General features: G+C 47.1%; 1 protein-coding gene, 2 long non-coding RNA genes, 1 other non-coding gene and 2 pseudogenes across 5 annotated transcripts; 3 read left to right on the top strand and 3 right to left on the bottom strand.

The window, feature by feature from the left end:
- The first annotated feature begins 22,153 nt into the window (after window positions 1-22,153).
- On the top strand, window positions 22,154-24,737 carry LOC132524748 (uncharacterized). The gene is made up of 3 exons (XR_009542010.1): window positions 22,154-22,272; window positions 23,416-23,547; window positions 24,281-24,737. It is a non-coding gene; the product is annotated as an uncharacterized LOC132524748 (long non-coding RNA).
- A 21,013-nt stretch (window positions 24,738-45,750) lies between these two features.
- Window positions 45,751-46,436, bottom strand: LOC132529025 (small ribosomal subunit protein eS17-like; annotated as a pseudogene).
- Window positions 46,437-61,040: 14,604 nt separating this feature from the next.
- Window positions 61,041-174,272, top strand: RCOR1 (REST corepressor 1). 2 transcript variants are annotated; one of them, XM_060156518.1, is made up of 12 exons: window positions 61,041-61,545; window positions 61,629-61,688; window positions 133,779-133,862; window positions 152,664-152,716; window positions 154,187-154,348; window positions 155,350-155,468; window positions 157,845-157,923; window positions 161,495-161,689; window positions 168,008-168,085; window positions 168,312-168,369; window positions 169,002-169,231; window positions 172,909-174,272. In XM_060156518.1, the coding sequence occupies exons 1-12, from the start codon at window positions 61,257-61,259 to the stop codon at window positions 172,948-172,950; spliced, it is 1,449 nt and encodes a 482-aa protein (XP_060012501.1). In that variant the 5' UTR covers window positions 61,041-61,256; the 3' UTR covers window positions 172,951-174,272. The 2 variants fall into 2 exon arrangements, with proteins under 2 accessions (XP_060012501.1, XP_060012589.1); XM_060156606.1 differs by lacking the exons at window positions 169,002-169,231; window positions 172,909-174,272 and adding an exon at window positions 168,871-168,935.
- Window positions 83,739-84,691, bottom strand: LOC132529018 (ribosome biogenesis protein NSA2 homolog; annotated as a pseudogene).
- TRNAR-CCU (transfer RNA arginine (anticodon CCU)) lies at window positions 151,300-151,372 on the top strand. The gene has a single exon. It is a non-coding gene; the product is annotated as a tRNA-Arg (tRNA).
- A 28,507-nt stretch (window positions 174,273-202,779) lies between the features above and the next one.
- On the bottom strand, window positions 202,780-204,967 carry LOC132529013 (uncharacterized). Its single transcript, XR_009543352.1, has 2 exons — window positions 204,832-204,967; window positions 202,780-203,028 (listed from the first exon to the last, which is right to left on the bottom strand). It is a non-coding gene; the product is annotated as an uncharacterized LOC132529013 (long non-coding RNA).
- Between the last annotated feature and the right edge of the window lie 3,594 nt (window positions 204,968-208,561).

The following is a 208,561-nucleotide window of genomic DNA, read 5'->3' as shown; positions in this document are numbered from 1 at the left end:
TGGGAGTCCAGGGTCTATCTCTGCCCCACCTCACCTGTCCTCTCCTCCCTGCTTTAGTCCTCAGTCTCCCTACAATTTCTCCCAGCTGTCCTTTTCCAGACCTCTCTGATGGGTGGGGCAAAGTGAATGGGAATCCTGGGGTTGCACGGTTGACACTGGCCTTCTGGAGCCCCCAGACCCTGGGAGACAACGTAGGGAGGTGTGTCCCAGGTGAACTACCTGTGGCTCAAGACGCTAGCTGCCCTGCTCCCATGTCCCCATTCTATCCTTCAAGGGCTGCAGTGAGACCTCACACCATCTCCATGGCTGCTGGTGGAATGAGGGTGACAGGGCATCGGCTGTAGGTGCCTGGTGTGCAGCTGGCCTCGGGGCAGGTCTCCCTCCCCCCCTCGAACCCTCCTCGCCTCCCCCTTTGATGTGCCCTCGTCACTCTTCGCTGGGATTCCCGAAGCCCTCTCTCAGAATCAAGTCCGACCCTGAAACAGGAGGGAAGGGGGCAGGGCACAACCTTTAAAAGAATGACAGAGCCCGAGGACACTACACAAACTGATTAGGACCAAAGAGGTCCAGGCTGGTGAACGAGTCAACTTCCACTAGACCTTGAGCCTCAGTATACGCTCCTTGTAATATATTAGCATATGCTAAATGACACACCCACAGGCGCCACGACAGTTCCAAGGCCAGCCATAAAGGTCTAAAAGTGGGCGGTGGCCCAATTCCTGGAAATCCCGCCCCTTCCCTAAAATAGCTGGAATACTCCTCCCACTCATTAGCCTGTGAAACTACCCACCCCTATAAGAACTGACAACCCTGTACCCTGGGGCCACTCTCTCCTTCTGAGATGGCCCACACACTGTCTTCTGGAGTGTGTTTATCTCTAAAGAAATCGACTTCTTACCCATCACTTTGTCTCTGACTGAATTCTTTCTGCGATGAGACATCAAGAACCTGAGCTTCATTAAGTCCTGAGACCAGGTGTGTGATCTCAGGTAAAAGACCGTGGGTTCCAGTCCCAGCCTGTGGGTCCAAGTCCCAATCTAAGCTGCACGGTTTCAACCCCATTTCTCCACTACTTAGAAAGCTTCCCATGGACATGGACTTAGCCAGAAAGACCAAATGGGGCAGAGGAAAGGCATTCCTGGCCCGGACACGGCTGCAGCAAAGGTCTGGAAGCGGCAGAGGGAGGCTCCAGAGGTCAGTTGGGAGGGGCCGGGAAGCATAGGGCCTTGAATGGCTAGACAAGGAGCTTGGGTGTGTCCAAGGACCTGGAGGTTTGGAAGTTAGTGGATTATTTCAGGCATACAAAACGATAATATAACTTTGAAATGCCTGGGAGCCCATGAGCCAGTTTAAGAACTAACATGTGGGGAAATCTGAAGGCCTGCGTGCCTGTCCTGCCGCCCAGTCCCAGCGCCGGCGCTTTCCCACGATGGCAGCTGACACTGTAACCCTCCCCATCACGCTGTCAGCGCGCCCTCTCAGCAGCTTGCCTTTTTCTCCCACGGTCACTTTTAGACTCACGCTCTGGGGTACGCGCCGCTCTGGGTCACACGTCATCTCTGTTGAGTCTTCTGCTGGTGAAAGCTGTCCCCTGTGCCCAGCACGTGTGTGGTCCCCCAGTGCTGCTGTGAACAGCCTGCCCGCGCCTCCGTGGGGCTGTGGCAGAGTCTGGGGCGGCGATGGGGGGAAGTGCTCCCCCTAAGGAAGCAGCATCCTGTGCCCGCTGAGGCTGCGAACGGGGGTGGGGGTGGGGAGTGGGCGGAGGAGGGGCAGAGGGCTCAATTCCCAGAGAGACTAAGGGGGCCTGGGAATGAGAGGACTGCCCGGCTCAGGCCTGGCTCACCAGCACAGCCTTCTAAGTATGGCTTTGACCTTTGACCCTGTCATGCTCCCCTCTCTCCTGGGAGAGCTTGTCCCGCCCCGCCCCCGCCCCCCGCCCCCCCCCCCCCCCCCGCAGGCTGGCGGCGTCTGTGTGCGGCCAGGTCGGAGGGGTAGTGGGCGAGGCTGCAAATACAGACGGACCCCAAGGTCAGTGGGAGGACTTCGGGGGAGCCAGGGCTCCGAGCAGGGGCTGCCTTGGGTTTTCTCAGGCTCCCTCTCACCGCGGGGAGCAAACCCCAGGAGGAGAGGGTGGAAGCCCCAGTAGCTGACTGGCCTGGGAAGGGGTGGCAGGGCGAGCGGCATGGAGGGCACTGGGACAAGCAGCGAATTCTGTGTGGACTCTGACCAACTAGGGTGGGTGTGAGAGGGAGAGAACAGTCTAGAATGCCTCCCGGGTCGGGGAGGAGCAGGGGGTGGGGCATCCCTGAAGATGCCTGTCAGCCACCTTGGGGTGTCCATGGTAACGGGAGGTGGAGGGAGAAGCCCTGCTGGTGACATACAGCTGGGGGTCACAGGAGAGAGAAGGCACTGAAAGCATGACACCCGGAGTGAAGGCTCGGGGACTGCCCTGGTGGCCCAGTGGCTAAGACTCTGCGCTCCCAATGCAGGGGGCCCAGGTTCGATCCTTGGTCAGGGAACTAAGATCCCACATGCCGCAACTAAGACCCAGCGCAGCCAAATTAATTAATTAAATAAATAAAACATTAAAAACAAAACAAAACAAAACAAAAAAAACAAACAAAAAAAACAAAACAAAACAAAATGGAGTGAAGGCTGGGAGGCCAGGCGGAACATCTAGCATGTAGGGATGGGGAGAGGCCCTTGGAAGTCAAAAGAGCCCAGGTGTCCGGAGGAGGAGGGAGTGGCCACCTGGGACAAGTGCCACCAGCGGGTCAGGAGGATTTGGCTACATGGAGGTCATGGTGCCCTTTACAGAAGGTCATGGGACTGCAGGAGAAGCCTATGTGGAGAGGAGCGTTAGGGGAGGGACTGGGAAAGATGTGTAGGGAGGAAAGGGGGGCTGGAGGTAAGTGGGTTAAAGAATAAAAGAGCAGAGAGACACCCCTGGTGGTCCAGTGGATAAGACTCCGGGGTCCCGATGTAGAGGGCCCAGGTTCGATCCCTGGTCAGGAAACTAGATTCCGCATGCTGCACCTGAGACCTGGTGCAACCTCAATAAATAAATATTTTAAATAATAAAAAAAAACCCTGGAGCCACGTGTGTGTGTGCATCTGTGCATGCACGTGTGTACACATGTCCATGTGCAGTGTGCTGCATCTTGCACACGTGTGCATGTGTGCAGCACACTGATGCGCCAAAACACCGATGCAGGAAGGACCTATGGAGCCATGACCTGGAGGCCAGCAGGGACTGCGCTGCCACGAGTGGAAGGAGGGCCCCTGCCACGGGCATGGACAGTTTTTCCTGAGGGGCAGAGGGTTGGGCATGGACGCCAATGAGAGCACAGGTAAAGGTGAGTCAGAGAAGTCTACTCAGATGGCTTCTATTTTCAAGGTCATTCGCTCGGAGAGACAAGGGGTGGAGGGCGGTGCTTGAGGAGAGCGGCTCATTGACCACAGGGAGATCCTCCCTGACCTGAGCCCCAGCTGCCCCCAGCAAGCCCAGCAGAGCCTGTCATCAGAGCAGGGGGGATCCGGCAGGTGGCCCAGGACTGGGAGCACGGCTTGGGGTTTGTGCTGCAGGTAGAGAGGAGGGAGGGCAGCTTCCTGGGGGAGGAAGCTGGCGCCAGACAAGCTGGGTTCTAATCACTACTCACCAGCTGTGGGACTTGGGCTGCGTGACTGCACCTGTCTGAGTGCCAGGCTCTATCTGTGACATGAGTCAGGTGGATTTTCGGATCTCAAAAGGAAGTTGTTCCAGGGGATAGGATTGGCCAAGGCCAGTATGGGAAGTGGCCAGGACCAGGGGAGGGGGGGGGTATCCCTCACCCACCCCCACCTCTCCTGGGTCCTGCACTACCACTACCTGGCTGGACTGGGCCAAAGCCCACCTGGCCTCCAAGGGTCTGCATTCAGAATGTATAAGGAGCTCCTGCAACCTGTTAGAAAGATTAACCCAGGAAAATGGGCAAGGGGTATGAATAGGCAATTCACAGGTTGGCCAATAAACCCATGAAGACGTTCAGCTCTGTAAGAAATAGGCAAACGTACAAGCTCTTGTTTTGCCTATTGGCAAAAACTGAGGATCCCGAAAACAGCCTGTACTGACAAGGTCAGGAATCAAGCCCTCACTCTCATGCAGAGAAGGGGAGGGCACCTTGGAAGGCGCCACCAGCAGGGAAAATGCTCGTGCTCTTGGGTCCACCAGTTTCTTTTGTAGGTATCTTATCCAGATAAATACTGGCCCAAGTGCCAAATTCCATGTACGATGCGCACTGCTACGGTTTTGTTTGCTTGTTTAATTCTTTACAGTTTTATGAAAGAATTCAACCTTAATTTTACAGGCAGACCTCAGAGGTATTGCAGGTTCTGTTCCAGACCACCACAATAAAGCAAATATTGTCATTGTGGTTTCCCCGGGCATATAAAAGTAAATTCATTCTATACTGTAGTCTATTAAGTGTGCAATAGCACTATGTCTAAAAAAACAAGGCACATACCTTAATTCAAAAAAAAACTTTATTGGCAAAAATACTAAGTATTATCTGGGCCTTCAGTGAGTTGTCGTGGTAACATCAAAGATCACTGATCATACATCATCATAACAAATATAATAACAATGAAAAGATTCGAAATATTGTAAGAATTACCAGAACGTGACACAGAGACAGGAAGTGAGCAAATGCAGTTGGAAATATGGCGGTAACAGACTTGCTCGACGTAGGGTTGCCACAAACCTTCAATTTGAGAAAAACATAGTATCTGTGGAGCACAGTAAAGTACAATAAAATGAGGGTCTGCCCGCATATTTTATTTCTAACTATTTCAGAGTAAAACCTTTGAAGAGAATACAGGTTAACTACCAACTGTTAAGGAGGTACAGTCCCTGCTGTGTTTTTAATCATAAAAAACTGGAAACCTGGGACTTCCCTGGTGGTCCAGTGGTAAAGAATCCACCTGCCAATGCAGGGGACATGTGTTCGATCCCTGGTTAGGGAACTAAGATCCCACGTGCCACGGAGCAACTAAGCCGGTGCGCCACAATTACTGAGCTCACGCGCCTCAACTAGAGAGCCCGTGTGCCACAAACTACAGGGCCCACGTGCTCTGGAGCCTGCGCGCCACAACTAGAGAAGACAAAACCCACACGCCACAACTAGAGAGAAGCCCGCGCACCGCAACGAAGAGCCCATGCGCTGTAATGAAAGATCCCGCCTGCCGCAACTAAGACCTGATGCAGCCAAAAATAAATAATAAAATAAATAAATAAATAATAAAATAAAATCTTAAAAAAAAAAAAACGGAAACCTCCTAGGTGACCATCCAAAGGGGAACACCAAAAATAATCATGATGCATCCATCCCAGCTGGGATTTTTGCATCCTTCCCAGCTGGGCACTGCTCCTCTCCTGGCTCTTGGATAGGACCTTGTGTCGGCCTGGAGCCTAGGGAGCATCTCCCTCAAACCCGCCCCCACCACCAACCCAATGTGAGACTCTCGCTGGTGTCTCTGGGTCCATGTAGGATCCCCGGAAAGAGCCGTGCCTGAGGACTCAGGCTTCCTCATTAAATGAGCCAGTTGAGTTATTTTTTAATTTAATATTTAATTAATTAAATAAATGTTTTTTAAATATTAAAGTATATTTAGTCTTTAATAATTTTATTTAATATTTAAATAATCCAGTTTTGGGATTAGGCCAGTTGGAGACAGGGGTTTATCACTTGAAAACTTCCTGGCTCCTTAAGAGTATTTGCTCAGGACAGCCCTTGTCATCCCAGCATAATGATAATAGTGTCCCCCTCACTCTCAACAGGTCCTGGTTTAGGAGGTAAAACCTACAGCTGCCACGTGACTAACGCACAGCCCAGGTATCATGCAGACGCAGGTGGCAATAAAGAGCCTGAGTTTCCTCCTCTGTCAAGAGGAGATAAGAGAGCCTTCCTGAGAAGTCACTGAGTTCTTGCAGGACACAGCAGCAACAGAGCTCCTAGGATTAATTTTCAATACTTCAGCATAAAAATGTTAAAAGACCCGTGCCCCTTGTGTTGGGAGCGCAGTGTCTTAACCACTGGACCGCCAGGGAAGCCCCCATATTGTTTGAAAAATACTGGAAGCCACACACTGCTCTGTGGAGGGCAGGGCCTCCTGGGGAGAGCATCAGGGCGGGGGAGGGGGGGAGGAGGAAGGAGCTCTTAGTATTTATTCTCTGTACCTTCTTTATGGTTTGAGTCATTCACAAGGGACACATATTCAAATATTATTTGCATAATTAAGGTGAGTTTTTAAAGAGGCAGGTCCCGCGGGCAAAGTGCTCTCTCAGCCGTCCTCTCGTGGGCTCGCAGGGGAGGTAGGCTGCGTTGTCCGCCCACTTTACAGGTAGGGAAACAAGCTCAGAGAAGGGACAGGGCTTTGCCCACAGGGCTGGAGCATATAAGCCTCGTCCGGGCCTAGGAAGGGAAGGCTTTGGTTTCGTGAGTTCCCAACCCCTTGTGAAAGCTGAGGAAAGTTCTGCTAGAAATGTCTCCCACTCACAGGATGGAGGGGCCTCAGACGCAGGTTGGGATGGTGGGCTGGGGACTCAGATGGTCCCCCTCGCCAGGGGACTCAGGTGGTCAGCCAGCCCTTCTGAGCAGCTTAACTCAGTAATTCAACTAACAAGCCCCTGCGGCCTGCCCTGAGGATCACAGGTGAGTGGGCAGGAGGGGCTTCCTGGAGGAGGAGGCCACCTGAGATGAAGAGGAGTCACCTGCACCCCTCACACCATCCCCTGGACTCTGTGTCCAAATGCCCCACCCCGCCCCCCTCGCTACTCCATCCCACCTCCCAGGGCCAGGCTGCCCTGGACTCTCCAGGCTCCAGCTTCAGCCCCAGCCTCTTGAAGCCTGAGGGGATCCCGTCAAATCCAAGTCAACTCAGCCCTTCTGCTAGGAGCCCTCCCTGCTCAAAGATGCCACCCACCCGAGTCGAAAACCCCTGCTCTGCCTCAGGACCAGACCCCTTCACATTCCATGAGAACCTTGGCCTTCAGGCCTCAGGGCCTCGAGCCCTGGCTCATGCCGTGCCCTCCGCTTGGACGGCCCATCCCCAGAAGTCCACACGGACTCACCTCAGGCGCCACGTGGCTGAAGGAGCTCGCCCAGCCTCTCCGGGCTCCACCACAGCGTCCTGCGCTCCTGGGGGTTTCTCCTCTGCCCACAGCCTGTCCCTGCGGGGGGCAGTAGGTGCCCCATAAATGCTGATGACTAAGTGCAGGAGTTGATCAGGCTAGGGGTCACCCTCTGGGGAGTGTGGGCCGGTCCCTGGAGGGCGGGGAGCAGGAAGTACATGATTCATCTCTTTTGCACCAGAGTCCCAGGCACCAGGAGCCCTGAGCACAAGGGGGACCCGGCCGTGGCCCAGCCCAGGTTCCAGCCCACCCAGGCAGGGGCCCGCAGAGCTCAGACCTGGCTTCTCCTGGGGGAGGCCAGCTCTGGCAGGGGCAGGACACTGGCGGGGCAGGCCGGCTGGCCCTGTCCCTGAGCCTCCCAGCACGCAGGGGCTGGATGCTGGCCTGGCTGTGTCACCCTGAGCGCATCGCTGTCCCCTCGGGGCTCCATGCCCAGGCCTGGGTCTGCCCTGGGGAGAGCGGGCAGCACCCCGTCCCTGGGCGCTGAGGGGGCACAGCCGAGGTGGGCCGGGCCAAGGGCAGCCCCCCACTTCGTTGCACCTCCCGCTTTCTTTTCCACTGTCCCCTTCGGTAAACAGTTGTGGTTTGCAGTGAAGAGAGTCAGCAGGGGAAACTAAGGCCTGGCCCTGGTCACACAGCTCAGATGAGTCCTAAGGATAACAGCGGCCCCGCCTGCCAGCCGCGCACAGGAACCTCCCTCTTCCCAAGACCCCCCGAGCAGTCGGGCCTGGATCCCCGCGTCTCAGTATCACTTTCTCTCAGGTGACACGAGAGGAAACTGAGGTCCGGGGAGGCGGAGCCACTCAGCAAGGGGCTGGAGCGGGCATGGGGGGACGGGGACGTCAGCTAGGCTTATGGGACTCACCGAGTCCGGGGCTTGGGGAGGGAGGTCCCCTTATCGGATCCCAAAGTGCGGCCCCACGGAGGAGGGGGCGAGGCCCTGGCTGGAGCCACTGTGGGCCGGGCCTCAGTTTCTCCATCCGCTCAGAACTGGAAGCGGTGTCCTGTCCCACCGCCCGGCGCGGGCCGACACCGCCCCCTGGCGGCCGCGCGCGTCCTTGCGGCCCTCAGCCCGGCACGGGGCTCACTGAGGGAGCGGGGCCGGGGCGCCCCAGGTCACTAGCGGACAGGGGACAACTGAGCGCCTTGCCCCAGCGGCGGGATTCGCGGGTTTGGGTCTCCACCCACGAACAGTCCACCCCGCTCTCCACTCGCCACGTGGCCGCCGCAGGACCCTTCCCATTCTGGGTCTCAGTCTCCGCCGTGAAAGAGCGACAATCGTGCCCAGCGCACGCCTGTGGCCACTCGGCCGCCCCCTCGGGCTCCTCGACCCCCGCTTTCCTCACCCACGCCGGGTCTCCCCGGGGTTAGCGGCCCCTCCCTTTCCTCGTGGGCGGGATCACTGCCCCGACGGGCCAATCCGAAGTCCGGGGCGTGACGAGGGGGGGGGGTTGTCCGATGGGGAGGGCGCGAAAAGCGAGGGGGGCCCCCGCTCTGCGTTTCCCCCTCCCCTCGCATCCCTTCCTGGGGCGCCCCCTTCCAGAGAGTCCTCGAACCCCGGCAGGGCGCAGGGTGCGGAGGGCAGCTCTCTGGGAGTGGAAGAGGCCGAGGGGTGCTTCTGTTTTCCATCTTCGAAGTGAGGACGATCGCTGCCCCCCTGGTCCCCGTAGGTAGACAGCCACGAGACCCCCAACCCCGCCTCTGCCCTCCAGCGCCTGCAGCGGCCTACGGGCCACAGTGGCCCCTGGTGACCGGCTCTGCCCGAGGGCTTCGCCCAGCCCTACCTCTCCCCCAGGGAACAGAACTTCCTGCTACCTGTTCCTTGGCTCGGAATGCTGTCCACCCAGCTGAGCCTGCTGCTTCTGCAAGTGGCCTAACTGCTCCTCTCCAGGGGAGGGTTCATCGTACCCTGGCCCATTTTACAGAAGGCTGACACTGAGACCAGAGTGTTCAGAGAAGCCGGCCACAATGTGCCCAGCTGGGAGGTGGCTCAGAGGGAACCTAGCTGTCGGTTGTGACCCACTCCTGGGCCACCCACCCCCATGTCACTGCGTCCCAAGCCTGTCCTCTGCTCCCACTCCAGGGAGCAATGGACGGGACATGCCTAGCAAAGCCCACTGAGGGTCCAGTGCAGTCTGGATGGGAGGGTCAGGGATCCTTCGGGTGTGGCCCCTCACTCTGCCACCCCTTGTCCAATGGGGCGCTGAGGTCCTAGAGGGGCAGGGAGGGCCTTACCAGGTGTCGCTAAGGTCCTAAGCTTTCCTGATGACTACTGTGGAGGGAGCACAGAACTGGGCAGGTGAGGAGACAGGTCAGTAAGGCCTGGGAGGGGCTTCCCAGCTCCAAGGAGGGGGAGGATTAGGCAAACTGCCAAACTCCAAGAGCAATGAACAGGAAAGCGGGAAGCAGGGTTGGATGGGTAGGTGGGCTACAGTTATTATGCCAGTGAGCCCTGAGAGACAAAAGAGACTTCCACAGGTGTGTCAGTTACCTACTGCTGTGTAACAAACAACCCCACAACTGTGGCTTGAAACAACAATGATTTTTTATTTCTCACCATCCTCTGGATTGACTGGACAGTTCTTCTGCTTCATATTTTGTCCTCTGGGATCATTCATACAGCTGCAATTAGCTGAGGGCTCAACTGGGGTGAAACGTCCAAGGTGGCTTCACACACATGGCTGCAGTTGATGTTAACTGTCAGCTTGGGAACTCAGCTGGCTGCCAGCGTGGGCTGTCATCTCAGGTACGGTGGCCCTCTGTATCCACAGATTCCACATTCCTGGATTTAACCAATCAAGGATTGAAAATATTTGGGAAAAATATTCCCAAAAGCAAAACGTGAATCTGCCTGGTACCAGCAGGGATTTACACACATTTACATTGTTTTAGGTATTATATGCAACCTGGAGATGATCAAAAACACAGAGGAGGGTGTGCCTAGTTTACATGCAAATGCTGTGCCACTTTATATAAGGTATTTGAGCATCCTTGGATATTGGTATTTGCGGGGGTCTGGGAACCAATGCCCCGTGGATACCAAGGGATGGCTGTACTTTGATTCTCCTCTACTTGGCCTCTACACAGGGCTAACTTGGGCTTCTTCACAGCATGGCAGCTACGTTCCACTGAGAACAATCCTCAATATGCAAGAGAGCATCAAACTTCTACTTCCATCATATTTGCTAATATTTCATTGGCCAGAACAAGTGACATGGCCGAGCTCAGCAACAATGTGGAGTGAGACCTCCCCAGGACGTGAATACTAGGAAGCATGGTCCATTGTGGGGCACCAACTTTACAGCTTACTGCAGTGGGAAAGGAAGGCAGACAGACAGGAGACAGGAAAGCTTTAGCAGCTGGAATAACCAAGGAAGCCTCCTGAAGGAGGAAGGGCTTGCCTAAAGAGGGCCTGGGAGCTCTGTTCTCCTCCCTGCTCCCATCGTGGGGCCCATGGAGGATGGAGGATAACCATCCACTAAGTAAATATATATAAACTGGGAAAATATCTGGAGGTAAGTGCTCTGTGGACAATGAAAATAGGGTGGTGCTAGTGTGATGGGCAGGTGGGACAGCTGTTTTAGATGAGGTGGTCAGGGAAGGCTTCTCAGAGGAGGTGATGTTGAGGCTGAGTTCATACTGACAAAAGGAGCCAGGCTTGGGGAACGCAGAGGGAAGTGAATCACAGGCAGATGGAACAGCTGAAGCAAAGGCCCTGAGATGGGAATGAGCTTGACACCTTTGAGGATTAGAGGGAAGATTGGGGTGGTAGGAGGGGAGTGGGCAAGGGGGCAGGGTGGGTACGGTTGGATTGTGTTGGATCTTGTAGGCCTGGACAGTGAGGCTGGCCTTTTCTCCAAGTGCAATGCAGTGCCTCCCGAGGAACAATATGACTCAACCCAAAGTGCATCTACTGAGCACCTACTGTATGCCAGGCATTGTTCTAGGCACTTGGGACTCATTGGTGAACAAAACAGAGGAACATCCCTGCCCTTGTGGAGTGTGATCTGATTTGGGGATTTTTTTAAAAATCACTGCTGAAAGGAAACAAAAGGAGGTGGCTGAGCGCAAAGAGAAAAAACAGAGGAGGTGGAACTGTCAGGCCTAGGAAGTGGCGGGGTGAGGGATAAGAAGACAAATTTAAGAAGGAGCTTGGGAGATCATCTTCATGACGTTGGGTTAGACAAAGAGGTCTTAGATTTTTTTCCTATAAAACAAACAAACAAAAATGATAAACTGGACCTTATCAAAATTGAAAACATTTGCACTTCAAAAGATACCATTGATAAAATGACAAGATAAGCCACAGACTGAGGTAAAATATTTGCAAATCACATATCCAGACGATATCAAGAATGCTTTGAACTAATAATAAGAGACACAACCCAGTTTTTTTTGGGAGGGGGGTTTTGGCCGTGCCGCACAGCCCTCAGCAGTGAAAGCACGGAGTCCTTTCACATTGGACTGCCAGGGAATTCCCACAACCAACCCAGTTTTTTTTTTTTTTTAAATGTGCTGTAGTTTATTTATTTATTTATTTTGGCTGCCCTAGGTCTTAGTTGCGGTGTGCGGGATCTTTTAGTTGCAGCAAGTGGACTTCTTAGTTGCGCCATGTGAACTCTTAGTCACAGCATGCACGCAGGATCTAGTTCCCTGACCAGGGATCGAACCCGGGCCCCCTGCACTGAGAGCGTGGAGTCTTACCCACTGGCCCACCAGGGAAGTCCCCCACAACCCAGTTTTTAAAGGGGGCAAAAAATTTGAACAGACACTTCACCAAGGAAGATATATACAGATGGCCAATGAGCATATGAAAACATGTTCATCATCATTAGTCATTAAGGAAATGCAAGGTAAAGCACAATGAAATACCACTACACACCTGTTAGAATGTCTAAAATGAAAAAGATGGACCATATCAACTGTTGACAAGGATGTGGAGCCGCTGGAATTCTCACACTTTGGGAGTGGGGTGCAGCCACTTTGGAAAACAATCTGACAATTTCTTAAACTTACCGTATGACCCAGCAATTCCACTCCCATGTATCCATCCAAGAGAAATGAAAATCTATGTCCCCACAACTACTTGTACATGAACATTCACAGCAGCATCGTTCGTAATAGCCAAAAGGTGGAAGCACATGTCCACCTGCCATTAACTGGTGAATAGATCAAGGGATTGTGGTCTATCCCTACAACGGGAAATTATTCAGCCATAAAAAGGAACAAACTCTGATATATGCCACAACAAGGAGGAACCTCAAAAACATGATGCTAAGTAAAAGAAATCAAACACACCAATGGTCAACAAGAATGTATTGCACACTTAAAATTGTGTTAGGACGGTAGATCTTATCACAATAAAATACAACTTGACAGCGCTATTTACAATAGCCAGGACATGGAAGCAACCTAAGTGTCCATCGACAGATGAATGGCTAAAGAAGATGTGGCACATATATATACAATGGAATAGTACTCAGCCATAAAAAGAAACGGAATTGAGTTATTTGTAGCGAGGTGGATGGACCCAGAGCCTGTCATACAGGTGAAGTAAGTCAGAAAAACAAATACTGAATGCTAACACATATATATGGAATCTAAAAATATATATATAGTTCTGACGAACCCAGGGGCAGGACATGAATAAAGACGCAGATGTAGAGAATGGACTTGAGGACACAGGGAGGAGGAAGGGTAAGCTGCGACGAAGTGAGAGAGCGGCATGGACATATACACACTACCAAATGTAAAATAGACAGCTAGTGGGAAGCAGCCGCATAGCACAGGGAGATCAGCTCGGTGCTTTGTGTCCACCTAGAGGGGTGGGATAGGGAGGGTGGGAGGGGGACGCAAGAAGGAGGGGATATGGGGATATATGTAAAAAAAAAAACTTAAAAAAAGAGAAAGAAACCAAACACAAAAGACTATGTAGTGTATGATTCCATTTTCATGAAGTATACAGAAAAGGCAAGTACAATATATAGATATGGGAGCAGGTCAGTGCTTGCCTGGGGCTGGGGGTGGGAGCAGGGATTAACTTCAAAGCGGCGCAGAGAGTTCTGTTGGAGGGTGGAAGTGATCTAAAACTAGATTGTGGTGATGGTTGCAGAATTCTATAAATGTACTAAAAATCATTGAATTATGCCCTTTCAACTCCAGAAATTTCATGGTATATAAGTTACACATCAGTAAAGCTCTGGAGAGAACAAGAGAGAAACCAGGGCTAGGCCTTCAGAGTGGGCTGGGGCTCAGCTGAGGGCCCACCAGTGCTGGAGACAGCCCCGAGCCTTCCAGGTTTCAGATCCCAAACCCTTGGGGGCCTGTGTAGTGTTGCAGTGCCCTGGGGTGCCACCCCTTGTCCCTTAGGCCAGGAACCCCAGCTGGGTAGGAGCCCAGACGATGTGGGGATACCTTCTAAGTTGTTTACAGAAAACCCTCCATAAGGGAATGAGGCCTGTTTTGAATGATAAATGCTACAAACCAGAAGAAGTTACCCGCCCTCCCCGCCCCCCCCCCCCCCCCCCCCCCCCCCCCGCCCCGCAAGTGTGAATTCTCCCGGTCTGGAGAAATGCGTTTCCTCCCAGTAACAAGCTCCAGGCCCAGCGGAGGCCCCGCCCAGCTGCACAGGTGACGTGGCCATTAGTACCGGGCAATTCGGGATGCTCCTCTCTTGGGATGCGGGGCCTGGCTCCCCTGGGCAGACACTTCGGGGAGGGGAGATCCGCCGGGAGAAGTAGACAGAGTGTGTGCCTGGCGGAGAGAGCAGTGCACACACACCACTCCTCCCCCGAGCCCCGTGGTCTGGAACCCACAGACGCTGTGCTCAGAGGCTCGCTGAAAAGCCGGTGCAGAGGGTCCCACCTCCCAGCAGGACACCCTAGGACCTGGGTTTTTCTGATCTAGGCAAGGCCGACAAAGCACAGGAGCCGAAGTCCTCACTGTCGGGCTCCCTGAGTGAGAAAAGGGGCGCTGGCAGGAAGGCACGGCTGCCCAGGAGAGCAAGGCGGCGTCTGGGGAGCCCCTAGGCCCCCCTCCTCCACACACACAGCTGCAGCAACCAACTCCCCAAACACCAAGACCCGGGTGCCTCGTTAGGAGAAGGGGCGCCGGCGGGTCGAGCAGCAGGACTCCTCATCACTCCTCCCACCCTTGTTTATCGGCAGGCTTGGGGTTCAGGGGCAGTCAGCTTAGACCCTGACCCTCAGCCTCCCGCCTGCAGGGGATCCTCCAGGGCCCACCTCGGAGGAGCCACGGGGGCTGGGAATCGGAGGGCAGTGCGGCCGCCGGGAGAACCACAGCTCCCCAGGCAGCCCCGCGTGAGCCCGCTCTCCCCACTGCTGATTGGACCAGGCAGAGCACCTGACCACGGAGAGCCCATCCATAGGCTGACCAGTGACCTATCAGGGTGGCCTGGTGAGAGCACAGCCAATCAGATGCCTTCTGGGATTTGGAGCCAAAAGAGACGGAGAGGGACACGGCCTCTGGGCTTCGTCTGGGCAGGGCTGACGAGAGAGAGGAGGGCCTTGGAGAGGGAAAGACAAGGGGAGAGGCCTGGGTTTGGCCTCCGCTCGACGGGGCTCCGACTTGCTCAAAACCTAGTGGTACCCAAGGCACGCAGGGCCTTTCACTCCTCCACCGTCATTCTTGGATGTTTATCCTTAAATCACCATCACTTTGGCGGCACCCTAAGCATTCATGTCTGTGAAGTGTGGTGTACTTGTCATTTGCTCCAATATGTGTTCAAATGAATTCGCCACCATCAAAAAAATCGACCTCATTTGCACACCCATGTTCGGAGCTGTGTTCTTCACAGTAGCCGAAAGGCAGGAAAAAACCAAGTGTCCGTGGATGGATGGATGGATGAATGGATAAAAAAATGGAACCTATACAGACAATGGAGTATTAGCCATAAAAAGGAAGGAAATTACGGCACGTGCTACAACATGGATGAACCTTGAGGACATTATGCAGAGTCAAAAAGGACAAATGCTGCATGATCCTACTCAGATGAGGTACCAAGAGCTGTCAAATTCGCAGAGACAGAAAGTAGAAACGGGTGGTTGCCAGGGACTGGAGAGAAGAGGAGAGGGGAATTCTTGTTTAATGGAAACAGTTTCGATTTTGCAAGATGAAAAAAGTTCTAGGGATGGATGGGGGTGAGAGTTGCACAATAATGTGAATGTATGTAATACCACTGAACGCTACACTTAAAAATGGTTAAGGTGGTCCATTTTACGTAATTTGTATTTTATCACGATTTTTTTTTTTTTTTTTGCGGTACGCGGGCCTCTCACTGTTGTGGCCTCTCCCGTTGCGGAGCACAGGCTCCAGACGCGCAGGCCCAGCAGCCACGGCTCACGGGCCCAGCCGCTCCGCGGCATGTGGGATCCTCCCGGACCGGGGCACGAACCCGCGTCCCCTGCATCGGCAGGCGGACTCAACCACTGCGCCACCAGGGAAGCTCTATCACGATTTTTAAAAATGAAATTCCTCCAGGCACCCAAGAGCTCATCCTACCCTCGGATCCACCCACTGAGCGAACCTGGAGGGCCTCTATGCTGTACAACCAGAAGTATTTGTCTCCTGGGTAGACTTGCTGTGGTCCCGGACAGGGCAGAGCAGCCAAGCCAGAACGCCGTCACCCAGCCAGGCCTTGAGACTGAAGAGTGAAATCTGGGCATTTCACCCACCCGCAAGGGGACATCACAGTTGCCAGTGGGAAAACTCAGATCCGAGTGGCCGGGCAGGCTCTCCTGCTGGACCATCAGTCCTAAGTGGACTTAGGAGCCTGGAGGCAGGGGAGTCAGTTATGGGGGTCAGCTGGATCTGCTCCATGTGGCTCCCCTGGAGAGAAGCCTCACAGCAAGGCAGGAAGCCCTCGTGAAGCTCCTCTTCCTGGAAGCGGTGAAGGGAGGACAGGCACTGCGCACAGCGGCCTCAGTAACTCTGCATCTTCAGTCTCCTGAGTCTGCCCAAGACGGCTCCTGCTGGACCCGGTCTCCCTGTACAGAGTGAAGCCCTCCACAGAGCCTCTTTAAAGTTCTCGGGGACCTGCTCTGTGCCAGAAAAGAAAACAACGTCCCGACTACCACCCCACCTACCTCCATCCGCACACTGGCCTCGCTGGGGAGTGAAAGCAGAGAGGAAATGGAGGCTCAACGAGGTTAGGTGACATGGCCAGGGTCACACAGCTGGCAGCATCAGAGCCAAAACTGGAAACCAGTCACTCTGACTGCAAAACTCATGCTCTCCTAAAACTTTGTTTCGCAACTAGGAGTGTGAGTGTGTGTGTGAGTGTGTGTGTGTGCGTGTGTGTGGCGCGGGCTGTGGGGGAATAGCCACGGATAGACACAGATCAGCTTCCAGAGCATCAGGTTTAGTCAGGCATTTGGGGTGAGAAGCGGGAAATTGAGTGACTGCATAAAACTTAACTCTTGTTACTGAAGCATTCCCATCTTAAAGGGAAAGAGCCCAACACCCACATGAATGTTTCGATAAACCAAGGGATTCTGTGCTAGCAGCAGGTCCCATCCTCTGAGCTCACTGGCCTCCACAATTAAGGAAATGTTGGTGGAGAAGTTTGAGAAGCTTGTGTTCCATCTGCCACTTTGGGGAGAAAGCACCACCCTGTCTCATGACGCGCTTCGTGATGACTCATCAAACAGAAGGATGGGTCCCCTGGAACGCAAGGGTCAGCAAGGGTGTCGTTTGCGGCTGCCTCCCAGGCCCCCTAAGTTGGCAACGTGCACAGCAGCCCCTCACCCCAGAGTCCTGCTCATCTGTTCTCTCTGAGTCACAGAGAGAGGCAGGCAGGGCAAGTTGCCATGTGCCCACTTGACAGAAGGTAGCGCTGATGCCCAGAGAGGCCAGGGCCCCGTACACACAGGAGGAGAGGTGGAGAGGTGCTGAGGGGTCTGGTGGGGCGACTGTAGCCCCAGCCCCTCGTGCTTCTCTGCGCTTGACGCTGATTCCAGCTGCCCAGCCATTGCCAGGCAGTATCTTGGAGGGGGTGAGGGGGCTGCTGCTTCTCTCGCCTCTCGGCAGGATGAGGCGGGCTCGGGGAGGCATGCAGCTACACCCTGAATTCGTGGAGCCCATGCCCGGCCCCAGGGGGTAACGGCTGTTTGCACCTCCAGGCTAAGTCATTACAACCTTCCGTTAGTTAGTCTGTTTGTCAGTAAGGGGGAGCAGGCAGGTGCTTCTGAGAACAGAGCCTGGGCAGGCGCTGGGGGGGCTCCGGGGCTTTGGGGCCCGTGAGGGGAGGCTGAGCAAGGGAGCTCCCCCCCCACTCCTTTCAACGGGAGCTTCTCGACTTTAGGAAGGGATTTCGTTGTTGTTCTCGGGCCTCTGAGTAAGATTTCCTTCCTCGGGGGTTAAGCTACTAAAACAACATTGGGGGCACCTGCGCTCCCGTGAGGCGTCAAGTCACGAGCCCCAGGGTCTGCTCTGCACCAAGACCTGCTTGTTCCCTGTGGGGCCTCCTTAGAGAAGACACCCTGGGAGAGGAAACCGACCCAGCCGGCAACCCAAACTACCAACCCAAACTACCATAAGATGGAAGTTTAGTTTTCTCTCATCAGGAGCCTGGGCTCCTTCTACACATGGCTCTGCCATGCACAGTTGTCGTTCCCAAGATCACCTTGTGCTCCAGGATGGCTCCCGAAACTCCTGCCATTATATCTGCATTACAGGCAGCAGGAAGGAGAGAGGGGAACAGGGCGTGCCTCGTCCTTTAAGGACCCTTCCTGAAATTAAACACTATTACATCTAGGCCAAAACTTAGTCATATGGCCACACCCAGGTGTAAGAGGGGCTGGGAAGTATCTTAACTCCAGGCAGCAAATGGCCAGATAAACCTTCAGAGGTTCTATTTCCTTGGACAGTGGAGGTGGTGGGGTGGGAACAGGAACCTGAGGGGCGGTGAGAGGTCTCTGCCCCAACCACTGGCAAGCTGTGTGCCCTTGGGCAAGTCCCTTCACCTCTCTGAGCTCCTGCGTGTCTCTATGAAATGGGGGTGTAGGAAGAGTGTCTCCAAGGCCCTTCCCTGCCCTGACATTTCGTGACCCTGCAGCAGAGAGCCCACGGAGGCCAAAACCAAGGGTAGAACAGCTCCTGTTTAAAAGGTGCCTGTTCCAAGTCTTACAGATTCGCAGCAGCCTAAAACTTGATGATTGATTTTCAACCTGCAACCTGATTAACACAGACAGGGAGACCGTTGGGGGGTGGGGGGAGGGAAGGCCCCCCAGGGTCATCCTGAGACAGGAGGGATCTGAGGGGACAGAGGACGGCTGGGCATCATATCTCTTAGGGTCGCAGAGGTGGCAGGGGAAGAGAGGACCAAGACTTGGGATGGGTGCCATGGGGGAGGGACTCGGGCGCTGGTGAAGGGGGACAGGGGGGAGGGAGGAGGTCATCACCAGGTGCTGACATGGCTCTCTGGGGGCGGGCGGGTAGGAAAGAAATCATGGGTGCTTTTCCTCCCAAGCCTTTCTATAGCTCCCTTTTCTCCTAACCTCACCCCTTGTACTACTGTGATAACAAATATTAAAGAGCTCTAGGGAATTCCCTGGTGGTCCAGTGGTTAGGACTCTGTGCTTTCACTGCCGGGCCCCATGTTCAATCCCTGGTCGGGGAGCTAAGATCTCACAAGCAAAAAAAAATTGAAGTAAGGCAAAGCCATCTGGCCTGCTGGGGAGCCAGGGCTCCGGGACACTCCACTTGCTGTTCTCAGGCCCCTGAGGGGCTGGCAGGAAGGGGTAGGGCCCTGGGGAACTGCAGGGGGTCTGCTATGACCCAGGCCTGGGGGTGGCTTGCGACATGTGTATAATCAAAGGGCGATTCCAGGCAGCCAAGCCCTGGGAGCGGCCCCTCCTTGCTCCCTTCCTGTCCCTTGACCCCCATCTCTGTGGGGTAGCCCCAGCAGTCAGGCGGCCGCGGAGCACGTCCCTGTGACAGAGCAGATTTCCTAGTGTTTCTCCAGGCCTGAGCAAGGCCCAGGGCTGCCTGCACTTACTGTGGATGGGGTGAGGGGTCCAGGGGGCCAAGAAGGACATTCTCCCTATTTCAAGACGGGCGCTCGAGCTGTTTAATACAAAAGCCTTGTGACCTTGGTGGTTAAGAGCAGGGATTCTGGGCCAGACAACCTGGGTTCAAGTCCTGAGCCCTACACATACTGGCTGTGTGACCCCGGACAAGTTACATAGCTCTCTGGGCCTTACTTTCCTCATCTGCAAAATCGGGAGTTGTGAGGTCAAGTGAGATCCTCTATAGCAGCCCTCAGAGCAGGCTAGGTAAGGGCTTAGTGAAAGCTAATAGTGTGACTGAGCACGACGGTCAGTGACAGTGACGGGAAACGGAGGGGACTGAGCTGCCCCTGACGGACGCTGAGGGCGCTGGCCACACCACAGCCTTGCAGATAAGCCAACTCCACACTGGCCGGCCTGCTTCCCCTGGCGAGGCAGACAGGAGAGGGCGTGGAGCTGGGGCTTGTCTAAAAGGCAGGCGCCAGCCTCCTGCCCCCCATCCCCCCACCCCCCGCATCCCTGTCTGGACTGTCCGTTGTAATTCGCTCCTGGGCAATTCCCACACAGACACTCTGAGGGCAACAGGGCTGGCAGAGGGCTTCTGGGGTCCCCCAAGCCCTCAGACCTCGACTGCTGTGGAGAAGTGACCTCCAAGGGAGCCCAGAGTAATCATTGGGCACCTCGACCGTCAGGGATGCTAAACACAGTCCTCTCCCTGGGCCTGCAAGGCCTGGGACCAGCTGCCCAGTCATGCCCCCAGCCAAGCCCCCGACCAAGGCCCTCAGGGGCCTGCGTGCTCTCGGAGGCCCCAGGCCGGGGCAAACCTGCTTTCTTGGTATCTGAGCCCCTCTCTCCGTGGGTCCCTGATGTGGAAAACTTCCTTCCTCAGGCAGGAAGCTTCCTCAGGCTGTTCCCCCTCCTCCCAGGGCAAGTCTCCGTTCCTGTGTCTGTCAGCCTGACTGTGAGGGCCACGGTGTCTCCGCCTGCATCTTGTCAGGGGCCCAAGAGGCCAGTGCTGAAGGCTCCCTGACCTGGCTTCAGATCAGCTCTGCCACTTCCAGGCTGTGTGGCTTCAGGCAAGCCACTTAACCTCTCTGAGCCCACTTTGTCCGTAAAATGGGGAAAACGTGAGATTCTTGTGAGGCTGTGAATAGCATCTGTTGGTCTGTGTGTTTCTGTCATTCAGACTTTCCTACTTTCCACAGACATTTGCTCAGCAGCCCTTGGTGCTGTGTCCTTGGCTCCCAGAGCGGAGGTGCAGGCGCCTGCCCTGGGGGGTGCCCGCTTCAGTGGGGGGTAGGAGGTCAGGGCCCACACGCCGGCTGATGTAAACAGCAAGAGCTGTGATAACGTGGGAGGGGGAATTAGTTCAGAGGACGGACAGATGGAGAGGGAAGGCAGAGCCTGGCCAGCAGGGCCACGGCGTGAGCGAAGGCCTGAGATGTGGACACTTAGGGCCGCAGGCAGGGTGACTAAGCAGTGTGCAGCACGGTGGGGGCAGGCGGGGAGGTACCATCTGTAGGGATGAGCTGCGGGGAGGGGCCGAGGGGAGCTCCAGGCCGTCCGGGCCAGTGCGCTGCCCACCGCACGCCCCGGGGTGCCTACGGAGAAACAGGCCACGGACAGAATCTGCCCTTGAGCCCAGCCTCCACCCTCCGGGATCTGCACCGCCCGCCTGGCCTTCCAAGACTGGGGGTGGAAGCGTTGGGCCCCAAAGCCCTGCCCCAAAGTGGACCTGGATCTTGTAGAAGGTTCCAGGTATTTAAAAACCGGCCTCCAGCCCCGCCCCTCCGAAGTTCTTGGCACTACTTCCAGGTTAACGGGGTGGGGCGGGGGACAGGCAGCCCGGCCCGGTGTCATCTGGTCCTCACCACAGCCCCTGAGATGGGGTTCTTACCATTCCACAGACTGGAGACTGAGAGCAGGGAAGCGTGAAATGCCGGGGCTTTACATGGACCCCTGGGGGCTCAGATCCCCTCCTCTAGGCCTGGCCTCCGCCATGATTTGGGGCTCACTGAGGCTCTGTGGAGGTCCAAGGTCCGATTAGGACATCACTTGACGCTCTAGTCAAAGAAACTCCTCCCAGGGCCTCCAGAGACACTCGGGTTGTGCCCACACCCCAGCCTGGGGTGGGCTCCGGGCATGCCCTCTGCGCCCATGACCGTGATGCTCTCGAGGCTGGGCACGCGCCAGCTCCCCGGCCGCCCAGGCAGGGGTGTGCAGGCCCCCCGCCAGGTTTCTCACACGGTCCCAAGCGGGGGAGGGGGGATGCCTCGTTACATCAGCCCCCAAAGCCACTGAGCCCGAGAGGGCTGGAGTAGACAGCACACCGGGAAGTGGGACGCTGGAGGCTCCGGAGGCCCCGCCCCTGGGTCTCCTGGAGCCTCGCCCCATCCTGAGCAGCGCTGGGGCCAGGGCCAGCAAGGCATCCTCAGGACACTGCAATCCTGCTCTGAGAAGGATGGGTGGGCTGGTGGGTGAGCTCCGCGGGTCCCTGGTTTCCTCCTCCACAGATGTGGACATTGCTCCCTCCCGGTGACCCTGCAGGGCAATGACAGGAGCCTCCAGGATGGGGTTGAGCCCCGGTGGCAGAATTCACTCACCCAGGCTCGGAGACTGGGAGATTCCGGAGAAGAGCCCCAAGATTCTGCAGGAAGAGCTCTGTTCTGCCCGGCCTTGGGCCTGGGAGACAATGCAAAGCACTGAGCTGCATGGAGGACAGTGAAGAGTTCACACTCTACCCGCAGCGGCCCAAGCTCTGGAGCGCGTTCCTGGTCCAGCGTTCCCTGGGCTGGGGCTCTGGAGTCTGGGATCCCGGGAACTGGGTTTTGAGGCCCTGGGTTCTAGCGTCTGGGTTCCACAGCCCCTCTGCTGATCTGGGAGGGAGGTGAACGTAGTGGGGTGGAGAGGGCGGCTCCCAAAGTCCTCGAGATCCACGTGCTCAGAGCCCGGCCCCGCCCAGGCAGCTGAAGCGGAAGCCCCTCGTTGCACAGAAGTGGAGACTGAGGCCCGGGTCTTCGGAGACGGCCAGCGATCTGTCCCAGAGCGCTTTTGAGCCAGGGATCTTGGGGGTGCGGGGTATGGCCACCCATGACCCAAGACAACAGCCGCGTGCCCTCCTCCATCAGCAGGAGGCCACTGCCCTTTGGGGTCCAGCCTCTCTGGGTGGGGAGGATGGAGGCCCCTCCTCGGGAGCCCGGAGGCTGTGCTGCTCCTTTCCCCAGAGCTGGCAGCCTCCCACCCCCATCCGGGCTCCTCCTGCAGAGCCCGGGACTGGCTGGCTCCTGCCAAGAACGCCCACAGCCTGCCAGGCCGGGTGGGGAGCACACGCATGCCTGACACCACCCCGTCCTCAGGGTTCCTCTAGGCTCCTCTAGGTTCTAGGCTCTAGGTGGGTCTTCCTGGGAGAAACTGAGGCCCATGGGGAGTCAGGGCCCCCCGACCCGCACCCAGGCTCCACAGGAGTTTCCAGACACACTTCGGAGGCTGTGCTTCAGTGGGGTCTCCCCACCCCCTCTTTTGAACCGTGAGAGTGGTAAAGGGCAGGCTGCCAGGCCTGGAGCCAGGGCGGGGGGTGCGGGGAGTGGAATGGGGAGTTGGCAGGGGTCCTGGCAGGAGGCCGGCGGGGAGAGGGACCAAGGCCCCCATTGGTGCTCCCTCCTGATGCCTGCCCCACCCCCTCCCCAGCCCCCCTTCCGCAGCCCTCATCCTCCCAGCAGGCTGCCCAGCAGGCTAGGAGGGGCCCCGGGGCCCAGAGGGGCTACAGGGCTGCGCTGGGAGGCCCTCTCCGCCACACACACTCCCAGGCGGCACAGAGGAGGGTCCTGATGGGACCCAGGGCTGGGGAAGCTGGCCATGCACGGCCTCCTAGGAAGGGTACACGTCGCCCCTGCAGTTTGTCCTGGGGTGCTTGGCAGGGTGGTGTCTGAATTCAGAATGAAGGAGGCCAAACATTTTCTTCCGCCTGCTGTGTCACCTCCCAGGATGGAAGTTACGCCTGCACGCGGGTGGAGCATGTTGGGTGACAACCGCATAGGGGCGTTTTTGTGTGTATGTGGTGGGGCTGTGGGCTGGGATGTGCCCGTAGGTGATAAATCTCTGTCACACACACACACACACACACACACACACACACACACACACACACACACACACACACACGGGTATTGGGATATCCAGGGCAGACTTCCTGTTCCAAACACACCTCTCTCCCTCCATCAGCTTCTCTGCAGTTCCTCCTGAGCATCTTCTAAGTAGAGCACACGTTCCCTAAGATGGAGGGGCCACGCCCAAGCCTGGAAAACAGACAAGGCTTAACCTGCCTGAGTGGCAGCTTCCTCATCCGTAAGGCAGGTGAGTTACCTGCTTCCGCCTCACAGGGGTTCAGTGCACGCATGGGACATGCTGACGCATGACAAGCGCTCAGACGACACGCCCAGGACGCCGGGCATGTGGAAGGGATGTGGAGGGCTCCTGTCCCTCAGGCTGCTCTGCTCCTCCGGAGGGGACCCAGCAAGGCCGGTGGAGCTCTGTCCACCCGCTCTAGTTCCCCCGCCTCTGTTCCACCGGCTGGAGAAGGTGGAAAGGGTCTGTCCTCTCCAAAGGTTTCCTTGTATCTGGTTCACTCTACTCCCTCTTCCTTTCTTTCCTTTCGCACCTTCCTCATCTTAATCCCTTTAAGCCCCATGAGGCCTGGACCTTGCCGGCCTCTCAGACTGCGCCCCAAGTGCCAGAGCAGTGGTCAGAGACCCCGCTGGATGGGTGGCTGGGGGAGCCCCCAGCCTAGCACCCGGGCTGCGCGGCTCACTCATCCCCACGCGGCTCATACAACCACACCCATGCTGGAGGCCAGGAGACTGAGGCTCACGATGTGAAAACCTTGCCCAGGGCCCAGGGCCACGCCTGACTCTCAGACACCCCAGGGACTTGGCCTTCCTGGGCTCCTTCCTCCACACAAAACAAATAGCAAAAAACAAAAGTTCTATTTTATGACTGCATTCGTATAAAGAACATATTAATAATATATATTAGAACATTTTCTTCGCCCTAAAAGTTCCTTTTTTTTCTCCTTTCTGATTTTAAACAGAATTGAAACAATTCATGGTCCCCTAAAGGACTGTGGCCTCAGGCACTGTGTCGCTGTATCTGAGGAAGGGGAGCTGTCCTGGCAGCCTCATCCCATTGGAAGCTGACTTGAACCCAGGTCTTGAATCCAGGTCTTCTGCACCCCCAACCTCTTCTGCCCACTGCCTGCCACTTGGGGAAGGACCTGGTGGATTTTTGCTGCTTTTTGGCATTTCTTACTAGCCATCCGATGGCTTTGAATGTCTTGTTTCTGAGTGCTTATAACAACAATGATAATTAATAATAATAATAGGGTGGGATGAATTGGGAGATGGGGATTGACATATATACACTACTATATATATATAACATAGATAACTAATGAGAACCTACTGTATAGCGCACAGAACTCTACTCAATGCTCTCTGGTGACCTAAATGGTAAGGAAATCCAAAAAAGACTGGATATATGTATATGTATAACTGATTCACTTTGCTGTACAGCAGAAACTAACACAACATCGTAAAGCAACTCTACTCCAATAAAAACATAAAATAAACTGTTAGCTGTAGTCTAAAACAGAATAAAAAATAAAATAACAACAGCAATAATAATAATGCTAGCCCTTCACAAAGCCCTTGACGCTTTTCAAGCCCTTCCATCTCTGTTATCTGATTCCCCCAACAATCTAGGAAAGAGCTAGGACAGCCACCGTTACTTCTGTTTTATAGCTGGGACAACTAAGACACCTAGGACAGATAAGTGGTCCCAGCTGGTAGGACCAGAGCCCCAGGCTCTTTGCACACCCTCTATCTGCAGTTTGGTGAGCAGGTGGCAAGGAGGGGCCTCGGAAACATACCTGGTCAAGGTGGGAAGGTTGGACTTCAAAGGGCAGGAGGGGGAGCAGTGAAAGGACTGGGTGGGCAGGTGGGGCAGAGTGATGGCTGAATGGCTGAAGGGGAGGAAGCAGGAAGGTGTAAGCAGGGGAGTGAGAGATGGCTTCTGGCTGCCCATGGGAGCAGGAAGTGCCCAGTGCAGCTTTCTGGAAGGAGCTGAACTGAAGGGGGCGGTGTCATTACCGGGAGGAAGCCAAGGGGACCACGGGGATATCTGGGAGGCACAACCACTGAGCCTTGGTGACTGATGGGGTACAGAGGTAAATGTGGGGGTCGACAGAGATGTTCCCCAGATTTAAGCACTTAGAAGCCCCAGAAGCTGAAAAGGCCATAGCACGGTAGGTAATTAAACCATAACAACGCAGCAGAAGCTTTCTTAACCCAGCTGCACTTAACCAGCTCACTGCATGGAGCCACTCCACACCCTCTGTAAAGCACATGGGCAAAAACTGACGTTTGCTACTGACCCTTTCCAAAGCCCACACACACCCATCCATGACAATAAAGTGGGTACACTTCCTAGGAGCTCCTGGAACCTTTAAGCCATCCTCCCACCCCAGCCAGGGTAGAAACCCCTGAGAGAGGCTGCTCCACGCGTACCCTAAGCTTCTGCCCTACTCGTTGAGATCACTGCCTTGTTCTCCAACCTCTTTATACCCTGAAACACGTTAGTGTGAGTCCTTTAATTGAGTAATACACAAACTGCTGAAATATAAGTGTGAAAAGAGAGTCACTGTGCCTATGAAAACTAAGTTGGCAAGTTGGAAAGACCTGTTCATAGCAATTTAATTTTTAAAATTGCTATTGAATTAGGTATAGATGAGACAGTTGTAAAGACCAGGGGAAAATGTAAACTCTTAGAAGGACCCTGAGCATAGATCTGCTCCCAAGCTCCCCTATGGGAGGCTGGCGGCTTCAGGTCCTGGCGAAGGGGGCCTGGCCACAGGGCTGCTCAGGGCACAGCACCCCACGCCCCCAGCAAGAGGGGGAGGCTGAGCACCCAAAACAGAAGTCAGGCTTTTTATAAACTAATCTCAGAAGTGACGATGCCATCAAGTCTGCTCTCTTCTATTGCCTGGAATAGGTCATTACTTTCCGCCCACACTGAAAGGGGCGGAGATTATGCCCAGCTGCAAATGCCTGATGCGGGATCATTTGGGGTCTTCTTGAAGGCTGCCCACCACAACCTCCCGGAGAAGATGTCCCTTTTGAGTGGGATGAGGGGTCTTCTTAGACTCTGACACCCTCGGAACGGAGCCCTTACTGTGCCGGGAACTTCACGCGGACCCCTCTCTACCACCCTATGAGGTCAGCTCTATTGTTACCCCCATTTGGGGGGGCCCAGGGAGGGAAGTAGCTTGTTCTCAAATCCCACAGCCTGTAAGAGCTGGAGCAGGCTGGGATTCAAGTCCACACGGCCTTCAGCCCGAGGAGGAAGCTGGGCTGGGCACGGTGTGTCTGTGGAGCCCGCGGAACGTGGGTGCTGAGTTCCCCCAGGGCGGCCGTTATTTGGGTCTGAAGTTCAGGAAGAGGCAGGTTGGAACTGGCACGGGGTGGGCGCCCTTAGCTTGGGGGTGGAGGTCGATGAATCCCGGGGAGGGGAGCTCCCCCCAGGGAGAGTGGGTACAGACCTGACAGAAGAGGGCTCTGTGTCCCAGGGCGGCCCGCGAGATGGACGCCTTAGGGCAGCAGAAGGCAGAGCGAGGGTGAGGGAGGCCACAAGGGAGGTGGCGGCAGGAGGCCTGGCTGCCTCTAGGGAGCAGCCTGGCTGTGGAAGGGCACAGAGGGCTGGACAGCTGTTGAGGAGGTGTAGGGTCAAGGGCCGAGGGGTTAAGGCTTCTGCTCGGGGTGGCCAGGTGTGGGGCTGGGGCCACGCCCTCTGCGCTCTCGACAGCGCGGTGCTGCCCCAGACCCCAACCAGGGTGACACCCCCAGATGCGGCCTCTGAGGTCACCGGCCTCCAGGCAGGAGTGTGTCACGGGCGCCCCACCCAGAGGCTGTGCCCCCTCCCCAGCCGGTCCAACCAGCTTGCTGGGCACCCTGTTGGCTGTCCTCTGCCCTCAGCCCCTGCTGCCCCTACCACCTTTCATGGAGGAACCCACCCCCTCAGACCAGGCTGTCACATTGCCAAGTGCCTCCTCCTCCAGGGAGCCCTCCTCCTCTGGGAATGGTTAGGCCTCCTAACCATTCCCAGACCTTTGGAGGGGGCAGAGGAGGGATTTGCGCAGAGAGGGCTGCAAGAATCACCCCCCTCCCCCGGCAACAAACGCAGCTATTTGGTGGTTTCTCCCCAGAACCAGCTTCCCAGCACTCACCAGGTGCGACAGGCCCCACAAGCCCTGTCCTCCTTCCCAGTGGCCCTCCCTGCCCCACTCCTGATCAGAGGCAAAATCTCTCCAGCAAACACTGGACAACCTCCTGGCTGCTCTCCTGATTCCATCTGACCGCCCGGCTCCTCAGATGCCCAGCTAAGCCTCAGTGCACTGGGGGCGGATGCCATCCAGCGTGCTGGGCCCTCGCCATCTGGCCCGACCTCGCTCATGGCTGGCTTCCACCTCTCTTTGTAGCCCCCTGCATCCTGGCCCACCTCCATGCCTTTGCCCAAGCTGTTCCCCTGCCTAACACCAACCCTCCCTTCTCCATATGAACAGATCTCTCCCATCCTTCAAGGCTCAGAGCTTGCCTGCTGAGCTTGAAAAAGCTACCTAACTTCTCTGGGCCTCAGTTTCCCCGGCCGTAACAGGAAGCAAAGCGGTCTCTCCCTTGGGGAGCTGGGAGGAGGGAAGAAAGCTCTGCTTGCACGGGGCCTGGTGTACAGGGGGGGCCCCCCGAGCCTCGCAGCCTTCTGGGCACATCCGCCCAGCCCGCTGTTCTCCTCATCCCGGCCAGGTGCTCGCTAAGCCTTGCCAGCTGGTGACGAAAGCACGGGCGGCCCATTCCCATCCCCCAAGAACCAGCGAAGGGCCCCTAAAACGCGGCCCAGGAGGCCCAACGGGAGAACATCTGGAAGGAGCTGCTGGGAACTGGCGGTGGGATGAAATCCGAGAGCCCAGGGCTCCCCTCCCGGCCTCGCCACAACCGCTGGTGCACAGCGTGACCCGGGGCTGGATTGTGTGTGTGTGTCTGTGTGTCTGTGTGTGCGTGTGCGTGTGTGTGCGACTGTTTCTGACCGCTCAGCCCCGGCTGAGCTCAGGGAGGACCCGTCCCCGCCCCCAGCCGTGCGCCTCGGCTTCCGCGACTGTAAAATGGGGCGATGGCGCCGCCTCCAAGCCGTGCCCCTAACTGCGGGCCTCTTGGAGGACAGTTTATTGTCCAAGACCAACGGTAATGAACAGTCACTGGAAAAAAAACACAAAAAACTCAGAAAATAACTCCCCCTCCCCCCCAAAAAAAACCCCAAAATATTTGTGAGCCGGGCTCCACCCCCAGAAATACCCTCGCAGCTGCCGGGAGCCACTAGAGGAGCGCTCGACGTCACGAGGCAGCTTTTATTATTATCCCACGTTTCGGGTGAGAGGGAGGCACAAAAGGGGCTAGGTGGCCTCCAAGGTCTCAGGAGGGTGGGGTGTCGTCGAGATTTGAACTCCCGCCCCCACCCCATCAAGGACTGCACGGTTTTCCTTGGTAAGGACGCGCCCCGGCCGCGTCACCTCCCCCAGCTCAGCCTGGGGGGCAGCACCGCGCGCCACCACACGGCCCGGGGACCGAGCAGCCCGCTTCGACACCCGCAGGGACTGCGGACGGGGGTGTAGTGTGCGGACGCGCAGTCTGTGGACTTGGGGCTCCGCGCCTCCGGGGACCCGCGGGTGGGCGGCTCCCCCAGCCCAGTGCGCATGCACCCCTCCGCGTCACACCCGAGGAGATTAAGTTGGAACTTTAAACCCTGTCCCCAAGACCTGATGGGGAGAATTAATCCGATTGTTTTCAAACCCTGGCCTTGCAAACTCCCCCGCAGCCAGGCTGCCCGTCCCCTCTCTCGGGCTGGTCTGCAATGCTCCCTGGCCTTGTACGGAGGGGATCGTTGACCCATTTTACAGGCGGCAAATGGGCAGGGCAGTGACTTGACCAGGCATTTGAGTCTTCCAGGGCTCTTTCCTGTGCGTGTGGACGCCTCCCTTCCCCCGCTGGAGGCCCACCTTATCCCGGAAGCCTTCTCTCCACTTAGTGACTCACCCCGCCCTCCCGCCCGGGATGGGTCCTTTGTTCAGTGCCCTGGGTGCCTGCTGGGGAGGGCACACATGTGACTCCTTCTTCCTCCAACTCGCCAGCCCTGCTATCTGGGCTGGGCCACTATGGGGTCTGGAGCAAAGGCATCCTGCAGCCTTGCAGTCCGGGCGCTGGGCTCCGAGACCGGTGACAGCTCTCCAGGGCTGAGTCTCCTGGGGCCGGAGGGCTGCTCCCACTCCTCTGGGCTCACCCTGAGGGGTACTCTGGCCAGCTTCCAATGCCTCCTTCTTTAGATAAGAGCACCCCGGGTTTCCAGGGGGAACCCTACCCAGCCAACCTGCAGGCATACGGTATGGTGGGTGGCACCCCACCCTCCTAGTTATGGGCCTGGCAACCAGCATTCTGACCCACTGGTTTGGAGAAGGGCACCCAGCCCTGCAGGTGGGGAGGGGGCTGGTGACCTGATGCTGCCAGGGCTACCTCAGGCAGGGGCCCCATCTGAGGGAGGGTGAGGGGCAGAGAGCATAGTTCCGGTGTCACAGAGCCCTGGGCTCAGCTGAGGCCGAGGCTGGGTCCACACTGCACTCGTCGCTTGGCTTTCTGGCTTCAAGCTGCTTACAGCACGTCCCCCTGACCCTGAGCACCCTCTGGACTTGGTTATCTGTGCACTCTAAGCTGCAAAGTGGGTTTTGCTGTCCCGAGTTCCATATTCCTGCATGCAACACCTACTCTCTGAGATAGGGACGTGTCCTAAGTGACACAGACACAGCCATGCCCCCCACGGCTCTTACAGCCTGGGGATGGTACAAGGTGGTTTGTGCCCCAGAACTACAGGGAGGGGGATGTCAGAGGGGCAGGGGCCCAGAGAGTCCCTGAGGAAGAGGCGCTGAGAGACCTGCAGCGTGAGCTTGGAAATGACTGGGGAAAGGTCTGGAGTTGGAGAGATAGAAAGGGCTCTAAGCAGCTGGCCCTGAGACTGGGAGGACTCCTGGTCTCCCTCGAAAGAACAACGAGCTGCGGGCAGGGAACAGAGGCGGCCCCGCAGAGCACTGTGGGCCACTCACAGGCCTTTGGATTTTGGCCTAACAGCACAGAAGGGCCACAGATGTGCTGTAAGCAGGGGCGTAGTGCAGCCCATTAGGGTTTTCATAGATCCCTCTGGCCTTGGTGTCTTCTCAGGGCTCTGACACTTGGGAAGAAAAGAATTTCTCGCTCCATCAGGCAACCCTGCAACCTCCCCGCCCTGGTCGGCTTTGTGGGAGGATGAGGGAAATGGATGGGATGCCCATTTTGCAGATGTTTGTCGATGCAAGATCCTGGACCACTTAGAGAAGGCTTCCCAGGAGAGGGGCCCTAGCCTGCAGATGAGTAGGAATCACAGGAAGATATGCCGAGAGGCAGGGTGGGGGTGGAGGAGCACCAGAGGGGGAACAGCATGTGCAAAGGCACAGTGGCAGGAAAGAGCACAGTGCTCCCAGAAAACCCCCGAATTAGAACTTGAGTGCGAAGAATTTGGAGTGTGTCCGCGCAGGTGTCAGCGTCTCTCTCGGAGGCTGCGAAGGTGCAGGCAGGAGCAGCAACAGGCCTCTGAACTTGGTGGGCTGGTGGTTGCAGGAGGTGGGTGGTGGAGGATGGGCAGAGGGGGCAGGGAAGACCACATCAAAGCCAAGGCTGTCAGGTGGGGGAGGGTTAGCTGGTGGATAGAGGGGGGAGGTTAAACCTGGAGAATAAATCTCATGCTTATCTCCGCTTCCTCTGGAAACTCTATAAAAATGATGGCAAAAACGTTTAAAAAGGTATAAACACGCGAGAGGAGAGGACTGAAGATGAGAGGTCCAGCACATTTTAGGAAGATAGAAACTGACAGGGCTCAGCAGAGAAGGGGGACAGCTACCTATGTGCCTCCCTGAGGTGGTATATACCTTAGACCAGCAGAGACTGGGGGGACTAGGCTGGGCACTGTGGAAGGTGGGGGCGGGTCTGATGACAGCCCTCATGGTGGACAGACCCTAATGTGACCCCAATGATTTCCTGCCCCCTGATGTTCACACCCCTGTGTAAATCCCTTCCCCGGAGTGCAGGTGGGACCTGTGACTTGCTTCTAACCAATAGAACATGACACAGGTGATGGGACATACCGCCTCTGTCTGAGCAGATGAGGGAGAGACTCTCCTGGCGGGCTGGATGAGGTAAGCAGCCATGTAGAGGAAGCCCGAGAAGCAAGGGACCGTGTGTGGCTTCCAGCCGCCAGCCCGCAAGAAGCCAGGGCCCTCAGTCCCACAGCCACAAGGACAGAAACCCTGCCAGCAACCGACAGAATGAGCTTGGAAGCAGATTTTTTTCCCCCAGCCGACCCTCCAGATGAACACACAGTGAGTGGCACCTTGATTGCCGCTAAGCGAGACCCTGAGCAGGGGACCAGGTCACCCAGACCTCCAACCGCCGGGAAATGAGAAAGAATAAATGTGTGTTGTTTTCAGTTGTTCAGTCTGTGGTCATTTGTTACACAGCATAGAAAATGTGTACACTCCCAAGTCCTCCCACAGCTGCTCACCATCTACTTCCCTGTTTCTACCCACCCCACCCTACCCCCCTGCAGAAGACAAGATGCATCATCTCTGGAGAGAGATTCCAAAATCGGGGCGTCAGGCATGGCAGAGGCAGGAATGAGTGTGGAGGTGAAAAAGACGCCTGAGTGACCACAGCTTCCCAATCCTTCCCTGCCCTGCTTCTGGAATGCCAGGAACCAAGCATGTGTCCCCAGGTGGGAGATTGGAGGGGTCTTCTGTGGAAACCCAAAAGCGCCATCACGGGGAGATTCCTGATCACTCGCTGCCCCTTGCTGTAAAGGCCGTGTGACCTGCTTTGGTGAATGAAGAGAGAGTGGAAGTGTCATGTTGCATTTGCTGAAAACCTGAAGAGTCATCCTGCGGTCCTGCCATTGCTCTTTTCCCTCTGCCATAGAAGAGCGTGTCCTAGAAGGGGGCAGCTCCTTCAGCCCAGGTCTCAGGATGAAAAGGACACATGGAGCAGAGCTGCAGCAGCCTGCAGACACCATATAACATGAAGGAGAAAGAAACCTTTGCTGTTGTGTGTCCCTGAGATTTGGGGGGTTGTTTGTTACTGTAGCATCACTTAGCAAAGCTGACTGATGCACCCAAGACAGCTGTCTGGATGCTTGAAAATCCAACGGGGAGTCCTTCAACGCACAGAGATTCCAACTGGCCTGTCCGTGCTCTACGGTAGTGTGAGCGGCAGCTGAGGATCCCCAGGCATTAGAGGAAACCCTCCAATGGAAGAACAGAGACCAAAGCGAAGAGAGAAAAGGAAGTAGGATGAAAAGAGAGGATTCAGGGGGCAGAAGAAAATGTCAAAATACATCCTAATTCCTTAGAGAGGACATTAAACCAGAACGATGTTATTTGTTTTGATGGAGCAAAGAGCTTGTAGACGTTTAAAAGACAAGAGTCAAAATAAAGGGTGGAAGTAAAAGGTAGGGAACTCCGCTGAAGAGTCGACCTAAATGACAAAGAAATAGAAAACAGGAAAAGAGAAAAACAACAAATTAGAGGATGAACTCAGGAGGGCTAAGTCCAAGTACAGGAGTCCCAGGAGGAGAGGTCTGCAGGGTACGAGTTCCCAGAGCATAGACGCCTGCCCTGCACGATAGTTGCACAAAGACCACCCCACCCTGCCCCCCAGGCAGAGGGTTTCCAGAGCACCAGGGCTAAATCAAAGACCCCAAACAGTTCCAGAGAGGAAAAGCAAGCGTCATGAAAGGATTGAGCGTCAGAGAGGCTATGGGCTCCTCCACAGCAGCACTGGGAGCCTAGAAGGCAATGGAGAAATGCCTTCAAAATGCCGGTAAAAATGATTTTCAAGTTGAAATTCTATATCTAGCCAAGCTATCACCAAGCATGCTGTTGGATGAAGACCTTTTCAGACGTGCAAGCATTATACTAATCAGTCTTCCGTGCACCTTTTCTCAGGAAGCTGCTGGAGACAAGGAAACCAAGAACAGGAAAGACGTGGGATCCGGGAAATGGGGATCCAACCTTAGAGAGAGGCAAAGGGGGATCCCAGGTCAACAGTAGCTGTGCTGAAGGCCCAGAGAGCAGCTAGCATGGATTGCTGCAGGAGGGGGGGCTTCTGGGAGGGAAGTTGTGGGGTGGTGAGGAGGACAGATTTTGTGATAGGTAAGAGATAGTATTGAGAGATTATTCAAGCATTGGGAAGATTTAGCGATGGATGCAAAGTAAACTATTAGTAATCTATTGCTGCATAACAAATTGTCACAAATTTATCTTACAGTTTCTGTGGAAGTCTGGGCATAATTTAGCTCGGTCTGCTGCTCAGGGCCTCACAAAACTACACTCAAGTTGCTTGCTGGGACTGCAGACTCATCAGAGGCTCGACTGGGGAAGGATCCACTTCCAAGCTCACTGAAGTTGTGTCTGGAATTCATTTCCTTGCTGCGTAGGACTGAGGGCTTCCGTTTCTTGCTGAAAGTTGACCAGCAGCTGCCTTTAGCTCCTAGGGGCCACCTATAGTTACGGTGGCCACACAACATGGGAGCTTGCTTCTCTAAGCCAGCGAGGGCGCAAGAGACGCCAGCATGATGGGCTCTGCAATCTTATACTGTATCACATAATCATGTATATCCCACCGCCTTTGCCATGTTCCGTTGGTTAGAGTGAGTCACCGGTCACGCCTGCACTCAAGGACAGGGGCTACAAAAGGGTGTGAACACCAGGGGGTGGGGATCTTTGAGAGCCACTTTTGAAGCAGCCTGAACAAAGCTAATTATTAACTTCATGAAAAACTAAAAGTTAAACCGGAAAGGAAATTCAGCCATAGTGCCTTCCTTGACTCCGTAGCAAACAATGTTTATATAATCATTACGATGAAACAAGTGAATATTGGTTGAACCAAAAATTGTTACATATTGGTAATGAGAAGTGACACAGGGAGAGTGTGTTGTGTGGGTGTGTTGGGGGGATATGTGAGAAAGCTCAACCCTTGTCTTCTGTAAGAGGAAGTCAGTAGATAATGGCTCAAATTGGTAAATCAAGTAACAGCAGCACAAGCATGTCGTTTATAAACATGGAGATAAAATCCAGAAGGAGCCAGAAGCTTTGACTGGGGTTGTTTCCGGGGAGGGATGGGGGTGGCGCAGTTGGGGAGGAGTTGCTGCTTTACATATAGGCCTATTTATCTTTTAAAATTCTTTGCATGTCATGAGCATATACTTTATTGCATTACTTTGATAAAAATACACATTAATTAATAGAGAAAGAGATAAGGAGGAGGAAGAACATTCCCTGGTGTGAACAGTGATGTCCCCAGGGGTCCTGAACAATCGAGCTTCTCCTTATCCTGGGGGAAGGGGCTCCACGGATCCAGGGGAGCACCCAATTGGCACATACACGAGGGAATATGGTAACCGGAGCTTCCACAGGGAGAATACGGTAACAGCCTGGGGACGGGGAAGTTGTGGTGCTTGGAGGGTTTGGGAAGGCAGCGGGGAGGGGGGAATGGGGATCCCTCCCCTAGGGTGGGGGGAACCTCAGGCCCAGGGTGATATGCCTCTACCCTGGTAGTCTCCCTCTCCGTAGACATTTCTTGGGAAAACTCTGAAGGCTCCAATGAGGTTTTGCTTTGTTTTTCGGTCAGTAGATTTTGTATAATTTGTTTTTATCTAAGTAATAAATGTTTCTGGTAAAAACCCTGGGAAGCACAGGATGGCTTGGAAAAGCGCAGCCCAGCTCTGGTGCCCAGCAGGGTGACCGCTGTCAGGCTGTCTGGGTTTCCAGGTGTCCTCTGGTTCCTGTCGATGTCAGTCTCTCTCTTCCAGGCACACAGTGGTCTCTCTCTCTGCACCCATGGCCTGCGCCCGCTTTATTCACTTAGCCACCTGTCCAGGTGCTCTTTCCACGACAAGACCTCCAAAGAGGGCCCTCTTACTCCTTTTCCAGGCCCCTGTGCCAGGAGCGCCCATCTGTGTGCCCAGTCCCCAGCGGGGGGGTGTTCAGGTTGAGCGTAGGATTTTGCTCTTAGTAACTCAGCTGTAGCTGGGACACCTCCACGCCGCCTGCCAGGCTTTCTTGCCCCCAAGGCCCTGGGAGTCTGGCTAGGAACACCTGTCACAGGCTGGAGTCCCAGGCCCTCACAACAGTGTGGCCTGAACATCTGAGGAGGTTCTGGTGCAAAGGAGCTGGGAAGAGAGGAGCGGTGTGAAGAGTGGGAGGAGAAAGGGATTTCTGAGGGTGTCTGGCAACCACTCAGGGCACAGGGCCATGCTGGGCTGTCCACCTGCCGGGTGGGGCTGGGACTAGCGGAGACAACCCCTACCTGGAGCATAGTGGTTGGAGGGCAACTCTGGCTTCGCCACTCCCTCCCTGCACATACTTTATTTTTTTTAATTAATTAATTAAGTTTTGGCTGCCTTAGGTCTTTGTTGCTGCGTGCAGGCTTTTCTCTAGCTGTGGCGAGTGGGGGCTACTCTTCGTTGCGGTGCGCGGGCTTCTCATTGCGGTGGCTTCTCTTGTTGCAGAGCACGGGCTCTAGGCACGTGGGAGTTGTGGCGCGCAGGCTCAGTAGTTGTGGCTCACAGGCTCTGGAGCACAGGCTCAATAGTTGTAGCGCACGGGCTTAGTTGCTCCGCGGCATGTGGGATCTTCCCGGACCAGGGCTCGAACCTGTGTCCCCTGCGCTGGCAGGCGGATTCTTAACCACTGCGCCACCAGGGAGGGGAAGTTCCCCTGCACATACTTTAAAGTGGCCTCGGTTTCCTCATCTGCAAAATTCGGGTGACACCAGCGCAGCTGTCGTGGGAGGCGAGGCAGGAGACAGCGGGGAGGGCAGAGAGAGGAGCCAGGGGACCCTCCCCGATGGGACTGGGCTGTGAAGGCAAGAAAGTCCTCCTGCGTTGCATCGGAAGTGGGTGTGTGTCAGAATTTTGGTCTTAACGGCCTGCCCCTGTGGCTCCAGGCCCTCTGGCGGCAGGGCCGGCAGCCCGGCCCTCCCAGCCTCAGCTTCCTCAACGAATAACCCCACTTCATTTCCAGCCCACGTGCCCAGGGGCCCCTGCAGCCCTGGGATGCGCCAAGCCCAGCCTCCCCTTTGCTCTTCCTGGGGACAGTTTGGCCAAGTCCCACTTGCTGTTCTGCTGGGGAGCCCGAGTTTGGAACAGGCACATTCCCAGAGACAAGGAGTGTCACCGAGTCCGAGGCCCTGGGGGTGTCTGGGCTCCTTCCCTGAGCTCCCTGGCCTCCCACCATCATGGCTTGGGACCTAGCAGTGGAGGAAGTCCTGATCATGGGGATGGGGTCCCGGAGGAAGGGCTGCTGCACAGCAGAAGTGGGGCTGACCACTAGGCTTTCCCTCTCTAGAAGCACAGTGGGGACCAGCCCAAGTGCAGGGACCTGAGAGCTATAATGGCCCAAACACTCTCCCAGGGACTGTTGGGGGTCCCATTGCCTGGTCCCAGATCTCCAGGTCAGGTGGAGTCTCTTTCCGGGCACAGACCATCCTCCCCACTCCCACCCTGGCTCAGAGCAAGGCCAGCGGAGTTCTGACGCAGACCCGCACTTGCCCCTGAGCAGGGACACGTGGAATCCAGAGCTGGCTGCTCCACCATGGCTGCAGGAAGGATTACATTCTATCCCACGCCCTGTGTGCTCATATTCAATTACAGAAAGGAAAGAAAAGCTTATGGAGCAGAGCTTACCCTTACAAAGTACCATGTCAAGCCTATCTTATTTAATTTTTTTTTAACACTTTATTCATAGTTGTCCCAAACTGGAAACAACCCAATTTCCCATCACCCATGAATGGATAAGCAAATGTGGTATATCTGTAAAAAGGAATGCTGCTTTGCAGTGAAAGTAAACAAATTACTAATACACACAAGACCATGCGTGAATTTCACAGACATTACAGTGAGCGAAAAAAATCCTTGTACAATCGCTATGTACTGCGTGATTCCATTTATGTGAAATTCTAAAACAGGCCAAGTTAATCTGTGGTGACAAAAAGTGGATCTGGGGTTGCTGGGGCCCCGAGGATTGATGGGGAAGGGGCACGGAGGGACATCTTGGGGTGATGGAAATGTTCTATATCATAACTGATGCATACATTGGCTAAAACGTAAAGAACTAGATACTTCAAATGGTTGCATTGCACTGTGTGACAATTTTGCATAAAAGAAAGAAAATGCTAGTTGTTCCATAAATTGATTTCATGACCCACTAATAACTCAGTGGTCCGCCACTGGGCTGTGCTAACATCTGTGGAAAAGAGGGACAGGGAAGTATAAATGTGTACAAGGGAAACCCGACCATGGTGGCGAGGTAGGGAGATTGTTTTGGGAAAGGAAATTTGAGGGGGGAGCATGAGAGCAGCTAAGCGGGAGGGATCAGTACATGCAGGGGACTTGGAGGACTGAAGACCCTGAGGTGGCAGGGTCACGAAGCACTGGGGAGAACTGGTGGCCCTTGTGGCCTGAGTGCCTCTGGAGGTCGGATCTCTGTCCACTTTTTTCTGTGATGTATTCCCAGTGCCTGATATGTAGTAGATTTTCATTAAATGATGGACGATAGAAGAATGAGTGCTGGGAGCAAGGGAGGGTAGTGTCAGGTGAGGCTGGGGCTCAGCTGGCGAGACCGTGAGGGACCCGAGGCCACGGGGAGCCCACCGGCTTTATCCCCATGGAAGGATGAATGGATAAATAACGGGGTTTATCCATCCAGTGGAGTATATTCAGGCCTTGGAAAGGAAGGAAATTCTGACAGATGCTACAACATGGATGAACCTTGAGAATGTTATGCTGAGTGAAATAAGCCAGTGACAAAAGGGCAAATCCCCATGACCCCTCTTATGGGAGGGTCCCTAGAGTAGCCAAAATCCTAGAGACAGAAAATAGAATGGTGGTTGCCAGGGGCTGGGAGAGGGGGAAATGGGGAGCTGTTTATGAGTATAGAGTTTTAGTTTTGCAAGATGAAAAGAGTTCTGTGGATGGACAGTGGTGATGGTTACACAACGATGTGTATTACTTAATGCCACTGAACTGCACACTTTATTATTATTTTAGTTGAAGTATAGTTGATTTACAACGTTGTGTTTAGTTTCTGGTGTACAGCAAACTGATTCAGTTATACATATGTATAAATATGTATATATACACATATATACATATTCTTTTTCATATCCCTCCTTTATGGTTTATTACAGGATATTGAATAAAGTTCCCTGTGAACTGCACACTTTAAAATGGTAAATTTTATGTATATTTTTACCACAATTAAAAAATAATAATTAAACAAGAAATCCTCCCTTGGCTCTGCATTGCCTCATGGCAGACCAGCTACATAATTTGCAGGGCCCAGTGTAAAATGAAACTGCAGGGACCCTGCTCAAAAATTAAGAATTTCACATTGGCAACAGCAGAGCATTAAACCAAACATGGGCTCCTCTGGGCAGGGGACCCCCATGGGATTGCACATGTCAGAGCCCAAGGGGCTGGCCTCCCCCCACGCCGCCCCCTGGGGTCCTCCTGTGACCGGGCTTTCTTTCAGCTTGGGGAAGGGCCCCAGACTTCTAGCCTCTGGGACTTTGTCTATGCTGTTCCCTCCGCGTTAAATGCCCTTCCCCGGCAGTTTCCTGCATCTTCAGATTCAGGCTCCGCTCTTCTTAATAGCAGACGGGGTAGACTGTGTTGTCTGCTCAGTGAGGGTGGGGACACCTGGGTCTCGTCCTGCCGCAGCCCAGCACCAATCCCGGGCCTGTCCAGACCCCAGCTCGCTGGCCATTAGATGATTGAAGCAACTCAACCCAAGTCATCATGTTTTATTGAGAATAATGACAGTGGCTCTCTAGTAGTGGGTAACTGCCGTGTCCCAAGGCTCCTGTGGCCTTCCCGCCACATGAGTCTCACCCATGTGACAAGGGCGGGAAAGGGCGCAGAAAGGGGAGGGGCCCGCGGAGGGGCCCGCCCCAGGACACTCAGCCCCCGTCCCAAGGGGAAAAGTCAGGGTCTCCGCCTTTCCGGCACGTTTCCAGGCTTCTCCCTGGCGGCGTGCCCGCCCATTTGCCGGGTCAGGAGACCGAGGCCCGGCCTGGAAGTGACGGCGGGGCCGCCGAGGCCACCGCCGGCCGCTTCCCCCCCCACCCCAGGCCGGGCCCTCGCAGGCAGCGGGTGGAGGAGGCGCGGCCGGGAGCTGCCGGGAACCGTAGCCATGGTGACCGCGGGAGACAAAGAACCCGCGGCGCCGGCGATGAGGGCTGCGGGGGTGGCGCCGGCCTCGCGGAGACCCCCACGGAGGCCCCGCGGCCCAGCCGCCGCCAAGCCCTGGCCTCCGGGTGGCCTTGGGCCAGTCTCGCGCCCTCTGGGCCTCAGTTTCCTTATCTGGACAACGGGGTCGGGACCCAGTTGCTCCTCCAGACTCTCGCTGGGCTTGGCGGTTCTTTTCTTTCCTTTCGCCTCCTCCTCCCTCGGAAGAATAAATCAATTTGGAAGGTCCTCGCAAGGGGGACCTGCGGAGAGAGTGCCGAGTTCTGCGGGGGCGAGGGTGGGGGCAGACTCCTCCCTCCATCATAAGAGGAGACAGGGCTGGCAGGGGGGAGGGGAGGGTCACCTGGCACCTGTGGAGGCCCAGGGCAGCCCCTCCCAGCGTGGGGTCAGGCTGTGGGGAGCCATGGGGTGGAGCCCGCGCGATCCCCTCTCTTCGCCTGGCCCTGCCTCAGCGTCTGCCACAGGACCAGGCCCTCTTCCCCTGGTGGCAGAGGCCCACGTCGCTCCACTTCCGGGACACTTGTGCCCTCCTGGTGGGTAGGCCAGGCCCTGCCTGGCTCCCCAGCTCCTTCCTGAGAGCACTATTAGTCTACAGGCTGGGGGACCCTGGTCCTCCCCTTTACCCCAAGCTGGGCCTCAGTTTCCCCATCCGTAACAGGGGGTGAGCAGAGGTTTAGACTCTAGCCTCTTGCAGCCCTAGGCTCCCCAAGGCCTGTTGCAGTCACCATGGGCTGGTCTGAGGTGTGGTAGGGCCCGGGGCCCCTCTGGGCTGTGTGTGCCACCCCAGGGGCGTGAGGAGTGTCTGCAGGTAGCAGGTGGTCTCCTTCTATGCCCAGCCCCCTTGGGCTAGACTCCAAGCCAGGGGCCCAGCCACAGTGAGGGCTGGGTCTGGTCCCTGCCTTCCAGAGCCCACAGACCCAGGACCCAGCAGAGGAGGCCAGGTGGGGCCCTGAGCTTGATTCCTCACCTGACACTTGGGGGTCATCCCAGTTCCTGTCAGTTTGTGGTGATTCTGACCCGTGGGGATGGGGATGGAGTGGAGAGGCCATTCCTAATGGGCAGAGAAAAGTGATAGGTCACGCTGGGGGGTCATCAGAGAGGCTCAGCCACTCCTGCTGCTCTAGCCCACCCTCAGGGGGCTCAGTGAGGACACCAGGACCCCCTGCAGGTGTGACATCCTCCCTGCAGGTGACCTAAGGCAAGCCCCACCCGTGTTATCCCACTAGGAAGCAGGACCTGGCTAAGAGCGGCAGTGCTTGCAGCAGCATGAGATGCAGATAAACTGTGTCAGACTGTGAATGTCCCCCTCTCCTGCAAATCCCACCCCCTACAGCCCTCAGGACCCCCCGGATCCTGAGCCCCGGGGCTGCTGTCCTCTTTGTCCTTCCCACCCTGGCCCTTTGAACGCTGCTCGTGTGTCTGAGGAGCTGCCTGTGATACCGTGGGGGCACCCCGTGGAGCCCAGCACTCCTGCCCAACTGGGAGCAGGAGACTTGGCGGGGTGGGGGTGGGGGCACTTTGGTGGCAGCCCTGCCAGGAATCACTCAGCCAATCAACAAACTGCAGCATCACCCAGCCGGTGGGGTGGGTGTGGGGAGGCAGGGGGTCCCTGCCATGTCCTCCAGCCGAGTACTTCCCGAAGTTCAGAGATCCTCAGCCCAACCTCCCCGGGGTGGGGAGCTCCCTCCCACATCAGGGCAGCCATGGGCCCCCAAACCCTGCCCCATGACAAAGGCCAGCCTTCTGTGCACACCTGTGCTAACACCTCTATGTGCTAAGGTCCCATCGGCAAAGATGAAGATCTCGTCTTGGCCTCACTTCTGTGGAGACTCAGGAAATGTCCATGATGTGGCCCTGCCCACCCCCCTCACCCTGTAATGCAGGGGCCAGCCTGGGTTACCTGGGCTGTGGTCGGGGTGGGCTGTGCGGTGGAGAGTGCCCTCCAGCTGAGCCTGAAACCTAGACCAAGACAGATTAGAAAGAGCAGGAAGAGCATTCAGGCAGGGGGCACAGCCTAAGGGTGCCTCGACCTGTGGGCAGCAGCAGGAAGACAGGCCTGCCTGAAACTGAGGCTTTTCAGTGCGTGTGGTGCAGGACAACGGCAGGTTCTGCAGGGTCTCCAGCAGCCCCTCCTCCCTGCTCAGCCACGTGGTCCCAGAATTTGTGCACGGGGTCAAATGTGCTGGGTTTTCCTTATGTATAATCTGCGATTCATACCACTCTGTCTTCCAGAAAGAATTAGCAACAGCCTACAGGAAGTCAGGAACAATGAACTCATAACAATAGGAACAGATAATATTGAACAATGAGGAATGTGGAGAGACATGCATTTTCCAATACCAGGGCATTAATGATCAGTAATTGGGCATCAAATGCAGCTAGGAGTTTCCTGGCAGGCAAAGCATAAAGGGAATGAGAATGGGAGTGGGAGCTTCATTATTTGATCAAGGGAATTGCGCCAGGAATTAGGAGACCCACACTTATTCCCAGAAAGAAGCTCTCCAATGAATATATACCCCAAACCTCAGGCAGCAGATGTTCTCTTGTGGGTGGGCCTGTGGGAACAGACCAGAAATAGCTGTGAGCTGGGTAGGCGCCCTTAGAGCCCTGCCTGCTGTGTGGTTCCAGGGTGTCCTGTCTTCTCTGGGCCTCTGGGCCGAGGCTAACCCAACCCTGCTGCTCTGGGTCTCAGGACCTTAGGGGCCCGGGGGCAGGTCATCAGGAAGGCTGCCCCGGAGCCTCACCCAGGCTCCCACCATGGTACCACCCTGCCCTCCCTCCCTACACTGCAGGGCGCCTGAGGGCGGAGGCTCTGCTCACACTGGTTCCTCCCCTGACTTTGCACATGTTCTTCCCAGTGCCTGGGGTGCCCTGCCCACCCTTGTCTGCCTGGCAAACCTCTAATTGTTCTTCGCCCTTCACTCAGTTCGCATGTCCCCTCCTCCAGCCCCTGCACTGACCCAGACAGCACCCTTCCCCACCCCGGTCACACAGCCCCTTTACTGGTCTGTCTCCCCCGACAGCCAGGGAAAGGACACCCGCCGCTCTGTGTGGGCATGACGTCTCTGCCCCGCCAGGTCCCAGTGCTCATGCCGGGCTGGCATCGGGAGAGCAGGGCCTGCTGTGTTTGTGGAACCATCTGATAGAGAGTGTCCTCTGGGTAGGAAAAGACAGGATCAGCTTCCCCTCGATGCAGATGGGGAAACTGAGGCCCTGCGATAGTAAGTGATGGGGCCCCAGGCTGCCCATGGCGCCAGAGCTGGGGCCACAGCCAGGCGGCTCCCTGAGGTGGGGGAGAGTGGCACTGAGATTCGGAGGGTCTAGCTCCTTGGCTTCAAGTCCCTCCTCTGCCACTTTCTCAGCCACGTGACAAGGAGCAGGTCACTTCTCCCTCTGGGCCTCAGACGACTCCTGTGCACAGAGGACAGTGACAGATGACAGCTTCATGGGAGCCAGGGGGTTAATCCATGGGGCAAGAGCTCAGCTGGGCTGACTCCGATGAGGGGAGCCTTGGCTACCACCTCCTTGACCTCCATACACCCTCCCCCAGCCAGAGGCAGAGCCAGGGGCCGCTCTGCTGCCCTTCCCCCTCCTACCCATCGTCCAGCAGCAGAGACTTGGACCAACCGGACAGGCCAGGGAAGGGCACTCCAGGCGAGGGAATGCAATGGACCAGAAGGAGGGATGGGATCAGGCAGGGGCCATTCTGGGAACAATTTGGGATCAGGTTCCTTTTTCAGGAGCCCCGGGCACTCAGGTGATGGGAGAGGCTGGAAGGGACCAGACCATGAAGGGCCTCAAATACCAGGCTGAGGATCCTGCCTTTTGCTTGGAAGTGGCTGGGAGTCGTCACACGTTTGGAGCTGGGGTGGGCTGTGGTCGTGTAACTGGGGGCTGGACTGGAGGGTCTGGTGGGGGCCAAGTGAGTGGTGTAATGGCCTCCAGGACAAGGGGGCTGTTGGGCTGATGCAGTGCTGGCCCCAGTACCCAGCTCAGGACGGCACAGAGCAGACCCTCCGTGCATGAATGAACGAATGAGGCATGTACTCGGGATTGGAGCCACCTAAGAGGGGGGCCCACCTGTCCCGTGAGTACTGCAGCCCTAGGGAAACTACCTGCGAAGGGGCTCTGCACGTGGCTGTGATTCCCTCAGGCCCACACTGGGCCCGAGAGAAGAGTGCCTCTGTGTCCAGAAATGGGAAATCACCGGGTTCCGTCTTGCCTGCAATTATATTTGGGGATCCAGCCACCCCCTGCATAGCACCTGCCAGGCAGTCTCTCGAGGAAGCCACAGCTGTCCTCCAGGGTGGGACAGGTGGAATAGAGGGGGGCTGCCCTGTAGTCACCCTAGAGCTCTCTCAGACCACCAGGCGACCCAGGACCTGGGACTCACCAAGATCACAGTTCCCATTCCATAGCCAGGGGACCAAGGCAGGTGGTGAGCGGCCAGACCTGCTGCCCACTAGCCATGAGGTCTGGGCAAATCACTTACTCTTTCTGAGTTATATCATAAGGGAAGGGCTGGAGTATGTGATAGTAACAAACGACCCCAGAATCTTTTGGGTTTTTTTAATTACCTACAGATTTTTTAAAAATAAAAGGTTTATTGAGATGCCATAAAATTCCCCATCTGAAATTTACAATTCAGTTAGTGTATTCACAGAGTTGTGTAACCATCACCACAAACAATTTTAGAACATTTTCATCACCCCCAAAAGAAACCTTGCACTCATTAGAAATCCATCTCCATTAACCCACTTCCCCACAGTTCCCGGCAACCACTAATCCTTCTGCCTCTATAGCATTATCTATTCCGGATGTTTCATGTAAGTGGAATCTTATATGTGGCATTTTGTGACTAATTTACTTACCATAATGTTTTCAAGGTTAATCCATGGTGTACTTAATTTCTTTTAATGGTTGAATACTATTCCATCATATGGATAGACCACATTTTAAAAAATATTTATTTATTTATTTAGCCGTGTCAGGTCTTAGTTGCGGCACACGGGATCTTTCATTGTGGCGTGCAGGCTTCTCTCTAGTTGTGGCGCACGGACTCAGTAGTTGTGGTGCACGGGCTTAGTTGCCCCATGGGATCTTAGTTCCCCCACCACGGATCGAACCCACGTCTCCTGCCTTGGTGGATGCATTCTTTTTTTAAAAAAATAAATTTATGTATTTATTTTTGGCTGCGTTGGGTCTTCGTTGCTGCACGCGGGCTTTCTCTAGTTGCGGTGAGTGGGGGCTACTCTTTGCTGCGGTGCGTGGGCTTCTCATTGCGGTGGCTTCTCTTGTTGCGGAGCAGGGGCTCTAGGCGCTCAGGCTCAGTAGTTGTGGCTCGTGGGCTTAGTAGTTGTGGTTCATGGGTTTAGTTGCTCCACAGCCTGTGGGATCCTCCCAGACCAGGGCTCGAATCCGTGTCGCCTGCATTGGCAGGCGGATTCTTAACCACTGAGCCACCAGGGAAGTCCCTGGATAGACCACATTTTGTTCATCCATTCATCAGCTGATGGACATTAAGTTGATTCTACTTTTTAGCTATGATGAATACAGTAATGCTGCTATGAGCATTTGTGTACAAGTTTTTGTGTGGACATAAGTTTTCATTTCTCTGGGGCATAGACCTAGATATGGGATTTCTGGGTCTTACGGTAACTCTATGTTTAACATTTTGAGGAACTGCCAGAATGCTTTTCACAGTGACTGTACCATTTCACATTCCCACCAGCAGGGCATGAGGGTTCCAGTTTCCACACATGCTCACCAACACTTGTGATTGTCTACCTTCTGGGTGTGGGATCTCACTGTAGTTTTGATTTGCATTCCTCTCATGACTAATGGTGGTGAGCATTTTTTGATGTGTTTATTGGCCATTTACGTATCTTCTTTGGAGAAATGTCTGCTCAGGTCCTCTGCCCCATTTTAAATTTTTTAAAATTTTTATTGAAGTATAGTTGATTTACAGTGTTGTGTTAGTTTGTGGTGTACAGCAAAGTGATTCAGATACATATGTATATATATTATTTTTCATATTCTTTTCCATTATGGTTTATTACAGCGTATTAAATATAGTTCCCTGTGCTGTACAGGAGGACCTTGTTTATCTTTTTCTTGTTGTTGTTGTTGTCTGAGGTTTATTGAAGATACTACAGCACAGCAGGAAGAGTCAAATGGCTCCACACAGTGCTTTGAAATTCACCCCAGCTGGAGGCTGAGTGACCTGCAGTTTGGACAGATTGCCAAAGTCTAACAGCTTCAGCATTTCCTTAGTGTCAGGATCTACTTCAATGATCTCCTGATCCAGGGCTGAGACCTCAGGCACGTAATTATCTCGTCTCTCTCTCTCTCCTCCTGCAGCCTGATGCAGATACCTCTCACTGGGCCCCTCTGAATCTACTTCATCAGACGTAGTCTGCTATCTTGTTGCGGAGCGTCTTGCTGGGAATAAAGATGATATCCTCGGGCTTCCCTCGTGGCGCAGTGGTTGAGAGTCCGCCTGCCGATGCAAGGGACATGGGTTCATGCCCTGGTCCGGGAGGATCCCACATGCCGCGGAGCGGCTGGGCCCGTGAGCCATGGCCACTGAGCCTGCGCGTCCGGAGCCTGTGCTCCGCAACGGGAGAGGCCACAACAGTGAGAGGCCCGCGTAACACACACACACACACACACACACACACACACACACACACACACACACACACAAAGATGATATCCTCGCCCACGTGCTTGTTGGTATGGAAGTCGTTGCCCAGATGAGTGTAGTACTTCTCAATGGTGACCCGGGCCACCTTCTTCACGGTTTTGGTGCAAACATGGCTCATGTCGGCAGCTCCTTGGTAAAAGAGTGTTTATTTTATATACAGTAGTTTGTATCTGCTAATCCCAAACTCCTAATTTATCCCTCCCCCCCGCCCCACTTTCCCCTTTGGTAACCATACGTTTGTTTTCTATGTCTGTGAGTCTGTTTTGTGAATAAGTTCATTTGTATCATATTTTAGATTCCACATATGAGTGATAGCATATGATATTTGTCTTTCTCTGTCTGGCTGACTTCACTTAGTAGGATAATCTCTAGGTCCATCCATGTTGCTGCAAGTGGCATTATTTCATTTGTTTTATGCTGAGTACTATTCCATTGTATATATGTACCACATCTGCTTTACCCATTCATCTGTTGATGAACATTTAGGTTGCTTCCATGTCCTGGCTACTGTGAATAGTGCTGCTGTGAATATTGGGGTGCATGTATCTTTTCGACTTAGAGTTTTCTCCAGATATATGCCCAGGAGTGGGATTGCTGGATCACATGCTCTGCCCATTTGTTTTAAACTAGACTTCATTGTTTAGGTTCACAACACAGCTGAGTGGAAGGTAGAACTTTCCCATATGCCCCTCCACCCCTGTCCATTTGTTAGTGGCACAACACAGCAAGGGACATTTTCTTCCTCTTGTTTCATGTCCATCATGGGCTGGCAGGGTCTCTGTTCCAAGTCTTCTCACTCCAGGGCCCAGGCTGATGGAGCTACACTGATCGCCAGGGGGAAGAGGAGGAGGAAGTGTTAAGTCACCCACGGACTCATACAGCCTCCACTCAGAGAGGATGCATGTCACTTCCACTTGCATCTCAGTGGCAAAGTGAGCCACCCAGCCATCCCTATCTCCAAGGAGATATGCAGTCTTCCCATGGGCGTGGAAGGAGAGGATTCAAAGCTCTGTGAACAGCTCTAATGACTCATCGCAGTTAAATAAGGTTCTTTCCTGCAGGACTTCTCAGTGCCTTTACTGTACTATTGCTCACTGTCCCTCTCTGGAGGGAATGGGATGCAGCACGCAGAGTAGGCCAGATTTACTCACCTGGGGAACCCTATCCTCCCAGAGAATCTCATGGGATGAGTGTTCCCTGGAATCCCCTTTGGGAACCACTGCCACTTCCTAGAGCAGAGGTGGGCAGACTTTTTGGAAAGCATCAGATAGAAAATAGTTTAGGCTTGGCACGCCCTGTGAACCAACTACTCAACACCACAGTTGAAGTGAAAAGCAGCCACAGGTATTATGTAAACAAGTGGGTGTGGCTGTCTTCCAATAAAATGTTATTTATAGACACTGAACCTTGAATTTCATATAACTTTCTGTGTCACACACAGTATAGTCTTTTACTTTTTTTTTTTTTTTTTTTTTGCGGTACGCGGGCCTCTCACTGTTGTGGCCTCTCCCGTTGCGGAGCACAGGCTCCGGACGCACAGGCCCAGCAGCCATGGCTCACGGGCCCAGCTGCTCCGCGGCATGTGGGATCTTCCCGGACCGGGGCACGAACCTATGTCCCCTGTATCGGCAGGCGGACTCTCAACCACTGCGCCGCCAGGGAAGCCCTAGTCTTTTTCTTTTGATTTTTTTCAACCATTTAAAAAAGTAAAAGCATTCTCAGCTCACGGGCTGTACAAAAACCAGTGGTGGACGAGATGTGGCCCTTAGGTGGTAGTTTGCTCACTCCTATCCTAGAGGATAAAGCCCGACACCTTCGCCTGGCATTCAAGCTCCCTCACGTTCCCAGGCCTCGTCTGCCATCACATCTCCATGCAGAACCTGGGCTTGGGAAATGGTGCGTTGTTTTCCAGGAAAAAATCATATTCTTTCACTCCAGGGGGCCTTTGCACAGGCTGTTCCTCCTGCTGGGAGTGTCCTTCCGGCTGTTCTCGGTTTGGGAACCCTGCGGCCTCTCTTGGCCCCCGGTAGAATCAGGAGCTGCCATCCCTGTTGGCTCCTTCACTCCCAAGATGCCGTCGCCTCGTTGTATTCTGATTTTTCACAGACATATTTGCTTCCCTAACTAGGCCCTGAGCTTCTGGAGGGTGGGGACCTTGTCCTCCTGAATTCTGATCTCCAGGACCACAGGAGGGAGAGCTGGCATGGAGTAAGGGCTGCTGAGGAGGGAAGGAAATGAGACCAGGTTGGTGGGGGGAGCTCCACGTGGGGATCCCCACCCCAGCAAAGGTGCCGAGGTGGGGGTGAGTTTGGGACCTGGAGGAACCTGAAGACCAGTCTGCTGCATCTGGGTGGGGGGCGACAAGGGACCCCTTGTGGGGTTTTAGGGTGGGGTTTTAGGGTGTGGGGTCTTAGGGTGGGGTTTTAGGGTGATGCTAGGGAGGTAGGCTTGGTGCGGCAGCAGTGGGAGCCATGGAAGGTTCTTTAGCAGAGGAGTGGCTTGATGAAATTGATGTTTGGGGTGACCTAGCTCCCGCCTCGGTCCTGGCCAGTTCCAGCCCCTCTGGCCATTCTCTGCGGCCCCGGATCCTGGTGGAGTCTGTGAGCTGAGCTTGGGTCCATCTGTCTGTGATTGAGAATAGGGGGCCCTTCCCAGCTTTTGAGGCTCCCTCTGGACACTTCTCAGAGGTGTCCAGATGAGAGTCCTGAACCAGCAGTCAGAAGGCCCATGTTCCAGTTATGGTTCTACCCACCCAGCTTCCTGTGGGGTCTGGAACAAGTCACTTGCTCTCTCAGGGCCTCATTTTGCACATCTGTCAAATGGGAGCAATAAGCCCTGTGCTGGAGGCCTCCTGGGGTTGCTGCAAGGGTCAAATAAAGCCTGGTCTCAAGGGGACTGGGACCGGGATAGAGCTGACCTTGATGTGGGAACCTGTTGCTATGTCCCTAGCAGCCAGCATGGCGGAACACTCAAGATGTATGGAGCTAACCTGAAGAGGGAAGGAGGCTGATGGGAATTCCCTGGCAGTCCAGTGGTTAGGACTCAGCACTTTCACTGCTAGGGCCCGGGTTCAATCCCTGGTCGAGGAACTAAGATCCCGCAAGCCGTGTGGCACGGTCCAAGAGTGAAACAGGCTGAGGGTGGGCTTGAGTGAGGGGGGCTCAGGTCTCTGAGGTCGTTCAGAAAGAACTGCTCAGACCTCACTGGCACTGGCATGTGGCACGTGGGCCCTGTGCTCTAGGATGGGGGCAGTGCAGCTTCCTGCAGCAGGTAGCATCTGGACCTGAACCTGAGGCAAAAGCTCTCTCGTTTTACAGATGGGGAAACTGAGGCCAGAGAGGCCCAGGATGGGCTCAGGAGCCCTCGGTCTGCCAGAGGTGGAGCCAGTCCTAGCCCAGGTTCAAGACCTCACTGCCCTCTGCCCTGGTCCATGTGCAGTGTCCAGAGAGTCTTGGCTACCATGCCCTCTCCCCGGGAGACACAGATGCCAGGATGTGTGGGGAGTCAGTGCCGCTAATTAGTCCCATCATTTCTGGCATCTCACACAGCCTTGGGGAAGTGGAGAATGTCATTGTCAAAGTATTTTTGAATATTTGCCTTCTCAGCAAGAAGATGCTGTGAGAACACTGCGTCTTGAATACGAGTGGATACTAACAAAAATAACAAGCACTGAGAGCTGGAAGGATCGGGGAGCTCCGGAGAGAGGCCTGGAGGAAACCCTGGAGCTGCCGGTCACAGCTGCATCACTCTGCCCCTCTGGGCCCTGTGTCCTCACCCTAAAATGGTTCATTCATTTATCAGATATTTATGGAAGCCCACCGTGTGCCATGCACTGCTCTAGGTTCTGGAGAAACAAGAGTGAACAAAGCACACGGAAATCCTTGTCCTCAAGAGGTTGCCATCCTAAGGGGGAGATAGACAGTACAAATCCGTAAAATATGTGAGCTGGTGACATGTGCAAACGAAAAAGTGTGTTGGGTGGAGGGTGGCCTGTTTCAAAAGAGTGGTCAGATCTGAAGGAGGTGAGGAGTGAGCCGAGGGGGTCTTTAGGTGAAGAGCATTCCTGGCACAGAGAACAGCAGGTGCAAAGGGCCTGAGGTCTGGGTGTGCTTGGTTTGTTCGAGGATCAACAGAAAGGGTAGTGGGGCTAGAGCCAGCTGGTGACACAGAGGAGGCCAGATGACAAGACAGGGTCCAAGAGGTCACTGGGGGCCTGCTTGGGTAGGGCCTTAGGAACCACTGGAAAGCCTTTGTTTCCTTTCCGAGTAAGATGGGAGCCAATGGAGGGTTTAAAGCAGGGGAATGACGTGATCTGGTTTCTGTTTTTAAAAAATTTTTTTTAAAGAATTTTTTAAAAATTTATTTTATTTATTTATTTTTGGCTGCGTTGGGTCTTCGTTGCTGCGTGCAGGCTTTCTCTAGTTGCAGTGAGCGAGAGCTACTCTTCGTTGTGGTGCGTGGGCTTCTTATTGTAGTGGTTTATCTTGTAGAGCATGGGCTCTAGGCGCGTGGTTCAGTAGTTGTGGTGCATGGGCTCAGTAGTTGTGGCTCACGGGCTCTGAAGCACAGGCTCAGTAGCTGTGGCTCACAGCCTTCAGTAACTGTGGCTCACGGGCTCTGAAGCGCAGGCTCAGTAGTTGTGGCACACGGGGTTAGTTGCTCCACGGCATGTGGGATCTTAGTTCCCCGACCAAGGATCAAACCCGTGCCTCCTGCCTTGGGAGTGCGGAGTCTTAACCACTGGACCGCCAGGGAAGTCCTGGGCTCCAACTTTGGTCCCTCAGTTCTCCTGTGTGTGTGTGTGTGTGTGAAAATACACATAACATAAAATGTATCACTTTTGCCATTTTGGCTTGTATAGCTGAGTGGTTGTTAAGTACATTCACCAGTGTTGTGCAACCATCTCTAGTATCTGTTGCAGAACCGACAGGAAACCCCGTCCCCATAAACAGCCACTCCTGTTCCCTCCTCCCCCAGCACCTGACAACCCAAATCTGCTGTCTCTATGGACTATTCTGTATTTCATAGAAATGGAATCAGACACCGTGTGACCTTTGGGGGCCGGTTTCTTTCACTTAGCATGTTGTTTTCAGGCTCATCCACTTTGTGGCTGGGTCCATACACAGTTCCTCCCTTTCTTTGGCTGGGTCCCTCCATCCTTGGCCAGCTCTGCGAACTTGAGTTGCACAGTCTCCCACCCTACATCATCGGGTTGCCAGGAGGACCCTTAAATACACCAGGAAGTAGTGAGCCCACTTCCCACTGGGCAGAGGGGGCGGGCCTGGTGCCCACAGTGTGGACGGGAAGGCTTTGGGGGTTTGCATAGTCCGGGGTGACTCCTCGGATTTCCCCACAGCTGGATTTCGTACCAGCTCTATCTGGTGGGTGAAGTCGGTGACCACCCTCCCATCTGATTTTCAGCTTCCAAGATTTTGCTGTTGTTTTGTCCCTTCGTTTTCATTTTGGTGGGGTTTGGGGCAGGAGCAAAGGTGAACAAAGGGGCCCCACCCACCATCTTTCCACTCCTTCGAAGGATTTCTGAGATTTTTGAAGCAGCCCTTGGGGACAGGCTTCAGCGCTCCTCAGAGCAGAAGCAGGGGCACGGAGGCGGAATGTGCGGAGACCACGCCCGGGAGACAGAGCAGGGCTGGCCCAGGTCTGCCTGATTCCTCCACTGGCTCCGCAAATGTCAGGCATTTGCTAAAAGGGCCCTGATGTTATTCATGTTGTGCCCCCACCTAAAAGGATGCCGTCCTCTTGGGCCACTCATCAGAACCCCTCACCTTTACCGAGGCCCACGTGTTCTAGGCCAGTGAGGGGACAGACACCGGCAAGACAGATGTCTGGGGGAATTCCCTGGCGGTCAAGGGGTTGGGACTCTGCGCTCTCATTGCTGAGGGCCCGGGTTCCATCCCTGGTTGGAGAACTAAGATCCCACAAGCCACGTGGCATGGCTGGAAAAAAAAAATAATTAAAAAAGTTAAAAAAAGAAAAGACACGCTCAGGCTGTAGCGAGGAAGGCTGGTGAGATGGTGGGAGGACCAAGGAGGGGCTTTGACTGAGCCCTGCCCTTGGGCCACGGCAGTCCTTCTCACAAGCGGCCAGGTGGCCTTCACCGGGCCCCCCCTTCGCCTCCATCACCCCTGGCACCCCCTGACCCCACGTGCGCACCACGAGGGGGACCCTGAGGTGCATTTTCCTCTAGGCCAGGCACCAGCCAGGGCTGGAGTGCGCTGTGAGCAGGACAGACAGACATGTCCCGGTGCCAAGGTGGAGTCTTTGGAGTGAGCAACAGCCAACAAGAACAAAGAGCCACAACTGTCATTGAGAGAAGCCGGAGAGGGCGCTGCAGGGGGAGGCGGGGGGGGGGGGGCGCTGCAGGGGGAGGCCGGGGGGCGCTGCAGGGGGAGGCGGAGAGGGCGCTGCAGGGGGAAGCCAGGGGACGCTGCAGGAGGAGGCGGGGGGCGCTGCAGGGGGAGGCGGAGAGGGCGCTGCAGGGGGAGGCGGGGGGCGCTGCAGGGGGAGGCGGGGGGCGCTGCAGGGGGAGGTGGAGAGGGCGCTGCAGGGGGAGGCCGGGGGGCGCTGCAGGGGGAGGCGGGGGGCGCTGCAGGAGGAGGCGGAGAGGGCGCTGCAGGGGGAGGCGGGGGGCGCTGCAGGGGGAGGCGGGGGGCGCTGCAGGGGGAGGCCGGGGGCGCTGCAGGGGGAGGCCGGGGGGCACTGGAGGTGGGAAGGCTCTCTGAGCAGGTGATGACCGAGTCAGGAGGGGAGAGGTGCTCCAGGCCAGGAACAGCCTGTGCAAAGTCCCCGAGGAGGTGAGGGAAAGGCCGGGAGTGGAAGGCGGGGAGGGAGACGCGTCCCTGGGGGCCTGGATGTCTCTGAGGGGGCTTTGAATTTTATCCTCAGCAGGAAGCCCCGGGGGTTGTGAGCCGGGAAGGGCAGGATCCAGTCCACGTTTCAAGGATGTCCTTGGCTGTTCTGGGGCGAAGGTAGGCTGTCCGACATTCAAGCAGGGAGGGGAGGAGGAAATGCCCAGGTACCCCCAACCCTGCCCAGGAGAAGGCCCCCTGCAGCTCCTGTGGCGTGACCTGGCTCCAGGACTAAGCGCTCCCACGCCAACTGCCAGGGCCATCTGTCTCCCCTGTCTGTGTGTCTGTTTGTCTCAGGGGGTCTTTAGCAGATTTGCCTGTTTCAGACATAGCATCCTGTGGGGTGAGGGGAGGAGGGGGTCCTACTCCCACTGTCGCTCCTGTAGATAAGGGGTGGGTCCTCGGACAGGAAACCACACGCTGGAAGGCAGGTTCTAGATGAGAGAAGAGGCAGTCCTCTCTCTGAGGGTCTGAATGTCTGAGTGCAGCCAGGCGGCAGCCTGAAAGCCGGCGTCTGCCAGCCACGGGGCTACCTGGGAAGCCAGTGCTATGCTCAGCACTTACTGCCCAGCGATGTTTACGCTCTGACTCAGGTCTTGTTTAAATGTCCCAGCCTGACCCCACCACAGTCAGCAGTGGTGATTTAATGAGCCCTGCTGTGCGGGAGGCTCACAGACCACAGAGTAGCCTCATGGAGCTTACTTTCCAGAGGGAGAGAAAGATAGTGCCACACATAGACCATTATAATTGTGATTGGTCCCAGGAAGGAGGATCTCGGGGACCTGGGCTGGGACAGGGGCCTCAGGTGGTCAGGGAAGTCAGAAGGGCTCCCTGGAGGAGGTGACCTGTGAGCTGAGACATGAAGGAGTGGGCCACGTGGCCTGGTGGGAGCAGCATGCTTGGGGCAACCCCAGGAAGGGAGGGGTCCCCAAAGTGTGGAAACTTGAGACAGACCTAGGGCTGGAGGGCCACTGGGCTCTAGCGAGGAGACCTCCCTCAGCCACCTGTAGGCCTGGAGCTAAGGTCTGTCTCAGCTGGTCCTCTCACAAGCCTGTAGCCCCTTGAGGGGGTCACCCTCGGAGGCCCCACGCTTATCCCAGGCCTGTGGCCATCTCCCAAATTCTCTTGGGGAGGGCTCTCAGATAAAGAGTGAAACATTCCTGAAGGTACTTAAAGAAAGAGCAGGGGGAACTGGGCAGGAAGGGCCCAGGCCTGATACTTCCACTCCCAAGTCCTACCCTGAAGACAGGCTGTGGCTTGGCCTCTGACTCTCATTGTAACGTGGAGGTCAAGGCTGCAAGACTTGACTTGGGGCTGCCATAATGCACAACGGGGACCTGACCGAGCAGGGACCTGTGAGGCAGGAGCCTCAGGTGGCCTTCCAGCAGTCACCATTGCTGGCCCTGGCATCCGGGCAAAGTCAGAACTTCATCCGCAGCGCCCGAGGAGGCCGGTGTGGAGAGCCGGACCTGAGATCTCCAGGCCCAGCAAGGAGGCTTTATTGAAAACAGTTTTATTGAAACAGAATTCATATACCATACAATGTACCCATTTAAAGTGTGTAATTCAATGGTTTTTAGTATATTCACAGTGTTGTACAACCAGCACTACCATCAATTTTAGAACATTTCCTCACATCTAAAAGAAACCCCGTTCCCATCAGCAGTCACTGCCTAGTGCCCTCCTCTCCCAGCCCCTGGCTGCCAAAAATGTTCTTTCTGTCTCTATTCATTTGCCAACTCTGGACACTTTATGTAAGTGGAATCATATAGTATGTGCTCTTTTGTGACTGGCTTCTTTCCTTTAACATAATGTTTTCCAGGCTCATCCACGTTGCAGCACATGTCAGTATCCTTTTCCTTTTTATGGTTGAATAATATTCCATCTTATGAGGGAACTCCCTGGCCGTCCAGTGGTTAGGACTCTGCGCTTCTACCGCAGGGGGCGCAGGTTTGATCCCCGGTTGGGGACCTAAGATCCTGCAAGCCGCGACACGGCCAAAAAAATAAATTAATTAAAAAATGAAGTTAAAAAAGTATTCCATCTTATGGATAGACCACATTTTGTTTATCCATTCATCAGTTGATGGACATTAAGTTTTTCCACTTTTTGGCTATTGTGCATAACACTAGTATGAGCATTTGTGCACAGGTTTTTGTGTGGGCATATGTTTTCATTCTTTTGGTTACATATCTAAAAGTTGGATTGCTGGGTCATATGGTTACTATATTTTTAACTTTTTGAGGAACTGCCAGACCGCTTTTCAAAGCAGCTGCATCATTTCACACCAGCCGTGTATGAAGGTTTCTACGTTTCCACATGCTCCCCAATACTTGTTATTACCACTCTTTTTTATTATAGCTATCATAGTGGGCTAGGATACCTAGTGGTATCTCACTGCAGTTTTGATTTTCATTTCCCTGGTGGCTAATGTTGGACAACTTTTCATGTGCTTATTAGCAATTTGTATACTTTCTTTGGAGAAATGTTTATTCAGATACTTTACCCATTTTATTCATCTTTTATTATTGAGTTGTGAGAATTCTTTACATGTTCTAGATAAAGTCCTTTACCAGGCATGTTTTGCAAATATTGTCTCCCACTGTGTGGACTGTTTTTAACTTTATTGATGGTATCATTTGCAAAAAAAAAAAAAAAAAACCAAATTAAAATTTTGATGAAGTCCAATTTATCTACTTTTTTCCTTTTGTTCCTTATGCTCTTGGAATTGTATTTAAGAAGGCTTTGCCTACTCGAGGTCACTCCTTGCGAAGTGAAGATTTACTCCTGTGTTTTCTCCTAAGAGTTTTATAGTTTTAGCTCTTACTGTTAGGTATACAATCCATTTTGAGTTTTTTTCTTTGGTTATTAACACATTAGTAACAAGATCTGGCAGCAGGTCTAATATCTTCTGTAATTTTGGAGATGACTGTACACACTGTTCTGAGATCTCTCCAACATGTAATGTGATGAGACAGTATCATGATTTCTAGGGGTACCATAGTCCCAGCCATTGCTAGTACCACCTACATTCATAATTGAAGAAAATACTAGATTTCAGTTAAAGTTTCATTTAAATAAACCTGTAACTACCCTCCCAGGTTCATGGTACCCCTGAAATCTATCCACAGACTGCAGGTTAAGAACTCCTAGGATGGGACTTCCCTGGTGGCACAGTGGTTAAGAATCCACTCGCCAGTGCAGGGGACACAGATTTGAGCCCTGGTCCGGGAAGATCCCACATGCCGCAGAGCAACTAAGTCTGCGAGCCACAACTACTGAAGCCCACGCACCTAGAGCCCAAGCTCCACGACAAGGGAAGCCACCGTGATGAGAAGCCCGCGCACCACAATGAAGACCCAATGCAGCCAAAAAAAAAAAAAAGAAAGAAAAAGAACTCCTAGGATGGCTAAAATTCCTGCCCAGTCTCAGTTTCTGAAGAGCCTTGCGGGGGAAACGAACCCTCCCAGGACTGGCTTCTGGCTGTTTCCCTGCCAGCCCACACCCTGCCTTCTGCCTGGTCCAGCTTTGGGGAAGCTACTCCTTGCCTGGCAGAATTTTCTAACAAGTCATCTAACAATACTACTAAAACAAAAAAAAAAGCAGCAATAAAAATTATAAACACTATGTGTGGAATCAGACAAGGCATTCTGCCCACATCCTCCTCCCTGGTCCTCCCAACATTCTTAGGTCTCTGGTGAGGCCCGCGGCCGCACGGCTACGTGGCTGAGGCCTGCCGGCGAGTGGGGTCGCACGGTTCAGGCGGAAACTTCACCTCGAGGTGCCTCAGTTTCCCTACCTACAAGGCGCGGATGAGCCGGTCATAACCGTGTACACCCAGTGGGAGTACTGGGCGGATTAAAAGCACTGATGATTTCTACACAGAGAGCACAACCAGGCACAGTTACGCCCTGAAGATATTAGCGATTATCTTTAAGCCTTTCACAGGGGACAGGAAGGTGCTATTTCTCTGCCAGCGTCTCCTTTCTCTTGTTCTGCACAGGATTAATGCCTAATTATTCGTAACATCCAGGATTCTTTGAGTTGTAACAGAAAGTCCAATCGCTCTATTTAAAAAGCCAGGATTTCAGGCCTGGCTTATGCAGTTTGGACAGTGGGGAGAGGTCAAAAGATCCTATCAGGACTCAACCGGCCTTTTTCCACAGACTGGTGGGGTAAGAAGGGCTCCCTGGAACAGGCCCTGGACTGGGGTGGGCAAGCGAGACCCCGGGGCACAAACGTCTCCTCCAACTTCCAGCCCCAGTGGGGCCTGTCCTGCCTGCCCCATCCCTGGCCCTGCTTTGGAGGTTCTAGGCTTCAGATCTCTAGGTCCTGATTTCAGAGAGAGAGAGAGAGGTCCCTTCCTTCCTGAGAGTTCCAGGAAAAGTTCCAGAAAGACCCTTGATTGGCCTGGCTAGGTCATGTGCCCTTGCGAAGCCAATCACTGTAGCCAGAGGTCTGGGGTGCTCTGATTGGCCAGGCCTGGGTCACGTGCCAGTTAGAGATGGGGGAGCCCCAAGCCAACCACCGGGAGGAGGGTGTTGTGGATGGGTAGACACTTGGGAGACGCTGGGCTGACAAAACCAAAGGTCCCCCTTATAGGGCATATTTCATGTTGTCTTGGTCAGACGTCACCTGTGCCAGGAACCTCCCCCCCCAGGACTGGCTCCTGCTCTGTGCACCCACAGCAGCCTGTGTTCCCTTTCTCTCTCACTCTGCGGTTAATGAGTGCCTACTACGCATCAGGCACAGAGAAGGGGGCCCAGGAGGAACCCCAATGACTACAGGGTGGAAGGAGAGGGTGGAGGCTGCACAGGGGACTGACTGAGGGGGAGCGGTCTGTGAAGTAGGAGGGGAACCAAGGTCCAGACAAGAGAGGGAATTTCCAGAGGGAGGAGTGGCGGACTCAGGTGCTGCTGAGAAGGGCAGTGTTCCAGGAAGTGACCGCTGGATCGGGCAGCCGGGGGCTTGTGGGTGACCTTAGCAATAGGTAGGAGTAGGCACACAGCCCTGCTGGGGTGGGGTGAGGAGAGACTGGGAAGGGAGGGAGTGGGGAAGGCAGGTATGGACACGTCTTTGGAGTTTTCTGTCTTCTGTCGTGGGAGTAGAGAAATGGGGAGGAGGCGGAAAGGGGCTTGGGAGCAAGGGAGAGATTTCCCCCTGTTTTTTGGGAAAATGCTAGCCAAGGGGAAAGAGAGAGAGAGGCTGATGGTACAGGAGAGTAGCAAGGGGAGGGCAGCCGGAGGTGGGTGCCTGAGATCAAGATTGGGGTGGGAGAGACGGAGGGGGAGTGGGGTGCCAGGCAGGCAGATGTGTCAGCTTGGGGACTGGAAGATGAGGGCCCACCTGATGGATTCAGTTTTTCCCACTGAATGAGGTGAGGTCACTGGCTGGGAGTGAGGGCAGAAGGGGCTGTGGGAAGTGTGAGGAGAGGAGAGAAGGTGTGAACTCTTAGACGAGGGTGGGAGAGGGTGTCACCGAAAAACGTGGTGGGGCTGCTGACTCGATGGAGTGCCAGTTTGAAGTTGTGAGGCCACAAGTTCCCAATCGGAAGGGTTGTGTGTGGGCCACCTTCCCCCACCCCAAACAATAGGCAGGGGCAGGAAAGGGGGTTTCCTTCAGGTTGAGGGGGTCCCTAGGGTGGAAGAAGAGGGGCTGGAGAGATGGCATCTGTAAAAACTTCACCAGGCCAGGAGGTAGTTACTATTACCTGTGTTTTACAGACAAGGAAGCTGACAGGGTCAAGGCCAGTATCTGTGTGGCTTTGGCGTCAAAATAGAACGGGGCCTGGCACACGTTAGGTGTTAATATTTGTTGAAAAATTGAATGGCTGGAAGGTCCAGTGATGCACCCATTGTTATAACCCAGCCAGGAAGTAGCTCCAACCTTGGGGTTTGGTAGGTGGTGCTGGTGACCCCATGTACTGTGCCATTCCTGCTGCTCTAATAAATGACTCAATATCACCTTTGTGCCCTTGTAGGCTAATCTATCCAGAGTCTTGTGGTATAACTTCATAGACACTAAGCGAGCAGGGCAGAGGGCTCTTAACCTCATTCCTCACACAGTGCTCACCTCTAGATGAGTCACAGCCCTCGGCCAGGTGGTTCAGCCCGGGGAATGCCACCTCTGGTTCCTAACCCTTGGCTTTGCTGTCTGCATCCTACCCAGGCCAGCTGTTGGGGAGTATCCCGGGGCACACACCTGCGCTACTTGGGCTCTCCTAGGAGATGAGTGTCCTTTTAAGGGGAATCCAGGAGCTGCGACCCTGAACTTGGCGGGGGCAGTTCTCCTCCATGGGGAGGGCTCCCAGCGCTTTTTCTTACAGTTCATTCAGGCAGAATTGAACATGGTCACTTCACTGAAGTAATAATGATGGCTCATGCTGCAAAAAACGTGGAGAACATCCTGCTTATTTATTCAGGCTTTAAAACCATAAAACTTCAGATTTCTCCCTGTAGCTATTTATAACCAGAGCTGGTGTAAACTGTCCCCATATTAAGCTCAGGTTTGAAGTAACTTAAAAGAAAAATAGCCATCCGCTGCATTAAAAAAATACATATATATATATTTTCATTTATAGACCTTCTCTCGCCTCCTGATTATTCCTGATTATGTACGAAGAGCATGTTGTTTGGGGGGATCAGTGGGGGTGGAGCAGATACAGACCTCCAAGGGAGTCACACACTCTCCCATCGCCCACCCCCACCCCCAGCTATAAAAGCAGCCCCGCGTCGGCCGGTGGTCACTCTCTGGGGCAAGGGGTGGAGTGGGGGAGGCAGGGCAGGCAGCAGATCCGGAAAAGTAGCTCTTGCCTCGGAGGAAGTTGACCCTCCTCCCCTACCAAAGGCTTGGGATGAAAATAGCTTCTTCCTCTTTACCCTTCCCGGACCCTAGCCCATTTCTGTAAGTCCCCCACCCCATTTTTAAGTGTTCCCCTCCCCCTGTGACAATTCGGCTCCTTCACAGCTCTCCAAACGGCCATCCGGGACGGCAGGGACCCCGCGCCCCGACTCTGCTACCGGGCAGGGGCAGAGGACCCTCTCTGGCCTCGCAGGCGCGGCGCGCCCCGAAACTCGGGCAATCGCGGCGATTTCCAACCTCCCCCCACCAAATTAGCAGAAAGCGCCACTAAACCCCCTGAGCCCCTACACTGCTTTCTTCTGCTCCGGGGGTGACTGTCACCTGGGAAGCCTGTCCCCTGCACCAAGCTTCCCCCGGCGCTGAGTAACCCCCAAATCCCTTGGGAAAGGTGGGGGCGCAATTAGTTTCTTCCAATTAGTTTCCCCTCTTTGTATAGAACCCATTCAAACTGTGAGATGTAATCCTCCGCGCGAGGGGGAAAGTAGTCCCAACCTTGCATTCAATTTCTGTTCTCGTGTCGCGTATATTTTACTTTTTGAAACCGATGGGATCCTCAGTGGAGCCCTTCGGGGAACGTGGGGGCAGAGGCCGCGGGGGGCGCGCTCAGGTGAAGGGGGGACCGGCAGAAGGAGGGGGCGGGGAGGACAGCTAACTCCTCGCTATTGCCTAGAGAGATGGATCATGGGGCGTAGAGAGATTGCAAACCTCAAACCACGTACAGCGGGCGATACGCGTCAACCGAACCTGACCAACGGAAGCCCGGAGCCTCCCCCTCCCCGCTCTCCCGCCCCGGCCCCTTGGACAGACTGGTACGCGGAGCCAATCTGGCTGCCGCTCGCCGTCCAAATCCCACAAGAGCCAATGGGAGCACGCCGGGGGCGGAGCCACCCCGCGCCGGGTTGGGCTGCGCGCGGCTTCCCCCGCTCGCCCAGGCCCCGCCCCCCTCCCCTCCCGCTCGCTGCTCCTGGAGTAGTTAGTGCCAGTGAAGTGCGGGCGGCGATGAGAGCGAAAGTTGCGCTCGGCTCGGCGCTGGGGGCTTGAAGCGGCTCCGCTCTCCGCCCGCTAGGGCCGCCCCAGCCCCAACTCGCGCCCGCGAGCTCCGGCCGCGCCCGCCCGCCTCCGCGCCCGCTCTCACTCCCTCCCCCGGCCCGGCGCCCCCTCCTCAGGAGCCGCGGGTCCCCGCCACTTTCGCCCGGTCCGGGCCCCCGCCGATGCCGGCCATGGTGGAGAAGGGCCCCGAGGTCTCAGGGAAGCGGAGAGGGAGGAACAACGCGGCCAACGCGGCCGCCTCGGCCGCCGCCGCCTCGGCCGCCTCCGCCTCCGCCGCCGCCTCCTCGGCCGCCGCCGCCTCCTCCTCGGCCACCGGCGCCTCCGCCTCGGCCGCCGCCGCCCCCAATAATGGGCAGAATAAAAGTTTGGCGGCGGCGGCGCCCAATGGCAACAGCAGCAGCAACTCCTGGGAGGAAGGCAGCTCGGGCTCGTCCAGCGACGAGGAACACGGTAAGTGGCAGCCGCCCGCGCCGCCCCCGCCCGCTCGCCCGCTCGCCCGCCCGCCCGCTGACCTCCTCTCTGCTTCCCCGCAGGTGGCGGCGGCATGCGGGTCGGACCCCAGTACCAGGCGGTGGTGCCCGACTTCGACCCCGGTGAGTAGCGCCCCAGCCCGGCCGGCCGGCGACCCGAGGGGGCGGACGGCCTCGGACAACTTTCTTTTTGCCTGTGTGGGTCCTGCTGTCCGCGGGAGACACCCGCGCAAGGGTGTCCTGCTGGCGTGCCTGCCCCCGGGGAGGCCCCGGTCGCCGCGGCGGGTCGGATTGGAGGCGGCGGCGCGCAGCCACACCTGGCCACCTGGCCCGGGGGCTCCGGCGTCCCCGGGTCGGCACGAGCCGCGCCGGGGCCGGGCAGGGGCGGCCGCGCCGGAGAGTTAGTGTCCTGCGAGCGCCTGGGCTTGGGACGTCCTCGGACCCGTTTCTCCCCTGCGGAGGGTTGCCCCGCATGCCCTTTCCTCGTCCTGCCCGCCCCTGGACTCCTGCCTGGCCCCGACTCCCCTCCCGTCTTGAGATCTCCCAAAACCAGTTAATAAAAGAAGTGTGCTTCCCAGAGGGCGCCTGCTCGGGGAAGAGAGACTGGCTGGTGGCAGTTTGATTTTAGGACCTATTTGTAAATGTATGTGTATTCCCCCCGCCCCCGCTTTTTTTTTTTTTTTTTTTAAGGAACGGGTTGTGAAAGATTAGAACCTTCAGAAGCTTTAGCCTAACAAATGATGTCCGCCTCCAAGAAATCCCTACCCCCTAGCTTGGAACATTTGCTACTCTTGCTGCTCTTCTGTGTGGAAGCAGATTTAAAGTACCAGAAAAATCCAATCAGACAAAGGAATTCGTCAGTGAGATTCTAGCCTGTCTCCGTATAAGATTATCTTTAAAAGATTGTTGGCATGGAAAATGTTTGAAAGGACGTGGGTTTTCTTTCAGAAATAAAACTCAAAAGAGAACCTTGTGGAACTGGAGTTAACAGTCCTCCTGGTTGGAGGGCTTTAGAACTGAAGGTTCTCTATGTAGGTTATACCACGAGTTTGAGAAGATAAATGCATAAATGCTTTTCCTTGGAAACAAGACTGCAGAAAATTGCAAGGATCTAGCCCTTGAAAAAGGCGATTGCTCTTAAGCTGTTATTTAGGTATGAAACTCTGGGTGTTGGAAGTGAAAATACATAGGGATCCCTGAGTGAGCTCTTGGGCATTCTGGAAATAAATGACCTTTCCCGTATTTGCCTTCTACATTTTAGTCTGTTGATGATTTAAATCTCTTAAAGTATATGTAGTCTACCGCCCAGGTTTGTATTCCTTTTAACTTATGTTAGTCTTTTTGATAGTTTCCCCTTCCCCCGCGTCTTCCTTTTTTGGTAGTCACTTCTCATTTATAAGAGTGACAGGATGGAACTCCGAGACAAGGCTTTTTCTCTTCTGTGCATGCCTTCTCCATTCCATGGTTGGCCACCAGGGGAAGCATACTGTTTTTTGGTTACAGTTGACCCTATCTTCATTTTGTAGGTCAAGTCCATCTTTGTTTTAATACACAGAACATAAAGCAAAGCTTGTCACCAAGTTTCCCCCACATATTTAAAAAAATCAACTTGTATATTTTAGTTTTAGTAAGTTGGTCAGTTTTTTGGTATATTTTGTTTATATTTGTTTTGAAAGCTTTATTTAAATATGTTGGATGTGACTAAAGAAAAGGGCATATTTGATGGCAACAGCAAGAATTAGAATTCTGACATTCTTCTAAATATTGATGTCTAGCTCAGCATTGTTAGGAATGAGCCTGATTTCTTTGGAGTTGTTCTCTTTGAAACAGCACATGTAATAGGATCATATTTTGAGCTGTCCTTGCAGTTTCGATGGAATAGATGCAAGCATAAATTTGCTAGAGACCAGCCATTCTAAAAAGTAAAACACTGTAAATGTTTTGCTGCATGGTCTTGCTGCCAGTTGATTGGGTCTTGGCATTAACATTTCGTATTTTGTGTTTGTTTTAATCTGGAAAGGAATCCAACTGGTATGAAATAATTTGAAACCCTGTTTTGCCAATCTGAGCAGTGGGATGAATTCCTAGGTATGGCTGGAAATTGTAGGACTTTACTGTTTCCTACTGATTTATTTTTTTAGGTGTGTTCTCATTTAACTTAAAATCTAAGGAAAAAAAAAAAAACCTAAGGGACAGGGCTTCCCTGGTGGCGCAGTGGTTAAGAATCCGCCTGCCAATGCAGGGGACATGGGTTCCAGCCCTGGTCCGGGAAGATGCTGTGGAGCAGCTAAGCCCGTGCACCGCAACTACTGAGCCTGTGCTCTAGAGCCTGTGAGCCACAACTACTGAAGCCCTCGCGCCTAGAGCCCGTGCTCTGCAACAAGAGAAGCCACTGCAATGAGAAGCCGGTGCACTGCAACGAAGACCCAATGCAGCCAAAAATATAATTAATTAATTAATTGATTTTAAAAAAAATCTAAGGGACGGGGGAGACTTCCATTTTGGAATAGAAATGATACAACAATTTTGTTTCTTGCCAAAAAAATTTTTTTAGGTCTTTAGACTTAAGACAGTTTCCTTCCATGAGTACAAGTTAGGAATAATATGGAATTGAGATTGTGATTGTTAGTTTTTTTTTTCCCTGCCTGAGTTTTGAATATTTGTTTATTTATTTTTACAAATTTGAACAGACCGGTAAGTGTGAAACTCATCAGGAAACTGATTTTTTAAAAAACTATCTCTGTAAAGATGTATGAGTGGAAGAAGTTGATTTTAATTTTTTTTAAGGTCAGATTTTATTTACCCACAGTATCTCAACTTGACCCTATTTAGCTTTAAAAGCGAATGGTTGAAACTAGATCCACCTGATACTCCCTGTATAGCCCAAAGAAGATTTGTCATCCCTCACAAGTAGTGAGTGAAGTGGATAGAGCACTGCCATCCTAAAATGCTGATTCAGTTCTTATTATCTAACGAAGACCTAAACTGGATCACTGGATCAGAACTTGGTAGTTAAAATAACATCTGTGTTTATAACGATGGAACAAGTTTTATCAGTTAGATTTAAAAACAAGACCAGAATGCAGTTCCATATCTTTACCTTAGTCTTTGTTCTCATGTGGGGTCCAGACCGTCTTTCCATACTCAGTGCCGTAGTGTATGCTGAGTCGTCTTTGGTTTCTTTTATTTATTTTTATTTTTTATTTTTTAAAAAATTTATTTATTTTTGGCTGTGTTGGATCTTCGTTGCTGCATGCAGACTTTCTTTAGTTGTGAGTGGGGCTACTCATTGTGGTGGCTTCTCGTTGCGGAGCACAGGCTACACCTAAGCGCACGGGCTTCAGTAGTTGCAGCATGCAGGCTCAGTAGTTGTGGCACACAGGCTTAGTTGCCCCGTGGCATGTGAGATCTTCCTGGACCAGGGCTTGAACCTGCGTCCCCTGCATTGGCAGGCGGATTCTTAACCACTGTGCCTCCAGGGAAGTCCCAGCATGTGTTATTACTGTCAACTTCTGTCTGTGCTGGTTTTCAGTATCACAGTTCACTAATAGTAAAACTAAGACTCTTACAGAAGAGGAAATGTTAATGGTAAATATTTTTGAGGTAATAGCCCTTTAAACATGCACCCTGTATTTGGAACATTGAATCCAGTATATTTAATCAGATTAGAAAATTTGTGGTTGTCATTGGCTCAACTGTCACTTCAGAGTTGACTTGTATTAATAAAATGTGTTATGCTTTAACGTGGAATAATTTTTCTGAACAGGGTGTCTTGACCTGCTTTTCATTTCTTCTTACTGGTGGTTCTATGTACCTCTTTGAACATATTATTTGCTATACTTTAGTTTCATTGTAAAAATCAATTTTAAAGATACCCCAAAATTCATAAGTTACAGTGAATGCTTTGTGATGTAGATGTACTTTGAGGTAGTGTTCACCCAAATGAGAGGTCAGGGTAATGATAAACCCTGTGAGTGATCACCTTCATGATGTAGTGAAGTAGGAGACACTTAAAACTGGTTGTCGGGAGGCTGAATGCCCTGTCTCTGTGGTTAAGAAGGTGGTTTAAGGTCGAGCTGGTCATTTTATCTCTGGAGCCTCAGTTCCCTCCATTATGAATCAGGGATCTTTCCCTCACTTGTGGCCTGTGATTGTGTCAGTTATAGTCATCTTTTAAATTTCCGGCTTCTTTCAGAAGCAGTATAGAGTAGACTGTGAGAGCTTGGGCTATGAGAATCGTCAAACCCAAGTTCAGATCTTGGCAGTGCCTCTTGACAACTGTGTGTTGCCCCTGGGCAACAAAAATAAAGTTGCAACTTTATTTTTGCTTTCATCTGTGAAGTAGAGGTAGTGGAACTTCTTCCTCAAGAGAAGAAATTAACTGAGCTAATACATGTAAAATGTCCAGCGCAGTGCTTGGCACAGTGAGTGTTAAGTAAACATTGTCTGCTATCTTATTCTAATTATCGTTTGTGGGACTTCAGTTGCCAAGCAGTGGTCCCCGCGTTGCCTGCTTTACTGCAGAGGTAAGACTGAATTATAATGAAGCAGTAGATTTGAATGTGAATCATGCACTGTGATAGTTGAAGAAGATTACTTTTATGTTACCTGCTGCAATTTAGGTAAATATTCTTTCCTGGAAGAGGGAGAACTAGTCCAATACTTTTATATAGCAGAAAAGTACACTGAGATCCAGAGAGGATAGGTAAACCTGTTCAGATCAAGTTTCTGGATAGTACAAAAGAGACCTTGAATCCATCCCTGGGCCAAAGTGAAGTACACATTAACTGTGTTCTGAGTTAGGGAGTTTTTGCTCTAAACTTTCAAGTTCTTGTCTTTGAGAGTTAATGTTTTCGAGGTGAGGTTCTTCTGCCACAATGTTCCCTTCTGTGGGTGATGAGTGTGATTCAAAGGTTAGCTGGTTGAGGCTGATCAGAGCAGAGTTGTTTTAAAAGCAGTGTTGAAAGTCCTTGGTACTGAAGAAATTTAGGCTTACTCTTAAAAAGCTATTTTCCTTGGTGTTATAAAGTTCTGTGGGGCAATTTAGTTGCAACTAACTTCTTAGTCTTTGGAGATGAAACATTAGAGTCTATCCAAGTTACTGTATTCTCCCCCAGTCTATTTTACTTTTTATATTTTACTCTCTGCTATATAGATTGTTGTAATTAATTTGTAATTTAGCTCTCACTTTCTTCTGAGCCTTTCTTTAGAGGTTCCATGCATAATGTAAAAGTAAGAAATAAGGCTTGTATTGGTTTTTATATTTAAAACAGAACTGGAAATCCCTTTTGTGGAGGGAGTCTCTGTAGCAGCACAGTAAAAGTTTGAATAAGGTAGGAATTGGGGATTGAATGCTGATTCAGTGATTTGGAGTGAGTTAATTCCTACAGCTTTAAATAGCAATTATGGAAAATATTTGTGACCCTAGAAATGATAAGGGGTAATAATTGTAATTTAACAATTCCTTCTGTTTTGTGTTATGGAAATTCTTCTAGTACATATATCTGTCTTCTGGTTGAGCTTTATGTTTTCTGTTGTTGATTTTTAAAAAAAAGTATTTAAAAAATAGAATGGTTTAAGGTGACAAAAGGTGTTTTGCTAAAATGTTTGAGACATTTTAAAATAACATTAAAATGTCATTTAAATGAAATGTTGACAGTAAACCCTAAAACTATTTTTTTTCAAATTAGTCAAATTCTTTAAAGATGATGATCTTAGTAAAAATCGCACAGTAGACATAATTCTTTGAAATTTCTGGATTTTCCCTTCCTTGGAGTAATGAGAGAGAAAATTGTAGTGTCCGCCCAGTCCAGCCTTCCTGTGTTCTAGATGAGGAAAGTAAGGCCTGTGGAGACAAAGTGACTTGTATTTATCTTTCAGTCATTAAACGTATCTCCAGGTAGAGGCCAATGAAGCCAAACTTAAAACTCTTAATGTTTTAGAGCATTGTTACTGCATACAATAATTGGGAACGGTAATAAGGGTGCATGATTTTAGAACCAGGAGTAAGAGTTAAATTTCTAAAATTGAAGTGATTAGATAGTGGTTAGATGTTGGAATGTCTTTGCAAATTATCATAAGGTAGGATAGCATTGTAAAGATAGAGTTATTTTAAAAACCCATTCAAATAAAAAAGAATATCTACAGTTACATGCCCACCACTGTGATTAAACACTGTTGATATTAGGGCATATTTGCGTCAGGTGCAGGTAGAGGCTAATTCTTCCACTCCTGCCTTCACTAATTGGAAGTTGATTTTTGTTATCCCTGTGGTAGTTTGCATCCTCTATGAAGCAGATGCCAAGATAGAATTAGCCGTGCAAGAGTGTCACAGGGGTAAATGCCTGTGAAGATAGAGAGGAGAGGAAGAAGGTTAGGTGGCAAAGCCTTCAGAATGGGTGCAGGTGTGACACCTGTGAAGGAAAACAGAAAGAAGGATGATTGATTATTGGACCCGGGAGCCTAAGATTGCAGTGCAGCCAGAGCACAGATTGTTAGAGTGCATTAGGCAGGAAAGGGCCTGCCCTAGAATGCCGGCTGTGTTCAGTCATTGGCCTGGTGTTGGTATGAATGCTGCAGTGGACCCCAAAGGTGCTGGGCAGCTGGGGCTGTCAGCTAATTACACTTCTCTCAGCTCTTTCTCTCTTGAAGGGAGATCTGAGTGGCACGCTCTCAAGGCCGGCAGAATGCCCATGTGTGTTTTTGTACTTCAGTACATACTTATGTGTGAAAAGCAATATGTTTTGTTATTGTCAAAGTCTTTTTGTAAATGGAATTATTTGTGCATATTCATTTGCTTTGGTGTTTTCCAAACAAGTACATTGCCACTAACAGGCACAGAAAATTCCTTTCCTTCACCCAATTTTCACTAAGGTGTTAGGTTTATTAACTTTTTGCAGTACTGTCTTTTTGTGGTTTATGTTGGCATTTTTCTAAATTACTGGTGAGGTTAAGTGTGCTTTTATTATATGTTTTTTTTGGCTGCTTGGTTTCCTTCTGTGAATATACCTTTTGCTCTTTTTCTGTAGGGTGTTCTTTTTCTTACTGATTTGTGGGAGTTCTTTATATATTTGGATACTGATCCTTTATTAGGGTTACATATGTAGAGTTTTTTGTTTTCTCTCTAGTATGGGGGTTGATTGCGTTTCTTTTCAGGAAGGAATAAAAATATATCCCTGGTTGGATAAGTTTCTGCTCAGAGACTGGACTTGGTACATAGCTCCTATAATAATTGTCACTAGGACTCCTGGTTTAAGATGAATGTCACTGAGAATTGACACATCTTTTTTTGTTATGTTTCAGCTTTATTCAGTTCATTTGGTGTACTAATTATTAACCGATTGACCTAAATTTCAGTACCAGATGACTTGAAAAGCTCTGATTTAATTTCTGTCCAGCATCTAGTTATAACAGCATACCAGTTAGAGGTTAAAGTTACAGCTTTAGTTTCCACGATGGTCAGTTAGTTTCCTATAACAGGTTAACGTGCTGTGGACTAAAACCAAATTCAGCTGTCTTATGGGTTTGTCACTGATGATAAGCGAGTGGGTGAGTGTGTGCATGGGGAGGTGCAGCTAATAGAAGACCCTTGAAGGAATGATTCGTCAGTGCCAGGTTAGTGTAGTGCTGGCTGTGTGCCAGACTGAACACTTTATACCTATTAATGATTTAACACAACGATCAAAACAGTCATATCAGGTAAAGTTGTTATCACCATTTTCCATCTGAGGAAACAGAGGCATGGAGAGGCTGATGGTTATGGTTCAACCTAGTAACTTGCCCAAGGTAACCCATTCTAAGATGCCAGCTGTTGTCGGAAGCACCATTATTTTATATGTCACTAAGAAAGGAAAAACACCAAGATCGCATTAAGTGTAAGTTGCTGTCAGATTTCTATCTAGTGTATTTCAGGGAGAGCCAGCCAGAAATCCTCTTTAAGAAAAAACACTTAGGAGCAATACTTTATTGGATCAATTGCTTAGTCATTTCCATGTGGTCCCAGGTATTGTGGAGTTTTATGTTTAGGGTTGCCAGAGCCTGCTTCATGTCCAATTACATTCCCCCTCTTTCTGGAAGTGAAAACACAAATGAAATGGGAGGTATCTGGCTTGGTTGACTGGGGCAAATTGGAATGAATTGCTTTACTCCATGTATGTCAAAATAGTCATTTTCAGAGTGTAAAATACAATTTTTTTTTTTGAGGGGAGCGATTTCTTGCGATTGGATGACATAAGGTTACAATGGACCCTGTTATTTTGGTTACCCTTTAGTTGTAACAGTTGAGTATAACTTTTAAATATCTATCCCCCCCGTATGTTTTTCTGCAGATTCGCACTGAACTTGAGCTGTGGAATGAATTTAAGAACCAGGTCTTAATAAAGTGTGAAAAGATACACAAATTAAAATATCTAAGAGAGCATTTTAAAAAAAACCCTTGGTTTCACCCATACAGCTATCTGGTTTGTGTTGTTCAACAACTAATTTTCCTCCCTTGCATATTATTCCCATCCTTCCTCCCCCATCAAAAAAACAAAAACCAAACTAACCCTGCCCCGCCTCCCCCAAAATCCCCAAAGTATATATTAGTGAATTGTATTCTATTTTTCAAAGACCAGAGTATACTTAAAGAAAATTGTAAGCTTTATTCTGTTTGTGAAGTTTGCCATGTTTGATTTGATCATAGTGTAAGTTAACTAAGGACTAGTTTTTGTCTGCCCAGAACCCCAAGGTTTGCCTTGTACATTTACCGAGGGCACTTGGGTGAGTCTCTGCTCCTCAAGTTTGGCCATGGTTATCCTTTTCAGCAGTTTCATCTAGTGACTAAGAAATACTACCTGATGGCCCTATTTATGCCTGAAAAGGTTAATTAAAATTTTGGGCGTTGGTTAAACATTCTGTTCACTTAAACTGTGCTGTTTTACACACATACATACTCTTACGGAAGATTGCAGATCCTGCTTTACTGACATAGAAGCTTCTGGGCTTGGGCTAGTTCTGCTTTCAGACTTAGTGTGGATATAGGGCGATCAGGATGGTAAGAAGAGTAGGGTAAGTACTTGGCTAGTCTGGTCTTACTCGGTTCCATAAAGTCTTGGTGGTGTCATGTGCTTCTGCTTTCTTAGTTTTTTGAGCTACCAATTTGGTTTAAATATCTAAAGGTTTCTCTTCTCATTTGATGTAGCTGAATGTGGTTCTGCATTTAATAACATTTGTGTGCACTGACTGACTTACCTTGAATAGGCATTTTGTAATGGACAGTTGATAATTAAGCACCAAGTTTAGTTAAAAAATGGAAACCCAAGGGAAAAAATGAGCTTTAAAGTTGCATTTAAAAGCTGGTTTCCCCTGTTTTCTGTGCCTTTTTAGTAATGAATTTGTATGAATTAGAGATACACATCTTAGATGCATTCTTAAAAATTTATTTTTATCAAGGTGAATTCATATGACATAAAATTAACCATTTTAACGTGAAGAATTCAGTGGCATTTAGTACATTTACATTGTGTGCACCCACCACCCACACCATCTAGTTCCAAAGTGTTTTCATCATCCCAAGAGAAAACCTCATCTCCCTTAAGCGTCTGCTTCCCCTTCCCCCCCCCCACCCCATCACTGATGACAGCACACAGAGGGTGCTGTGAGGCATGGTGTGGCGGGGTCACCTGACCCTGGGGTGGAGGAGGGGCATTGAAGAAACCAGGAAGAAGTTTTAGGTGAAGTGGTCCTTTGAGCCAAGCCTTAAAAATAGGAGTTTTTCTGTGTTTATGATTTTATGATGTTTATTAATTTAAAAATTATATAAGCTGTAAATGTTGAAAAATTATTTTGAAAATGCTAATCTTTCTTAAGAATTTCAATCTAGATTTTCTTTTAAATTGTCTTGAGCTGTGCTGTCCAATAATATAGCCACTAGTGGTCTATAATTTTTTTTTTTTTTTTTGTGGTACGCGGGCCTCTCACTGCTGTGGCCTCTCCCGTTGCGAAGCACAGGCTCCTGACGTGCAGGCTCAGCGGCCATGGCTCACGGGCCCAGCCACTCCGCGGCATGTGGGATCTTCCCAGACCGGGGCACGAACCCACGTCCCCTGCATCGGCAGGCGGACTCGCAACCACTGCGCCACCAGGGAAGCCCCGATCTATGATTATTTAAATTTAAATTTATTAAAATCAAATAAAATTAAAAATTCAGTTCTGTCACACTAGCTACATTTCAAGTATGTAGCTATTGGCTGCTGTATTGGACGGCGCCGAGTAGGACATTTCCATTATCCCAGAAAGTGCTGTTGGACAGCACTGATCTAGAGGTTCTGATGAAAGCTTTGTTTTTTATAATTAGTTCAGTAGTTTTGCCCCTTTAATCAAGGTGCATGATGAAATGTGCTATTGGAACAGCCGATAAATATTATGATGGCTGTGTACTGAATTCCTCTAGTGGAGTATTTGTTAAAATATTGCTATTAAGGTATTCAAAACAGGCTTCTTGAGAAAGCAAGTAGAAATTGAAAGCTTGGAGAGGTTTGTTTTTTGAGGTGGTTATTTAGTACCTAATTAAACCAAAAGGATGATTAAGATATAAGGCTATATTGAAGATAAATGTAGGACTTAAAAAATCAACAATATGAAGGCTCAGCCTTTTTTTTTTTTTTTAAAGGGATCTTTATTTTCATTTATTTATTTATGGCTGCGTTGGGTCTTCTTGCTGCACGGGCTTTCTTTAGTCGTGGTGAGCGGGGGCTACTCTTCATTGCGGTACGCGGGCTTCTCATTGTGGTGGCTTCTCTTGTTGCGGAGCAAGGGCTCTAGGCACGCAGGCTTCAGTAGTTGCGGCATGTAGGCTCAGTAGTTGCGGCGTGTGGGCTTCAGTAGTTGTGGCACGAGGGCTCAGTAGTTGTGGCTCTTGGGCTCTATAGTGCAGGCTCAGCAGTTGTGGAGCATGGGCTTAGTTGCTCTGCAGCATGTGGGATCCTTCCGGACCAGGGCTTGAACCTGTGTCCCCTGCATTGGCAGGTGGATTCTTAGCTACTTTGCCACCAGGGAAGCCCTGAAAAGGTTAGGTTTTTAAAACAGCTTTATTGAGGTTTAATTGACATAAACTATACATATTTACACTTACACAGGTGTGCATATATTAGGCTGTTTGAAGTCCCACTGCTTACTGATGCTCTGTTCAGTCTTTTTCTTTCTTTTTGTAAAATAAATTTGTTTATTTTATTTATTTTTGGTTGCGTAGGGTCTTTGTTGCTGCGCACGGGCTTTTCTCTAGTTGCAGCGAGCTGGGGCTTCTCTTCACTGCAGTGTGCAGGCTTCTCATTATGGTGGCTTCTCTTGTTGCGGAGCACAGGCTCTAGGTGTGCGGGCTTCAGTAGTTGTGGCGCGTGGGCTTAGTTACTCCGCAGCATGTGGGATCTTCCCAGGCCAGGGCTCAAGCCCATGTTGCCCGCTGGCAGGCAGATTCTTAACCACTGCACCGCCAGGGAAGCCCCTCTCTTTCATTTTGAATGCTTTCTATTGCTATATCTTTAAGTTTGCCAGTCTTTCTTTTGTAGCATCTAATGTGCTGTTAATACATGTATTTTTTTCATCTTCCAGGTTTCATATCTAGAAGTTTGATTTGGGTCTTTTAAAAAATTTTTCATTTTTTTATTGAAGTATAATTGACTAACAGTGTTGTGATAGTTTCAGGTGTGATTTGGGCTTTTTAAATGTATCTCAGGTCTCCTGAGCATACTCAGCCTTGCCTCAAACTTCTCAAACACTTTGCAGTACAGTTGTAATTGTTTTAATGCCCTGGTCTACTAATTCTCCCATCCATCTCATTTCTGAGTTGGTGTCAACTGATTGATTTTCTTCCTCATTATGGGTTGTCTTTTCCTGTTTCTTTGCTTGTTTGGTAATTTTTGTTTGGATGCCAGACATTATGAATTTTACTTTGGATGCTGGGTATCTTTATATTCCTATAAATATTCTTGCGCTTTGTTCTGGAACATGGTTAAGTTCCTTAGACATGGTTTGTTCATTTCAGATCTTGCTTTTAAGCTTTGTTAGGTGGGATCAGAGCAGCATTTAGTCTAGGGCTAATTATTTCCCACTACTGAGCCAAAACCCTTCTGATTACTTACTCTATCCAATAGTCCTTTAATTCTGAGGTTTTCCACTCTGGCTGTTGGGAATAGGCACTCTTCTTGGCCCTGTGTGAGCCTCATGGATTATTCTTTTTATTCTTTTGAGTAGTTCTTTATTCGATACCTCAAGTATTTTCTTCAGAGGCATGTGCTGATCAGTACTATGCTGAATACACAAAGAGGAGATCTCTGGAGTTCTCTTTCTGTGCAGCTCTCTCTTTTCTGGTATCCTGCCCTACAAACTCTAGCTGCCCTGGCTTCCTTGGCCTAAGTTTGCCTCCTAAACTTGGGGAGATTGCCTGACTTTCACTGGGTTCTCTCTCCCTGTGCTGCCAGTTGGAAACTCTCTCCAGGCAATAAACCGGGACAGTTGTAGGATTTACTTCGTTCGTTTCCTATCTCTCAGGGATTGTTGTACTCTGTTGCTTGGTGTCCAGTGTCTTGAAGACTGTTGCTTTGTATGTTCGTTTTTAGTTGTTCATAATGACAGGGTAAATCTGGTTCATGTCACCCCACCTTGGCTGGAAGCAGAAGTCTAGATTTTTTAAAAAAGAAAAGTAGAGGAATTGGTTGTATTTCCTTTTTTAAAGAAAACATTAGTACACATTTACATATTGTCATTTACCCCTAATCTATTTCGTTTCTTCTTGAAGCTGTTAGGGCTTTTTTTTTTTAATTGAAATATAGTTAATGTACAATGTTATGTTAGTTTCAGGTATACTACATAATGATTTGATATTTGCACGCATTATGAAATGATCACCAGGATAAGTCTAGTAACCATCTTTCCCCATACAAAGTTATTACAATATTATTGACCATATTCCTTATGCTGTATATTACATCCCTATGACTGGAGGTTTGTACCTGTTAATCCCTGTCACCTATTTCACCCACCCCCCACCCCATCCCTTCTGGCAACCAGAGTGTACTGCCTGTGTTTTTTTCTAGGAGTTGTATGGTTTCAGGTCTTACATTTAAGTCTTTAATCCATTTTTGAGTTTATTTTTGTATGTGGTGTGAGAAAGTGGTCCAGTTTGATTCTTTTGCATGTAGCTGCATGATTTTTCCAACACCATTTATTGAAGAGGCTGTCTTTTCCCTATTGCATATTCTTGTCTCCTTTGTTGTGGATTAATTGATTGTATAAATGTAGGCTTATTTCTGGGCTCTCTATTCTGTTCCATTTATCTGTGTCCCTGTTTTGGGGCCAGTACCATACTCTTTTGATTACTGTAGCTTTGTAATGTAGTTTGAAATCAGGGAACATGATAACCCTCAGCTTTGTTGTTTCTTCTGCAAATTGCTTTGGCTTGTTGTGGCTTTTAAACTTTTAAGTTTGGGTTTTATGTTCATGGAAGCATTCTGTAAATAGAATAATAATAATGCTTTTAGAAACCAGAATATCAAATTTTATGTTTTCATATAGCCACTGTTCATTTCAATGTTCATGATAGAGTGCTTAGTCTGCCTACTCATTGAAATCTGATGATTCTAGCCAGAATTTTCCAAAGCAGGATTTTTTTTTTTGAGTTCACTATTCTTTATAAAATATATTATTTAAAAAGTATTCGTTCTAATAAGAACGAATACTTTTTCAGAGAAAAGTATACTTTTTCAGAGAAAAGTATACTTTTCTCTTTGAAAAGTATAATTTAGGAAATATCTCATTCTTGGACTGTCTTAGACTTCCATCTTGCTGAGATGTAGTAAGTATTTGTGTGTGTGTGTTCCTTTTGAAGCACTTCTTACAGAATTTTTATTGTTTCCTAGTCATTTTCAGCTCGATGCCTTTTAGATTTTGAACATCTGGCGCTTTCATATGCCATATATTGATCCTCCTAAACTGAATTAGGGTTTTATATAACTGATGAACTATCATTTTGAGTCCTTGCTGGTGTTCTGCTTGCTTGGCAATGGGTCAGTTTCCATGGCATTGCCATTTTTGTACAGTATTGTTAGTGGAGCAGAGAGGTTGGGGGTGGGCATGCAGGCCCCTCACCCTGCTAAAGCGGGGTAGAAGCTGGAGTAGCTGAGCTTTTATTTAGTTTTGCATTTTAAGTTTCTAGATCATTTTTAAAGTAAGAGTTGTATTGCTGTAAAAAAGTTTTGAAACCACACTTTCTATCTTATTAAGAACAAGTAGCAGTAGCAAAGTGAAAGTGTTGATACCAGTGATTTGAAGTTTAAGTTCTGCAGACTTTAATGCAGTTAAGACAAAGCTAATAATCATTAGGCATTCTATAAGCATGCAACTTTTGCCTCAATTAGACACATTCATTGGTGGACTGTGTTTAATTGTGAAGGAAAAAACCAATTTAAGAACATGTATGAAATTGGAATTATGCTCTGGAAAAAGTAAGATGAGATGTAATTAGGTGTTTTTTAGTTTTAGCTTTTCAGGAACGTAATTCCCCTCTGACACATCTATTGTCTTGCTTTTTACACATTGCACTTTTGTACATACTTTTAGGAACTCGTGTGAGAAAACGATGGACTCCTTTTACTTATGGTGGTCTAAGAACACTAATTTTTCTCTCTTATACAGGATTTTACACTTATATAGTTTTCCTAAACATTAATGAGTTTGCTTATGAATAATTTGAACATGTAGAAAACAATAGAAATATTAATGAGTCCTGTATGTCTGGCAACCAGGTTTAATAATTGTAAGATTTTTTTTTTACTTACTTATTGTATTTTTTAATTTCTGGCTGCGTTGGGTCTGCGTTGCCACGTGCAGGCTTTCTCTAGCTGCAGCGAATGGGGGCTACTCTTTGTTGCGGTGCACGGGCTTCTCATTGCGGTGGCTTCTCTTGTTGCGGAGCACAGGCTCTAGGCGCGCAGGCTTCAGTAGTTGTGGCACGTGGGCTCAGTAGTTGTGGCGCACGGGCTTAGTTGCTCCACAGCATGTGGGATCTTCCTGGACCAGGGCTCGAACCTGTGTCCCCTGCATTGGTAGGCGGATTCTTAACCAGTGGGCCACCAGGGAAGTCCCTATAATTGTAAGATTTTTGTCATCTTTGCTTTAGCCAAAAAAAACTTTTTTGGCTAAAGTTTAGTAAATTTGCTTTTCCACATTACAGAAAATGAAGTTGCATATTAGACTTATTTATTGAATACTTACTATATCCAGTAGTCATAAAATGTCTCGTCTGGTGTACGTGAGTGCTGTGTGATAAAGTATGCCTGTGCTCTGACAGCCTGGGGGCATGGTGGGATGAGGTGAGGTGGTTGAAATTGGATGGGAGGGCTTTCCCGAGGTGATCCTTAGGTAGGTCTTGAAGGGCATATGAAGGGAAGCTCTCCAGGCTGAGGGATCCATATGTTTAGATCCTGTGGGTAGAGAGGATGTGACATTTTTGAGGAAGTTTGATATAATTGAGGCTTGGGGAAGCAATCAGGAAAGTGGTGGAAGGTGAGACTATAGAGGTAGGCATATGACAGATCACAAGGGCCTTGTGTGCCAAGCTAAGGAGCTTATTTTATTTTTAAATAATAGCTTTACTAAGATACAATTCACGCACCATAAAATTCACTCTCTTTTAAGTGTACAGTTTGGCAGTTTTTAGTATATTCACAGAGTTGTACATCCGTTACCACTGTCTAATTTCGTTTTCATCACCCCCAAAGAAACCCTCTACTCAACTAGCAGTCATCCTCCATTTGGAATTTATTTTAAATGTTGTTTAAATGTTTTTATTTATTTTTTGGCCACGTCGTGTGGCTTGTGGGATCTCAGTTCCCTGACCAGGGTTTGAATCTGGGCCACAGCAGTGAAAGTGCGGAGTCCTAACCGCTAGGCCACCAGGGGACTCCCTATTTTATTTACTTATTTATTTATTTTTTGGCTGCGTTGGGTCTTCGTTGCTGCACGCAGGCTTTCTCTAGTGTGGCGAGCAGGGGCTATTCTTCGTTGCAGTGCGCGGGCTTCTCATTGCGGTGGCTTCTCTTGTTGCGGAGCACGGGCCCTAGGCGCATGGGCTTCAGTAGTTGTGGCTTGTGGGCTCTAGACCTCAGGCTCAATAGTTGTGGCACACGGGTTTAGTTGCTCCGTGGCATGTGGGATCTTCCTGGACCAGGGCTCGAACCCGTGTCCCGTGCATTGGCAAGCGGATTCTTAACCACTGCACCTCCAGGGAAGGCGCCTATTATATTTTAACTAAAGTGTAGTTGATTTACAATATTGTGTTAGTTTCAGGTGTACAGCATAGTGATTCAGTATTTTTGCACGTTATACTACATTGTGAGTTGTTACAAGATAATGGTTATAATGCTTTTTGCTCTCAGTAACTCCTTGTTGCTTATCTATTTTATATATAGTATTTTGTATCTGTTAATTCCATACCTCTAATTTTTCCCTCCCCCCTTCCCTCTCCCCTTTGGTAACCATGAGTTTGTTTTCTATATCTGTGAGTCTGTCTCTGTCTTTTTTTTTTTTGCGGTACGCGGGCCTCTCACTGCTGTGGCCTCTCCCGTTGCGGAGCACAGGCTCCAGACGCGCAGGCTCAGCGGCCATGGCTTACAGGCCCAGCCTCTCCGCGGCATGTGGGATCTTCCCAGACCGGGGCATGAACCCGTGTCCCCTGCATCGGCAGGCGGACTCTCAACCACTGCGCCACCAGGGAAGCCCTCTGTTTTTCATATACATTCATTTGTATTGTTTTTTCGATTCCATATGTAAGTGATATTATAGTGTGTCTTTCTCTGTCTGATTTATTTCACTAAGCATAATATTATCTAGGTCCATCAAGTTGCCGCAAATGGCAGTATTTCATAGTTTATGGTTGAGTAATATTCCTGTGTGTGTGTGTGTGAGAGAGAGAGAGAGAGAGTTTGACATCTTCTTAATCATATTGTCTGTTGATGGGCAGTTGGGTTGCTTCCAAGTGTTGACTATTGTTAATAGTGCTTCTAGGAACACTGGATGCATATATATATATATTTTTTCATGTATCTTTTTGAATCAGTGTTTTCTGTGCTTTTGGAGATATACCCTGGAGTGGAATTGCTGAATCATGTGGTGGTTCTATTTTTAGTTTTTTAAGGACCCTCCATACTGTTTTCCATAGTGGCTGCACCAATTTACATTCCCACCAACAGTGCACCAGGGTTCCCTTTTCTCTCTACCCTCTCCAGCATTTGTTGTTTGTAGACTTTTTGTTGATCATTCTGACAGTGAGGAGTTACCTTACCTCACTGTGGTTTTGATTTGCATTTCTTTAATAATTAGTGATGTTGAGCATCTTTTTGTGTGCCTGTTGGCCATCTGTATGTCTTCTTTGGAAAAATGTCTATTCAGGTCTTCTGCCCATTTTTTGCTTGGGTTGTTTGGTTTTCTTTGATACTGAGTTGTATGAGATGTTTGTATATTTTGGATATTAACCCCTTGTTGGTCACATCACTTGCAGATATTTTCTCCCATTCTGTAGGTTCTTGTTTCGTTTTTTCAATGGTTCCCTTTGCTCTGCAAAATTAAGTGATTTTTTTTTTTTTTTTTTTTTTTTTTTTTTTTTTTGCTGTATGCGGGCCTCTCACTGTTGTGACCTCTCCCGTTGCGGAGCACAGGCTCTGGACGCACAGACTCAGCGGCCATGGCTCACGGGCCCAGCCACTCCGCGAAATGTGGGATCTTCCCGGACCGGGGCGCGAACCCGTATCCCCTGCATCAGCAGGCGGACTCTCAACCACTGCACCACCAGGGAAGCCCTAAGTGATTTTTAATAACCATTTGTCAGTGATTCCCATTGCTGTGCAAAATTAAACGAGCTTTAATAACCGTTTAAGACTTATGTCTCTTAAAAATAACACATTAATGTTTGTGTTACGGAAGCAATAGTGTAATATTTTTGTGAAATACTACCTGCTGACCATGTGTTTTAAAGCTACACTGCCCCACTTAGGAGAGTCATTGCTCTTCATTGAGCAAGGCTGGAGAGTTTTAAGCCACAGAGTGCTGTGAATGTGATTGCAGTTTGGAAAGACCATTGGGTGTGATGAGGAGAGCTTGTGGGAATGAATTAACGGAAGGTAGAGAAGACCACTTATTTATTTAGAAACTTGTAAATGAGCATGTACTATGTGCCAGACACCTTTGTAGGCACTGTGAACAGACTAGACATACCAGCCCTCATGGAGTCAAGTTCTGGTGAGGGGATGCCGTGGGGGTAGGAGGGAAATGAGGTTGTGTTGGAAAGCTCTAAAGCGGTTACAGTAGACAGACTGTAATGATAGATTTAATGTGGAGTACAGGGAGGCGTCAACAGCTCCTAGGATTTTGGCTTAAGTGACTTGGTGATTGGTGGTGCCATCCCCTGAATAGGGGATGTAGCGTTTTGAGGTTGAGATACCTGCACATAATAATTCAGGCAACATTTATGGAGAATTATCATGGACTCTTCTCCCATCTCTAAGTTGCGTCCACCTCGTCTGTCTTCCTGTTGTACCTTGTTACTTACTTCTGTCGTAGTACTTCTCTATCTTTAGGTAAGTATTAGCTTCTACGTCTTCGCCGCTGCCCATTGAGGGTGGGAACTGCCTATATCATTTTCGTATCCCTGCCTACAGACCATCTCTGCTAGCTTGGAGAATATGATTGCTTCTTACTTGCCTCCACTGCAGCTGTCCTCCTATAAGCCATCATCATCTATAACTTTAATTACTGAGGTTGCCTTCTAGTAAGTCTTCTGCTTCCACATGATAAAATGTAAGTCAGTATGTTTCTCTACTGCTAAGAACCTCACAGTGGCCCGTGTTTCATTTAGGGTGAAAGTGAAAGACTTCACAACGGCCTTACAAGACCTACTTAGTCTGGTTCTTGTATTACTTTTATGACTTTTATCTCCTTTCCTTCTTACAAATCTTTGCATAAGTGTTACCTTCTCAATGAGGCCTGTCTTGACCTACCTACCTATCCATCTGTAAGTATGTTATCGCTAAAATACAGACAGTCTAGCGTCATACTGTATTCTTTCAACTATGTGATATTCTGGAAAAAGCAAAACTACATAGACAGTAAAAAGATCAGTGGTTGCCAGAGGTTAGAGGAGGAGGAGGAATGATTAGGCAGAACACAGAGGATTTTTAGGGCAGGGAAAATACTCTAGGATACCATAGTAATGGATACACGTCATTATACGTTTGTCCAGACTCATAGAGTATACACCACCAGAAGTGAACCCTAGTGTACTATGGACTTTGTGTGATTATGATGTGTCAACATAGGTTCGTCAGTGGTAACAAATGTCCCACTCTGGTGGGGATGTTGATAATGGGAGAAGCTATTCATGTGTAGGGGCAGAAAGTATATGGGAAATCTCTGTAATTTCCTCTTGATTTTGCTGTAAACTTAGAACTGCTCTAAAACAATTAAGTCTTTAAATATAAAAAACAACAACAACAACAAAAAATCTAACCACAGGTAGCACAATTAAATAAAATTAATATTTGTTCCTTAGTATAATTAAATCTCCAGTTGTCTCTTTTTAAATAGTTGTTTAGATCAGCATTCAAACATGATGCACATGTTGCATTAAAAAAATAGGTTTATTGGGACTTCCCTGGTAGCGCAGTGGTTAGGAATCCTCCTGCCAGTGCAGGGGACATGGGTTCGAGCCCTGGTCTGGGAAGATCCCACATGCCACGGAGCAACCAAGCCCATGTGCCCATGAGCCACAACTACTGAAGCCCACGTGCCACAGCTATTGAAGTGCGAGTGCCTAGAGCCTGTGCTCTACAACAAGAGAAGCCGCCGCGATGAGAAGCCTGCATACCGCAACGAAGAGTAGCCCCTGCTTGCAGCAACGAAGACCAAACACAGCCAAAAATAAATAAATAAATAAATTTATTTTTTAAAAAAAGATTTATTGGGACTTCCCTCGTGGTCCAGTGGTTAAGACTCCGAGTTCCCAATGCAGGGGGCCCAGGTTCGATCCCTGGTCGGGGAACCTGATTCCACGTGCATGCCACAACTGAGAAGTCCACATGCCACAACTAAGGGCCTGCACTCTGTAACTAAGATCCCAAGTGCTGCAACTAAGACCTGGTACAGCCAAAATAAATTGATAAATAAAATATTAAAAAGTAGCTTTATTGAGGTATAATTGACATTCAATAAACGTCATATTTAAAGTGTACAGTTTGATTAGTTTTTTTTTAAATAAATTTATTTATTTTTGGCTGCATTGGGTCTTCGTTGCTGCGTGCAGACTTTCTCTAGTTGCGGTGAGTGGGGGCTACTCTTCATTGTGGTGTGCGGGCTTCTCATTGCAGTAGCTTCTCGTTGCGGCACACGGGCTCTAGGCACGCGGACTTCAGTAGTTGTGGGCTCTAGAGCACAGGCTCAGTAGTTGTGGCGCACGGGCTTAGTTGCTCCGTGGCATGTGGGATCTTCCCGGATCAGGGCTCGAACCTGTGTCCTCTGCATTGGCAGGCGGATTCTTAACCACTGCACCACCAGGGAAGTCCCAGTTTGATTAGTTTTGACATATGTATACACCTGTGAAATTATCACCACAATCAAGATACTGAATATACTCATCACCCCCCACCGCCAGATTTCCTCATGCCTCTTTGTGACTCCTCCTACCTTCCTCTCCTCCCCCAAGCAACCGCTGATTTGCTTTCTGTCACTGTAGGTTAGTTTGCATTTTCTAGAGTTTTATATAAATGGAATCTTAAATTATGTACTATCTTGTCTGGCTTCTTTCAGCATAATTAATTTGAGACTCATCCACATTGTTGCATGTGTCATTTGATTATTCTTTTTTAGTGCTCAGTAGTATTACCTTGTATGGATACACCAGAAATTTTTTTATTCATTCACCTCTTGATGGACATTTGAGTTATTTCCATTGTTTGGCTATGACAAATAAAGCTGCTGTGAAAGATATTTGTGTACAGGTCTGTGTGTGAACATATATTTCCTTCTCTTGTGGGTAAATGCTCAGGAATGGAATCATATAGTAGTTGTATACTTAATTTTTTTAAGAAACTGCAGACTTTCCCAAAGTGGTTTTATAATTTTACCTTCTTACCAGCCGTGTATGAGAGTTCCAGTTGCTCCACAACCTTACTAACACGTGCCATGGTCAGTCTTTTCAATTTTAGACATTCTAATATGTGTGTGGTGGTACCATATTGTGTTTTTTTTTTTGCGGTACGCGGGCCTCTCACTGCTGTGGCCTCTCCCGTTGCGGAGCACAGGCTCCGGACGCGCAGGCTCAGCGGCCATGGCTTACGGGCCCACCTGTTCCGTGGCATGTGGGATCCTCCCGGACCGGGGCGCGAACCCGTGTCCCCTGCATCGGCAGGCGGACTCTCAACCACTGCGCCACCGGGGAAGCCCCATATTGTGGTTTTAACTTACATTTGCCTACTGACAAATGATATTGAACACTTAAAAAATATGCTTATTTGTCATCCCCATGGCTGCTTATAAAGGTTCACTTCACTGTCCTGGCTCCATGGCCTGGAAGCTTTCTCAAACAGGAAGCTGGGACAGCAGTAGGGCTGATCTCCTTTGTTTCCCTTTTTTCTTTTTTTTTGGACTGTGTGGGCTCTTCATTGCGGGCTTCTCTCTAGTTACGCCAAGCGGGCTTCTAGGCTTCTCTCTCCTTGTGGTGCACAGGTTTAGTTGCCCCGCAGCATGTGGGATCTTAATTCTCCCACCAGGGATCCAACCCGCGTCTCCTGCATTGGAAGGTGGATTCTTAACCACTGGACCACCAGGGAAGTCCCTTGTTTCCCATCTTTCAAGGATCACTGATGTGCGTTGTCTGGAAGACCATTGTTTCTTCTATTTTGTTTGTTTGTCTGGATTTTTCAGGGAGGAGGGTAAATCTGGTCTCTGCTACCATCTTGGCCAAAAGCACACACATAAATCTTAATTTGTAGATTTTCCCGTCTTTGTTTTTGATTTTCCTTGTAATTTAGTTGTAGAAAACCACTAGATTGGTTGAGTTTCCCTCATTCTGGATTTTCTGATTGCATCCCTGTACTGTTTTTTTTTTTTTAAACTAGGCCATTAAAAATTTTTTTTTTAAACAATAGTTTTCTTGATGACTGTAGACATGTAAGGCTGATTGGTAGTATTCAGAAATATCAGAGTAATGGTTTCCTGATTGGTGTGTAGTCTTCAATAATTATAAGGAGTTATTTGTATGTATCTGCTGTCAAACCAGTAAGACTGCATTTATGCATCCGTCATTTTCAGGATTGTTGGTAACCTGGGCATATTTTCCCCAGATGACCTTGCCTTCTTGTGTCACTAGGCCCAACTCGCTCACGTTCACCTCAATGACAGTACCTTTGGTAATAACACCCAAAGTTGTATATAGTGGGGATGAGGGATTCTTCTTCACACCAAGTATTGGCAGGCAGAAGGTGGCTTTCAGTTCAGGATGTGTTACGTGGGCCTTCTTAAAACGTAATCCCATTGGCCTAATATGAATCTTTCATATTTAGGTGGTTTTCGAGTAAAGCCATCTCTAACAAAGCAAACTTTAGTAACCATCCTCTTCCAAGCTTTCTTCTTTCTCTTTCCTGTTCGAATAACTTTTAATACTTCTGTTTCTCCCTGGGCACGAACTTTGGGCAGTGGGACTTCCCATTTTCCCGCTTTCTCTTTTCGTTTTTGTTTGATCATATTGGAAAGTACTTTAGCTCGAGACTGTCCCTCTCTGTCCAGTAGATATGCAGGTACTGCTCCTTGTGGAGTCTTTTCATCGTTCTTCTGTTTGGTGTTTCTTTTTTCATGCATCTTAATAGTCTTTTTCATTTGTATTTTCTCAGCACGGCGGTTTATGGTAGAGCTTAGCTTTCCGACCAGTCATTTTTTTTTGCCTTCTTTGAACGTTCATGAGCCTCTAGATCTTACTTCTTTCTCTTTTTCTCATGGTAATCCAAACGATGTCCATACCGCTTACGGTGTAACTCGATATATTCATTTTGTGGCATGCTGACGGCGGCCGAGCCACCGGATGCAGCCGCCGGGGCGCGAAGAAGCTCTCAATTTTCTGGTCTTAGAGACCCACCCCCTGTACTGTTTTTAACATGTTCCTTTATCCTTTATGTTTTCTATAAACTGGTGGTTAAATTTAGAGGATTGATCAATTTCTGATTAAAATTATTTTGGGCAAGAATAATTCAGAGGAGATATTTTGCCCATCCTATTTAAAAAAAACCTCCATTGCACTCCAGTCCCGCTTATCCTGGTATACTGTTTCTTACTTTCATAGTACCTACTAACGTAATATAAATGTACGTATTTGTTTAATATCTGTTCTAAAACTTAACCTCCATAAAGGCACAGGTTTTTGTTTATGCTGTATTCCCAGAGTCTGGAACATTGTTCAGCACATAGTTGGCACAAAGTAAAAATCTTTTGAACGAATAAATGAATGAAATACAAAGGCACAGAACTGGTGAACTCTCATTACCCTCATTACCATTCATAGAAAAGTAACATTTTCTTTGGATAGAATAATTGTGCTTAACAACACTATTAAAGACAATGTAAAATCTTCTGGAACTGGGGCAGTTAGGAACTCTAGAGGTGGACTTTGGAGGAGGGCTGTGTAACCAGCTCTACTTCTTCCTCTGAGAATAACCCTCCTTCTGGTAGCTACCAGAGATTTATTGGCTCTTTAAAATCCGAGCTCAGAGTCGCGCAGCCTTTTTCAGGGGATCAAGAAAGTGTTCCTCTGCTCAGAGTGAGACTGCTACTCTGCCAGCCTAGAGGCTTCAACAGAAGTTGAAAGGAAGCCCCAGAACTTCAGATGTTCCTGGCGAGGTCCTCACCCCACCTTCCCCTCCCTCAGCACTCCTAGCTTCTCTGTCGCTCTCTGCCATTGGTATTGATCTCGTTATGTGCTTTTTAATTTTCTTTTTCTTTTTGGCCGTGCAGTGTGGCTTGTGGGATCTCAGTTCCCTGACCAGGGATCGAACCTGGGCCATGGTGTGAAAGCCTGGAATCCTAACCACTAGGCCACCAGGGAAGTCCCATATGTTCTTTTTTCTTGGTTATCAGTCACCAAGAAGGCCAGGATTCCTGGGTCATCCCCTTTTTCTATAGGCTTTAATCTCTAAGACACTGTACATTTTTTTTCTGATCGCATCTCGCACCCCGGACCTTCTCTTGACACTTCTACACGGAGCCTTCTGAAACTCAGGGTACACCAGCAGAATCCCCCTAATCCTCAATTTCTTTTGTGAATGTTCCTCACGTTCTTGTTCTTACTGCAAATTCGTTGTCTCCTGATGGCACTGTTTTCCCTGCAGCCCTCTCACGTGGTACTTGCCTTTTCCCCTACATTCCTCGTATCACTGTGCTTGGAAGTGGGATGTCTTCCTTGTTCTGTATTGCCACTCCTGTACCATTTTTTTCTCTTCCATAAAAACACCCACAGTGAATATGATGTCATCAGATCATACCACTCACTACTGCTTTTTGAAGCTTCTCCAAAGGTCGCTGTGGAGGATTGAACCCCTTATTACGGAGTCACTCTGTATCTCTTGTAATGCTTCTTACCTCATATCAATATAGTTACGCCAGTTTCTTTTTGTTAGTGTTTGCGTAGTGACTTTTCATCTTTGTGCTTTCAATCTTTCTTTATTCTTATGTTTTAGGTATGTCTGTACACATTTTTATCCAAATCTTAAAAGGAAGTTTTTGCTTTTATGTAGGACATTTAGTACCGTTTACAGTTTCTTTTAAGTATTTGCTCATATATTTGTAGTTAGATCTACTGATTGAAAGCTTTCTATTTATTTGACCCACCTGTTCTGTTTCTTTCTTGTTCCTTTGATCTTTTGCATTTAGTGTTTATTATTATTCTACCCTGTCTCCTTAGCTTGGTAGTTATATGCTCTTTTTCAAAATACTGTTCTCTTAATGGTTTTATTTTGGTTTGCAAATTTTTTTTACTGTGGTAAAATACACAGAAAATTTACCATCTTTAATCATTTTTAAGTGCACAGTTTGGGGTATTAAATACATTCATGATGTTGTGCAACCATCACCGCCCTCCATCTCCAGAACTCTTTTCATCTTGTAAAATTGAAACTCTATACCCATTAAATACGCTCCATTCCCTCCTCTCCCAGCCCCTGGCACCCACCCTCCTACCTTCTGTCTCTCTGAATTTGACTGCTCTAAGTACCTCATATAAATGGAATCATACAGTTGTTTTTTTTTTAATTCCTTTGGCATAATGTCCTCAAGATTCATCCATGTTGTAGTATATGTCAGAATTTCCTTCCTTTTTAAGGCTGTTTAAAGAACAGTTTTGCCAGATACAAGATTTTTTGGTTGATGGTTTTTTCCTTTTAGCACTTTGAATATATTGACTTACTGTCTTCTGGCCTCCAAAGTTTCTGATGAGAAATCTGCTTATAATCTTATTGAGGATCCTTAGAATGCGACGAGTCATTTCTCTCTTGCTTTCAAGATTCTGTCTTTGACTCTCACAAAGTTTGATTGTTTCTGCTGTACAGCAGAGTGATTCAGTTATACATATATATATGTTCTTTTCCATATTGTTTTCCATTATGATTTATCACAGGATATTCAGCATAGTTCTCTGTGCTGTACGGTAGGACTTTATTGTTTATCCATTCTGTATATAATAGTTTGCATCTGCTAATCCCAACCTCCCACTCCATCCAACGCCCCCTGCCCCGCCCCGCAACCACAAGTCTGTTCTCTAGGTCTGTGAGTCTGTTTATGTTTGTAGATATGTTCTACATATGTGTTGTATTTTAGATTCCACATATAAGTGATATCATATGGTATTTATCTTTCTCTTTCTGACTTACTTTGCTTGGTATGATAATCTCTAGGTCTGTCTGTGTTACTGCAAATGACATTATTCCATTCTTTTTTATGGCTGAGTAATATTCCACTCATACATATACATCTCTTTTTTTTTTTTTTTTTTGGTGGTACGCGGGCCTCTCACTGTTTTGGGCTCTCCCGTTGCGGAGCACAGGCTCTGGACGCGCAGGCTCAGCGGCCACGGCTCACAGGCCCAGCCGCTCCACGGCATGTGGGATCCTCCTGGACCAGGGCACGAATCCGTGTCCCCTGCATCGGCAGGCGGACTCTCAACCACTGCGCCACTAGGGAAGCCCTATACTACATCTTTTTTATCCATTCATTTGTCGATAGACATTTAGGTTGATTCCATGTCTTGACTACTATGAATATGCTGCTATGAACGTAGGAGTGCATGTATAAAAGCTGAAGTTGAAATTAACGCAATTTACGTTCCAACCCTTTTTCTGGAAGTTGCAAGCCTTCAGTAGACCCCAGAGTTACTCAGTAGTTACATCAACAGATTCTGCCAGTGCAGTTGTTGTCTAGGTGGGGAGACAGATTTCGGGTGTTTCTTATTCCACCATTTTCCCAGAATCTTCTCCTTTAGAGATTATAATTTACATCTTGATTTATCAGCCTGATGTAAACTAGGTGCTTTTACCCCTTAAAGGGCAGTGCAAGGAGCATAGAACCCTTCAGTTACCCTTTGTGCTCCCTGTGTGCCTTGTTGTTTTATATTTTGTCTTACATGTTTTAATTCCTATAAGAAACAATTATCTTACACAATTATTTCATTAGGATTTATTTGCATGTTTACCCTTTTTGTTGCCCTTCGTTCCTTTGTGCCCCTCATAATTTTCTATCTGGGTTTATTTTTCTTCTGCTTGCAGAATATCCTGTGATATTTCTTCTGGGGTAAGCCTGCTATTGATAAATCTATCTGAAAATGTTTTTATGTCAGGTTTATTCTCTTTTTTTTTTTTTGCGGTACGCGGGCCTCTCACTGTTGTGGTCTCTCCCGTTGTGGAGCACAGCCTCCGGATGCGCAGGCTCAGCGGCCATGGCTCACGGGCCCAGCTGCTCCGCGGCATGTGGGATCTTCCCAGACCAGGGCATGAACCCGTATCCCCTGCATCGGCAGGCGGACTCTCGACCACTGCACCACCAGGGAAGCCCATACGTCAGGTTTATTCTTAAAGGTTAGTTTTACTGGGTATAGAATTCTAGGCCACAGTTATATTCTTTGAGCACTTCAGAAGTATTTCATTGTGTTTTGTTTTTTAATATCTTTATTGGAGTATAATTGCTTTACAATGGTGTGTTAGTTTCTGCTTTATAACAAAGTGAATCAGCTATACATATACATATATTGTCTTCTTTTCTTTTTTAGTAAAGTAGTATTGTAACCTGCCTGTATTTTTTTTCAGGTGGTTTAAAATTTTTTTCTCTTTGTCTTTGTTTCAACTATTTTATTGTGATGTCCCTAGGTATGAATTTTTTTTTTTAAGTTTGTTTAGGATTCTTAGGGCTTCTTGAACCTGTGGCTTGCTGTCTTTTCATTAATTTTAGGAACTTCTCAGTCACTGTTCAGTTATTGCATCTGTTCCATTCCTTTTTGAAACTTCAATTTCGTATATGTTCTGTATCTCTGTCTCTTAGCCTCTAGTCTGTGTTTTTCAAGTTTTAATATCTTTGGGCTTCATTTGACTTATTTTATTCTAAGTTGTCTTTCTCTATCTGCTTTTAAATCCATCCATTGAGTTCCTAGTTTCAGTTTGTATAGTCTTTTTTTAGTTTTAGAGCTTTCATTTGGTTCTTTTTTTATAGTTCCTAGTTCTCTGCTAAAATTGTATGTCTTGTCTTTTATCTCCTGGAACATTGTAAGTATAGTTATTTTAAAATCTGGTAACTCTTAATATGTGGAATGCTTGTGGATGTTTCCACTTTATATTTCTTCTGTCTTTTGTTCGTGTTGTATTGTTTCCTCATATGCCTGGTCATTTTTTATCACATGTTTTATATCAAACTTGCAATTTGCAAAATTGGTTATAAAAAATTTTTGAGGCCCAGGATATCTTCTTCTAGAGAGGATTTATTTACACTAGTACTCTGGAATCACCTTAGTCCAATTTCAGATGACCCAGTTGAAATGATTCAAAGCTGAACTACAGTCCCTTTGAAGGTCTGTTTACTTCAGTTTCATCCTTAACTCCTAGGGTATATATAGCCTTTTGGAGTGTCAACCAAGAAACGGGCATTCACTAGCTGCTGTCCTTTTCTCCTCTCCCCAATGGCGGTACTTGTGGAGTCCAGTGTCTTTGCCCTAACTCCAGAAGCCTGTCAGATACATTACTCCATCTCTTAATGGTCCCCTATGAAATTGGCAAACATCCTTGAGGGGAAGAGTGACCTCAGTAGCTGGACATCCCTTCCTAAGCTTCAGTCTCTCCTGCATTCTGGCCTTATCTTGTCAGTTGTCTGATTCCTTCAAGCAGATGTTTTAAATATTTTGTTCAGGTTCTCAGGGAGGGGTCTGAGTTACTAGTCTATTACTAGAACAGAAGTAGCTTCTACCTTTCTGTCACTTAGTACAGTACAGTGTCTGTAGTCTTTTATGATTTCAGTATCCCTGAAGATAGTTGATCCCAGAGCAACTGTGAATGACTGGACAACAGTTAAACAACAGTGACCCCGGCCCTTAAATACCTTGGCTTCTTAGTTCCTTGACCTCTCTCCCAGGTATCCTGTTCTCTACCCTACCTTGTATACCCATTCCCTTGAATTACCATTATCTGGAACACCCCTGTCATCTTAATTTCAAACTTAGCACTCTGACTGCTTCTTCCTGAACTTTCTAGCTCGCACCTTCCACCATCCCGTTTCCTGCCGTCTTCAGCCCCATCGTGACCTTCAGCTCATTGATCCTACCACCTCTTCCCCTGAGCATTCTCATGTTTTTGTTCACTTTGAGTTCCACAGTCAGTCGTTATAATACATCCTCTGCTCCTATTACCTTGTTTTCCTCTAGTTTCATCTATAGTCTTGGCTAAGCCCCCACCTGTGTCTTAGCCTGGATTCTCCAGAAAAGAGCGTAAGACAAAGCTTATATTGCTAATACTTTATGTGAAGTTAGAGTGAGGGGGGAAAGAAGAAAGTTAGGCAGAGAAGGAGAGAAAGCATATACAAAGCGAGTGGTATGTTATCAAGCTGGCCACAGTTTCACAAGAACCTTAGCTGGTTGCTAGGCAATGCTGGAAACCTCCAGAGAATCATGGCACCTCTCAGAACACTCCCAGGGGGCAGGTGTGTGGGGAGGACAGCTGAGAAATGTGTTGGCTCCTTCCTGTTTCCTGTCTCTTAATGGTCAGAGTTGCCCCACAGGGTCTTAACTATTCCGTGCTTTCGGGTTTGTTACTTGGGCTCTCCAGGTACCTGCTGGAGAAGCAGCTGAATTTGGGCATTGGAGCTGCTGTGGCTTCTGCCACAGTGGGCAAAACAAAGCCCGCCAAAGCCCGACCCTCACCCCTGGGGGGAGGAAGGGACAGCTGGCGGTGTTAGGAAAGGACACACGGGTCATGGGCTGGGGCTCTGTGATCATGTGAAGCTTGCGAGCTTTGGCTAGGCCTGCTGGGGCAGCTCTAGCTGGGAGGTAGAGCAGCAGGCGAGTCTGGGTGGATTTGGAGGGGGCGCATGAACTGCATCTGTTCTGGCCTGTTTAATCCAGCCTCTTGCTTATTTTTTGCTTTGGTCAGTATAGCTGAAATGTGGCTGGAGAAACCTACTGACTAGTCTCACTTTAGAGTCATGATCACCAAAATCAAGTAGGCCTGTTACTGGTTATATTCTGTTTTCTCACTCTAGTTACTCTCCTGGACAGTATTTAAATATCTCACTTTAAACCTTGAATTCTTCCTTCCCCATCCTTCCTTTATTTCACTGGGAAAAAAACTGAAGCAATTGGAAGAAAACTTCCACAGGCTCCTACTGGCATATGGCACCTTCCCACTTCTGTGCCTGACCCTCTGCCTCATCTTCTGTGTTTATGCTCCTGGCTGAGGCCACCGTCTTTTCATGTGCATTCGACCCCGTCACCTTCTACCTGCTCAAAGACATCACTCCAGTAATTCATCCTTTATTTGCATCATCAAATTTTTCTTCTCTATTGTATCATTCTCAGTAGCATATAAAATGCTGTTATTTCTCCCTTGTTTTTTTAAAAAATTCCTCTCATAATTAATTGTCTGTATTCTCTTCTTTCCTGTTCCCTTACTCTTTCTTGAACACATTCCATTTAGGCCCCGCTCCTCTAAAATTGCTCATAACATCACTGGTGACTTCCATGTTGCTAAATGCAGTGGTCACTTTGCAGTCCTCACCTTATTTGACCTGTTTAGAGACCCTGTAGATTACTCCTCTTTGAAGCCTGATTAGGCAGGGTTCTCCAGAGAAACAGAATCAATAGGAGATACATCTCTGTCTATGTCTATATCTGTATCTGTGTGATTTATTTATTTTGTCTGTTGTCTGACTCCTCCAACTAGAAGGTAAGCTTTGTGAGGTGAGGGCTTTTCAATCTTGTTGCCTTTCATACCCCCAGCTTCTGAGATAGTGCCTGGTACAAATTTGTCTCTCAGTAACAGCTTTCTTTTTGTTTAAAAACATGGACAGAAACTCTTCCCAGGAAGTTTACAAAATACAGGTTTCTAGCCTGGAGTTCTCAGCAGTGAATACCTTTATTGGCTTATAGATGCCTTTTGTATATGTCTTTTCTTAGATAGGTCTTCGATAGTTAACTATGGATGAGCTGACGTAATTCTGAAGGCACATTACCAGCTTTCTCACCTCCTTTCTTTCTAGCTCCGTGTGTGTGTGCCCACAAGCCTCGGGGTCAAAAAACCAAAACATAAAGCAGAAGCAATATTTTAACGAGTTCAGTGAAGACTTTAAAAATGGCCCACATCAGAAAGAAAAAAGAACCAGCACTCTTGAAGCCCTTTACAAACATGATCTTATTTAATCCTTAAAACAATCCTGCAGCACAAATTGTATCACCCCCATTGTACAGACGATGAAACTGAGATTTAGAGAGCTTAAGCAGCTTGCCTGAGGTCTCAGTTGGTGAGTGGCAGAACCCAACTTGGGGTAACTTGATCTAGATCCTATATTCTTGACTGTTAGTACATTATATGCTGCCTTCTAGATATAGAGATGTCATCTTGTTTTGTGGCATGCAGGAACTTGGAAACCTTGGGCAGGCTGTTTGTCGCCTTTCAGCCATAATGGTGATAAATATTCAAGGTGCTTAGAATACAAAGCAACCGTTCAAAGTCAGGAATCCTCTCTAATATCAGCGCAGCAATAACTGAACCTCAAGCCTTTCTCAGCTTTAGCCTCCCCAGATCTTCTTGGGTCAGTCTACCTGTTAGGTTCCTGGATCTGAGGTCCATACCTTGTCCAGGAGATTAGAAGGGTAATGGTGACTGCCATCACGAAAGAGCTGGCCCTTTCTGGCTCAGGTTATCAAATCAGCGCTACCTACCACTGGAGTATTCCATGAGGAATTATAGGAGTCCACTTCTGCCTCAAAGGAAAGTGTAACAAACCACTCAAACTTCATGGCCTTAGATAACAACTCTTATTTCATGGTTCTTGCTAAGCTGGATAGCTGTTCTGCTGGGCTTACTTGGGGTGTCTCATGTGGTGGCTGTCCGGGAGTAGCGGGGGTTGGTGTCATCTGGTGGCCTCACTGAGATGCTGGGACAGCTGGACCTATTTTTTTCTCTGTGTAGTCTCAGGACCTATCCTTTTTCCAGTGGGCAAGGTGTCCACTGGGATAGTCAGATTTCTTACGTAGTGGCTCAGGGCTCCCCTAGGCAAGCATTCCAAGAAGGAGGAAGTGGAAACTGCTAGTCTTTTTTTTTTTTTTTTTTAACGTTATAAAAAAAATGCATTGGGAGCGTGGAGTCTTAACCACTGGACCGCCAGAGAAGTCCCAGAAATTGCTAGTCCTTCTAAAGTGTAGGCCCAGAACTGGCATATTATCACTCCTGTCACATTTCCTTGGTTAACATGAGTCACGGACCAGCCCAGATGTGTTGTGAGTTTTACTACACAGATGTGTTGTGAGGTGTGCTGGTAACTAGGCGTGGAGCAGCTCCGTTGGTAGTAGACTAGTCCAAACTACTTTTGAAAGTGAACAGGGGCCTATTAAAAATTATGCTGGGTTGGTGGGTATAAACCGGAACTGTCTAGGACCCACTTGGACATTGGTTATCATAGTCATACTTGTACCCTGGAGGAAGCAAGAGCTAGGTATTACCTTGAATCTTTTCTTGTGATTCTCTCATTGTGAAGCTATGACCATGTTAAGTATGGGCCTCATGTTTTAAATTGAACATTTAATAAACATTTTAATAAAATTAAAACTTTTTTTGGTATAAACTTATTTAATTTATTTATTTTTGGCTGTGTTGGGTCTTCGTTGCAGCGCACAGGATTTCTCTAATTGTGGCGAGCAGGGGCCACTCTTCACTGTGGTGTGTAGGCTTCTCATTGCAGTGGCTTCCCTTGTTGCGGAGCACAGGCTCTAGGCACGCAGGCTTCAGTAGTTGCAGCATGCGGGCTCAGTAGTTGTGGCTCACGGGTTCTAGAGCACAGGCTCAGTAGTTGTGGTGCACAGGCTTAGTTGCTCCACAGCATGTGGAATCTTCCCGGACCAGGGATCGAACCCGTGTCCCCTGCGTTGGCAGGCGGATTCTTAACCACTGTGCCACCAGGGAAGCCCATGACTTTTAAATAACAACCCAGCAACTTTATTTGGGTGCTCAGTGAGTACAGGAGTTACTTATTTTGGCAGTGGAGGATTTGAGCTTCCTGAAATGATTTTGTTTGTTGGCCTCCAGAAGGGAGCTTTCCTGAGGTATTTTTCAAGATTGATTTTGACTGTGTGCCATTTTCACGTTACCTGATAACTTGGAACCTAGTCCTCTTGTAAGATATAGCTCCATTCTGTAGTTAATCAGATGATCTCAGAAGGTCTCTTCCAGCTCTAAAATTCTCTCTAATCTTGTAGAAAGTTGTTACAGGTGGCCACAGGACAACTGGAAAGCTATAATAAGAGCTTTCACAGCTCCTATGTGAAATGGGGCCAGGTGGGATCCAGAAATCTTTATGGGGTAGAGTCCTTTTTACTCTATACTTTGAAGGAATGTTAGTTTGCAATCCAAAATGGAATTTGTTCTCAGTTGAATATTAAGTCTTGAAAAGTTGACTGTAAAACAAAATTCTAAAATTAAAAATCCTATTTTTCTATATAATAGAAGGTAGACTTCTGAGGCATGACCTTTAAGATCCCGTTTTGATGGGAAGTGCCTCCAGTGCCTCACACCTGCGTGTTTGTGCGCCCACGTAATCGTGCTTCAGGAAGGTGCGATGAGGGTCCATTTTGTCTTTCCTGCAGCTCAGTGGCGGGGAGAGGATGCAGTTCCTATGGAATGCTTGCCTGAGGCCCTTTGGTATCTTTCCCCAGCTGGTGAGAGGTAGGGTCAGTGAAAATTCTAGGCTTGAATGTGGTGTGATAGCCTCTTTATTAACCCTGACTACTGTATAAAAAAACAAAAAACAAACCTCTCCAAACTGGGTGTCTGCAGGTTTGAATAGTTGGGAGATCTCTTTTTCACTAAACAAGTTGCTAATGTGACTGTAGTCAAGTGAAGCACTATGCTTTCTGCCACTGGGGGCAGAGGGTTCCCACTAACATTGGTTTCAGGAAGTATATACCACATAAATATTCTGTATATTTATAACATCTTTTCCACAGCATGTTTTGTATTACATTTTTAATGATGCAGCATCTCTAACACTAGTTATGTTTATAGTAAGGATAAAGGCTAACTTTATATGTTGCTGTTTGTCTATTGTCTGCTTCTAGGAAGGGGAGGAGGGTATGTTGGTAACTAGGATGACTAGTGAACTTTGTATTTGTTTGACAGGCTCATATATATTGAGATTCAGGGAAAATGTTAGTTTGTTTACTTTTAAGATGACTTTGGTATAGGTGATGTTAATTTTTCAAATCATTAAGTAATCACCTCGGGAGAGGATTATCATTTATAGAACACCTTTTATATGCACGCTTATAGCAGTCTTGTGAAGAACACTGGCCTTTTACACAGGAAGGAATGAAGACTGACCTGCCAGAGTTACATAGTTGGTAATTGTCAGAGCTTGGATTTGAGCTCAGGTTTGCTTGCCTTAAAAATTCTCGTGGCTCACCCCCCACCTACCTGCCCCCCCCCCCATTTTGGTTACTTACACAAAGATCCTTCCCAGCTAGACACTGTCCGTACTTTCATAGATCCACATCCCTAGGAAAAGTGGTTCCATTTGGCTATATTGCCTCGCATCTTCCATACGCTTGTTTCTTACACTGTTGTAAACATGCTGACCATACAGGGTTTTTAACCTGGGACCTAGGAACCCTCTGAAGTTGTGTGCAAAATGTTGTGCTTTTTTTGCGGAAAATGTCAGCATCGATAGCTCTCATGAAATTCTCAGTGGTTTCTGACTCAAAAGAAAAAACTAACCCCAAGAACCACGGCTTTATGCCATTAGTATTTTCCCAACACTATTATTAAATGAATTAATACACATAAAGTGCTTAGAACAGTGCCTGACAAGAAGTAAGTTCACTATTAGTGTTGTTATGATGTTAACAGTTTTTATGTGCATGGCCTTCAAAACTTTTAATAATTGGGTAACAGTCCATGGAGTAGAATACCACTGCTTATTGTTGGCAATATTTGGGCTTAAAAACAATTGTTATTTTCTTACAAGCAGTTTGAGATGAATCTCCATGTATTTAAAATGGTTCCCTGTATTTTGGATTATTTCTGTGGATTCCCCAAAGCGAAATTACTAGGTCAAAATGTATGAACATTTTGAAGATCTTTAGACATATTGCAGATTGCTTTCCAGAAGGCACATACTAGTGCATAGCAGCAGTATATTGCAGTCTGTTTTGCTATATATACTCTTGCTTGCACTAGACAAATAGATGAAATTAATTGCATATTAATTAATACGCAAAAGATTGCCTTGTTTAATAAAAATTTTTCCAGCTTCCAGAGTTGGAACATTTTCTGCGTACTCTTTTGTGAATTGTCCTTATGTCCTTTTCTCATTAAATAGGGTTTTTATGGTTTTCTTTATCATTTTGAGATGTTAACACTTAGTCACCTGCTGCAAATATGTGTTCTCAGATTGCTTGCCTTTGAAATATTTAGAGGTTTTCTTTCTTTTTTTTTGTTTTTTTTAGTAAAATCTGTGGGTTTTTTTGCGTGTGCTTCTATTGTTTATAATTTCTAGGTCCTCCTTCCCTTTCCCATTTCTCCTGGTTTTTCTCATGCAAACTTTAAAATTTTCCTCCATATAAACTTCTAAAATCTCCTGTATGGAGAAATACTGAAGCAACGTATATTTATTAGATTATATATATTTATATGTAAAAATGAGCAGCTATTTTTCTTCATAATGATTGTGTAGAGTGTTTATATGGATTTAATCATGATTTGACCCTATTGATAGACATTTTCTTTTTAAAAATTTTTTTTTAATTATTTTTTTAATTGGAGTAAAATTGCTTTACAATGTCGTGTTAGTTTCTGCTGTAGAACAAAGTGAATCAGCTATACGTATACATATATCCTCATATCCCCTCCCTCTTGAGCCTCCCTCCCACCCTCACCCCCCACCCGCACCGCCCCCATCCCACCCGTCTAGGTCATCACAGAGCACCGAGCTGAGCTCCCTTTGCTAGGCAGCAGCTTCCCACTAGCTATCTGTTTTACACATGGTAGTGTGCATATGTCTATGCTACTCTCTTCATTCGTCCCACCCTCCCCTTCCCCCACTGTGTCCACAAGTCCATTCACTATGTCTCTGTCTCTTTTCCTGCCCTGCAAATAGGTTCATTTGTACAATTTTTCTAGATTACATATATATGCATTAACGTGCGATATTTGTTTTTCTCTTTCTGACTTACTTCACTCTGTATGACAGACTCTAGGTTCATCCACGTTACTACAAATGACCCAATTTCGTTCCTTTTTATGGCTGAGTAATATTCCATTGTATATATGTACCACATTTTCTTGTTTCTAATATTCTCTATTACAACAAATTCTGCATGATCGTCTTGCTACATATAATCTCTGTTCACTTGGGTTAACTTTTCTGTACAGTAAATTACTAGAAGTGGAACAGTTGGATCAAAATTTAGATTTAAACTTCCAAATTGCCTTCTGCAAAGGCTGTTTTCCCTGTAGATTTTGAAAGTGTCCTTATTTTAAGAGTAATTGTCCTTTTAACTAGTGAACTTAACTTTTCATATATTTATAGAGAATTTGGTTTTTTCTTTCTGTGTGCGGTTTGTGACCTTTGCCCATTTTACTTTCTGATTGATTTATGATGACTCTGTATGTTAAAGGAACTTGCCTTTTTTCTTTTTTTTTTTTTTTTTTTTTGTGGTACACGGGCCTCTCACTCTTGTGGCCTCTCCCGTTGCGGAGCACAGGCTCCGGACGCGCAGGCTCAGCGGCCATGGCTCATGGGCCCAGCCGCTCTGCAGCATGTGGGATCCTCCTGGACCGGGGCACGAACCCGTGTCCCCTGCATTGGCAGGCGGACTCTTAACCACTGCACCACCAGGGAAGCCCCGGAACTTGCCTTTTTTTAAGAAAATTAATTTATTTACTTATTTATTTTTGGCTGTGTTGGGTCTTCGTTGCTGCGTGCGGGATTTCTCTAGTTGTGGAGATCGGGGCTACTCTTCGTTGAGGTATGCAGGCTTCTCATTGCGGTGGCTTCTCTTGTTGCGGAGCACTGGCTCTAGGCACACGGGCTTCAGTAGTTGTGGCTCGTGGGCTCTAGAGCACAGGCTCAGTAGTTGTGGCACATGGGCTTAGCTGCTCCACGGCATCTGGGATCTTCCCAGACCAGGGATCGAACCCGTGTACCCTGCTTTGGCAGGCGGATTCTTAACCACTGCGCCACCAGGAAAGTCCCAGATGAATTCTTCTTAACAGTTGTTTTTATTTTATTTTTAAATTTTTATTTATTTATTTTTTTGGCTGTGCCACGCAGCATGTGGGATCTTAGTTCCCCAACCAGGGATTGAACCTGCACCCCCTGCATTGGAAGTGCAGAGTCTTAACCACTGGACTGCCAGGGAAGTCCAACAGTTGTTTTTAGAAATACTGGTTGAGGGTAGGTTTAAGGAGGGAGATTCTAATAGAAGGCTGTTTGGGACTTGTAGGTAATGGAGAGATGAATTTTAATGGGAAGCGTACTAGACATTATTCCTACCTTTATAGTATTGTTTTCTATCCAAGTTTTAAATATGATTCTCTTGGGATTCTTTTCTTGATTTGTAGAGCTGCCACTGTACTGTTCATGACTGTATCCATGGGAACATAAGTAGGATGACATAAGTTTATAATTTGTTGCTAGGCAGATGTAGCTCGAAATGTAATAAAATTTCCTCATTAAAAAGTGTTTGGATGTTTTACCTTCTGTGGGGGAAGGTAATGAAACAGAATAGTCTGGAATTAAAACTGTGAAATTGTAAAACCTTTTAGAGTGGAAAGGACAGGTCATGTTTTTAATTAGTTGAATGTTTGAAATTGAAGAGAATAAGATGAGATAACCGTGTGCTATAAGCTTGGCCTTTTAGGTTTAAAAGGTCGGTATTCAGGGGGCTTCCCTGGTGGCGCAGTGGTTGAGAGTCCGCCTGCTGATGCAGGGGACACGGGTTCGTGCCCCGGTCCGGGAAGATCCCACATGCCGCGGAGCGGCTGGGCCCGTGAGCCATGGCCGCTGAGCCTGCGCGTCCGGAGCCTGTGCTCCGCAACGGGAGAGGCCACAACAGTGAGAGGCCCGCGTACTGCAAAAAAGAAAAAGAAAAAGAAAAAAAAAAAAAGGTCGGTATTCAGATGTGTAGGGACTAGATGTGGACCACCCGATCCATCCTAGAATATATATCAAATCCCAGAATGACAACAGGTATTTTAAGGTAGTCCTTCTGGCTCTCAGACTCGGCGGACTAATGAAGGAGGCCTTGTGGAGATTAAGATACCTGTCTCTTATTTTGGCTGAAGTTTCATTTTTTTTAACTAAAAATTTTTAATAGGTAATGTGTCATTGGTATAAAACAACTAAATTTGAAAAAGGTATATAGTGCAATGTAATTGGTTTCTTACCTATGTCCTCTTTAAGTCACACAGTTCCCCAGAGGCCACCATACTTACTAGCTCCTTGTCTGATTATAATTTAAAGAATTATTTGAGTAGTTATTCAGTAGTAATAGAAAATAGGTAACATTTATACGTTTTGTGTGCCAGCCACTGTGACCAGTGCATTACAGGATAACCTAGGAAGTAGTTACTATTCACTCCATTTTACAGATATGGAAACCTTCTCTAAGGCTTAGAGAAGTTAAGTAACTTGCACAAGGTTTAATATTTCTTGCCCACTAGATTATATGCTCCAAGAAAGTGGGGGCCATGTTTTATTTCTGTTTTAACCCCCTGTATCAAATATAGTTCCGGTGGGATTTGCTAGTGTGTCAAACGTAGTATGAAGGCTGGTTTTACAAAGGTGGTTGTATCCTCATTTATTGGCTTTGAATTTGTGTAGCTGTGACTCAGACTTCTCTTTGTAGAGAAGTCACATTGAGGATTGGAGCAGCATTGCATCTGAATATTTATGAAGGGAACCTTATATTTCTGGATTTCATGCTGGGAACATTTGGGAGAACCTCCCTTGTGATTGGATAAGGTCCAGTATTTGGGGATGAGGGTGGTTAACATAGGGATTAATATAATTGTGACTCCATTCCTTTTGGGTGTGTTTAGTTTTTACCCCCTTTCCTCCACTCCTGCCCCAGCTATATCTTGGCCCAGTGTCATTGTAGTTTCATGGTCTAAGAGAAGGAATAAGTAGGAATAGAAGGAGTCAACTAGAAGGAATAAACTCCTTTGTTAAATGCCAATATTAACACGTGTCTGTGATCTTGAAAATCTGTGTTTAGTGTGAGTTGTATGCAGTGCCTCCAGTAGAGGCATTGTAGAGAATAAAATTTTAGAGCTTGGGTAAGATTATTGAGATTATTTGGCAAGAGGAAAATGAGGGACAGTTCAATTCCATAGGTAATTGTTGAATTACTTTCTTTGTTAAGTTAGGATGATATTTATCTCATAGGGTTGATATGAGGATTAAGAGATAATCCTTATAAAAGTCTTGGATTGATAATTTAATGATAATACTAATTGTTAAACTTGCTGAACACTTTGTATGTGCTAGCATAATATGGGCCAGAAAAGTATTCTGAGACGTTATAGGAAGGACTGGGTGGAGTATAGGAGAAGAGAGTCAGGACGGCCATTCAAAAGATTTCACAGTGGTATTGAAGTGAGAGTGAAGGCTGAACTAAGCATTAAAAATGGAAAAGAGATTAGATTTGAGGGGATGTGAAGAAAGCATATAGGGCTGGCAGAAAGGCAGGGAGGTAAAAAGACTGAGTTTTGATGCCTTGGGTAATGGGATACTATAAACAGTAGAGCAGTATGGAGATATCACTAATGTTTTGGAAACTGAAAAATAGGTTAATGTAAAATAATTACCTTGGCAGAACTGAGAAAGCTGAACCAGAGGGAGAGGTAGTGATGCCAGTAGGGAAGCAAGCAGATTGCTGCTGCAGAAGCTCCGAAAGGCCTGGGGAGTAGAAGTACCAGGTGTCTCCAAAGGCTGAAGTGCGGTGTGGGCCGGGCTCAACCGCAGGGCTGACCAGAAGTCTGTAGGAAGCCCTCTAGAGTCTGGCTTCACTCCCGCAGCCCAGCAACTGCCTCCTTCCTGTCCCAGCAGAGGACAGATTTACTCTTCGTAGAGTTTGAACCAAAGGGACGCTGGATTTGAGGGCCGGAGGATGGATGCCTAGATATGGGAAGGTGGTGGGTGCGTAGGTTAAATGAAAGTTTGCCTATTGAATGGTGAGAACCTCAGAACATTCCAGAATTCTTGCAGCAGATTAGAAGATCCTTCTTGGAGAGAAACTGGCCCGGATGTAAAGGTCTGCAGCGTCTGACAGTTGTCACACTGTCTGTATTCCAGTTAACTATTTGCATTACTGTTTTCATGACTGTTGCCTGAAAACAACAGCAGTCATTTTATTATCTCTCACAGTTTCTGGTGGTCAGGATTTAGGAAGGGCTCAGGTGGGCAGTTTTGGCTTGGATTTCTCTTTAGGTTGTGGTCACATGGTGGCTGCACACAGATCTGCAGGGGTGCTGAAGCAGCTTGGGCTGGCCAAGCACCTTTCTTCATGTGGTCTTAGCATGGGCACATAGCGGGAGAACCGAGTGTAAGTCATATGGCCTTTACGACCTAGCCTCAGGAGCCACACAGCATCATTTCTGCCATAGTCACACGTCTGTTCAGCTTCAAAGGGAGGCAGCATAGATTCCATCTCTTGAGAGAAGTTGAGTCAAAGTCTGATTATGAGGAGAATGTGTAGGATGATGTTGTGGCCATCTTTGGAAAATATGATTTACCACAGTTCACCCTTTAGTTATAAGATGTTCCTATTACATGCAAATTATATTCATGCCCTCCCCCAGCTCTCTTCCAGTTATGGCATTAGCCCCAAGTTCAGGATCTTGTCATCTAAACCAGGCCCAGCTGTGGCCAGATGAGTTTCCTCAGGCATGGTTCTGGATCTGGACACATGTGAACTTAAGAGACAAGTAAACTGCCATTCTCTCCAACTTAAAATGGTGGGTCAGACTTAGGGTAATTGCCGTAGACGCATCTGTTCATAAAAGGAGAGAACAGGCATAACAGTCACTGGTCCAAAGCTTTTCTGAAATCCAGCCAGGCACAGGTTGCCAGTCCTTGATTAGGACTCATTTCTCTTATCTGGGAATGGTTCTCCAAGGCTCTTGGCTCACGGTGAGAGTTTTGTTTTGCTTTCTGAGTTATCCTTTTCCGTAAGTCATGTCTGATTTTTTAAACCTGTGTTAAAATACACATAACATAAAATTTACCATCTTAACCACTTTTTTAGTTGAAGTGTAGTTGATTTACAGTGTTGTGGCAATCTCTGCTGTACAGCACAGTGACTCAGTTTTATACACATACATTCTTTTTTTAATATTCTTTTTTTTTTTTTTTTTTTTGCGGTATGCAGGCCCCTCACTGCCGCGGCCTCTCCTGCTGCGGAGCACAGGCTCCGGACGCGCAGGCCCAGTGGCCATGGCTCATGGGCCCAGCCGCTCCATGGCACGTGGGATCCTCCCGGACCGGGGCACGAACCCGTGTCCCCTGCATTGGCAGGCGGACTCCCAACCACTGCACCACCAGGGAAGCCCTTAATATTCTTTTACTTTTAAAATTTTTGGCTGCATCAGGTCTTCGTTGCTGTGTGTGGGCTTTCTCTAGTTGTGGTGAGCGGGGGCTACTCTCGTTGCGGTGCGCGGACTTCTCACTGCAGTGGCTTCTCTTGTTGTGGAGCAGAGGCTCTAGGCGCGCGGGCTTCAGTAGTTGTGGCACACGGGCTCAGTAGTTGTAGCTCGCGGCCTCTAGAGCACAGGCTCAGTAGCTGTGGCGCACGGGCTTAGTTGCTCCGCGACATGTGGGATCTTCCCAGACCAGGGTTCGAACCTATGTCCCCTGCATTTGCAGGCGGATTCTTAACCACTGTGCCACCAGGGAAGCTCCTAATATTCTTTTCCATTATGGTTTATCCCAGGAGATTGGATATAGTTCCCTGTGCTATACAGTAGGACCTTGTTGTTCCATCTTAACTAACCATTTTCAAGTGAACAGTTCAGTGGTATTAAACACGTTCATAATGTTGTGCAGCCATCAGCAGAAATCCACCTCCAGAATGCTTTGCATCTATAGAGTAAAACTGAAACGCCGTAACCGGTAGACACTGACTCCCCATTCCCACAGCCCATCTCCCCAGCCACACGCTTCGGTCCTTCACTTCCTCCGACTCCTTGTAAGTCTGCTGTGGAACGGCCTCTGCTAGCCGTCTGAGGAGCTCCGCTGTTTTAATGATAACCACGTATCAAAATCAGGAAATTGGAACATTGATCCTGTAATACCTCTAATCCACAGACCCATTTAAATTTCATCATTTGTCCCAATAATGTTCTTTAAGGGTCTGGAATACAATCCTGGATTATGTGTTGTATTTCGTTGTCATGTACCTTTAGTTTCCTTCTGTCCATAATTGTTCCTTGGTCTTTCCTTGTCTCTCATGACCTTGATATCTTTGGATAGTACAGCTAGTTACTTTACAGAATGTGCAATAAATCAAGTTTGTCTGATGTTTTCATGATTAGATTCCAGTTTTGAGTTTTGGGCGGGGATCCCACAGAAGGGTACTGTGCCCTTCTTAGCATATCATGCAGGAGGTGCATGATAGAGGTTTGTCCTTTATCTCTTGATATAAGTTGGTGTCTGCCAGGATTTTCCACTGTAAAATTATTTAAGAAGTATTTTTATACTTATTAATGTGTAATAAGTATTTTGTGAGGAAATAGTGTGTGGCTTCTACTTCTCTGCCATTTATTTCTTTATTTACAATCAGTGTGGACTCATGGTTTTCCATTTTATTCAAAGTTAAAATTCTTAACTATCATTATTTATTTGATGCTCAAATTATTCCAGATTTGGCCAGTGAGAGCCCCTTCAGGTGAGTTTCTGTGTCCTTTTGACAAATTTCCATCATTCTTTAAGTACTTCTTTGCTTGCTGATATATCAAAATATTCCACGTTCATCTTGTATTTTCCCTGCGCCATGCTGGAGTGAACTCTTTCTTCAAGGAGCACTGATTTCTTTTAGTAGAGGGAATAGTATTGTAGAAACCAAGGTCTGGGTGGTATATCTGCACATTGCTGCCAGGGTATCATTGCTTCCAGGCCTCTCAGTGGGCAGAACTAGGAAGTAGATCCATGTGTTTACTACACACCTCTAGGATCTATTTCTAGATCTATACATGTATTCGTATTAGAAACCGTGAATTCATACCAACGCCACCATTTTGCATCCAGCACTGTAGGTGCATTCTGGCCTTCCTCGTTTCCTCTTTCTGAACTCCCTTCTTTGACAGTGAGAGTCCTGGCTCTCATTATTCTCAATATATTTAACCATTTGCTTAATCTCCCTGAAAGCTTCGCTCAGACATGGGATCCAGGAAATGGGGAATTCCACAAGGGGGTAAGCTGAAGGGAATTTCTAGAGTGATGGTAAAGAGAAATTTTGGGATAATAGCTATGGAGGCATCAACCAGACAGTCCAGACTGGTGAGTGCAGACAGGGCTCCAAAGGAACGGCTTCAAGAAATAGACAACTGATAATTACCCGTGTGTTGAGATTTGTACTTCTAGTAGAAGTTGGGGTGGGAGGGATCATGAAAAGTATACAGAAAACTGAGCAAACAAAAAAAGACAATTATTAATGATTCAGCTATGAATAGTATTTACATAGCTGTGAAAAATAAAAATATTGATTTAATCAACACCTGTTAAGCATATTGTAGGATGATTGGAGGAAGGGAGAGGTTGGTTGTGAAAGAAAGCCAAATCCTTTTCTTTTATATAAGGTAGTGAATAGACAGTATTGAAATGGGGGATGGGGGGATCAGTAGCAGCTTAAGTATATTGTTTAGAAATACTGGAAACAGCTAATAAAGTTGAGAATGATTCCACTCTACAGAGCGAGGCGGGAGGAGCCATCACACTGAACTCCAGGGAGCAATTTAGGGAATAAGCTGAGAAAAAAAATGGGCCCAGGCCTTGGGAGGTAAGCGACTAGAATGGTGTCATTTGTGGGTATATGTTATGCTTTTTGGCCACCAGCACTTTTTTTCTTTTTGGCTGCGTTGGGTCTTCGTTGCTGCGCATGGGCTTTCTCTAGTTGCAGTGAGCGGGGGCTGCTCTTCGTGGCGGTGCGCGGGCTCCTCATTGTGGTGGCTTCTCTTGTTGCGGAGCACAGACTCTAGGCTCAGGCTCAGTAGTTGTTGCTCCGCAGCATGTGGGATCTTCCCGGACCAGGGATCCAACCTGTGTCCCCTGCATTGGCAGGCGGATGCTTAACCACTGCACCACCAGGGACGTCCCACCAGCACCTTTTGAACACTGTCTTTGGGGGGAATTTCCCACACTGTTCATCCTAAAATAGAAACTGTTACTATGCTTTCCCATCGTTCCTTGTAGTTAGCTATAGGCGTGTGACTTCTGCTCCATGAACCAGGGCAAGACTGAGATTGGGAAGCAAGTGATGTGAGGGAGCCAGGAGGGCTGAAGGATACCAGCCTCTAGGCAGCAGGTTCTAGGGCTGGTGTTCGCTGCTGGTGACCTTGTCGTGTGGAGCAGTTGTGGTAGTAAGATCTCCCCTGAAGCAGTTCTGTGGGATGGTTTTGGTGTTATACTGGCTGTATGCCCTCTAATGCTGATTTTCTGACCCTCCTAGAGATTGTGTGAGCCACTGAGCTGCTGGCGTAGAATGAGTTCTGTCTACATCCACCATCCAGTCTGGGGTTAGGGTTAGAATGGGAACTGTAGGGACTTCCCTGGTGGCGCAGTGGATAAGTCTCTGTGCTCCCAATGCAGGGGGCCCCGGTTCGATCCCTAGTCTGGGAACTAGATCCCACACACATGCTGCAACTAAGAGTTCGCGTGCCACAACTAAGGAGACCGCCTGCTGCAACTAAGACCGGGTGCAGCCAAATAAATAAACAAACATTAAAAAGAAAAAAGAAGAATGAGAACTGTAGAATGAGTTCTGTCTACAGTAAAAAAAAGTCTGACTGATGGAGAAACTGGCATTCGGAGCAGGATCTACAAGAAAATGGATTGGTTCTCTAGCCTGGCTGTATGTGAAGGCAGTGAAGCAAGGAGAGAGCTGGAAGAATCGTAGTGATCAGCAACGGTAATGACTGAGATTATTGTGAAGTCAGTGCGTTAATAAAACTTCAGGAGGAAGTGAGTGAAAAACACCCACAAACTTTACAAACCTCACCACACCCATCAGTAAAACAAAGCAAAATAAAACAAAACAGGATTTCCTTGGATAATGGGAAGAGGGGGTCAGACTTCAAAGTGTAGCAGACAGGATGCTGCCATTTCATTTGTCTGTTAAGTGGAGTCTAGAGGTCAAGTCCAGTTCTCTTATTTTACTGATGGGGAAACAGTCCCAGATACTTTCTGAAATTTCTCTATTTTTGCAGGAGTTTGGTCATTCTGCAATTGTTGAATATGAAGGAATAAACCCTGGGGTTATTGGACTCTGTTTCTTCTTATTGGTATTATGAGTGCTCTTTACAGCTGAGTTTGGAACTGATTTCCCTGATATTTTAAACATGGGACTCACTTTAGAGTACTTAATCTTAGTTACTAAATGTTGGATTGCTTGCCGGGTACTGAATAGTTTGTTTTCTCACCAATAACTACTGTATAGGCAGCAAGACTTGGACTCACAGTAGAATCAACATATCTTAATGAGACTGTTCTCATTTTTAAAGTTAACTCCTAATTTGCTAGCAGCGGATAGAACTCTCGTTGCACTGCACGTTGTTGACTGCAATTGGGTAGAATAATTTGACAGTAAGTTTTGAGTATTGCCATTTATTAGGGTTATAGAATTAAAAATAGTTTAAGAGACTGGAGTAGAAATGCTTGATATGAGTAAGCGTACTTGCAAAATAAATGGATTCCCTAACTATTTAGATAGTTGCATGTCTCTGATATCTTGTGGCTGAGAGTTGTCTGAATTGATTATCAGTAGGCCTTTTAAATAAAAGGAAATTTATACTAGAGGATCTTTATGCTGAGTTGGCTGGAATAAGTAGGAACTGTTAGGTCTGCTTTAGGTGAGAGCATTGTAACCAAGTCTCTTAGAAACATCTTTATGATTGAATCTAGTTCTGATGTCTGGATCGATTATTTTAAGTCCCTCATAAAGCCTTTAGCAAAGGTGCTAAAACCTTTGCTGCTTGTTTTAAAATGCTGTCTTATTTAATCTCTCTGAGGAAGAAATTTCTTCTTCCATTTTTACAGAAGAGAAAACTGAGGCTCAGAGATATTAGGCAACTCTCCTTCAATCTAGGCAGAGTTGGGTTCCATTCCAGAACTGTTCCACTAAACCACATAAATGCTGCATCAGAGAATGACTGACGGGGATGGAAGAAGGATGCTGACAAGTGCCCTGTGGGCACCCTCTTGCCTCCTCTGTCTTCTTCTGGCAGTGATCAGATTTCTCAGACCTTTGCCTAATTCTTGTGTCCTCAAACCAAGTGTTTTATGTGATATTATTTGTTTCTTCCTCATAGTAAGCTTGCCTATCTGCTTCTTCCTCTGAACATTTCCCTTCAAGTATTGTACCATCCACCCACATTAGTATTTAAGTATTTTATTGTGTCCTTTCATTGAGACCCTAATTTGGGTGAAAATTCTCCAAACTGCATTTCTTTCTAGCGTATTCTGTTTTTATCAACCTAGAACCAGCCTCCCAGCTGAGATTTTTTTGCTTAGAAACATAACAACCATCTACTTTTAACATTTTCTTCCAGTTGACAAAAATATTACTATTGATAAATAATGAATGTACTTAGAATGTATAACTATACACATAAAATGGGAAGGGTGTGTGTCTATTTGAATATACCAGCTGTTGAATTTTATAGTGTTATTCCTTAATAATTCTTTTTTATTTTTAATTTTTTCTTTTTTCTTTTTTTTTTGGCTGCCCCTTGCAGGGATCTTAGTTCCCTGACCAGGGATCGAACGCGCGCCCCCTGCATTTGAAGTGAGGAGTCTTAACCACTGGACCGCCAGGGAAGTCCCCCTTAATAATTCTTAAAAGGTTCCTGTTACATGTTTACAACCATCAAGTAAAATGTGGATTCCATTTTGAGTTGGGCACTTGCGTAAAGCTGAGGAGTAAGTAAAGACAAGATTTAGTTCTGATTTGAGCTAGTCGTTTAGTCATTGAGTGATGCCTTACAATGGCTGTGGGGTTCTGACAACATACCCCCTTTCTGTGATGTGGAAGGCCTGGAGAGAAGGATGTTTGTTGGAACCACGGTATTCCCTGGCAGAGGGAGGTGATCGAGGCTAATCTCTGTGATTTAGAATTGGTGGTCATGGCCACACCTCTTGCCTGTAGTTAACTTTTTTTCTTCTTAAGTAAAATTTTATTGAGTGTTTGGATAGGTAATATAGGCATGTGGTACAACATTAAAAGATGCAAAAGGGTATGTAGTATAAAAAGGAGAGTTCTCCTGCCTTCGTAGCCTTCCATTTCCCCTCCCTGGAGACAACCATTTTTACTAGTTTCTTCTGTGTATGATGACACTGGCTTCCAAAGGAGTATCTGACCTGTTGTACTTTAGAATGGCAGGAAGCTGAATGACTCACTTTCAGACATTTCTTTTTTCCTTTCGTGAAGCTTTGGCATTCCATCTTCTCAGGACCTTTCCTATGGCACGTCTCGTAATTTGCTTTTTTTACTTTATCATGACATTTTCCTATGTTTTTATGGTCTTTCAGTTTTTAAGAACTGGCTTTGGTATCTGTTTTAGAGATGATTACAAGCTAATGTTTGTGAAAGTGTCTGGCACATAATAGTCGGTCGATAAATATTTCCTTTTATCTTGTTCCTTCTCTCCCTCCCACTTGGTGTGTATAAAACAAAAAATAAGACAAAAAAAATTTGTGAACCAGACAATGCAGTGGATTCCAAAATTAAGATTAAGCTTGTGTGAGTTGTAATATTTCTTGGTGAACCCATTCATTTGAGTAGAAATACATTATTTTCTTTCTTTTAATTCACTTTGCCTCAGCTATTAAAAAAAAATTCTTCAAGTCTAGACTTGGTTTTTTCCCTAATGTAGTTTTGTTAGGTTGACTATGTAAACCCAAACATACAGGGTAGAAACTTGTAAGAAAGCTTTTTGAACTTATCTTTGCAGAATGTTGCTCATCGCCGTGGTGGATACTGATGTGCGCCCTGGGTCTGGATTAGGGTTTCTCACCTGTGCTGTTCTTACAGCGAGTCCTCTTAGGTGACTTCATGTCCTCGTGGTTAAGGCATACAGACATAGTGGCTTTTTGTTAGGTGCATTAAAAAACCCAAGTATTTTAATCCTAATCTAGGACTGGTTTACTTCCACTTGGAGCTAATTTATATTAAACTTTCTAGGGAGGTTAGGTTGTCTTTGCTTCAGGATAAGATTGTACAACACAGAGGTGTTGTGAGGATTAGTTAGTTAATGGCTTCTGAAGATGAAAAGAATTTTCATAATTGGTATATAATTAAAATGTCTGTCATCACCCTGGAAAAGCTATCTGGAGTATAAAACAAAACTTTCAATCTTACGCATCCTTTTTGATATTAGAAAATTTGATTTATTTATCTAGTGGGATTTTAAACATTACATGTTTGCCCATAAGATCTGTTATTAAGGATAAATTTTTTAAAAAAACATTTATTTATTAATTTATGTATTTGGCTGCACGGGATCTTTGTTGCGGCACACAGGATCTTTTTCTTTTAATATAAATTTATTTTATTTTTGGCTGCCTTGGGTCTTTGTTGCAGTGCGCGGGCTTCTCATTGCGGTGGCTTCTCTTGTTGCGGAGCACGGGCTCTTGGTGCGTGGGTTTCAGTAGTTGTGATTCACGGGCTCTAGAGCACAGGCTCAGTAGTTGTGGCACACGGGCTTAGTTGCTCCTCAGCATGTGGGATCTTCCCGGACCAGGGATTAAACCTGTGTCCCCTGCATTGGCAGGCGGATTCTTAACCACTGCGCCACCAGGGAAGCCCAGCACACGGGATCTTTAGCTGCAGGATACGGGATCTAGTTCCCTGACCAGGGATCGAACCCGGGCCCCCTGCATTGGGAGCGCAGAGTCTTAACCACTGGACCACCAGGGAAGTCCCAAGGATAAAATTTTAACTAGGCAGTTTGTCATTGCATTGCTTCTCTGAAACAAATGCAAGGTTTTTCTTTCTGATGAGTGATCTTTTTAAAAATGAGCTGCAAACTGTAGTTTTGACGTTTTCTTATGTTTATTGCACTAATTCTGGGAGTTTTTAGGGTGTTACCTTCTCAGAAACAGAGTGGCTACCAATCCTTCTCCCCTTCCTGTACACTATAGATTATCAGATCCCTCACCCAGTTTTCCTTAATGTTAACCTCTTACATTAATCATACATTATATCACAGTATCAAAACTAAGAAGCCAACACTGGTACATTACTGTTAACTAAGCTGTATCCTTTATTCAGATTTCACGAGTTTTCCCATTAATGTGCTTTTTCTGTTCCAGCATCTAGTCCAGGTCTCCACACTGCATTGAATTGTCCTGCCTCCCCAGTCTCCTCTGGTCTGTGACAGTTTGTCAGTCTTTCCTTGTTATTCACTATCTTGAGAGTTTTGAGGAGTTTTATAGAATATCCCTGAATTTACCTGAGCTTTTTCTACAATTAGGCTGGGGTTATGGGTTTGGGGAAGGATCTGCAGAGGCAAAGTGCCCTTCACATCTCATCGTATTGGAGAGGGGGGTGGTGGTGTACATGCTAGAATCATGCGATGAAACATGCAAAGTTAACCTTGATTGCCTGGCCAAGGTAATGTTAACCAGGTATCTCTCCTGTGAAGTTACTCCCACCCTCTTTCCTGCTCTATTCTTTGGAATCAAGTTACTAAGTCCAGCCCACATGCAAGTGGTGGGGAATCAAGCTCCACCTCCTGGAGAAAGGGAGTATTTCCATAAATTATTTGAAATTCTGCAGGGAAGCCACTTTTTCTAGGAAATAGCTTCTTTGCCCATTTTTCTGTTGGCTTTTTAATTTGACTTTTAAAAGAAGTGCTTTACATAGGATGTTCATAAATATTTGGATAAATTATTGAACTTAGCTATTTGCATATAAACAAGTTGTTTGTTTTGTTGATAGAAAGTTATGAGATCTCTACTATCAAAACAAACGTGTCTTCTTCTCATCAGCATTTATAAGCAGGCAGCTAGGTACCAGAATCATCACAGTCCGTAAGTCTTCTATTTTTATTTTGGCTATTCTGGTGACAGGGAACATAATATTAACAAAAACAACAACAAAAATTACCTTGTTTTACCAGAAATTCCTCTGAAGTGCCACAGAATACCAGGACACAAGGAACCACGTTCGTTTCTTAAGCACGAAAGTCTGGACGGGATGCGATCAAGTTTGATTGAGAGCCGTGGGCTGAAACTGGTGGGAGCCTGCATTAAAGACTTATTAGCCTTGGCACTGTATCACCTTGGGCAAGACATTTCATGTCTAGAGTATGGTTTCCTCACTTGTAAATTAGGCAGACTCTGAAGCTCTTTGTAGCTGTAATATTATGAGTCAGTTTCTGAGCTGGCGTGAATTTTGGAGAAATTCTTGCAAGGTGATGTGAAGTAGTATTACATAGACCATACAGGACAGATATTTCTTGCTGCTGTTTATGGAGCAGATTTGGATTTGGAGGCAAGGGGAAGAGGCAGAAAGTTTGGTAAGGATGTTACTGGGACCTGGAAAAGCCACTGAGGGCCTAGACCAGTGGTCTGGAATGTTGGAGAAGAGAGCTATAGCTGAGAAGCGCGAAGGAAGTTATGCTCAGTTATTTTCAGGTGGTTCTTTTTGCTTGTCTTGCTCCAAACACTGGATTTCATAGTAAGAATAATCAATTTTTCAGTTGAGAAAATAAAGGCTTCCTTCTAAGGAATTTTTCCAGTGTCTTAACTTTGTAGGTGGCAGACGTGGAATTCTAACCTATGGTAATTTGAGGTTTGAGCCCATCTGTCTAACCAGTTCATCTTAGTGGTTTCTCTGTGGATGTGAACCAGAGTTTGTGTGGTTCATGTGTTCTGGTGAACGTTAACATTTTGCTGCTTTTTAGTAAAATAGTTCTATGAATTTGATATACAGTGTAAGTGATATTTGTTGTGATTTGTGATTTCCCTAACAAATATGAAAATCTGAACAGATACTTTTGCATAGATTACTTTTTTGGGCAAAAATAAGTTTCTTTTCATATCTTGTATAGTAAAATTAACTTTTCAATCTGTTCTAAATTAAGATGCGCCTTTTCTATGACTAGAGTTAAGAAATTGAGGGCATCTGGTTTTCCAACATTGTTAAAGTGTGTGATATTACCAGATTAGTATGCTAATGAAGATTGTATGACAGTTTTCAGTTTCAACTATAATATTAAGGATAGAGATTTCCTTAATATGGTGTGACCCGTATGGCTTAGATTTGTTTTTAAAAGAAAACAACCAGTAAAATTGTATATTGTGGTATTGCTAAACTCTTCTGGGATACGATGTAGTTAATTTTTGTACATATATGTTACTATTTGAATTAGAATAGTAATAGTTGTAGCTCAGACTATATGTCCAATGTAAGATCATTGCTTACAGGAATGAGATGGTACCCCCCAAAAGTTTGTTATTAAGTTGTTTGCATATCATTGTATATCAAAAAGAGAGGAATTCCCTAATTTCTATTTAAAACCACAGTGAAGGACGTCCCTGGTGGCGCAGTGATTAAGAATCCGCCTGCCAATGCAGGAGACACGGGTTTGAGCCCTGGTCTGGGAAGATCCCACATGCCATGGAGCAACTAAGCCCGCGAGCCACAACTACTGAAGCCTGCTTGCCTAGAGTCTGTGCTCTGCAACAAGAGAAGCCACTGCAATGAGAAGCCCGCATAATGCAACGGAGAGTAGCCCCCTCTCACTGCAACTAGAGTAAGCTCGTGCGCAGCAACAAAGACCCAACGCAGCCAACAATAAAAAAATAATAATAATAAATTAAAAAAAAAATAAAACCACAGTGAAAAGTCTTATTTTTAATTTGGTTTCATGCATTCTGGAACCTAGCTTGTTTTAAGTGTAGACGTTTAACCTTTTGGGTGCAAAGTGCTTTTGCCCTGCTCTTGGGTCCAATTAGATTAATGACATTATAGTCATAGAAATTATGTCTACTTTATATATGTTATATTTCTAGCAGTGCTTTTTTTTTTAGACTCTCTGTGGGACCAGGAATGTCCATATTTTTTTCAAAGGGATAAAGCACTGTAAAGAGAGATTGCGGAGGCAGGAATCTAATAAAGTCCTCACAAATCTGGATTAGTTATGGAATAGTTGGTAATAATTTTAAAGGTTTTTAAAAATTTGATCCATAGTGCTGTTTTTCAATTCCACCAAAAGACTGGATATTCATTCCTTTTTCTTTCATTAAACTACGTCAGTGGCTTTATACTCTCAGCATCCCCTAACCTCATAAGACATCAGATGGAAGGAAATAATTTCTCATTAAGAAAAATTTAGTAAACGATTTAATCATTTATTAAGTGTTAAGCTGTGGGAAAAGCACTGGGGAGAGAGCACCTCCAAGGACAGAGGGTGCTCTTGTTAGAAGTAAGCACAGGAGAGGCAGGTAAGGCAGAAGAAGATAATCAGCTGTATCAGGGTTTTAGTATACATGTAGTAATGTTTATGGAAACATAATCTTAATTGGACATGCATTGTTTTGTATTGGATGATTCAGTAACATGCAGTGCTTCTTGTAGTCTGCTCTGTTTTACTTGATGTATTGTTTCCCCATGTCATTAAATGTACTTTTTAAAAAACTTTTTTTTATTTTATAAAGTTACTTATTTGTTTATTTTTGGCTGCATTGGGTCTTTATTGCTGTGGGCGGGCAATAAATAAATATTTATAAATAAATAAATAGATTCATCCATGTTATTGGGAAAAAAAACAAAAACATGGGTATAATGTTAAAGATGTGTGCTCAACTAGTGGTTCAGTGATTGAAATTTTCCTTGGGCCGTGGAGAAGTGGGGATGATGCTGGGAACATCGTGTTGTAGGATAAACCGTCCCTGTGTATTTCTCATGATGGTGGTGTATCACCATTAGTCAGACTGTGGTTAGAGGGGTTTTTTCCTTCTTGGACTGCTTAGTGGTGCAACAGCAGTAGTCCTGCCCATTCTAATGAGTGTGCCTTTGTGACATTGAGTTTAAGAGAAATAGGGGGACCCAGAGCGCAAAACTTTTCACTGTGAAATTAATTGGTGTTTGAAGTGTTTTGTCCCTCTCTGTTTCAGATTAAGGATTATATATATTGTGACATTGGTGTTAAATAATGTGTTTGTTAGGTTGAAGCATGGAAGGAAAGTCTGTTTCCTCTAGAGACTGATTCTGAGTTCAAGACACATGTAGGTCAGAGAGAATGAGAGAAAACATAATGTTTTTAATCAGAAAGGAACCAAGTACACAAGTGGAGTTTCTAGTGTAGAGTTTACTTCAGTAGCATTGATAAGAACCTAAATTCCTTGAGGAATCAGGAGAGGGACAGAGATCAGGATTGGCTGGACTCAGGTTACTGGACAGGATGCAACCAGTTCTGAGGAAAGTATTCACCCAGCTCATCAGCTTGGAACATTGTACATCATTGTATGTTTTGAAATGACCTTCCTGTCGGGCTATACTCTCGTCCCCTCTGTTCTGAGGAGAGGTACAGGAGAGGGAGGGGAGGCCTGCGCTCTAGAGGCCAGAGGTCAACGTACCACTCCCTTCTAAAACTTTCCATTAGTTGGCCACCTAACTTGTTACTTTATGCATACTAATTTATTCAGCTTTTATGAAGCACCAGTCATGTGCCAGACAGTGAAGACACAGAGGTCACCGAAGAGAATAATTGCTATTATTTATCATTATTAAGTGTGCACCAGGTACTTAACATGTGCCCTTCCAGATCCTCAGAGAAGCCCAGGCTCTAGTATGCACATCCTCTCCGTTTTCCACGCGGCTCCGTGAAGCTGAGTTCATCACCCAGCAGCGCAGTGGCTGAGTGGGGATTCAGTCTCAGATGGGAGCTCAGATAAGGGCCCTCGTATGAAAAGAGTCAAACATACGGTAAACAATTCTTATCTCATAGGGTTGTTTTGTGCATTATATGACACGGACACGTGAAGTACTTTAGCCCTGTTTCTGGCACATAGTAATAGGTAATAATTAGATCTTACTGAGCCCAGAACCGCTAGTAATAATTACTACCAGTAATAATTGAGTTTTACGTACAAAGTCTACAGCAGCATGCATCTTTATGCAAACCATTAGGAAGAGTCTAAGCTGTGATAGAGGCTGTCCCCAAAGTCAATGGGAGTGGTGAGGGGGTGGACCGCTAACCGGCCTGGGAGAGTTAGAGCAAACTTCCCGAAGATGGTGACCCTGGGGCTGTCTTACAGAATTAGTAGCAGTTAGCTGGTGGGAAAATATAGGGAGGGACATGGCAGTGAGAAGGAAGTGGTAAGAGGAAAGACGTGGGAAAGTAGAAAGGCACAGTAATGCAGTTACCACGTGGGCGATGATGAATCGTGAGAATGGGACATGGGATTAGAAAGATAGGCTGGCCAGATTGTGCAAGGCCTTGGAATGCCATGGGTTTTAGCCTAAAGACAATGGGGAAGCTGTGGAAGGATTTTTTTTTCAAAGTAAAGTTTTTACTTTAGAATAGTTTCAGATTTACAGAAGTTACAAAGGTAGTACAGAGAGTTCCCACATACCCAACACCCCATTTCCACTGTTACTGTCTTACATTAGTATGGTACATTTGTTACAATGAATGAACCAGTATTGATTCATTATTATTACCTGAAGTCCATCATTTATTCAGATTTCCTTGTTTTTACTTCCTTAATTTTACTTTTTCTGTTCCAAGATCCCATCCAAGATACCACATTACATCTAGTTGCCATGTCTCCTTAGACTCCCCTTGGCTGTGATGGTTTCTTTTTCTTTTTTTCTCTTTTTTTTTTTTGTGGTACGCGGGCCTCTCACTGTTGTGGCCTCTCCCCTAGACGCGCAGGCTCAGCGGCCATGGGTCACGGGCCCAGCCGCTCCACGGCATGTGGAATCTTCCCAGACCGGGGCATGAACCCGTGTCCCCTGCATCGGCAGACGGGCTCTCAACCACTTCGCCACCAGGGAAGCCCAATTTTATTTATTTATTTATCTGTTTGTGCCAGGTCTTAGTTGCGGAATGCATGTGGGATCTAGTTCCCTGACCAGGGATCGAACCCGGGCCCCCTGCATTGGGAATGCGTAGCCTTATCCACTGCACCACCAGGGAAGTCCCTCTTTTTCTTTTTTAAATTTTATTGGAGTATAGTTGATTTCCAATGTTGTGTTAGTTTCAGGTGTACAGCACAGTGATTGTTATACACTTACAGATACTCATTTTTTTTCAGATTCTTTTCTCATATAGGTTATCACAGAATGTTGAGTAGTTCTTGAGTAGAGTTCCCTGTGCTATTATACAGTAGGTCCTGGTTGGTTATCTATCTTATATATAGTAGTGTGTGTGTGTTAATCCCAAGCTCCTGATTTATTCCTACACCCCCCCCCCCCGCTGCCATGTTTCCCCTTTGGTAATCATAGGTTTGTTTTTGACATCTCTAAGTCTGTTTCTGTTTTGTAAATAAGTTCATTTGTGACGGTTTCTTAAGACTTTCTTGTTTTTGGTGACTGGCAGTTTTGAGGAGTACTAGTCAGGATTTTGGTAAAATGTTCCTCGGTTGGGATTGCTCTGATGTTTTTCTAATGATTTTGGGAGGAAGACCCAGAGGTAAAAGGCCATTCTCATCACCTCACATCATAGAGGGCACATACTGTGAACACGACCTAGTTGCTGTTGCTGTTGACTTTGTCCCTGGCTGAGGTAGTGCTTGCCAGGGTTCTCCACTGTGAAGTTTGTCACCCTCCCCACCCCTTCCATACTGTCCTCTTTTGAAGGAAGGCACTATGTGCAGTCCACACTTAAGGACTGGAGAGTTGTGGTCCATCACTATGGAAGGATTTTAAACACTGGAGTGATTTGCTCTGATTTGATGTAGAAAGATTGATCTAGCCAGAGACTGGAGAGACTGAATTTGCGGATAGGTCTGTGTGTTGGGTCTTGGTTAGCTGGATCCCTTAAGACAAGACAAGACAAGACAAGACGAGAAAAGATGAAGGCCTGAACTTATGGCAGTGGCAGTGGGGTTGGAGAGGGAGTGATTGATTTGAGAAAAGTTGAGGAGGTTCAGTGGGGAACTGGTAGAGGGGATGGGTGTGCAGGGATCTGGCTGGGGGTTGGCGACTCATCAAGGGCACACACTGTCTACATGACTTATACTTGTTGAAGCTGACTTTCATCACCTGGCTGAAGAAGGTTTGTCAGGTTTCTCATCAAATTTAGGAGAACTTGTGCAAAGTTTGAGTTTTTAAGCGGTTTATTACGTTCCTATGCTTATTGTAGATTTTAATTCCAGAGAGCTGAGTGAAAATTATGTATTTATTTATTCCAGTTTAAACTTGTAGCATTTAAAAAGGAAGAGCCTAGGGGAGAGAGAGCCAGACAAAGAAGTATATACTTCAATGGGAGAAAGATACAAGTATTTAAATACCAAAATTGTTTCTGACTTCTTTGCTGTATATAGGACAAACCGTTGTCATTTGAGAATTCTCAAGCCTTTAACTTAAGCGTTAAAATACTTAATGGGAGAATATTATGAGGAGGAAAAATGTTCCTTTTTTTTTTTTTTGGCTTGTGGTATCTCAGTTCCGCAACCAGGGATTGAACCCGGGCCACAGCAGTGAAAGCCTAGAATCCTAACCACTAGGCCAGCAGGGAACTCGCGGAAAAATGTACTTTTTACTCTAGCTTTTGATCTGTCTTTATACTTCTGATAATTTATGGTGTCTCTAAACTCTGGGCAGTGTCCATAAGGGCTCACATCATGGCCCTGGAATCTCTTGCTCAGGTTTGACTCTCAGCTCCACTGGTCACAGGTGTGATCTTGGGCAAGTTACTTCATCTTTCTCTGCCTTAATTTTCTCATCTGTAACATGGGAATAGTGATAGTACCTACCTCAGAAGGTTGTTAGGAAGATTAAACGAGCTAATGCAAGTAAGTGCAAGTAATGCAAGTAATGCAAGTAAATGCACAGTGCCTGGTACATAGTAAGCATACATGTCAGTTATAACGACAGTGATGATATTATACTGTTGCTTTTCAGGTTGATTACATTTCTTTCTGAATGCCCCAAATCAGAAGCCAAAAATTTTGGACTCACAAAATTATTTTTGGTCCCTAACCTAAATTTAACATAAGGTTACATTTGTGGATGCTTAGCTTCTCAGGATATAGTGAAAGTATGGATGGCAAATTAGTACATTTAGAAATAAGAACTACCAATATTTAAAGCTTTATTCCTTTGTTACGTTCTTCCTTCCACTGATGAGTAATCTATCCTACCGTGTATTTGGATTCCATGTGACTTTTTTGGGCCTCTTACTGCTGTGGCCTCTCCCGTTGCGGAGCACAGGCTCCGGACGCGCAGGCTCGGCAGCCATGGCTCACTGGCCCAGCCGCTCCGCGGCATGTGGGATCCTCCCGGACCGGGGCACGAACCCGTGTCCCCTGCATCGGCAGGCGGACTCTCAACCACTGCACCACCAGGGAAGCCCCCGAATTTAACTTTTAAAGCAAACAAAGCAGCCATCTTATTTATGAGAGCTAATTTGAGATTAAGGTGGTTTGATAATATGGAGATATTAGTGTGGATATAATGACCCTATAGCACTCTGTACAGGATTATAATTTTTTTTAAACCCTGAACTCCCCGATCGTTTTGGGGGAGTCTTTTTTTTTTCCCCCACACCACGTGGCATTCGGGATCTTAGTTCTCCGACTGGGGATGAACCCACACCCCTTGCCGTGGAAGCACGGACTCTTAAACACTGGACTGCCAGGGAAGTCCCAGGATTATAATTTTTTAACTTCAGTTTTCTTGTCAGGAACTTGAGCAAGGAGGTAGCATTTGATTGATTGGTAGGTAGCATTTGATTGATAAGGTAGCTTATTATGCCATTACTGCCATTTTCTTTCTTTCTTTTTTTTTTTTGGCCATGCCGTGTGGCTTGCAGGATCTTAGTTCCCCAGGTAGGGATTGAACCTGGGCCCTCGGCAGTGAGGGCACCGAGTCCTAACCACTGGACTGCCAGGGAAGTCCTGTGTCCACTTTTTTGATTCCTAAAATTATTTATACCTTCTCTTATTTTTCTTTATCAGATTCTGCAGAGATTAGTCTCTTAGGGGTTTTTTTTTGGCTTTGTTAATCCCCTTTTTATATCTTTGTTTCCTGTTTCATTCATTTCTGCTGTTCATTGCCTGCCTTCTGCTTTCCTTGGATTTATTCTGCTGTTCCTTCCATGTTCTTAAGTTGTATGCTTAGCGAAGTAATTTTTAGCCTCTCTGATTTTATGCATTTACAGGTATACATTTTTTTGTAAACTACCTCTTTCATTGTTTTGCATAAGTTCGTACTCTTACTGTTGAATTTTAAGTAATTTTATTTATTTATTTATTTATCTATCTATCTATTTATTTATTTATTTATTTACGGTACGCAGGCCTCTCACTATTGTGGCCTCTCCCATTGTGGAGCACAGCCTCCGGACGCGCAGGCTTAGCGGCCATGGCTCATGGGGCCAGCTGCTCCACAGCATGTGGGATCTTCCCAGACCGGGGCACAAACCCGTGTCCCCTGCATCATCGGCAGGCGGACTCTCAACCACTGCGCCACCAGGGAAGCCCAGTTTTATTTATTTTTTGTCAAGATTTCATCTTTGACCCAGGGTTATTGAAGAGTATTTTATCATTTTTGAATGTATGAAGATTTTTGGTTTATTTTTAAATTATTGGCTTTTAATTGGATTGTGGTTAGAAAGTGTAATCTGTATGTTACCTATTCTTTGAAATGTGCTTAGAGTTGCTTTATAGCCTTGTACATACATGGTCATTTTTGTAAATATTTTGTGAATTTGCTTATGAAGAATGTTTATACCCTAATTATTAGATGTATCCTTCAAAGTATGTCCAATAAATAAAACTTGCTCATTGTTTTTAGATTTTTTTTTTTTTTTTTTTTGGCGGTACGCGGGCCTCTCACTGTTGTGGCCTCTCCCGTTGCGGAGCACAGGCTCCGGACACGCAGGCTCAGCGGCCATGGCTCACAGGCCCAGCCGCTCCACGGCGTGTGGGATCTTCCCGGACCGGGGCACGAACCCGTGTCCCCTGCATCGGCAGGCGGACTCTCAACCACTGCGCCACCTGGGAAGCCCTGTTTTTAGATCTTATATATCTTTTTTGTTTGGACTGTCAACAGAAATGTTTTACTCTCCCAGTATGATGATGTATTTGTCATATTTCCATTCTTCCATCAGTTTTTATTTTGAGACTTCTTTATTTAGGTACATATAAAATTATAATTGTGATGTCATTTTACTTTATCTTGTCCTATTCTTGAGGTTTTTTGGTTGCTTTTTTGTTTGGTTTCTTCCAGTGTTATTGAGATATGATTGACATGCAGAACAGTATAAGCTTAAGGTGTACTGCATAATGATTTGACTTACACAATAAGTTTAGTGAGCATCGATTATCTCATATAGATACAAAATTAAAGAAATAGAAAAACCTTTTTCCTTGTGATGAGAACTAGGCTTTCCTCTCTGAGCAGCTTTCACTTACACCATGCTGCAGCGCGCATTATCTGGATCATGCTTAGTCCCTGGTACTTACTTGTCTTACACGTGGAAGTTTTTACCTTTTGACTGCCTGCATCCAGTCCCTCCCTCCCCCCAACCCCATAACCCCAAACCTGATCTCTTTTTCTGTAAGTTTGTTTTTGAATAATTGACCTACAATACTGTATTAGTTCCTGTTACACAGCATTGTGACTCAATATTTCTATACATTTCAAAATGATCACCGTAAGTCTAGTAATTACAGTGTGGCACCATACAAAGATATTACATAATTACTGACTGTGTTCCCCACACTGTACATTTCATACCCGTGACTGACTCACTTTGCAACTGGAAGTTTGTACCTTATTCTCCATCATCTGTTTCTTTCCTCCTCACCCCACCTCTTGGAACTGCCTGTTCGTTCTCTGAATCTATAACTCTCTTCTGTTTCGTTCTGTTTGTTCATTTGTTTTGTTTTTTAGACTCCACGTATAAGTGAAATCATACAGTATTTGTCCTTCTCTGTCTGACTTATTTAATTTAGCATAATATCCCCTAGGTCCATCCATGTTGTTGCAACTGGCAAGATTTAATTCTTTTTTATGACTGAATAGTACTGCATTGTGTATATACAGCACATCTTCTTTATGCTTTCATCTATTCGTGGGCACTTAGGTACTTCCATATCTTGGCTATTGTAAATAATGCTGCAGTGAACATAGAGGTGCATATATCTTTTCTGATTAGTGTGTTTATTTTCTTTGGATAAATACCCAGAAGTGGAGTTGCTGGATCATATGGTAGTTCTATTTTTAAGTTTTTGAGGAATTTCCATACTGTTCCATAGCAGCTGCACCAATTTACATTCCCAGCAACAGTGCATGAGTGTTCCCTTTTCTCCACATTCTCACCAGCAGTTTTTATTTGTTGTCTTTTTGATAAATAGCAATTCTGATAAGTGTGAGGTGATATCTCATTGTGATTTTGATTTACATTTCCCTGATGATTAGTGATGTTGATCATCTTTTCATGTGCCTATTGGCCATCTGTATGTTTTCTTTAGAAAAGTGTCTATTCAGATCCTCTGCCCACCTGTTGATTGGGTTGTTTGTTTTCTGGATTTTTTAAAAAAGGTCTTTATTTTTATTGATTGATTTTTATTTGGTTCCGCTGAGTCTTAGTTGCAGCACGTGGACTCCTTAGTTGTGGCTTGCTGGCTCCTTAGTTGTGGCATGTGAACTCTTAGTTGTGGCATGCATATGGGATCTAGTTCCCTGACCAGGGATTGAACCCGGGCCCCAGGCATTGGGAGTGCAGAGTCTTAACCACTGTGCCACCAGGGAAGTCCACTGTTTTTTGGATGTTGAGTTGTATGAGTTCTTTGTATATTTTGGATATTAATTCCTCATCAGGTAGATCATTTGCAAATATATTCTCCCATTCAGCAGGTGGCCTTTTAAAAAAGTTGTTGATAGTTTCCTTCGCTGTGCAAAAGCTTTTTAGTTGAGTGTAGTCCCATTTATTTTTGTTTCTGTTTCCGTTGCCTGAGGCGACATATTAAAAAAATTACTAAGGTCAACTGATGTCAGAGAGCTTACTGCCTGTGTTTTCTTCTAGGATTTTTATGGTTTCAGGTCTTACATTTAAGTCTTTAATCCATTTTGAATTTGTTTTTGTGCATGGTTTGAGAGAGTAGTCCAGTTTGATCCTTTTGCATACAGCTGTCCAATATTTCCAACACCATTTATTTTTTTTAACTTATTTATTTATGGGTGTGTTGGGTCTTCATTGCGGTGCATGGGCTTCACATTGTGGTGGCTTATCTTGTTGCGGAGCACGGGCTCCAGGTGCGCGCGGGCTTCAGTAGTTGTGGTGCATGGGCTCAATAGTTGTGGCTTGCAGGCTCTAGAGCACAGGCTCAGTAGTTGTGTTGCACGGGCTTGGTTGCTCCACAGCATGTGGGATCTTCCTGGACCAGGGCTTGAACCCGTGTCCCCTGCATTGGCAGGCAGATTCTTAACCACTGCACCACCAGGGAAGTCCCCAACACCGTTTATTGAAGAGGCGATCTTTTCCCCATTGTTTTTTTTTTTTAATTAATTAATTAATTTATTTTTGGCTGTGTTGGGTCTTCATTACTGCACGTGGGCTTTCTCTAGTTGCGGCGAGTGAGGGCTACTCTTCGTTGCGGTGCGCAGGCTTATCGCGGTGGCTTCTCTTGTTGCAGAGCACAGGCTCTAGGTGTGTGGGCTTCAGTAGTTGTGGCACGTGAGCTCAGTAGTTGTGGCTCGCGGGCTCCAGAGCACAGGCTCAGTAGTTGTGGCGCACGGGCTTAGTTGCTCCGCAGCATGTGGGATCTTCCCGGACAGGGCTTGAACCCGTGTCCCCTGCATTGCCAGGTGGATTCTTAACCACTGCATCAGCAGGGAACTCCCAGTTATGGATTTTTTAAGTTGTTTGTTGCCCAAGTGTTTTTAGGCACTAGATCTGTGTTGCCCAAGTGTTTTTAGGCACTAGATCTGTGGTGATGTGCCTCACTGTAATTATATTGGGTTAGCCAAAAAATTCCTTTGGTTTTTAAGTAAAAATAAAAGACACATTTTTTATTTTCACCAAGAACTTTATTGAACAGTGTATTCACCGTTTTGTTCCACTACCTTCTGCCGTTTTTGAGGCAACTTCATAATTCCATCTTCCCAAAACTTTTTATCTGTTTGAGCAAAGAACTGTTCCAGGTGACTTTTACGGTCTTCCAGGGAATTAAAATTTTTTCCATTAAGAGAATTTTGTAAAAACCGAAATAAATGGAAATCCAAAGGTGCAATGTCTGGTGAATACGGCAGATGAATCAGAACTTCCCAGCCAAGCTGTAACAGTTTTTGCCTGGTCATCAAAGAAACATGCAGTCTTACGGTATCCTGATGGAAGATTATGCGTTCTCTGTTGACTATTTCTGGACGATTTTCATCAAATGCTGCTTTCAGTTGGTCTAATTGGGAGCAGTACTTGTTGGAATTAATCATTTGGTTTTCCGGAAGGAGCTCATAGTAGAGGACTCCCTTCCAATCCCACCATATACAGAACATCACCTTCTTTGGGTGAAGACCGGCCTTTGCTGTGGTTGGTGGTGGTTCATTTCGTTTGACCCACGATCTCTTCCATTACACATTGTTGTACAGTATCCACTTTTCATTGCCCGTCACAATTTGTTTTAAAAATGGAACGTTTTCATTACATTTAAGTAGAGAATCGCATGCAGAAAATATGCTCAAGGAGGTTTTTTTCGCTTAACTTATGTGGAACCCAAACATCAAAGTGATGAACATAACCAAGCTGGTGCAAATGATTTTCAGTGCTTGATTTGGATATTTTGAGTATGGCGGCCATTTCCCGCGTGGTATAACGTTGGTTGTTCTCAGTTAATGTCTTGATTTGATCGCTGTCAACTTCAACTGGTCTACCCGACCATGGAGCATCATCTAGGGAGAAATCTCCAGCACGAAACTTCGCACACCACTTCTCACACGTTTGATCAGTCACAGCACCTTCTCCATACACTGCACAAATCTTTTTTTGCATTTCAGTTGTGTTTTTACCTTTCTTGAAATAATAAAACATGATATGCCAAAAACGTTTTTTCTTCCATCTTCAATATTAAAATGGCTACACAAAAATTCACCAATTTTGATTTTTCTTTTTAAATGCACACTGATATGATAGCTGTCACAATACAATCTAACAAAATTGTTTCGAATGAAGTTAAAGACAAGTAAGCGCTACTAGAGCCATCTTAACGGAAAACACAGAACAAACTTTTTGTCTAACCCAATACTATGAAATTGTAAGAGTGAGATCAAGTTTACTGAAACTGAGTGTGATTTTTGCTTTCCTTTATTTCCGTTATAGTGGATGTCATTGTAAGAGCTCAGAGTTCTTTAATTCTGAAGATATATTCAGTTTACTCTTTGTAAGTAATCTGTTCAGGTTTTCCACTTTTTTAGGAAATGAGCATAAGAGATATAAAATTATAATCATGAAATACTTCTTCACAAGTTTTAAATAAATTCCCTTACTGTTTATCTTTAAAAGAGAATTTAATTGTGTAAGTAGTATTTGAATGCATTCTTATGAAGAAAATCCAAACAATAAGGAAGTATGTGGAGCAAAAAGCACAAGTTTCATTTTTTCCTCTCAATTCAGTGCTCCCACTTCTTTCCTAGGATTTATCCACTATTTAAATTTACTGGGTGGTTTTTCTTACCTACAGTTTGATATTTTTGCTTTTTAATTCATTTACTCATAAAGAAATACACATGCTAGAAACAAAACAGGTGTTCTCACTTTTTTAATAATGGCTTTACTGAGATATAATTCACAAAATGTACAATTCACTTCTTTAAAATGTACGACCCCGTTGTTTTCAGTATATTCACAGAGTTGTGCAGCTGTCACTACAATCAATTTTAGACCATTCGTATCATCCCATAAAGAAATTCTCTACCCATTAACAGTCACTCTCCATTTCGCCCAAACACCCCACACCCTCTAGCGACCACTAATTTACTTTCTGTGTCTACAGAATTGCCTATTCTGGACATTTCATATAAATGGAATTGTATAATACGTCTTTTTTGTGTGTGTGACAGGGCTGCTTTCACTTAACATGATGATTTCAGGTTTTATCCATACCGAGCATGGATTAATAACTTCATTCCTTTTTATGGCAATATAATATTTCATTATATGGATATACTAAATTTTGCTTATTCAGTTGATGTACATTTGGATTGTTTCCACCTTTTGGCGCTTATGAGTAGTACTATGAACATTTGTATACAAGTTTCATTTATTTATTTGTTTATTTTTTTATTGGCGTGTTGGGTCTTCGTGGCTGCCCACGGGCTTTCTCTAGTTGCAGTGAGTGGGGGCTACTCTTTGTTGTGGTATGCGGGCTTCTCATTGCGGTGGCTTCTCTTGTTGTGGAGCACAGGCTCTAGGTGCGTGGGCTTCAGTAGTTGTGGCACATGGGCTCAGTAGTTGTGAGCATGGGCTTAGTTGTTGCATGGCATTTGGGATCTTCCCAGACCAGGGCTCGAACCCGTGTCCCCTGCATTGGCAGGCGGATTCTTAACCACTGTGCCACCAGGGAAGTCCCTATATACAAGTTTTTATATGGACATATGTTTTCATTTCGCTGGGCTATATACATAGGAATGGAATTACTGGGCTATGGTAACTGTGTTTAACCTTTTGAAGAACTGCTAGACTGTTGTATTTTCTCTTTCTTTCTTTCTTTCTTTCCTTCCTTCCTTCCTTCCTTCTTCCTTTCTCTCTTTCTCTCTTTCTTTTTCTTTTTTCAAATATTTATTTATTTGGCTGTGCCGGGTCTTAGCTGCGGAACGCAGAATCTTCATTGCTACGTGCGGGATCGTTTTTTAGTTGCAGCATTCAAACTCTTAGTTGCGGCATCCCCTGACCAGGGATCGAACCCAGGCCCCCTGCATTGGGAGCACAGAGTCTTAGCCACTGGCCCACCAGGAAAGTCCCTAGACTGTTGCATTTTCTGTATTTGATTTCTTTGAATATCCATACTATGATTTAGCTAATTCCTGTTGATGGACTTTGAAGATTTTGCTGTATCACAGTACCATAACAGCGCTGCAGTGAGCATCCATCTTAGAGTTCTCCAGAGAAACAGAGCCAGGTGTGTAGGGGTATGTGCGCAGACATTTATTTTAAGCTGTTGGCTTATGTGACTGGGTGCCCAGCCAGTGTGAAATTTGTAGGTCAGGTCCTACGAGGAGAAGCTGGGGCTCCAGTCTTGAGGCACAGTTTCTTCTGGGAAGTCTCAAGTTTTCCTCTTAAGGCCTTTTAATTGAGTGGATGCAACCCACCCACAAGATGGAGGGTTAGCTTCTTTACTTAAAGTCAGCTGATGTAGATGTTAACCACAACTACTAAATACCTTCACGGCAACACCTAGATTAGTGTTTGATTAAATGACTGGGTGCTATGACCTAGCCAGGTTGACACCTATCTTAAGGAATCTCTAGGGCAGGTACTTAACGAACTTTAAAAAAAGTCTCCCCCGGTGATTTATACACATACTTAATGAAACAGTATGCTGGTGTTTTCTATTCTTATTCTTTTTTTTTTTTAATGCTGGTTAGGACCCAATAAATTAATTTAAATTGGCCTGACCTGCAATTTGAAACACATTGCTATTGGTATATGTATTATATCTAGAAATGGATTGCTGGGTTGCAGGGTATCCATACTTCAGCTTTCTTACGCACTGCCAGCGCTGTCTGAAGTAGCTGTGCGTTCCCACGGGTGGTGCGAGTTCTTTCATTTTGCCCTTGATGGCCATTGGTAATTGCAGTTTCTTTGTCGTTCTTCTGCTTCCTTCCAGGTAGGGCAGTTTTTAGCCCTTGGTAATCAACTTTAAACAAGGAGAGTGTTGTGAATCACTATGTTGTACAACTGTAACTTATATAATATTGTACATCAATGACACCTCAATAAAAACTATATTAAACAAGGAGAGCAGCTGCAGAGTTACTGACACCTTCAGCAGACACCAGTGTCTGTCCAGAAATGAATGACATTGCTTTGTTTTCATTGTATTTGTGTTCTTCAATTTGCATACAGCAGAATGGACTGGTTTTTGGTGTCTGTATTTGTGAGTGTTAAGGCATGTGTAGTTTCATATAACCACCACGCGCAACTGGGATACAGAACAGTTCCATCTCCTCAAACAAGTACCTCGTACAACTCGTAGCCTTCCTCCCCCTCCTAACCCCATTGATCTGTTCCCTACCATTATAGTTTCACCTGTTCCAGAATGTCATATAAATGGAATCATACAGTATGTAACCTTTTGAGACTGGCACTGAGCATATTCTTTTGAGATATGGCCATGTTGCTGCATATATCAATAGTTCATTTATTTTGTTCATTTATTTTGAATGCTGGGTAGTATTGCAGTGTATTAATCTTCCCAGTTTAACCTTTTACTCCTTGAAGGACATTTGGGTTTTTTCCCCAAGGTTTTGATGATTGTGAATAAAGCTACTATATATAATTATGTGCAAGTTTTATTGTGAACATAGGTTAACTCTATAGGGTATATGGCTAAGTGGGATTGTCGATTCAGTCATTTGTTAAATATAATTATATCTTTAATTAAAACTGCGAAACGTTTCTTGAGTGACTTTATCATTATCCACTGATCCAGCACTGCATGAAAGCTTCAGTTTCTCCTTATTCTTGTCAGTACTTGGTATTATCTATTCCTTTTATTTTAGGAGTTCTAATAGGTATACATTGGTTTCTCACTGTGGCTTTAATTTGCATTTCCCTGATGGCTAATGTGATGTTGCTTCTCATATGCTTATATGCCATCTTTGGTGAAATAGTTATTCACATCTTTTGCCCACTTTTTAAAAAATTGAGTTATTTTCTTATTGTACTTTAAACATCTTTTATATATTCTGGATACAAGTCCTTTGTCAGATACAGTGATTTGCAGATGTTTCCTCACAGTCTAAATTTTTATTAAGCTCAATTTACCATTTTTTAACTTTTATGGATTGTGCTTTTGGTGTTATATCTAAGAACTCTTTCCTCAACCGAGTTCATGAAGATTTTCTCATGTTTTTTCCTAAAAGATTTTGTAGTTTTAGGTTTTACATTTATATTTAAGATCCATTTTGAGTTGAATTTTTGTAAGGTATGAGGTATAGGTTGAGTTTCACTTCGTTTGCATATCCAATTTTTTGTTTGTTTGTTTGTTTTACTTTTTGACTGCACCGCAAGGCATGCAGGATCTTAGTTCCCCAACCAGGGATTGAACCTGCGCCCCCTGCAGTGGAAGTGCAGAGTGTTAACCACTGGACTGCCAGGGAAGTGCCTCCAATTGTTAAAATACTCTTTGTTGCAGGAGCCCCCCAGCCCCCCAGCGCCGCACAGCAGGAGGTGAGCGCATGACTGCCTGAACCATCCCCCGCCCCCGTCTGGGGGAAAACATTGTCTTGCAGGAAACAGGTCCCTGGTGCCAAAAAGGTTGGGGGCCGCTGCCTTGTTGAGAATAATATCCTTTCTCCATTGAGTTACTTTTGCATCTTTGTTGCAAATCAGTTGACCATATTTATATGGGTTTATTTCTGGACTGCCATCTGTTCCATTGGTCTGTGTGTCTGTTCTTTTACCAGTACCACACTGTCTTGAATACTGTACTTTTCTATAGTAAGTCTTTAAAGTAGAGTGGTGTAAGTTTTCCAACTCTGACCTGGCTATTCTGGGCTCATTTGCCTTCCCCTTTTACATTATCCTTTTGTCTATGTCAGTATGGACTCACAGATTATTATTTTATTACTTCATGGCTTTATGGATTATTATTTTATTACTGTCATTTATTTTGTTGCTCAAGTTATCGCAGATCTGACCAATGGGAGATAGTGTTCTTTGAACACTTTCCTACCTCCTGGCATAACAAGATATTCTAGGGTCTCTTGCACTTTTCCTGTCCTAGCCCTGGAATCAACCGTTTTCCCAAGGAGACCTAGTTTCTTTTATTGTAGAATGGCATTCAGAGACCAACGTCTGGGAGCTAAATGTGCTCATTTTTTGCTGGGTTGTCATTGTATCTAGACCCTTGCAGTGGACAAAGCTGGGATAAATAAATGTATTTATGTGTGCAAGTATACAGTTATATACACATCTGTATTTCTATTTATACTGAAAATGATGAGCTCTTACTGTAACCATCTATTTCTGTCTAGCACCTCAGAATTCTTTCTATCCTCCCCCTTCTGTATCTGTAACTCTTTCACTCAGCATAATTATTTTGAGCTCCATTCATATTGTGTGCCTGAATAGTTCATTCCTTTTTATTGTTGAGTTTTGTTCCATTAAATGGATATACCACAATTTTAGGAAATTGCCAGGCTTTCCCCCCAAAGTGATAGTACAATTTTACATTCCCACCAGCAGCTTAAGAAAGTTCTGGTTTCTCCACATTATCGCCAAACTGTGGGTATTGTCAGTCTTTTTAACTTTATACTTTGTAATAGGTACGTGGTGGTATCTCTTGTAGTTTTAATTTGGCTTTCCCTAATGACTGTTGATTTTTAGTATCTTTCCATGTGTTTATTTGCTATCCATATACCATCTTTGGTATTTATCCAAATCTTTTGCCCATTTGTTAACAAATGGGTTGTTTCTTATTGTTGAGTTCTGAGAGTTCTTTATATATTCTGGATACAAGTCTTTATCAGATCTGTGGTTTATAATTATTTTCTCTCAGTCTTTGGCTTAGCTTTTCATCTCTTCAGTAGTGTTATTTGAAAAGAAATTTTTACCTTTGATGAAGTCCAATTTATGAAGTTTTTTCTTTTATGGATTGTGCTTTTGGTGTTATATCTAATAAGATCTTTCTAAACCTAAGATCAAAAAGAATTTTCTCACGTTTTCTTTTACAAGTTTCATAATTTGGGGTTTTATATTTAGTCCTGTCATTAATCTTGAATAAATTTTTCTTTTTTTGCAGTATGTGGGCCTCTCACTGTTGTGGCCTCTCCCATTGCGGAGCACGCGCGCCAGACGCACAGGCTCAACGGCCATGGCTCACGGGCCCAGCCGCTCTGCGGCATGTGGGATCTTCCCAGACCGGGCATGAACCCGTGTCCCCTGCATCGGCAGGTGGACTCTCAACCACTGTGCCACCAGGGAAGCCCTTGAATAAATTTTTGTATGTGGTATGAGGTATATAGATCTCCATTAATTAAAAAAATATGAATATCCATTTGTTCAGGCATCATTTATTGAAAAGATTATCTCCACTGAATTTTACCTTTGCACTTTTGTGGAAAAATCAGTTGATCCTATACGTGTGGTTCTGTTTTTTTTTTTTTTTAATTAATTAATTTATTTATTTATTTTTGCTGTGTTGGGTCTTCGTTTCTGTGCGAGGGCTTTCTCTAGTTGCGGAGAGCGGGGGACACTCTTCATCGCGGTGCGCGGGCCTCTCACTATCGCGGCCTCTCTCGTTGCGGAGCACAGGCTCCAGACGCGCAGGCTCAGTAGTTGTGGCACACGGGCCTAGTTGCTCCGCGGCATGTGGGATCCTCCCGGACCAGGGCACGAACCTCTGTCCCCTGCATCAGCAGGCGGACTCTCAACCACTGCGCCACCAGGGACGCCCCACACTGTCTTGATTACTGGATCTTTGTAATCAATTAGTTTCGATTCAGGCAGTATATGTTTTCCAACTTGGTTTTTTTCAAAGTTGTTTTGGCTATTTTAGGTACTTTGCATTCCTGTATGAATTTTAGAATGTTTGTCAATTCCTACAAAAAAGTATACTGGGGTTTTGATTGGGATTATGTTGAATCTGTAGAGCAATTTGGGGAGAGAATGCTATCTTAATAATATTTAAGTCTTTTGATCCATATACGTGGTATATCTCTTCATTTACTTAGATCTTTAGTTTCTCTCAAATGTTTTACAGTTTTTCAGTGTATATGTCTTATCACATCTATCCCTAAATAGGGGTATTCTTTCGTTTTAAGTTTTGATTGCTTATATATAGAAATTGAATTGATTTTTTACTGTTGATCTTGTTTCCTGCATCTGTGCTGAAATTCATTTATTCTAGCAACTTTTTGTAGGTAGTGTAGATTTTCTACACAGATGATCATGTCATCTGTGAGTAAAGACAGTTTTAATTCTACTTTCCCAATGTAGATTCTTTTATTTCTGTTTTGACTTTTGATTTTTATTTGAAATACAGCAAGCCTGTATTCCGTGTGCGGTCCCTCCCCACACACGTATTTGTTGACTTGATTTTACTTTTAGACTATGTGTGGCATTAACATTGTTCTAAAAGTCAGAACCGTATAAAAAGGTGTGTACTCAAAGGTAGTCACTCCCATCTTTTCATCATATTCCTGTCTCCCTCCTGTGTATTACACCTGTTCCCACCCAGCATGTAAATTCCACCTTCAGTCTTGCCTAATTCAATAGTGTTCGCACTTTGGGTCTTTCCCTCCCACCATTCCATCATTTTTCTTTAAAGTAGCTGCCCCACAGATTTGAGCAAAAGTGTAGAAATTCTTTCTTTATAAAATCTAGAACACACTGATACACAAAATTAAATAAAAGGTAAGATTAAATAAAAGGTCTGGCAATTTCATAAAAGCAGGAATTCTTAAACCAGGCTTTATGAATTTTATAAAAGTATGTTTATATTGGGGTGTGTGTGTGTGTGTGTGTGTGTGTGTGTGTGTTTATGTTTAGTTGAATTTTTTTTTCTGGAAGTAGATTCCATAACTTTCATCGTGTTTCAGAGGAGTTTGTTTAAAGGAAAAAAAAAAAGGTCAAGAAAGAGAATGCCTTTAGGATGAATGAGTTTGGGTCTAAGCAGTCCAAAGGCTGGTTAGTGAGCCTCTCTCTTCGGTCTGTTGTACCTTTGGAAGATAACGTTTTAATTGGCTCTGTGTAATATGTGACTTGTTTGTGGTTAATCCAGTAGTAGTCAACTCAACACCCGGCACTTGTCAACCTTTTGACCTACTGTTTTGTATCACAGAATTTTAAGAATTTGAATGCACTTCAGATGTTTCCTTTCAGGTTAAATCTTTTTAATGGTACTCTTTATTAAAGTTGTTAAAAGAATCTTTGGATTCCTGCTGTCAAGTCACTAAAATACCCAGTCACTAATGGTAGTGAAGGGTAAGGTTATTCAAAGCACACATGAAGAATTCGTAGTTTAAAAGAATATTTGAGCAGCTTGCCACATGCAGCTTCCTTTTTGTGTGTCCCCATCTGGGAGCAGAGCAGCAGAGTGTATGGTGCCTAAACCCTCGGGCCCTGTAACCACCCTGCCTAACGTCGGTCCAGGTCTGCCTCCTAGTGGCTACTAATGACCTGTTTAGTTTCCTCACCTAGCAAGTGAGAATAGTAATCATACCTACCTCATATGACCTGTTTGTGAAATAAGTAAAAAGTTAGGTAGAAAAAGACTTAAAAGTAGAAATATTTCAGCAAATTCAGAGCCTCCCCACCCACACCCTCACCCTGTGTTAAATGTGCGGGTTCCACTGGGGCCGACTCCAGTCGAGGGGGGGTGATAACATCATCTTCCGAGGTCTAAAGAAGACCAGAGTGGTGTGGTTTTTTGAAAATTTATACATAAATGAATATTTTATTATAATTAAAGACATTAATTTAGATGTATTACGAATAGTTTGTGGGGTTTTATCCTTTTTCTTTTACAAATATACACAGTCATAATTACAGATGAAATTATACAGTATCTTTCGTTTGACTCAAAACAATACAGGAATGGATCTGCTCTCACCACTTCTATTCAACATTGTGTTGATGGTGCTAAGTTAAAGAGAATCTAAATAAATGGAGAGAGATACCATGTTAATGTGTTGAAAAACTTAATTTGTGGGACTTCCCTGGTGGTTCAGTGGTAAAGCATCCGCCTTCCAATGCGGGGGACGCGGGTTCGATCCCTGCAGAGTGGTGGTATTAATTGTCGCTTCTTATGTCTGTTAAATTATAATAAGAATTTTCTTTTTTTATTTCTACCAAGCCAAAGTAGCAAGACGCAGTCAAGAACGAGACAATCTTGGCATGCTGGTCTGGTCACCTAATCAGAATCTATCAGAAGCAAAATGTAAGTTTTAGAGCACTTTCATTTTTCACCTTTCTTATTTACTGCAAACTTCTAAAGTTACCTTTGTAGGTAAAAATCTCTCTATATATTACATTTATTTTACCTTTTTAAAGTAAAATTTTGAAGAATTTGAAAGTGTGTTCTTTATTGTGGCCTGTCATAGTGATTTAAAGATTCTTAAGCTGTGGTTTCCTAATCTACTTTTTATTCAAAATGCTGTACCAGCTAATATTCTGAAGTAACTAGGAGGAAGGGTTCAGAGCGGAAAGAAAATTATAATGTAGTGTATAACTCCTTCAGCTGGGAATTTATAGATTTATTGATATAAAGATGAGGAGTTTAACAAATCTCTAATTGGAAGGATTACAAAGGGCAAATGTATGTTACTGGAAAAAGGTTTTATACTGTAAGACTTCATCCTAGCTAGAAGTAGAACTTTTGAATTGGCTCTTTGTTTTGTGTTTACATTTTTGTTAGAATGAATATTCTGAGCTACTTTGGGTTTTCTTTTTGGGGGGCCGGTAGGGGTCCTAGAGTTATTAGGAAGATTAATTGTATTTTCAGAGTTTGCTTTTTCAGTTTTTTGTCCCCTCTGCTCAGGTGATACCGTGCAAGAATAATTTTATATTTGATATATTGCCGTAAGTCTTTGTCATTTTCAAAGTTTTTGTTTTCTTCATAACTTTAAAGAGAGAAGAAAAAATAAATTCCCCCTTTCGAGAATTTTTCAGTGGTGGGGGTGGGTGGTCCATGGATGGAATTTACGGCCATTTGTGAACTCGTGAATCACAGGCAAACTTTTTTTGGTGCATGTACGTTTTCCTGCAGAAAATTGGATTTTTAAAGGGCTCTTTGACAAAAATAGGATAAGAATCAATGCTCTAAAATGTGGTAGGGCTTAGAAAGCCTTCAGTGGTAAATGTTGGCCAGGAAACATAAGTTGTGAATAAAGGCCGGAACTCTCAGGCTTTGATCAGGATTTTCCAGATTGTGTTTTGCAGTATTAAAGTAGGTGTTAACAGGTTTCCACTGTCAAGTAAGGGTTAGAGATGATGCATATTAAATATCCTCCTCTTATATATTTAACATTCATGTTTGCATTAAGGTGCAAAGAGCTCGGATGGTCAAGAAACATTTGATTTTGACCAAGAAGGACCCTTTTTAAAAATACAGTACCTTCCATGGAACACAGGAAATTCAACTACTCTTAGTAATGCTTAATTTAGCAAGAATAAAATAATCTCAGTCTAATCTGATTTTCATAGTATCTTAATTTTGCCAGCCTGCTGCTTGATGAGTTTATAATGGAGAACAGAATAGCAAAAGGAAGTATATTGGCAATTCTGATGCCTTTACTGTGCCGGGGAAGAGCTTTTAAGTATTTCCTGTTTGTTTTTTCCCTTTGAGGATTTGCACTTAAAAAAGCAATCTATTCCATTTTTGAACATGTTGTTCCTTCTAACAGCTGAAAATCTGCATCTGTGTAATTTTTAAAGCTTTGTTTTCCTGAACTCTGTTAAATAAATCTGCTTCCTTATGAGTCTTTTAGGTGTTCAGTTCTCCTACCTTCTTTGCTGTCCCAGTTCAAGTTAAACCTGCCTGGTTGCCTCAAGTGTTTTCAGATGGCCTGATTTTGGGGTCTTTTTCGTCTCTGTTGTACTCCTGGATAGATTCCGTTTGGTCATGGTGCCCATCTTCAATTATGGTGCCTGGAACTGAATATTAAAAATAGTGAGCATTTGTTGAGCACTGTACTAAAATGCTTTCCATGTTCCTATATCATTCAGTCTCTACTGTAAACCAAGAAGACGTTTTTTTCCCCATTTTACAGGTGGCATTCCACAATCCAAAGAGGTTGTGAAACTAACACAGAGAGTCAGTGGTGGAGCCAGTAGTATCCAGGTTTGCTGACTCTTCACCCTGGCTTATGCTCTAAACGTGTCCCTCAGGTCGAGTTCGTCAGGTCTCAGTCCTCTCTTCATTTCAGTCACTTCCTGCTGTCATTACAGTGAAGATTGTGTTAGTACCTCTTGCTGTTAATGTGTTACCTTTGGAATCTTGGGAGTCAGAATTTAATTTTAATATTATCTTAATTTTCCTAGACCTGCAAGAAAAGAACAGAAGATGAAAAGTTAATAGATTTTTAAGCAATGGTATTGCCTAAAATAAATTTGCAGTTTTAATGTAAGTCCTGACAGTATTGATTAAAACTTTAAACTCTTAAAACCAATCTAAAAGTAACATTTATATATTGTTGAAAGTTCAGAAGGCACAGAAAAATATAAAGAAGAAACAGTTCACCCATTATTTCATTACCCAGAGATAACTGTTAAACATTTTGGATGTTTTCCCAATCCCTTTTTTTCCTCTGTGCATATTTTTATAAGTGAGATGTTGGTATTTCTATGTATGTGAGTGTGTATTGTCTTCCTGAACAATGACCTAAGCATTCGTTACCTTGCTAAACCCCTTGTAAATATTTAAAATAATGTTTAATGGATGTATCAGTGTATTTAAGCATTCTTCTATTGAAAATTTAGGTTGTTTCTAATTGTTGCTATTGTAAAAGAAGGCGGTGGTGAAAAACGGAATCAGAGCTTTGTTCTCTTTTGTTGTTATTGTTGTGTTTTTAGTATTTTCTTAAGATACATCACTCGGAATGGAATTGTGGATCGATGAGAGTTTGCTTAACTGCTCCAGTGTGAGGATGTGAACACAGTTGTTGATGTGAGTTAGGTTCCATTTGTGGAGCTTTGGGAATCATATTCTTTGACGAGTAGTCTAATCGTAGTTATGCCTTGAAATGTGGCCATAGTGTCACTGGGGACAAGTATACATAATTTGTTCTCTTTGCCATCTATCATTTCCCCCTCAGCTTCTCTCCCTCCCAGTACATAGACAAAAAAGAAGTATTTTCTACTTGCCTTTCTAATTTATTTTGAAAGAATGTGGAAGTCTTGGTTGTCCAACAATTGATTCTGACTTGATGTAGAAATAGGAGATTTGGGACATCTGTAGACTTCTAGTAGATGTCCCCATGTGTAAGGATGTCTGTAGATCCCTGGCTTTTCCTGGGTTGGTTTCTTTCCTCTCAAGTAAATGTTTAGAGTTCTGCCTCTTAGGGTTACTGCAAGTTTACAAAATTATTTTGTGGTTATAGAAATAAATACTGTTGTAGAAATTTCAAACAATATAGAATGTATAATGTAGACAATTAAAGAAAGCCTTCTTGGGACTTCCCTGGTGGTGCAGTAGTTAAGAATCCGCCTGCCAACGCAGGGGACATGGGTTTGAGACCTGGTCCGGGAAGATCCCACATGCCGCGGAGCAACTAAGCCCGTGAGCCACAACTACTGAGCCCGCAAGCCACAACTACTGAGCCCATGTGTCACAACTACTGAAGCCCGCGTGCCTAGAGCCCGTGCTCCGCAACTCAACGAAGAGTAGCCCCCGCTCGACACAACTAGAGAAAGCCTGCTCGCAGCAACGAAGACCCAACGCAGCCATAAATAAATAAATGATTGAATGATGAATGAGTGAATGAATAAATAAATAACCTTCTTTTAAAAAAAGCCCTCTTATAGTCACTATTTACAATATATATACTTCTCCTAATATTTTTATATATCTTAATAAGTAGATGACTTTTAAATCACATATATGAGCTGTTTAGCAATTTGCTGTTAACAACACGTGGGACTTTGTTCTGTTTGAATACATTTATTGGATTGGCCAAAAAGATCATTCAGATTTTTCTGTACCATGTTATGGAAAACCCCAAACGAACTTTTTGGCCAACGCAATACAATTACCTAGTTTTAAACTACCAAGTATGGGTCCACCATAATTTAGTCTTTTCTTTTTATTTATTTATTTATTTTTAAACAAATTTTCCTCCAAAAGTATCTCAATTAGGGTTATATTGAATTTGGGTTTATTTAGTGAGAATTGGTTTCATTCAGATTTTTTTTTTTTTTTTTTTTTTTTTTTTTTTTGCGGTACGCGGGCCTCTAACTGCTATGGCCTCTCCCGTTGCAGAGCATAGGCTCCTGACGCGCAGGCTCAGTGGCCATGGCTCACCGGCCCACCTACTCCGCGGCATGTGGGATCCTCCCAGACCAGGGCACGAACCCATGTCCCCTGCATCGGCAGGCGGACTCTCAACCACTGCGCCACCAGGGAAGCCCTCATTCACATTTTTATTGAGCAGTTTTATGTGCCTGGTAGTGTACCAGGACTGAGGGATTCAGGAAGTTTATATTCTAATGGAGAAAGAAGGGGAAAGTGAACGTGTAAACAGATAATTTATATGTATTTCCTTTAGTCCAACTGTTTCTTCTTAGTTGTGAAAAATTGAGGTCTAGAGAAGTTAGGTCAAATGCTTAAGGTCCCTCAGCTAGTTAGTAGCCAAGTTTGGGCTAGATCTCTGGTCTCCAGACTGCATTTATTACACACATCTGCCTTGGTGTACTGTTTGATTTAATAAACCAAAATACTTAAGGCATTACTGGTACTACATAAGTTGCTCTGGGCTGTGTCTAAGTAAAACTTCCTTAAGGAGAGATAGGACCTTTGGGGTATGCCTAGAAAAAATGTGCCTTGTAGAGACATATTTCATGTAGAGGAAATGTAAATAATTCCAAGTAGCACAGATGAGAACAATAGGATTTAGATAGTATTATAAAAATTATTGTGGAAAATTACATGATTAAATGATGACATGATACTAAGGGGACAAAGGTGTGAATGAAGGTTAAATCATGTGGTGGAATCTGGAGGTTGGACAGACAGTGAGAGAGACTGAAAAACGCTCACTAATTGGAAGAGAGGGCAGCTGATTCTTACATTATTTTAGCATCAGGCATCTCCTGTGTACTCTTAGTATTTGGACGCGCCCCTTGGGACCCAGCAGAAAGCACTCTGTTTTCCTAGGTAGAAACAAGCAATGGAAACAGATGGCATTGGGTAGGACGATGAGGAAGGAGTAAGTGCACTGGCTGGATGAGGGGCACACATGCGCTCTAAGAAGAGGAGATAGCGTTGGCGTTTGCACAGCATTTAGAGACCTGCCGGGCTGTGACGCACATTGTCCCTGGGGAAGTGAGAAGCAATGAAGCTGGAAAGACAGGCCCAGTTCTTAAAGGGATGAGGATTTTGGAGGGATTTTTAGCTAGAAGCAGTATTGTGCACATTAGAAAGCTCTTGACGGCCCTGTGATTTAGAAGAGAGCTGGGGCTAGAGGTGGTACCTGCTGGTGCACTTGCAGGGGAGGGATGTTGATGCCTCTCTGGGCCATTGCTGTTAAAGGGAGGCTTGATGGAGATTTAGGAAGTCAAAACATCAATGTTGGGAGTGCTCAAAGGAGATGAGATGAGAGGAGTGTGGGTTAGCTGGGTGGTCCAGGTGGCCTTCACGTGCCTTTAAAGCGGGATACTTCTTACATCTAGGTCATCTACATTGTTTCATCGTTTATTCCCCACATTTTCATTGACATACCTACTAGGCACTCTGTTTCTGTGATAGGATATCATCTCCCGGATGGTCTGCTCCCCAAGTCCCCGTTGAGATGTGTACTGCTGCCCTCCTACCTGGATGCCTTACTCTCCTCTCACCTGTGGACACCCTCCCCACCCTATTCCAGGCTGTCCTTCCTCCTCGTCTCACTTGTTCTGTACCCTAGATGTCCACCTTGCTTGCCCCTAATGGCTTTAGGGCAGTCTTCTCTCAGTGGGATGCTGCCGCCCTGGGTGCAGTGCAGTGTACTCTTCACATTCCCCTCTGGTCCCTACCCTTATACATAGACCCACCCAAGGTTTGGGCTTTGTGTAAGAGAAGCACTTGAAAGTTAGCAGAACAAAGTGGACATGTTAGTTGCAAGAAATTTCAAAAGGTTATTTTAGTAGGTAGTCTTGTCTTCTTTGACATATATAGAGAGTTAGGCCAGATCTTATTCCCAGTCTGTTTCACTTTACTGTTTTTAGGAAAACAAAAAAGTTTATCAAAGCATGTATGGTCAAATGTAATACAAAACTGTGGCCTGGGAGAATTCTTAGAAGGGAGTTTTAGAAGAGAGGACAGGTTAAGAAAGAGTAATCTGAGGATGATTTTTTTATTGTTTGATTATTTTTAAGGTAGGGCTTGAAAGAGGTGAATTGGAGCTGGAAGGGGGACGCCAGTACACAGCCCTGCACACTGTTGATAGTTTCCTGAAGAAGCAGGTACCTTAGACTCGGCTGCGGTTGCCTTGGGCGTAGAAGTTAGCGAGGTCACTTTTGGCTATTGGGAATCAGTAAAACAGATGGTTTTGCTCATTTATACATTACATATTGTATCGGTTATATATAATCATTACTTTTGCAGTTATTTAAGTGATTGATTGCTCTTTGTTTTTATTTTATAAAAATGAGGAGAAACTGGAACAATGGTACGAAGCACTGGTCTCAGTGTTAAAGTAGACAAAGATGGAAATCATTAGCTATGCCAAAGACAACCGAGCTGGAAGGCTTTTTTTTTTTTTAGGCTGGCCGAACTATTAACTTTAAAGAAAAAAAAATAACACATATAACATGATAGACATATAGAATTTAAAATTGTGTCAAAAGGCAAGTCAAATTAGAGATTTTAAAATAAGTTTTAGCTTTCTTGGAATGAGAACCCTTCTTAGACCTGCAGTATTTGCAAAAGTTGTTTCTGCATTAAGTCATTTGACTTCAGTACACATTTTCAAGATTATATGGTGAGTGAGATCTTCACAGGTATGTAGTGAATGTCTAAACTTTCATAGAAATATATAGTAAATGTTGGGAGTCTATATTCAGGACTTTCTAACTCACTGCAGATTGAAGTCAAAAGACCTGACAGTTGCCACAAGGCTCTCGGTAGTCTGACCCCACTTCTGCCCTCTGGAACTCATCCCGAGCACGCTGTCCAGAGCCTTTTCCGTTCCCTTTGTCTGGATCACTCTTCTCCCACATGTCCGCATGGCGTTCTCTCCCTCCGTTTCTCCTGGTCACTAGGAGGGGGCCCTTCCTGACTACACTACAAAGTAGAGACAGAGACCACTACTGCCTTATCTTCGTTTCCTTCATTCCATTTGTCATCACCTGGCGTAGTATTACTTACTTAATGTCCCTCCTCTGTACTAAAATGAACGAGCAGAGGAACTTGGTATGTTTGTTCAGCTCTCTGTCAGTCCTCTCTTGGCATGTGGTGGATCAATACTTGTCCAATGAGAAGATGATGGGGTGTGGACACTCCTTGTGTGGAGGTTTGCGAAAATAGGCTTTTTGGCTATTTGTTCTGTAACTCGGGTCACTTGGAGCCCTCTAACATTTTCTTCTTTGCCACTCACCTTGTGGTGTCCATTTATTTACTCAGTAAATATTTGAGTGACTGTTTATGTGTCAGGTCCTGGAGGAATACAAGAACGAATGATCTGACAAGTCTGCCCACGTGTAGCTTACAGTCTGTTGGGAAACTGCCCTGGTAAGGTATGAGTGCGTTGACAAGAGGGAAGAGCGTACTTAGAATTCTCATCTGTTAGGTCTGAGACCGGAGGGAGTCAGGGAGGGGTCAGGTAAGCTAATACTGGCCTTGGTTTTCAGCCATTTATAAATAAATGGCTATCGGGGGGTTTGAAGTTTGTGATGTTTTTCAGGGTGTGAAAACTACTTTTTAAAAATCGTTTTTATTCTTTTAAGTGCTCTAGAGTTAACTAAAATGTGTAAAACTTATTAGAAGAGACAAAGAGCTGAATTTATAAACGATAGTGGGAGCCCTCCGTTAGTCCTCCCTTACCCTTCAGTCATATCAGTGTGTCTTATCTTCATCCTTTTAAACTTAAAATTTTTCAGTTTGTTAAGTTGTAATTTATTTATCCTTTCTGTTCACGATGGACATCTCAGTTTTTTATTACTGACAACTATTACTACTGGGAACATTCTTTGACTGATTTCTGATATCTATTTGGAATATAGATATTTAGATCAGTGCCAAATTATTTTCCAAAGTGGTCAAGCTGGTTTATACTGCTACCAGTGAAACACACAACTTACTTGCTCAGTGTTCTCTCCCATGTTTGTTATTGTTGGACTTCTACATTTTAGACTATGCAGTGAGTATGGCTTTGTTTCTCATACCAGGGAATTTTGCTATTTTTGTTAGGTGTGATAATGACATTATGGTTCTGCAAAAACTATATCCACATTTTTTAAAAGATGAATACTGATATACATATATACATACATATATATATATATATATATATATATATATATATATGAAATAACTGGGATTTACTTTAAAATTCTTTAGCAGATGTAAAGCACATTTTGGGTTGGTTGGCCAGATCGGAATACAGATTAAAGTATTGTTTCAGTGTTAAATTTACTGTTCTGTCATTACATAAGAGCACTACTCTTAGAAAATATATGCTGAATATTTAAGAGTAATACTCAGCATATATTATATGACACTCTCAAATGGTTCAGAAAAGTAATTACGAGTATACGTACAAGCTTGTTTTTATTATTAAAAGTAGCCTGTAATTTCTTCATCTCATCACATTGGCTATAACCACTACTAAAATTTTGCTTTCGTGTCTTTTCTCTGAGCTTGTGTATATACTCTGATTTTAAGCACAAATGGATCATACTAATATAATAGTTTTCCAATTTTAGTTTTCCTATGATTAAAAGTTACACTGAGGTTTGGTCCTGAATAATATCCCATCAAATAGCTTAATTTACTTAACCACATCCCTATTCTTGGACATTTATATTTTTTCAATTTTTTTCCCTACTATAAATAACATATGAGTAAGCAGGAATTTATAATGTCCTTTTCCAGCAGAAAAGAAAGCCATCCTGGATTCTGCAGATCACGTTTCCCAGTTCAGTGCATTCATAGTTCTTTTTCTCTGGCACTTATGACAATTGGAATTAATTACTTGTGTAATTATTTCTCTCTCTGGCCAGGCTGTGAGTTCTATGAAGGCAGAGACTCTCCTTTTTAATCATGGATATATAAGCAGTACCAGGCACACAGTAGGCCTAAAAGATGTATTGAATCAGTGGGGAATAATTAAATGTAAAACAGATTAGTTTATTATAAAATACCACTCTTCTGCAGCCTACTTTGAAAGCTTAGATTTCTTTAGTGGATGAAGAAGCTCCCCCTCCCCCACGAGATTCAAGCATCGGCAGTGGGAATACCTGCCGCCTCCCAACAAACATGCCCCCCGTGATCTCACTATCCCACTGTGCAGTCTAGCTTTTGTTATTAGAGCTGAAGAAACCAGGCCCACAGAGAAGGGACTTGTCTAAAGTTTGTGATGGGCACAGCCTTTTGTCACCTTCCTGTAACCTAGCCTCCCTCTGAGTTTCCCTTGGCCACTTGAGTCTCTTTTAGGATCCCTCTTTCCAGTGTCTTGTATACAGATGGATTGTACTGGAGGGAGGAGCATTGTATATAGAATTTGGAAGAGGCAGGGTTAAAGGACAAATGTCCCTATGAAGTGAGGTTTGTATACAAGTTATAGGGAGTCACTAGGATTTACAGACTTTTAAACCCTTCTTCTGACCACCTCCTTCCTCCCCTGCTCAGAACCCCACAAGCAGGAGGGGTTTTTTTGCGTGATTGAAATTCACAACTCACAAATTCAAAAACCTTATTTTATATAGCAGGAACATTTCTTCTCATTTCTGTGGTTCTGATTGTCGTATTCTTTTAAATGCCAAAACCTTAAAATTTTGTGTTCATTGAGAGGGTTTTTATCACATTAAAATAGGGAATGGTCTTTACACATTAACTTTATGCTCTAATTCATTGATTCTCAAAACTGGCCCATCATAATCACCTGGGAGCATTGTAAAAACAAACCAAAAACATCAGAAGTGTGTTAGATTCTTTCCGTGATCTAAGTGTATTCATTTTCTGAGAATTCACCTTGCTGTACCCTTATATAAGTGCTTCTCTCTACGCACATCATACTTTACTAAAAACTCTATGCATAAAGTATACGTATACATCCATGCACACACATATATACAGACATAAACATGAACACACATACATGCGTATACACATACATTTACAAAACAGGGTGGAGCCCAAGAGTCAATATTTTAAAGACGTTTGTCAGATGATTCTTAGCAGACAGGATTAGGAACTGTTGAATTGGAGCACAGCTCTGATGGACGGAGTTCAAGGACTGGGCAGGTTCTCTTGCTAAACTAATTCTGTGGTTGTAAACTGCTGCATCCCTTCCTTCTGGTTGAATCTCACAAATGTTTATGAAGGAATTTTAATACTTTTCATCTGTATATTTCGACTCTTCTATTTTTTATTTTTATACAAAGTATACAAAGCATTTGTATATATATTTATATATGTGTATTTTTATACAAAGTATTTATAGAATACTTATTATTTTACAAGTGATGAAATGGGCTTAGCCTGCAAGTTCCTGATGGAAACTAAGGACTTTGACTCATGGTCTAGGGCTCTTTCCACTAGAGTCCGCTATGAGGTTATAGGTGAAACAACTGTTAGTCTTCCCCCCACCCTTTTTTTTTTTTTTTTTTTTTTTGCGGTACGCAGGCCTCTCACTGTTGTGGCCTCTCCCGTTGCGGAGCACAGGCTCCGGACGCGCAGGCTCAGCGGCCATGGCTCATGGGCCCAGCCGCTCCGCGGCATGCGGGATCCTCCCGGACCGGGGCACGAACCCGTGTCCCCTGCATCGGCAGGCGGACTCTCAACCACTGAGCCACCAGGGAAGCCCTTTTTCCCCCTCTTTTAATGTCAGGGAATGTTGCCTCAATTGAGGGAGATGCAGACCTTGTTGTGAGCATGGGTCCTTCCTTCAGCTCATGTACACAAAGCAAAGCACAGGACAGCAAACAAGATTATTCTGAGTGCACGGCTGCCTGCTGTGAGGGACTCAGTCATCAAGTAAGTTGACTTGGTGTGACAGAGATGCAAGAGGATAGTGTGTCACTGCGTTGATCTTACTCTTTAACGTAGACTTTGGGCATTTTTAAGGAAAAAGGTGGTTATTGTTTTGATTAGTCACAACTAAATGTCATTCATTCTAGTGATGATCAGTTTTTAAAATATGGGAGATTCTGCGTATGCCTTTCTGGAGAATACACAAATGTATGAATACTAGAGTAAAGGGTGAGGGATGCTCTTATCCTTTTCTTGGAAAAAATGTTTAATGCAGCACACAAAAAACGTTTAAATTTAACATTTAGATGTTTTAAAAATTACTCTTAAAATCTTAGCCCTGGAAGACATAAGGGTCAATCCATTCTTACGTGATGAGGAAACTGTGGCACAGAGTCAGGGGTAGGACTTTTTCAGAGTTGTGTACGTTGATCCTGGGTGGATTAGGTAGGAACGGATGCCAGAAGCTGAATTTCAGCGTGTATGGCTTAGTATTCATATTTCTTATTTCCACTTGATCAGATTGTCTATGAGACTGGGCTGGATTTTGTAGTATTTACTGGGGTGCCGGAGGGTGGGAGGAGCTTTTTCTCTAGAGTGGGATTTTAACAAAACTACATTACGAAATAGCATTGTCATGAAGAAGATGTGTTTCATCATTGACTAGGAAGGACTGGTTCATTACATTACATTGTGCTCTGGCTGAGACTCTGTGGCTTATTTCTTAAGCCCTCTATCCCCCACCTCAAGATATTCAGAGGGATCACTGAAATATTAGCTGTAGTAATGTTTGTGCCCACCAGGTGGCACAGTTGCTCTACCTAAATGATTTAAGCTCATTTTGATTCTCAGCGAGTTACAGTGATAATTCATTTCTTATTTAATAATAAAAAGAGGTACCACGATATTTGTTACCATATTCTTGAAGAAAACTTAGCATGCTCATTTTGAGTTACGAGAGAGAAATTGGTACCGTATTTCCTTTGCAGCACCTAAAGCTACTGTAAATGTTATGATGGTAAAAATTTTAAAAAGCTGTATTAAGGCTGTGGCTTTGTCCTCAGCACACCTTATGGTGTCAGCCTCTTGCTCTGCATAGACTATGCGAGATCACAAGGTATTCCAAATCGCTGCAGTATCTGGGGGAGGAAAGGGTGAGTTAAGGTTAAGGGGGCAGTTTTCATCTGCATTCTTCCCCTTTTTGCAATTGAATTTGAGATTCTTACTAATGGTACTGGGAGCATTTAGGTCATTGGGTTAAAACATGAATATAGAAACCAATGAAGCCTCGCAGGAGGCAGCCATTTGCCTGTTACCCTCAGTTTCTGTCCCTTCCTTCATCAGCCACAGTTCTGTTTTCTTAACTTCATTCAAACTGAATAGATCGTGTTGATGTGCCTTGCTCAGTTCTGTCTACCTTGGAGACTGTTCTTATCTGACATGCCCTTCTCTCCCCCCACCCCCCCCACCCCCCGTCTCCCTCACTCAAGAGATGGGATAGTGAACGGAGTTTTTAACGCCATGGGTCCTAGGGCCAGACACTCGGTGTACATGAGTCCTAGCACTGCTACTTACGAGCTGTGTGACCCTGCCCAAATGGTCTAACTTCTCTGCACCTCAGTTTCTTCGTTTGTCAATGGGAGTGATAATAGAATTATCGGAGAGGATTAAAAAGATAATCCTGGTAGAGAGCTTAGAGCAGTGGCCCGAACATAGTAAATTCTCAAATGTTAGTGACTCTTATTAGTATAGCTGTTGAATCTTTAGGAAGCTTTCCTTGAGTTATCATCATCGCCGTCACTAGTTACTGAGTATTTTGCATTCTCACATTATCCTGCATCTACTGTTATTTTGTGTATTTATGTTCTCCTCTGCCACCTGTGTGTTGTTTCAAGCTACTGCAGTAGATCATTTTTCTTTTGTATTTTGGCCTACTTAGTGCAGCGTTCAGTGCATAGTAAGGGTAGTTCAATAAACGTTTGACTGAGCCGTATGAATTTTGTACATTTTTTTGATGAATCTCACACATCCTACCTTTTAAAAAATAAATACGTTTACTTGTTTATTTATTTATTTATGGCCTCATTGGGTCTTCATTGCTGCCCACGGGTTCTCTCTCTAGTTGTGGCGAGCGGGGGCTACTCTTCATTGAGGTGCGCGGGCTTCTCATTGCGGTGGCTTCTCCCGTTGTGGAGCACGGGCTCTAGGCGCACAGGCTTCAGTAGTGTGGCACGGGCTCAGTAGTTGTGGCTTGTGGGCGTAGTTGCTCCGCAGCATGTGGGATCTTTCCAGACTAGGGCTCGAACCCGTGTCCCCTGCATTGGCAGGCGGATTCCTAACCACTGCACAACCAGGGAAGTCCCTCACACCTTCTACCTTTAAGTGATGTTACCCCGAAAACATAATTCATTCACCTATGCTTTCCATAATCGTAAGGTCTTGTCAAAAAAAGCCGTGGTTTGTATAGTCCGTGTACTTCTTAAAGGATCAGAGTGGTGCAGGTGTCTTTATCCATCATAATTTAAGATGAGACAGTTCTCCCTGGTTGTTCCTATAGGAGTTTTCAAGTTTTTAAAAACATTGCATTATTTCTTTTTAAATTGTTTTTAAAGCAGAGTACACTTAACTCTGTGTCTGATTCTTCTGCTGCTGACGACGGATTAGACTGTTAGCTAAGCTGCACAAGAAACACATGCTTCTGGCCTGTGCCCTGGGGAAGGCTGGTGGGTGCAGATGCCCGGGCCAGGGACCTTGGGATGTCCTGATCACAGCTCATTCAGTGACTCTGCCCGCAGTGGCTCCTCGCCCCAGATTGGGATGGACTCTGGTTAACCTTCAGTCTTCTACAGGCAAAGTCAAGATTACTGTTGCCAGATAAAAGAAAGTATTGGAAATGACCCCACGGACCCCGGCTTTCTTTGTCTCAGGCAGCTTGTACTTCTCTTGCTTCCCTTCCTGTTTCATCTTTTGTCCACAGACAAGGCAGTTGGGAGTGGATTTTGTTTTCTTAGGTTGAAAGCTCACTTTTGCTTAAGGAAAGCGCACAGGAGGTTTTGAAAAATGTACACTTTCCATTTTCTTCATGACCTACCCATAGTTCCTGGCAGGCTGTGTCAGGCAGGTGGTGGGGAGGGCATCGGGAGTCCAGAAACTGTGATGGGTGGCCATGCCCTCTGATGATGAAAGGGAACGAGGGCTGGGGACTATACAGGATGGGAAGGTAGTGAGAGACAAGCCCTGTCCGCAGCATTGTTTGTGCCAATGGCTGTATTCTGAATTAACTCTAGTCCGAAACATTGTGTGAGGAGGAGGGGAGAGGAGGGGTTCCTGCTGTGCTGTAGTTTTCAGTCAGGTGCTATAACCCAGCTTTTCCGGGGAGAGCAACTTCCTACGAAGGTTTAGGAAGTTGCTAAGGGTAACACAGTCTCAAATATGGGGCTTACTATGCGCCAGGCACCGCTAGCTGTGAACTCGTTTTATCAAGAGACAGAGCCAAGATCTGACCTGAGTCTTTCTTACCCCACACCTGACCTGTGCTGCCTTTCCTCCTCCCTGCCTCCCTCCCAACTTTCTTTCTTTTCTTTCTTCCTCCCTCTCCCTCTCCCCCTCCCCTCCCCCTCCCCTCCCCTCCCCCTCCCCTCCCCCTCCCCTCCCCTCCCCCTCCCCCTCCCCTCCCCCTCCCCTCCCCCTCCCCCTCCCCTCCCCTCCCCCTCCCCTCCCCTCCCCCTCCCCCCCTCCCCTCCCCCTCCCCCCTCCCCTCTCCCTCCCCCCCTCCCCTCCCCCTCCCCCCCTCCCCCTCCCCTCCCCCTCCCCTCCCCTCCCCCTCCCCCTCCCCTCCCCTCCCCCTCCCCCTCCCCTCCCCCTCCCCTCCCCTCCCCTCCCCCTCCCCTCCCCTCCCCCTCCCCCTCCCCTCCCCTCCCCTCCCCTCCCCTCCCCCTCCCCTCCCCTCCCCCTCCCCTCCCCCTCCTCCCCCTCCCCTCCCCTCCCCTCCCCCTCCCTCCCCCTCCCCCTCCCCCTCCCCCTCCTCCCCCTCCCCCTCCCCCTCCCTCCCTCTCCCCCTCCCTCCCTCCCTCCCTCCCTTCCTTTCTTTTTAAATTGAGGTACAGTTGATTTACAGTATTGTGTTAGTTTCAGGTGAACAGCAAAGTGATTCAGTTTTTTACATATATATATTTTTAGATTATTTTCCATTACAAGGTTATACAAGATATTGACTATAGTTCCCTGTGCTATACAGTAAATCTTTGTTGCCTATTTTATGTATAGTAGTTTGGATCTGTTAATCCCATACCCCTAATTTATCTACCCCTCCCCCTTTCCACTTTGGTAATAACCATAAGTATGAGTCTGTTTCTGTTTTGTATATAAATTGATTTGTATTATTTTTTAGATTCCATGGATGTGTGATGTCAGATATTGGTCTTTCTCTGTCCAACTTACTTCACTTAGTATGATAATCTCTAGGTCCATCCATGTTGCTGCAAATGGCAGTATTTCATCCTTTTTCATGGTTGAATAATACTCCATTGTATAAATACACCCCATCTTCTTAAGCCAGTCATCTGTTAATGAGCACTTGGGTTGTTCCCATGTCTTGGCTATTGTAAATAGTGCTGCTGTGAACATTGGGGTGCATATATCTTTTCCAGATATATGCCCAGGAGTGGGATTGCTGGATCATATGGTAGCTCAATTTTTAGTTTTTGTTTTTGTTTTGTTTTTTGCGGTACGCAGGCCTCTCACCGCTGTGGCCTCTCCCATTGCGGAGCACAGGCTCCGGACCCACAGGCTCAGTGGCCATGGCTCACGGGCCCAGCCGCTCCGCGGCATGTGGGATCTTCCCAGACCGGGGCACGAACCCGTGTACCCTGCCTCGGCAGGCGGACTCTCAACCACTGTGCCACCAGGGAAGCCCCTATTTTTAGTTTTTTAAGGAACCTCCATGCTGTTTTCCACAGTGGCTGCACCAGTTTACATTCCCACCAACAGTGTAGGAGGGTCCCCTTTTCTCAACACCCTGTCCAGCATTTGTTATCTGTAGGCTTTTTAATGATACGTGCTGCCTTTCAACTTGCTAGAAAAAGAACCGAAAATGTTGACATTGTACATATCACAGGTCCCCCAGCATTCATTCAGCAAATGTTTGTCTAACCTTTATTGGACATTGAGCAATGAAAAGAATGAAAAATTGTATTTTTGCTAGTGGGTATCAGATGGTAATTCTTTTACAAGTTGTAAGGCTCCCCATACATTAACTTATTTCATCACACCTTCAAGGCGCCTGGTAGACAGACCAGGTGACTTTACTTAAGTAGCTATGACAGCGTTCTTCCTTTGCTTTAGATTTGAGTCCGCAGGGTGGTCTTCAAGAAAACCTAAAAGATGTGTGACTTGAAAAGCCACCATATAAGAGCACCTTGCAGTTTACAATGTGGCAAATGTTACATTTACCCTTAGCTGCAGCAGCTGGAATCCACTGTGTTAGTCTGTTTTCCTGGCCCTACGACCAGCTAATTTTTGTGTTAAAACAAAAGAACAGATGAAAATAGAAAAAGCATCTAAAGAATGCTTTTGTTTCCCTTGTAATTTTTAAGGTAAATCTGGTAAGAGACAATGGGGACAGGTTTAATGGACCCTGTTACTGGTGTAGCAGATTCTGGTTTTGCCCCGAGAGCGAGAGCTGTGGGCAGGACAGGCTCTCGAGGGCCTCCTGCATCGCGTCCAGCCTGTGCATTATTTGCTTGAAGATCATTTGACTGACTGGTGATCACATGACTGAATGTGTGCACACGTCACACATTGCTTACTCAGCTAAGGTGAATAACAGCGTCTGGAAACCTGTATGCGCGCAGAGTTGAGATTATATAGCAGAAGTTTGAGGTTCGTTTATTGTTTGTTCACTAAATATTCATTAAAAGAAGGAACCCTTAAAGCAGACCTCCAGGGTTGACCCTCAGTTCACTGTACATTGTTTTTCTCTCTTCCTCTCTCACGTGTTCTTGACTTGAGCACATCTCATTACCTGGTCTTTGTCCTCTGACCTGCGGTCCAGCCCCGGGCTCTAGGTGCCGCTGGCAGCATCTAGGCACCTCTCAGAAGAGTTATCTCCGGCCAGGTGTGCACAGCCACCCGCTCTGCAGCCTTACTTTTTTGTTTGTTTGTTTGTTTGTTTTTGCTGTACGCAGGCCTCTCACTGTTGTGGCCTCGAGCACAGGCTCCGGATGCGCAGGCTCAGCGGCCATGGCTCACGGGCCCAGCCGCTCCGCGGCATGTGGGATCTTCCTGGACCGGGGCACGAACCCGTGTCCCCTGCATCGGCAGGCGGACTCTCAACCACTGTGCCACCAGGGAAGCCCTTTTTTTCTTTTTTTTTTTTTTGAACGTTTGAGCATTTTTCTCTTATTTGGCATAATCTACCCTATTGTGAAGTAAAACAAGGGACACACTTCAGAATATTTACGCCCCCATTTTAAAAATCAGCAGTTGCGGGACTTCCCTGGTGGTGCAGTGGTTAAGACTCTGCACTCCTCATGCAGGGGGTCCAGGTTCAATCCCTGGTCAGGGAGCTAGATCCCACATGCATGCCGCAACTAAGAGTTTGCATGCCACAACTAAGGAGCACACTGGCAGCAACCAAGGAGCCCATGTGCCTAAGACCTGGCACAACAAAATGAATGAATGAATGAATATTTTAAAAATAAATAAAAATCACCAGTGTCAACTTTTGGAACAAACAAGGGCCTTTATCATTCACTGACTCTCAGGTAAATTGGAATTTTACTCTCTTCTGAGTGGAGTAACCAGTCAGTTTGTGAGTATTTTAGATGTAAAAAAGAAAATAGAAAATTAGTGTCTTAATTGACTCTTGTCAGTGGAAAAAATTTTCCCCTTATATTAGAATATATGCTAATGAGTTTGAATTCTTTTTCAAAATTGATTTCTTTTTCCTAGTTAGTTGTCAGTTATACCAAAATTAGGAAGGATGGTTGTGATAGAATTGAATAGCATTCTGAAACTTAGAAGCACTGACTTTTATTAGGTGTGTGCTGTAACACTCAGCCTTATTTTCTCAACTCTAAGTCTGGTCATTGCACCTGGAGAGTGAGTTTTGAGGGAAGGGCAATAAGGGCTAGTAGGATTTAGTGTTTGTTTCATACAATTCTGTGCTATTTGATTTTCAAGCTTGTATTATTTTTGTAGTTTATGAAGAAAAGTCATACATGAATAAAGAAGTGCTGTTGATTGGTAGTCTCGTATTTTTCTGGAAGAAAGGCTAGAAAGCGTGGAGAGGGGGGAGGTTTGTCACTGGGGGTGGCAGCCTCTGGGGCTTGAGGCTGTTAGTTTTCCTGGGTGTCTCCTTAGTGCTTGAGAGCTGGCATTAGCCCCCTTGTTTGGGAGTTGGAGAGCAAATACTAGGCGGTGGTGCATGTAATTTATCTCAGATTTTTTTTAACATAAAAGTGGGTTGCTTGTTCTTCAACCTCAGCTTAGACTTAAAAGCAAACCCCTATTTAATATTTCTTTTTATTTCTAAATAATTATTTTTCAAAGTACCAAAGTAATATTTATCATAGAAAATTTAAGTAGAACCTTGTTTAAAACAAAAACAGAATTATAATCTCACCATCCAGAAATAAGTACTGTGAGTATTTTTTCAGCCATTTCTCTGTGGGATTTATATATGTAAGACCCATAATGAGATCATATTATTCAGCTCTATTTTGTTCCTGTCTAGTCTTTATTTTTGTTCTTGTGCATGGCCGGCCTGAAATACATATACGTCAATGTCAATTCTGGTGCCCGTAGACTACGCCCTGTCCCTCAGTTTGTTTACCGGCCTCTTGTCTTCTTTTTCAGTGGATGAATACATTGCCATTGCCAAAGAGAAGCATGGGTACAACATGGAACAGGTAATGGCATGGTTTTCTTTTGTTGTTACAAATGGGGTTTATAGTTGACCTGTTAATTTTTTTCTATTCTCTGTGTTCGGTAGCATTGTTTGCTCATTAGCCTTTCTTTGTAGTCACTAGCAGTATTATACAAGGCTCTAGTTCCCTTTTTTACTGCTTGAGATGAGTGGTAGAAGACCCTTTGATTGGAAAAGCATGTATGTGTTCCTGCCAGTCTGCACTGTTTAGGGGAGCAGTGGCTCTTAGGTGCTGGATACTTGGGCATAATGCTTTCGTATTTGAATATGGGATTTGTTTATCATTCTTGTGGTTGTGTGATGGTTTTTTTCCTGACTCATGGTGTCACACTCAAACCTACTCAAACCTGTTTTAATATTAATTGCTTTGAATCACTTTCTGGTTGTAAAATTTGACTAAGGTTTTTAAAAAATTGTTTGGAGCCAATTAATGAGAAATCCACAAGATTAATTTTTCTCCCAAAGTGTGATGATATCTTATTTCAGCCTTATTTCTAATTACGATTCTTTTAGGTAATCACATTAAATTGGATTAGTGCTTTCCTTTGTACTGATCTAGATTTTACAGCCTGTAAATTACCAAAATTTTTCATTTACCCTAATGCCTGAGGATACCACTGATTCTGGTTATATAGACTTGGACCCTTTCTTTTAGCCTTGGCCTTACTTTTAGTCATTCTACCCTGGTAGAACTGTCAGGAAAACCAATTACAATAAAGTAGTTTCAGAATCTTTCAAAGCAAGAAGTGTATGCTTCTCTTTCTCCAAACCCTACTTATGAACTTCACAAAGCTCCTCAGAAAATCGATTTTTTTTCTATTTAGAAAGTGTAATTATTATTGGATGATTGCTGATTACACTTGTATGAATTTTTAAGGATTTTGGTCTTCAAAAGTATGATCATTTCCACTTTAAAATTGACATACAGGGAGTTTTCTTTGGAAAGTATTCCTGAATTCTCTTGTTTCTAATTTGTTCCTTACCCATTTGTACTTTTTTTCCTTTCTGAGCTGGAGAAAACTCTTTAGATTTGAAATTTTTTGGCAAAAGAATAACAAACAATTGTGTGCTTTTTGAGTTACTTTCTCCTTCATATCCAGTGGCTTTAGAGTGTGACCCTGTACGAGCACAGATTCCAGAGTCCCACTGCTTCTGCTGTTTACTAGCTGTGACCATTGGCAAGTTACTGAATTTCTCAGGGCCTCCATATTCCAACTTGAGAATTGAGAATAATGGAACTTATCTCATAGGGCTCGAGACAAATGAGTTAGTGTACAGAAGGGCACGGATCAGCGTCTGCCACTTAGCAGTGTATGTGGGTCCGCCATTTGTGCATTTGTCTGGGTATGAAGAAATACTTGCTCTTCTTGTGCCAGCCTCATTTCCACTTTAATGTTTCAGTCATGTCAGTCGTGTTGTTGGTCTAAAAATTTCACTGATACTGTTTTTCTAGGCTCTTGGGATGCTCTTTTGGCATAAGCATAATATTGAAAAATCATTGGCTGATTTGCCCAACTTTACCCCCTTCCCAGATGAGTGGACTGTGGAAGATAAAGTCTTATTTGAGCAAGCCTTTAGTTTTCACGGGAAAACTTTTCATAGAATCCAACAAATGGTGAGTAGGTGAGACCATTCACTGTGTGCCTCCCCAACCCCCCCCCGCCCCACAATGTACCTGAGGGGTAGGGCTGTCATCCTCGAGCATGAGTGTTCCCGTTCTTAATAAAGCGGCTCACTGCAAGCTGCTGGGTGCGTGAGCGGCTTCACATTACAAGAGTGAGCTATTCCCTAGCACCTCCCAGCTTGACAGCTGTACCTCAGCCCACCCCACCCCACCCCTCTTGTCGGGACGACCCTGAGTGTCCTTTTTTTTTTTTTGGCTGCATTGGGTCTTCATTGCTGCACGCGGGCTTTCTCTCTAGTTGCAGCGAGCAGGGGCTCCTCTTCGTTACAGTGCGCGGGCTTCTCATTTTGCAGTGGCTTCTCTTGTTGTAGAGCACGGGCTCTAGGTGCGCGGGCTTCAGTAGTTGCGGCGCGTGGGCTCAGTAGTTGCGGTGCGCGAGCTTAGTTGCTCCGTGGCATGTGGGATCTTCCTGGACCAGGGATTGAACCCATGTCCCCTGCATTGGCAGGTGGATTCTTAACCACTGTGCCACCTGGGAAGTCCCCCCAGAGTGTTCTGATAGAAAGGGTCTCTGATGGTGGATGAGGCCAAACATCATGGGGCCCCTGTCTCCCTGGGGAGTTTTGCTGACCTGTCACTTCTAGAAAGGTATTTGGTGGACTCCTACTGTGAAAGCTTACTGACAGTTACATTAGTGTTAAAATGAATTTTTAAAAAAATAACCTAGAAGTTATGTTAGAAGCTGTAGTCATGTGAAAACTCTGATTCATCTTAAGCTGACTGCAGTCTTTCATGGGCTAAGTTTCACTTACAGTCAAACTTCAGTAATTTGAAAATGTATCGATGAGAGTTCTTCTGTGAATTCAGGGAAAAATGGCTGTGACTTAGGACATTTCTGAATACATGAGAGTGATCCTTATGAAATATATCTACACACATTTGATTTTTAAAGATTAGCTTTAAATCTAAGCCAACTCGTTTTTTATATTTAGCTTCCTGATAAATCTATAGCAAGCCTGGTGAAATTTTACTACTCCTGGAAGAAGACGAGGACTAAAACCAGCGTGATGGATCGCCACGCTCGGAAACAGAAACGGGAGCGGGAGGAAAGGTCAGTATGCACGCCGGGTGGTGTCTCAGCCCTTTGGAGATCTTTGCACCGGCATTTCTAAGAGCTGGTGGGTACACAAAGGAAAGGTAGCGGGACCGGATTTCCCCCAGTTCCTTCCTGTTGGAACCAGAACATACACAAATATCCTTCAAGCTCCATGCTCATGAGCTGTGTTAATGCATGAGTGCTACCTTCTAAAGGTGTCTTTTCTCACCGCTCTGCAGTCAGCACACTTTGTTCTGAATGAGTGAACTTTCCAACACATTCCTTTGTGCCCCTTAAGGGTGTCTTCTTTTAGTAAAAAGGAATCTCTTCTTATGTTGAAATTTACTTGGTGTGCTTCTGCAGGATTCAGTTGACGTTTTTATGTTTGGTATGTTAAAATCTACAGTTTAGATTTCCTTCTTCCTTTTTTTACCATCCATTTTGTGTATGTGAGTGAGTGAGAGGGGAACATTTTATGACTTCTTAATAAGGAGGTTAGTTTTAAGGACAGCTTAGTGCATAGGACGCACCTTAACCATCACGCCCTCAGCCTTACATACAGCAGAGTCAGGGAAGCGGCCTTTGCTCACCCGCAGAAGTGGGTTCTGGTCTCAACTGAAGGGTCTGCTGATGGTCTCACAGGCAGGTTGGGTCAATGCACTCCTTTGCAGGCCTCTGTTTCCTCAGCTCTAAAATGAAGATGCTTCAGGTCTAGAAGGCAGCACACAAACATAGTGGGTTTTATGGTAGTGGGAACATAGGTGGCTTTTAAAAATTATATTTTCTATAATATATTATTTTTATAAATTAACAATACAGAATAAAATGAAGAAGTATAAACTATATGATCTCTGTGGCCCTGTGTTAGGAGAGTATCTTATGATTTCAAATGAAAGAGAATAACCTGTGGGGACAGACTGAGAATTATCACTTTTGGAGACACCTGCGAAGCTCTTTCCAACCATAAGATTCTATAAAATTGTTGACCTTGACACATCTGCATATTTCTTAGTTTGCAACATACATAACTAGTGGGTCTATTTATGGATCAGTACTCTTTGTGACCAAAGAAAAGTAGCAAACTCTACTGAATTTGTTTTTAGTGTTATAGCAATTTTTGATTAAAATTCCTTGTTTCCTTTATATGTTAGGTCTAGTTTACTGTTTATAAACTAAGTCTGTTACTACAAACAAGTGTGGTTTACTAAGCTGAAATCAGAATTAAATTAAAAAAAAAGAAGATTGGGATTTGTTATCCTTGAGGATGAAGCGATAAGGGCATTGTTCTCACTTTGCATCTGCACAAGGGTGCTCCTACCTTCCCGGTGCACCTTCACACCGTCAGGATGCAAACAGAGGAGGGGCACCCTGGCCATGGCAGAAGCACCTGAGAGATTGTTGTCTTTCTAACGGGACCTCCCTGTGAAAGGAACGGCAGGGCCTGGGAAAATTCCCTCCACCCCTGGCTCTTTCTCCTCTCAGACATGCTTTCCTCAGCCAGAACTTCTTACCACTGTGGGCCTTGGGGGTGGGTTGGGGGAGAAGGAGAGCACCGTGGGTGCGTCACCTGGGATGGGCTCCTGAGACACAGTGGGTGTTGACATTTGAAACCCTGAGTGTTCTGCTGCCACCACTGCTCAGCTGGCTTTAGCTGCAGGCAGACTGGGGCAGGCTGCCTGGCTTCTGTGAGCCTTCACTTTCACATTTTTTTTAAGCAAAAGGAGGCGGACTCTCAACCACTGTGCCACCAGGGAAGCCCTTTTTTTTCTTTTTAAGTAAGAAATACTGCATGGAAGGATATAAACAAAAGCATGCACCATATCAATGCGAGCGTTCTTTTTTTTTTTTTTTTTTTTTTGCGAGCGTTCTCTTTAAAATTAACTTAAAATACCAGTTATTCGAGCCACCAAAAAGCCTCTCCCATTCTCAGACTTGTGTAGTTGTGAGTAGACAGGTGGGACTCGAACATGGATTTTTACTTGTTGGTGAATTTATTCCCAATACAATAGGCTTTATTCCTGAATAATTTCTCAGTTATATCTAATGATCATGTCCTGGTCCTCCATTAGCTACTTATGGAGAATTAAAGTAAATGTCTTAAATTTGACATTTTTAGTTGAGAGAAAACACTTTACAAATAATAAAGCGACAATGTTTTAGGCCTGGTTTGGGAGTTAGAAACCCATTTAATAGCTTTTTTAATCATTTAGACTAAAAGAGCTATGGAATTGGTATTTCATTTGAATTGTAAAAATGTATTTATCTCAGCATTCTGAAAACATATACTAATTTTGTATTACATCTGTCATTAAATCAATATATTGCTTATATTTGTGTATTAAATAGAATTAGTACAAAATAATCTTTCAGTAACTTGTTTTTGTCTTCCAGTGAGGATGAACTGGAAGAAACAAATGGAAATAATGCCATTGACATTGAGATTGATCAAAACAAGGAAAGCAAAAAGGAGGTATTTTTTTCCCCCAGTACTGTTAAGACAAATAAATTTCATTACTAGTTTCATAAGTAAAACATTCCTTTTTCTCATTCTACTTAATATATTAAGTGCTGTGTACAAGGCATCATGGTGTGGCTTTGTAAACAATACTAACTTTGCTTTGTAGAACTTAGAATTTTGTTTGCTAAGAAATACGAGAAAGGAAGCCTTAACGGAAAAAATGGCATCAACGAGGAAAGTTTTTATGTAGGGAAACAGTTCTCACTGCCTTCTTGCCTGGGCCCTTCGCTCAGCAGGTTACATAGGGGCCTTGTTAGGACCGGGCTCGAGCTCGGCCCCTCCTCGGCTCTGGTGGCCGCCTTCCTTCTGTATCTGCCCGGGGCCTGCACCCTCTGGGTCATGGTGAAGTTTTAATCTCTCAAGTTTTAAAAATCATTACGCCAAAGGTTTATAGTCTCTGGATCCAAGAGGTCCACGAATCCCTACAATTATACATGACTTTGGGGGGGTATATCTATAACATTTACTTATTGTAAATTGTCCACTGAGAACAGTGGGGTGTCTGGACGGTCTTAGCCTTTTGAAATGGGGGTTAGAGTCTTGCATTATTTTGCCCATTCATAAAAATTGAATAAAGCATATGTGGGGTCCCCGAGGGCCTCCGGGTAGACCAGAGTTCTGTGGCCTAGTTGGGGACCCCCACGGTACAGAGCTGCCTGCAGCAGTTCCCTGATGGGTGCCACCACCACAGCTGAGGAAAGAGGGCCTCAGCCCATTGGTGCCCATCAGCCCCTCATTCAGGGTGGAGTACGGAATCCCAGCATGGGCATGACTTTTACATGTGTTCACATAAGTGTTTTTCTAAAGACAGAGTCTGTAGTTTCAGTAAAATCTGAAAAGGTTTTCTATCTCAAAAGGTACTAAAGTATGAGAAAAACGAAAGGGTCTAGACATACCTAAACTTTAAAATTACACCAATAATATATGATTTTGTAGACATGTAGGAAATACAGCTAAACAAAAGGGAAAAATGAAAATGATTTATCATTTCATCACCCATATCACTATTAACATTTTGGTGACTCCAGACGACCTCCTCTGTAAAATATATATGCCTATACATAATTCTGAATCTGTATGCTTAAAAAATATAAAATCGGATCTTAATATATAATTTTATAACCTTTTCAATTTACTCTGCCTTGAACACTTTTTTTAAATTGAAGTATAGTTGATTTACAATGTTGTGTTAGTTTCTGGTGTATGGCAGAGTGATTCAGTTTTATGTATATATTCTTTTCCATTATGCTTTATCACAGGATATTGAATATAGTTCCCTGTGCTGTACAGTAGGACCTTGTTGTTTGTCCATTCTGTATATAATAGTTTGCATCTGCTAATCCCAGACTCCCAGTCCATCCCTCCCCCAACCCCCTTCCCCCTGGCAACCACAAGTCTGATCTCTGTGTCTGAGTCTGTTTCTGTTTTGTAGATAAGTTCATTTGTGTTCTATTTTAGATTCCACATGTAAGCGGTATCACGTGGTATTTGTCTTTCTCTTTGTGATTTACTTCACTTAGTATGATAATCTCTAGGTCCATCCATGTAGCTGCAGATGGCATTATTTCATTCTTTTTTATGGCTGAGTAATATTCCATTGTATACATGTACCACACCTTCTTTATCCATTCATCTGTCAGTGGACATTCAAGTTGTTTCCATGTCTTGGCTATTGTAAATAGTGCAGCTGTGAACATAGGGGTGCTGCCTGTGTCTTTTCGAATTATAGTTTTGTCCAGATATATGCCCAGGAGTGGGATTGCTGGATCTTATGGCAACTCTATTTTTAGTTTCTTGAGGAACGTCAATACTGAACCTTGAACATATTTTTATGTCAAACATATTTGTATGCATAGCTGTATGTTATTCCATCATTACAGATCTTTTATAACTGAGTTAATTAATCTTATACGGGTTTTTACAGTCTTTTTCCCTGTAAGTAATGCTGAAATGCTGATCTCATGACTACATATTTGTGCACTTAATTTTTTCCATTAGAATTAATTTCTGGAAGTTGAATTATTGAGTCAAAGTGTTCTAGATATATTCTTAAGGCTTCTTTTGGTATGGTATATATTATCAAATAGGAAACTGGTAATTCTTTCTGGATAGCACTCTTACCAGTGATTTATATGAGTGCCCAAATAACAAGATCATTTTAAGGATTAGCTAAATTACATTGTTTTTTGGGAAATCAAATTGTACTTGCAATTTTTAGTAAGCTTTGTTTTGATGCATTGTTATTTATTAGGTTCTTCAGTGGAACATTTTAAATGAAAGAGGCTTGGTTTTATATTAATTTCTGTAATTGTTATTTATATAGCAGTTTCTAATTTAAAAAGAAAAATGGTTAAATCTCAGTTTCTTTACCTACTAAAATGTTATTAAAACAGACACATGGTGGGAGGGAGGGAGACGCAAGAGGGAAGAGATATGGGAACATATGTATATATATAACTGATTCATTTTGTTGTAAAGCAGAAACTAACACACCATTGTAAAGCAATTATACTCCAATAAAGATGTTAAAAAAAAAAACAAAAACAGACACATGGTCAGTAGGTGATCTTTACTGAATAGCATAGCGCTATTGCAGAACATAGCTTATTGTCTACTTACATTTTTATGTGTTGTTTATTACCACTTGTTCGAGAGCTTATTGCTACCATCATGGTTTGCATTGCCTTTTTATCTCAGTCTTTTAAAATATGAAGCAAAAAGCTGAATGTATTTTCAGCTTTACCAGCCAATGTTAATACACTGACAAGATGAAATTATAAACAGTTAACCAAAACTTCTTGTTCTTAAAATGGTTGCCACTAGGATGTTATCCTTTCCTTGCCAAGATATTAGTGCATTTCATTTCCAAAGGTTTTGGTTTTAGAGAAAGCATTTTAAAAAATAAGCAGCAGTCATGCATTTTTAAATGACAGCATATAGTTTTTGAAGCAAGTTACACAGTTGCCCTAAAAGTTGTGTCATCCAAAAAAAGAAACCGAAAAGGTGTATAAACAAGTTTCATATTGAAGTTTTTATTTTTATAACCATCTATAAAGATTTAAAGAATTTAAGTGGATCCTTATACATGTGCTGAATCATTTTTTTTTCTTTTTTCTTTTTTCTTTCTGTGGCCTTATGTCCATCTACAGTTGCTAGGGACTGTTTGGGTAAAATAACTCCTTATTCATAAATGCAAAGCTCACCAGAAGGGAATACAGGTTATTTTTTCTTCCTGTGTTCCTGCAGGAAGCTGGGAGTCCTTCTTGTCAGAGGTTTATAGAATAAGGATGTATCTGTATAGGAAGGAAATGGAGTCCACTTTGAAGTGTTTATTTAGCCAAAGTTCAGTAGCCAATGTTTTTGTCTGTTAGCTGTGTATTAGAACTTGTAGATGGCAATTATGATATGGCGTGGTATTTGTCTTAGATTGTTTGGAGCCATGTTAAGAAAATATGCTTATTACTGTTCATTTGGCATTTTAGTTTTTTTAGTTTGTCATTTATCAAATGTGTGTATCATGCAGGTGCCCCCTACTGAGACAGTTCCTCAGATCAAAAAAGAAAAACATAGTACACAAGCTAAAAATAGAGCAAAAAGGAAACCTCCGAAAGGAATGTTTCTTTCTCAAGAAGACGTGGAGGCTGTTTCTGCCAATGCCACTGCTGCTACCACGGTGCTGAGACAACTGGACATGGAGCTGGTGTCAATCAAACGACAGGTACCCATGAGCCCAGTCCTGGGTGAAGAGTTAACTGCACTTTAGACATGTTCTTACTTCTCACTCACTTGGATGTTCTCTTTCCCCAAATCTCAAAAGCGCATTTTGTTTCTAAGGAATTGGACAGAAGATCTTAGGCCCGTTGATTTTTTTTCCCTTAAATTAACCGTGAAGTTGAAATTTTATACAGATATTGATATAGATACAGATTTCAGTGACTTGTCATAATATGAACACACCCAGGTAACCTCTGTCTGGATGAAGACGTGGAGCATCGCCTCCACAGCCCCTTTATCTACCCTTGAGAAATGTGTCGTTGCCTCAGGAGCCTCACTCATGCCCCCGTTCATTACCCACCTTCTCCTGGTGGGTGGCCACTGTTCTGACTTAAAACCATATGTTATTTTTATCTTGTTTTTGATTTTATATAAACAGAATGATAAAGTAGGGGTGTGTGTGTGTGTGTGTGTGTGTGTGTGTGTGTGTGTGTGTGTCTGGCTCTTACTCAGCATGTGAGATCTATCCAGGTAACAGCCATACTTCTTGTTCTTTCTCATTGCTGTATAAATACCCAACAGATGATCCATTTTACTTTGAGTGGACATTTGGGTTGTTTCCCGTTTTTGACTCTTACACATGATACTGATAGGAACGTTGTTTTCTGTGCCTCTGGGTGTGTTGTGGGTGCATCTTTGTTGGAGATAACACCTAAGAGTGCAGTTGTTGGGTTATCGAGTGTGCATACGACCGACATTAAAAAACAATGCCAGACAGTTTCCCAAAGTGGTCACGTCACTTTATGTGAGTTCTGGTTGCACCACATCAGGATTTCCAACAGTTGTAGCACTGTTGACATTTGGGGCTGATAATTTCTTTGTTCTGGGGGTTGTTCTGCTTCCTGTAGGATGTTTAGCAGCATCTCTGGCCTCGACCCACTGGATGCCAGTAGCGCCCTCCCCTCCACCATGCTGTGTGACCTCATTGTGGAGTTACGGGGGCGGTGGGGGAATGGTCTCATGTTTCCCATTCTGAGGGCTTCTTTTTCACTCTCTTAGTGGTATCTATCTATCTATCATTTATTTATTTATTTATGGCTGTGTTGGGTCTTCGTTGCTGCACGTGGGCTTTCTCTAGTTGCGGCAAGCAGGGGCTACTCTTTGTTGCAGTGCGCGGGCTTCTCATTGCAGTGGCTTGTCTTTGTTGCAGAGCACGGGCTGTAGGCGCGCAGGCTCGGTAGTTGTGGCTCTAGAGCGCAGGCTCAGTGGTTGTGGCGCATGGGCTTAGCTGCTTCGCGGCATGTGGGATCTTCCCGGACCAGGGCTCGAACCCTCGTCCCCTGCATTGGCGGGTGGATTCCTAACCACTGCACCACCAGGGAAGCCCTCTTAGTGGTGTCTTTTAATGAACAGAAATTCTTAGTTTTAAGGTAGTCCAGTTTCTCATTCTCGTCTTTTATGGTTAGTGCTCTTTGAGTTCTGTTAAGAACCTTTCCTGAGGTCATGAAGATGCTCTTACACACTGTCTTAAAAGTGTTGTTTCGCCTTTTACATTTTGATCTTCAGTCTACCTGGTAGTGTTTTTGTTTGTATGTTGTTACATGTAGGGTCAAATTTTTTTTTTCATATGGATATCTGGTTTACCCAGTACTATTCATTAAAAAAGACTACCCTTTCCCTGTTGTAAGGCTGTGGGACCTTTGTCTTAAATCCGGTGTCCATTATGTGTATCGGTCAGGTTTGGAGTTCTGTTTGTCCATTCTTCACCGGTACTATATGGTCTTAATAATACATAATCATGAATGGATATGTGTGGTAGGAGAAGTCCTCCAAGATGGCTATTCCTGGCCCTTGTATTTCCGTATAAAGTTTAGAATCACCTTCTCAATTTCCAGAATAGTAATTCTGCTAGAATTTTGATTGGGGTTGTGTTGAATGTATAGATCAATATAGAGAATTAACATCTCATGATCCATGAACATGATATATCCCTGCACTTCTCTAGATGTTTAGTTTCTTCCAGTATTTTGTCATTCTCTATGAATAAGCCTTGTATTTCCTTTATTAGTGTTATTCCTACATGTTTGGTACATTTCTGGTGCTCTTGTAAAGAATATTGGTTTTTTTGTTTGTTTTTCTGGGGTTTTTTTGCGGTACGCGGGCCTCTCACTGTTGTGGCCTCTCCCGTTGCGGAGCACAGGCTCCAGACGCACAGGCTCAGCGGCCATGGCTCACGGGCCCAGCCACTCCGCGGCATGTGGGATCTTCCCGGACCGGGGCACGAACCCGCGTCCCCTGCATCGGCAGGCGGACCCTCAACCACTCCGCCACCAGGGAAGCCCCAAGAATATTGTTTTTAAAACGCATCCTTTCCTGATCATTCGTGCTTCATGTGAGAAATGGCTCCTCCTTGTCTTTTCGTCTGATTTTGTGTAAAAGTCAAACCCAAAAGTTAGCCGAGCAGCCCAGTGCTGCCCTTCCGTTAGTCCCCTCCCCCCGACCCCAAATGCAAGATGAATTATGGACTGGTGGCTCACTTTTAGTTCGTGCTGCCTTGGATTTGTCAATCTTGATGGCTGCCTTGGCAGGGCTGAGAAGAGAAGGGTGGGGTCTGTGGCCCCGGCTGTCCCCTGGTGAAGGAGGCTGCACAGACCAGGACCCGGCGCGCCCCTCGGAGTTGCGGGCTTGCGGCTGCCACAGCTGCATTCTAATCTTAGGAGAATCACTTAATCTTCCTGGGCCTCTTTTTTCAAATGAGATTAATCCTTGCCTGCCTGATCTTACAGGATGTGTGAGGGCGTCGTAGTAAGCTGCATCTCCGCTGGGAGAGCTCTGTGACTGGGGCTGGGAGCTCCTCTGTGCATTTCACCTTCCTCTCCGAGGGGCCTCAATCCCCTCTGCTGAGTGAGTTCCTGACGCTTGCTGTTCGGTGTCAATATGTCAAAGAAGGAAAGAGACCCTTTCTTCTACAGAGGTGTTACTGACTTTGTAGTATGATAGATAAAGAGGCTTTGGTTTTCAGAGCCAGGGCCAAGAGCAGGAATTTTTTATTTGAAGGTAGCTGCTCAGAGCTGACATTGTTGGAGAGAAGACTCAGAGGCCGACTTACTAAGAGGTGAGGTCAGCTGTTTACTTTCCACAGCCTTTAGGGCTTCTGCCAGCTGCCCTTCAGATGCACATGGCGGTCAGTCACACAGTGGGCATGCTATTCTGGATGCCCCCATGTCTGGTTGCTTGCCAGGGAAACCGTCATCCGATGAGGACAGGAAACCTGACTAACAGCAGCTCAGACAGCGAAGGGTTTATTTTTAACAAATAACAAGAAATTCCAACATCAGTGATTGCTGGCGTTAGTTCCTCTGTTCAGTGATGCTCTCGGGGACCCAGATTCTTTCAGATTCTCCTGCTCCACCATTCTTAGCTTTCAGGCTTTTCATCTTGCTTGTTGCCTCACACTGGACACTGCAGAAGCCATTTTGTCACCTTCGTGTCTGCATTCAGGGCAGTAAGAAGAGGGGGTGGAGGAAAAGCTTTTGCTTTCCCAGAACCTCCTGGACTTTGTGTGGCAGGGCTTTGCAGCCCGGCTCCTCCTAGCGCTGAGGAAATCGTCAGCCGCTGTCAAAGATACAAGTGAGAAGGGGGCTGGGAACGGCCGTCAGGTTAGCCAGCAGACACTGCTGGTTGCATCAGGTCTTTCCGGGTGGAGAGAATGAAATGGTCTGACCTTAGAGAAGAATCACTAAATACCCAATAAAATAGGAAAAAGAAAGTTGTGTTCAGCCAGGAGCTCTAGGTAAGGCACCAGGCCAAGTCAACTGCTTTTTTTGTTTTTTCTTTAAATGCTGGTTACTTTTTGTATCCTGTTTCTTATCCAGCTTGTTGCCACTCTGGCTTCTTTCCGATTGGCATGATGCTGGCAACTAATCCCTATTCTTATTCTGATGAGTAAACATTGGACATTTGCTAATTTGTAAAATGATTAGGAGCAGACACGTAGGTAAATGAAAATATAGAGCTAACTTTTAGTTCAGGATCTGTGGGTGTTTTACCTTGTAGCCCCTCATTCAATCTCAATGCTGCTTTATCCATTGATTTTAGAGGGAAAATGTATGTGTTGAACAGGTTGGAAAATGCCTGTTACTTAATCACTTAATCACAATGCGATACACACACGCGCACACACACACACACGCCCAGCTTTGTAACATACATACATATATATATATATATATATATATATATATATATATATATATATATATATATATATAAAACTAGCTAGAAGGAAGAGAGTAACTGGAATGCCAAGGGGGAGGGGATGGGTTGGGGGGGGACATGAAATTGAATATGTGTTCTAGTGGACATACCCCTGACTTTTTTGTGTGTGTGTTCTAATAAAACTTTATTTATAAAAATAGCCAGTAGGCTGGATTTGGTATGTAGGTCATCGTTTCCCAACCCCTGCTATAAATGAAACAAGGTTTACCATGAATACTAATTATGAAGCTCAGTTATGTCTAGACCCCTGACTTTTGAGAATTTGCTCATTCCCTGTCAGAAGTTTCTAGGCCTAGTTTTCGGAATTCAGGGAGCATAATCCGAGTGCCTTGCAGTATTTTGTGGGTATTTTGTGGGTTCTTGGTAACCGTGAGCTCTGAGAAGAGTCTAAGATTGTGCTGTTCAGTGTGGTAGCCACGTGTGGTCTTTAGATTTTAGTTCGGATTAATTAAAATTGGAAAAATTAAAAATGTGACTCCTCGGTTGGATAAGCCACTTTTCAGGTGCTTATTAGCAGCGTGTGGCAGGTGGCCGCCCTGTCAGGCAGCCCAAGTTCAGAATATTTTCATTATCAGAGAGAGTTCTGTCAGCTTATGCTGGTCTGAGAGCTTGGAATTACTTACTGTGAGTAAATTTCAAGTATTTTCTTCTGATCTGTACCTTTTCAAAATAAACTAAAACAAATTTCAGTAAAGCAAGGTCCTGGTTTTTGGTTTTACTGTAGAGTGAATTTTGTGCATGTTTCCAGTATTTTTCTTTTCAGTTGTTTTTATGTTCTGATGTGGCATCGTTACAAAAGATTTGGAGTAGACTGTATTTCTGGCAGACTTTGAGGCCCTTGGTAAGGGCAGACAGGGTCAATTTCTGGTCCTTAGAAGTGCTGGTCTTATTTACTTGCCCACTGGTCCCATAGCATAGAAAATTTTCCTGTACCACCCCCCCCCGACCCCTTAAACCTTTTAGAAGAAGTAAAACAAAGGAGGAAAGGATCTGTGAAACTGGAAATCTGTGAAATGTAAGTCATCAAAAGTGGGGTTTTAAAAAATTGTATAAGTATAAAAAGTTTTTTTTTGAAGAGGAGAGAGATTTACCACCATCTCCACTCGTCTCCCACCCCTTCCCTATCTCTAAAATTTCTGCTTTTCTTCCTTTGCCTTAATAGGATTTCTGCTTTCAAGGGCACCTTCTGCTCATGAATATTTTTGATGTTTTACTTGGGAAAATGAACGTGTTCCTCTGCTTGCTTTCTTATTTGCTCAAGTGATTATTCAAGAATGAAAAATGATAGGGCCAGAGTTCCCCTAGTGCTAGGCACAGAAACGCCCCTCTGCTTAGAGTTGAGAGAAGGGCCCCCTCCTGTGACCCAGCTTGCTCAGGAGCGAGTGCAGAATTAAAGAGCAGCTGTGGAGTGATTGAGTGGTTTGTATTTATTGTTTGTGTCTTTCTTTTGATTAGGCAAGGACAGTGAAAGGTCCACTGAATCAAAGCAAGAATGTGGGAAAGGTAATTTGTGAGAAAATGAAGTTACTGTTGCTCAGAATTAGCCTTGTGGAAACTGACATACTGCTTTCTTTTCTCCTCCCCGTTAAAGAAGCCTGCAGGTGGGGCTTCTGCCCTTCGTAGCGTCCGTGCGGGGCTGGGGCCGTGGGGCTGTCCTGCCTTCACTCTGCCTGCGCGCTCTTCAGCTCAGCGCTGTGTGGTGGGGGCCCAGGCACTGTCTTCTGTGTCAGGCCGCAGTCGTGCGTTCTGTGGCCCCGGTCGCCTGTGCCGAGCTGGCGCCTTAGGATCGTGTGCGCAGGCGCCTTTTTACCACCAACCCTTCCGTCTTGGTTGTCTCTTGTCCGGTGCCCTAAGCAAGTCAAGTAAAGAACTTAGTGAGCTGCTCTCAAAGGATACCATAGGGACCTCAAATTTGGGCTACCTTACAGGGTAGGAACTTCTTTCCTCTTGGTTTTTTGTTTCTTTTAGCGTTCTCAGTTCTCTCTTCTTTTCATACCTTTATAAAAGTGTTTCATTTTAAAAATGAAAATCTTCTTTCCCTTAGATTCAGAATATTAAACAGACGAACAGTGCTCTAAAAGAAAAACTTGATGGTGGAATAGAACCATATCGACTTCCAGAGGTAGGATTATGTTAACATCATCTTTGAAGTCACACTTGAGTTTATGTGTTTAAGAATTTACTGTCTGTGTCTCCAGTACACATCTCTTAGAAGGAAAGGTGTAGATACAACTTTATAAACCTAGTTGATGTTCAAATTATGATATGAGAAAAAGATTCATTAATCCTCATAAGGACATACTCATCTCTAAAGGTACTATGCTAATAGGACTCATTTGAATACCCAGGTCATTCAGAAATGTAACGCACGTTGGACCACAGAGGAGCAGCTTCTCGCCGTACAAGGTAGGAGGAAGTTCTTATAAAATAAAGGTTTAGGAACAGCAGTCGCTTTCAGGAAAAAATTACACCCCATCCTGCTCCCAGCACATCATTCATGTTGAAACAAATTCTTGGAGGATTACGTCCTTCTAGTGGGCATCATTTTAGCTAAATTACTGCATTCTCTTTGGGCTTTACTTTTTTCCTTTCCTATGTCTCACAAGATGTAAAAATTAATCTGGAAGCCTCCGTGTTTAAAGGTGTATTTCACTTTAGCAGCTCCTCGTTGGGTTCTGAGTAGTCAGGAAGTACAACTCGCGTGTTGGGGTTGTATAGTTGGAGGTGTTCTAGTCCTGGGGACCCTGAAGAGGCCAGTGTAGGATGTCCATGGCATAGAGTAATTGCTGGGTGACTTCAGTTACCATGCGACATACGTCAGGGAGGTACAGACTCTGCGTGACAGGGTCACACGGAGTGTCTCTGCCAGTCATCCACACTGGACTCTATACTACTCTTTTCCATTAGTGCGCTAAGATAGTACCTGCTGTTGAAAGCCTCTATGTTTCCTTATCTGGATAAGGGGTAAGTCTCAATTGTGTGTGTGTGTGTTTTATTATTTTTGTCGTGTTGAAAAAAATGCTTTCTTACATCCTTAGCCATCAGGAAATACGGCCGAGATTTTCAGGCAATCTCAGATGTGATTGGGAACAAATCAGTGGTACAAGTGAAAAACTTTTTTGTAAATTATCGACGCCGCTTCAACATAGATGAAGTTTTACAAGAATGGGAGGCAGAACATGGGAAGGAAGAAACCAATGGTCCCAGTAACCAGAAACCTGTAACGTCCCCGGATAATTCTGTCAAGATGCCTGAAGAGGAAGACGAGGTAAGTCTGAAACAGTTGATCTCTGCCAGATTCATACTCAGTTCTCCAGTTAGTGTCTTCATTGATGACCTTTTCCAGCTGCAGAAATACTGTTAGGTTTCAGCTATGTCAGTAACTTGATTTTTACCTGTAAATACCATAATACATGTGTTGACTTCAGTCACTTTTTGGTCACTACGTATATTATTCACATTTTAATTTCTGGACAAATTCTTAATTCCATCCTGGTTTCCTCCGGCCACAAAGTATTCCACATTACCAATATTTCCTTAAATACAATGACAGCTTTGCCCTAAAACCGTAAGTTAGAAGTGCCTTGAGTATCAGTAAAGCTCAGTCGTGTGAAATGTGCTGTCATCTCCTGTGAGGTTTACGGGCGCACCGGGGAGTCTGCAGGTTCCTGGTCTGTCTGCTTCCACATCCGCTTGCCGTGCTGCTCTTTGGGGCTGACCTGCTGGAGTACTGATGGGGACACTTGTAGGTCCTGGGTTGCATGGAGGCTGCCATCCTGGTCGTCTCCTAGGTGGTGGCACGGGTTTCATCAGCCCGGGCAGCGGAGGTCGGGATGGGGGAGATTGTGGAGGCTGCCCCTCCCTCTGCACGTTTACCTCCCCCCTCCCCCCACCCACGGATGCTGAGGCAGGGCTGGGGGCCAAGAGTTCATTGCTGCTGCCTTTAACATTTGCATTTGCTCACTGACATGGCAATTTAAGGGTTAATTTGCTTATCACTTTCTCATCAGCGTCTTCCCCAAATGAGGCAGGAGTGGTTTGGAGTTACCTCTTTTGTATTGCCCGTGCTGCCCTTTTCCCCCCGGGGGAGAGCCGTGTGAAGAGGACACCCAGCGAGTGGCTTTTGCAGGCCTGTCAGGAGATAAACACTAGTTCTGTTAAAATTAGACTCGTTAGAGCCTTCTACCAGAAAATCTTTGTAGTTAAGAGTACAAAACCTATAGTACTGACAATGTGAGTGGGGTCCTTGAGTCACACCCAGGCACGGCCTGCCCATGGAGCAGGAGAGCACATGAGCACAGCAAAGGTGTTTTTCTCTGTTGGCAGTGATTTTTGTCTGTGTGCTAATTTCCCCTTTAGCAACAAATTAATTTCCCTGAAGTCCTGGACTCAGTTTAGGAAGCGCTGAAAAGATGAGGATTACTGGGGAAAGAACGTCAGAATTTGCGAGAGTGAAAGCTTTCTTCGCAGTATGTTTTCTGACTTAAGTCCCAGGAAGCAGAAATAATAGGAAACTCAGATTACCTGCCTCTCAAATTTAATCAAAGCCAGCTTCAGCAGGGTTAGCATAAAAAATGAGATAGTAGATTTAGGACCCAGGGTCATGATTTTCTTAGGCCTGGCTCTTTGACTGACTGGCTTAGGCTAAGTCAGCTACATTTTCCTCGTTTCTTGTTGGTCCAGAAGTTCCATCCTTCATGGTCCGCTTGCGGTGCTGATGGCACATCAGAGTCCCCTCAGCCTGTCTGCCTGGCTCGGCCATAGCTGGCCTCCCCCGCCCAGCAGCACGTCTTCTCTCTCTCTGATGGCTGATGTTCCCTGTGTCTGTTTACCCAGCCTTCTCTTCAGAAGGAATGGGATTATCTAACTCAACCCGAATATATAATCTTTATAGCTCCTTTAAAATTTTTTCACTTCTTTAGTCATTTAAAACTAACTCACTCTCTCTCTCTCTCTCTCTAACACACACACACACACACACACACACAGACGTGCACGCATGTGCATGCCTATATTTCCTTTTCTTTATCCCTTTTTATTTATTTTGTTATTTTATACATTTATTTTATTTTATTTTTATTTTTGGCTGCGTTGGGTCTTCGTCGCTGCGTGCGGGCTTTCTCTAGTTGCGGCGAGCAGGGGCCCCTCTTCCTGTGGTGCGTGGGCCTCTCAGTGCGGCAGCTTCTCTTGCTGCGGAGCACGGGCTCTAGGCACGCAGGCTTCAGTAGTTGTAGCTCGCAGGCTCACTAGTTGTGGCTCGCGGGCTCCAGAGCACAGACTCAGTAGTTGTTGCGCACGGGCTTCGTTGCTCTGCAGCATGTGAGATCTTCCTGGACCAGGGATCGAACCCATGTTCCCTGCACAGGCAGGCGGATTCTCAACCACTGACCCACCAGGGAAGTCCCTCCCTTTCTTTTTATGTTTCTTATGGTACCAGCCCTCCTGCTTCACCACCCTGGTTTTCTGTTCTCCATATGTTAGTTTGCAGAAGGAAATTAATCTGTAAGGACCAGCTGCTTCTCTGTGTCCACCAAGGGCCTAAGGGAACTGGTTAATTGTCTGTCTAATCAGTGCTCAGAACTTAGTGTCCTTGTAATTTCCCATTCTTGTTTATCCTTTGGAATCCAGCTGCTGAGAAAGATGTCTGCTGGTGTCCTGCCTGCCCTCGGGTTTTATGTATTTATGCAGTACAGACAGGGAGGAGGCCATCAGATTTGAGAAGTTCTGGAAACATAGCGGTCTGGCAGCTGCGGGCTCTCTTCCTTCAGAGCTAAGGAGGGAGAGCAGCCCAAGAGGGTTGAGCTTTTGAGACTCAGAGTTCTCTGGGGTGGCCAAGGATAGAGTATGGGGAGGTGTCAGAAAAGCACAGAGGGATGCTAAAAGTGACTGAATTGGAGATACACATTCTCGCTTAAAATTATAGAGTGATTGAGTGTATTACTAGTGAGGAGAAATCTGATTTGACTAACGGCCGTTCTCATAAATTGGGATTTCACCTGAAGGCGCAGCTGCTTTCAGATTCTGGACTCTTATCTCAGCTGTTTCCTTAGAAGTAAGACACCACGGGGGTAGCAGTGAGCTCTACGACTTTTAGGCTTGGGTCTGGAAGTCAGTCTTAAAAAATGAGAGTAGAGAGTTAAGAAATGCCTTTGAAGCTTCTAAGGAGATCCCGTGATCTTTGGTATCGTCTGTACCCCAGCGTGTTCTGGTGGCTGTTTGCTGAACGGGGCAGGCACCATGGTGTACCCTACGGCGGGTCCTAGGACACCTGAGTGTTGCTGTTTGCCAGGCACTGTGCCGATATGCCCTTTGCAGGGATTCTTATTTAATCCTGTGAAGTAGACATCGTTATTATGTATATTCTGCCGATGAGGAAACTGAAGCTCAAAGAGAAATGATACCTCGTCCAAGGACACACAGCTAGAAAGGACAGAGCCAGGATTTGAACCCAAGACACGTGGCCACAGGGGCCACACTCTCGCCCTCCGTCCGCCCGCCTGGCCTCAGCACAGGCATTGCCTCGGGGCCCTGTGTTTGCGGGGCAGGGTGGGTTGGGCTGCACCAGACCGGAGTTAGCAGTTTATATTGTTTACCTGTCTTTTTTTAAAGTAAATGTATTTATTTTATTTTTGGCTGCGTTGGGTCTTTGTTGCTGTGCACGGTCTTTCTCTAGCTGCAGCCAGCAGGGGCTACTCTTCTTTGCGGTGCACAGGCTTTTCATTGCGGTGGCTTCTCTTGTTGCAGAGAACGGGCTCTAGGCGCGCGCACGGGCTTGGTAGTTGTGGCTCACGGGCTTAGTTGCTCCGCGGCACGTGGGATCCTCCCAGACCAGGGATCGAACCCATGTCCCCTGCATTGGCAGGCGGATTCTTAACCACTGCGCCACCAGGGAAGCCCCCTATATTGTTTACCTGTCTTTGATTCTGCTTTTTCTCCTCTTCTCAGGCTGCTTCTGTTCTTGACGTCAGATACGCATCTGCCTCATGAGAAACTCTGGTGGCTTTGAGCACTTGGTATGGACGACTGTGTTATCCAGGATTCAGGTATCACAAGACATCACCTAGCCATCTGCATCACATCTCTGTGGACAAGCAGCTATTACCAAAAAGGCATACACTTCCAGTCCTGTGCTACATCTGCCTTAATTCTCTGCTCGTTCCTCCGTGTTGGCGCCACTTCCCGGAGAGCTCTTTGCGTCTCTCGCTCTGCCTAAGTGAGCGGGGTCCCATGGCCTGCCCGCCTCCTGCGACCCTGGGGACCACTGCCTCAGTCGGAGCCCCGGCCCACCAACAGCAGCTCTTCCCTGTCGGCGGCTTCAGAACAGGTAGTCGACTTGGAAGGCGTGACTCTGTTCCTGCATGGCCTGCAAGCTCTACTTTGTGCATAATGTAATTTTCAGAGTAACTGTGACCCCATTGGCCTTCTAGGAAGTTTCCCTTGTTCTTTTCTGAGGCATCCACCTAAGTGATATCATGCTTCTTTGGAAATCACGATATATTGGCAGACTGCATTATAACCCTTATCGTGCCAAACAGCCTGACGCAACTCATATTTCCCTAAATGTCGGTATAATTATGGTTTATAAATCTAGTTGGCTGCAGTCTCTCCCTTCTCCCTTCCCGCGAGGTAGGAAGCTGATTCACAGCACCTGTCCTTGGACACTAGCTCAGAGGGAACGTGGACGCAACACTTCGTGCCGTCAGCTTGCAGGTCGTCACGCCAGGATGGGCGCCACCCTGTCTGTTCCTGACCCCCCACCCGCACCACCGCCCGACTCCAAGAGATTTGGTCTATACCACTGTACCTGGTGCTTGTACATTGGAATTGGTGCCTTCTCCTTTTGGCAACCATGTTTTCAACCCTTTTTCTGTTTCGGTGTCTTATTTCTTCTTTAAAGTTTATTGCTTGCCAAAGATGACATCATTGAGATTAGGAGACAGGGGAGAACTTGCTGCAGGTTCTTGACAGTGTGCAGATTTTAAATGTCAGGTTAGGGCAATAATAAAGGGTATTGGAATAGCTGGTGATGGTTTTATAAAAGCTACATGCTGTTTGTTCCCCGTCCTGTTGGTATGCCTGGCCTTTCACATGTCACTCCACATAGCCTCTGTGTCCGTCATGTACTGATGTGACCACATGAGCACCATCCTCTCTCAATATTATATCGATAGTACAGGACAGAGACGTGATCAGTTATTGGCTCTAGTGAGACCAAGATGGAAAGAAACAGTCTGCGAAGTGGTATGTAATGCCTTTGGTTGGACTGGGAACAATTACAAATGTTTAATAAATGTTTAAAACTTCCATAATCACTTTTATTCTCTTGCCAGACCGTGGGCTTTTGAGGGGTTGAGGGTAGACTGCGAGGTGTGCTCTAATGTGACCCATTGCCCATCCCACGGTTGGTTCAGCCTGCACTAAATGTGTTGAAGGAGCTTTTTTGTTGTTGGTTTTTGCATCATTTAAATATTTTTCGTGCTTTCAATACCAAAAAGAAAAAAAAATTGCAGATGCTTTAAGGCATAAACAGAATTCTTAAGAATTTGAAATATGCAATTAAAATTTGATGTGTTTTGCCTCCCAAGCACCTTGGCTTTTTTTTTTTTTTTTTTTTTTTTTAAGTCAGCTGGTTTTCTCTTTAGGAAGAGGTCAGCAAGGAACCTAGATTGTTTGGAATTGTACTTCTTTTTTTGAAATCTGGAGAAAGGTCATTCGAAAGGGGAGTGAAATGGGACTTTGCCGGTTTTCGACTCTTGTCCCTGCGAGAGGTGTCTGTTGATCAGGAGCTGGTGAAGAAGAGCGTGAGAGGGGCTAGGGGCGTCACAGCTCGCCGCTCCCATCTACACGGGCCGGCACGGTAACACTAGTCACAGCGTAGGGCTCATTCTGTTTTTATCATGAGCCTGCTGCGTAATTGGAAAATGGCAGGAAAAACGTGGGTAAGAGGCGGCATAAGTTTTGCACGTCGCTTAAAGGGGACACTAGGCCTGAAAGAAGATTTCACTTCTCCTTGCTTCTTCTCGAGACCTCCTTCCTCTTAACGGAAGCAGTAGGCAATTTGCTGCAGTGGTTTCCCTGCCAGTAGAGCTGCTGTTCCTCTCTTCACCCCAGGCTATTTTCCTTAAGAATCGATCCCCTTTGGCAGTGCTTGAAGGTTTGGTGCTGGGTCCTGTGTGGCGCGGCAGGCATCCCAGCAGTGCCAGGCCTCTGTCTGTGCTCAGACATCCCCTTACCTGGTTCCTGGCACCAAGTGGGCCCCAGTCCCGGAGAGTCACGTGCTGGAGTACTTGCTCTCACAGCAGCTGAATTGCGGCTTTCTCTCCGAGGGGGAGGGGCATGTCGCTTTCACTTGCCAGAAGGAAAACAGGCAGTTGTCTTTGCCCAACGGCCTTCATTGTAGTCTCATGCGTAAGAGAGCACTGTGTTTTAAACCGTTTCATTACACTGTCTTTGCAATGATGTTGTAAATGCAAGAAATCACTTAGCTTTAGAAGCCAAGTGATTTGGTCTTATTTTACGGGAAGACCCTTTTTAACATATCAAGACTTCGGTGCATCAGCAGGCTGTGTTTGGATGTGTAAGGCGGACACAGTGGCAACTGCTTTGGATGCAATGTTCACTTAAGCTTTGTCTTCTTAAAAATTATCAATGTGAATGTCATAATTATATATATTTTTTGTGGAAAATTTCTCCTAAGTATAAGTTATTGTGCAAAATATAGTACCATTGAAGCAAATGATAGTTTAACTTTTAGTTTAGAAATCCTAAAAGATATAAGTTGTATTGCATATGCATTAAAAGTTTGTTTTATTTAATTTTATGTAGATGTGTAAAGTGTTAGGTAAAATTTTTTTTCACGTATTCAAACACCTTGTTACTTGAATATTGTGTTGACTGGTCATAAGCAGTGATGGATTCTGTAATATAGGTCTTTTAACCAGGAAGCAGCCCTGCCTCAGTTGTGCTGATCAGGTGAGCAGTGGTGCAGGTCGGTGCTGGTGTCAGCAGGAGCCTGAGGTTAGTGTGACCCCCTCCGCGCCCCGCTTCCCCCGTGTCGTCTTGGTACATTTCGTGCCTACCAGACACCAGGTCCTCAAGGTGGCTTTTGATAGTCATAAACCTCTAATCAAAGATGAAAAAGAAAAAATAGTTGAGTTTTAAAAGCTTACTGTGGTGGACTAATTAAGCAGTAGTTTTCTGTGCATATAAAGTTCTCTCAACCATCACACACCACTCTAAGTGTGCTCGTTGTCACTTTAAATTTCAACTATGCCCTATTTTTGTCCTTCTGAATATCAGATGTACTATTGGTATAATTACAGACCAAAAATAAGCCAAATAGTGCATTACACTAACTGGATCCCTTCTTATATGAGCAAAGGACGGATGGAGCCAGCCCACACGAGAGCCTCATTTCTCTTGTCTAGCCTGATCTAAATCAAGTGACCCAGGATTCAAGCTTTTAATACCAAGTGAAACTTGGCCTCAAGTTGACTCAAGGTGGTTAGCTAATTTGAATCTAGTGATCTTGTGCAATGCTCAAAAACAAATACTCTTTCTGCCACTCCCTGGATCTCTGCAGCTTTCCCTACTTACAGTAAAGCACAAGCGCAGTAACGTCGCAGTGCAGCAGAAGGAAGGTCAGTATAGCCTATGCATGCTGTGTGGTACTGAGTGTTTACAGCCCTCTCCTCAGCTCACGTTGATACTGGAGCGGATAGTAGTCCATTACGTAGACTTACCAACTTTGCTAAGTGCTTTTTAGACTGCTTAAGAATTTTTCAAGATTTTAAAAGATGTATAAGGTTAAGTTTGCAAATATAATGGAAATGCTGTATATCTTTTGAAGTGATAAAAATCCATGTTGGAATTTTAAAGAAAATATGTTGTAATAATGCTGTTGTAAGTAATATTTTAATGTCTCTTTTTGCCTGTTTTCTATTTCAGCACATTCATTGTGGTGAATGTTCATAGCATTATAATTGCTTAGCCATCAAATGATAACATTTGTTAGTAGAGATTGAAAATTTTATTTGTGAAATTCTGCAGAATTCATTTTTCTATTTCCAATATTTGCTGAAGTTAAATAAAAATTTTCAAGCCATTGATGTAATAAAATAGGAAACAAAAGAATTTTCTGACCCTCCACCCTCCATCAAAGCAATACCCCACCCTCATACGAAGTGGGTTTTTCCCTGCCTTTTTGCACTGGGCCTTGGGATTTCTGAAAGTGTAAATTCCCCAGAGCTGTGCCCTGTGGGAGCACACAACCAGGGGTGCTTTTGTTTTTAGCCTTTATCTCTACCTGAACGACATTTTTATTTTATAATAAGCTTATGGTTGGGATCAAATCAAGGTACATAAGTTTGTAACGTTTGTGATAGTTGAGGGCTGCAATTTATAGGTTGGATGAGAGGAATTTTTTTCCCCGTTAGTGATTTTTCTCTTTTCTGGCCGACCAGGCTTGGGCACGTGGATGCTGGCCTCAGCACAGCCTCGGGACTGGCAGAGAAGAGGCGAGACCACCACCTTTGTTGCCTCTGGTCAGCCCAGTGGACACGGCCCAAATCTCAGCACCTCTCTGAGTAACGGGAAGAACGCCTTCGGCATCCGTTGGACATCTCTGGGGCCTTTTTTAGCTGAAATGTAGGATTTGGTTAGATAACTACCATGTAAAAACCTGACTTCCAGGTCCAGCCTTGCCCAATACAGCATTTAAAATACGTAGATCCGGCCTCTCCGTGTGTGTGACTTCACGTAGCATAGGCGGGCTTTAAGGGGCGCTTCTCGGAGTCCCTCGCCTGGCAGACTTGGTCATGGCGCTCAGTGTCCCAGGAGAGTGTGTCCAGTGCTGCCGGAGGGTCTGCGTGGAAGGGAGGGTGGGACCTGAGGGTGGCCCCTGGGAGAAGAGGTCAAAGGGTCAGAGACCTCAGAATGTGCCTTGTGGAGGTGACTCCTGGTGCGGAACAAGGGGGAGCAAGTGCCAAGGCCAGAACCCTGGGCTTTGCTCCAGGAGATGGAGGAAGAAGGGAAGCCGAAGGGGCCCAGGAGGAGGGGCGGGGCTCGGGAGGTGGCCATCGTCTGCTACTGGACGTCCACTAGGATGCGCCCCGGGGTTGGGGGCTGTCTGGGCTTGGTCTTCCTTGACTTAGAAGAACAGTGAGCTCAGGGTGAAATGAGGGGTTACGGAGGAGCTGTGGGGAAGGCTCCCAGAGAGCAGTGTGGACCGCCCTGCGTGTATGAGCGGAGCGTAGGACCGGCGGGAGTCGACTCATGGGTCCTGAATCGAGTGTGCATGAGGAGCGGGGGTCCAGGCCCCCTTCCGGCGAGTAGGAAGGAAAGGACTCCCACGTACAGATGCATCCAGGTCGCCTGCTGTGCCACATCTGTCATCATCCCGAGCCTGAGCACAGGCGCACATCCCAACCTATGCGGTAGGAGAGGGGCGGCAGCCCCGGGTGGGGACTCCGGATCTTCCGTGGCGCCGCCCTCTGCCTCCACCCAGCGAGTGCACGTACTGAAAATGCTGCACTTCCTGTTCTCCGTGCTCCCGCGTTCCCAGGGCCATGCTAGGTGCTGACTCTTGGAAGTGAGAGATGCGTGAAGCATTCCAGGTGATCGAATTCCTTTCCTTCTTGGCAGATTGAAGACCGTGCTTGTTCCTCTCTTGCAGCTGCTTCGTGCTTGGGGCATCATTAGAGTCTAGACAAGCTCACGGGAGATCCTGAGTTACTCTTTGGCCCCGGGCTGGGTGGAGCCAGTCTCCCAGGGCAGCCTGCCAAGTCTGCTTTCCTGCAGTTGCAGGCCTTAAAGCAACCCCTGGCCTTCCCCCTCTTTCAGCTCTCCCTCCCCGGACCATCTCATCCCCCACTGGGGCCTCTGCTTCACCTGTGGCCTGATAGCTGTCACACTGTGAGCCCCCGCCCCTCAGCGCTCACTCCTGTGTCCGTCAGTACCTCTAGATGACAGGTCTGAGACTAAGTTCCCTCCCCCACTCCTGTTTCTGAGTTCTCTTCCCTGCTGTGTGGCACTGCTATACCTTAGCTCATCAAACTAGAAACACGGGTGTCCCCTGCCTCTGAGAGCCCCCTCGAGCCTCCTTCTCCGTTACGACGTCCAGTGACCGCTCAGGTTCCTCCCAGTCTCCTGGGCTAATGCGCGAGCTCCGAATTCATCTTGTCCCCGACATTCCATTTTCCTTCTCTCACCCACTCCTCACCTCCCCACCATAATTCGGGCCCTTTCCTGCTTAAAACGCTCCATTTGCCTTCTACAAAAACACACAACCCTTCATGCTGTCTTAAGCCATATGACATTCCTACTGCAGGGCCGTTCTCCGGGCTTTTCTCGGCCGCTACGCCTTCCCCCTTCCACCTGGCCCTACCCGCTGCGGCTCAGCCACAGCTGCTTCTCTGCAGTCCTGACCTCACGCCTCTACCTTCAGCAGAGGGAATGGGTCTCAAGGCTTCTGCCACCTACACCTCTGTGCACTTCCCTCTTCATACTATACTATAAAGGAACGATTTAAGTTTTCTATCCTTTTAAATAGGTAACCGGTGTACTTGGTATAAAAGGCAAACAGTGAGAGACCTAAGTTCCCCATCCGTGTCCTCCAGCCACCCGGCTCCCTCCACAGGCAGTTGCTGCTCTGCCGCGTCCTTCGAGAGAGGATCAATACATGTACAAGCGTGCACGCTCACTTGCACGTGTGCAGATACTCATTCTTCCATACAAATAATATGCAGCCGCCCCTCGCCCCTCAGTATCTGTGGGGGGTTGGTTCTAGGACCCCTGCAGATACCAGAATCCAAGGATGCTCAAGTCACTTGTATGAAATGGAACAGTCAGCCCCCTGTATCCTTGCGTTCCAAGTCTACAGGTACGGGGCTGACTGTACTAGGTATGCCCTTCTTACCTTACCATTCTTACCTCGTTTTCTTACTTCACCTGCCAGTATCTTAGTCTTTCTGCATCAGGACATGGATACGAAGTTGCTTCATTCCTTTGCATTGGTTCCATGGTATCCCAGTTATGGTATCTAGTTATGACTAGATACAGTTTACTTAAACCACCCTCGATCGATAGTCACTGGAGTACCATTTGTAATATGAGCAGACTGTATCATTTTGCCCACATGCAAGTGTAGCTGTAGAATAAATACAGAGGATTAGAATTTGGGTCCAAAAGTCTGTTCGCTTTTACACTCGACACATACTGTTCTCTGTCTTCCAGAGGGGTTGTACCAATCTCTCCTTTCATCCGCCATGAATGAGGCAACTTGTTGCCCTGTGCCCTTCGCGGTACTGTGATAACTAAACGTTTTGATCTGAGGTGTTTTATAAGCTTTTTACGAGATCAGGACTGTCATAGTCATCTCGGTCCCCACGACTGGCGATAATAGCCACATAGAATAAAGAAATGGGGAGGTCTGGTGCGTTGAGGAAGAGAAGTGAATGCCTGCTGGCCCTTGTGCTTAAGGATGAAAGGCCCCATGATGGCTTATGATGGACGCCTGGGGGAGGGGGTGTGGGGAGGATGTGCAGCTGCCAGTCCCTGGGCATCCAGAGATGGAAGCGCTGAGGTTTGGGGTTTTCTGGGCTCTTGGCTTATTTCTTGAACTATTTGCTATTTTTTATCGCCTAAGTACTGGGGGGAAAATGAATTCAAATTAAAGATCTGGTGCTTGTACGTTTGAAATGAGGTTGAAGAGCGCTCTGCGGATTCTGGTTTTCTGGTCCTCCGTTTCTGCCCGCTCCTCACAAGCCCCTGCCCCATCATGTGAGCTGGGTGACTGAGGTGTGAGCAGACAGACGTTCAGGGTCCTGGCCTAGAGGCGCTGCGCAGACGCCTTGCAGCTCGGACGCCCTGTGCTGGGCAGTGCTTCTCAGCTCTGAGTGATCTGGGGGCAGGGATCATCTTGCCTGGGGCGCTCTTGGAGAAGGTGTCCCCGAGGAGGTGACAGTTGAAGAGGGAGCGACAGCTAGTGCAGGTACCGCAGCAGACCCTGTGGTTTACGTGGGACGGGCCAGGCCCCCTTCAGTCAAGTTGAGGCTCTGTTTTTCCCTCACCATCCACCGGAGGGTGTTGGAATTTCATGTGGTTCCACGGTGATCCTTGCATCAACCTGGTTTCCCACCCATGGCCAAGGCCTGGTGAATGTTCACGGCTGCTCAGAAACTTAGAGAAGCCAAGTTCCCCGGGAGGCACTGCAGACAGGCTGCTCCAAAGGCTCCCTTCTCTAGGCCGCCCCTGTTCGCAGTCAGGGACAGAGGGTTTGGGTGGGAGTCCAAGGACAGGAGGCGGGCTGAACACGCCCAGGTGACTCTCCAGCTGGGGTGTATGTTAGGAACCCCCGGCCTCAGGTCAGGGCTGTCACTGGTGTCCCTGGACCTGTGGCCGGCGCTCGGCCTGAGGAAAAGCTTTGCTGGCGGGCCGCCTAGTCCTCCTTCAAAGACTCTTTGTGTAACGAAGTTATTTTGCATATGGTGGCCCATGGCACTTAATTGATTGAAAAGTAAATTCAGCAACAATTAAGTCTTTTTTTTTTTTTTTTCTTTTTTGGCTGCGTTGGGTCGTCATTGCTGCGCGCAGTCTTTCTCTAGTTGTGGCGAGCGGGCTTCTCATTGCAGTGGCTTCTCTTGTTGCGGAGCATGGGCTCTAGGCGTGCGGGCTTCAGTAGTTGTGGCACGTGGGCCCAGTAGTTGTGGCTCACAGGCTCTCGGGCACAGGCTCAGTAGTTGTGGCACATGGGCTTAGTTGCTCTGCAGCATGTGGGATCTTCCCGGGCCAGGGCTTGAACCTGTGTCCCCTGCATTGGCAGGTGGATTCTTAACCCCTGTGACACCAGGGAAGCCCAACAATTAAGTCTTTTTTAAAGTTTGTTTATTTATTTATTTATTTTTGGCTGTGTTGGGTCTTCGTTTCTGTGCGAGGGCTTTTCTCCAGTTGCGGCGAGCAGGGGCCGCTCTTCATCGCGGTGCGTGGGCCTCTCACTGTTGCGGCCTCTCGTTGCGGAGCACAGGCTCCAGATGCGCAGCCCCAGTAGTTGTGGCTCATGGGCCCAGTTGCTCCGCGGCATGTGGGATCCTCCCAGACCAGGGCTCGAACCCGTGTCCCCTGCATTGGCAGGCAGACTCTCAACCACTGCGCCACCAGGGAAGCTCAACAATTAAGTCTTATACTCCGGATAATTGTGTATAGCAAATTATTTGTGGGTTTTAGTATTAATTGCTTAATTTGTTGAAGACTGCCTTGGCCCCTAAGGACCAAACATACCTTATTTGATGTAATGCTCATAGCAGCCTTACGAGTAGGGACTATCATCCAGTTTTAATAGAAGAGGAAACCAAGACTAAGAGAAGAACGTCTTACCCAAGTGTGAAAGGAGAAAGTGCCTGAGTCAGGGCTGGATGTGCCGGAGGCTCCGCTCCACTGTGCGGCCTCCCCGCTTAAGCCCCGGGACACAGACTCGGGCCTCGCTCGGTGATGAAAGCTGCTAGGATCTTGGTCGCTCCCTTAGCCCCCCTTGGCCTGCTTCCTCATCTGTAAAGCAAGGATGGTAGCAATTTAGCTGAACGGAGGTAGTGCCTGGAAATGCCTCCGTCCAGCCCAGGTGCTGTGTGGAGAAGAGATGCTCGACAAGTGGTTCATCCTTTCCTTCGACAAAGATCAGAGTGTGTGTCGCCGCATCTCCGTGGGCAGGGGAAGAGCCACGCTGTTCACAGCTCGTGGGCCTTCAAGCAGAATCCTCACTTCTCTTGCAGAATCCCCGCCTCCAGTCTCACCCCCAGACCAATGATACTCCAGTGGTCTTTGCGGCACACTCTATCCGGAAGGAAGTTACTGACCAGGCACCTCAGTGTTTGTGTAGTCATTTATAATGCCGGATACAGGCAGTACCTGTGATTAGTCTGTTCAAAATTAGAAAAATCCAAGAAGCCGTTTTCTTCCTATTCCCACTCTTGTAGACGACTGACACTGACAGTCCCTTGCCGTTACTGCTCTGAGGCTTGGGAATCCTGCTCTGTGAAATAGGGGGTCCCCCACTCGTCCGAGGCAGCTGAGGCCGGAGCGCCGAAGTGACTCGTTGAAGGTCAGTCGGGTGGTGGGTGGTGGGTTGGGCTGGAGGCCCCGGTCGGCTGGCCTTGAGACAGCTCCTCTCCGGGCCTCCTGCCATGGCTGCTGTCAAGTGGCTGAGCAGCCGTGGGGAGGACGAGGTGGGGCCTCTTCGGTTTGGCTGTGGCCCACGGCCGGGCCCCTCCCGAGCTCCCCATCGCCAGCTGCAGCAAGCACGGCCCAGGTCCCCGTCTCGGATCCAGGCCCCGGGGCCCCTGCTGGGGTGTCCTTCCCTGCCTGCAGCCTCCACCGAGCACCGGCTGGGAGCGTGCCCTCTTCCTGCAAGGGAACTCGCGTCTCCAGGGCCTGCGCAGTCCCTCGCACAGGCCTTGGTTTCGTCACTGCACCCGTCACAACAGATGGGGTTCAGTTGCCCTGCCGGTGGCAGAACACCTGCCCGGAAACCTGGATGGTGCCCCAGGCTGGCTTGACCTGGCATCAGCCCTCCTCATCAGCTAAGGCCCGGTCACTCCTCCCCCACGTCCCCGACCTCTCCACCCCCGGCGCCGAGCTGTCCAGAGAGGACTCTGGAGTTTTCCCACCATGTCCCTTTTCGGGCCTGTGTTGAAATGCCACCCAGCCACTGACGTCAGTCCCACGGGCCCCTTCCTCCCCAGAGGGTAGTCTCCAGCTCCTCTGCTGCTCCGGGACACTGAGCCCAGTACTTGGCGGTGCCCAGTGAATCCTGTCCTTCAGCACCGTGAGGCCCGAGCCTCCATCCGGCCTCTGTGCCTTCACAGCAGGGCCAGGACATAATTCTGCCCCCGTCTGGCCCTGACCGCAGAGCTGGCCCTGCTGACCTCCTCTCTCTGACACGTCTGGTAGGAAAGGCTGTTAGAGGAGCGGCCCAGTGAGGGACACCTCCGGGCGTGCCTGCCACGTGCTATCACTCGCCCTGACTCTGGGCTTGCTCATGGACTTGCTTTGCCCCGTGGAACCTTAGCAAGCGTGGCATGAGCATCTGGGCTGGCTTTCTCTGGTTGCTGAGAACTCTGCCACCTGATGGAGAAGCTTGGGACCAGCTTCTGGAGACGGGTGGTCCAGGTGACAGCCAGCACAGATCACCAGACCTGTGCGTGAAGCCATATACCCCTGGTGGGGCCGCCCAGAGGACAGCAGGAGAACTACTCGGATGGACCCAGTTCACATTGCTGACCCACGGGATTGTGAGCAAAGAAAAGGATGTCTGTGTTGCCAGCACTGAGGTTTGGAGTGATTTTCCACGCATGAGCCGATAACAGACACCTGGAGAGGAGTGCGACCAGGGGGACTCGTGAAGACTCAGGCTGCAGCGCTCGGGCTCTGGTGCCTGGTGTCTGCTTGTGTCCACGGCTCTCAGAGGCAAGGCTGCGTGTCCCTGCTTGGAGGAAGCTGCAGGCTCCCTGCCTGCCTGGGAGGCCACCTTTTCTGGCTCAGGGGGGCTGGTGGTATGTGGTCCCCGTGGGACACTCACTGCAGAGAAGCACTTGCAGCTCCTTGGGCCTGTTCCCCTGAGATCCCTGAGACAGGCCCCAGGGCTTCAGCACAGGATGGATTGGGCACAGAACGTTCTGGGGGGGTTGCTGCTGGGGCTTTCTTGGCACCTGCTCTAAACAGCCTTCTAAGCTAGTTTACTCTGGGTCCTGTTGGCTGACTGCTTTTTTCATGATGGAGATTCAGAATTGAAATGCTTTCCCTACTTTTCCCTCTCCTCATTCCCTCAACCCACTTTCTCCTTGCCTTCCTGCTCCAGCCTACGTTTGGCTGGAGCATTTCCCAGCTCTGTGAAGCCAAGTCATGCCTAGCTAGGAATCAGGGGCTTGGATTCTGTCCCTGAGTCACTGTGATCTCAAGTGAGCTTCTTCGTCCTTCAGCATTCTGGAGTCTGTTGAAGCCTTGCAACTTCCAGGGCAAGTCTTGGACAATAAGTTGTCATTGCAGGTGACCCTTGAACAACATGGGGGTTAGGGGCACCGACCTCCCGTGAAGTCGGAAATTCACGTGTAACTTGACAGTTGGCCCTCCATATCCACGGTTCTGCATCTGCGGATTCAACCAACTGCAGATCGTGTAGTAATGTAGTACATATTTATTGAAAAAGATCTGGATATAAGTGACTCGTGCAGTGAAATCCATGTTGTTCAAGGGCCAACTGTACTCTCCATCAATTTCAGCTGATAACATAATAGCAGTTACCAAGTCCGATGGCAGGCGGCCAGATGCCTGTTCCTAGAGCAGCTTGCGCACAGCTTGTGGGAGCAAGGATCCTATTTTCTGAATACTGGGATCTGTGTTCTGAACCCTGGTTACTGCTTCTGATCGTGGAGGTGCAGACAGAGGCACACAGTCATGATCACACACCCCCACCATCATTGCAAGCCCTTTCCCCTCAACGGAAGCAACACTGGGGGATTTAAAGGGCCAACGATTTTTTTTTTTTTGATCCACCCTCCCCACCCCCTCATTTTCCTTTTCCCCTTTTGGGAGCCAGACATTGAAGACAAAGGCATTCAAGAGCAACTGCAGAGAAAATTAGCCAGGGGAAGAGGCACAGACTCAGAAAATGTCTGAGAAAACCTTAAATTTACACCTCACGCTGATCCTTCACACACAGATAGCCTGTAACAACCAAACAGCAAACGCTGGGGAAGGGGGAGAATCTGATTTTCAGAATTACCACATTATTAGACTCAAATGGTTGTTTCAACAACAACAAAAATCACAAGGCATACAAAGAAATGGCCTATTCAAAGGGAAAAAAAACCAACAGAAACTTTCCCTGAGAAAGACCAGATGGCAGACCTACTAGACAAAGTTTAAAAACAACTGGTAAAAAGATGCTCAAAGAACTAAAGGAAGATGAGGGAAAAGTCAAGAAAACGACATGTGAATCAAGTGGAAATAGCAATATAGAGCTAGAAAACCTAACAGGAAACTCGAAACAATGTTAAAGTTGAAAACAGTAATGATGGAAATGAATAATTCACCAAAGAGATTCAACAGCAGATTTGAGCAGGCAGAAGAATGCTCAAATCTTGAAGGCAGAATGCTTGAAATTATCGAGTCTGAGGAACAGAAAGAAAAGAGATTGATGAAAAGTGAACAGAGCCCAAGGGACCAGTGGGCCCATCAAGCAGATCAATGTACACATTGTGAGACCCCCCAGACGGAAAAGAGAGAAAGGGGCAGAGAGAATATGTGAAGAAATAATGGCCAAAAACTTCCCAAGTTTTACGAAAGACATAAACATCCAAGAAGCTCAACAAACTCCATGTAAGATGAACTCAGAGACCCACACAAAGACACGTGATAATGAAACCATCAAAAGCCTAAGAAAATCTGGAAAGCAGCAAGAGAGAAGCAACTCAGCACATGTAAGGGGTCCTCAATAAGATAATGAGCAGACTTCTCATCAGAAACATTGGCATCCAGAAGGCAGTGGGTTGATAAGCTAAAAAAAACCCCACAATCAAGAATCCCATATCTGGGGCCTCCCTGGTGGCGCAGTGGTTAAGAATCCACCTGCCAGTGCAGGGGACACAGGTTCGTGCCCTGGTTCAGGAAGATCCCACATGCCGTGGAGCACCTAAGCCCGTGCGCCACAACTACATAGCCTGTGCTCTAGAGCCTATGTGCCACAACTACTGAAGCCTGCGCCCATGCTCTGCAACAAGAAAAGCCACTGTAATGAGAAGACCACGCACTGCAATGAAGAGTAGCCCTTGCTTGCTGAAACTAGAGAAAGAACGCGCAGCTACGAAGAGCCAGCACAGCCAAAAATAAATAAATAAAATAAGTAAATTTTTTAAAAAAGAATCCCATATCTGGCAAAACTGCCCTTCAGAAGTGAGGGAGAAGTTAAGAGACGATAAACAAAAGCTGAGGGAGTTTGTTACCACCAGACCCATTCTGCAAGAAATGCTCAAGAGAGTCCTGCAGAGTGATTTGGAAGGACATCAGACAGTAACCTGAAGTCGTATGGAAAATATGGAGAAATAAAGACCTCAGTAAAGGTAAACGTGGGGCAACTATAAAAGCTACTATTATTGTAACAATGGTTTATAACTCCACTTTTATTTTCTGAGGGTAGTATATTTAAAGCAAATTACAGTTGACCCTCCAGCGACTTGGTTTTTGAACTGTGTGGGTCCACTGATATGCAAATTCTGTTCAATAAATATGTACTACAGTACTACACAATCTGCAGATGCAGAACGTTGGATGCAGAGGGCCAACTGTAAAGTTATACACGGACTTTTGACCTGTCGTTCAAGTGTCAATTGTAATCTAAAAGATAATAATAATTTGGCCTTGATTGATAACTACATATTTTGTTTTCTACATAATTTCAAAGACTAATGCATTAACAGAAAAACCATTGTTAGTTTAAGCTTCTGGACACAAAACATATAAAGTTGTAATTTTGTGACATCAAGAACTATAAGATATGGAGATGGAGCTGTAAAGGAGCAGAGTTTTTGTATGTTATTGAAGTTAGACTGGTGTAAATTCAAATTAGAGTGATACAACTTTAGTAAACGTAATCCCCGTGGTAATCACAAAGAAAATAGTGGTAGAATATATGCTAAAGGAAACAAGAAGGGGATGCATTTCACTATGAAAAATCAACTAAACACAGAAGAAGACAGTAATGTGGGAAATGAGAGATGACGATACCAATAAGGAATATAGAAAACAGATAGAAAGACGACATAAATAAGCCCCTCCTTATCAGTATTTAAGCATAAAAGGATTAAACTCTACAATCAAAAGACAGAGATTGGCAGAATGAATTTCTTTTTAAAAAAATGGTCCAACTATGTGCTGTCTACAAGAGAATCACTTTAGATCCAAGGACATAAACAGGTTGGAAGTGAAAGGATGGAAACATTTCATGCAAATAGTAGTCAAAGGAGAGCAGCGGTGGCTATACTAATATCAGATAAGATAGACTTTAAAAAAAGTTGCGAAAGACAAAAAAGGACATACAGTAACAAAACATTCAAATACAGCAAGAAGATAAAACAATTATAAGCATTTATACACCTGACAACAGACCATTAATATATATGAAGCAAAAATAGATAGTTCTGTGATAATAGTTGGAGACTTCATTCCCCAATCTTAATGGATAGATCAACCATGCAAAAGATAAAAATATAGAGGACTTGAACAACACAATAAACTATGTCTGTCAGACATATTCAGAACACTCTACCCAATAACAGCATACACATTCTTCTCAAGTGCACATGGGGCATTTTCCAGGATAGACTATATGTTAGGCCATAAATTAAGTCTTGGTAGATTTAAGAAGATAGCTATCATAAAAAGTATCTTCTCCAACCACAACAGGATAAAGGTGGGAATCAATAACACAAGGAAAACTGGAAAATTCACAAATTTGTGGAAGTCAACACATTCTTAACCAATGGCTCAAAGAAGAAATCACAAAGGAAATTAGAAAATACTTAGAGGTGAATGAAAGTACAAACACAACATACCAAAATTAGGCATTGCGGGCTTCCCTGGTGGTGCAGTGGTTGAGAGTCTGCCTGCCGATGCAGGGGACACGGGTTCGTGCCCCGGTCCGGGAAGATCCCACATGCCGCGGAGCGGCTGGGCCCGTGAGCCATGGCCACTGGGCCTGTGCGTCCGGAGCCTGTGCTCTGCAACGGGAGAGGCCACAACAGTGAGAAGCCCGTGTACCGGAAAAAAAAAAAAAAATTAGGCATTGCCTCAAAAACAGTGCAGTGGGGAAAATTTATAGCAATAAATGCTTACTTTAAAAAACAAAGATCTCAAATCAACAAGTGAACTTTACAAATTAAGGAACTAGAAAAAGAACAAACCAAACCTAAAGGTAGCAGAAAGAAGGAAATAGTAAAGATGAGAGCAGAGGTAAATGAAATAGAGAATGGAAAAATCAATGACCCAAAAGTTGGTTTGTCAGAAAGGTCAACAGAGTTGACGAGCCTTTAGTTAGATGAACTAAGAGGAAAAGAAGACCCAAACTGCTAAAGTTAGAAATGAAAGTAGGGTCATTACTACTGACTCTTCAGAAATAAAAAGGATTGTGAGAGGACTATGAATAATTGTACACCGGGCTTCCCTGGTGGCGCAGTGTTTGGGGGTCCGCCTGCAGATGCAGGGGACGCGGGTTCGTGCCCCGGTCCGGGAGGATCCCACATGCCGTGGAGTGGCTGGGCCCGTGGGCCATGGCCGCTGAGCCTGCGCGTCCGGAGCCTGTGCTCCGCAACGGGAGAGGCCACGACAGTGAGAGGCCCGCATACCGCAAAAAAAAAAAAAAAAAAAAAAATTGTACACCAACAATTTGGATGAAATGGACAAATTGCTACAGCCATAAAACCTACCAAGACTAAATCATGAAGAAATAGAAAATCTAACTAGAACTGTAACTAGTAAGGAGATTGAGTCAGTAATAAAAAAAATCTTCCAACAAAGAAAAATCCTGGACCTGATGGCTTCTCTAGTGAATTCTATCAAACATTTAAAGAGTTAACATCAATATTTCTCAAACTTTTCCAAAAAAATTGAGGAGGGAACACTTCCTGATTCACTTTATGAGACCATGGTAACCCTGATACCAAAGCTAGAGAAAGACACTATGAGAAAAGAAAACTATGAACCAATATCTTTTATGAGCGTTAATGCAAAAATCCTCAACAAAATATTAGCAAACAATTCAGCAGCATAATAAAAGGATTTTACACATGACCAAGGAGAATTAATTCCTGAAGTGCAAGGGTGGTTCAACATATAAAAATCAATCAACATATCACATTAACAGAATGAAGGAAAAAACCACATGATCATCTTCACTGATGCAGAAGATGCATTTGACAAAGTTCAACATCCTTTCATGATAAAACACTCAACAAACTAGGAATAGAAGGAATCTAAATGAACATAATAAAAACCATATATGAAAAACCCACAGTGAACATCATAGTCAATGGTGAAAGAATTAAAGCCTTTCCTTTAAGATCAGGAAGAAGGCAAGGATGCCTGCTTTCACTACTTCTATCAGTGTAGTACTGGATGCCCTAGCCAGAGCAATTAGGCAAGAAAAAGAAATAAAAGGTATCCAGATTGGAAAGGAAGAAGTAAAATTATCTCTGTTCATGGATGATATGATCTTATATGTAGAAAATCCTAAAGATTCCACAAAGAGACTTAAAGCTAGTAAGTTCAGTAAAGTAGCAGGATACAAAGTCAGCACACAAAAATCAGTTTAATTTTTATATACTAACAATGAACAATCTGAAAAGTTGAAATTAAGAAAACAATTCCATTAACATTGGCATCAAAAAGAATAAAATACTTAGAAATAAACTTAACCAAGGAAGGAATAGGTTTGTACACCAGCAACTACAGAAGATTGCTGCAAGAAATTAAAGAAGACAAATAAATGGAAAGATATCCCATGTTCATGGATTGGAAGGCTTAATATTGTTAAGATGTGTGGTGAGAACATTTAAGATCTACTCTCAACAAATTTCAAGTATGCAATACAGAATTGTTATAGTACAGTCACCATGCTGTACATTAGATCCTCAGAGTTGATTAATCTTATAACTGAATATTTGTACCCTTTCACCATCTCCCCATTTCCTCCACCCCCATACTACATTCACTTCACACGTCACCCTAGACCTGCCCACATGCCCTGCTTTCTGGTCCTTGCATCCTTGCATTGGCTTGATTGTTACCATGATCATGGATCCAGGTGTGCTGCAGCAGCAACTGCTCCTGAACTACTGCTGCTCAAGGCACACTCCATCAGTGCTTCACCTCACACCCAGACCCTGTACCCCTTGTCTCCAGGCCTGGGACTTCCCTGCCTCTGCTGAAGTACAAGACACAGCAGGATCTTCTCAGTACCCACAAATGTGCCACATGGCACTGCAACAGGTGTTGATGCCCTCCATGGACTCCAGCCATAGGAGGTGGGACTCAGCCTATTAATTCTTCTCTCTCACACCCTGGACTCTGCAGAGTTGTAGTAGCTTCATACAGCCTCTCTGAAAGTTTACCATGAGATTGAACAAATTGGTTTGTCCGGAAGCTATAGCTGGTTCAGTAATGCACCCTCTCTTATTTGCTCTTGCTGCTTCCTTTATTCCTCACTTCTTCCTTGCATTGCACTTGCTGTTAAAGAGCTTTTTCCTCTGGCTCTGTTTTCCAGGGAGGCTGGCAGTCCGCAGTCCTCTGACTTGCCGTTCTAGTGAGCACGCTACAATCTGGGGGTGAGGATGCACCTCGGCAGGACTCAGTTTGCTAGTGACAGAAACAAACTCTGGCCAATGTAAGCAAAAGAAGGGACTTCTTAGAAAGGCATTAGTTTCCTCAAAAAGTTAAAAATAGAATTATCGTATGACCCAGTAATTCTACTTCTGGGTGTATATCAAAAGAATTGAAAGCAAGGTCTTGAAGAAATATTTATACACCCATGTTTATAATAGCATTATTCACAGTAGCCAAAAGGTGGAAACAACCCAAGTGTCCACCGACAGATGAATGGATAAACAAAATGTGGCATATGTGTATAATGAATATTATTCAGTCTCAAAAGAAAGGGAATCTGATATATACTACAACATGGTTGTATCTTGAGGGCTGTCTTCGTCCATTCAGGCTGCTATAGCAAAATACCATAAACTGGGTAGCTTATAAACAAAAGAAATTTATTTCTCACGTCTCTGGAAGCTGAGAAGTCCAAGGTCCAGGCATCAGCAGGTTTGGTGTTTGATGAAGGCCTGTTTCCTGGTTTCCAGATGGCTGTCTTTGCTGTGTCCTCACAAAAGGGGCAAGGGACCTCTCTGAAATTTTTTTTTTAATAAATTTATTTATTTTTGGCTGCATCGGGTCTTCATTGCTGCACGCAGGCTTTCTCTAGTTGTGGTAAGCGAGGGCTACTCTTCCTTGTGGTGCGCGGGCTTCTTACAGCGGTGGCTTCTCTTGTTGCAGAGCACGGGCTCTAGGCGCACGGGCTTCAGTAGCTGTGGCACGTGGGCTCAGTAGTTGTGACTCGCAGGCTCAGTAGTTGTGGCTCACGGGCTTAGTTGCTCCATGGCATATGGGATCTTCCTGGACCACGGCTCAAACCCGTGTCCCCTGCATTGGCAGGCAGATTCTTAACCACTGTGCCACCAGGGAAGTCCTGAAGTGTCTTTTATAAGAGCACTAATCTCATTCATGAGGGTTCTACCCTCACGACGTAATTACCTCCCAAAGGCCCCACCTCCAAATACCATCACACTGGGGGGAGGGGTTAAGTCTCAAAATATGAGTTTACAGGGACACAAACATTCAGTCTATAGCAAGGACACTATGCTAAGTGAAATAAGCCACAAAGTGACAAATACTGTAGGATTCCGCTTATATGAGGTGTCGGGAGTAGGCAAATTCAGAGACAGAAGGTAGAACGGTGGCTGCCAGGGGCTGGGGGAGGGGTAGTTATTGTTTCGTGGGTACAATGTTTCCGTTTTGCAAGATGAAAAGAGTTCTGGAGATGGTTGGTGGTGATGGTTAATGTGAATATACTTAATACCACTGAACTGTACACTTCAAAGTGGTTAAGATGGTAAATTTTATGTCATATGTATTTTACCACTGGAGGTATTAAATGAACACTTCCAGTACTGATGGTGGAATAAAGTGGTCAGGCCACCCCATCGGCAGATAACAATGATAAAATTTGAGCAAAATACTGAAACAAATGCATCCCAACTATTTAAAAGAACTGGAAAGCACCCCCAAGCAGAGAGAAACTAGAAGAGTATTCTTGAAAAACTGCAACTACAAGGGATAAGAATTGGGAGTTTGTGTATTTCCCCCAATGATGCTGCCCAATGATGCCCTTTGCCATAGTGGAGGAAAAGAGCAGCAGGGCACCACATCCCTATCATCTTGAAATAGCAGAGAACAGAGTTCAGAGCTGAAAAAAAACCCGGGCAGGGACTTCCCTGGTGGCGCAGTAGTTAAGAATCCGCCTGCCAGTGCAGGCGACACAGCTTCAATCCCTGGTCCAGGAAGATCGCACACGCCACAGAGCAGCTAAGCCCGTGAGCCACAACTACTGAGCCCGTGCACCTAGAGCCCGTGCTCCACAATGAGAAGCCCACACACCGCAACGAAGAGTAGTCCCCACTCTGCAACTAGAGAAAGCCCGTGTGCAGCCCCGAAGACCCAACACAGCCAAAAATAAATAAATTAAAAAAAAAAAAAAAAAAAACCTGGGCAAACCTCTGGAAGTGAGAGAACCACAGAAGGGATGACACTCAAAATCTGAGTCAACCTTTTGCTCAAATCCCTGCCTGACCACAGATCTATGCATGTGCTACAGACTCAGTGAAGAACAGACAGGGATCTACTCTGGAGAGGCAGCTACACGGTGAGATTTATGAGTTCACTGCTTTTTATCTGAGTGCATTCCCCAACTGTGTACAGCATGGGTGGTACAAAGCTGTAGCCTTACTGGCTTGAGGTATCAGAGGATATAACTTGATGATGGTGGAGAAGCTGTGAATTTAGGAGGGAATCCTCAGAAACAAGGACACCACGGAGAGGATGAGCTGCTGAGTATAAAGTTTACTGAGATCCCTGACTGACTGCCAAACTATGCAGGCAGAGGGGAATATCCCCAGCGGAACAGAGGAACAAAAGCTGGGGCTACAAGCTAAAGATAGCAGCTGCTGCACCCAGCCGTGGGAGACAGAATTCGTAGTTTGAATACAGGCAAGTTAACTTCCCTCTAAAACAATAACAACAACAAAACAATCATCGTAAGAACACAACAGAATCCAGAGACACTACAATATGTTGTCTGAAATATCCAATTTTCAACCAAAAATTAGGACATGCAAAGAATTGGGAAGATGTGATTCATGGTCAGGAAAAAACAGTCAGTAGGAATTGACTCCACGTGGATCCAGATGTTCAATTTAGCAAAGACATCAAAACACCTGTTATACATGTGTATCAAGGGGCTTCCCTGGTGGTGCAGTGGTTAAGAATCCTCCTGCCAGTGCAAGGGACGCAGGTTCGAGCCCTGGTGTGGGAGGATCCCACATGCGGTGGAAAAATGAAGCCTGTGCGCCACAACTGTTGAGCCTGTGCTATAGAACCCGCGAGCCACAACTACTGAAGCCCGTGCACCTAGAGTCCGTGCTCCGCAACAAGAGGAGCCACTGCAATGAGAAGCCCACGCGCCACAACAAAGAGCAGCCCCCGCTCGCCACAACTAGAGAAAGCCTGCGCGCAGCAACGCAGACCCAACGCAGCCAAAAATAAATAAATAAATTTTAAAATAAAGATGTATCGATAATTAAAGTATAATTATCTTAATTAGTGAACAGACAGGGAAACTCAAAAGTTAAAAACTGTTAAAAAATGAATTTCTAGAGCTGAACAGTATGAAAACTAAAATGAAAAATTTGTGGGGTTTTTTTAGATGGTTTGAATAGCAGATTAGAGATGGCAGAAGAATTAGTGAATTTCAAGATAGATCAATAGGAATTAACCCCAAAAATGGAGAGAAAAAAGATTGAAGAAAAATGAACAGAGCCTCAGATATGGGGGACAATGTAAAGGAGCCGACATATATGTAGTTGTCTCAGCAGGAGAGGAAATGGAGAAAGGGACAGGTGACATTTTTGAAGAAATAAAGCCAAAACCACTCCAATCTTGTGGAAAACATTAAATTAAAAATCCAAGAATCTTGGTGAACCTAAAGCAGGATAGAAACAATGGAAACCACTCCCCAGAACATTATAGTCCAACTGCTGAAAGCTGAAGATAAGGAGAAAGCCGTGAAAGCAGTGAGAGAAAAACAACAGGTTATATGGACGGGGACCAATTCTACGACTGACAGCTGACTTCTCAACAGAAACAATAGAAGTCAGAAAAATTTGGAATGTCATTCAAAGTGCCAAAGTTAAAAATGATCAAACAAGAACTCTATATCCAGCAGAATCTTCTAAGTGAAGGCAACATAAGGACATTTTCTGTAAACAAAAATTGAGAAAATGTGTCGCAAGCAGATCTGCACCATAAGAAATGCTGAAGCAAGTTGTTTAGGGTAAAGGGAAATGAACTCAGATGACACCTCTGATCTATGGGTAGGAATGGATGGCAGTGGAAGTGGTAAACATGTGGGTAAAAGACTAGATGTATCACTCAATGTCCAGCCAGAAGACAGGAACCACTCATAATGTGAACAGGGAAATGTTAACACTTATAAATTGGTAAGAGATGGTTAACTACTAAAGTGGGTAAAAGAGAACTTTAAGGATTACAGGAATACCAAATGCAGAAAACAGATGCTTTGTCTAGTGCTCAGGGGGATAAAGTGAGAAGGTGAAATTCAGACCACCCCCCCCCATGGAATATGCAGCCTAGCAGTGGTGAAGAAACAGGACAGGACAGTGCTGGCTGAAGCTGGTTCGTAGGAAGTGACCCACTGGTTACCCAGGAAGCTCGTTGGAGAGTGAGCACTGGCGGGCCTCCTGCCAGCTGCTGGCTGCTGTGCCGCACAGGTGGATGAAAAGCACCTGGGAACCAGAAAGGGAAGCTGTGGCTTGACTATGGCCTTGCAGTGGCCCTCTAGTGCCCTCTACTGACAACGCTGGAGCATCGTCCAGCAGGCAAAAGATATTTCCATGGTCCAGCTCCAGTTCCACAAAGCAGGACAAAGAAGGGTAGATTTGGAGCTGAGAGGCAATAAACTAACTCGCACACTGTATTACTTCTGCTTTCTTAATTCCTTTAAAAAACATTACTATGTAAAGCAAAAGTACTAACACTGTATTGTGTTTATAACAAAGATGTAACATAGATGGCAGAGTGAATGGAGATGTACGTGGCTGTATTTTACCTGAAGGAATCCAATACTAATTCCACGTAGACTGGGATACGTTAAAATGCATACTTTAATCTCTAGAGCAACCACTGAAAAATAATATATGCAAAGACATATAGCTGGAAATCCAATGGGAAAATTATGGGATTCTAAGAAATACTGTATTAACACAAAAGAAGGCAGGGAAAGAGCAACCAAAAGAGATGAGACAAAACAAACAGCAAAATGGCAGATCTAAATCTAACCTAATTGCAACCGAAATTCTATGTAGATGGAATAAACACTCCAATTACAAGGTAAATGTTATCGTACTAGATGAAAAAGCAAGATCCAACTCTATGCCATCTACAAGAGACACACTTTATACACAAAGGCACAGATAGTTTGTAAGTAAAAGTGTGGAAAAAGAGATACAGACCAACCTCGGAGATACTGCAGGTTCAGTTCCAGACCAACTGCAATAAAACTAAGATTGCAATAAAGCAAGTCACAGGAGTTTTTTGGTTTTCCAGTGCATATAAAAGTTATATTCACATTATACTACAGTCTATTAAGTGTGCAATACCATTGTCTAGAAAACAATGCACATAACCTTAATTTTAAAATGCCTTATTGCCAAAAGAATGCTAACCATCATCTGACAACACTGGGTTGCCACAAACCTTCAATTTGTAAAAATTCCAATATCTGAGAAGCACAATTACGTGGGTATTCCTTGCAGACAGCCTAGGAAAGCTGGAGAGATTATATTAATATCACACAAAATAAACTTTAAGGCAAAGCATATTATTAGGGGCAAAGAGGGACAATTCATAATGATAAAAGGGTCCGTTCATCAGGAAGACATAAAGTTATAAGTGGGTATGCACCTAATAACAGCTTCGAAACGCATGACGCAGTCTGACGGCTAGAGGGAGGACACAGATCCGTAACTGCAGTTGGAGATTTTAGCCCACCTCTCACGATACCGATGGGACAGCTAGATAACTAAATGATGTAGGACTCCGGAAAGAAGATGGGGAAGCCCACAGAATCTCTGAGGAGGGATGAGAAGCAGGTCCGGAGGCCCCGCTGCTGGGAACAGCCCCCCACATTGCAACCTAGACGCACTTGCACGAGAACCCCGCTGCCTTGGCTCCTGGCCACAGACGCCGCAGGCTGCACCCACCGCTGCCACTGAGGCTGGACACTGGAGCTGAAGCCACGGCCACCTGGGCCCTGACACCTCAACAGCACGACTGCACGGCCCCGGCTCTTCCTGCCACCCGCTTCCGGTCCATCTCCTGAGCCCATCCTCTGAGCCTGCGCGGTGACTGGTAAGTCATCTCACGTGGCTTCCTCCTCCCAGCAGTGGTCATTTCTCCCATTTGTTGATGAGACGGGGGTTTGGAGAATCCTGCAACAGGAAGTGCCACGGCAGGATTTCAGCCCAGCCCCGGGTCACTCCAGGGCCTGTGATCTGGAGGCTTTCCCACCAGGCCTCCCTCCCTGCCAACACCCATCAGGACGGGTGCCTCTCCGGGCCTCTGAGGTCCCCCATCCCTGGAACCGTCAGTGCCATGGGGCAGGGTAGATGCAGCGTGGATGGGGCAGAAGCCTGCTGGGTCTCCAAGGCGGGCCCAGGTTGGAACGGAGGGCGTCTGCGGGACGGAGGAGCGATGGCCTGGCCAAGGGCTTGGACAGTAGCGGCAGGCGTGGCCCCGGCACTCAGGTCCCGTCCACGTGGCCAGAGCAACCTGGGCCACCGCAGGCCCAGCTGGGACTCCCGGTCTGGGGGAAAGAGTTGCCAGGATGAGGGGCCGCCAGGCTTCTCCTCCACGGGTGGGGAGGCCAGCTGTGGAAGGGCCCTCCCTGTTGGCCCAGGCAGCGGAGGGGCAGCTCAGGCCCCTCAGTCAAGCATGGTTTCAGCAGAGATGCCTGCCCCAGCCTGTTCCCTGGGGAGGTGAAGCGAGGCCCACACAGTGAACACGGCCTTCCAGGGAGCTGCCTGGCTGGAGGGTGAACTCATTGAGGCCCTGGGCTCCAGGGACTTCCAGAAGCAACCTTGGAGGTATCCAGGGCCTGCGTGCATGTAGAGGGAGTGGGAAGGGGGCACAGTGCCTTTGGGGACATTGCCATTCCCAGGACTCCCTAGCAGGCTTGGGGTACAAAGTCCCCAAGAAGCCATTGTGGTGGCTCTCGGGGCCGGGCACAGGGATTTCAGGAGAATTCTGGGGGCAGATCCCTGTCCTAGCCCTCAGTCCACTCTCGAGGGACATCAGGTGCAGGTGGCAGCCCCGGAAGCCGAGGAAAAGAGCCACTGGTGAAACCCAAGCGGCCCCTCCTGCCCTGTACCCCCCTCCGGTGGGCCACCATGCCCTTGGTGACCCCGAGGACCCTCCATCCCGCTTGGACCGTCAGCGTTTGGAGCCTAGATCCTGGGCCTGCAGGCAGTGACTCACTAGTGGGGCCTGGTCCCCGGGGCAGGGGAGGCTTCAGCGGAAGAGGGTGCACAGCACGCGGGCGCTGCTCCGCACGCTGTCCCGCCATTGGGACCTGTCCTGGGAAGCAGGCTCCCTGGGAGAGCCGGTGGGGAGTAAACCCGCGCCGGGAGCGAGGGAAGTTTGTGTTTCCCACAAAGGGAGGATGACCCGAGGCGGGAGCAGGCTCTTCAGATGGGTCTGAGGTGGGGAAGCCCCAGAGGCTGGGCCCTGCCGTGCCGCAGAGCTGGGTAGCCGGGGACCAAGCCGGGCAGGAGGCGGGGAGAGGGCAGCCGTCCCAGCAGGCTGGCTGGACCACCGCAGGGAGCGTGCTCAGTCACCAGCAAGGCAGGGCCACTGTCTCTTAGGGCGTCCTGTGCACCAGGCGAGGAGGTGAGCGGTGACAGCAGTCTTGCGCCGAGAGCCCCGAGAAGAGGGGTGCCTGCCCATCCCTGGGCCCTTTACCCCAGACTGATGCTTCGTGACAGCAGCCAAGCAGACATGCCATGCCTGGAGGGCAGAGCCGCCCCGGTCTGCTCAGAAGGCCTTCGCCCGGGCAGGGAAGGCGGGCGGGGCTGTTTGCTTGGCCGGCTTGGGGCTGCGGGGCGACAGCCTGCCCAGGACCAAGGTGAGCCAGCTCTATCCCCTGTCCTGCCCAGCTGGCAGAATGCCATCAGTGAGGGGCTAGGGCCTTCAGGGAGGCTCCGTGGGCAGGGGAATGCTGGCTCTCCCGCCCCCTCCCCTGCCCTCCCCTCCAGCCTGTCCGTCCCTCCACGCCCAGCCAGGTGCCCACCCCTGCTGGCTGCAGCCTGGGGCCTGTGCTCCCACCTGCAGGCAGCTGTGCCGGGCAGGGAGCTTCCTGTGTGACAGGTGGCATGCTGCGGCCCCGAAGGGGACCTGACGAGGGGGGTGCCTGTGGTGGGTGCTCAGTGGATTCTCCACCCTGGAGGGAGAGCAGCAGTCTTGTCAGGGACAGGGTCGGGCTGTGGTCACTCTCTCCAACACCAGGTTAGCCTTGCAAGTCACCGGCTTCTCGAGGGGGCCCGGGGACAGCACCTGCACCCTGCTCCCAGGTGCCCGGTGCTCAGCGCCCTGAGCCCAGCCTGGGAGCCGGCTGCTCACACTTACTAACAAAAAGGAAGCCGACCGCAAACCCTGTGCCCTCTGGCCACGCCAGGAATAGTCCACGAGATGCGATATTTTGAAGACATGAGCTGGACAGCAAAGACCGTAGGCCAGCCTTCTACCCCAGACGTCTGGCGCCCCGGCTGCTGTATTTTGGTGACCGAACCATTTTAGCCTGCAGAACATGTTGCTTCTTAGAAATTTTGGATTGAAATACCATCCGGCGGCAGCTTATTCTTATCAGCCACGTGGGAACACAGGGCGGGCCTGGCGGCCCGGGGCTGGGGGCCCGGCCTCTGTCCCCTCTGTGCGGGGGACTGAGATGCTCGTGCCCAGCTCGCCCATCCGCTGGCCCAGCTCACGTCCACCTTCCCCGCCCTGGCCCCAGAAATGTAGCCCACAGGGGACTGGGTCCTCCCTGGCCCCCCTGAGCTGCCTGCTCCCTGTGCCCCCCCCATTCCCATCCCCCTGTGAGGGCAGACTCAACGGTCCCTGAGTGCAGGAGAGGACACTGTACCCCAAGAGTTAAGGGACACCACGGTCACACAGGGACCAGGACCCCAGCTCTGGCTCTGAAGTCCAGGGCGTTGCCTTGGGGCTGCAGGGACTGTGGTTGGCCCTCAAGCTGGGGTGGCCTGTCCCTGCTTCCCAGGCCGTGCCGGACAAGGGTCCCTGAGGGTGGCGGATCCCCCCTCCCTCGTTCCCCCTGCAGCTCAGCTCCAGGACCTAGGGTCCCACCGCCGGGCTGCAGCTGGAGGGTGAGCCCCCCGTGAGGTGGAGGCTCCCCAGGCCCGCCGTGCTGGGGGCCTGTTCCCAACCCCCCACTGCCGCGCGGCCAGGTGGAGTGGGTTCAGGGGCAAGGCCCCAGCTATTTTTAGTGCCTTCGGCTCCAAGGCCGCTGTACAGCACTGTGCCCCAGCCTCTCTGGGCCCCAGAGACCTTCCCTCCCTGGCGGCATGGCCAGGACTGCAGGTCCCTGCAGGGCCTGGAGGAAAGCCTGTGAGATTTCCCGCAGAACTCTCGTCCTTGCAGACTCGGGCCTGCATCCCTCCGCTCTCCGGGTCAGCGACTTCTCCCCAGAGCTGGGCGGCAGGGCCGAGCCGACGTCTGGACCAGGCCGCACCGCGGGGCTACAGGTGCCACAGGCCTTCCTAACCCGGAGTCGCCGTGAGCAAAGCAGGGCCCTGTGCGCCAGCTACCCGCGTCCCCGAGCTGCCACCGTTGCCACGGCCCCACCCCCGCACCGTGCCCAGCATAAGCAGACACGACGGGCCTGCGTCCAGGGGAGTCCCCCTCCCTGGAGTCTGCAGGGCCCGGAGCCCTGCGGTCACAGCCCAGGCCACGCTGGGGTCAGTTCCCAAACCTCCCGAGGTGGCCACAAGGTCTCTTATGCCCCCCTGCGGGTGAGGAAGTTGGGGCTCTGAGAGGTCCCACGGCCCGTCAAGTGCCCGGAAAGCAGAGAGTGAATAAGAACTTGGGTCCAAGCAGTTCATCTGAGCAGATCCCGGGAGGCAAGGAGGAGCCTGGACGCAGACGGCACAGGCAGAGTGATGGAGCTGGTCACCCGTGCAGGCTCCCGGGCTCAGTCTGCTGGGGACGCTGAGAAATCGTGTATCACACACCTTGGGATGGCCGATCAGAGGAGGGGAAGCTGGTACTTATCCAGGGGCTCCTGAGCCAGGTGTGGGGGGGGGTTGCCCCCGGGGCTGATGATAACACTCTAGCACTTTCCGCTGGGAGGGGCTGGGCGGCCTTCCTGGCTTCAGAGAAACCCGTGATCCCTGGGGCCAGAAAGACTGCTCAGCTGGGGCGGGCCTGACACAGGACCCGGCCTCGTCCAGCACTGTTCAGCACGGCTGCGCAGAAATTGGGGTTCGGGACAGGGCCACCCAGAGAGCGCATCAGGTCTGGGCCTTGGGGCCTGGCCAGGTGCAAGCTTCAGCCGTGCAGCCTGGAAAGGAAGGTGATGATGCTGACGAAGACGTCTGCTCCTGCAAAACGCCCAGAGACTTAAAGAACCACGAAACCCTTTGCTTTTCAGCCGCAGCAGTTCGGTCCAGGACCCCACAGAACGGACTCTGCAGGGAGCCACCTGCCCAGGGCTCAGAGACCCCGAGACCAGGTCTCCCGTGATCAGGAACAAGGAAGTGGTCACAGGGCGACCTCCGTGGAGGAGGACAGACATCCCACTGCAGCTCCATCAGGGCCTGGATGGGGGAGAGGCGTCCGGGGCTCATGGTGGGGCTCTTAAGTGCCGTCCCTGAGGCCCCAGGAGCCGTCACAGGGTTGTCAGGGGCCGAGAACGCAGACAAGCCCGTCTGAAAGTACCTGCTTTGGCACCATGTGTACTTGCTAAGTCGTGAGCCTGTCCTAGAACTGGGCTCACTGGTGGAGCTGCTGTGATGTGAGAGCGGGAGGCCCAGGCTCCCGCAGCTGCGCTCAGATCTCAGCTCCACCACTCAGGGGCTGTGTGACCCTGGGTGGGTTACTTCCCCTCTCTGAGCCTCACTGTTCTCATCTCTAAAACAGAGGTGGTGGAACCTCCCACGGGGCAGTAGTGAGGATCAAGTGAGATGATTATGAGGTGCACTCAGAGAGCTGGGCAGAGTGAGCTGGGGGAAGGGCCACCACCACCATCATCATCATTATTATTATTAGCAGTGTCGAGTGGACAGACGCTCTTCCTTTTCAGATGCACTCTATGGCTTCTCTTATGACCCACACTCAGGGGCTCCTGTGTCCCCTCACTACCTCCCCCCCTCTATCCCTACAAGGGTCTGAATCGGGAAGGGCCAGCTGGGCCGAGGCTGGGGCCACAACCGAGGGCCACGCCTTCCTTGTCCAGAGGTTGGGGACAGGTCTGGAGGGTGGGGTACAGGCTGAGGTGGGAGGGGAGTTGGGGTGCCCCAAGGGGTCGCAGGGGTTGGGGGCAGGGGTGAGCACCCAGTGCACACCCAGGGCTCAGGGAGCGTTCTTTTCACCCAGAGACAACACAGGAAAAATGAGTGTTCATGGTTTTTCTCCCAATTCAAAATGAAGATGACTTTATCGAGACTCATAGACAAAAATTATACAGGCAGACCTCAGAGATACTGCGGGTTCCGTTCCAGACCGCCACCGTGACGCAAATACCACAATAAAGTGAGTCGCGTGAACTTCTTGGTTCCCCAGTGCATCTAAAAGTTATGTTTACACTATACTATAGTCTATTAATACTGTGCAATAAATAGCCTTTGTGTAAAAGAAGTACATACCTTAATTTAAAAATACTTTATTGCTAAAAAAACGCTAGCCATCATCTGAGCCTTTAGGGAGTCATGGCAGTCACATCAGAGATCGCTGATCACAGGTCACCATAACAATAATGAAAAAGTGTGATCTATTGTGAGGATTAGCAAAATGTGACGCAGACAAGTGAGCAAATGTTGTTGGAAAAGTGGTGCCTGTAGACTTGACGGACGCAGGGTCGCCACAAACCTTCAACTTGTAAAGAAAGCGCAGTATCTGCAAAGGGCGATAACACGAGCTGTGCCTGTACCCTCACAGTCAGTGCTCTAGATTATTTCCCGGAGAACCTGGCCTGCCTGCTTCGCGTCACTGGAACGTTCTCATAACTGAGAGTTTGGTGGGCCCTCAGCTGTTCCCTGGGGCTGAGGGCCGTCCATGTGGCCTGCCTCCCGGGTCACGTGTGGGCTGGAGGTCAAAGCCACCTGGGGACCTTCTGGAGCCGACACCCAGTCCCACACCCAGACGTTCACCCCCCTTGGACCCCTCGCTCTCGGCGGAGCCGTCTTCTCCGTGTTCTCCCTGCCAACCCGGGCCCAGGCCCACGGCCTCCGCGCCCCAGACAGACCCCCCTGCTGCCGAGGCCCCTGCCCGTCCTGGGTCCTCCGGCCCGGCACCGCCTCCCCACTTCCCGGGAGCTGGCTGCCTGCCCTGCGGGCTCTGGCCCCCGCACTCCAGAGAACTGGTTCTGTCCAAGGTCTTCTGGACTCTCCCATTTGGCAAGTGCGGCTGTGGTTGTGCTGCCCCCCAGTGACCCCTAGGCGTGATTCGGAAAGGGGCCCCCCTTCCTCTAGACCCTTCACTCCATCTAATGGAAAGTGGCCGTAATTTTGCTTAGTTAGAACGCGTCCCTTTGCTGTACCCAGGGCTGAGATGTCTGCATTGAGAACAGTACCTTCTTAGATGTCTGACGTCGTGCGGTGCACAGCCTGTCAGAAGCATCTAACATCGGTGCTCTCTTCACAGTGCAAACTTTGGATCCCGTCGGCGCCCTGATGGGGTGCCTTCTGGGGCTCCCCATTACCCTTGGATAACCTCCAGGTTCCTCCCCACAGTCTTCGGGCGCCGTCCCCTCCTCCAGGACGCCCCCTCCTCCTGGCTCAGCTGCGGCTCACCTCAGCAAAGCCCTGCCAGGCCACTGGACTTCCCTGGAGGGCCCTGACCCTGTCCCATTCGTGGTTTTATGTTCGCTCGTGGGACACTTTAGTGAAGGTCTCCTGTCTGGATGCGCTACAGGGACACGTGGGTGCTGATGGCCCACGTGGACCCCCCTGCACACAGCCTGACCCCTGGAGGCCCTGAGAGGGAAACGGTTGAATGACTAAGCACGCTGTCCTGGAAACTCGCTCTCCTGCTGTTTCCCAGCACCTGCCTCCGCCTGGCCCTTCTCCCACAGTCCTCAACTTCTCCTAGGCCCCCATCTCAGCAGGCCCCAGCCCTGAGCACCACCTGGCTCGCCAGCCCCTCGTCCATTGGCCCAGTCTATTTTTCCTCCATCACCTCCCCAGGCCCGAGCCTTCTGCTTGCCGTCATGTGCGGTCTCCCCAGGGCGGGTCCTCAGACGCCTCCCCCACAGCTGCTCCCGCCCTCCGCTCCCTTCCCACCAGTGCGTCCTCCATACCGGCCCCCAAGGGACCTTCTCCAGGATGCACAGCAGTGTCCGTCTGCCCAGGTGCCTCCCCTTCTGTGGCTCCCCCGGGCCCCCAGGATCAACCCCAGCTTCCACGCCTTTGCTCGCTGACATTCACCAGCGCCCCCTCCAGCCCTTTGCTTCTGCCACGCCCTCCCCTCTGCCTGGACATCCCCGGCCGGCTGATTGCACTCAGGCATCCCCCCACTGGGGAGCCCCTGTGATGACCCCAGGCCCCCAGCACCGGGTCCCCACCTGTACTGACCACACTGTGGACGTTGGCTGTTTCCCCACTAAAGTGAAGCCCTTTAAGGGTAGCGACCTTGTCTTATTCACCCTCAGACGTCCCTCCTCCGGCTGGCAGACACAGCCCCCCGGCACTCTTCAGTTACCTCCTCAGGCGTTTGGACCCGCTCTGCGTGTTCTGCGGCAGAGTGACACGTGGGCGGCGGGTTCTCGGAAGGACTGAGTTGCGCAGCCGTCGGGGTGCTGGGAGGGTCCCAGGCCGGCAGGCTGCGCACAGAAGCGGCTGCCCCTGCTTTACCAGAACGGGACTCGGCCGGGCGTTGCTTGCCCCAGGGGTTAGGGTCTGGGTTCTCCAAGCTCTTGGCTTTTGGAGGTGATGAGCTCACCGTCAACCAGCGAGGCTGAATTCCACCTCCTAAGTACAGACAGAATCGCATTCTCAGAATATGTATAAATCCTTATTTTAGGACTGGACAATTGGTGTCAACCTCTGATGTCGGCATGATTTTTTTGGGCCTGTCTGTGTATATTCAGGACGGTGGTATGTTGGGAAGGTCAGTAACTTGGCCAGTGTCATCGTGAACAGCACTGGCCTGAGAGAAGGGGAAAGTGGATTTACAAAGCCCAGGACTTTAAGCCAGTTCCTCTGGGGACAGAGTGCACAGAAGAGGGCTGGTGGCCCGAGAAGTCGCTTGAGGACACCTCAGAGCCAAACACGCCTTTTCATTTATTTTGATAGGTGGAATTTAGTTTTAATTAAGAGAATACTTCATGAGATATTTTCAAAGAGAAAAGAGATCTTAATAATCTAAGCTCTCATTACACCCCTCGGCTATTAAATCTTTATAAATCACTGCTGGCAGCTTGGAGAGGAAGCCGGGTTTCGGAGGCAGGAGTGAGAGGAAAGCAGGGGCTTGAAAGTGGCCGAGGCTCATTTTCCCACCTGGGGCCTCAAGGTCAAAGGTGAGGGCTGCTCCCTGGGTGACATCATGGGAGGGAGCAGTTCTGACAATAGCAGTCGATAATGGGAAAACTGAGGCCAGGGTGGAACCAGCTGCCAGACTCCCGGAGGCCGCCTGAGGGCACCTGGACGCTGGCCCAGCGAGCTGGCTTCACCTCACTCTTGTTGAAGTTACCCCACTCTGAAATTGGGGAGTTTCAGCACCCAGGGGAGACACTGAGCCTGAGTTATTTTTACGGCCCCAAGTGAAAGGATGCGTGTCCACTGGCTGTGTGCATCACCGGGACCTGTTTCTGCTCCCCTGATCCTCTCCTCCCTCCTCTGAGGTGTTCAGGCTCATGGAAACTGACGGAGGCTCAGGGCCCCAAGGACTCAACAGGCCTCTGGCCACAACGCTGCTTCCTGCTGAGAAGGAATGCCTGGCCAGGGCCCTGTGGGTGCATTTCCTTCTCTTTGGGTCCCCTGTCCGCACTTCAAAGGCCCCCAGCCCTGAGCTCCACCACCCTGCATCCCCGCGGCTCCCGCAGGTCTCCCAGGACTTGGGACAGGAGGCTCAAACTGCACGCGTCCAAGCCTGTGACGGCTCTTCCTCTCCAGCCCCACCCTCCCCGCACCTCCCGCCCCAGGCGCCTGGGCTGGAGCCCTTGGAGACTCGGCATCCACCGCGACTTCTCCCTCCAATGGCCAGCTGGTCACCGAATCCTGTTGATGACAGAGACTAGCCCACCTCAGATCAATCCCAGCCTCCCACCTGCCGGCTGCAGACCCTCAGCACTGGCTGTCCCCAGGCCCGGTCGGTCACAGCAGCCAGCCACTCTGCCCGTGGCTGTCTCGGTCCACATTGTGCCCAGGGTTCCCTTCCTAAAAGGGATGTGAGCATCCTGTCACTCCTCTCTCAGCCATCTTTGCCTGGAGCCCACAGACAGGATTCAGACCTGCTCCCCACCTTCCCAGCACAGCTAGCGACGACCCCAGGGGGTTCCTGCTGCTCCTCTGTGTCCTGAATGCACGACACCCCGGTGTCCCTCTGCCCCAGCCCATCTCCGGTTCACGGCCCCCTCAGTCTGGATGGCCCCAGCTGGTCCTGAGAAGCAGTTTAACCACTGCTGCCTTTGTGGAGCCTAAGAAACCCAACTAATGTCATAGAATAAAGGAAGGAATGAATGAATGGATTCTTCTCCAAAAGAAGGAGAAGTGGCCCTTTGTTCCTTACCTGCCGCTGCCATCGTGGAATCACAGCACCTCTGTGACAGGAGGGAGCTGGAAATCCTCTGGGCCTCTGCGTAAACAAGGAAACGCTGAGGCAGAGGTAGGACTGGCCCCAGCCTCCTGACTGCCAGGACAGACCAGGGTCCGCAAGACCACAGTCTCCTAAACGGGACCACCCTGAGCTGCAGGCCAGAGCAAACATCTCTCGAAGGCCTCATGGGAGCCTTCTCCCTGGCAGCTCCTCCCTGAGGGACCAGCCAGGGAGACCTCTCGGGTGCCTCTGAGAAGAGTCCAAGGTCACAGTGTCCCTGGATCGACATGCTCTCTTGTTCAGTGTCGAGGATCAGGTCCGCAAAGAAAACTTCAAGGGAATATGGCAAAGTTCCCACGTAAGCAAGGCGTCTTTTTTCTTTTCTAGCAACTAGTCCTAGAGCCCAGCATAGGTAGTAATCACAGAAGGAGAAGACATATACTCTCTGCAGCCACGCCCTGGAAAGAAAAGCATGTGTCTCCAGGAGAAAACAACTCAGTGGCTTAGTTAGAAACTATTTGGAAAACATGCCTACCTGCCATCCCTCTGCTGACATCAGGCACCGTATATCGGCGAAACCCCCCTCATCATTACAGATTGGGATCCTCTGCACCTCATCCACTGTCAGCTAGGACACTTTACTGCAAGTAACAGATCCAACTGGATTAAACGATAAGGAAAGCCGTGTGTCCTTTCCCAGGAAGGGCAGCTCTGGGCTGAGCAGTTCACCCCTCAGTGGCATCTTGAAGGGCCATTCTCTGACCCTTTTGCCCTGCCGTGCTCAGGTGAGTCCCCAGATGGTTGCGATGCAGCTGACAGGATTCTGGGTGTCACGTGCAGACCCAAACAACAGAAGGAAAAAAGTCATCTTTGCTCTCTGTCTTCTATCAGCCAAGAAACCTTTCCCAGCATCCCTCAGAAGCCAGCCCCCCACATCTCATTGGCTAGGATTGGGTCACATGCCCTATGCTAAGCCAGTCATTGGCTAGGAGAACCATTGGCTTAGCCAATCAGAGTTTACATCTGAGGCACACGGGGCAGGGCCTGGTACCCAGAACAAAAGTGGGCTCTGTCAGCATGGACGGCCCCCTCTGTGTGTCACTCAGGTCCCCATGCTTGTTCTGCCGAAGGCTGTCATAAAAGCCAATTGTACTTCTGGCAAAACCCTCAGGTGGCGCTGTGCTCTGCCTGGGTCTGGGTCAGTCTGAGGTCCCTGTGGGAGGAGAAGACTCTTTCTAGAACTTTCTGGAAACTGGAAGGCCCTCCACTGCATGTTGCCTGAGGCCCCCTCGCCTAGAAGCTGTGTGCGACCCAAACGCAGCTCCCAGAGTCGCTCACTTAATCCCCACGGCAGCTCCGGAGCTGGGGAGACAGGAGGGCAGAGGCCGAGGCCAGTCACCCGAAGCTCCACATCTGGTAAGTGGGGGAGCTGGGATCGGACCCAGAGCTCCTACTGTCACCCCACCCGGCCAGCGAAAGCCTTTTGAAAAACTTGAATGTAATTTGCATACCATATAATCTGCTCTTTTGGAGTGTACGATTCAGTGGTTGTTGGTATATTCACAAGGTTGTGCAACCATCGCCACAATCAATTTTAGAACAAGTTCATTACAACCAAAAGAAACCACTCAACCCTCAGTGGTCACCCCCTGTTTCCCGCCCGCCCGCCCCAGGC

This window comes from Lagenorhynchus albirostris, chromosome 1 (assembly GCF_949774975.1).
Source record: "Lagenorhynchus albirostris chromosome 1, mLagAlb1.1, whole genome shotgun sequence".
NCBI lineage: Eukaryota > Metazoa > Chordata > Mammalia > Artiodactyla > Delphinidae > Lagenorhynchus > Lagenorhynchus albirostris.
This window is presented reverse-complemented; position numbering and strand designations above follow the sequence as displayed.

What these genes read in the sequence shown, in the direction of transcription:
- RCOR1 (XM_060156518.1), top strand. Translation starts at nt 61,257, where the DNA reads ATGCCGGCCATGGTGGAGAAGGGCCCCGAGGTCTCAGGGAAGCGGAGA. An exon ending in GGTGCCCGACTTCGACCCCG is followed by an intron (nt 61,689 to 133,778) that starts GTGAGTAGCGCC and finishes ATTTCTACCAAG; the next exon opens with CCAAAGTAGCAAGACGCAGT. An exon ending in AACCATATCGACTTCCAGAG is followed by an intron (nt 168,086 to 168,311) that starts GTAGGATTATGT and finishes TTGAATACCCAG; the next exon opens with GTCATTCAGAAATGTAACGC.